Source organism: Talpa occidentalis, unplaced genomic scaffold (genome assembly GCF_014898055.3).
Source record: "Talpa occidentalis isolate TD23 unplaced genomic scaffold, MPIMG_talOcc4v2.1 talOcc4.7, whole genome shotgun sequence".
Taxonomy (NCBI): Eukaryota; Metazoa; Chordata; class Mammalia; order Eulipotyphla; family Talpidae; genus Talpa; species Talpa occidentalis.
Window position 1 is genome coordinate 11,378,914 of NW_023605083.1, and position 213,609 is coordinate 11,592,522.

General features: G+C 38.8%; 5 protein-coding genes, 1 non-coding gene and 1 pseudogene across 14 annotated transcripts; 4 read left to right on the forward strand and 3 right to left on the reverse strand.

Moving 5' to 3' along the window:
• Positions 1–470: 470 nt before the first annotated feature.
• Positions 471–4,092, forward strand: RPS6 (ribosomal protein S6). The gene is made up of 6 exons (XM_037493796.2): positions 471–528; positions 1,059–1,190; positions 1,549–1,759; positions 1,952–2,098; positions 3,700–3,857; positions 3,962–4,092. Exons 1-6 carry the CDS (start codon positions 523–525, stop codon positions 4,055–4,057), a joined length of 750 nt encoding a protein of 249 aa, XP_037349693.1. The 5' UTR covers positions 471–522; the 3' UTR covers positions 4,058–4,092.
• A 743-nt stretch (positions 4,093–4,835) lies between these two features.
• DENND4C (DENN domain containing 4C) lies at positions 4,836–85,513 on the reverse strand. 3 transcript variants are annotated; one of them, XM_037495120.2, is made up of 33 exons: positions 85,417–85,513; positions 72,942–73,263; positions 65,041–65,293; positions 63,721–63,790; positions 61,839–62,008; positions 58,576–58,814; positions 57,031–57,097; positions 56,015–56,073; positions 55,488–55,632; positions 52,323–52,498; positions 48,712–48,812; positions 48,106–48,324; positions 43,555–43,700; positions 40,530–40,565; positions 40,310–40,440; positions 38,014–38,146; positions 35,548–35,754; positions 33,264–33,392; positions 32,933–33,077; positions 32,514–32,660; positions 26,619–26,741; positions 25,266–25,412; positions 20,695–21,854; positions 18,183–18,360; positions 17,428–17,534; positions 16,952–17,127; positions 16,183–16,365; positions 14,955–15,150; positions 13,040–13,285; positions 11,622–11,739; positions 9,717–9,867; positions 8,285–8,349; positions 4,836–8,096 (listed from the first exon to the last, which is right to left on the reverse strand). In XM_037495120.2, exons 2-33 carry the CDS (start codon positions 73,244–73,246, stop codon positions 7,960–7,962), a joined length of 5,865 nt encoding a protein of 1,954 aa, XP_037351017.1. In that variant the 5' UTR covers positions 73,247–73,263; positions 85,417–85,513; the 3' UTR covers positions 4,836–7,959. The 3 variants fall into 3 exon arrangements, with proteins under 3 accessions (XP_037351017.1, XP_054545755.1, XP_037351018.1); XM_054689780.1 differs by lacking the exon at positions 85,417–85,513 and adding an exon at positions 82,201–82,254; XM_037495121.2 differs by lacking the exon at positions 32,514–32,660 and having other exon boundaries at positions 4,837–8,096.
• LOC119232821 (alpha-ketoglutarate dehydrogenase component 4-like) lies at positions 18,542–19,298 on the reverse strand (annotated as a pseudogene).
• Positions 85,514–86,016: 503 nt separating the features above from the next.
• Positions 86,017–158,832, forward strand: PLIN2 (perilipin 2). 7 transcript variants are annotated; one of them, XM_037492114.2, is made up of 9 exons: positions 86,017–86,676; positions 138,682–138,733; positions 138,904–139,099; positions 141,390–141,472; positions 143,647–143,932; positions 145,103–145,284; positions 146,202–146,336; positions 147,135–147,425; positions 158,464–158,832. In XM_037492114.2, exons 2-9 carry the CDS (start codon positions 138,704–138,706, stop codon positions 158,602–158,604), a joined length of 1,344 nt encoding a protein of 447 aa, XP_037348011.1. In that variant the 5' UTR covers positions 86,017–86,676; positions 138,682–138,703; the 3' UTR covers positions 158,605–158,832. The 7 variants fall into 7 exon arrangements, with proteins under 7 accessions (XP_037348011.1, XP_037348007.1, XP_037348009.1 ...); XM_037492110.2 differs by lacking the exon at positions 86,017–86,676 and adding an exon at positions 86,679–86,699; XM_037492112.2 differs by lacking the exon at positions 86,017–86,676 and adding an exon at positions 127,473–127,554.
• A 4,165-nt stretch (positions 158,833–162,997) lies between these two features.
• HAUS6 (HAUS augmin like complex subunit 6) lies at positions 162,998–204,712 on the forward strand. Its single transcript, XM_037492010.2, has 17 exons — positions 162,998–163,428; positions 168,565–168,660; positions 171,627–171,705; positions 172,860–172,992; positions 176,660–176,807; positions 178,813–178,878; positions 179,187–179,235; positions 181,950–182,120; positions 183,604–183,797; positions 184,758–184,881; positions 185,347–185,449; positions 190,765–190,846; positions 193,902–193,965; positions 194,273–194,458; positions 195,999–196,134; positions 197,788–198,810; positions 200,917–204,712. The coding sequence occupies exons 1-17, from the start codon at positions 163,301–163,303 to the stop codon at positions 200,976–200,978; spliced, it is 2,844 nt and encodes a 947-aa protein (XP_037347907.1). The 5' UTR covers positions 162,998–163,300; the 3' UTR covers positions 200,979–204,712.
• On the forward strand, positions 193,691–193,821 carry LOC119233154 (small Cajal body-specific RNA 8). The gene has a single exon (XR_005122305.1). It is a non-coding gene; the product is annotated as a small Cajal body-specific RNA 8 (non-coding RNA).
• A 1,205-nt stretch (positions 204,713–205,917) lies between the features above and the next one.
• On the reverse strand, positions 205,918–207,476 carry RRAGA (Ras related GTP binding A). The gene has a single exon (XM_037494225.2). It carries the CDS (start codon positions 207,239–207,241, stop codon positions 206,300–206,302), a length of 942 nt encoding a protein of 313 aa, XP_037350122.1. The 5' UTR covers positions 207,242–207,476; the 3' UTR covers positions 205,918–206,299.
• Positions 207,477–213,609: the final 6,133 nt, after the last annotated feature.

Consider the following 213,609-nt stretch of genomic DNA (forward strand, 5'->3'; position numbering starts at 1 on the left):
TTGCGCGACATGGTGGCTGAGGGGGTCATTCTGTGAAAGAACAACGAAGACTAAAAAAAGGCTAAACAAGAAGAGGCTCATCGAGTGTTTAAGGAAAAACAAATCCCGGCTTTGAGGGTGTCTCGGAACTCCTAGCGCAGAGTTGGGGGGACAGCACGGCCGAAGAAAGCCGGAAGCCAGCTCCCGCACTGTCTTTGGTGCCATCAGATGTACAATGTCCGGAACGCGGTTGGGGCGCAGGCCCAGCCCAGAAAAGAGCGGAGAGACCAGGAGGTAGATGCAATTCTTAGACGGAAAACGGCCCCAAAGCCCCGCCACCGCCACAGCCAGGACGCAGCAGTCAGCGGAACGCTCCTCCCCGCTACGCATTATTCCCACCCCCGGAAGTTCCGCCTCACCTCACTTCCGCTATCTCAGGCCGTCTTTCCCTCTCGCGATAACTGGCAGTGCCTATGAGACCAGGGCTAAGCGGAAGTCGGGCCTCTTTTTCGTGGCGCCTGAGAGGCAGTCGGGTGCTTCAACATGAAGGTAGGAAATGGTGGCGGGTGTTGGTGTGATCTTGGAGAACGTGGATCGATCCCCAGAACACGACGCTGCTGCAGGCCTTGCTCTACGAAGCCCTGGCTCTGGATAGAGCGTGGGCTGAGGCAAGAAAAAGCTCGCTCTTGTGGAGCTGGAGCTTTTTTGGAAGAGCGGATGGCGAGCGATTGCGATTGGAGTGACGCTGGGCCGGGAGCGCCATGGCGGCGACCTAGAGTCCGGCGGGGACATGTGTGCGCGTGCCTCCCCGGAGTTGGGTTCGCTTCGGAAAGGTGAATGACTTCGGGGCGACCCTCGGCCCCCGGAGTCATTCCGAGAGGCTTGCGGAAAATGAGTCCTGTTGTTAGCGCGGTGCATTTGAGAGTTGCTAAGCCCACACGTGCTTCAGTGAATAAAATCGGTGTCAGATTTTCTGCTGCTTGGAGTGACCTGAAGGGCTTCTTGCAGTGAGATGACTCGCGGAGGTGGTAGGTTCTGCATTTTCATCAAGTTGTTTTTCTCCCCTGCTTAATCCTCAGCTGAACATCTCTTTCCCAGCCACTGGCTGCCAAAAACTCATTGAAGTGGACGATGAGCGCAAACTTCGAACTTTCTATGAGAAGCGTATGGCCACAGAGGTTGCTGCAGACGCTCTGGGTGAAGAATGGAAGGTAAATGTCCGCCGAATTAACTAGGTGCAGCTATTTTAGGAGGTAGGCTTTTAGTGATGGGTGTATGTAATGAGGCTCAATCTCCGGTTGCTGTCTTCTGACCTTGGGTTATTTCCAAATGTCACTGTAAGGTAGGGCTGTCACCTCGTGGGGTTGTGTAGTCAAAGGAGATTATGATTTTTTGACAGGAATTTGCAAATGTAACAAATGGGAAATGCAGACAAAACTTAGTGACTAGGGAAAACTTCAGTGAGCTTAGTGAAAGAAAAGACCTCAAATGGGTTTTGCTAAACTGTATGTAACTTGAGAGTTTACTTTCATAGAGGCCACAGTCATGAGATACTGTCTTTTTCTGCAGGGCTATGTGGTTCGAATCAGTGGTGGAAACGACAAACAAGGTTTCCCCATGAAGCAGGGTGTCTTGACCCATGGTCGGGTTCGCCTGCTGCTGAGCAAGGGGCATTCCTGTTACAGACCGAGGAGGACTGGTGAAAGAAAGCGCAAATCTGTTCGGGGTTGTATTGTGGATGCCAACCTCAGTGTTCTCAACTTGGTCATTGTGAAAAAAGGTGAGGCTCATTCAAGATGGGTTCTTGGATTTATGTTGACATTGATTTTAAATATTGGCTAAGTACCTTGGTCTTTTACATTGTCTCCAGCTTGACCTGTCTACTATGTCTGCCAGTACTACTAACTGAGGGTTGTTTGTAAGGAAGTTGTTGAACTAAAATTAAAATATCTTTTGTTCACTTTTCTTTCAGGAGAGAAGGATATTCCTGGACTCACGGATACTACTGTGCCTCGCCGCCTGGGGCCCAAAAGAGCCAGCAGAATCCGAAAACTTTTTAATCTCTCTAAAGAGGATGATGTCCGCCAATATGTTGTGAGGAAGCCCCTAAACAAAGAAGGTAGGGGAATGGATGCATGCATTTTTTATGGCTTAATTTCAACAGTTTGTGACTAGCTGCCTGTAATTTCAGTGACATGTCACTGGTTTTGTGTACAGATCAAATATGTGCCCCATTATTTACTGGGAGGTCTGGGTTTTAACGAAAACATGGGGAAGATGTTGAAAATATGCAGTAGGTATTAACCCCTATTGTATTCTGCACCTAATTTAATTTTTCTTGAAAATTTGTCTGTGAAGCACAGATGTGTAAGTTCACTTCAAAATAACTTAATTGATGTTGAATTTATTGCTTTTGGTTTCAGGTTCAAAATATCTGGGACTATGATTAAACAGACCCCTAGTATACCCAGGCTTCCCCACCCCCATCAGGGTATTTTGTTGTTAAAAGAAGTTCATGTTTTCTCCATCTGTGGGGTGGGGTAGCAAAAGTTGGGAGGATTAGGTTGGGAAAATACAAGGGAGTAGATGACTGGGTTTTGGAGTTTTATAGTTTAAGAAGGTACATAACATTTATTAGGCAACATAACCAATTACCAGTGAGATTTTGACAGTACTTTGTAAATTTAAGTATTTTTGTGGGAAAATGTCTAAGTGTTTGTAGTAAGTGGAATAAATACAGGTTGATTCAGGTTGCGTTTTCCTGACATCTGAAAAAGATAGGGCAGGTTTGGGTTTTCAGAACTGGGGACTTAACGGTATACCTGGTATACAGTGTTCACTGTTTACCTAATAGCAAATACTTCAGCACCTACCATGTGACAAGTTACCATTTTAAGTGTAGAGGATACTGTAGAGACAGCTACCGTTTCATGAAGTTTACTCTTAAAGGAATACATGGTAGTTTACTATAATCACACTCCTGGAAATAATATCTGTGCTAATTGACAGGTATTTTTAAGATTGTTCTTAATATTTTTATAATAAGAATTGTTTAAGTTGCTGTAAATCTTAGGACATTTGTCTGGGGTGTTTATTACTCCCTCAGGGTGTTCACGTACTAAAATTATTTTTCCTGGAAAGATGCTTGAGGCAGATCTGTAATCTGTAGGATTTTGGAATACAAATCAAAGTATGGCAGGACTTGGTACAGCTAATGCTTTAAATTTTCAGAGGCCTTTTAAATATGCAGAGTTCCTAGTGCTTTAGTGTGCAAAGATAATGTAAAACCTTACACTAGGACCATCTTATTTATGGAAGGTAAATCAAACTGAGCAGGAAAAAAACTTAAGACTTGCATCGTTAGCCAGAGTAACCTAAACTTACTGTTGCTGATGAACTTGACATCCAAACTACTGGTATAATTCAATTGGCTGTCTTAGGAGAATTACACATCCCAAGTAATAAAACACTGGCATTGGTAATAAAGTGATCAGTTTCGTTAGGTCTTGCCCACATGAACCCATTTTGGGTGGGAGAAGGGGATTTGCTGACAAGGTGATATTTCGAATTGTAGAATAGATTTAAAAGCTCTCCTATAAGTTCTCATAGTTACCACTAACTGAAGTTTTTATCTGATTTAATGTTTTAAGAATGTAGATGTTACTCCCAATGAACCAGGGTTTTCTTGAGAAGTGATTACGCCATTTTCTGAATCTTTAGGTAAAAAACCCAGGACCAAAGCTCCCAAGATTCAGCGTCTTGTTACTCCACGCGTTCTGCAGCACAAACGTCGGCGTATTGCTCTGAAGAAACAGCGTACTAAGAAAAATAAGGAAGAAGCTGCAGAGTATGCTAAACTTTTGGCCAAGAGAATGAAGGTAAGTCCTCAGGTGATGGGGAATGGTGAAGTGTCAGATATGGTGTTGGATTAACTTTGCCAGGCTTTAACTGCCTTTTTTTTTTTTTTTTTTGCTTTATTTAGGAGGCCAAAGAAAAACGCCAGGAACAGATTGCCAAGAGACGGAGGCTGTCTTCTCTGAGAGCTTCCACCTCCAAGTCTGAGTCTAGTCAAAAATGAGATTTTCTAAAAGTAACAAATAAATAAGACCAGACATCAAACCTCCTTTGATTTTCATTGATGGTCAAACTTGGATAAGTGGAGGGAAACTTGGGTGTTGTGGTGTATTGTATTCAGTAGTCTAATGGTGGATAATGTCTAAAGGGTAGTGCATTAAAATTCAGAGACAGCCCTGTAATGTGATAGTAGGAAAAGATGGCCACAGAGGATTCTTTTGGCACTAGTGGAGGACTCAGGAAAGGATTCTTAGCAAAAGGTATTGTCTCTAAAGCAAGGCTGGAACAGTTTAGAGAAAATAAATGACAATAATATTTTTATACTTTATTTTGAAGAATACACAATACACAGAAATGCCTTTGTAAAAATGGACATTGGCCACATGTAAAAGGGACATCTTTAAAAACATTTTAATAGAGTTAATTTTTAAACAGTTCACAACTTTTTAGAACCAGTGCAAATATTCTGCATTAACAAAGCATTTCAAGTCTAGTGAATTGCTATTTATGCTTTTGTTTCACACTCTGAAAAGGAGTTAACTTTACCTCTTTTTTTTTTTTTTTTTTTACTGTTTTCTTTTTTTTTTTTTTTAAACTTTTTTATTTTTTATTTTATTTATACAAGCACTGGGTACAGTCAGAAGCGTGGGAGGGTGAGAGAATTCACCAGAGCCAGAGCGGGGAGCAGAGCAGGCAGAAGGACCGAAGTACACTGCTGAGGGGAGCAGCGGGCGGCAGGAGAGGTCTGCGCGCCATGTGGGACCCTCCTCCGGTGGCCGGGGAGCAGCCGGGGATCGAACCGGTGCTGCAGAGGCTGCGGGCAGCTTCGCAACCCAGCGCTCAACCGCTGCGCCACTGGGGAGGCCAACTTTACCTCTTTAAGAAAGAATATAATTTTTCTAATGTACCATGTATAGTTTTTAGAGTGACATTTAAAGTTACTAACCTTGCATTCAAACCTCTACCAAACTAGCGGCATCTTAAAGAATGCAGGTTAGGCTTTAAAGGTTGGTATAAAAAAGGGAGCTGCTTGTTTGCTGGAGTATGTGTTTTAATCACAGGTGAATAAAATTTTCAGATAGACTGAGTCAGTGTTTCACAATTTAAATGAGCATCTGCATTACTAAGTTTTTTTTTTTTTTTTTTAAGATTTATTTTGTTTATGCAAGAGCCAGGGTACAGTACAGATGCGCGGAAGGGTGAGAGGATTCACCAGAGACACAGCAGGGAACAGAAACAGGCAGACTGATGAAACTCACTGCTGAGGGGAGCAGCGGGCGAGACAGGAGAGGTCTGCTGGCCATGTGGGTTGCTCCGAGGCCAGCGGGGATCTAACTGGCACTGCAGAGGCTGTGGACAGCTTCACAGTGCTGTGCTCAACTGCCTGCGCTACCAGGGAGGCCCTGTACTACTAAGTTTTAAGCTGATGCCAGTCCTTTTTTCTGCTGTGAAAAGATAGCTGAGATAATAGAGATTTCTTTTGCTTCCCACATGGTGCCAAAAACTTGTAATGAGAGGTCTTCCTTGGCAGTTGACATTAATGTAAACTAAAAGCTGAACTATAGAAGATTAAAAAAAATAGCATTTTAAAATATTTTTTACATCATTTTTCATTTTTGTACAATGTATGCATTTCCATCTTGGTTAGTTATAGTCCCAAAATAGCATTTTTAAAGACACCCAAACAAAAGGCCTGACTGACTTGATGCAGTAATAGGCCAGAAGGCATGTCTGATCGATACGCCCAAAAAGTTCTGCTTCCTTACTTAAGGAATACAACTTGATAAAGCAAAAATAAAAAAGTTGCATCTCTAAACTATTCCAGTTAGGAATTCTGGCAGATTTAGATTTGAGGATTTGCTAAAGGATGTGGGAGAACATTTTACGTATAGTGTTCAACCCTGTACGTACCAAAAATGAAGAGGCAGCAACTATTGATAAAAATCACAAAGGTATGACTGCCCAAGAGTTCTTTGACCATGTAAGCTGCTGTAATCGAACTACAAAATGCAAATAAAGTTAAATCAATATAAAATCCAAACCAACATAAAATAAATGCTAAGCAATCTGGGTTAATTTGAGATGTTTTATAACAGTTAATAACAGTGCTACAAGTTATCTCTAGATAATAGGGGTTTGTTTACTTTGTATTTTTAGTGATACTCTGGTAGGTGTTAGAAAAGGCCTTTAAAGGCAGTTTTTACAGCCTTTTTTTAGGCCTGCAGGGAAAGATTACCAATACAAAATGCCTAAAGGTTATAAAGTTATAAAAAGATACTCAATGTGTAATTTGACGATACAGTCAAATGTGTAAGCTCTTCAGGTAAGTCAGTTAAGATTAAAATGGAAAAACAATGAAATACGAAATATATAAAAGTCCCAAGTGAATCAAACATTTCATGAGCCTTAATAATGTAACAGACAAGCACAGCAAACTTAAAAATTTTTTATTTTATTCAAATTCAATTTTCTATATGCAAGACTAATTCCAAACTTTCTGTTGGGCCAATAAGTGTTTAGTATAAAATACTAGTACCAAGTCTTACATTGCAAAAATAGATAACTCTGAGACAGTGCAAAAGGTCCATTTTGGAGATGGGAATTACATAATTTCTGGTATGTTCTTTCACAAACAAATTGAAACTAGAATTCTCCATAGGTCTTAGTTAACCCTGAAATGTTGAGAGACTGGTACATCAAATTTTAGATTACACCAGGTGGAAAGGACATTTGTGCTGTTAGCTGTACCACCTAGGAATATATTTTTCCATCAGATGAGTTAGTCTGGGTAATAACTAAAAGCTCACAACCATTGGCTTTTTAAACCACACAGTTAAGGCAACTGACTGTTGCTAAGGGATATCTTAAAGGCATGATAAATGTCAGTGAGGCATATGAGGTCATGATTTTCTTCAACCTACTGGCAACAAGTTCAACAAACTAAAGTTTTAAGACTTAATTGATTCAACCTAAAAAAACAATATTTACAAATGCACATTTTTACTCACAAGCATACAAATCTAAGTATTATACAAGAATAAAACCGTGTGCAGTGCAAGTTTATCCCACAGGTTTTTAAAAGTGACGGGTAACGTATGTGCCAGAACAATTTCAGACCCAAAGACTACATGAGCATTTAAGCATGCTCGTTATGTAAACTAGGAAGCTGATTTTATTCACTTACAACTGTCTGATTGGCTCACTTTCCAATTTTAAAGCTGCTGCAAATTAACATGGTATTGGAAGGGGTAAGTAACTGGCTATTCAAGATACAATCCATAGTGCAAGACAAGACATAATATGGAGGAAAGATAAAAAGTTTAAAGTCAGAGGCAAGGCAATTGTGAACAGACTTTCAGGTAATTTTGAGATTAATGACTACAGATGACTATAGTATTAGTCATTTAATAGAGACCCCTTTCAGATAATTATATTGCAACACGCAATCTAAGAATTAATAAATACATACTTATAATATGGCTGTATATACACATACCTACACAGCCACACATATATACACATAAACAGAGTTGCTCTTAAAATTGAGAGATTTCATTTGTTTGGGGATTAGACAAGTTTGCCATTCCCCAAACCTAATAGCTTCTAATACAAACACAATACCAAGGGTGAATGTGGTTTCTCATTACCAAGCTACTTGAAACACTGGGAAATCAAAAAACAGTTTTTAGCAGAGGCAGATAAATTGAAAATCTTCCGCATCAATAGACTTGGGTCATCTTAATAGCATTTTTACATTGTGAGATGATTCAGTGTGAATTACATTTCATTATATATTACAAAATTTCATTTCAGCATTTCATCTATTAGGATTTGGAAAAAATCTTTAAATGTTTCCAGATTGAATCTGTTCCCCAGCTTTGTGACCAAAACTTGAGTGAATCTTATTTAAATGAGAGGTGCTCCAAAACATTTCCTGCACCATTCCACACTGATGCTTGGTGGAGCATCGATTTTCTGCAACTTTTCAAGAATTTCTGAAGATAGACTATTATATGCAAGTCCATATTCATTGTCAAAAGCCTCTGAAAGACATTTTCAAAAGTACAGTTGTAATTTGTTAAAAGTCATGCATTTTAAAATGGTAGAGTAAAATATATATTCAAATTGCATGTTTAAAAAGTAGAAATCTTTTTAAAGGCAAGGAGTATTTACCCATACCCATGACAATTTTTAAAATAACAAAATCTCTAGTCATTATTAACTAACTTACCAATATCAATATTCTCTCTTCCAAGAGACACTAATGATAAGAAGAGGATTTCTCTGTATAAACTCCTATAAAAATAAACATTTTAAAACAATGAGCAAAAAGCATAAAAAGACACAAATGAAGGCTATTTAAAATGTGGAGAAAAGATTCCATTTTGTAATCTAGTTAGCAGTAATGTATGCACTCATGTCAATGTCCTGGCTTGATACTGCAGGGGAATCTGGGTAAAGGGTATAATGAATTCTATACTATTTTTGTAACTTTTAGAAAATACTAAAAAGTTACAGGGCATAAAATTTCACACAAAAAACAAAGATGATTTATTTTAACTGCATTATAATTTCTAACAATATAAGCGATATATGATTGTTTTAACACCAATTTCTAATTAAAACTACAAAAGCCAAATCTTATCTTTTGCCACTTAACAAAAGAATTTCAAAGTAAGTTAGGTCTAAAATCCTTGGAAACAAAGTGTGAAAAGTAGTGTGGTCTCTTCACTATTTAATTAAATGATTAAGGGCAAATCACTTTTATTAGGTTTGTGAACATAAAAATGTCACATGTAAAATGTTAATTATGAGGACAATCCTTAACTTATTTCTGAGCATTTACACAGAAAATAATTATAACAATATTCTAATACTTCATGTGTAGCTTTCATTAGAAGCTTCAGAAGCCATAACATGTCATATCTAGTAGTCTTTTTTCTGCCCTTAAACAACAGCTACATAAAACTAGCTGTTCTTTAGATTGTGAAGGTCATCTCTTCCTCGACTCTTTAGACTCCAGCGGGAGCCATTCATTTTCATGATCAATTATTGCCCTATCATTTGTGAGATTATCTTCAAAGATGCCATGACTTGGAAATTTAGTTGTTTGGTAGAATTGGTTATGTTCCCTTTTCTCAAGTTTCTACTACAAAATCCACATGCTGAGATTGGGATGATTACTGACCAACACACGTTAGACAACAGCATGAGGATTGGAAGGCTTCATTCTCTTTGTAATTATCTGCCTGAACTGCTCCTACCACTTTCCTAAATTATTTCTATTACTAAGCCCATATATTTTCCTTATCTCCTATGAGAAGAGATGTGTGTGTGACGGGACCTGATAGGTGTGTGTGTGTACAAAACAACTTGTACATGTTAAAATCATAAGTTTACAGTGAATTGCAGTAATATTTCCCAAAGGTTCACTGCATTTTATACATCAATGAGTTTCCTACTAAATTTTAATCTATCCCCCCCATAGAGACACTTTTATTATTATCTCTGCTCAGGTATGAATGCATACATTTGGATAGCACTTTCTAAACAAATGTTCTACAATGAGTATGTGTTTCTAATACAACTACAGATATTTTTTAAATTAATTGTAAAAAAATCATAAAATTGTTTTGAGTGCTGTCAAGTAAATGGATTATTACCTTTGTCTTTTCATGTCTGGCTTCACTTGCTGTGAAAGCAGGTGGATGGGTTTAAGAACATCATTATGTTGAATACTCTGCCTAATGGTTTCTACTAAAGTGCTTGTTGCTTGTTGTTCCTCTGACAGGAGAGACAATTTCTTTTCAGAATCTAATAAGAAGAAAACAGTAATTAAGAGCACATTTATTCACTTTAATTACAGATTGTTTTCCCAGAATTGTAGCACTTTTCTACTCATTGTTTTTTTCTACTCAATATTGCCTTCCCCTTGCTAGTAAAATTTATGTGAAAATGTGACTCACTAAAAAATATTTTCCCTGTTCTCTTCAGAGAGGAGACGGGCCAACCCTTTGCTATTCCCACAAAATTACGAATTTGTGTTTAGCAATGGGATGACAGTTTGTACACCAGCTTTACCGACAGTGATACAAATGCAAAAAAGAAGGAAGGAGTCAGGGTCCCTGATGACAAAGGCATTGCGCACTAGTCCAGGAGTGTCGATTTCATAACTTCTTTATGTGGGCAAATACTCTTTACTTACTTAAACTTCTATTATTTTCTATTAAATATAGCAGAGCATAATCCTAATTGATATGAGGGTAACTCTAGAAATATTAAATGCACACATTTATATAGAATTCATAGATCAGGCCTCCCTTGTGGTGCAAGAGTTAAAGTCTCGGTGCTATCAAGCTATCACCAGCCACTATAGCATGAGTTTGATCTCCAGCCAGGGAGCTAACCCACAGGGCACAGAAGACCTCTTCTGTCTCCCCTATGGCTCCCCTCAGCAGTGTATTTTAGTAGATCTGCCTGTTCTGCTCACCATTCTGTCTCTTGTGAACCCTCTCACCCCCCACTCCGACATATCTGGCCTACACCCCAGCTTGTATACCTAAATAAATAAAAATGTTAAAAAAAAATTCATAGATTATGAAAGTGCTTCAGTGGCAAGTGGAATTGAAACATACTAACATTAAAAGCATCCATCCATAGGTAAATGAGTAAGCAAATTATGACATATACTCTGTCTATATAGTAGAATACTATTTAGCAATAAAGAAGGGACTACTGGGGGAAGAGGAGGGAGAACAGAATTAAAGAAATGAGACTATATTTTGCTTTCTAAAAGTTTTTTTCATTAATTTTTAGTATCTCTTCAAGATTCTTTCCATTTTAGTTCAAAATGAGTTGCTATAGTACTAACACATTTAACTCTGTTGGGTCTCCAACTGAGTCTTGAAGAGTATTTTTTGTGATTTTTCTGTTAAATACCAATTTGGCTAGGTATGTCCTTGGGAGTAAATTCTATGTAATAGAAAAATAATTTGGATGTGTTGATATAAAAGTCATAATTTCACTTACGTGTATATTAGTCTCAAAGATTCCAGTTTTGCTTTTCATTATTATACTTAGAATATTTGGGGGGCTGCAGATAAAAAAATTTTTTTTTTTTTAAAGATTTTTTTTTTTTTTAGAGGCATGTTTTATTTATTTATTTTATTTATACAAGCACTGGGCACAGTCAGAAGCGCGGGAGGGTGAGAGAATTCACCAGAGCCAGAGTGGGGAGCAGAGCAGGCAGAAGGGCCGAAGCACACCGCTGAGGGGAGCAGCGGGCGCCAGGAGAGGTCTGCGCGCCATGCGGGACCCTCCTCCGGTGGCCGGGGAGCAGCCGGGGATCGAACCGGCACTGCAGAGGCCGCGGGCAGCTCTGCAACCCAGCGCTCAACCGCTGCGCCACCGGGGAGGCCCTAAAAAAATTTTTTTACAAGGTGTTTAAAGGCTTATTATTCAGGAACTCTCTGAGTCAACAGAAACCACCAATTGGCTTACTCATTTACCTATGGATATTTGGGTTGTTCCTAGTTTGAGCCTTTTATGTCTAAATCTATTTTACTTACTAAAATTCCTCCATGAGACATACAGAGGTTCTCCTGGTTCCTGATGAAGGTTGATATTATCCCATAACAGCTGAATATACACAAGTTTGCTATCCTGGGACAGAGATGACAGAGGAAGCTGAAAGAAAGCAAGAGAAAGTATTAGTAACCCAAGTACAACAATTACCAATAGACCTAGCAATGCTTGATTATATAGAACAGGTAAGGACCTAAAATATTGAGCAAAAATTTTAATTTCTATTTACAGCATGATACATGTTCTTATTAATTTCTGAAGTGCAGGTTTCTCATTCTCATTTCCAAGAATGACAACTTGGTAACTGGCACAATGGCCACATGAAAAACTAATTGCCATTATTAAAAAAAAAAAAGGGCAATCATTTCTACTAACTTATTGGGTTGACTACAACTTAAGGTAAATGAGTCAAAATAGGGTTTGTAATAAGATATTACTGACACTGGTGTATGTTTGGAGTGTGGGGTATCTCTCAATATTCAATATGGTAAAATTATGAGATTCTAGGAGGTAACTGCAACAGCACAAGTAGAATAGAGGCTTTAGAGAGTCAGAAAGCCAGACTGTAATCTTGGCTTCTCATTATACTTTTTTTAATGGGATCATCTGAAATATATGAATGAGTCCATTAAATAAGGTTGCAGTTAGAATTTTAGATGGGGGGCCTCCCCGGTGGCGCAGTGGTTGAGCACTGAGTTGCGAAGCTGCCCGCAGCCTCTGCAGCGCCAGTTCGATCCCCAGCCCCCGGGTGAGGGTCCCACATGGCGCGCAGACCTCTCCTGCCGCCCGCTGCTCCCCTCAGCAGTGTACTTCTTCTGTCTGCCTGCTCTGCTCTGCTCTCCGCTCTGACTCTGGTGAATTCTCTCACCCTCCTGCACTTCTGACCGTACCCAGTGCTTGTATAAATAAATAAATAAATAAATAAATAAATAAATAAAATAAATCTTAAAAAAAAAAAGAATTTCAGATGGGAATGATAGTTCAAGAGTTCTAGCCACTCTTGCAACTAGATATGACCCTGTAACTAAGTTCAGCTCAAACAGATATATGGAAATATTAAGCGCAACTCCAGGAGAAGTCCCTAAATAAAGAAGACACATTCTTTTCTATCCATTTTTCTCCTCGTCCTCATAGCTTGTGTGTACAGTCAGTCATCATCAACCAAGTGTAGAACTTGGAAATGGAGGTCATGCACAGGTCATGCACAGTTAAGCAAAAAAAAAAAAAAAAGAATCTCAGGCCCTTAATACTGGACCATCTCTGAACCATCTATTAAAACTCTTAAATGAGAGATAAATAACCTATGTCTCATTTAGTCACTACTACATACTTTGTTACTTTTGAGTTAAGCCTCTTCCTAACCAACACCAATGTATTATTAGTAAAGAAGATGGTACCCTACCTGCACACCTCCATTACAATGTTCTGATGTTAGGATAAGTCCTGGCAAGTTACTAGGAAGGTCCAAACGTCTGAAATACCAAACGAGGTTCCAGAAAATGATTGGATGTTGATTGATGAAAGAGGATGTGTGAATCACCTGATCACCTTCATTTTCTAACAAAGACTCAAGCTCTTTACGAAGCACTAGAGGACTCAAGTAGGGCACAGAAACAGGGAGAGGATTGGGTCTTTTTCCTAAAGGATCCTTAAAAATATAAAAACAAAAAAATTATTGTTATCAGTTTAATTCTATATTGTGAATAATATTTCTAAATTAGAATATACTTCTCTCTCTACCCTTTCCAAATGAGTTATTTCAGGGCCATTGTTAATGATACAAGCAGTAGAACACCCCAATGAAAATCTAAAGAAGAAAAAACACTTTATCTGGCCTCCCGGGTGGCGCAGAAGGTTGAGCGCAGAACTGTGAAGCTGTCCGCAGGCTCTGCAGAGCCGGTTCGATTCCTGGCCAGCCAGGGAGATTCCCACATGGCATGGCAGACCTCTCCTGTCTCGCCCGCTGGTCCCCTCAGCAGTGTATTTTGGTCCTTCTGCCTGTTCTGCTCCCTGCTCTGTCTCTGGTGAATTCTCTCACCCTTCCGCACCTTTGGCCTGTACCCCAGTGCTTGTATAAATTAAAAAAAAAACAACACTTTATCATAAGTATTCTTCAGTTAAATGATTAAAAGAGAAATTAATAATCTATGTAACAGGCCCCAATTTAAATAAGGTAGTTTCCTTTACCAGCATGACAGAGCAATGGCTTATATATGATTTTTCCTTTTCAATGTTTTATAAAGAAATAATTGCATTTCAGATGCAAATAATACCAAAAAATGTGTAACTTTTATCTTCCCCCTACAACTCTAAATAGATGGGGACAAGATTTTGTGTTAATATTCTTTGATCTCTTTTAAAACTGTATCTAATTTATTTTCACATTAGATCACAACAAAATCTAAAGAGCAGTTTCATGAATCAAACAAAATAACAAATGCAAAAAAGACCAACCTAGACCTTATAAGTTGTGTATATCATAATCAGAAAAAGTTTATGACCAACTCATTAATAAGTACCCCTGGCTGCCCAAATTGAGGTCTCCAAATATCATTTTGTTCTAAAAAGAATCAGGGTTTCTTAGAGAATGGCTGATTGTAGTTTGGAGAAGGAAATCTTTAACATGAACATGAAAAATTTTGTTATATAAAAGAAAGCAAGGAAACTTTAATAAAAGAAATTACAAAAAAGGGCCTCCCCTGGTGGCGCAGCGGTTGAGCGCCAGGCTGCAAGGCTGCGCGCAGCCTCTGCAGCGCCGGTTCGTTTCCCGGCTGCCGGTGAGGGTCCCACAAAAAAAAAAAAAAAAAAAAAAATTACAAAAAGGTTACTAGAGTTGGTCAAAGGGTTCAAGGCACCGATTTATATAGGTTTCTATCTCAATAAAGATGGGATGAATATAAATACCAATAAAGATAACAACAAAGGATAGAAACATTTAATTCAGTGAGTGTCTTATACCCTACTTCCCCAAATCAATTGATGATTGGACACTGCTAGGAACTCAACTTGTTACTCTGAAAATTGGTAAGTAAAAAAAAATTTAAACTTTTCTCCTGCTTTCTAACATAAACTGCATCTTTACAAAACCAAACAGAAGACATGGGGAAGTTTTTATGCCATATAATAAATAAGAAATGACAGATTTAGTTTACTGAGTGCTTTGATCTTGGCTTTGAGAATTTTTAAAAGTTCTTACCTATTTATGAAAAATTCTTATCAATTTTCATGTGATTGAAGTAAATCTACCACAGAAGAATATATGCTGTTCTAATTAATACTTACATGAACATACAATATCACTACATGTTGTTACATACCAAAACTTCCTGCAGACTGTTTGGAAGACTAACTGTTGAAATGCCATGAAATGGTCGCTGGGAGAAGTCAATATTTTGCAAAGGACCTCCAACACTGTGACTTCGAGTCAAAGATACATTTCGCTTTGATAAACTATTAGGCACAGGTGAAATTTTCATAGTTTGGACATCTTCACTGGCTTTCTTTATTTCATCACTTCAAAAAAATGAAGAAGAAATGCTGTTTGTGCTGTAAAACAACCTAAAATCTAGAGCTAGAGTATTTTCTAGAATGAATGGCATTTGCAAATATATCTGAGAAGAGTCAGTAACACCTCATGAGAATTAAATTTTCTTTAGGCATTTTTGTAAATATGATCAGAAGAGGCGTATGGAGTACATGACTGGTGAATGATGAGAAGAAGACATATGGTAGAAAACAGGTATTATTTTAAAAGATTAAGCTGCCCATTCAGGTGCTTTATTCAAATGTTATTTAATTCTTATGAAACAAAATCACCTAGAAATATAGTGAATGAAAATAAGTATTAATCTCTACCATGACACAATCCACCCGAGAATAGAGACCAGATCCGATTTACATTTTAAATTATAGTGCTCAGCATAATAGTATACTATAGGCTCTCAATAAATGTTTGACTCATTCAATAGTTAAGAATAAAGAATACATTTCATAGTAAAAAGAATATAACCCTAGAAACTGGCAATAACTACACTAAACAGGGAAATCCTTTTACTAAGTCGATAAGTTCAATTTGTAAAAGACCATTGAAAACATTAAACATGATTTCAAGTGGCTTATCATCACATTAATTTGTTAGATATTTAAGCAATTATTAAGCAATTAAGCAAAATTAAGCAATATTTGGTAGAAAAATGAGTCAGGCTGTCTTTAAAAAATGTAATTGTTGGGGCCTCTCTAGGAGCAGGCAGTTGAGCGCAGCACTGTGAAGTTGTCCGCAGCCTCTGCAGTGCCAGTTTGATCCCTGCCAGCCACAGAGCAACCCACATGGTGCAGCAGACCTCTCCTGTCTCGCCCGCTGCTCCCCTCAGCAGTGTATTTCAGTCAGTCTGTCTATTCTGTTCCCTGTTCTGTCATTGGTGAATCCTCTCACCCTCCTGCACATCTGGCCGGTTCTTGTATAAATAAAATAAATCTTTTTTAAAAAATGTAATTGTTATGAGGCTACCCAATATTTTATAAAGAATTCTCTGTACCCTCTGGTACCTTGATTCAACTGCAGCGTTTGTTTCTTCAGTTATGGTCTGGTTAGGTTTTGGGAAATCCATAAAGTTGATTAAGTCAGGTTCTGCTGAATTGGATACAGGTTTGTGCTCCAAAGGTTCACTTGCCAATGGAATACTGCCACTTTGTAAACTGTCACCAGAGGTACTTGGTTTCAGGAAAAAGCTAAATGTGGAGCAGATCCAAAAAAAGTCTTTAAATATCTTGAAGTCCTCTATATTCCATCATATTTAGAAGCATTTTATGGTAAAGCAGTCATTAATGAATTATACAATCCATAAGTGAAACACTGCCTGTTGCTGACATGTATACATTGCTACTCTCATTCTCTCTCCCCTACTTCTTCTAAACTTTTCAAACAAAAAGGTCTAGAGAAGGTTACAGTTCACAGTAAGATCTTTCCAGTTTCTGAGAGCCATTCAACGAAGCCATGAAGCAAGCAAGCTAAGCATTCCTGTAATTGTTTATAATACATCCCCCCCTTATAAATCTGTTTTGTTTCTAGTCATTACTTCTCCCTTCTATTCATTATATACAAAGTTTAGCCCTAACAATTAACTACCACTGATAATCATATTAAATAAAATGGAAAGTAGTCTCCTACATTTCTAGTATATTCTGCTTATTTACTGAATGTGAAGGCGAGAAGGAAAAGGGTCACCTGAGCATAACACGACTATTTTCTCTACCTCCAGGAGTCTTGACTTTCAGCAGGCACTCAACCTCTTAAGGGAGCTTTTATGATACTAACCTTGCAGAGCCTCTCAAGTCTTTAAATTCTATATTGAGAAGAGGCAAAAAGTTGCTTTTACAAAATGGACAGGTTGTATTCAAATTTGAGTCATCTGCCATCCATCCAGCCATAATTTCTTCATCATAAACTAAAGCTTCACACGTTCTGCACTGTGAACAACTTGACATCAAAACCTAAGGGCACAAAAGCGCAGACAGTGAGTACCTCTACAGTGAAAATTAATCTTAATAGGCCATTCTCTTGAGAGAGATGTAGAATTTCATTTATTTTCTTGATCAATTTTACAATTAGCAGCTTAATTACTTTATAAGAAGAACTACCATTTTATTGCCTGGACTACATATCAAACATTCAACAAAATCACTTATTTTATTCTGTCCACAAGGATGGGTATCATAGAATTCTGTTAAATGCCATTCTGAAATAAAAATATATTTAGTCACTTTATCATAGGCAGAATAAGGAACTTTTACCTCCATTGCACAATTCTGATAGATGCTAGACATGCTAGTATTTTGAGAACCATGGTCTGATTTTTCAAACTCTTGCCCTTTTATGCCTCTTGAAAACAGAACTTCACCTGGAAAGAAGTAAACATCATAAAACATTATGTATGTGACTATCCTTATCCTTTGGAAATCTGTAGTAAAGTATTTAGGAGGAAAGTATGAAGTCCGCAGTTTATTTTCAAATGGTCCAGTATAAACATGTATGTATGTACACAGAGATAAAAGCAACATCAGTTTAGTAAATCTAGATGGACTGTTCACTATAGGATTCTTTCAATTTCACTCAGGACAATCTGAAATTTTTCATAATGGAAAGAAAGAAAAAAATGAATGTAATTACAATTTTAAAAAGTGAACCAGGTACTCTTAATCCTAACACACATTTGCCTAATTAACCCTAAAAAGTCTTAAATGCCCCATCTCACAGATTTCATATCAATATGGAATCCATCTTGAAACTGTTAGCCTAGCGTTTGGACATTTGTATTTTGAAATGAATTTTCCAGTTGATACTGATGGGCAATATAGTTTGAGAACTAATGATATAATCCACAAATACATGTAACTACAAATAAACTGTGACTGTAGTACTTATACATCATATAAAAGTGGCTATTAAAAATCAGATCATCTCCAAAAATGGGTCATATTAATCAGCATGTGGTAGGGGATGAAAACGCCTGGGTAAATAAATTAGGACAATCCCCGCCCCCCCATACCTGTTGGGTAATGCAGTTTTCCTACATCTCCACTGCTGCTGCTACTGCCAAGGCTTGTGTTGCTCTGCGTAAGTTCACTGGGGACCAACCCTGAGATACTTGTGTTGGGTGATGTATTTTCCCCCAAAATATGGTCTTCAAGGCCAGCTGGGAAGCTGTAATCTCTACCAGTTTCCTCCTTTAAACAAAAAGAATAAACCCCACATACATAAATAGCATCTTTCCCAATGGGAAATATTCACTCTACCCTTTTATGAATTAAACTTCTTTCAAGCAATGACCTAATTTTTCTTTACATTTAAAAATACATACTTTAATAAGTATATAGCATATAAACAATTAGGTAAGTTTGTGGAGAAGCTAACCAGATACATACAGAAGGAGATACAAGTGTCCCTCTACATTTTCTATATTTCCTTTTTTTTAGAGTATATATTAAAACTGTTTAATTTACACAACTTCTCATTTGTCATTTTGGAATTCCTATACTGTACGGACTATTCATTTGCCTGATGACAAACAGCAGTCACATCGTGAGTGATTATTCTGGAAGTCCACGCTGGACAAATCAATTTCTGCTTGAGACACAAGTTTCCCCCTGTATTTCTGAGGTAATGTTTTTACTATTTCTGCAGGGTCTGCTAGGTCCTAATACATCAGCCAATCTGGTGATTTACTTCCTCTAGAATGCTGTGAAATTGAAGAAGAGTGAGATGATAGTTCTGATGATCCTAAATGCTTCTGATACATTGGGTTTTGGATTGACTCTTCTGTCTGGGAACCTTATTAACGGAGTATATATATGTGGCTTCACTACCTGACGACCCTGCTGGTAGTCACCATTTTGCTGCCCGTCATGACCCTCAAGTTTATGGCTCAATATTTTGAGGTTATGTCGTGCCCTGCTGTTATATGACGAGTGTGGGATGTCTTTCAATATTCAGTACTGTAAAATGATGGGACGCTAGGAGATCACTGTCACCAACAGAATCAGGAATCCCAGCATAAAGCAGAAAAGGGGCTTCAGAGTCATATTGTCAAGAGTATGATCTTGGGTCTCCATTACTTAATGAGGTATGTGACCCTGCAGAAATTGCTTTTTGAACTTTTCATTAAATTATCTGAAAAAATATGAATAATTTGAGTCCTTAAAATAAGGTTGTTCAGATTCTAGTTCTCAATCATTTTTGAAGTTTTTGCTTTTAACCTGAACTGGACTAGATCCTAAATTTTTTAATATCTGCTATAACTTTCCAACTTTATTTATAGTTTTTCCCTAATCTTTTTGGTTTGGATTGATTGAAAACTAAAACTTTTTTTCTGAAACCATGTAAGCTTGAAACGGAGAATTTGATATTAACTTCCTTTGCCTTAGCTAATATATAATATTTAAGATGTCGCCTCACGCCATGTGGATGAGTCAGCAGACATGCTGAGTCTTTCCCATGTATACAGGAGATGTATATGTCATTAAAATCTTATTTTTTTCTCTTAAAAATAAAAAGAAAAATAAGGGCGCACAGGGGACTGAGGTGATGGTGCACGGGTGCCTTGGTGAAGGAAACTATGGGGACTACACCTGAGGGAGTGGGGGGGAAGTAAATATTGTTTAAAAATGAACAATGATGTAAAAAATTAAAAAAAAAATGTAAAAAAAAAAATGAAAAATAAGGTTGTTTTGTGAGACTTTCCACTAGCAATATAAAAATTGTTCAGAACTATCACTATCAGATATCATTTTTTTTTTTTTTTGGAAACCGCCCCCTCTCTTCTAAGATACTGTCCTTTTCTTTGCTGTTATAGTGGTTAAGAGTATGACCCTAGAGCCAACTTCCCAAATTCTAGTTTTGCCACTCACTAGCTGTGTGATCTGTAGAAGTTAATTAACCTCTGTGAATCTCAGATACCTCACTGAAGACTGGATAACTGTAGTACCATGGGGTTGTTATGAAATATATAACCTATGACAGTAACGAGAAAATAGTGCCAACAATAATAATGACACTTATAGAAGTCTATCTCTTCTACTAAAGTATAAAACAAATAAGCAAAATTTACCCACTCATATTTTATAAAAATATATAATGACTACCATATTAAAACAATCTTTAAAAAAAATTAACTATTTTTGTTTTACAGTATTAAATCCATGGATTGAGCTGCAGAGTGATTTCATATATATTAAAAACAAAACAGATAACAGTTATTTTAAAAATGAAGTACTATCTGACATGGTATTAATATTAAATTCAAACATTAATCATAAGTGCTTTCAAAGAAATAATCTTAAATGTGTTAGTTTACACTGATCTACAGAATTAGCTTCTGATATTCTATTTCTTCATTACTAATTTGCTTACATGTATGTCCAAGTCATTTCAAGAAATAGGGTATGCATAAAATTTTAAAATATAGAAATTACAGTTATCAGAAATCACAAAATAATTTATATAGAGAGAAATACTACAAACATTCTAACCTCAGATTGAGTATACACATAAAACATTCTTACCTCGTCATCTGAGTAGTTGTAGGCAGATGCTACAGCTACCCACATCTTACTGGCAACTGTTGCTGCTTGTTTCATACTAGATTTTAGCACATCCATCTTAGGCCCCGAGAGTATATTATCCAGCTTTAGACCTGACAAAGAATTTACCACAGAACCCAATGAGCCATGTGGTGAAGAACGCACCAGTGCTGATAAAGAACTTGTACGATCTTTATGAGTTCGAGTAGGAGTCTGCTGCTTCAAACGCCCAGTAAAAGTTTTAGACTTGGACACTGCAAGGGAGTTCTTTTCATTTTCAGGATTTTCCTGTGCTGGCGGAGTATGATCTAAAGGTAGGCTTGATCTCCTATCTAAAGGGTGAATAAATGCAGTGGTAGTGGCAGACTCTTTGCTTCCTTCTCTGTGCAATTCCATACTAGAAGACTTGCTGCCCAGAGGACTTTTCAGGTTCATGTAGCTTTCAATTTCATCAGCCAGATTCCGGGCAATAACTGGAGAAAATTTATCTTCAGAATCAGGAGATTTTTCTCCTACACATTCAGTAGCTAAAAGAGACAAAGGATCTAGTCCAGTTTCAACATCTTCTCTCTCAATAACTTTAGCAACACCATATAAACTACCTCTCTTATTCATTGGATCTTTGGATCCTGCCTTTAAGTCTATGGATTGATCATTACTACTAGTATTTTGTAGACTGTCATGTGTATCCTTTGTCATACTAGTTTTAGCTATACTGTCATCAGCCACAGGCTCTACAAGCTCTTGGCTTTCCTCTAGCATCTCTAACACTGAAGATCTGTGTTCAGAATCCCACATGCTCTCAGACATATGAGTCCTAGTATCAGCTAGATGATAGTTAGCACTCTCAAAGCTATGGGCTCTTGAAAGATGAAGTGAAGAAGTCTTAGGATATGTCAATGCTGCTGTGAGAATCTTGGCATCTGCTCCCATCATGATAGCCACTTCACTTGAATTCAAATCCAAACTGCTCTTCTTAAGCAACATTCCTGCTCGACTTTCAGAACTAAAACTACAACTCCTCTCTGGAAAATGCTTTTGTCTTTTTTCTCTATCTCCATTTTTCTTGAGATTAGTAACTTCACCAAAGCCTGTATCTTCAACTGGATCTTGAGTAGACAATAGCACATTCGATGTACTACCTAAAAGAAGCACAGTATGAAAAATCAATGTTTTCTCTTGTAAATTTTATATAAATATTTTGCTAATTTTGATAGTGACATATACCAGACTATAAGATTCAGAAATTATAAAAATTAGAACTTATATAAAATTAGAACTTATTGAGAAAACACTCCAAAAAAGCCCCACACATTTAACCCTGTCTCCCAGAGATGATACTTTAATGTATAATCTGCATTTTATCCTCTATGCATACATACATTCATTACAGAAAAAGATCATGCAATATATGTTGTATATACTATATTGTTCACTATATTTATCAGAATAACTCTATAAACTCTCTTACATTTTAAGAGAGTTATAGTCACTTAAATATATTCTGCATTAAATACAGCACACCTAAATAGAAATAATCTACTTAATTTTAATATATCTAATTCATCAAATACTTGCCAGTTATATATTACTGTGCAAGGCAAATACATAGTCATGTATGAATTATGTATTTGCTATAGTAAAAATCTTTCTGTTCCAAAGTAAAATAATCTAAATAGAGTGCTGAGAATCCAAGGCTGATAAAATTGAAGTAGCTAAAAAAAGGTTCAGATACATTCATTCCTGCAACAAATATCTAAGTGTCTATTAGCAATCTCTATGTGAGATGCTAGGAAAACAATGTTAGTCTTGTGTGATTAAGTGGAACAAAATTATGTCAGTAACTAAAGAAATATTCCCCAGCTTTTGGGAAAGCAAGTAGTCTTTCTACTCCTTGCTACCAAGCAATTTTTTTTCCACTCCAAGACCAAAAGCTATTTCTTATTTGAATTATCATCAGAACTTAAGTGTTCCCATTCATATTTAGGATTCTGATTTGTTTTTTTTAAAAACATAGTGAGGGGTCTCCCTGATGGCGCAAGGGGATAAGTCGCAGCACCATGAAGCTATCCGCAGCCACTGCAGCATGAGTTGGATCTTGGACCAGGGAGGTGACCCACATGGTGCCGCAGACCTCTCCTGACTCACCCACTACACTCCCCTCAGCAGTGTATTTCAGTCAATCTGCTTGTTCTGGTCCCCACTCTGTATCTGGTGAATCCTCCCACCCCCTGCACCTCTGGAATGTACCCCAGTTCTTGCATGCGAAAATAAATCTTCAAAAAAAAAAAAAAAAAAAAAAAACCATAAGGAACTGGGAGTTTTAAGGGAGTCTTTGACAAATTCTGTTTCTTAATCTTCTAAATGGATTTAAAGTCTTTTTAGTCTTCTAAATTGGTACCAACAAATAATCATAATTATATCAATTAACAGAACTAGTAATAAGCAGTTAGGGACACGGTGATAGCTTTCAGGAGAATTAAATTAGACTGCTTTACAAATCCAAAATTTGAACCTTCTTTGAAAACTTTTACCAATAATTGGGTTAAGTCTCAGCGCTACCACCACAAAGGCCCACCTCTACAGCCTGAGTTCAATCCCTGGCCAGGGAGCTAGCCCACATGGTGCAGCACACCTCTCCTGTCTTGCCTGCTGCTCCCCTTAGCAGTGTAGTTCAGTGGATCTGTCTGTTCTGCTCCCCACTCTGTTTCTCGTGAATCCTCTTATTCCCCATCCCCCACCTCTGCCTTGTACCCCAGTTCTATGCAAAAATAAAAATATCTTTGCAAATTTACTGGTTCTTGCAATATTTCCAGGAATTCAGTGGTACATTTGTGAGAACAATTTTAAAATAAAATTTATTTTGATATACTGTGAAGAATCCCAGTACTACCACCTTTTGACTAAATAGAGTAAATCTTTCAAGATTAAGCTGAACTATAGAAATAAGTAAACAGGGGAGGAAACATATCAGTTCCCAGACCACATCCATCTCAATATTCTAAAATTTTTTTAAATTTTAAACCTCTGGCAAAGAAAATTCTGCCTTTTTTTTTTTAAACTTGCTATCAGTAAGTTGGGAAAATTGGATATAGAACAAAAATACTAAATTTTTTTTAAAGATTCATTCATTTATGCATACTGGGGTACAGGCCAGAGGTGGCGGGGGCGGGGTGAGAGAATTCACCAGAGACAGAGTGGGGAACAGAACAGGCAGACTGACTGAAAAATACTGCTGAGGGGAGCAGCGGGCGAGCGAGAAGAGGTCTGCTGCGCCATGTGGCTAGCTCCCCGGCTGGGGATTGAACTTGTGCTGCAGAGGCTGCAGACAGCCTCATAGGTTGCATCTCAACCCCTTGCGGCACCAGGGAGGCCTCTAATTATTTTTTCAAAAAGCCTTCAAACTCCATCTCTTGAACACAACCCAAAAAATAAAACAAACTCAACTTGTTATCACAGTAAATAAAAAAGGAAAAGATTAGGAACCAGGAGTAATTTCTACATCAATTTAAGATACGGAAAAAACCAATTTCCATAAAATTATATAATATATACACATAAGACAGTTGATCTTAGAGAAGTGAAGGGCAAAGGACTCAAGCTAATTTCATTGTCCTTTAAAATGATATACTTAGTTGTATGCCTTAAAGGTGCTGGAACATAACTGAAACTAATAAACTCAAATTCAAGGAGTCACATGCAACAGACTACTCATTACAAGTACTTAATCACCAACAAGAAGTGACTCTGGATGCCTATAATAACTGCATCAAACTTCAAGACCCACTGGCATGTTTGTGTAGAGCCTAAGTGATGTGAATCTTTTCTCCCATTTCTCTTCAGCAATAGGGACTATGCTGTCACACATTAAGTCCTCTGGGATTCAATCACATCACTGTTCTTGAATAGAGGAAGCCCTACAGTCCTTTCCTCTCTCACTATCTACGATGAGAAAGAGGCACCAAACTCAGAATAGACACTAAAACAAAAAAAGGTTTCCCACTAACAAACACACTAAATAGCCTTCCTTTAAAACATTAAGTATCTTTAAATAACAACTATTTTAACTTTTTTTTTAAACTCCATTTGTAAGATTTAAACATACTTTTGGCTCTTTAGCATGTTCATTACAACTAAGTCATCAATTTAGTATCAATAGACACATTTATGCCTGAAGAAGTACATTCCAAATATTTATTAATCAATATGTAGAGGGCCTCCCCGGTGGCGCAGCGGTTGAGCGCTGGGTTGCGAAGCTGCCCACAGCCTCTGCAGCGCCGGTTCGATCCCCGGCTGCTCCCCAGCCACCAGAGGAGGGTCCCACATGGCGCGCAGACCTCTCCTGCCACCCGCTGCTCCCCTCAGCAGTGTACTTCAGTCCTTCTGCCTGCTCTGCTCCCCGCTCTGGCTCTGGTGAATTCTCTCGCCCTCCCGTGCTTCTGACTGTACCCAGTGCTTGTATGTATAAATCAATCAATCAATCAATCAATCAATAAACAAATCTTTAAAAAAAAAAAAAAAAAAAAAAAAAAAATCAATATGTAGAGACTCACCAATGCTGCTTTTCCTGCCATTGACATCAAATATACCAGACGGAGCTTTCACAATACTGCTGCCCCAAGCAGGGGGCTCAGTAGGACTCTGGGCCTCTGCATTAGGTTGTGAATGTTTTGCCATAACAGCAGAGAGATCACACAGTTCTGGGGGGGAAAAAATATCTGGATGTTAGCATTTCACTTTTGCTAATATTGAACAGAAAATATATACTGATTTTATATAGTTTATGTATTTTTCCCCAAGAGGGGCAAACACATGACTATTTCATTACTGACTTATATGTCTGACAATTTCAATGTTGACCATATTGACTGAAATACTTACTTTATTTTAGTATTTAATAATGCTAATGTCAGCATTCTTGAGTGGATAAAGGCTTTAACCTTCAGTTATACTAATCACTTAAAAGTAGAAGAGGGACTTGCTTCTGCAAAGCTCTGGAGCATAAAACAAGTAACATCATCATTAAAGAAAGTGTTTTGTATGAGAGGATAGGAAGATCATCTTCTTATCACAAAGCCAAAATATTCCTCTATATTTCCATAAAATGATTACTACAAATCAGCTCAATGAGGCCCAGAAAATTGGAAAAAAAAAACAAAAAACAAAAACAAAACCGGGCCTCCCCGGTGGCACAGCGGTTGAGCACTGGGTTGCGAGGCTGCCCGCAGCCTCTGCAGCACTGGTTCAATACCCGGCTGCTCCCCGGCCACCAGAGGAGGGTCCCACATGGCGCGCAGACCTCTCCTGCTGCCCGCTGCTCCCCTCAGCAGTGTATTTCATCGGTCTGCCTGCTCTGCTCCCCGCTCTGGCTCTGGTGAATTCTCTCGCCCTCCCGCGCTTCTGACTGTGCCTAGTGCTTGTATAAATAAATAAAAATAAATCTTAAAAAGAAAGGGGGTACTTAAAAATTAAATATTAAAAAAAAAAACAAACACCAAAAACCACAGGAAAAACCACACAGACTTTATTTAACCTACCAATCAAAAATATCCAGTTAGATAACTGAAGTACTTCAAATGAAAGAGCACTTTAAAATAGGGGCACTGCAAAATAAATTTGATGACTCAAAAGTTTAGTTCTAGTTCTGTTACAAAGAAGCCATGCAATAGTGGCAAATGATACTTCAATGGGATACTATTTTCTGTAAAATCAAGGTCTGACCTACAGAATCTATAAAGATTGGAAAATTCATAGATACCCAAACCTATCTCATGTAACAGTACATAGACAGTGTTGTACAAGCCCAGACCTTACATTTTTTGAAATTATCACCAAAATTATCATAAAAGACTTTTAAGTAACATAGGTAATTTTCTAAGTATAGCTAATAAATATCAATACATAACCTTCTGTTTGCACTTTTGTTTTAGTTATCAGTTCTCTTGCTATTTGTTCTTCTGACACATGAATTTCTGTATCATCTTTTATAAGTTCATCCTTAGAACCATAGCCTTGATCAGACTGACCACCTGTTAAAAAAAATGCAGACTTATATTTAAATATTTTCAGATTTACAGTTATAAAATGTAAAACAATTCTATTGATCTGTACAATGAAACTTAAAGAAAAGAAAGGCAAGAAAGCTCACAAAGCACAATAGGCCATTTTAAACAAAGAAAACAAGCAAAGAACAGTTGAAACAGAACATCAAAGGACACTACACACTTAAAGCACTGAACTCTTTAATTTCAAGTACAAACTGCAAATTAACAGATCTGGACAAGATGCTCTCACAAGTTTTTTAGAGCGTGTCTACCTCTTTGTGCAACAAAGAAGAGGAAATAAACATATCTGCACAAAGAAATGCAGGGATAATAAAATCAGAAACAATAAAAATTGTCACAAAGGGTGGGGGAAAAACAGGATGGAAGGGATAGAGAAAGAAGAAACTTCTTTAACTGTGGTTTCCTGTATACATTTTATTTTTGGAATGTATTACTTCCTACATGTTCAAAAAATCAATTCAACAAGCTGGGGTAGGAGAGAAAAGAGAACGAAAATTGAATGCACACAGTAACAAATGAAACCAACTAAATTTCACAGGAATAACATAATCACACTAAAATGATTGTGGGAAAACCAATCCTTACTTTTGAACACATTATTTTGAGTCTTTACCTTAAGAAGGGGGAGAGGAGGTCTGCGGGGAGTGGAAGGTTGGGGTAAAAAGTATCCTGAGCTCCTGAGGAAGGTTTTTGTTCTCACAGGAGGAGGGGTTTAAGAATTCTGAAATTATTTTATTTGTACTTTAGGCCTCAGGAAATGAGTTAAATGTGATGATGATTTGGGAGGCAAGATTCTTACTGTGGAAGAAGGAATTTTTTTTAATTAAATAGAATAAAGTAAATCAAAGGCTCACTGGAGGCTCTATGAGGCTCATTAGAATTGCAGGTATTTCCAATACACACACATACATACATGCATGTATACATACATATTTTCTAGCTCTGCTGGAAAAGTCAAGAAGCAGTAATACTGTGACAGCAATAAGCACAAGTAGGGCCCAGATCTTGGTTTCTAAGATCTATTCTTTATTAATAGGAATCTGGAATCCTTAAATTATGGCTGATTGCAGAGCTCAAGAAGGGAAGGCACAAAAATGATCCAAAAGCATTTTACTGTATATAAGAAAGCAAAGCTCAAACAACATGATGGGGGATGTCTGAAAACATACAATATATCATCTTAGAAAGGTAGAGGGACAAAAAGTTGGCAAAATCACCACTCTTAACTTTCATAGTAGAGACTAGTTCTGGCAAGAATCATCAATGAATGTGATATTTAGAAGAGAAGCTGTGATGAGAAAGAGGATATTAACTAAATGGTAGTGTGAAAACTAGACGGTCACAGGCAAGAGTGAAGTTAGACCACTATCTGACATCATAGACAAAAATTAATTCAAAATGGATTGGAAAAGAAAGAAAGAGGGGAAAAAAGAAGGGAAAAGCAGATTGAAGACTTGGATGTAAGAATTGAAACCATAAAAACATAGAAGAAAACAGGCAATATGTTGCTTAACAATAACAAATGAGATGCTTTTGGGGAAAAGAAAAGCAAAAATAAACTATAAGTGGTTTGACTACATCACACTAAAAAGCTTCTGCACAGTGAAAGGACATACTGCTGAATGGGAGATGATATTTGCACATCACACATCTGACAAGAGGTTAGTATCCAAAATACATAAAGAACTCTGGGCCTCCCCTGTGGCGCAGCGGTTGAGCGCTGGGTTGTGATGCTGCCGGCAGCCTCTGCAGCACAGGTTCGATCCCCAGCTGCTCCCCGGCCACCAGAGGAGGGTCCCACATGGCGCGCAGACCTCTCCTGCCGCCCGCTGCTCCCCTCAGCAGTGTACTTCGGTCCTTCTGCCTGCTCTGCTCCCCGCTCTGGCTCTGGTGAATTCTCTCACCCTCCCGCGCTTCTGACTGTACCCAGTGCTTGTATAAATAAATAAATAAACAAATAAATCTTTAAAAAAAAAAAAAAAAAAAAACAAAATACATAAAGAACTCATAAAACTCAACAACAAAACCCAAATTTGATTAGAAAATGGGCAGATGATCTGAATAGACACTCCTCTAAAGAAGACATACAGACGGACAATAGGCACATAAGATGCTCATCATCATGTTATTATTAGCAAAATGCAAATCAAAATACAAAGAGATATCAACTCACACCTGTGAGAATGGCTATTATCCAAAGACAAGAAACAAGAAGTGTTGGGGAAGATGTGGAGAGAAGGGAACATTTGCACACTATTGGTGGAAAAGTAAATATTATAGCTACTATGAAAAGCAGTACAGAGATTCCTCAAAAAATTAAAAACAGAAATTCCATGATCTAGTTGTTCCATTCTGAGTATTTAACCAAAAAATAAAAAATTTGAAGGGTTATCTGTTTCCTGCATGTTCAATGCAGAACTGTACACAACAGCCAAGATCTGGAAACAACCTAAGTGCCCACTGGAAGATAATGGGATAAAGAAGGTATGTTATATATGCACAATGGAATACTACTTAGTCATAAAAAGGATGAAATCCTGCAATTTTCAGCAACATGGATTATTCTTAATGAAATAAGCCATACAAAGAAAGACAAAAAGGACATAATTGTATAGTCTCAGGGTATCTTCATATCTGCAAGGGGGACAACAGTAACAGAGAAACCAAACAATACTAACATGTTAATCAAAATTGACATGACCAGCTAGGGGCAAACACACCATGTGTACCTCTGGATGTGACTGTTTGAGGATACATCATTTTGAAAATAAAGGAACGAATGCATAACCTAATCTGATCACAGGTAACATCAGACAAACTCAGTTGAGAAACATTCACAAAATAACTAGACTGAATTCTTCAAAAAAGCTGAAGTATAAAAGGTAAAGGTTGAGGAACTGTGCCAGGTTAAAGACAACTGAAGACAGGGCAGTAAAGTACAACCAAAGACAGTACAACAATTGACAAAACTGAAATATAGACAACACATTAAAGTTGTATATCATTATTTTCCTGAATTTGGTATCTATACTGTGATTATATAAAATATCACTGAAGTTATTAAGAGTAAAAGGGGCAAGATGTACATACCCTGCCCTCACATGATTTAGAGGAAAAAATATGTATTTTATAAAGAAAACAATAAAGCAAATGTGGCAAGCTAAAGGTGAATGAATCTAAATATGAGTTTGCTCTACTATTCATGCAACATTTCTTTTAAGTCTGAATAGATTTCAAGAAAAAGCTTTTTAAAGTCTACTTTGGCTTTAAAATTCTATTATTTAACATTGAAATTAAACTGAAACTAAAACCAGAAAATCATTATAATCTAGTATAATATACTAGAGAATCATTATAAAGGATGCCAATGGAAAACACGAAAAATAGTAATGCCTTCCACTTTCTGCCATCACCACTCAAGCTATGGGTTTAAAAACCTTAAATACTAGTTCAGATACTTTTTATTGGCTCGCCTCATGAAATTAACACTAGCCTGGGCACTGAGTAAATTGATTAAACCTAGGTAAGTCCCTGAAAAAAAGCTAAGTGACTCACTATCAAGTACCAAGCAGAAATATTCTGAGACAATCCTTAATGAAAAAGTAATTTTAGCATCTGGGCTGTAAGTCTTTAAAAGTATCAAATGGCAGCATCAGAAACTGTATAGAGACACTTAATCCCTACAAATTCAGTATCATAGCTTCCTTCTGATATTTGAAATGTGGCTGAAAAGAAACATATAGGAAATAGGGATCTGAAGTACTTTCCCCTATTGTTAGACTCTTTATGTCAATTATCCAGAATCACTACATCATTTTCTCCCCACTAAAGGCCTGATTTGCCTCTATAATGAAACAAGTTAAAAAAAATCTAGAGTTAAGCAAATTGCTTTATTACTATAATAATTATTATTATTATTATTTTGTAATGATCTCATGCCACAAAATTATTTTCTTGGTTTTTCATAAATGAAATCCATTTCTTTGTAAGTATTAGGGGAAAGGTTCAGGAGGACATAAAATAAGGTAGTTTAAAATGAAAGTCTCATAAAACTTCCTACTTTTTACTTGGTAGAAAGCTAATTTACAAACAGGATTGTGACCTAATAGCTACATGTTGACTTCCAATGACTTATATACATGCTTCTATAATTATGTGGGTAGTTTTAAGTACAAGAATTCAAGTGCAGCAGTTCTACCCTCCTGTGACTATGCAGGGGCCTCTTTTCCTGCTCCTTTTCCTAATAAACGTGTTGTTTTAAAATGTGAAAACAGGACACCTCCCTGGTGTCCTAGGGGTTAAGTCTTAGCACTATCACCACTATGGCCTGAGTTAGATCCCCAGCCAGGGAGCTACCCACTGGCACAGTAGACCTCTCCTGTCTCACTCGTTGCTCCCCTCAGCAGTGTATTTCAGTTAGTCTGCCTGTTCCACTCCCCACTTTGTCTCTGGTGAATCCTCTCAACCCCCACACCTCTGGCCTGTACCCCAGCTCTTATATGCATAAATAAATAAATAAATAAATAATTTTAATGAATAAATAAAAATCAAATGTAAAAACAATAAAACAAAAAGAATTCAAGTACAATTTAAGTAAAAAGCAGCCTCAATATCTGAAATACTGAAATCTTTAATACCCATATAAAACTATTGATAAAATGATGCTACAAACCAATCTCAAAATAAAAAGTACATCAAGGCACAGTTTATTTTCAAATAAGATAACACATTACTTTGCAAATTGACCATAGAATGTTCAGTTGGATATTTGATTAAACTGATCCAAAGGAGGTAAAGTCAAGAAAACTAAAGTTGTTTTGTACTTGTAACAATACTTAAAATATAACAAAAGATCTCTCCCCAACCCTTGCATGTCAGCAAATTTAACCTAAGAAATGGGAATTTACCTGAAGTGGTTAACATTCAAGGGTAGAATTAATGCACACGTGTATCCATAGCTTCACGTCATACAAGTCTGTCTGCACCCCACACCATGACAGCCAAGGACAAATGCAGCACCAAGAACAGCACAGAGCAAAAAGCAGAGCAACAAAGAGCAGAGAAAAGGAAACTTCAGTCATTGAGACAAGTTCATCAGATGAAGCACAGGAATTAGAATTCTTTTTAAAGAAAAGCTTGAAATATTAACAATAACAACAACAAAGGGGAAACAACACAAGAAGAAGGATGGGCAACACATATATATCTGCTCAATGTGCCACTTGAATTACACTTATTTCTAACTTCAGAGGACAGAGGTTATACTCACAGCCCTGTAAAAATAGTTTCAGAATTTTCTCCAATTAAAAAAAAAGTCCAAAAAATGACTGCAATAAAAACGTTTTCTCGTGATGTAAAACCTATTTCTTCCTTCTTTAGCATTCATAGTCTCAAATCTTTAATATTTTTCAGTTAATAAAAAAAAAGACTTGCTAGTTGTGTCACTAATATTCAAGTTCCTTGGCTTACAATTCCCCACAATCATATACTTTCACAAATTCATGAAGAAAGAAGCACCATGCTAGAGCCTTGTGCACAGCACTCCAAAGTTAATTTTATACTTCAGGAAATGAAGCGATCTGCAATCAGAGGTATAATTTCTTCTCTTATTTAGATACAGTGTTGCTAACGTACTCACATTGCACAAACTCACAAAAGAAGGGTAAAAGTTTTTCAATAAAAGAAAAGACTTAAATGAGAGTAAGTGAAGGGTTAGTAAAATGCATATTTTAGTACCTGTACTAGAGTGATTATCAATGGAATCAAGACTGATTAAATCTCTGACGAAGACTGTATGCTCCCCATTGTTAGCATCATTAGAACTATCCACGCTACCGTGGCTCACCGTGTCCCCATCACTTCCACCTGTGGCATTCTGAGGAGCTAAAGATAAGGACAATAGCAGTTCAATACTCATGCACTGATAATCTCCAAAGTTAAACATGAATAACTCACAGTTCATTTATGACTGCAGAACACTTCCTAAAACAGTGGGGAAAAATAATTTTGGACTTAAGATCATATCTATCTTCAGTTATATATGAAAATATAAGCCAAAATTTTATTTACATTTTCTATTTCACTTAAGTTAAGAATGTATGTGCCTACAAAGCTATGATTCAGCACGAAAATATCTTTCCAATCACATGTATTACCTGATATTGAGGAAACCTGTGACTTTTGCACAGTCTTTTTAAGTGGCTGCCTAAACTGTGCCAAACCTCGTACCACATTCCGTACCTTCGCCCATAAGAAGATACCACTGCGGGTACTACTAGGCCAGGAACTCTCCAAAACTACCTAAAAATAAAAAAAACAGGTAAAAATGTTATTAGGGATAGTTGATGTTTTAAAAATATATACATATGTAATACATATATAAAGAAGTATAGCCAAAACCTCTAAGGGAAATTTCATGAATAATATAAAATGTAAGAAATTATTAATCTTAATAAGCATGTATTACCTAATGTCAACTCTACTTACCTTATTATAATAACCATAAGTAATAGCATTTGGCTTTATCTTAGCAGTTTTCATTTCAAATAAGACTCTCACTGCTAAAACAGGATGATCCCAAAGTCCACAAAGTTGCATTACTACACGATAGCAAACCTAACAAAAAATAACATCAAAGTATTAGTAGCTAGCGTAATTTTGTGACGAGTACAGACTTTTAAATGACTTTACTCGAAACTTCTTCTAAAGTTATTAAGCACTATTTTCTCTTTTGTTCTGATTTGAGAGTTTCGGTTAACTATCTTTAAAATCTATTCCTTATAACAGAACCAGCATTGTTAACTTTTTTAGATAAGTACATGTGTTCCACTTGTTTCAGTAACAAAAAGAGAATGACTATTACTCTCTATAATTTGAAAATTCATCTTTAAAATCAGGTATGATTAAAACAGTTGTTTCACCAATCATTTATAGTCTATGGACTATAAAGGAATTAGAGAATCTCCAGAATGGTTATATAGCAAAATGAATTGTATAAATCCATGTCTTAAAAAGAGTATGAGAAGTTTAATATGCTGAATATAATTAGCAAAGGCTTTGCTAAGGATAGTATTTATAAGGCTAGACTTGATCATGAGAACATAAGTCAAGTGGAAACTCCTAAAAACCTGAATTTCACATATTAGAAAATGACAGTGGGAACCAAAAATTGACACCAGAATCTCAAGGGTCTCAAATCAGGTGAGTCAGTTTATAGGAATGGTGATGAGCAGTCAAAGATTTAATTTGAGAATAAGGAAGCATTTATATAGAATATACTATTTTGTGAATTATAAAATGTGCTGTTTATGACAGAGCTGGTGAACAATTAGGAGTACCAAAAGGCAAAATGGTTCTTTCTACTAAAGGGAAAGTAAAAAGATTTGAGAAAAGATATGTTATTAAAGAGAACAGAAGAACTGAAATAGGAAAAAGGATTTGAAAAGGAAGATGAATACTATGAAGTGAGAAATGGAGAGTATAATTTAGGTTTAAGAGAGACAATGCATACAAAACAATACCACATCATCCACAGAGAGCTTACGATGAACCAGGTGTTATTCTAGGCATATTATGTGCATTTACTAACTTAACCCTAAAATTAATCCTATGAAGAAGGTACTAATTATTATTACTCCACATCAGTGGGGTAACTTTGTCTTCCAAGGGACATTTGTTAATGTCTGTGGACACTTTTAATTACCATGGAGGGAAGGAGATAGCTATTGACATTTAGTTGGTAGAAGCCAGGGAGGCTGCTAAAAATCCTACAATGTACAGGCAGGCCCCACAATAAATAGTTATGAGGGCCAAAATGTCAATGGTACCAAGTGTGTAAAATTCAGATCTGCATTTTCAGATATACAATATGAAAAACAGATAAATTACATAATTCACCCTAGGACACAAGTCCTAAGTGGAGAATTACTTAGTAAGTCTATTCTCTATTTGTTTCCTAAGAAGGTTACACTAAGAATAAAATGAAGGGCCTCCCTGGTGGCACAAGGGATTAAGCAGCACACTATGAAGCAATCCGAAGTCTCTGCAGCACGAGTTTGATCCCTGGCCATGATATGCAGCACGAGTTTGATCCCTGGCCGCAATCTGCCTGTTCTGGTCCCCACTCTGTCTTTGGTGAATCCTCTCACCCCCCGCATCTCTGGCCTGTTCCCCAGCTCTTGTATGCATAAATAAATCAATCTTTAAAAAAAAAAAAGGAATAAAATGAAGTCAGCATTTCCACTAACCACAGGCAAACAAACAATTTATTCTAAGGAAGGAAGCCCTGCTTCATTCCAAAGCAGTAATTTTTAAACAAATGTATTAAAATTAAAAAATAAAGACCTCCCTGGTGGCACAAGGGGTTAAGTTCCAGCACTATGAAGTGATACACAGCCACTGCAGCATGAGTTTGATCCCCAGCCAGGGAGCAACCCACATGGCGCAGCAGACCTCTCCTGTCTCGCCCCTTGCTCCCCTCAGCAGTGTATTTCAGTAGAACCACCTGTTTTGCTGCCCATTCTCTCTGGTGAATCCTCTCACTACCCTCCTGCACCTCTGGCCTACATCCCAGCTCTTACATGCATAAATAAATAAATCTTTTTTAAAAATTTAAAAATAAATACTAACTTTATGAAACAAAGTAATAGTTTTACATTTCCTGCTCAATGAAATAGCTGACTGACACTTTAATGTGACTGAGACATGTGTTTTCCTAAAAACACAACACATATTTGACCTTAGTAATAATAACTCATTTTATTATACTTGCCTCATCTAGAGGATCCACATCCATTTTCCTCATCTTAATAAGTACATCATAGGCCTGTTGAAGTGCTCTGACCTTAGGATGAGAAACTTTAACATAGGCTGGGAGACAAATGAACCATAAACTGTAACAATGACTGAAGAGACACTTTGCCCATTGTGGTGGATTTGTGTAACATCTCTTTGCCAACTTATGAGCTGTTTTTATCTCCTAGAAAGAAAATAAATGAAACATTTTAGTATTTACTAAAATGCATTAAGGTGGTGTAAAAGAGAAGGGAAAGACAGAAAAAAATGTAAAATCTGATCCTAAAATTAAGTACTTCATAGTTCTACTTCTTGGAGTGGCTTCCTCCTTAGCGCCACACAGTTCCTTCAACTCTCATTTAAAGAAACAATTTATACTACACTGTAACTATTTGTTGGCAAGCATGCCTTAATAGACTAGAAATTCCTTCAAAGCAGAGATCACTCACAATGTAGAATATAATGGTTAATTAGGTGTCCTTCACATTGAAATCACTCATATGTTTGATGGACGTAAGGTATTTGACTATAGCTTCTGAGTTCTTGTCATTCTTAAAAGGGATAGTCTTCTCACCCTCTTCCTGCTGAAAGTTTTCAATGTCCTAGGCTATTTTCTGTGATGATTTCTACTCTACTCTCCCTCATCTCAATCAGTGTTACTCTTCACTGACTGACTCCACAAAAGACCCATTCCTTTGTGGGCACTATAATATAAGATGACAAATCTTCCTACCTAATAGTTTGTCATGTTTTCTGTTTCTGATTTTCATTCTGATTTAGGTGAAAGAAAAGGTATCAGAAACACCTCCTGAACTTTGTCAAACTATATATACTCCAAGAAACTAGAGAGCCTTCCAGATATGTGAGACTGTCACGGTGTGCCTTACACTAAAGTTCCCTCTGCTAGGATATGATTCAAGTAAAAAGATCCTGGTGTATTCATTTTTCTTATGAGTTCTCTTATGAGACTTGAAGAGGTATTTGAAAATATAGTGCCTTGTTGTTCTAAGAGATGAAGGTCCTTTTCTCTTTTGGCTACCCTGGAAAATAACATTCTGATGAAAATGTGATTTATAGACTTAGCAGCAAAATTCTTCCCTTTAAAAACTGGCCTTTATTAAGCTGGCAACAGTAAAACTGAAAAATTTTGGGTGCTTCCCCTCAAGTTAACATTGAGAGAAATGGGTACTGTATAGAACTAAGGAACACCTCAGGTTACCTGTAGATTTTAAAGACTGTCCATGAATTGCTAAGATCTGATCTAAGAATTTTAGTTGCAAATTCTCTGAGTTTGAAAACCTGCAAAATTCAGTGTGTGTTTAAAAGATACATTAATCATAGCTTAATTCTTTATATATTTAAGTCAGATATGGTATTAAAGCAATATCCCAATTGCCCTAAGATAATTTCCTTCAGGTCCCTTTAGAATATAATACTTGATATAAAGTATATTTACATTAATTATGAAAGAAACACATGACATGGTACTTCACTCCCACTAGGAAGGCAGGCTATAATGAAAAAGACAGATAATAGCAAGAATCACCAAGGATGTAGCGAAACTGGAGTCCTTACACACTACTGTGCTGGTGGAAATGTAAAATGGTGTAGTCACTTTGGAAATTATAGTGACAATTCCTCAAAAGGTTAAACACAGAATTACCATATGACACAACATTCTATTTCTAGGCATATACCCAAGAGAAATAAAACATACACCCACACAAACACTTGGACACAGATGTTCATAGCAGCATTAAGCAAAAAAGCCAAAAGTAAAAACCCACATATTCATGAATGAGTAAGTAAAACATGGTGTATCCATATGATAGAATACTATGCAGAAATGAAGTACTAAAACATGCCACAACATAGATAAACCTTAAAAATTTTAAGCTAAGTAAAGAAAGCCAACCACAAATAATCACATGTTGTTCAATTTCATTTGTATGAAGTGCCCTGGTAGGCAAAACTATAAAAACAGAAAGGAGATTAGTGATTGCCTAGGGTTCTCAGGAATGGAGAAATTGATAGAAATTGGTAGTTAAGGGGTGTGAATGTTCTCATGGGAGTGGGGGTGGGGGCATGATAAAAATGTTCTAAAACTGACCATGGTGATGGCTGCACCACCCTATGAATACAGTACAAGTTATTGAGTATACTTTAAGTGGGTGAACTGTAGAGCACATGAATTACATCTCAATAAAGTTCCTTTTTAAAAAGTGTATTTGGTTCCCAAGGAGTCTCTTAAACTGTAAACATAAGCATTCAAAACCTTCCATCTCAGCATTCTGAGGGTTGCAAGAAATCTAATTTAATCATTAACAACCACAGTGAGACTTCAAATGGTTGCTGTGGGTGATACTTCTAAACTATAAGCTGCATATCACATATACATATCTTACATTTTAAATTAATATTTATTAGATAAAGAAAATCTGACCTGTTTAGTTCTCTTAGCCATGAGAGCTGGACTGTTTGTAATGCTAGTCCCAGTAGGGTGTCTACTAAAACAAAGTTTCAATTCCTGTGGTCTGTCAAAAAGCTTAAGGTCCAGTCTTGGAAAGTATTTGTAACTAAAATAAAAAGCAAAAATAGAACTGCTGATTTAAAATACATTAACTTCCAGAATTAGGTGAAAATTTTTAAACCTCAAATAAGTACCAAATCTTAGTCTCTCAAATACTTATACAGAATTTTTTCCCCCAAAATATATGATGGTTTTGTTATAAGATTACAGACTACCTACATGAAAATTTTGCGCCCCCCAAATTATCTGCAATTTCAGCCAAACCCTGGAAAAAAGAAAATCCTGATATCTTACTTCACAGAGGAATAAATAATAATTTGAACCGATTCCATGGGTTGAGTGACAATTTATATTTTAAAATAACATAACATTTACTATATTTAGTAATTTTAAGTGTTAATTCATAAATTTACCTTGCATAGGTATTTAAAAAGAAAAAATCCATAGTATTTTTATTTTAGGGCAATACCACAATTTAATCCATTTTTTATTGCTAGACATTTTTAATTATTTGTGAATTTCTACAATTTAATATCTTTGTACATATATCTTTGTGAATAATTCTGTTTAATTTCTTAGGAAAACATTCAGTAACTGAGTTTACTAAGTTTAACGGGAGAATCAAAATTATAAAATTTTGCCAAGCTATTTCCAAAATAGTTTTTTACATAGTCTAACTCATCCTCATAGCCCATCCTCATCTAATAGGTTAAAAATGTTTCCAATTCATCATTTTGGTTCACATTTCTTTGAATACTAGAAAAGCTTGATGTATTATTATCCGGTAAAATTTCTTCTTGGAAAATGCCTACATACTTCCTTTGGCTACCTTTTTTCTGAGAGATACTGCCCTTCTCTATCTGACGTACTTGGTTAATATTGGATCCCAAAATACAGTGATTAAGCCAAATTAAAAACGAATTCTATATTTAACATTTAATCAAAAATAGTTCTAGGGCCTTCCTGGTGGCGCAAGGGGTTAAGCATTGCACTGTGAAGCTGTCCACAGCCTCTGCAGCACGAGTTTGATCCCCGGCCGGCCAGGGAGCTACCCACCTAGTGAGGCAGACCACTCCTGTCTCACCTGCTGCTCCCCTCAGCAGTATATTTCAGTCGGTCTGCCTGTTCTGATCCCAACTCTGTCTCTGGTGGGTCCTCTCACCCCCCACATCTCTGGCCTTACCCCAGCTCTTGTGTGCATAAATGAATAAATCTTAAAAAAAAAAAAAAAACCAACCAAAAATAGTACTAAATCCTAGGTACATACTCATTATTTTTATCTGTCCTGGTAAGATTATATACTGATTTCAGTTTTGGAAGAGAAATTTTATATTGTTTTTGCCCAGAGATTCTTTTAGCAACAGAACCTAAGAAAATAACTGCATATACACAAAGATATAGATAGCAAAGAACTATGAACAACTTCACAATAGACTAAACAAATCACAGTAAAGCATGCAATGTGGCCATTCAAAATGATATGATAACAAAAATATTTATCAGCATGGAAACATGTTCAGACCATTAAAGAAAAACATAGATTACAAGATGAACTCATATTTGTTTTAAGCGTAGGAAATGCATATTTATGCACAAAATGGCAGTAAAGATATATTTACAATTAATAGAAATTAAATACTGGGGCTAAAATGATGTGTTCATTTCCCTTTTGTTTTTGATTTTCTAAGTTTATTGAACTGTGCATTATCATGATTATAACAATAAACAATCAAGTACACTTTAAATTCTTAAAAAAATTCCTATCCAAATCTTATTTTTTAAGTTTATTTAATAAAGAATAATTCTGAGTCAATTACTTGTAAATATTCTCTGATAGCTTACGAATGAATAAGAATTTTAGTCTTTATATCAACAATAAAAACCACCAAAGGGGTAGGAACCTCACAAAAGTAATTTTTTTCTTCAGAAATGAAACTTTAAAAAATTTAAAATATGAAAAAAAAATTAAAATACAGTTAAATGTTTAATAAAGAGTGATTAACATCTGGCTGCCCCTTCAATAAGGTTATCCTTAGTTTATAATTTAATAACATCTGGTGACATCTCCATAAAATATTTATCTCCATTAAGTCAGTCAGTGAATAAATTTAGAAATGACCTTCACAAATGATATACATTTCTACTAATAGTCACAAGAAATGAATTATTAAAGCTGTGTCCAATTTTTTTTTTTTTAAATTCTTGCTACCTGTACTTTGGTGGCAGCTCCTTTCCATCATCAGGAGGTGGTTCTGGAGGCATTATGAAAACAGTATGCTCACTTTTCTGTGAATCATCTAGCTCTATCAATTTGGTGTCTTCTGCTGAGTCAAAATCAACCTGAAAATAATTATTTTCTCCAATTAATTTATTTTTAAATAATATCTAATTCTGAAATTACAGCATTCAAAAATGTTTAAGAAAAATACCTTATCTGCTTTCTCGGTGCCTTTATCAGGAAACAACTGAAAAAAAAAAAAAAAAGAGTGCTTAGTGCAAATGTCAACTGTAAACTTAGTAAAATCTTTTATCTTAAATTCTTTAAAAAAATCCTTTTTTAGTACCAGATTGATACAAAACATTTCATGATACATTTTGGGGGTTTATACTATTAACTTATAATAAAACACTTCTCTAATGGCTATAAGGATAGAAAACATTTTGATTAGTTTCTTCATGAATTCTTCTTCATAAACAAAAGGTGGCCAATCACAAGGATAATCTGGCTTTTCCAATAAAAAATTTCATTATTATTATTTCATTATTATTCAACCTCTGCATTATTGGTTGATATTAGCTAAACCTTCCCACTAATTAGAAGACTATCAATTTTATAAGTAAACAAAAAAGACCAAAATAGTTTTAATCATATCCCAAGAGTTTTAGATCACACTGACAGAATGGGAAAAAATTATTTAAGTCTGCTAAGGCATGTAAGTCATGTACCATACACTTCTCCAAAGAAGACATACAGTTGGTGAGAAAAATGTTATCACCAGGGAAATGCAAATCAAAACTACAATGAGATACTACCATATACCTTTGAGGTGGCCCATATCAAAAAAAAAGAACAGCACAATTTACAATAGCCAAGTTACGGAAACAATCAAAGTGCCCAATGACAAGTAAGTAGTAAAGAAGATGTGGTGTATATGCACAATGGAATACTACTCAGCTAGAGAGAGAGAGAGAGAGAGAGAGAAATCTTGTTATTTGCAACAACAGAGATGGACCTAGAGGGAATTATGCTTAGTGAAATAAGCCAAAAAAGAAAGACAAACATCACATGATTTCAATCATATGTGGACTACAAAGAAACAAAACAAAGGAACAGACAAAACTAAACCAAAATAAACTTTAGAAATTTGAATACAAATTTGAGGCTATTAGGATGGGGGGTGGGGGAAAATAGCAAAGGAGAGAGGGTCCAGTAAACTACAGGGAAGAATTATGGATGTTTTTGTGGTGAGTATGGTGTTGAACATACATCTGAAGAAGTGGGAACCTACACCTCTAAATCAGAAATAGAGTTGTAAAACCAACGTTACCTCAATTAAAAAAAAAAAAAAAAAAATTACAGAATAATATTCTACCTTTTTTGGAAACAATCCCAAATTTAATATAATCATGGTCTTCCCATGAGCAGTCAGCCCAAGATTCATTTAGAAAAATAACTATTAAAATGAGAAATATAGATATAAAGGAATTAATTACCACTGTTAAGAAGCAAACTTCCACAGTTAGAATGGGTGAGTAAAACGTTAGAAGTTAACCATTTCAACTGGGTCGCTACATGCAAAAGAATGAAGCTTGACCACTACCTCACACCATACACAAAAATCAACTCAAAATGGATTATAGAACTAGACATAAGACCTGAAACCATAAAATACATAGAAGGAAATATAGGCGAAACACTACGTGATATGCACATCAAAGACATCTTTACAGACACATCACCCAAAGCAGTGATAGTGAAGGCAAAGATAAACAGCTGGGACTACATCAAATTAAAGAGCTTCTGCACAGCAAAAGAGACAATAACAAAAACAAAGAGAAACCCCACCAACTGGGAGAACATTATTGCACACAACACTAATGATAAAGGACTGATCACAAAAATCTGCAAAGAGCTGATGAGACTCAACAACAACAAAGAAAATAACCCAGTCAAAAAAATGGGCAGAAGAGCTAAAAAGAAACTTCTCTGAAGAGGAAATGCAAATGGCCAACAGGCAAATGAAAAAATGTTCAACATCACTTGTAATCAGGGAAATGCAAATCAAAACTGCCATGAGATACCATCTTACACCAGTGAGAATGGCACATATTAAAAATACTAGCAACAACAAATGTTGGCGAGGGTGTGGAGAAAAAGGAACTCTCCTGCACTGCTGGTGGGAGTGCAAACTGGTCCAACCACTATGGAGAGCTGTGTGGAGATTTCTGGACCTACTAAACATAGAGCTTCCATATGATCCAGCAATTCTACTCCTAGGTATTTACCCAAAGGACACAGAAACATCAATTCCAAAGAACACCTGCACCCCTATGTTTATAGCAGCACTGTTTACAATAGCTAAGCTTTGGAAACAGCCCAAATGCCTAAAAATAGATGACTGGATCAAGAAGATGTGGTACATATACTCCATGGAATATTACTCAGCATTCAAAAAAGATAAACACATGCCATTTGCAGCAACATGGATGGCGCTGGAAGGGATCATGCTCAGCGAAATAAGCCAGAAAGAAAAAGAAAAATACCAGATGGTCTCACTCATAGCAGGAATCTAGAAAACTTAAATAAGGGACCAGGAAAATGAATAACTATAAGAAAGTGAAAATCAAAATCAACAAAAAACTATGAACCAGAGACACTTTTTGAGGGGTGGGGGGTGGGAGGGGAGGGACTGGGGTCAAAATGGGGGGTTGCAATTGTATGGGGAATATAAAAATAAAATTTATTATTTAAAAAAAAGAAGTTAACCATTTCAAAAAAAAAAAAAAAAAAGTAGTTAACCATTTCTTAAATCCTCAGTTAGGACAAAAGCAATATATTAGCAAATATATTAGCAATATATTAGCAAATATTTGAAAAGACATTAAGAAAACAAAGGACTTCTGTTACATATAAAACTAAACTTTTTAAGTGAACTAATAAATTTTCTTATAATTTAAATAAAAAATAAGACAGGTGATTCAATTAAGTAATGCTCTCAGTAACTGATAAAAAACAAAATGAGATTCAAAGAGAAAAATTTGTTCTGTGTGACAGACATTACAAAGCATAAAGGTTCTTAAATTTAGTCCAGAAACAGGACAGGTACACACACACACACATCACAATCCCTATGTTGTCTCCTTCAGATTGTTTAGGTTAATACAGATGATGAAACAGGTAGTCAGACTGTTAAAAGTTTTTCTTTAACACTGATACATACAACAAACTTTTACCTTTTCTATGCAGTCATCAAAAAATGCCAATCCAGTGTCTTTATCACTTACAAAACTACATTCTTCAATGAAGCGAATAAAAATCTGTGTTTTGGATAAAAGGGTGTAGAATTTTGTATAGGCACGATCTCGGCTTTTTAAAAATCCTGAAAAACACCAAAATTACAACTATATTCAAATTTTAAGTGAACTAGCTGTTATATTAAACATTATTTAAAATTTGTACAGTCTATATCATATTCTCTTTACATATATATATCCACATTTATAGAAGTTTCTAGTAACCATATTCTTGTAATCAAAGTGTGTTCGACATGATTCAACCACAAAAAACTTACAATGTTAAGCTTTTCACTGAAATCTAAATCTCTAGTAAGGAAACTCCCATCCTATAGCTTTCAAGTTGATATTTCTCTCTGATACTTTGTGTATTTCTTGAGGGGGTCTGTGACCTTTCCAGGCAGTGGTACCAAACAATAATTACTGTATCTTCTTGTAAAAATTTCTGCTGACTGGAGGCTTAAGCATCTGGCTATACCATCCTTTCCCCTATTAATTGTAATTATCTGTTGACTTTAGGAACACTCATTCATTCATTCACTCAAGGCCAGAATATCGGAGTCTTCTCTCCAACTCCTACCATTATCATTCTCCAATACCACAAACAAGCCATCCAACATCTTGGGTTCTTAATTTCTTAAATGCCAACAATCTATGGTCTATCCTGCCTTGTTCACCAATTTTTACACAAAATTACACACTCCCTAGACTTTTCTTGCTAACAAAGATGCTCTGTTTTCCAAATCTGTGATTTGCATATTATTCTATGATCATTACCCCATCTATCTTGGTTTGCTTACTTAAGTATCATTACCAAACTTTATTTTCTGTGTGGGGGAGGGAAGAAAAGAGGCAGACTCACTGAAATCTACAATCCAGTCACTCCTTCATGTTCTACCTATACCCTCCTGTCTTCACTTTTCTCCCTAACCAACATTGATTCCTGGCCCAGGTCCATCATTTCAATCATCTTCCAGTCAACATTCTCAATTCTTATGCCCTTTTATCTGACTCACCTAGCATAACCTGGCCCTAGAAGAATGTATTGCCTTTGTTCTCTGGATTGGAACCAGTGTGACAAAGCACAAGTTAAAGGAGGAAAAAGAGTTGCTGAGCAGCAAGCCCACTACATCTCTAGAATCAACTTAATTTCCCTCTATCCATGTTTTCACAGCTATTTTTTTCTATGTTCTCCATGTATTCTCTTTCACATCCCTGAATGATCAGAACTTAAATAGCAGAGAAAATGAAAATCATTAAATGAGAACTACACTATCTCACTAGAAAATCTACAACTCCTGTAGTTCTCACTAGGTCAGGAGAAAGTTCCCTAAAGAACTAAGGTCAAGTTCACCAAATGAACTTGTGATCCCAGCTCCTCCAGGTTCTCAGAACAATTCTCCCCCTCTACTACAGACTTCTCATCAGCATACTTAACTCCTCTTTCACATTTAAAAAAAAAAAAAAAAAAAAAAAAACTTTAACAAGTAATTAAACCCTTCCCTGTTCTGCTAGTTCCCTTCTCAATAAAGAGAACATCTAACTTGATTATTATAAGACAAAAAATTTCAAAGTTGGTCCTGGAGTCTCCCTCTACCTTACACCCCTTATTCAATCACCAAGTTCTATTCAATCGAGATTTTTTTTTTTTTAAATCTCTGAATGATCTTTCAGAAACACAAATTTGATTTTATTACTGACAATATTGATCAATCTTAGGAGCACTAAAACCAGGACGAGCAGACAAGTATGTGTCTCCTAATAGAAAGCAGTATATACACCATGCATTTTGGCACTACTTGTAAAGAAAGTTAAACCTGATTCTAATTAAGCTCTAACTCTGCATTGTTTAATTCAGTAACTACTACTCACATAAGGAAATTCAGTACCTGAAATGTGGCTAATTCAAACTGAAATGTGCTGTAAGTATAAAACACATGCCAATTTCAAACTCTTAGTATAGAAAAAAGAATGCAAGATAGTTCACTAGAATTTTAAAGACTTGATTACATACTGTTTTGGATATATTAGATTAGAGAAAATATACTGTAGCAATTAATAACCTTTATTGCCTTTTTTTAACTGTGGCTACTAGATGACTTTTAATTATATACATGGCTTACATTATATTTCTATTGGACAATGTGGCTCTTGATCCAACTACAAGAAAATACAAATGATAAGAGATAAATAACACCATTAAGGACATAATCAATTAAAACCCACATATAAATCCAGGAATTTTTAAGGGATTATTAATAGCTTACGGGTGGAACACTATTCTATTAGAAATTTGAAGGGAAAGGGAGAAAGGGAGGGAAGCTAAAAGTGGGTGAAACAAAAATGGTAGAATGTTAACTGCAACTTCTGCTGAAACTGGAAGATAACAGGGCATTTATAATTCTATTTTCATGAAAATACCCCTACTAAAAAGTTAACCCAAAACATATAGTTTAATTCCTCTTCATTTTTCAGGCTCAAACTTATTATTACTTCTTCAGGGGACTTTTTCCTGACCTAGTATTCTCACTTCACATATATTTCATAAATATGTATATGAATATATACACTGCACTACGTAGGTGTATACACACACACACACACACACACACACTTCACTACACACTTAGTAAAAATGCAGTTAGTATCTCTGTTATTTTATTACCTAATGTCTGTATCCCCCATGAGTCCAAATGCTATCCTGTTAAAAACAAAACCTCACTCTGGTCAATCTATACCAATAAATCATTTTCCAAAAGGCTGTTTTTGAGTCCTCTTCCTCCACCCCCAAATTCCCATGTCGTTCTAATCCTCAGTATTCCAGAATTGACTATATGTGCAGACAGTGTCTTTAAAGAAGAGGTTAAGTTAAAATGAGGTGGGCATTAATCCAAAATGACTTGTGTTCTTATAAGAGGACGAAATTTGGATACAGATTCCCACAGCAGGAAAATTCAGGGAGAAGACAATTGTCTACAACTCAAGAAGAAAAACTTCAGAGGAAACCAATCTTGCTAACATATTGATCTCAGACTTTTATCCTCTAGAACTTTGAGAAAATAAATTTTTGTTGTTTAAACCATCGCCAAAGAGGTACTTTGTTATGGGTATGGCAGCTCTAACATGCCTTATGCTTTTGTTCTTGAGATTTTTTTCTATTCATTATATCACTAATCATAAAACACTTTTCACTAGTTGTTTCATATATATTTTCTCATTTAATCTTCACAACCTTCTATGAAGAAGGTTTTCATTCCCATGTGGAGAGTCCCAGATGGCTTTGTAAATAGCAAACTAGAAATTCTAATTCAAATTTGACTTTTAAAAAAAGATTTATTTTATTTATGCATATAAGAACTGGGGTATAGGCCAGAGGTGAGGGGGTGGGATTCACCAGCGACAGAGTAGGGAGCACAACAGGCAGATCTACTGAAAATACACTCTGACGGGTGCAGTGGGAGAGACAGGAGAGGTCTGCTGTGCCATGTGGGTTAGCTCCCTGGCCAGGAATACAACTCATGCTGCAGTGGCTGGTGAGAGCTTGATAGTGCTGAGACGTAATCTTTGCACCACTGGGCAGGCACCTCAAATTTGACTTTTAATGCCTATTATTTTTTAGAAGGTCTTCCCTACTCATCTCCTATTTTACTCCAAGTCGTGCTCTTCTATGAAGCCTTTTAAAATACCCATTTGGAAAAACACCCCTTTTTCTGAGTTTTAAGAACTTCTCACTAATATGCATGAAATTTGTTTTCATGAGTGCTTTTACTTTTTAAAAGTTTTATATTAGTTTCCATTTAGTATCCCATTGAGCTAGATTTTATACTTCTTTATATCCTTAATAATAATCACTTGAACTAGTTAAGTGATGGTTAAATATTTAAGAGATTAATTATACCAAAACAGAGATGATAAAAGACAAAAGGAAATACAGATTTTTTTTAAAGTAACTACTGGGTAAAAGTAAAGAAGTATAAAACAACTTCATATGAATATTGATGACGCTGTAATACTGCTATTACATATATGTAATGCGAGCTGTATAAAAGTCAAAAACTTTGTAATTCCCTAAAACAAGAAATGCAAAAAAGAATGAGTATAGTGTTTCCCCTGAAACATGTTTAATTTTTCAAAAAATTTTAATAAATGGTCACCTTATTCCAAAAACTATTCATGAATATTTTAAAGCCAAACACCTAAAAACCAGATCACCAACTATGCTTTACTAAGATAACTGACTTTATAGTATTATAAATAAAAGCAAACAAATTTAACTTTTCATAAAGATTTCCAGTTTCCAATTTCTCAGGAAAATAGAGGGTATAAAAATCAAAGAAATTCTATTCATAAACTAAATTACATATACACAGAAGTTCATATTATATTTTAATATAAATTTCTAGTATTTAAATAGATATTTTCTGGAAGCAATAGTAAATAGAATATACTTTTCATTTCAGTAACAATAATTGTGTTTTCAATGCCTCTCACCCTGTCGGTCAAACAATGAATCTACAGCTGTGGCTTTATTTGAAGGAGCTTCTGTGATTGGTTTGAGATATGTTCTGTATCCTTTTAAAATAGATGCCATAAAGCGCAAAAATGCCTCTTGAATTTCCATCTCAAGTTGGGTCATCTTCTTTTGCCAAGAGAAATCGGCTTCAATTGGAGTCATCTCAATTGCTGAACTCTCTTGATTTTTTCGGTGAACTAACACAGAAGAGAAAATGACATTAATATATAGAGCACATAAATATATTTCATGCATACATGAAATTAAGGTATGATTAAGAACATTGTCAAAATAAAGCTTCTTGTTTTATTTTGTTACTTCCTGAAATTCTTCTCTCTGATAATTAAAATAATCATTGGCAGGAGTTAACAGGGAGCTGGGGCACAGAGGACATGCTCAATCAAGCAATCAAAGTGAAGAGTATGTTCAAAAAATTATGAAACAAATGTTAAATTTTTTATTATTGAAATTTTGTGATGTAATCAGACTCCTTTTAAGCAAAGCAAAATGATGTTTAAATTTAAAAAGAATTTTCTTACATATATTCTCTCTCTTTAAAATTCATACTTTTTCCTGGCATTTACCTGAAGATAACTGGGGATACAATTTCTTCAAGGTGCTAAGTAGATTTTTACATGGCTTTTTGGGAAGCTGCTTCCAGTTCATGCTCTTCTTTTCATCTGCCCTATTAAAGAAAAACATAATAAAATAGAATTTGTTTTTACTTAAAATTCTTATGTGAAACTAAAAAACAGAATGGGGAGGGTGTTTTTACTGAAGTTACAATTGTTGTGGGCAGCCTGAATAAGTGCTTTTCAAAGAAAGTCTCATTTCAATCTACCTCAAATTTGGTTCTCCCATTCTAACCCTTGAACATGGATTTTCAGTTTTGGAGTTTTGATACAATACTGATGTTTTACTTCAATAGTTATGTAATTATAATATTACAAATTATAATATTGTAAGCGTAAAACCCAATTGACTTTAGACTGCAAATTGTCTACGAGAAATCCTCCTAAATATTGCGTGCCCAAATAAAGGGACTGGGATTTAGGTAAAGATTATAAGCACATTAAGCTAATTCAGATCTAAAACTGGTTAAAAAGAATTCATTCATACAGTTCACATGTAAACCTATTATCCAATTATGAACCTCTAAAGTCAAGTACATCCTTGAATTTAAAAATCTAAAGAAAGCAACACATTTTGGCATAAAACCACTTAGCTCTACTCTGAGGTTATGTAGAATTATATTCTTGAGATAAATGAAAATGCTTTCAAATTTTTGCAAATCATTTCTATTTACTTCTTTGCAATAAGATTCTTTATAATTGCCTACCCTACCCTTTTGTAAATTTCTAGGGGTTCTTTCATTAATGAAAGATTGACCCTTTGTGAGAACAGCTGCAAATTTTTTCCCCCAATTTGGTATTTTTCTTTTGAACTTGGTAATACTGTTTTGTTATCTATAAATTTTTGATGTTTATGTAGTCAAGTTTATTAATTTTTATGGTTTCTGCATTTAGAATCCTTCCTTAATCCAGGGCTATAAAGAAATTATCTTGGTTTCATTTTATTAATTTGTTTCATTACGCATAGTTTTTTTTTTAAAGATTTATTTATTTATACAAACACTGGGTAACAGGCCAGAAGTGCAGGAGGGTGAGAGAATTCACCAGAGCCAGAGCAGGTAACAGAACAGGCAGAAGGACCAAAGTACATTGCTGAGCGGAGCAGCGGGTAAGACAGGAGAGGTCTGCTGCACCACGTGGTACTCTCTCTGGCCAGCCAGGAATCGAAACCACGCTGCAGAGGCTGCGGACATCTTCGCAGCACAGTGCTCAACCCTCTGGGCCACTGGGGAGGCCCTGTATTAAGTTTTTAATCAATTTGTTTTTTTCCTGAATGTGATATGAAGTATGGATTCAATTTATCTCCTTTAACTATACAGTTGCACCTTATGTTAAATATGGTGGTTTTTGGAAATGATGATAGGATACCTTGAATTCTTAATAAAAATACATTCAAGATCAGAAACAACTGATTAATATAGATTAATCTTAAGATAAACTTAATATAGATTAATCTTAAAATAATCTTAAGATAAACTAAACACAATGGATTGAATAGTATCTTCATCCCCACATCTTGCTAAAGTGGGGCTATCAAATTTTTATTAACATAATTAGTCATTAAAACTAAAAGAGCAAGCAGACATTAACTTAGCAAGAATAAAATTCTTGAATATTATTTACAAGTTTATTTTACTGATTCTCTATTTTCAAATTATTAAGACTGCATTCTTTTCACAAAGAGAATATTTACAAATACTTGGCTCTGAAACAAATATGACCAAATACTTGATTCTGAAACAAATCTCAGTAAGTATCAGAGTCAATAATACACAGAGCAAGTTGTTATTACAAATCAGCTGAGTTAATACTTAAAAAGACAAAAAAAACTTTGGAAGTTCAAAAGAACACTTTCAAATAATACATGGGTCAGATAAAACATTTTAATAGAAATAAAAAATATTAAAAACTACAAATGAAAAAAGTACTACAAACTATGGTTTGTAGCTAGTGCTATATATATCAGCCCAATAACACAAACTTCCTAACTTCTTAACTTCTTAAAAAATTTAATTCACTGGGACATAAAAAAGTAAGAGCAAGATGATGTTTATTTCAGGAGTGCAATGATTGTTGACTACTAATTAATTTTATAATATAATTTGCCAAACAGATTAAAGGAGAAAAATAATGTTATTCTTAAAGTTGTACAAAAGTATTAGAAAATTCAATACCTGTTTATGATTAGGAAAAAAATCTTAATCTAGAAGTAGGAAAAAAGTTCCTTAATCTATTATTAAAGTCATTAAAGTTCCTTAACCCTAAAATGGGGTTAGCAAATTTTCTAGAAAGGGTCAGACAGTAAATATATTATGCTTTGAGACCACAGGGCTTCTGCTGTACCTCTTCACATGTGCTATTGCTTGCATGAAAGCAGCCTTGGGTCATATTAAAAAATATGCGTTGCTATGTTCTAATAAAATTTTATTTACAAAAACAAGCCTTGGACCAAATGTTAACTCCTGCCTTAAAGCAATAATCATACTTAATGATTACTACTCAAAGAATTCCCTTTTAAATTAAAAACAAAGTAAGTTACCAGTGATGACTGTTCTATCCAACATTGTACCAGGATTCTAGTCAGAGAATTAAGAAATCAAAAATATATATAGGGGGACCTCCCTCGTGGTGCAAGGGGTTAAAGATACAGCACTATCAAGCTATCACCAGCCACTGCGACATGAGTTTGATCCCTGGCCAGGGAGCTAACACACATGGCACAGGCAAATATTCATATTCTCCCAATTTTCTTTTTCCTTTGAATTTTTTAAATTTTATTTCTTTTTTTTTCATATATTTTTCCTTGTCCCTTTCTCTCCTTCTCCTTAAGCCTAAAACGCTCACGGAGTTTACTGACTCCAACTGTTTTATTACCCTATGTTGTGACTAAACTCAAAGAGGTAAACTTATTTTTATAAAATTTACATTAACTTTTTTTTTAAAAAGATTTACTTATTTATTTATTTATACAAGCACTGGGTACAGTCAGAAGTGCGGGAAGGTGAGAGAATTCACCAGAGGCAAAGCAGGGAGCAGAGCAGGCAGAAGGACCGAAGTACACTGCTGAGGGGAGCAGCGGGCGGCAGGAGAGGTCTGCGCGCCATGTGGGACCCTCACCCAGTGGCCGGGGAGCAGCCGGGGATCGAACCGGCGCTGCAGAGGCTGAGGGCAGCTTCGCAACCCAGTGCTCAACCACTGCGCCACCGGGGAGGCCCTACATTAACATTTTGAGTTAAACCTAGAATACCTATCTCCTGAGCTTTGAAAGCAGCATTTTACCTTTTTATTTTCAAATCTATATTCTATTATGATAAAATATCTGCTGTCTAGCATTGAGTTATCTAAACATAAACTATTATAATATTGAATATGTTCTTTTCCAAACCTACAGCTTTACAAGATTCTGATACCTGCTCTGGTTTTGAATCATTTTACAATATTAAAGAAAAAGACTTAGTAAGAACTTTAAAAATTAGTATATTGACTGCTAGAGGCTTTCAATAAAGTATAACTACATACAGGGCAAAAATAAACAGCAGATAACATAAAAAGAATCAACTTACATATATAACATGTTTGTATCCAAGTCAATGCAAACAACATCTTGTGGTGGATCATGAAGATCAAAATACCTTGAGTCAACTCCAACTATAAACGGTACAGGTGCACTAAGCACTGCTGCCAGTGAAAGAGGACAAAGGGGAATATACGGGCACTGCCATTGAAATGGAAAGATCATCTAGAAAAAAGTTTTAAAAAATTAACCAAATTTAAAATTTGCAATGAAAATTATGTAATGAACTAATTAAAGGTACCATTTTTAAAAGAAAGCAGCTAAGTCTAGTTTCTCTTACCTTAAACTTTATTTCAAAAACTAAATGACTATAAAATATTACTAAGCAATACCATCAACCAGAGCATTTTAAGATTACAATCTTAAAAAGCATTAAAATGACCACATGTACAATAAAAATGCTTGTTAACTCTTCTACTTATACAAAACCCATATTCCCTTTTATAGAAAAAGTCAAAGAGAGAACAACTGCTCAAAAAATTAAAAAACAAACTCATGATCTTTAACTCTTATGCATTTATCACCCGTCTATTAATTTTTGAAATAACCTTTGACTAAAACCAACTAAGAGTACCATGGACTGAAAAAAAAAAAAATGATTTCCTTGGGGGATGGTAATAGTAAATTGAAAATTTCAACAAAAAAATTTCCTAACTACGCAAACAGAAAATGATTCAGCTTCAGTGAAGCTTGGCATCTTAAAAACCACTAGTTAATATAAAACATAGACTAAGAATCTTTTTAACCAGCTCTCCTTTACAGTTTCTACTGAAACTGTGTATGTGTTTTTTAAAAACAAAGTTTTGATAAAAAATTTAGTCACTGATGATAAAGTTTTACAAAACTATAAAAATAGTTACCTTTTCAAGGACTACTTCAATTCTCTCCTTATCCATCATCACTCACCCCAAAGAAAAACCGATAGCACTTAATGCACTGTAGCTATTCATAACTGCAATTTTTTTCTTCAATCATTTACTTAGCAAATATCTGAGCACTCAAAATGTGCAAAACACTGTTTCAGATGATGGGGTCATAAGAGTGAAGAAAGCAAAAATCCCTGACCTCATAATGTTTACAGTCTATCCTAAGTCAGCAAACTTTCTCTGTGAAAGACAGGAAATGTGTTATGCCTTGCTAGCCATATTGTTTGTCACAAACATTTAGTGTTGTTGTCATGCATGAAAAGTCATAAGTGATGCGTGAATAAACAGCCCACATTCTAGCAAAACTTTATTTACAAAAACAGGTTAAAAACAGGATATGAGTCACAGGCCATACTTTGCCACAACCTGGTCTAGCAGAAAGAGAAAAAAAGGGAACAAAAGACATAATAAATAAAATATATACTATGTGAAGAAGTACTAAGTGCTATGAAAAAAAAAAAAAATGAGTAAACCAAGTGAAGGGGATTAGAGCTCAGAACAGGGGAGAAGGAAAACAAATGTGTGTTATTAAATAGATCAAACAGGGTAGGCCTTCTTAAAAGAGTACCCCTGAGCTGAAACCTGGAGGAGATAAGGGATTTAGTCAGGGTATAGACTAAAAGAGTGCTTCAGAAGAACAGCTAATGCAAAGGCATTAAGGTATGGGGTGTATCTAATATGCTCCAGGGTTTGCATGGCTGGAGCAGTGAGCAAGAGGAAGAGTAGCAGAAAATCAGACCGGAGAGCAGAGGGACGGGACCTAACAAATATTTCGTATTTCGTTCAATAAAAACTATCTTCCATTCAATAAAATGTATGTTACACCTACTATGTGATAATTGTAAAACAAAACTATCTTACAGCAAAATATGACAACTCCATCTTCCCCTCTGACTTCTGCAGTGAAATCATGAATAGGACTGCTTTACAAAAATACTCACTGGTTTCATCAATTTTGTTATGCAGCCCCATTGATTCTTTGATATTCAAATCAATCTGTTTTTGAAGAATTTAGCCTGTCCCCATTCTTAATTTTCTCCTTCTTTATTAATGGTAAATTGCTTGTCAAATCTTCATTTATAATCTTTTTGCATACAATTCAGGCAGTTCTCTAACATCAGTTACATAAACTTCATACAACCATACATTTTTCCTAAGATTTCCAATGTCAATCTTCCCATTGGTGCTTGCATTGTACTGCTGAAACCAAGAAACTGGGCCACAAAGATTCTCACAAAGGTACATAATAAATGCTAATATTTTATAGAAAGGAATATTTGAGTGAGACTTGCTAAAACTAGTCAATTCATTAACAAAATATGTTCATAGTATAACAACTTTTGCTTTTACATGTAACTGTAGAGGCTTGAAAAATTACATAGAGAATTTTTTCCCCCACTCACACCCCATAAACCAACTCAAATTATTATTACTGTTTTTCCGTCATAGCAATATTTCTTATCAAGTTAAGATTAGGGAAATATATTCCTTTTGTTGCTTTGACATGTATTTATTGAGTGTTTCCTCTATGCTATTCAACTTTGATGAGTGCTGAGGACATAAAGGTAGAAAAGAAACTAAGTCCTTACTTCTGTGAGAGTTATGCTTTCAAAATGAGAATGGAAAGGTAGAAGAGTCAGCTGTTTTAAATTAAACAAATAATGTAAGAGAGGGTTAGAAAAATCAAACACCCAAATTTGGGCACTATTACCTAAAAAGGCCTTGTATGATCAGACCTCTTTCTAATTACAACAGGAAGCAATCTAAAATGTTTAAACAGGGAAGGACTTAATTTAACTTTTATATTTTAATCAATAGCTAAACTTTTGTACATTATCCTATTTAATAATGAATTAGAATTTCCTATATGTTATAGGTTTAAAATGGTTAGAAGTTAAAATAGGGGAAATTAATAAATTGTACAATTTTAGGGCAGTTAAAACTGCCCAGGGTCTTTCACTTAATACAATAAGCTTCAGTGACATTTTATTATAATGTAATCACACAGATTTTCTGAAAAACTCTAAATATGAAAAATGAGACACATTTTCTGTTAAAGAGAAGTCACTATTGATTTTTACTTATGCCTGCTATTTCTTTTTGCCACTCCATAACATTAATGCTAAACTTTTACAGGTAATTTCAAAGCTGCTTCCCTTGAAGAGAATTACCCTTTAGAGTAAGATTCTGCCAATAATTTTGTACCAAAAGGAAAATTTTACACTTACAGCTACAACAGCTTCGGCTACTCCAGTCAACACAGCTGGCCTAAGAGAATGCAGTAGAATCTTATTCTCAAGTAAAAGAAAGAGCAGCAGTGTTGCACAGTTCTCAGGACCCAGGTTCATCAATAAGGTGCTAAAATTGGCTCCACTAGAAATACAGAAGGGAAAAAAGTGATTATGAACTATTTTGCTAAAATATGCCAAGATTTGCTTATAAATTATTTCTTAAATATTAATAGATTGAGAACTTAGTGTTAATTTCGGTCCTGATTATCACTAAAAAGTAGCAAATTTTATGAGACAGTGAAGATTCAAACCCATCCTTTGGTATCAAAATGGCGTGTCTTTTTTAAAGTGCTTTATTTTTTAAATGGTCCCTCCATACATCCAACTATCAAAATTAAAAACATTAAGATTACTCTTATCTTGATTGTAAAAATAACACTTAACTTTATTATCCTAACCCTTAAAGTGTTTTAAAGCATCTGCTCCAAACGAATAAATACATCATTTTAGATACCATCAATTACCTTAGTGGTAAAGGTGTAGAAACTGGCTGTGATAATATTAAGGCATCATGGACTGATAGCTAAAAAAGAAAGGAACAAAAAGGATAAGTTAACCAATTTTGACATCTAAACATTTAGGTTAAGAGTAAAACAGAAAAGAGTTTAATATATAGAGTGATTCAGTTAGCTGGTTAAAAGTTATTTAAGAATTATGGAAAACTTTTTTAAAGATTCAACTCTACTCTATAGACCAAGAAGTACTTGGCAGCTGTTTACTGTATATTATACTTGCTGCACTGAAGAACTCTCAAGATTAATATCATCTTACTTAATGTTACCATTTATTATCATTTATTATGTTGATAATATCTTAGAAACAAATTTAAAATAGCTTGCCTCTATAGATCAATTGCGGACTACAAACTATTACTGGTCCATGAAGAGATAATACATAAATGAAAACAAGTCATTTAGCAACTGATGGCAATCTGACACTAATTCCACACAATCAGTACAGTCAGATCTTTAGACAGAGTATTGATCTATTCATGTCTGCTGATCTCACATTGCAAGCTGCATATGTTACAAGCTATAAAGCTCATATAGGTCTGCTACTGGTTAGAAATAAAAAGAAACTGTTCTTTTAACAGTCTGAAGAGCACGTTTATAGATTATTTTACTGCCCCCTCCTATTACAGCTCATCTTCTACTTAATATTGATTAGTTGCTTTGAATTAAAATCATGCCCATAACATAATTCTAGGCTTTATATTGTTAAATAAGGTACATGAAAGGCCAAGCAGGGATCAATAACAATAATACAATAAACAAAAGATTAAATTATTCTAATCCTATATACTCAAAATTCAAAAAACCAGTATAAAAGGATGTTAACTGAAGGTATATAGTACAGGAAATTCAAGAACTTTATGAATGCATACTGCTTCACCTTAAACACAAAGGACCAGAGAATCCGCTGCAATAACTGGAATAAATATATACAGAAATCACCTCAAATATACCATTTTTTTTATTACCTGAACAAGTATTCTTGGTCTTTGTGGTGAAGGAAAAGGGATGTTTTGCATAAAATGTGAAATGTGTCTGGAAAAAAAGTTGAATGAAGATCATAATTACTTTTCTAAAATGCTTCATACATTTTAACAAATTATTACATATCATCCCAGATATAACAAAATCACTTACCTAAAGCTATGCTAAATGAATTTACTTAGTGTAAATAAATATACTCATCTCACTAAACTTCTGAAATGCAAAATCTATCTCTGCACTAAAAACACACAGTAATATACCCTATAAGCACCAAGAAAATAAGAGTAACATGATTATGGTTTTCATAAAAGAGGCTAAGTTTTATTGTCTTGGTTTATCAATGCCAGGACACTTAATTGTGATATAATGAACTAACACTAATATAGAATCTGATCCTAACAATAAATTTAATGTTAAATATTAATCTAATTATTTTACTGTAACTTTGGGCAAATCACTTAGCCTATTTCTCAACCACAAATAATGTTGAAGAGTCTCCAAAGTTTTGAACTCTTAGGAATCACTAAATGCAAGATATTATTTCAAGAGAAAGAAAAAAAAATCAATCACATATGCTGATTTCATTTTCATAAACTATCCACAGAACTTTAATTTTTTGAAAGGTTATTAACTTGTCATTAACATTAAAATTTACTTCAAACAATTTTAAGTTAATCTGACAGCTAAAAGTTAAATTAGAACATGAACCATTAGACTGGCATTCGAAAGTTGAATCACATTTCTATACCAAATTGTGTTAAGTTTATACACAGAACTCTACTATTTTTTGAAGCTGAATTTTGAGCACGATTATTTTAATACCTATAGATAATTACCCCCCACTTATCCACTAATCTCTTTCATTGATAATCTTTTTGCTATAATGTGAAATTTTCTAAATGGAAAGAAAAACCTGTGTTTACACATTGTATATCTTCCCACAAAACCCCTGACACCTCTTGTTTTGTTCAAGTACATAATTTACTATAATAAACAGAAGTCAATGGGACCTTAAAAATCAGAAAAATGTAATTTTTAAAAGCAGAGAGGTTCCACATATATTTTCCTTATTTATAAAATTTACAAGGCAAAGGGAACTACAAATCAAAGGAAAACTATGTAGAATTTTGTCAATGCTAAAACCAAAACCTCACTTTATCATTAATTAACCCACTTTTACTAACTTATACATCAGTCTGAAAATAGTTTATAGTAAGGAGTTGGAATGACCATTTGTATGGCTGGCGTGTATGTGTATTAATAGTCATTTTTCTCTTGGTTATTAGAAAATGGATAGGAAGAACACACACAAACAATGGGTATATATTTCTTCCTCATCTGAATCCGCAAAAGTTTATTATTTAGTCATCCTCACCACCATTCCTCAACTTTAAATTCAGAGTCAATGATTCAGGTGAAGAAGGGGACAATTAAAAAGCAGGGTATCTCTGACTCTCCTTCCCTTTCCAACTGTGCTACTTAAAATCAGTTTATATCCATTAAACATCTCTCTAGTCATTTATACATACTTTTCAATAGGAAGAGGATGTGGTCCAGACACAGAAAGTTTGTAGATAAACATGAGAAATTTTCTAAAAGCTTCAAAAAAAGGCCAATGTGAGAGTAAACAAATGCATTTGTTTGAATTGATGGATTTGGAGATCACTTTTCTCTCCACAGGTGTCACTAGGCCCAGTTGCATAAGTTGTTTCTCTGTTAGAAGTTCCCGAGAATAAGGTTCATAAAATTGAATGGCAGCTCCATATACCTACAGAGTAACAGAATTTCATTATAAGATTTGCTTTTAAAAACTAATTTCTTTTACTCTTATTCAGCAAGAAATATTTGCTCAGAATGCATCTGAAAGTTAAATGAAAATTCAAATCTCAAACATTCCTACATCATGTTACATATGTAGCTACTGGAGAAAACAGCTTGGCAACTTCTCCAAAATTTAAACAAAGAATTACCAGTCATCTATTTTGGGGCATTTGGGTTGTTTCCAGGTTTTGCCTATTGTAAATAGTGCTGCAATAAACATACGGGTACAGGTGGTCTTTTGAAGCAATGTTTTTGTGTCCTTTGGGTAGTTCCCTAGTAGTGGAATTGCTGGGTCATATGGTAGCTCCATTTTTAGTAGACTGAGAAACCTCCAGACAGCTTTCCATAATAGATGACTGGATCAAGAAGATGTGGTATATACACACATTGGAATATTATTCAGCAATCAAAAAAGATAAACTCATGCCATTCACAGCAACGTGGATGGAACAAGAAGGAATTATACTCAGTGAAATAAGCCAGAAGGAAAAAGAAAAATATCAGATGGTTTCACTTATAGCAGGAATATAGGGGAACCAAATAAGACATCAGTGAAAAAAAATAATAACAGTACAAAACACAACAAAGCAAAAACAGACTATTATAAATCAGAGACATCCTGCAGGGAAGGAGGCAGGAGAGGGATCAGAGGGAGGGAGAGAGGAGCATAGGGGACTTAAGTGATGGTGCATGGATGCACTGGTGAAGGAAATTCTATGGGGACTACACTTGAGGGGGTGGGGGAAAGCAGACTGGAGCATGAACTCAAACAGATACCTATACATCAATGTTCATAGCCACATTATTCATAATACCCAAAATGTAGAAATATCTTCACTATCTTTAATAGTGATGGTAAACTTATAGCCTGTAGAATGAGGCCACAGATATATTGTTTGATCCACAAGTGTCAGTTTTGGTTACTTATACTTCTCATTAAAATTTCCAATTTTGGGGCCTCCCTGGTGGTGTAATGGGTTAATCACCGCACTATGAAGCAATTCACAGCCTCTGCAGCATGAGTTCGATCCCTGGCGGGCCAGGGAGGTGACCCATATGGCACAGCAGACCTCTCCTGTCTCGCCCGCTGCTCCCCTCAGCAGTATATTTCAGTCAGTCTGCCTGTTCTGTTCCCCACTCTGTCTCTGGTGAATTCTCTCACCCGCCGTATTTCTGGCCTGTACCCCGGCTCTTGTATGCATAAATAAATCTCTTTTTTTTTTAAGATTTATTTATTCATTCATTCATTCATTCATTCCGTCAGAAGCACGGGAGGGTGAGAGAATTCACCAGAGCAGAGCTGGGAGCAGAACAGAGTGACGAAGTACACTGCTGAGGGGAGCAGCAGTCACGGCAGGAGAGGTCTGTGTGCCATGTGGGACCCTCGTGGCGGCCAGGGATCAAACCAGTGCTGCAGAGGCTGCGGGCAGCTTCACAGCCCAGCGCTCAACTGCTGCACCACTAGGGAGGCCCAATAAATAAATCTTTAAAAAAAAAATTCCTATTTTGTAAATTTTCCTAAGAAACTGTTCAATTTTTTAAATCTCTATTGTACCTGTAGTTTTATTCTTTTCATTTTTTAACGTTTATTTTCGCCATCTCTTTAAAATTGTCATTCTATGTCACTATTATTGTTTTATACATATTTTCCATTCTTGACTTACAAATAAAGTCTATACATGTCTTTTATAGGATATACACACTCATTTCTTTTGGGATATGCTCAAGAAACAAGGACAGACTTGTTTCTTTTTCTTGCTGATAATGGAGAAGCTATTCATAGGTTCTGCTTAAAGACCTTTGTTGAATATTTACATTGCATTATTTCTCCGGGCAATGGCCTGGGAGAACTTGCCATATCAGATTTCCACATCAATTTCCATTTCTATGTAAGAGGTAGTGCTGGATTTTTAGGTGGTTTTTTTTTTTTTCTGATTAAGATTCAGTATGCATTTTTTTTTAAAGATTTATTTATTTATTTATACAAGCACTGGGTACAGTCAGAAGCGCGGGAGGGTGAGAGAATTCACCAGAGCCAGAGCGGGGAGCAGAACAGGCAGAAGGACTGAAGTACACTGCTGAGTGGAGCAGCGGGCGGCAGGAGAGGTCTGCGCGTTGTGGGGGACCCTCCTCCAGTGGCCGGGGAGCAGCCGGGGATCGAACGGGCGCTGCAGAGGCTACAGGCAGCTTCGCAACCCAGCGCTCAACCGCTGCGCCACCGGGGAGGCCCCAGTATGCATTTTTAATCTGAACACTCAAATTATCATCATCCCTGGAAAACTCTGAACCATCCACTAGCTCTGAAAATATTTCCCCTCCTTTTTCTAGTTTCTCCTTCTAGAATTCATTAAATATCTATTGGGCCTTATGATTCTGCCCTCTACATTTTTAAATTCCTTTTAGGATTTGTGTTTTTCTGTGCCACGTTTGGGGTAATCTATCTCCCACTTCATTTTTCCTCCCTTCATGTATACATTCTCTGCTATTTAAAGCATTAATGAATTTTTAATTTTAAGAACCACATTTTTCATTTCTAGACAACTGAAGCTTTTTCTAATCTATTCATTTTTCAAAATATCCTTTTTTTAATTAATGTTTTAAGTCTACTAGGTCTTTAATCATTTCAATTATATATCCAATTTAAAATGTTTCATATTGTCATTCTACCATTTTAATATCCCAACCCAGCTAATCATTGTGGCTTTCTCATTCTTCCTATGTACCTCTATCTTCTAACTTTTACTATACTCTCATTTTGAGGCCTGGTTTTGGGGGTTATCTCTCCAGAGAGAGATTTGCTTCTGTAGCAGTTCCAGGAGCATCAGCATCCCGATACCATGTTCATGTTGATGCATTACCTCAATTGTAGTATACATTTTAACCAAAGATACAATGTCAAATACATTTATATGACATTATTTTATGGGGGGAAAACAAACAAAATAGGCTTAACAAAGAGACAAACATATACCTTTTCAGCAGAGGAACCTGTCAAGACAAAAGTTGAAAAAACTGGAAGCGGATATTTGGTTTGGGAATCCCAACATTCAATAGTCGCTCCCATAGGAAGGCAGAAAAGAGGTACAGATTCTGAGAGCGGAAATGACTCATAATCATCTTCTGGATATCGAAAAATTAAACCTTTGGAGAAAGGAGACAAAAATTTTTTGAAAATAGTTATTTGTTTATGAGTTACATTGATACATACTAATAATATATTTTAATAGTAAATTTCATGGAAAATATTTATGTATAAAACTTCAAAATCAATTTTTCTCTTGTCACATCAGAAATTAAAATAAATTTACCCTTTGTTTTTCACCCATAGATTTACAGTTCATTCTAACATTAAAAAATATACTAAGTAAATGTAAATTGTAATTATTCAACAGGATCACCAATCTTAATATATTATCTTCTACATACAACCAACATCTTTATATTGAAATAGAAAGAAAATTTACCAACTATTTCAACTAGTTTGCAAAATATTCAGGGAAGGGATAAATATTATGTAATAATGCCAAGGCAAGAGAAATTGTCACAGCCCCTAAACTCATCTTGAGAGAAGCAGTGTAAAAGGCATGAAAAGTAACAAGACAGAAAGCCCTGTGACTAGTCGAGGGTATGTTAGACCGAGAAAATAGGAGCAAGAGCGCTTTGAAGAGCACACGAAGCCCCTTAGAATAAAGTAGCCAGCACACAGCATCAGTTCATTAATCTCTGATGTTTCTAATATATAGACCACCTCTAAGTTAAATGATTGAAAATAAGCAGGAGAAATTTTTGAGTCCAAATTCATCTCCAAAATTTTTGTACTTTATAATACATGTCTCATATCAAATACCTGAATATTTTCACAGAACTTGTTCATGTAAGTTTTTTTATAAGTAGTACTTTCTTCCCACAAAAAATTTATATTACATAGAATCAATACATGACAATACTGTACAAGGCAATATTAAGAGTATCACATTTTAATATGACACTGAAATTTATAATTGTTAGTTGTTACCTTTATTTTTATACTATAAATTAAATGATTTGATTCATTAGTATGAATGCATTAATGAGAATAAGATTTTTCAGATATGAATTTGCCTGACTTTTCTGAAGTAAAACTTTATATTCCAAAAACTGCATGATCAAAAAGTAATTGACACTATTTCTTTTCACAAAGAAGTATTCCAGTATTTCTTCTATTTACAACTGGAGCATACCTGGATTTCAGTTTTTATCCCACCATACCAGTGGGATGAAGAGGTTAAATCTTTACAGCCCTTGACACTTTACTGTGCAGTAAGAATGTGGCGATAGATTTCTCAAACACTTCATGGCAGAAAAGTTTCTCAGGCCCTCCTCTCCTCCACATAGCTGATTCTTTGCAACAAGGGAGAAAGGAAGCAAGTCCATGGCAAGTAACATGTGGTTTCAAATCAGACACACAGAAATAAGAGAAGGAAATATAAGAAGTAAAGATGCAGTTTGACACCTTTTTGATTGCCAAAATATAAAAGGTCAGAGAGCAAGCAGTTTTCCACTGAATTGTTATATTAGTGTAGACTATAAGCTTGAATGTTTATTCTACATATGCTTGCTTGGGATGAAAGCTTACATTTAATGAATAACATGTTTGCATGTGGGTGAGCAGTAATATTAATACACCTTGTAAGTAATGTATTTAAAAAAACTTATGCTGCCCTTAAAATTCAAACTTATAGACAATTCAATCTATGAATAGACCAGTTCCACAAACTACATATGGAAGCATACATTATCTCTCCTAAGCAAATGTTAATATATACCAGTAACTATAGTAATAGAGACAGATTTTTTTTTTTTAATTAACTTACCAGCTTTATATGCTATTGCATTAGAAGCAGGCACAGACTTCTTATAACACAGAAACACACTGGAACCCCACTGTAAAACACAAATTAAGTTTTTTTAAAAAGTAGTAAAAAAAGTTGATTTTTAAATGTATTCTAAAGAAATTTTTTCACAGGAGTCTATTTAAAAATATTAGACTGTATAGTACAAAATATAGCCAAATATAAAGTTGAGATCAATAAAAGAAAAAGTTTTAAAAATACTTTCACAAAAATTAAACTGACATAAAGTTAGTTTCAAAAAGTTTCAAATTCTACAGTCAACCAGGGATCACCTCTCTTTGAAAGAAAAGGCACAAAGTAGAGTGGGCACTAGCACTCAAGCTAAGGGAGACTAGAATCACTGTGGTGCTTTGAAGTCATCCTCTCCACAGGCAAACCTACCGTGACCAACAGCCCCAGGCTTATTAGTCATCTTTGCCTATACCACATTTAAGCTTAGTTTGATATAAAGGTATTTCTCAAAATAAACCTGATCCAGTAGTAAACTTAACTCTCAGGAAACCATAAATCTACTATTTATCTTCAGTTTCCTTTTTCATTAGAGTCCCTTAAAAAATAAATATGTAAAACTACAGTATTTTAAACAGATAAATGTAAGGGGAGTTCACACACCCAGTCTCCCTGCAGGCATCCTTAAAGACATCACTGAAATTCAGAAGTTAATAAAACCTCTATAATAGTGTAACATAGGGCCTCCCCTGGTGGTGCAGGCGGTTGAACACCGTGCTTGTGAAGCTGTCTGCAGCCTCTGCAGCACCGGTTCAATCCTGGCCAGCCGGCGAGGGTCCCACATGGTGCGGCAGACCTGTTCTGTCTCACCCACTGCTCCCCTCAGCAGTGTATTTCATCAGTCTGCCTGTTCTGTTCCCCACTCTGTCTCTGGTGGGTCCTCTCACCCTCCCACACATCTGGCCTGTACCCTGCTTCTTGTATAAATAAATAAATCTTTAAAAAAAAAATAGAGTGTAACAGGCAATATTGGCACATACACCCCCCCCCAAGGAAAAAAACCCTCTGACTTCAAGTATCAATTTTCTAGATGAAATTATTCCAAATTATTAGCTAGCTAAGGATTTTAAATATTATTATAAATCATAAAAATTAGAGAGCTACAATAATAAAACATAGACTCATACAAGTATAAATAGGAGTAGATAATAAATAGGTAATAATAAATAATAATAAATAGGTAATAAATAGGAGTCCAAAATTAGCCCTTTTTTTTTTTTTTTTTTTTTTGGTTTCAATGAAACTTTGAAGATGAAACAACTTTAAACTTACCATTCCACAATTTAAGTTTTTGTCAACTTTGCAGAAAGTATGAGGAGGGGTTTCTCCTTTACTGGTTACAATAACACAGATATCAGTTACAGCCAGGGAATTCTGGGGTCGAATTAAAGGAGCCCTTCGGTAAGTGATAAAGATTCTTTGTGAAGTGGTTGAACTATTGTTGACATTGGCACAGCGACCATAGGGTGTGGCTTGGATCACCTCACATCCTGGAATAAGCCTCTCTTTCCCTTCATATAAAACTCTGCATTGCAAGGAGGGAACAAATACAAAGATAGGTAAATACATTTCAGGTTAACGCTGGTTTTCTTGAAACAAAATAAAAATTTTTGGTCTTCCCTATTGTTCCCCAAATTTTAATTACAAACCCAATTGAAATTATTACTTTGGGAAGTATAATGCTCTTAACTACTATTTTTCAATAGTTAGAATATAGCTCTAAGAAGTATAAATAGGATCAGATAACTGTTCATTGCTTTTTAGAAGAAATATATAAAATAGGTAAGGGGCAACAACACAAACATCTTTAGATGACTCCGTATACGTTTTATCAAGTATTCAGATGTTTTCACAAAATTTTCTTTTATAACACATGTCAAAATTTTACCTTTAAAAATCCTTTGACTAAAATGACCAAACACTGTTTAAAGATATTTGAGATGAGCTAATAAAAGACATGTCATGGTCTTGGTTAAGAAGACTTAATATTGATGTCAATATTCCCCAAGGAGATCTACCGTCAATAAAATTCCTTTCTAAATCCTGCTGTCCCTTTTTGTAGGAACAGGCAACATGATCCTGAAGTTCATATGTAAGTACAAGGTACCTATTATAATCAAAGCAATCTGGAAAAACAAGAAGGAAGTTGGAAAACTCATACTTCTCCTATTTTAAACGTATTATATATCTACAGTCATCAACACAATGTGATACTGGCATATGAAAAATATATAGATGGGGGCCTCCCTGGTGGTGCAGGGGTTAAAGAAAGTGCCAGACACTGCAGCCTGAGTTTGATCCCTGGCCACAAAGGGAGCAGCTCACAAGGTACAGCAGCCCTCTCCAGTCTCAACCACTGCTCCCCCTCAGCAGTGTGTTTCAGTAGATCTGCCTGTTCTGCTTCCCACACTCTCTGGTGGATCCTCTCAACACCCCTCCCCAACCCCACACCTCTGGCTTACACCCCAGTTCTTGTATGCATAAATAAATAAATCTTTAAAAAAAAGTAAAGAAAAATACATAGATCATTGAAATAGAATAGAGAATACAGAATTAATCCCTTACATTTACAGATCATTGATTTCCACAAGAATATCAAGACAATTCAGTGGTGGTAAAGAGTCTTTTCTGGGCCTCCCTGGTGACCTGCGGGTTAAGTCTCAGTGCTATCATTGTGAAGGCCAATAGCAATGGCCAGAGTTCAATGCCAGGCCAGGGAGCTACCCACATGTCACAGCAGACCTCTCCTGTCTCACCCCAATGCTCCCCTCAGCAGTGTATTTCAGTAGATCTGCCTGTTCTGTTCCCCACTCTATCTCTGGTGAATCCTCTCACCGCCCCCCCTTCTCCCTGCACCTCTGGCCTGCACTCCATTTCTTCTATGCAAAAATAAATACATAAAATCTTAAAAAAAAAAAAAAAGTAACTCCCCCCATCTTAAACAAAAAAAATGAATAGTCCTTTCAACAAATGGTGCTGGGGTAACAAGATACCTAAATGCAGAACAGGTTGGACACCTTCTTACACTACACACCAAAAATTTCAAAATGGATCAAACACTTAAATGTAAGAACTGATACTATAAAGCTTTTGGAAAAAACATAGAAATAAATCTTTGTCACTCTGAGTTACACAACACCTTCTTAGATATGACAGCAAAATAAAAGACAAAAGAAGAAACAGACTGGACTTCGAAATTTAATACTTCTGTGTTAGAATTTATACTATCAAGAAAGTGAAAAGATAATCCACAGAGTGTGAGAAAATATTTGCAAACATGTATCTAATCAGGGAATTCTTTTCAGAACATGTAAAAAACTCTTATAATGCAATATAAAAAGATAACTAATACAATTTAAAAATGGGCAAAGGGCTGACAAAGGACATATGGGAAATCTCTGTATCATCCTTATAACAACTAAAATTGTTTTAAAATAAAACACTTATTAAAATGAGTTAAGAATCTAAATTGATAATTGTCCAAAGAAGATATGCAAATGGTCAAGCACAAGAAAAGATGCTTAATATATCACTAACAGGGAATTGCAAATTAAAACCACAATGAGACACCACTTTCACATTCACTGGGATGGCTTAATCAAAAAGACAATAACAAGCGTGGAGATAAAGAGATACTGGAATTCTTATACATTGCTTGTGGAAATAAAAACTGGGAAAGTATGAGAGTCCCTCAAAGGGTTAAACATAGTTTTCATATGACCCAGCAATTCTACTCCTAGGTATACACCCAAGAGAAATAAAAACATACATTTACACCAAAAATGATCCACAAATGCTCATAACAGTATTATTCATAATATCAAATAAGTGGAAACAAGCAAATTTCAATCAACTAATGAATGGATACACAGAATGTGGACTAGCCATATAACAGAATATTGCTCAGTAATAAAAATGAATGAAATTTTGATATATGGTACAACATGGATAAACCTTACAAATATGTTGACTGAAAGAAGCCAGATAAAAAAGACAACATGATTCTGTTTACATGGAAAGTAACAGGTTTATCTATAGAAGAAAGTAGCTTAGTGGTTGCACAGAGCTAGAAAGTGGGAAGGGCTATTGAAGGCTGACTGCTGACAGGTATGGAGTTTCTTTTTAGAATGATGAAAATATTCTAAAATTGTGATAACTGTAACTGCATAAATATATTAAAGACCACTGAACTGCACACTCTAGATGGGTGAATTGTGTGAAATGCAAATTGTAACTCAATGAAGCTGCTCAAGCCCAACCAAATAAAGGTTTCCTTGCTATCTGAAAGTAGAACTTCCTATTTGACATGATTTGATAGGTTCTTTCTTAGGCTTGGGAAACTCTCAAACATTTTTTTATAAAAATTAATGTTAATAGCATCCCCTGGCCCAAAATAGTAATTGTCAAATCATACCAAATAAGAATGTTCTACTTTCCAACCACAGGGGGTACCTATATGAAAATATAGTATAGGGCCTCCCTGGTGGCTCAGCGGGTTAAACGCAGTGCTGTGAAGCTGTCCATAGTCTCTGTGGTGCGGGTTCGATCCCAGCCGGTGAGAATCCCACAGGGCACCGCACATCTCTTCAGTCTCACCCACTGCTTCCCTCAGCAGTATATTTCATCAGTCTGCCTGTTCTGTTCCCCACTCTGTCTCCGGTGAATCCTCTCACCCTCCCGCACATCTGGCTTGTACCCCAGCTCTTGCATAAAAATAAATAAAATCATAAAAAAAATAATAATAAAAATAAAATAAAATATAGTATAACATCTCTATATTTAAGTCAAGACAAGACTGATAAATGAGTAAGCAGAAATAATAATAAATACAAAAGAAATCTACTATATGATAAAGGTGATAGCTCAGTACACTGAGAAAAAAATTAACTTTTAAAATTTAATAAGCAGTGCTTCCATAACTTAATTTCCATTTGGGAAAAAAATGCAATTCTATCTATATTTACACTATAAACCAGAAAGGAGAAGTAAACAATGAAACGATACTAGTACTTTAAAATAAAACCAAGCAGTGGCCAAAGCTCAACTAAGACCCAGAATTCAGAGGCACTAAAGGAAAGAATAAGAAAATAAACAACATATGCTAAATCTTACATGAAAAAAACCACCATAAGCCAAGTTAAAAGACAGACAAACTTGGACAAAACATTGGATTGGGCTTATTTCACAAAAAGTTCACCTTCCTAGTTCATAAAAAGTCTTTTTTAAAAAATCAAAAGGTCCAAATCCTATTTTTAAAACAGAATAAATTAACAGAATAAATGGCTGACAAAAATTCAAAATCTGATCACATACTTTGTTGATGAGACTGAAGGGAAAGAACTCATAAATACTGAAGGTGGCTGCGTAAAATTCCATAACCATAATGGAAGAAAATTTGGTAACATTTAACAAAATTAAACATGTCTTCATCTTTCAATCCACCCAGTCCATTCTAGAATCTACCTAAAACTATACCTCCACATACATGGAACAACATATATGGAACAAAGTAATTTACCAATGTGTTGTTGTAAAAGGACAAGACTGAAAATAACCCAAATGTCTATCAATAGAGGTTTGACTGAACAAAGCACAGTGAATCCATACAAATAAGTACTACACAGATACTTAAAAAAAAAAAAAGATGAGAAAGATCTCAACGTTTAGATAGGGAATGATTCCCTATGATATATTGTTAGCTGAAAAAAGCAAAGTACAAAATAGTGTATACACTATTTACATTTTGCTTAAGAGGAAGAAACAGAAACACAAAAATATGTGTTTGTTTTGTAAAAACAGACAGTGAAAGGACAAATCAGAAACTGAATGAAGGAAAATAAAATTTGGATGGTCATCTATAAATCTTTATCTTAACAAACACAAAAAATAACACTGTCTTATTTACACAATACTTTATAGAGTACTGGTATTAAGTTCTATGGGAATATCAGATTTCACATATTCAATTTAAAATCCTTTCCCCAAAAAAACAACCTATTATTAATAAAAAGGTCAAAAGTCTGGCAATGATGTTTCATATTAAGTTAAATGAGATGGGTGACTGTCTTTACAGTGACTACAGGCTCTCCAAATCTAGTGTACTTAATTAGAGGATAGGGTAAAACATTTAAGTCACCAAATATTGACTATTATTTGATGTGGAGAAAAATATTAACCATGATGACTAGTTTAATGACAAACATATACTTGAACAAACCTGGATCAGCAAAATATTATAGAAATTAGAAGTCTCGAACTGCAAGATATATAATCATTTGTTGCTTAATCACTGGGATATGTTCTGAGAAACAAATCCTTAGGTGATTTTGTTGTAAAATATCAGAGAATGCAGTTACACAAACCTAGATAGTAAACCAACTACACACCAAGCTTATATGGTATAGCCTGTTGAGACCATTGTCATATATGTGATACAATCCATTACTGATCAAAACATTGTGAAGTGACACATGACTATATGAAAAAGCAAACTGCAATCTGAAAGCATCTAAGTATGACATAAATCATCACTATATTTTGCACAAATAATCTTAAAGAGCTTCACATACTTTCAATTATGAATTTATGATGAGGATATTAGGAGAAGGATGTGAAAAGACAGTCTCAACAGAGGGAACTGTAAGGACTGGAACACAAGGTAAGTACCTGGCTGGCTTCCCTTCAAGTGACATGGGTACCACCAAAATTTTATCCTATACCCATCTTTCTATGGCTATTACCTACCTTAAGAAACCCATAGAGAAAAAAAAGAACTGACAGTAAAATCACTATAGGTCTTGATTCACTCTACTGCAACCAATAATTTCTTTTTTTTTTTTTTTTAAGATTTATTTATTTATTTATACAAGCACTGGGTACAGTCAGAGGCGCGGGAGGGTGAGAGAATTCACCAGGGCAGGAAGCAGAGCAGGCAGAAGGACCGAAGTACACTGCTGAGGGGAGCAGCGGGCGGCAGGAGAGGTCTGCGCGCCATGTGGGACCTGCCTCCGGTGGCCGGGAAACAGCCGGGGATCGAAATGGCAACGCGGAGGCTTACAGGCAGCTTCGCAACCCAGCGCTCAACCACTGCACCACCGGGGAGGCCCAACCAATAATTTCTTTTCACACTTTTTTAACTTCTTTCACCCTCCTCAAAAGAAAAGTCCCATTAAAGGATAATTCAGTCACTTAATGCTTTTGACATTACCCATTCAATCTGTTTCATAATTTTGAGATGTATAGGGTTAACAGGTAAAGTTAAAATTCAGCTGTGTTTCTATATACCAAGCAAGGAACAGTCCAAGAAGGAAATTAAGAAAACAATACATTTATAATAGAATCCAAAATAACCCAATAAAATACAAAAGGATAAAACTAATCAGGGGGGAGGGGAGAGACTTGTACACTAAAAACCACAAAACGCCACTGAAAGAAATTAAGACCTAAATAAATGGGAAGACATTTAAATGTTCTTAAGTTAGAAGACAATTTGATATGGCTATACTTCCCAAATTGACCTATAAATTAAATGCAATTCTCATCAAAATTCCAATTGCACTATCTGAATAAAAGGGCAAGCTGCTCCTGATATACTTCCTGAGATGCTCTCAAACACCAAAAATATGTTTTTCTGAAGTAATGGTAATTATAACAACTATCTTAGTATTTGATAGCTATACATGGGGAAGTATTACAAGTCTTCTAAAAACACATCCTGGGGGCCTCCCTGGTGGCTCAAGGGGTTAAGCACCGCACTATGAAGCAACCCGCAGCCTCTGCAGCGCAAGTTCGATCCCCGGCCTACCAGGGAACAACCGACATGGCGCAGCAGACCTCTCCTGTCCCGCCTGCTGCTCCCCTCATCAGTGTATTTCTGTCAGTCTGTCTGTTCTGTTCCCCACTCTGTCTATGGTGAATCCTCTCACCCCCAGCAACTCTGGCCTGTACCCCAGCTCTTGTATGCATAAATAAATAAATCTTTAAAAAAAAAAAAAAAAGGTAACATACTCACAGGTTCTGGGGATTGAGATTAGACATTTAAAATAAAATAAGGGCCTCCCGGTGGCGCAGCAGTTGAGCGCTGGGCTGCGAGGCTGCCCGCAGCCTCTCCACCACCAGTTCAATCCCTGGCCACCGGCAAGGATCCCACATGGAGCGACAGACCTCTCCTATCTCGCCCGCTGCTCACCTCAGCAGTGTATTTCTTCGGTCTGCCTGTTCTATTCCCTGCTCTGGCTCTGGTGAATTCTCTCACCCTCCCACGCTTCTGACTGTACCCAGTGCTTATATAAATAAATAAATAAATCTTTTAAAATAAAATAAAAATAAAAACACATCTGTACAAAAAAGTGAACATAGACATGTTTGGAAAAAGGCATTTATAAAAAGAAAAGTGCTCTTCATTGGCTGTGGACTTCATATTAACTATTAATACATGATAAGTACACTTTTAAACTATAAATATTTTTCTCCTATCACAAAACAAAACCACACAGCACAACTGTATAATGCTCCTCTGTTAAAAAATTCAGGGTTTGCCAAAAATCATTACATAATTTAAATAGCACCTTACAAACAACTGTCTGTTATTACAGTTTCTTGTTCTTTTATATTTAATTAATAAGCTTATCTGAAAGGTACAAAACAAATGGATTCATATTTCCAAACTAATGCCTTCATTTCAACATCCTTTTAAAAGAAAATGATCTAACGATTCAAATACAATGCCAAGAAGTTCAGTAAAAGTAGAGAGTGATATGCAGTATCTTACTATCACTGGTGCTGAGGTAACAGTAATACAACCATCAAGACTATCAAGTTTCGGGCCTCCCTGGTGGCGCAAGGGGTTAAGCACCGCCCTATGAAGCAATCCACAGCCTCTGCAGCACGAGTTCATTCCCCGGCCAGACAGAGAGAAACCCACATGGCAAAGCAGACCTCTCCTGTCTCGCCCACTGCTCCCCTCAGCAGTGTATTTCAGTCCGTCTGCCTGTTCTGCTCCCCGCTTTGTCTCTGATGAATCCTCTCACCCCCTCCCATCTCTGGCCTGTACCCCAACTCTTGTATGCATAAATAAATCTTTTAAAAAAAAAAGAATATCAAGTTTCTATTCCCCTGTACCACAAATTTTATTCCCCTCACTATAGCAAAAAAAAAAAGAGTAAGTACCATACCCAATGTCAGTAAGGGGTGGTTTATCTCTCCCTCTCTTATAACAAAGGAAAAGTTCTGGACTTTTCAGACTTCCATAGTTCAAGTTTGCTTGGAGAGCTGATGGAGTGGCTTCGACACAGGTGTAACCTTCAGGTACTGTTTCCCCAGCTGATTTGATAATAACTGCAATGTCTGTAATTGGAGCTTTAGGTCCAGTTGACTTAGTATCTAAGCGATTTATTTCTTGATCCAAAAGAAGAGATGTGTCAGTGAGGCCTGCCACGACAAAGTAGTCTGTCACTCTAGGCCCTTTGTCTTCTATCATGGCTGCTATTTTATTTCCTAGAATAAGGAAAAAAAAAAAAAGACATTGATTTATTTTGACTCACTAAAATTACGTGCAACTTAACTGTGATCAACTAGCCACTTTCCAGTTGAATTTATAATTGAATTGTCATTCTGTAGAAAAAGCCTGCTTTGGTATCATCTTCTCTGTTTTCACCTTCTATAACAGTACACATTTATAGCATCAACTCATCTGAACAGCAACTCTGATGCTTTCATCTGCCTAAGGTTATGTTAAGAATAATCACACTGTCGGGGCCTCCCTGGTGGTGCAGCGGTTGAGCGCTGGGCAGCAAAGCTGCCCGCAGCCTCTGCAGCACAGGTTCGATCCCGAGCCGCCGGGTGAGGTTCCCGCATGGCGCGCAGACCTCTCCTGCCACCCGCTGCTCCCCTCAGCAGTGTACTTCGGTCCTTCTGCCTGCTCTGCTTCCTGCTCTGGCTCTGGTAAATTCTGTCACCCTCCCCCGCTTCTGACTGTACCCAATGCTTGTATAAATAAATCTTAAAAAAAAAAAAAAAAGATTAATCACACTGTCAGAGATGAGCTATGGTGCTTTCCTTGGAGTAAAAGGCACTTAATGAACAATACTCAGGCTATTTAAAAAATCATTCTCTTTTAAGTTACAGAATTCCCAGAACTAAGTTTGACATTTCAACAAACAAATTGAGTATGTCATGAATAAGTCAGGTCTAGCACAAACAAAAATAAATAGTAACATATTTATTTACTTATTTTTTGATTCTAGAAATCTTTTTTTATATATATATATATAAGATTTATTTATTTATTTATTCAAGCACTGGGTACAGTCAGAAGCACGGGAGGGTGAGAGAATTCACCAGAGCCAGAGGGGAGAGCAGAGCAGGAAGACTGACGAAGTACACTGCTGAGGGGAGCAGCGGGTGGCAGGCGAGGTCTGCGCGCCATGTGGGACCCTTGCCTGGCGGCTGGGGATTGAACCGGCGCTGCAGAGGCTGCAGGCAGCTTCGCAACCCAACGCTCAACCGCTGCGTCACCAGGGAGGCCCAGTAACATATTTAAACCAGTTTCTTAACAATAAAACTATGAGTATATCCCTAATAGGTATGAAACTTTATGTAAACACCATGTAAAATAAGTGGTTTTAAGAATCATTAAATATTTCAAACATAAACATAAAAAAACACAAACACAACCAAAGACAAAATTATATAAAATACACATTAAGAGACTTGGTCTTACATGTTAGAAACCTAAAGAACATGAACACTGAAACAAGACTTCTATTATCTTTAAACTCAGTAAAATAAAATAAAGCTTCTGAGGTTTTAAATATTTCTATAGGTTTTATGTGCTTTTAAAAAACATTTAAGTAAGGGGCTTCCCCGGTGGCGCAAGGGGTTAAGACGCAACCTATGAAGCTCTCCACAGCCACTGCAGCACGAGTTTGATCCCCGGCCAGGGAGCTGCCCACATGGCGCAGCAGACCTCTCCTGACTTGCCCGTTGGGCGAGTCCTGACTCCCCTCAGCAGTGTATTTCAGTCAGTCTGCTTGTTCTGTTTCCCACTCTGTCTCTGGTGAATCCTCTTACCCCCCCCACAACTCTAGCCTGTACCCCAGTTCTTGTATGCATAAATAAATAAATCTTATTAAAAATTTTAAGTAAAATGCTCTTATTTATAGCATTTTGGTACGTTTTCACAAATGTATACATCTGTGAAACCATTACCATCATCAAGACAGTGAACATAACCATCAATACCCAGAATTTCCTGGTACCCCTTTCATTACCTTTCCTTTCCCAGGCAATGAGTGATTTACTTTCTACCACTATAGATTCATTTCTAGAATTGACACAAATCAAATCATACACTATGTAGTCTTTCTTCTTTCACTCATCATAATTATTTTGAGATTCATCCACGTTGTTTATATCAGTAAGTTCACCCTTTTTTGTTACTCAGTATTAGTCTACTGATTGAAAATACCACAATATGTCTATCCACTCACCTTTACAGACATCTGGGTTATTTTGAGTTTCAGTGTTACATGTAAGTCTGTCACATAAACACCCATATACAAACCTTATGGACATATGTTTTCATTTATTTTGGGTAAATTCTTGGGTTAAGCTGTATTTATTACCTGGAAGGTGTATATAGTTCTAAAAAACTGCCAAATCATTTTGTAGAATATACCATTTTACATTCCTACCATCACTGTATGAGAGTTCTGATTGTTCCACACTCTCTCCAACATGCTAAAAGTTGCACCATTAAATAGTCTAATACCTCTATAATAACATATAACTGCAGTTTAATTTGCATCTTTCCAATACTAGTGATACTGAGCATTATTTCATGTGTCTATTTTCCACTCATGTATTTTCTTCAGGGAAGTTTCTGTTCAAATTTTTGCCCATTTTTGACTGAGTTGTTTGTTTACTCATCATTGAGTTTTAAAAGTTCTTTATTCCAGAGACTATCTGCTCTACAAATAGTTTCTCCAGTTTGTGGCATGTCTTTTTATTCTCTAATGGTAATTTTTGAAAAGCAGAAGTTTTTATTTTTGATGAAAACCACTTTGTTAATCTATTCTTCTATGGATCATGCTTGTGGAATCATTATTTATTAGTACCACATGGTTTTGATTACTGTAGCTTTATAATAAAGCTTGAAATCTTGTAGTTAGTCTTTAACTTTGTCCTTCTTCAAAAACTGCTTTGACTATTCTAGATCCTTTGCACTGCAATAAGCATTTTGGAATTAGTTTGCAAACATCAACCCTCCAAGAAAAATCTACTAGGATTTTAAAGGGAATTGTGTTGAATCTGTAGAGTCAAGATTTAAATTAAACATAATATTGAGTCTTCCAGCTGAAGAATAATGTTTATCCATGCATTTATTTATATCTTAAAATTTCTCTAAATGAAAATTCCCAATTTACAACACATAAGTCTTTCACATCTTTTGTCAGATTTACCTTAAGTGCTTAATTTAGATGCTATTGTAAATGATATTGTTTGCCTTTTCCATCTCCAATTGTTCACTGCTACTATACAGAAATATAATTTTTATATGCTGATCTTGTATAGTACAATCTTACTAAAGGTGCTTATTAGTTCCAGAGCTTTGTTGTAGATGTCATAAATTTTCTACATAGGTAATAACGTGTCTGTAAATAACAACAATTTCACTTCTTTTTTTCCAGTGTAGGTTACCTTTTTTTTTTTAATTGCTTATAGCATTGACTAGTATTCAAGAGAAATGGTAAGCGAAGAAGCTAGTAATGACTAAAAGCACCTGAAAAGACACTCAACATTATCAGTCATAGCAGAATTATTCACAATAGCCAAAAGGAAGAAATAAACCATGTTTATCAATAAAAGAATGGCTAAACAAAATGTGGTTTATCCGCATTTTATCCACAATGTAATATTATTCAGTTATAAAAGGAATTAAATTTTTTTTTTTAAAGATTTATTTATTAATTTATTTATACAAGCACTGGGTACAGTCAGAAGCGCGGGAGGGTGAGAGAATTCACCAGAGCCAGAGCGGGGAGCAGAGCAGGCAGAAGGACCGAAGTACACTGCTGAGGGGAGCAGCGGGAGGCAGGAGAGGTCTGCGCGCCATGTGGGACCCTCCTCCGGTGGCCGGGGAGCAGCCGGGGATCGAACCGGCGCCGCAGAGGCTACGGGCAGCTTCGCAACCCAGCGCTCAACCGCTGCGCCACCAGGGGAAGCCAAAAGGAATTAAATTTTGATCAATGATACAACATGGATGAACACAGAAAGCCTTATGCTAAGTGAAATAAGCCAGACATGGAAGACAAATTGATATGATTTGACTTATATGAAGTACCTAAAATAGGCAAATTCATAAAAAGAAACTAAAAGCATGGAGGTTACAAGGAGAGGGAACAATGTGGAGTTACTTTTTAAGGGTACAGAATTTAGGTTGGTAATGATGGAAAAGTTCTGGGCAGGACAGTGGTAAGGGCTACACAATTACTAATGCATTTAATACACAAGTACTAATGCATTTAATGCCTCTGAGTCGCACACTCCCAAATAATTACAATTATGAGTATTCTGTATACTTTGCACACACACACACACAAAAGTATCTCAAAAGGATCTCTCCTTATCAAATGTTTCATCTTCTGTTAAGTTATAAAATAAATTGCCGAAGTCCACTTTCTGGAGCAGAGTATAAAACTGCCTGCGTAACTACTGTTATATGTTACCTTTGATCTTTTGAAAAGAATATGCCAACTTACCATAGTATAAGTATTATATTTATGGTCGAATGGATGATATAATTGTAATTATATTTATTGTGTTAGAGGGACAACTGCAAGGAGGTTGCTCTGATACATACTTCTTTGAAATAAATAAATGGAAAGAGAGAAGTGGAAACCTCTATTTGAGGTTTTTATCAGAAACAGATGTTGTATTTCATCACACAATTTCTTTATCATACACTAACACATATGGGTTTTTTTTACCTGTTATTTAATAAATCAAACACACTGATTAATTTTCAGGTTATTACCAAACTCCGCAATTCTGAGATAAACCTGACTCAATCATGATATATTATTCTTTTTATGTAGTCTTAAATTATATTCCTTAAAAATTTTTTTCAAATACTATATATATATTAATAAGAGATATTGGATGGTAGTTTTCTTATCTGGTTTTGGTATCCATTTAATGCTAGTCTCACAGAATGAAATTAAGAGAGAATTTCTTCCCCTTCAACTTTCTGGAAGAGTTTGTCACTGATAAATGTCTTCCTTAAATGTATGGTAAAATTCACCTGTGAAATGATCTGGATTCTATCTGATGGTTAGGGTTTTAAATACGAATTCAATTTCTTTAACAAAATAGAGTTATTCCAGCTTCTTCTTGAGTTAACTTTTGAAGTTTGTATCTCTCTTGTTCATTCAGGCTGCTACAACAGAATAGCATAAAGGTGACTCACAGCAACAGAGATTTATTTCTCACAGTTCCAGAGACTAGGAAGTTCACTGTTCTAGCAATTATTAAGAGAGTTGTAATGAAATCTCTGATTATAATGGTAAATTTTTCTATTTTTCCTTACAGTTCCATCAGTTTTTTTGCATCATGTATTTTCAAGCTTTTGTTATTAAGGGCATTAAACTTTTAGAAGACATCTTTTTGATCAACTGACCCCTTTATAATCATGCAATGATCTTCTTTACCTCTGATAAAAATTCCATACTTTGAAAAAGTCTATACTAACAAAAGCTTCTGAATTGAAATATTTGTTTAAAAAAACTAATTTAGAAATATAATTCAATAGTTAAATTTCACTTTCCAACTATAGCTAAGATAATCTTTCAGAATTAATTTCATTTCACTTTACGTATTTCAACAAATAAACACTGTTAACATCAACAAATTACTGTTAACCTCAATTTACTAAATGTAGTTAGTTTATAAGATTACTCTCATTATAAAAGATTTGTTTTTAAGTTTCAAATGTATCTGCTGCTTGGTGGTGTTCCAAACCATGCAGAATGAATGATGAACTTTGTTTAAGTCATAAAGTACAGTATAATCAAAGTTATTTGCTACATTTAAACATTTAAAATAGGGCCTTGCTGATTCCATTTAGAAAGCATTATCAATATCAGTAATGCTGGCTGGGTCACAGAATTACAAATTTTAAAAGGTAACTTATTTCAGATAAAATCAGTTCCTTTTTTTTTTTTTTTTTCAGAACACAAGCAATGTAACTCTCTACTGTTGCACCTGCCACTGTAAGTTTTGTGAAGGAAGATTGTGACCAAGAGTTGCAAACACAAATACCTGAAGAGGTCGAGCAGGATATAAGAAGAATCCTGGGAACTAGAAAAGGCAAGCAGCCACTTCTAGTCAGACTTACTTAATTGTTGCCATCTGGACTTGGCAAAATGAGAATTTTGGGGGTTTTGCCTTTTTAAAAATAAGTCAGAAATCAAAGAATGGCTGTGATATGGAGTCATTTTTTGGTGAATGAAAGGCTCACACTCACAAAGGGGATCTAATTCCTGGGGAAAGTACTGGTGAGGAGAATGCATACAACCAGGCATATAAAACAGAGGGGCTTTCCTCCAGAAAACAATAGGATACTGGGGAGCAGATATCCATAGTCAAGTGCTGGGGAGCTAAAAGAGGCTGGCAAGGGCAAACATCAACAGCTAGAAATCAACCCAAGAGCCAGGGCCTAGGGCCTCCCTGATGGCACAGGGGTTAAGTCTCAACACTATGAAGCTACTAGCAGCCACTGAAAAAACGAGTTCAATCCCCAACCCGGGAGCTAACCCACATGGAGCAGCAGACCTCTCCTGTCTGGCCAACTGGTCCCCAAGCAGTGTATTTCAGTAGATCTGCCTGTTCTGCTCCCTGGTATCTCTTCTGAGTCCTCTCACCTCCCTGCACCTCTGGCCTACACCCCTGTTCTTGTATGCATAAATAAATAAAATAAATCTTAAAAAAAATTAAGGAAATCTGAATATACTATATACTTTAGTTAATAACAATTATCATTGTAAGTTAATTAATAGTAATAAATGTATCACACTAATGTAAGATGTAAAATATAGGAGCAATTTGTCTGTAAATTGAAAACTATTCTAAAAAAGTCTATTTTCAAAAAGGTAAATGAATACAAAGAGGAGCTATAACATGACAATTTTAATCATAAGAAAGCTAAAGTGGTCATATTAATAACAGGCAAATGAAGACTTCAGAGCAGGAGATAAAGAAAAGCATTTTATAATAACAGTAAGATAATTAATTCATCAAGACACAACAATCCTGAACATGTATACATCTAACAAGAAAGGTTGTAAAAGTATATGGAGCAAAAACTGACAGAACTGAAACGAGAAATAAAATAAAATGAAATAAACTCACAATTACAGAGAGTTCAACACTTCTCAATCAGTACTTCATAGAAAATCAGTAAGATACAAAAAAATTTGAAAAACACTGTTAACTAACTTGACATAATCAATTTATAGAACACATTGCCACAAAAGCAAAATACACATACACATTCTATTCAAGTATACACAGAACACTCACCAAGATAAATCACATGTTAGCATATAAAAACAAGGATAAATTTAAATAAATATATATATAATACAGAACATCTTTTCTGACTACAATGGAATTAAATTTGGAATCAATAAAAGAAAGATACCTTTTTTTTTAAAGATTTATTTATTTTTATACAAGAACCGGGGTACAGGCCAGATGTACAGGAGGGTGACACGATTCACCAGGACAGAGCAGGGAGCAGAACAGACAGACTGACAAAATACACTGCTGAGGGGAGCAGAGGGTGAGACAGAAGAGGTCTGCTGCACCATGTGGGATTCTCCCAGGCTGGCCGAGATCAAACCAGCGCTGCAGAGGCTGCGGACAGCTTCACAGTGCGGCGCTCAACAGCCTGCACCACCAAGGAGGCCCGAAAGATATAAAATTCCCCAAGTATTTAGAAATTAAATAGCCCTTTTCTAAAAAGTAAAGGATTAAAAATTAGAAATCAGGGCCTCCCTGGTGGCGCAAGGGGTTAAGTCTCAACACTAAGAAGCTATCTGTAGCCACTGAAACACAAGGTCAATCCCCAAACAAAGAGGTGACACACATGGCGCAGCAGACCTCTCCTGTCTGGCCCTCTGCGCCCCTCAGCAGTGTATTTCAGTAGATCTGAATGTTCTGCTCCCCACTCTGTCTCTGGTGAATCCTCTCACCCTGCCCGCGCCCACCCTTCCATCTCTGGCCTGCACCCCAGTTCTTGTATGCATAAATAAATAAATCTTTAAAAAAAATTAGCAAAGGAATATTATAAAAATTTTCATGGCAATAAACAACTCTGATGAAATGAACAAATTCTTCAAGACATAAATTACCAAGACTGACATAAGAAACAGAAAGCTTAAATAGCCCTGCATTTTAGGATTGCCAGCAACTGCCAGAAATAGGAAGTGGCTAGCAAGAATTCTTTCCTTGAGCCTTCAGAGTGAGCATATGTCCCTGCTGTCACCTTGATTTGAGATTTGTAGTTTCTATTCTGTGAAAATACTCTTGCTTTAAACCACATGGGTTTGTGGTGATCTGTTATGACAGCCCTAGGGAACCCACTATATATATGAGAATATATTTTGAATACAGTAAAACTTAAAAGGGTATTAAATTTAATGTCACTAATTGTTAATTCTAGTGGGGGGCTACAAGAAAATTTTAAATTACATATTTTTCCTACATTATATTTCTAGTGAACAGCACTACTTCCTTAGTGGGAGAAAAGCAAGGAAAAACAGACAGCATACTAACCATAACCTGTCTCATCTTTCTCTACAAACATGATTATGCATGAAGAAAACCCTAAGGTAGCGACATAAAAGCTACTAGGACTAAAAGGAAAATTTAATAAGATACAGAGCAAAAACTGAAAAGAGAAATAAAATGAGCCACAATTGACAAAATTTACCATTTACAAAAGAATAAGTTGCTGGCCCCCCCTGGTGGCCTAGGGGTGACCCTGGGCAGCTAACCCACATATGGAGCCGCAGATCTCTCCTGTCTCTCTGGCTGCTTCCCTTAGCATATTTCAGTAAATCTTATACCCCAGTTCTTCTATGTATAAATAAATAAAAGAATAAGTTGCATTTTTATATATTATCAACAAATAAAAAAAGAACTATCAATACGTCTTTTTGAATTCCTTTAAACATGTTATATTCTTTTTCAATTAAAAGTTTTCAAGTGCAGGGCCTCCCCGGTGGCGCAGCGGTTGAGCGCTGGGTTGCGAAGCTGCCCGCAGCCTCTGCGGCGCCGGTTCGATCCCCGGCTGCTCCCCGGCCACCAGAGGAGGGTCCCACATGGCACGCAGACCTCTCCTGCCGCCCGCTGCTCCCCTCAGCAGTGTACCTCGGTCCTTCTGCCTGCTCTGCTCCCGGCTCTGGCTCTGGTGAATTCTCTCACCCTCCCGTGCTTCTGACTGTACCCAGTGCATGTACAAACGAAACAAACGAACAAACAAACAAATAAATAAATAAAACATGCCTCTATAAAAAAGAAAAAAAAAAAAGTTTTCAAGTGCAACATTAAGCACTATTCTACTTAAATGTATTCTGTACTGACTTAAGTAGGAAAAAAATAGGTTTTTAAATTACCTAACTTCTTCGCACAAAATACCATTTTTAAATTTCAAAGGATAAAAGTATTTCATTTGGGGATTTACTAAAAACTGATGTTAAAGAGCTGCCATTTTAATTCAGCTATAAAACTTTTTCCTCAAATTCTAACTCTTATATAGGTTATCTCAATTCCAACAAGACACCCCATTAAGACAAGTCTGCCAACCTGACAACATGAAGTAGATACAAATTACAGCACCAGTAGAAAAGATAAAATTTTAATTCACAAGATATATGCACCCCCGCCCCCCAATGTTCACAGCAGTATGATCACAATAGCCAAGACATGAAATTCACCTATCAACAGATGACTGGATAAAGATGTGGTATATATACTCAATGGAAGACCACTTAGCTCTTTAAAAAGATGAAATTGTGCCTTTTGTGGCAATATGATTGGAACTTGAAGATGATTATGCTAAATGAAATAAGTCAGAAAACAAAAGAGAATTACCAGATGGTTTCGCTGATTTGTGTTATATAAATAACCAAAGAAATTAAACTGGAAAAACACAACAAAAATAACTGTAAGACTGAAAATACAATGGTGGGGGAAGAGATATAAAGGAGAGGAAGAGCTAATGTGACATTGCAGTGGTACAGGAGCCACTGTTAGTGGATGAGTGAAGCAGGTGTACACATTAGGCTGCAAAGTTGTACTCCCAAAATTAGTTATGTAAATAAGTAGTAATCACTATAATATAATTTAAAATAAAGAAAAATATTACTTTGTGTATTATGAAAGCATATTTGCCCTTAATATTTAAATTTCATCAAGCATATTATATTGGAAACTCACAACATAACAAATTTGTTTTGCAAATCAGACCAAATGAAAACTTGCCTCTGACTCAGCAGCTTTCCTTTTTACTTTATAACCTGTACTTAAATTGCAAGGTTAGGACTGACACCTAACTGTCAAACTGAGCAGCAAAGCCAATGAGCTACCAATATTTGCCTTGGCAGAAAGTAGCAAAAATATGAGATGTTTCGGCCTTAAATGGTAGATATGTAAAAGCAAACTGCACCTTGCAGGATGATTATCATGCAGTCCCGTATATAGCTACAAGTTAGCATTTCTTGTAGATACTTAACTTGTTTCTTTATAGATAGCACCTCAACCAAATCACCTTCCACTTCAGACATCATGAATTGTTACAGCCTAAACACCACTGCAGTTCCATGTAATTTAAAACATTTGCCTTTTAAGAACAGTCTCCACACACCAACTCTACTGCCAATTTCTTCAGCTGTAAGCTCAAGTTTATACCACAGAATACCATATTTACGTTCAACACCAGAATGCACCGTTTAAAAATTATACAGGAATAAATTTACTCCAATATACAAGTTTAACATTTCTAACATCATAGCGTTTCTATTGTCCAAATTAACAAGTCTACTCAGTAGTACACTTAGTATGGTGCTACATGGCAAAGTCATCAGTTCACTAAAATCAGTAGGTACAAAAGAGCACGTCTCTAACCCCAACAAACTATTTTGCAGAAAATCCACAGTAGATACCAATAAGGGAAAAGTGTGGATTGAGTTTGCCATTATTAGAAAAAGGAGTCAAAGCAAGCTTACGTAATAGGCAGAACATCTGCATGAATACAAATCTAAGTTCATTTCTGAGTTTCCAGTCTCAAATCAAGAGAATTTACCAACTTTAAGCAGGAATACAAAGAACAAGTCAGAAAATAAAATACAGGATTTTTTCACATGGTTACATTTATCAAGAACAGTATCCTTTAATGCTCAGAGATGTTTTCCCTTTTGCAACTAACGTTGTTGTTATCACATATAGAAAAAAATCATACACTGCTCTGCACTTCAAATAACTTAAAACACATGATCATCTCAAATCGAATATTTCTGAGAACGCCTTAGCACTAACAATCTCCCCGATTTTACTATACCCTTCACTTTCCAAACAGGGAAGCCAGAAAGGATGATCTATTCCTACCAAAAGTATGTGTGGCTAGAACACCGGTTTGCACGCAATTACGCAGGTTCCATAAATCAATTTCCCAAACTTCAATGCTTGACAATTTCTCTGAGGCAAAACGAGGGTAGATTACTAGAGATGACTTTCCCTTGCCTTTGCACAAGTGACCGCTCTAAATATTCCCGTGTGAAACAAACACCTAATGGGGCTTGGGGAACACTATTTAAAAACTGGGTCGTCCCTTATTTGTGCTCAAGAGACATGGTCTTGGGGAGGTAAAAGATCTCTGAAGCAGAAAAAGGGAGGAAAAAAAAAAAAAAACCACATGAGGGCATCTCCAATGCAGAAGTTACAGCTCTTTACAAGACTTAGCACCAGGGGCTCATTAGTCGGTTTTATTTGTGTTTAGTCACTCGGAGTTGAATGGAATCTGCCTTCTTAAAAAGCCCTTTGCAACAAAGACGCCCTGAGGAATGGCCACTGTAAGGTGGAGGAGGCAATGCCCTCAATTCACCTGCGACACACCTGCCGGACCCCTACTTCGCCCCTCTTGCCTCCACCCCACTGTCCCCCGCCCTTTCTCCAGGGCCCTGGCCCTAGATCACCGCACGCAGGGTCCGTGCCTGTTCCAGCCGCACCCCAAGACCCAACACCCCGGCGGCCCTGACCCCCGAGCTCCCTCGGGCCCAGATGCCTCGCGCCTCCACGCGAGTGGCCCTGAGCAGCACGGGCGGCGGCGCTGGAGGCCCTTCCTGGCGCAGCCTCACCCCCATCCTACCCCACAGGCACTGGGGACTCCCCGCCCCCGGAAACTGCAGAAAACTAGGCCGGGAGAGCCAGCCCCAGCCTCTCCCCGCCTCCTCGGCGACCCCCCGCGGGCCGGCCATTGGAACCCAGCTCGCAGCGCTGCTACCTGCCCGGCGCTGCCCTCCCCGGGGTGCGGGCCGGCGAGGCGCAGCGCCCGGCCGCCCCGCCACGGGCCTTGCACGGCGGACTCACCTGTCGCCCGCTCCTGCCTCAGCGGCCGCCCGATGCAGACCCTCCCGGGCGCATGAAACCGCCGGCTCCGCGGCCTGGGCGCCCTCGGCAGCGCCGGGCGGGGACTCGCTCCCGGGGCCGCCGCCGCCTGCACGGGCCGCTCTGCGCCTGCGCGGCCTCCCGGGCTGGGGCTCCAGGGGCGCAGCGCGCAGCGCGGGGTAACGGCCGGGAGCCGCGGCCGGCGCCAGCTCCGGGGCGCACCGCGGCCGGGGGGTGCGGGCGGCGGGTCGCCTAGGAGCTGCCCGCGGCGCGGCCGCCCCGACGGCGGACGGCCATGTTTCTGTTCCCGTTTTCTTTTTCTCCCCCTCCTTCCGCCCCTTTCCACAGACCAGCACTTTCCCTCCCCCCCCAAACCCCTTTCCGACTGCGGGGGCGGGTGGAAAGGGCGTGGGGGAGGGATGGGGGAAAGGGAGGGCCGGGGGCGGGGCGGCGCGCCAGTCCCGCCCCCGGGGAGGGTCGTGCCCGGCGGCCGCGGCTGCCCGGCCCTGGCGCGTGGGGGCCCCGCCGGGCCGGCCTGCGGACCGCCCCCCTCCGCCGCGGGGCGGTGGGTCCTGAACGGAAAAGAAACTGGGGTGAGGGACCCCGGGCAATGTTTTACAGCCCTGCGTGCAGCGCTCAGACGGGCGCTGTTTGTGGGTGTATTTGCTTTGACGTGTGGCAGGTGGCGGCTGCTCCACCTGAGATTTTCTTTTTCTTTTTTATTTTTTTGGAAGATTTATTTATGCATGCAAGAACTGGGGTACAGACCGAGGTGTGGGGATGTGAGGATTCACCCGAGTGGGGAGCAGAACAGGCAGATTGAGGGAAATACACTGAGGAGAGGAGCAGCAGCGAGTGAGACAGGAGAGGTCTGCTGTGCCGTGGGGGTAGCTCCCTGGGCGGCTGGGGATCGAACTCGTGCTGCAGACAGAGGCTGCGGACAGCGTCACAGATTGCTTCTGAATCCCTTGCCTCACCAGGGAGGCCCTCCATCTGTGATTTTCAAGGACGGGGAAAGTGACGCCAAGTGGCGCAGTCACTGGGTAAAGTATCGGTGGATGAAGGTCTTCGGAACAGAAGCTTCATTCTCAGAGGAAGAGTTGGGATTCCTGGCCGGGAATCCAGACCTGCCGACTAGAGCTGCTCGAAGCCCCGTCTCTGCTGCAGCGCCCCTTTGAGAGTCCTTGGCCGCGCTGCGTGTCGCTTGCTCGGCCGGCTCCGAAAAAGGAAATCGTGGTTTAAGTAAGTCTTCCCCAGCATCCGAAGTAAGTGCAGCCTCCTACACAGAGGCAAGCATGTTCGATCTCTCGATGCAAATTTTGCGGTCTAGTTCTGGAGTTATTGTAGTGAGAAAGAGAGACAAATTAGGAGAGCTTTTTTTTTTTTTACCCCCTTGGCAAAAAAGAGAAAGTTGGCCAGTGACTTTGCAGATTCCATAGCAGGTCAGAATTAGAACTGGTGAGGTTTGTGCATCTCTGGTGAGTGTCCCCATGTAGAATAGCCATTTTCCTGAGAGTTACTCAGTCCTTATTCAATGTGGATTTTTGCTAAAAAGTGTGAAATTGCACTTAAATCATAGTCCCCTGTTGTCAATACTTCTGAAATTTATTGCATGTATGAATAATAGCAGAAGCCATTTTCCTAACCACATTAACAGTCAGAATCTGTTTAGTAGAAATGCACAGCAATAGAGAGAAGGGTTATTATCAACAAGAGTTTTCAGTCACAGTGGAAACCAGCGCCTTGACAATGACAGCCTGGACAGAACTTTTAAAAGGAATTTTAATGTATCAAAATTTAGCTTGTGGACTTCTTGTCCTTCCTCAAGTGCAAATTAATTGTAAAAACATTTAATATAAAAAAGACTTCTTAATGGATACACTTCATTAGCAGTAATAGATTTAGAGCTTTTTCCTCTTCATGGTATTTTGCACCCACAGAAATGAAAATAAATTGGAGGAAATCAGCAAATCTCTTCATTTGATTGACAGGTTTTTTTCAATTTGCAATGTAGGATTTTAAAATGTATTTCTTTCACTGTCATAGATTTTTATTGCCACTTTCTATTCAAAATGTCATAGACTAACCTTGAGTGTTTGGGTCATTATTATTTATTTATTTATTCATTTATTTATTTATTTATTTATTTACATCTTTGTTCATTTTTACATAATGTCTGATTTATCCCCTCAAGTGTAGTCCCCATAAAATTCCCACCACCAAATTATCTGTGAGCTGTCACCACAGGCTCTTGTGATTTTCCCTCCCCTGTTTGGTGGATCATAACTTTTTAAGGTTTCTATTCTTAGGTCTGGAAGGCCTTGATTCATCAGCCTTCTCAACTGCACTCTTAAATGTCCATGGCTGAAATTAGTTCATTTTCATTTTTACCATAAATATTTGACTATCTGGGGGGCTCACTGGTGACACAAGGGGTTAATTGTCAACACTATGAAACTACCAGCAGCCACTGCAGCATGAGTTCGATTCCCCGCCAGGGAGGTTACCCACATGGCGCAGCAGACCTCTCCTGTCTTGCCCGCTGCTCCCCTCAGCAGTGTATTTCTGTCACCCTTCCTGTTCTGTTTCCCACTTACCTCTGGTGAATCCTTTCACCCTCCCACTCCTGCACCTCTGGCCTGCACCCCAGCTCTTATAGGCATAAATAAATAAATCTTTAAAAAAATTGACTATCTACAAAGTGGGAGTAATCACTTAGCTCACCTAGGAGGAAAATACAGACATTCTAGTAGAATTTCTTCATTGCTTTCTGACTGGGCAGGGTTATTGTCTGCAGATTTCTATGGATCAGTAATGCAAATGAGTTGAATGGAAATATTAAACATTTCTTTAATTTTTTTAAAGATTTATTTTTATTTATTTATGCACACAAGAACTTAGGTATAGGCCAGAAGGTGAGGGGGGTGGTGAGAGCTGAGACTTTAACACCTGTGCTACCAGGGAGGCCCCAATTTCCTTAAATAAGGTATTTTTTGCAGCATGTAGGGCTACAGCATGCCACATTATTTTCATCTGTTTGTGGCCTTCAAAAATTTATAAGGGCTTACCTGGTAGCACAGGGATTAAAGCCTCAGTGCTAGCAAGCTATTGCCAACCACTGTGGCTTGAGTTCAATCCCAGGCCACATGGTGCAGCAGACCTCTCCTGTCTTGCTTACTGTTCCCCTCTGCAGTGTATGTCAGTAGATCCACCTGTTCTGCTCCCTACTTTGTCTTTTGTGAATCCTACCTCCCTCCTTCCACCACCTCTGGCCTATACCCCAGTTCTAGTATGCATAAATAAATAAAACAAATCTTCAAAAACTTCTAAATATTGCTTTTTACAAGAATATTCAAAGATCTTTATATTTCTATACTTTTTAATCTGTGTTCAGCTTTGTGTTTAGCAGAAGCATTATAACGGTCCTTTAATCTGATTATTGTAATAATTGTAATTTTTAAAAATTATGTTCATTGAAGTAACATTGGTTTATAATAATGTTATAGGAGTATAGGTTCACATCTTCACAAATGTAGGTTTTCACACTATTTTTGTAATTTTTTACAATCTGAATTCCATACTAGATTGTAAACTTTGTAAGAACAGGGCTCACATAATGTTGCATATATGTATTAACATGACATGTTATCTTTTGGATCCCCAATCCTTAACAAAGTAACTAATATATTATAGGTTTTAAAAAAACAGGTGATGGGCCTCCCTGGTGGCGCAGGGGATTGAGCACAGTGCTGTGAAGCTGTCCGCAGCCTCTGCAGTGCAGGTTCCATTCCTGGCCAGCCAGAGAGAAACCCACATGGCATGGCAGGCCTCTCCTGTCTTGCCTGCTGCTCCCCTCAGCAGTGTCTTTGGTCCATCTACCTCTTCTGCTCCCCGCTCTGTCTCTGGTGAATTCTCTCGCCCTCCTGTGCCTGTGGCCTGTACCTCAGCTCTTGTATAAATAAATAAATAAATCTTAAAAAAATATATATGATCAATGACTAAAATGGAACATCCTAAGATGCCCCCATTTTCTGCTACTTCCTCCTTAGGCAAGTTACTTTTTCTCATCTAAGAGTGGGTAGAATGATATTCCTAAGAAGGGAGATCATCAATTAATTTACAAAAAGCTATAACAGACCAATACCTCTGGCAGACCTGAGCAGAGTCCCCAGATGACCTGCTCCTGATAATTTACTCACAGAAACCAGGAGATGATAAATATTTCTAGTTTCCAGCTGCAGAATTTGGGGAGTGATTTGTTACCCTGCACTAAATAACTAATACAACACAATAATACCTAGAAAATAGCAAGTGCTCATTAATGGTAGCTCTTCTTTTACTAAACATAACTGAATATAACAGTATCCTATAATGTTCCTCCAAGCTTAGTTTAATACCTTAATAATAGCTGTTGTAATTGTAGTAAGAGAAGCAGAAAAGTAGACTTTATCTGATCTCTTATTTGTAGACTATCTTTGTTCCAAGAGAATTCATTAAAATGTATTTTATGATACCTAGGATTTGCTTCAAAATAATGAAATGGAAGTGGGAATATGAGTAGTTGGGCTTTAGTAAGAGAAAATTGACATATATTAAAATGAAATGATTAGTAATTGAAGGTTCCTATGTTCTCTTATGTCTTTTTAAAATTTTCCATAATAAAAAAGTTTTAAAGTATTTCATGGACTCCTAGTTTGGGGCCGAGGAAAATCTTTAGAGATCATCTATTTTAACAAACTCATTTGAAAGATGGGGAAATTAAAGTCCAGAAAAACTAACTGACTTACCTATAGTTTCCCAGTCTCAGTTTTGGCAACTTCATAGTTGAGTATCTAGGAGAAACAACCAATTTCATAGCTTTCTATTTTACCAAGTAGAATAAATAAGTTGCTCCGAAATTCCTTCTATAGCTTTCACCTCATGAAAATTCAAGCCTCCTCTTCTTTGCCAATGTATAATCCACATGTTGCCGACAAGCAAACTGCTTATAAATTCATCAATTTTTAAAAACATTTGAAGACTCAGTGCATCACTCCTGCAAGACTTTTTAGTTTGTTTTCCAGAAAGCATTTTAAAAATGACATCAACAAACACTAGATCTGCTTTATTTATTTATTCATCTCATTTGGTATTTATATAACCCATGGTATCCTATTTTCCACAGGGAGCATTAGCACACTCTTCTCTTTGTGCTCTGCTCCGGTATCTTATCTGGCTGGGGCCACTGCCTTAACATTATCAGAATGGGCTCCTCTGAAGTCTTTTGCAGTTACTCAGCACATTCTTTATCCAGATTTCTTTTCTAGGCCTTTAGGCCAAACATGACGGGATTAGGAATGGGAAGGACTGAGCTTGAGTCAGAGGAGAGACGTGATCCCGAGAGCAGTGTCCTAATAAATTATAAAGAGGGTTGGGGAGTAAGAGGAGGAGGAAAACAGAAAGACCTAATGAGTATTCTTCCCCGACCTCCCTTGTCTTAGCTAAACTAAAATGGCTTCTAAAGTCATGTGGGTTACTCATCTAGAGCTACTCAGTCATGCTGGGTCTCTTCAGGAGTTATACATGTTATTTTTAAGTTCCTTTTGTCTTTTTTCTTACCAAAATGATAATAATCAAAGAATGAATAAAGAGATAAGCAGGAAAATAGTCTATATGAATAATCAGAGACACAAGATTTATTGCTTATAGCTAGCTTTTAGGACTCCTTATAGTATTTTAAGATACGGCACTCACTCCAGAACTGGCCTTGATGACTTGGGCTTATGTACCTATGAATAATAATAGTTCTATACCCCAGAAATAGCCCTAAAAAAAATCTATTGGTTTTTCAAATAACTTTAATTAGAGAAAAAGTTTTTTTCACACTTTAATTAGAGAAAAATGGAGCAGATGTGAGGACTTAACGTATTTCAACAATTGCATTATCACATCCCAAATAATTTAAGCTTACAAAGTACATCCAGGGGCCTCCCTGGTGGTGCAGGGGGCTAAGTCTCAGCACTACGAAGCTATCCGCAGCGACCGCAGCCCTAGTTCAATCCCCGGCCAAGGAGCTGACCCCACATGGCACAGCAGACCTCTCCTGTCTGGCTGGCTACTCTCATCAGTAGTGTACTTCAGTCAGCCCACCTGTTCTGCTCCACGCTCTGTCTCTAGTGAATCCTCTCACCTCCTCACATCTCTAGCCTACACCCCAGTTCTTATATGCATAAATAAATATTTTTTTAAAAAAATTAATACTACTTGAATAATTAAGGAATATAGTCTAAGACAAGACTTCCACTATTTTAAATAAATGAGAGATTCACTGGAATGATATATTCCATCAATAAGTCACATACAATAAACAAGAATCAATAAAAATAGTGTTAAAATCTATGACATTTAAAGATAAAAAATTGAAAATACAAATACCTAAAGAATTATATCCATATCATTGAATACTGTATATGATTATTAAAAATAATGTTTCAGGGCCTCCCCGGTGGCGCAGCGGTTGAGCGCTGGGTTGCGAAGCTGCCCGCGGCCTCTGCGGCGCCGGTTCGATCCCCGGCTGCTCCCCGGCCACCGGAGGAGGGTCCCACATGGCGCGCAGACCTCTCCTCTGCCGCCCGCTGCTCCCCTCAGCAGTGTACTTCGGTCCTTCTGCCTGCTCTGCTCCCCGCTCTGACTGGTGAATTCTCTCACCCTCCCGCGCTTCTGACTGTACCCAGTGCATGTATAAACAAAACAAACAAACAAACCAGCAAACAAATAAATAAAGCATGCCTCTATTTAAAAAAATAAATAAATAAATAAAGATTTATAAAAAAAAAAAAAATAATGTTTCAGAAGAAAATGTAATGAGACATATTTGTTACATTGTTAAATGGGGGGAATGGGTCATAATACTGTGACTATAGTACCATCACTAAGGTGTTTTTTTTTAACTGTTGTGAAATATACCATAAAGTTTATTATGTTGACTATTTTTAAGTACATTCTGTGGCACTAAGCACATTCACATTGTTGAGCAACTCTTAGAACCCTTTTCTTCAGAATTTTTTCATCTTAGTGCCATTACAGCTTTATCATGTGTGTATTCCTTGGAAGTACAAATGATTTTCATTTCCTCCTTAGACTTTTAAACGGTTTCCAAATTCTGCCACTAATCATACAGTAAGCAAAAAAAATACTACTCTTCCTCCCCACCCCAAACATCCACATTCTAACTGCTCAAATTTGAGAATATATTAATTACTTGACAAAGGAAAATTAAAGTTGCAAAATAGAATTAAGGTTGTTAATCATTTGACTTTAACAGGGTATCCTGAATTATCTAGTGAGCACAATGTAATCAGAAGTGGTCCTTTAAAGTGGAAGAAGGAGGGCCTCCCCTGGTAGTGCAGGCAGTTGAGTGCCGCGCTGTGAAGCTGTCTGCAGCCTCTATAGCGCCAGTTCAATCCCGGCCGGCTGGCGAGGGTCCCACATGGCACGGCAGACCTTTCCTGTTGTGCCCGCTGCTCCCCTCAGCAGTGTATTTCGTCAGTCTGCCTGTTCTGTTCCCCGTTCTGTCTCTGGTGAATCCTCTCACCCTCCTGCACATCTGGCCTGTACCTCAGCTCGGTTCTTGTATAAAATAAATAAAATAAATAAATCTTTAAAAAAAAATAAAGTGGAAGAAGGAGGCAAAAGAAAAGTCAAGAGGAGATGCAACAATGGAAGAATGATAGAGATGGAAGAATGGTAGAGATGCAACATTGCCGACTTTGAAGATTGAGAAAGAAGTCATGAGTCAAGAACAGGAGCAGCCTCTAGAAACTGGAAAGGGCAAGGAAATGAACTCTCCCTTAGAGCCTTTTGAAAGGAACACAGCCCTGCGACACCTGTAACCAGTAACTGTAGTGTGGACAAATCTGGATTTAAGATCATGTTTCCTTAAAGTTTATTTTGTCATTTTCTCGTTTATACTAAACCACGAAGCTTTTATCCATCTGCTAGACTTAAACTACCTTGCTTTCTAGAAATTTCCTGCTTTTCAAGGAAATGTGTATTTATATCAGCCAAGATGGCAATATAAATCATTCCTAGATATCTTCATCTCTGATACAAACAACTCCAACCACGAACTAAAAGTTGTGAGTTTGTATCCTAGCTCTGCAATTTACCAGCTATGGACTTGGGAAATTTTACTTAACTTCTCAGGTATTAACATCTAACATGTAGTATTATTGAAAGATTAAATGAAAAATCAAATAAAGTAGCTGAACAGAGTAGGTGTTCATTAAGCATTTTTATTACACCTTTGTTGCTACTCTTCTTGATCCTAACACTGCCTTTCTTCTCTCCACCCCATGTTGCTGACATCTTCAGTTAGATACCTAGCTCATAATCCAACTTCCTCCAACAACCTGGTCACTTTCCTTCCTTTTTTTTTTTTTAAATGTATTTATTTATGCATGCAAGAACTGGGGTACAGATCAGAGGGGTGGGGCGGGGCAGGGTGGGGGGAATTAGAGGATTCACTAGAGACAGAGTGGGGACCAGAACAGGCAGAATGACTGAAATACACTGCCAAGGGGAGTAGTGAGCAAGACAGGAGAGGTCTGCTGTGCCATGTGGGTAGCTCCCTGGCCAGGGATAGAACTCATGCTACAGTGGCTGCTGATAGTTTCATAGTGCTGATACTTAACTTGTGCCACCAGGGAGACCCTCACTTTCCTTCTTTACAAACTTACTTTTACAAACTTTGGGGTAAAGGGAAGGAGAGACAAGAATATGGCTGACATAGAGGAAAGATAATCATAATACATGTCAGCTGAATGAGTGACTCAATGATATGACAGGAATGGTCATCTATCATTGCTTTTTTTTTTTTTTAAAGTTTTGTTTTTTTTTTTAATAGAGGCATGTTTTTATTTATTTATTTGTTTGTTTGTTTTGTTTATACATGCACTGGGTACAGTCAGAAGCGCGGGAGGGTGAGAGAATTCACCAGAGCCAGAGTAGGGAGCAGACCAGGCAGAAGGACTGAAGTACACTGCTGAGGGGAGCAGCGGGCGGCAGGAGAGGTCTGCGCGCCATGTGGGACCCTCCTCCGGTGGCCGGGGAGCAGCCGGGGATCGAACCGGCGCCACAGAGGCCGCGGGCAGCTTCGCAACCCAGCGCTCTACCGCTGCGCCACCTGGGAGGCCCATATCATTGCTTTCAAAGAAGAATCAAAGAGCACTGGTTAGTAGGTTTTTAGACTCATGGCCTTGAATACAAGGTCAGTGGAATAAACCATATTTACCCCATGCTTTGTTACATAATACTAACTTTGGAATACATCAGAGCCACAACAAGAACCAGATAGCAACTGATAACATTAAACGTAATAGATTAGAAATGAAACTATCTGGATTTTTAAAAAAAAATTTTGAAAGATTTATTTATTTATGCATACAAGAACTGGGGTGTAGACCAGAGATGTGAGAGGTAAGAGGATTCACCAAAAACAAAGTGGGTAGCAGAACAGGTTGACTGACTGAAATACACTGCTGAGGGGAGCAGTGGGCGAGACAGGAGAGGTCTGCTGTGCCACGTGGGTCACCTCCCTGGCCTGGGATCAAATTCCTGCTGCAGAGACTGAGGATAACTTCATAGTGCTGAGACTTAACCCCTTGCTCCACCAGGGAAGCCCCCAGAATTTTAAATATTTCAGTAGTTAAAAGAAAAGAAAGTGAAACCATATTGTCAAAAGTTCTTAATCATGCATTTGGGTATTTTTTTCTTTTAAAGGTAGCACAGGGCCTCCCCGGTGGCGCAGCGGTTGAGCGCTGGGTTGCGAAGCTGCGCGCGGCCTCTGCGGCGCCGGTTCGATCCCCGGCTGCTCCCCGGCCACCGGAGGAGGGTCCCACATGGCGCGCAGACCTCTCCTGCCGCCCGCTGCTCCCCTCAGCAGTGTACTTCGGTCCTTCTGCCTGCTCTGCTCCCCGCCCTGGCTCTGGTGAATTCTCTCGCCCTCCCGCGCTTCTGACTGTACCCAGTGCATGTATAAACAAAACAAACAAAGAAACCAGCAAACAAATAAATAAAGCACGCCTCTATAAAAAAAAAAAAAAAAAAAAAAATAAAGGTAGCACAGTTTTTGTCAGTGCTTTTTTAACTGTAGAAAACTGTGAAAAGTCTGTGATTTCTGGAAAGTTAACAAAAAAAAATCTATTTCCAGTATCATTTCAGGGGAGTGCTTACTCATTTATATGTCTTCACCTTTTATCATCATTAGATATTTTTTTTTGTCGTTCAGTGTAATTGAGCCTTTTTCACTGTATATTTTATTTTTTATTTTTTTTAATATTTTTTTTATAGAGGCATGTTTTATTTATTTATTTTATTTGTTTGTTTGTTTTGTTTTTACATGCACTGGGTACAGTCAGAGGCGCGGGAGGGTGAGAGAATTCACCAGAGCCAGAGCAGGGAGCAGAGCAGGCAAAAGGACCGAAGTACACTGCTGAGGGGAGCAGCAGGCGGCAGGAGAGGTCTGCGCGCCATGTGGGACCCTCCTCTGGTGGCCGGGGAGCAGCCGGGGATCGAACCGGCGCCGCAGAGGCCGCGGGCAGCTTCGCAACCCAGCGCTCAACCGCTGCGCCACCGGGGAGGCCCTTCACTGTATATTTTACAAGTCATGGTATCTCTAGAATTTTTAAGCAGAATGCTGATTTGTTTAATATTCATAAGTCAATATATTAATAAGGTGATTTTGTGAAGATTCCATCCTATTTTGGAACAAAGCTCAGAAGTGATTTTTAGTTTACCTATTTAGATTCAGTTCATTGACTGTTGTTTCAGTACCAGAGTAATAGACAGCTTTGATCAGAAGGCACCTAAAAAGTTACCATTAGAAATCTTGTCCTGGGCCTCCCTGGTGGCCCAGCGGTTGAGTGCTGGGCTGCAAAGCTGCCCACAGCCTCCACATGGCCGGTTCGATTCCTGGCTGTCCGGCAAGGGTCCCACATGGCGTGCAGACCTCTCCTGCCCCCCGCTGCTCCCCTCAACAGTGTATTTCACCATTCTGCCTGTTCTGCTCCCCAATCTGGCTCTGGTAAATTCTCTCACCCTCCCATGCTTCTGACTGTACCCAGTGCTTGAATAAATAAATAAATAAATAAATAAATAAATAAATAAATAAAATCTTTTTAAAAAAAGAGAAAAGAAATCTTGTCCTATTGGGGTGCAAATAAGTTTTGAGCTCATGTGTTATAAAAAGGATTTTACTTATAATCAGAAGCCCATAATTATCTGTGTAATTCAGCCAGAAAACCCGCTAAATCACCATTCATTTTTCACTCATTCAATAAGTACTTATTGAAAATTTGCTATGTGCCTACACTATTCACAGCTCTGGGGTTGAAGAAGAACAAAACAAAAATCCCTGTCTTTAAAGAGCTTATAGTTTAGTGGGGGAAGTTAGACAATAAACAAGAATAAACAGGTAATATATGGACTGTGGTAGAAAGTGGTCACTATCAGAAGAAAAATTATGCTAGGAGAGGAAAAGGTAGCTTTTGCATTGAGGGTGTTTGCCATTCTCAATAGGGACTCCAGTGAGCTTTAAGCATTTAATTTCTTCAGAATGCTTTGAAATTCGAAAGAGATAAAGTTAGTTGAAAGTTTGAAGAAGGTTCCAAGAGACAGAAATTGGGACAGGTGGTAACTTGCCCACTTACCTGATTACTTCAGGCCTTGTGCATAGCCAGAACATTATTTCATAGCCAACTTTCCCACGTCTCTTCTGCCTGCATTACAACTTCTCTCTAGAGGCCAGTTGCTTTTTATTCATCCAATTAAAGTTTTAGAACTGTTCTTGTTTGTATTTTGAGCACAACATATTATTTAAAAATATAAATTCTAGTGGGTTCTAGAAACTGAAACCATATTAAAGCAAAATTCTCATTGTTTTGCTGTTGCAATAGAACTTATCATCATTGAATCCATTTTAGAATTTCTTTGCATTTGACATACAGCACACTGAAATGAGAATGGGCCAAGAGTTTTGGGGGTTTGGTACAACTCCCTATCTGTGTAACCTGAATAGGTCTCTTTACCCCTGTTGGTCTGAGGGCCTCATTGGAAAAACTCTAAATGCCATGATTCCTTTTAATATTTAATATTAAAAGTCATTTAATATTTCCTTTGAATATTTTAAGTCATTAATTACATAAAGCTAGGTGAAAAAAAGCGTCACCTTCCACCCCACCCCCCTCCATTTTGTTTTTTTCCTCAGGATGTAATTAAATGTAGCTGAAATTATTAAAGTGGACTTTGTGTATGAATTAAACAGAATATGGACCTCATGTTGATTTACACGACACTTCGATCTTTAGGGATGTTTTTCAATAGGAACATGTATCAAAATCTTCACATATACTTTATTGATTTATTATTTATTCAGGTAACATTGGTTTATGATACTGATTTAGGGGACTAGGCTCATACTTCCTTAGATGTATGTTAACACACCACCTTAACCCTAGGCCACTGGGTCTCTTCCCCCTTTTTTTCCCACCCCATCTCCTCCCCCTTTAACAGTGTTAATACTACAGTCATATTTCTAGGGTTTGTTTTGGTTTAGTTCTGTCAGTTCCTTTGTTTATATATATGTATGTATGTATGTATATATGTATGTATGTATAGTACATATGAGTTAAATCAGCCAGGATTTGTCTTTCTCCTTCAGATTTATTTCACTTAGCATAATCCCCTCCAGTACCATCCATGTTGTCATAAATGACAATTGCTCATCTTCTTTTATAGCTGAGTAGTATTCCATTGTGTATATATACCACATCTTCTTAATCCACTGATCTGTCAATGGGAGGTAGGTTGACTGTTACAGGGAAGGGTGAAGATGCACTTTAGGACTCCCAAATCTGCCTGCTCTAAATGGGTTCTGCTACCCACCACATTAAGAAAAAACACACTCTGATGCATGAGACCTTCAATAGAGAAGAACTTTAATACAATTAGTGTGTGATAAAGAGAAGAGGAGAAAGAGTATGGTTTTCAAATCAAGCACCCAAAGTTACCCATCCCCTTGTGAGTAAGTCTCCAGCCAAATAGGGTTGGCCCAAAGCAGGACTGTTGAGGCCCAAAAGCTTGCCACAGATCTAACACACCTTCTGGTGGGGAACCATAGGCAAGGGGCAAAAGTGGCCAGGCAATTCTAGAAGGAAAGGAACAAAATAAAAATACAAGTCAAGATAAAGGCTGCCATCGTCAGCTTCCCCACAAGTCTCTCATCTACTTCTTTGACTCTCAAATGTCTCCTTCCATGTCCCCCAAATTCCTGGTACGAGTCCAAGGCCGAGAAGCAAGCTCAACTTCTTCACAAGTCTCTCTGCTCCATGTGCCTCCTCCAGATCCTCCCTTTGATGTCCTTCCTTATTTCTTGTCTTGCTCAGCTCCACCCTTCTCTAGGGTGGGGCAGGGAACCTTGAACCTCCGCTTTCCCTGAGGATTTCTCTGTTACATTTCCATAACTTGGCTGTTGTAAATAGTGCTGAAATGAACACATATCCCTTCAAATGAGTGATTTTGTATTCTTTGGGTAGATACCTAGGAGGGGAATTGCTGCATCAATCATACAACATATCTGTTTTTGTTATTTTGAGCAACCTCCATACTGTTTTCCATAGGATCTCTGCATATATTTTATATCAGAGTGGATTTTAAAATATAGAAAAGATTAAAGTAATTTGGATATGTTAATATCCATTTTGACTAAAATTTGAACTCAGTTGAAACTTACAAAAAGCCCATCAAGAACCTTAAGTCTAGATTTGACCCCAGGTGTGTCTGACTCTGGAAACCCAGCTCATGATTAATACTGCTATCCTACGGAAGAACATTCCCATATGAAGTTAAATACTGACAGAAGAAATTGCCAAGAGACAATTAGGGAAATGTTTAGTGCATTTTGTGTGTGCAATATTGTGATTTATAGAAATATATTTATTTGGTCATTCAGATAACTAAAATATATTTCTCATACTTTGGGCTTTATCCATAGTTTCTGGCCCATAGTTCCCCAAAACCTTGGAATTTCCTAAGTGCTGAGAGTGATAGAAGTGTCTTGTTATGATAATGAGGTGCCTTTTGGGGAAGCAATTAATGATGGGGATTGGTTCCTGGGGAACCAATCGTGTTGTCAGAGGATTGGAACTTCCAGTCCCACCCCAGACCTCTGGGAGAGGAGAGGCTCTAGAAGTTGAGTTCAGTTGTCACTAGTCAATGGGATAATCAATCATGCCTATGTAATGAAGTTTCCAAAAAAAGAAGAAAAAAAAAAAGGATGGACTTCAGGGACCTTTTGGGCTGGGAAACCAGTCTTCTACTTGCCAACTTGCCAGACCTAAGCTCCACAAGGAGAGAAGCTCCTTTGATCTGAGACCTGACCCTCTGTGTCTCTTCATCTGACATTGGCTTGTATCCTTTAGGAACCTCTTTCATAAGTTGGTGACCTAGTGACCTCCAATTTGTAGCTGGTTGTCAAATAACCGCCTGGGACTTGCAATCAGAGTCTGAAGTTGAGGGGAGTCTTGGGAAACTGAGCCCCTGTGAAATATGACTCTGTATCTGGCTAGATAGTATCAAAATTGAGTTGACCCTTCTGGTATCCAAGAATAGCTTGTTGATGTGAGGAAGCCTCCATACACCTGTTGGAATTGGGTTCAGGAGCTCGACACAGTGGGAAAGCCATGATTTTGTGCAGATGGCCTCCAGTGGCATCTGCCAAAAAGTCTGTACGCCTGAGATGTTATGGAATATTTAACTCAGTGACACAAATATGAGAATACAAATTAGTCTTTAATAAGATACAGTTGGGGAAAGATGGATTGTTATTACAATAGTATTATTTTGTGACTCATCACAGTAAAATAAATTATAATTGATTAAAGGTATAAATGTAAAAGAGTAGAGCCATAAAAACACTAAAATGAAGATGAAGAAAATATATAGGCCCTCCCTGGTGGTGTGGGGGTTAAAGTGTCAGTGCTATCAAGCTATCACCAACCACTGCAACCTGACTTGGATCCCTAGCCAGGGAACTATCCACATGGCACAGCAGGCCTCTCCTGTCTTGCCCACTGCTTCCCTCAGCAGTGTATTTCAGTAAATTCGCCTGTTCTGCTCCCCACTTTGTCTCTGGTGAATCCTCTCACCACCCTCCTGTACCTCTGACCTATACCCCAGCTCTTGTATACATAAATAAATAAAATAAATGCTGAAAAAAAGAACTGGGGTGCAGGCCAGAGGTGCGGGGGCTGAGAAGATTCACCAGAGACAGAGTGGGGAGCAGTAAAGGCAGATCTGCTGAAATAAGCTGCTAAGGGGAGCAGTGGATGAGACAGGAGAAGTCTACTGTGCCATGTGGGTTAACTCCATGGCCAAGGATTGAACCCAGGCGGCAGTGGCTGGGAATAGCTAGATAGTGCTAAGACTTTAACCCCTGTGCCACCAGGGAGGCCCACTTAACCTTATTTTAAAATTATTCCATTTATATCTATTTTTCACAGTAATTACGCCATGGTTTAAATCAGCCGAGGTTGGAGTTGTAATTGTGGAAAAACAGCTGTAATTTGTACTGCACCAAAAGACATTTGGACTGGGCGAAACAACAATTGTTTTAAGAACTGCAGGCAAACCATAGATCTGAGGCAACAACAGGGAAGAGGAAGAGGGAGGGGAAGAGAAAGGGGACAAAACAGGAGGGAAGAACACAAGGGATTATAGAGATGGTTCACAGGTGCCATGGTCAGGAGAGAATTATGAGGCTACACCTGAGGAGAGAAATCAAATAGTGTACAAAATGAACTACGATGTAAGAAAATAAATAAGAGAATTGTTTGAGAACCCTGCAGAAAAATGGACATCCTGATCGTCCTGCCTATAGACATTTGCTAGAGGGTAAGATCAGTAACCAATTATGGATAACCAAGAATAGTGTAAGTTTGTTATTATTATTAACTCTTCTTTAACCACTCTCCTTGATTTCCATAAATAAAACCCTACTTTTATCCATTCTCAGGGCATATTTTAGGTTTCTACCTGAAATTGTGAACAGAATCACAATTCTTTGATACAAAATAAACACCTGATTGCCTCTCATTTTGGCTTTTTACTTTTCGGCTAACACCACATATCTGGCTCAAGGTTGGCTGCCGGATATAAACCACTGGTCTACTGAGGGATGAAGTGAGCTCCTCTGCCTTCCAAACTTGCTAGATCTGCTTTTGTAGGCCACAGTTTATGTTTTCAGCTACACAAACACTTGCTATTTGACACCAGTCTTCCTGTACTTAGGAAGTATACTTTGTATTCTGAATCTTACCTTGGCCTTTTCTGCATTGACACTGTGATTTATGAGTTTACCTTTGGACTCTGAATTCAATTTATTTGTTTCATCCTATTTCAGATCCTAACTTTGGCATGTTTTTTCCCTTTTATTCCATTCTGAGCTTGTATCACAATTTACATTCCTGAACCTGACGTATTTTCCCCACCTCCTCCTTCCAAGCTCTGCCCACACACCTCTTAAACTGAGACATCATTTCTTAAATCCTAGAGATTAAAATCACAGGGGAAATATTCACTCATTTGGAAAAGTGTCTTGCTTAGTCACTTAGCTATCTTCTCTAGATCTCTTCTTAGGTGGAGGATCCTCACATAAAAACCTAAAATTTGTGAATCCAAAAAATATTGTGTAATAGTTATCTGTTTGTACAGGCTTTTCCCCCCCAAGGGTACATGAAGAACCTGCTAGACTAGTTGTCATCACTCAATTAGAAAAGACATTCACGTGATACACATTTGAAACCTGTCTGTCTTTCATTTAATGCTCATCACCTCATTTGCTCCTCAGATACAGCCACAATTGCATGTAGTTTTGAAAGGTTCAGGAACTAAACTTTCTTTGGGCCTTTCTACTTTTCTAGGATCATTTCACTGTTAAAAAATCTCTCGTTTTGTCACCATCCATCAGTCCAGGTAAAATTCTTACCTGTGAACATGTGAATGCATGAGACATCAGGTATGTGTTTGCTTAGCATGAATTTGGCTGAAAGCTTTCACAAACATCTTATTGTGAGTATATGAATTTGAACCAAGTTATTTAAAATTGTAAGGTTAAATTTTTAACACCTTTATCAAAGGCCTACAACCGTGTGTGTTACTTAATAATTGGATACCTGACAATATCATTATGATGCTATCTTTTTAGAAATTAAAATTCTTTTTTGGGGTATAATTTGAAAAAATAAATTCTCCGGCAGGCTGCCGCAATGCCTGAAATTCCACTATTGGTGTCATTTACCTTTATGTCTTGAAAGGAACTCAACATATTTGTAAAATGTGTGTGTGCATATTTCAAAATGTTAACAATTATTTGGAGATAGTGGGGTTATTATTGGTTATTTTTTAGTCATACATTTCACTTTTTTTTTTTTAATTTTCTACAAAAATATACACTTTTATTATTTAAAAATGTTATAAAATTTTATATACCTAAAGATAGTAAAAAACTCATTTTCAGCAGCTAACACCTTATGAAATATGTATTTCTCAAACCTTTTACAATAATAAGTGTTAGAAGCCAGAATCCTTCCGAAATAGGTATAAGAATGTAATCCTGATCCTGATAACATTCTGATTAAGAATCAAACATGTTCTTACAACACATATTCATATTCATATAGTCTTTTGTATGTATCAAATATTACACTAAAACATTTGTTAAGTAAAAAAAAAAAATCTTGGGAAGTCCAAAGACAAACTTTTCATTTTTCCAATGTTGTCTAGATGTGCCATAGCACATGTGCCATAGCACAAGATTCATGTAGAAAGAGTTCTTTATAGATAATACTGTAATATAAGTAGCATTGCTAAAAATATTCCAGAAACTAGAATATCTCAGACAGCCCCATGTTAGGCTAAAATTTACCACATTTTTATGGTAAATTTTATACTATTGAAATTCAACTTCAAATAATTGCTATGTTGGTAAGCATCACATGATATCGATTCATATTAGATTTACACTCCTATACAAGGTCAAGTAAATTTGTTACCAGTTCTGAAGGGACTTCATCTGGCTTTGACCAGTTAATCCCCCACAAATTTTGTAAAAACAGTAATAAGTTTAAGGGAGGAATGTTTATTATGGATCATGCAAAAGGAGAGGGGCAGTGACTGCCCTAGCCACAATCTGGACCTGAGAGTGGTGGGGGTCCTGGTTTTAAGGCACTGGTTAACAGGGCAGAGAATGAGGGTAGTGCATCCTAGGCTGGGCTTCACTGGAGCATGGACAAGTTGTATGTGTATCTTCATTTATCACATGTCTCATTAGTATCTTAAGTGTCCACCCAGAGGTGTGTACTTTAGCATGCTAAAGAGACCTCAGTGACTTGTAGGTCAGTCTTCTGACATCTCTGTTCCTCTAGATCATCAGATTTCATCCAGTTCTGGAGCCTTTCCCCGAAGCAGGAAGCTTTTGCAGAGTGGAGGATCTATTTCTCATTGGTGACTAGCTGACAGGGCCTATTAGGCCTGCTAGGGCCTATTACCTAAACAGGCAAGTTTAGGCAAGCAAGGTCTAAGTGCAAGGGGTCCTGTAACAAATTCATCCTTGATTTTTACGAGAATCCAGAGATTAAAGTAGGGGTAGATTCCTCAAAGGGTAGCTAATTGTCTATTCTGGTTTCAGGTATATTTGTGGAGAATTAACTTACTTTCTGTTCACTTATTTGGCCACTTAATATTTACTCAAATATTTCCTGAGCAATGTGCTAGACATATCTTAAATTTGCTTTAAGGATATCGTGAACAAAGCAAACATGGATCCTGCCCTAATGGTATGTCCCTGGCATATTACTCTTACCTACCCATTATATATATTTTTAAAGATATAATTCACATATTATAAAATCTATTCTTTAAAGTACCTGTTGCATCTTCATTCAGTTAATCAACTACTTCCTTAGTGCTGTTATATGTAAGGCAGTGTGTTATGCAAATGAAATAGATATAAACCCAGCCCAAATGGATCTTACCAGAAAGATTTAGTAGTGAGTTAGAATATGGGCATTCAGCTTCTTTATTTTCATGGTTAATCTTATATCATTTTTTACACATCATATATCAGGATTAATTAGAATTTATTAATTAGAATTAATATGCTGACTTCCCAAAATTGAAGGATTATTTTCATCAATTTTTTGCATAATGTGTTTTTTTTAACTTCTATCCTTTGATTAAAATGGCTTGAGGGCCTCCCTGCTGGTGCAGGGGGTTAAGCACAGCACTGTGAAGCTATCCACAGCCTCTACAGCATGAGTTCAATCCCCGGCCAGCCAGGGAGCTACCTACATGGCGCAACAGACCTCTCCTGTCTCGCCCGCTGCTCCCCTCAGCAGTGTATTTCAGTCAGTCTGCCTGTTCTGTTCCCCACTATGTCTCTGGTGAATCCTGTCACACACACCCCCCCCGCACCTCTGGCCTGTACCCCAGTTCTTATATGCATAAATAAATTTTAAAAAATAGAATGAAATAAAATGGCTTGAGTGCTTAGGAGCTTTGCCTATCACTAGGAAAAATAATGATAACATTGTTGTTATCTTTGTGAAATTGGAATTCCAACTGTACCTGTTATAGAGCAACCCCGATATTAAACGGGTTCCTGGCTGTGGGTCCTCACCCGCGCGCTTTAAAGGGACTTATGAATACTGTACTACAGACACACACAAAAGGGTTAATAAAAGGTTTATTTACAAGAGAAAAAGAAATAAGGAAAATGTACAACCTCCATATATTCGATCTTCATCACCATGGAAATGGTGGCAAAAAGTGAAAGGGGGGAATTGTTAGGGGGAAAAGGATGTCCCAAAGCAAATTCCATATAGGCTTTGTGGACTCCACCCCCACCCCAGGTCAAAGCCAAAGACACTGGGAACTCCAAATCCCATCACCACCAAAGGGAAGGTGGCTGGGACCTCAGGGTGGGGTTAAGCAGCCAGGTGGATACAAAAGGCAGACACGTGGGCTTTGGGGTTCCCCCATTTTGGCTCTCCACCAGCTCGCGGCGTCCGGCCAGCTCTGAGAGTGACTTTGGGTTTCCAGGTCGTCGGATCGGGTAGGACGCATTAAAGACTTTATTTCCCTATTTTCTCCCTGAGTTGTACATTTTCCTTATTTCTTTTTCTCTTGTAAATAAACCTTTTATTAACCCTTTTGTGTGTGTCTGTAATAGAGTATCCATAAGTCCCTTTAAAGCGCGCGGGTGAGGACCCACAGCCAGGAACCCGTTTAATATCGGGGTTGCTCTATAACAGCTTGGCGCCCAATGTGATTTCCAAGCTTCACCCGTGGTTGATACCCAGGCACCATCATTAGGGATCTTGTGAAAATGGTTTAGTAAGTGTGGGATGCACCTGAAATTGCCGATGATTCATGGACTTCAGTTTGAATTCCAAATAGTTAGACCAGGATTTTTTTCTCGGGGTTTCTGTCTGAGGGTTACCATGTCTCTCATTCAGTAAAGACTCTCCCCACCTTGGCAGCACCTCAGCCAGCACAAGGCTTTCCCCACCTCCACCCCCAGGCTTTCAACTGGCTTACTGTTCTGAGAAACTGACTGTTCACCTGCTCCAGGGCTATCTGATCAGTGGTCAATTCCTCTTCTCAGTGGAAACCCTTTGTTCTGCTACTCCTTGAGGTGCTATGCCTCCTCTTTCTTTCTGGAATACAGGTAACTAGATCTTGTTTGTATTTATGACCCATTAACTACCTTTATCTAAGAGATAAGAAAGATCAATGAAATAAGCTGCCCTTTGTTCCAACTATTTCACTGACTTTGATGTGACTTTCCCCTACTCTATTTTCATCCAAACTTTGCTGTTTATTTTATAAGTTTGGAAAGGGTGATTATATCCCAGGTTTGTTTTGATCTTTGTTGGAATTCTTTAAAATCTGGGGTGATTAATAAGTATTAGATGTCAATAGTATTAGCTATTGTGTTAGCCTTTTTAGGGTCATAATTACAGACTTTGAGATGATGAGGTTTTCCAGGAATTTTAGTTCAATACCTGCATTTGACAGATAGGAAATAGAGTCCCAAGGAATGTCTGTACCCTGCCAAAGACTACACATTCAGAAGCAGACAGGAGTGTTGAGTCCACGCATGTGGCACGGAACACTCAGGAGCTGCTTAGCCCTAGCAGGAATAAGTTGTTTCTGTTTGGAGGAGTCTTCATTCCTCAATCAAACAAGCTCCACTTATAATATTTTATCTGGTTTGATACCTGGTGAAACCCAGGTATGCCCAAGACCCCCAAACTGTTAAAGGGAAAACCCATGTTGCCTGTTTTAGGGCTTATGCCACCCGTGCACATAAAGGCAAAGTAATCATACCACTCTAGTATGCTTACATATTTTTAATTGGCGAGAGGTTCAAAGATAATAGAGAAAGGGGACAGTACGGGAGAGAAGGATTTCAAAATTAAATTTCCAATCAAAATTCAGAATCACCCATCCTTCTGTGGGCACCAGTTCAGCCAAACAGGCAAGACCGAAGAACAGAGCTGCCAGGAGATGGAATCCAAGGCACTCCTGACAGGTCCCAAAGGGCTGGGATGGGAGACTAAAATACAACACTGAATGCACCAGAGGATCAAGAGAGTGACCATCATGGTTTCTGAAGAGAGCCCTAATGATTCCACCTCCCAAGCACTAAAGCCACAGTGTTCTAAAGTCCAACATCGCCACTCAGCTGCTCTCCTAGTTCCCAGTCCCCCTGCCTTTCAGGAAGTCCAATTCACAGCATGCTGGGAGCTGTAATGTAAGGCCTCTGAGATGTTGGCCATGTGGAAATGTGTATGGAGTCTGGAAAATTCCACCTTTGCCTTGGGCTTGCCACCTCACCAGCCTGCCTCCTCTAACAGTTTCACATGCTAAATTTACAAACGAGACTGTACTAGAATAATGAATTTTATGTCTACAAAAATTTTAAGACATTTTCCTTTACCATCCTACCTTCAACTTAATCTTAACTTTATATCTATAGTGTAAGAAAATCAATTTTCTATTCCTTTTTTTTAAAGATTTATTCATTTATGCACACAAGAACTGGGATACAGGTTAGAGGTGCAGGGGGTGAGAGGATTCACCAGAGACAGACCGGGGAACAGAACAGACAGAAATACACTGCTGAGGGGAGCAGCAGGCAAGTTAGGAGAGGTCTGCTACGCCATGTGGATAGTTCCCTGACTGGCTGGGATTGAACTTTTGCTGCAGAGGCTGCCTATAGCCTCATATGGCTGTGCTTAACCGCTTACGCTACCAGGGAGGCCCTATTCCTATTTTCAATTGTAGAGTTTGAGCTGCAGCTAAAATTCTATATCTGTAGAGGAATACTGAGCTGAGTTAAGGAAGTCTGGCACTTAAAATATTTAAATATATAATATTTAAATACTCCTTAATAATGGCATTTTATACTAGTCACCAACTCTTGGTATGTGAAAATTAAAATTTTATATTCAGATAGAACTTGCAATTCCATAATATGTGTATCCATGATGCTTAGTGATATATAGTGTTTCTGCCACTGTCTGTCTTCCACGTGTTCTAATGTTCACCTGACTGCTCAGCTCCACCCCTCCTTAGGTAGGGGCAGGAAACTTGGAACCAGTTCTTTCTTCTGTCACAGGTGGGCATCATTGCTCATTGAGGTCCAAAATAGAAAATGAAGACCAAGGAGGGATGCATTCCCTTTCTCTTGAGCTAGAATGTCCAGACTGGAAGTTATACCATTAGGTCTCCTGGTTCTCCAGCATTCACACTCAGACTGAATGATACTGTTGGCTTTCCAGGTACTGCAGACTGCAGGTGGCAAATTATGGGTCTTCTCAGCCCCCATACCTACAGAGTCAATTCCTACAGTAAACCTCTTCTTACATATATCTAATTATTATTATTATTATTTTATTTATTTATTTATACAAGCACTGGGTACAGTCAGAAGCACAGGAGGGTGAGAGAATTCACCAGGGCCAGAGCAGGGAGCAGAACAGGCAGAGGGACCGAAGTACACTGCTGAGGGGAGCAGCGGGCGGCAGGAGAGGTCTGCGCGCCATGTGGGACCCTCGCTGGTGGTCGGGGCTCGAACCAGCGCTGCGGAGGCTGCAGGCAGCTTCACAGCCCAGTGTTCAACTGCTGCACCACCAGGGAGGCTCCACATATATCTAATTATATATACTATTGTTTTTCCCGCCATGGACAATTTTAAAATACCATATAATTCACCAATTTTCAGTGTATAATCCATGGTGTCAGGGCACAGGGAAAATCTCCCACCTCTCTGGGTTAGCAAGGAAAAATCAATGACTGCCAAAAATCAAAGCCTAAAATGATTATATATATCATGCCATTGTTTGGGGAGAGAAGGATTTAGATCCTGAATTAAAGAATGGGGTAAAGGGCCTCCCTGGTGGTGCAAGGGGTTGAGCACTGCACTATGAAGCAATCCGCAGCCTCTGCAACACGAGTTCAGTGCCTGGCTGGCCAGGGAGTAACCCACACAGCGCAACAGACCTCTCCTGTCTTGCCCGCTGCTCCCCTCAGCAGTGTATTTCAGTCAGTCTGCCTGTTCTGTTCCCTACTCTGTTTCCGATGAATCCTCTCACCCCCTGCATTTCTGGCCTGTACCCCAGATCTTGTATGCATAAATGAATAAATATTTTAAAAAAATAAAGAATGGGGAAAAGGGCCTGAATGCCAAGGAGAGAAAAGATGTGACCCATATTAGACACGAGGGCTTAGTGAGTAGCAGTGGCTTCCTCCTTGTTTAGGGGAAGGATAGTGCTTAGGGAGTGGTGATCACTTCTTCCCAGAATAGGGGAAGAACAATGGTGCAGGGAGTGGTGCTCACTTCTTTTTTGCACAGAGAAAGGTCAAAAGGATGAAGGGAAGGCAAGTCCTGGTCCTTAATCTTATTTTTTTAAAGATTTATTTATTTATTTATGCGTATAAGAACTGGGGTACAGGCCAGAGGGTAAGAGGATTCACCAGAGACAGAGTGGGGAACAGAACAGGCAGAGTGACTGAAATACACTGCTGTGGGGAGCAGCAGGAGAGACAGGAGAGGTCTGCTGGACCATGTGGGCCGCTCCCTGACTGGGGATCGAACTCATGCTGCAGTGGCTGCAGATAGCTTCATAGGTTGTGTCTTAACCCCTTGTGCCACCAGAGAGGCCCTGGCCCTTAATCTTATAGGGGCTTCATTTTCCCCAAAGCTATCTATTCTGCACACTAGAGCAAGACATCTTGAGGAGACCAACTCTGATGAGGAACCCTCATCACAGTATTCTCTACCTTAGCAAAGCAGAATTTCAAAGGAACTTTATAAAAATATAAGTTCTCAAGTGCTAGCCAAACAATTGTGATATTGAGGAGGGTTTGGCCTGGCATTTGTGTCTTTAGAGAATTCAAAGGTAATGTGTTCCTCTGACTCCTTTGATCTACATCTCTGTTCTCAAAACCCATTTTGCTTTGAACACCTCTGTGTTTTCCGAGAGGAAGGGGTATGCTGACTTTTGTTGCTTCAACCAGTCAGCCAAACCAAAGACTCGGTAGTCATCTTGGAGGGTGACCTCTGTCATGTCTGCATCTTTTTGCTACTTCCACTGATAAAAAATATTCTCAGAGGAAGACTTTATTCCACTCTTTTGCATTACCTCCTTGTTCTCTGACGATAAAAAACAAGACAAAAGCAAGGAACCACCACCATATTGATGCCATTTTTGGTGTCAGTGGGTTTGGAGTGCGGGATCCTTGGGTTCACTCTGGGAGAGGTTTCATCAGAGCTCCCATTTCAGTGGCACACAGCAAGTTTCTCAGGTGAGTTTATTAGGGAAAGGGACAGAAAAGTAAAAGACACTTGCATAGACACAAACGGGCAGAAAGAGCTGCCCCAAAAGGGACAGGTTTGCTGAGAGAAGCCTGCAGGGTTGCAGGTGGGCGGCCTTGAGGAGAGCTGCCTCCACTGAGGAAGGTCAGTGAAGGGAAGCCCCGGCATAGTACAGGTCACGGGCAGGTAGGAAGCTCCTGCCCTGTGGAGGGAGAGAGTTGGTGAAAGGAAGTACCTGCACAGTCTCAGGTGGGCAGAAAGACTGATGCCCCATTGTGGGGGCAGCATTAGGTTTTATCATCTTCAGGGAGGGCCTCAACTTTGTAGGTTGATGGTCTGTGCTCCTGACACTCCCTATGGCAGTCTGAGAGTTTCTGGGTGTTGCACCTGCTGATCTGGGCGTTGTACCTACTGATTTGGGCGTTGATGCCTAAGGGTCTTGGTTTCTACAACTGGGTTAATGGCTTATGCTAATCCCCTCTGCCTCTACCTCCTTGTGTGAGTTAGGTTCTTTGACCTTGTATCTCCTTTCCTCTATCATATCATTTATTATATAAACAAAGATTGGGTCAATTAGTAGTGCTTACAGATGGAAAGGTAACAGACTTACCTGATGGTGTTTTAAAACAAATGCATCCCAAAATGTCCAAGTGTAGAGCCTTCCTGGGGGCTTAAGGGGTTAATTAAGCCTCAGGGCTATCAAGCTATCAACCAGCCATTGCAGCATGAGTTCCATCACTGGCCAGGGAGCTGACCCACACGGCACAGCAGATCTCTCCTGTCTCACCTGCTGCTCCCCTCAGCAGTGTATTTCAGTAGATCTGCCTGTTCTGCTCCCCACTGTTGCTGGTGAATCCTCCCATCCCACCACCCCCAACTCAGCACTTCTGGCCTACACCCCAGCTCTTATATGCATAAATAAATAAAATAGATCTTTAAAATAAATAAATAAAATGTCCCTTTGTAGGCTTCAGATATTTAAGACTCAGAGTAATGTACTTGGTTTTGAAGGAAAAATTCATGGTGGAAAAACCAGTCTCACAACTTGAAATCCTAAGATTATGGAATTTTAGAGGTGCACATTAGCATGTATTTCAGAAATTACCTTATCCAGTTCCTTAACAGTGAAGCAACTGAAGACTACCTAGAAAGACAACATGGAGAAGTGACTGTGTGACCTTGGGCAATGAACTTAATTCTCTTTGCCTCACTTTTCTTATCTATTAAGTTGATCTTAGTAGTCCTATACCTCAGAGGTTTATTGTAAGGAACAAAGGAGATAATGCAGGGAAGTAGTGCTTAACCCAAACAAGCCATTCAATAAATGTTTGTTCTTATGATTAGGGATACAGCCATAAGCCACGGGTCCTGAATCAGCTATTAATTTGCAATATATTCAGAAAATTCCTTAATATCTCTGGGCCTCATTTTTACCAGTGTGTAAAGTGAGATTTGAAATAAGTCAGTGGTTGCAGTAGATCCCTAGGGCTCCCCTAAAAAACTGAAAGGAGAAGATAAGAAAACATTGAATACCCACCATCTTTCAATCAATGCTAACTATTGTCGTCTTATATTTTTGTGTGAATAAAAGAGTTCTGCTAAATAAAATTAATCAATAAGGAGATAATTGTTAAGGTTCTTTCATCTCAAGTTTCTGTGATTTTGCAATGATCATATGGTGTCCCTCTGTTATTCTGGTTTCAAAATAAAGACAAGCATTTTAAACTTTCAAAGGATAAGATCAACTTTCGACTGTAGGCACTGAGGCAGGACTGAACTCTCTCAGTCTCCTGACACTAAGAAAGATAATGATAGGGGCCTCCCTGGTGGCGCAAGGGTTAAAGACACAACACTATCAAGCTATCACCAGCCACTGCAGCACAAGGCAGGCCAGGGCACAAGCCCCATGGCAAGGCAGACCTCTCCTGCCTTGCCCGCTGCTCCCCTTAGCAATGTATTTCAGTAGATCTGCCTGTTCTGCTCCCCACTCTCTCTGGTGAACACTCTTACCGCCCCTCCCCCACCTCTGGACTACACCCCAGTTCTTGTATGCATAAATAAATAAATCCTTGGGGGGGAAAAGGAAAGATAATGATAATCCCTTTAGGTTAATGAGAAGGAGAAATTCCAATGATTACTACTCAATAATGGTTGTGGACATTCTTTTGTCTTGCTTATGGAAAAACAAATTCTACACTTTTGCTTCTTAGTTTCCTCTTGCACTGTTCAAACTTTGCATATTCTTTTGGACATTGCTGATGGCTATGCATAATCGATGACTATCATATTTATTACCCAGTCCTTTTCTGGGTAAGTGAAGATTTGCTGAATTGTAATTTATTGAGAAAGAGGTCCTGAAGGAAATTTTCATCATCACTTCTACTGGAAGTTATTTCTAAAAGGTTATAGAGGAATTTATTGAAACATCCAGGTAACCATTTGTACATTTCAGATGCAATTCTTTAATATAGTTCTAATTTTCAACGCACCCACCCAAATTTCAATGTTCTCATCAAAAAAGGGTTTGTAGACATGCCAACATTTATTAATTTATTTATTTATTTATGTAGAAGAACTGGGATATAGGCCAGAGGTGTGTGGCAGGGAGGTGAGAGGATTCACCAGAGACAATGTGGGGAGCAGAACAGGTGTTCTTACTGAAATAAACCGCTAAAGGGAGCAGTGGGCAAGACAGGAGTGGTCTGCTGCCCCGTAAGTGGGTTAATTCACTGGTCAGGGATCAAACACAGGCTGTAGAAGTGATAGTGCCTCAGCACTTAACCACTATGCCACCAGGGAGACCCCTCTGTTAGGTTTTTATAGTAGTTTTGTTTTCCTTGCATTTCAGATTTTCCCAGGATAATGCATGTTTATATTTACAAGTACTATATCAGATTCCAGAATATGAATTCCATACTCTCCTTTCTTTCTTGCCTCCTCATGCGTCTCTGAACTAATGTTTTCTTTCATCCGATAAGAAATGTAACCCTAAAAGATATGCAGCTTTCTAATGTATAATTTTAATTCTTATGTAGAACACCTAATTCAGAGTCTGTTACAAGAGTTTGCAGTCAACATAACAGATCTGAACGTAAATGGAATAATTTGCTTTTGCATTTTATGGAGATTTATTAAAGCCTAAATTTCATACTAATCATTCTTCTAACAAATGTATTTCCCCCCATAGAGTAAAAATTGCTCTATGTATAATGAAAAGGAAATCTTTTGCCTAGTGATGATCCCTGTCTTGGTTCCCCTTGCAGGAGATGGACATTATTCCCAGTTTCTTCAATATACCTCTAGAGATACTTAATACATTCCCTGCCACCCCCACCCCACCACTACCCCCCGCTGCAAGCGAGCAGAAAGCAAAGAACGTAGAAGTTCAACACACATTATTTCATTTGATCCTTACAAAAATTCCACAGGGTACACACAAAAGGTTTCCTCCCAGATCATAGAAGTGAAAATGGAGGCCCAGAGAAGTGAGACAATCATTGTAACTGTCCTACAACTAAAAAGTTGACAACAGGTTTGGTTAAGTCTTCATGTGGCACCTCTTACAGACAGACACTGGCCTAAGGGGTCCAAATGTGTTATACCTTGGAGCTGTTTTTGTTAAGTGGAGTGCTTCTTGAATGCTTCAATTTAAAAGACTCAAATGTTTCAAAATTTGGGGAGGCTTGCTTACAATTTAAATATGTTTAACAGAGAAATCTTAATGTACAGAGCTAATATACTCCATAACATTCTGCAACAGCTGAGGGAAGTACAAAGAGAAAATTGAGGTTGGCTTTTCTGTAGCATTTGCTTGCCTAGTTATCTAGGTTTTCATTTTAAAAATTTGATAGGAAATCCCAACTGTTACAAGGAAGTGTTGCTTTTGGTTTAATGTTTATCCTGCTAATGCACTCCACCCTTAAATGATCTTAGTGACTAATGGGACTGACTCTAACTGGCACCATTTCTCACTTACCAGATGTGAATTCCACTTACTAGCTTGTTTTTTGTGTCTTCTGCTAGCTTGCAGACATAAACAAAAGTAGATAAAAAGAACTCCTTAAATTAAATGCTAATTGGCAGTGATGTGTTGCTCTTTAATGTTTAAATGAGCCTGGCACAGTGGCCTCACCCAAGGGTCATACAATCTAGTCCCTCCCCTGCTGCCCACAGTGACTCAGAAGGCAGATGCAGAGAACAGGAAGGCCCAAGATTCATGTGACAAGTCATCAGCTTCACCAGGGCTAACAAAGCAGGTGGGGTATCTTCCCCTGCCCCCTAGCTTTGTTGCATTTCAGGCATTTTTTTTCTTTTAATTTTTTTCTTTTAAGGACTATTTCCCTCTCCTCAGACTGCTCTGTATTTTCTCTTTGACCTAATTTCATCTGTGAAAAAAAAAAAAAAAATGCTGTCTGGCAGGGCCTGCTGAGATTTTGTCTGGGCCTGCCTCACTGAAGAAGGCCAACGATCTGTTTTGCACACCAAGAATGGAAAAAATGTGTCTATGCTTTAGAGATTACTGAACACACTCATTCCAAAATGAATCCATTCCTTTCAGCAGGGATAATTTTTGTTAGTTAGGAAAATGAAGCTGTCAGTATTCAGTAGCCAACTGCTAGAATTTAAAGGACACTATTATCTCACAGTTTGGGATTTTTTTCTTCACCAGGCTTAAATCAGTTTCCCAAAGTGTGGTCTGAGGTGCACCTACATTAGATTTGTCAAAATTAACGAATCATTATCTCCACAGAAACACTCAGTAATGTGATTTTTTTTTTTTTAAGATTTATTGATTTATGCATACAGGAACTGGGGTGTAAGCCAGAGGTGTATTGAGGGGTGGGGTGAGAGGATTCACCAAAGAGAGTGGGAAGCAGAACAGGCAGATCTACTGAAATACACTGCTGAGGGGAGCAGCAGAGGAGACAGGAGAGGTCTGCTGCACCATGTGGGTCTGCTCCCTGGCCTACTGGGGCTCAAACTGGTGCTGTAGTGGCTGGCAGTGGCTTGATGATAGTGCTGTCTTTACCCCTGCGCCACCAGGGAGGCCCAGTAATCTGTGATTTTAGCAATCACTACAACTTATTTTCATGTACCCTTCTTCAGCTGAATCAGAGTTCATAAGCCTTTACTGGTAATATAATTCAAAGAAGCATGTTCTGAGAAAGAGGAGGGTGTTAAAGCCCCCCCTCAACTCACTTCTCCCTTTCCTCTCAAATGCTGTTTCTTATAATGTTGCATAGTCACTGTAGAAGGAAATAGGGCAAAGAGGAGGCTAAGGAGCAGCAGTCTTCTCCCTTGATTGTATTGTTGTGTGAGTGTCCTATGCTGAGAAAGTCAGATTAGACTCCTGAAGGTGGCCAAACAGGAGAAGACAGGCTAGGCCAGATAACTGATGCGACATAGTCAGTGTCCTGCCAATGTTGTGCCCACCTTTGGCAAGAGGAGGTGCTGTGCTAATTCTTAAGTGCTTTGTAATCTTGGCTTTTTCTGAAAAAGCCACTTAGCCCAGTTTAAAAAAAAAAAAGATTTAATGAATGCTTAATAATTAAGCATTTCTAAAAGAACTGACTTTAGAAAGCAAGGGGCCAGAACACAGAAACATCAATTCCAAAGAGCACCTGCACCCCTATGTTTATAGCAGCACTATTTACAATAGCTAAGCTTTGGAAACAACCCAAATGCCCAAAAATAGATGACTGGATCAAGAAGATGTGGTACATATACACCATGGAATATTACTCAGCATTCAAAAAAGATAAACACATGCAATTTGCAGCAACATGGGTGGCGCTGGAAGGGATCATGCTCAGCGAAATAAGCCAGAAAGAAAAAGAAAAATACCGGATGGTCTCACTCATAGCAGGAATCTAGAAAACTTAAATAAAGGACCAGGAAAAAGAATAACTATAAGAAAGAAAATATCAAAATCAACAAACAACTATGAACCAGAGACACTCTATGGAGGGTGGGGGGCAGGGAAAGGAGGGATTGGGGTCAAAATAAGAGGGTTGTAATTGTATGGGGAATATAAAAATAAAATTTAAATAAAAAATAAAGTATACTAACTGAACTTATTTTGGTAATCATTTCATAGTATATGTAAATCAAGCCATTATGTGGTACACCTAAACTTACACAGTGATATATGTTGATTATACATATGTATGTTGATCATAAATATTATAGTGTAATTTTGTTAGCAAACAGAAAAAGAATACAATTCATATTAAATTCTAAGGGCTCATTTTCTGAAAACAATAGACAATCATGTTATCTAATTAGATAAAAGAAGAAACATACACACACAATTAGTGATGACAAATGCAAACAAATGAAATCAAGAACACCAGACTCCTTTGTAAAATTCTACAAAGCTTCAAAGTCTTGTTGAAATGTGTCATTTTTGATATATTACCAAAATTGGTACATAGGAAGATAGAAAGTACCAGTGTATCAATAACTATAAAATAAATCAAAAGATTATCAGAAGTACTAGCTGTGGGACAAATGCCAGCCTAGAGAGTTTCACCAGTGTTTTACGGTCCATCAAGAGATAAATGATGCAGATATTATTTAAACTGCACACAGCACAGGGAAAGAAGCAAGTTTACATATTTTTACATGGGTAGTGTAAGCCTGGCTGCCAAAACCTGAAAGAGATGACACAGAGTAAAAACAAACAAAATCTTTGACAAATTTCTCATTTATACATGAAGCAAAGATCTTAAATAACATATTAGAAATACAAATCCAGCAGTATATTCAATGAATAATTCACCATGACTAAGTAGAATGTATTGTAGGGAAGCAAGTATGGCACAGCATTAGAGAATCTATTAATATAATTCAAGGTATCAACAGGTTAAAGAGGAAAACATTTTCATAGTTGTCAAATGTCAACATGGACTTGATAAAATTTAGCATTATAATTGAAAAACCAAAATCTTAGTCCTACCTAATAGATGTATTCTTCCTTAACATGACAAGGGTAGAAGATCTCTCTCAAGCAAATAACATCTGCCAGTTTACCAGACAAGTTAGATTAGAAGAAGTCAAATGGGCCTCCCCGGTGGCGCAGCGGTTGAGCGCTGGGTTGCGAAGCTGCCCGCAGCCTCTGCGGTGCCGGTTCGATCCCCGGCTGCTCTCCAGCCACCAGAGAATGGTCCCACGTGGCGCGCAGACCTCTCCTGCCGCCCGCTGCTCCCCTCAGCAGTGTGCTTCGGTCCTTCTGCCTGCTCTGCTCCCCGCTCTGGCTCTGGTGAATTCTCTCACCCTCCCGTGCTTCTGACTGTACCCAGTGCATGTATAAACAAAAAACAAACAAATAAAAATAAATTAAAAAATAAAAAAATTAAAAAAAAGAAGTCAAATGAAATAAAGCCACGAAAAAAAAAAAAAAGAAAGAAAAAGAAAGCAAGGGGCCAGAGTGCTTAAGAATTCCTCCACAAGCTTATTAAAAATACAAACTCTTGGGCCTCCCTGGTGGCACAGTGTTCAGCAACGCACTATGAAGCAATCCGAAGCCTCTGCAGCACGAGTTCAAGCCCCGGCCCGCCAGGGAGCAACCCACATGGAGAAGCGACCTCGCCTGTCTCACCCGCTGCTCCCCTCAGCAGTGTGTTTCAGTTAGTCTGCCTATTCTGTTCCCCATTCTTGTCTCTGGTGAATCCTCTCACCCCCCACACCTCTGGCCTGTACCCCAGCTCTTATATGCATAAATAAATAAATCTTGTAAAAAAAATACGAATTCTCCCTTCTGGTCATTCTAATTAAGAAGATACAGGTGTAGGGTCCTGGTCCTTACGTTTGTTAAAGCACCTAAAGTGATTTTTTTTTAATTTATTGATGCATACAAGAACTGGGGTACAGGCCAGAGGTGTGGGGGTGGGTATGTATGTGAGAGGATTTACCAGAGACAGAGTGGGGAGCAGAACAGGCAGATTGACTGAAATACACTGCTGAGGGGAGCAGTGGGCAAGATAGGAGAGGTCTAAAAACACCTAAAGTGATTCTAATGCAAATTGCTATGTGGGCATCTTAGGATATTACTTGTTTAATGGAATAGAGCCAATGATAGACTGGGAGAGGATATTTGCAATGTCTACCACTAACAGGAAATTTAAAAGCTAGGCCAGTAATTTTCAAAGTGTGGTCTATGAACTTTTGAGATCTTTGAGGAATTTCAGGGTGCTCTGCAAGGTAAAAAATTTATAATACAAATATTTTATCTTCCTTTTTTCATGTTTTGACATTTGAACTCAATATTCAAAGCCAATGTTGGGTAAAATTGATAACCTGGATAACTTAGTGGATAGTGGTATAATTACTAAGATAAAAAACATGAGAATAACCTAAGGGGAAGGGGAGAGTTTGATTTTGGATGTATTAATTTTGGGGTGCATATGTGTCATCCAAATGGAGTTTGTTGGCATTTACAAAACTGAAGCTCAGTAGAGAGTTTTGATCCAGACATACATGTAATCGACCTTAGCTAAGATGGTCCAATTATATTTTTTCTTTACATACACCCTAATTCTCCTGACAAGCTGAAATTTCCCTGACATTCTCTTTTTTTTCCCAAGGACACACATTCCCAAGATGTACCATCTGTGCAGACTTGGCAAGGAAGAAATCTGTTTCTCAATTTTCTCATGTATAAAATGAGGATAAAGAACTTTTATTATAGGATTTCTGTGAGGATTAAAGGACTTAATGTATGTTAAGTTCTAAAAATAGCACGTGATACATAGCAAGCACTCATTAAATATTAGCTTTTTAATTGTGCACTTGTACTTTCTCTTTGCAGCACTTATCACAATTCTTTGTATATAATTACCAGCTTATCAGCTCCATTAGAGTTTGGGTCTTGATCCCTGCAGTATCCCTGTATCCCTACCACTTGTATGAGAAGCTCCTCAGTAATACTTTTTTACTTTATTTTTTTTTTATTTTTAAAGATTTATTTATGCATACAAGAATTGGTGCCATGGGTGAGAGGACTCACCAGTGACAGAATGGAGAACAGAACAGGCAGATTGACTGAAATACACTTCTGAGGGGAGCGGTGGGTGAGTCAAGAGGGGTCTGCTGCGCCATGTGTGTAGCTCCCTGGCTGGCAGGGGATTGAACTCATGCTGCAGAGGCTATGGATAGCTTCATAGGTTGTGTGTTAACCCCTTGCGCCACCAGGGAGGCCCCTGCTCAGTAATACTTATTCAATTCAACGAATTAGTAGATATATCTCCCGGAGTTGTGGTTATACTGTTTTAACTTTCCTTCCATCTCCACACTGCCCTAGATTGAACTCAGATCAACATTTTGGAAAGGTGAGTTCCCTATCACTTGTTCTCCGCTTTGCACAATGTTATGTGCTTCCCAGTCCCCTGGTACATGTACATGGTTTAGGGGGTGATTGATTGGATGATATGGATTGATCCTCATCTTCTGCCACAACTTTGCCTATTGTCATATACAAGGCAAAGAGAAAAATTAGGGAAGCAACACTAAGGTTACAATGGTCAAAGTTTTACTTGGATTTTTGCAAACATAGTCTGACACCCACAAGAACATGCCTGTTTTTATCTACTATTGGCCTGAAAAATTAAATATCCCAGGCCAAATACCTCATGGCCAGTAACTGATTGCTTTATCTCAAGTATTACAGATAGCATTGAATTCCATAGATACCTCATATTGTGAATTAATAGGTACTAGTATACTTACTAGTATTTCTTTTTCATCTTATACTTTGCAAATGGATGGGTAAAAATATTCACTGTTCTCTTTGTTGTACCACAATTATAACTACTGGTTTCTTCCCCTAGTTGAAATGTACTTTTCATTGGTACATTTGGTATGACATGGTAGATTAATTTTTAGAATGCTCAAAAAAATTACCATGTGAATTATTGGTAATAACTTTCCCAGGACCAAAAAATAACCTATCAAAATCATACCAAATAGGAATGTTTTACTTTTGGATAATGGAGTCCACCTACATAACAGATCACCAATAATTTTGGGTAAATCATTTCTCTGTAAGCATAAATTTCATCATTAATAAAATGAAGAACTTGGATTGTGGTGGAAAGTTGAATTCTAATCATTTGTGTTCCTCTGCATTCAGTGCCTCAGACCCAACAAATTAATTTTTGCTCAGTTTTCTCCTTTTCACAGTTTTTCGTTGAAAAAAATAAGACAGCCATTCCATAAATCTGGAGGTAAACATTTTCTTAAATTGGGCATATGTTATTACTAGAGGCTTTTCCTTGAAAATAAAATACAGTAAAAATAAACCTTTTTATCTATTTGGCCACTGGGTGTCACCCAACATCCAAGAAGTGTAAGTCAGCAGCCTGTGCGTTACACTGCTCTGGCTTGCTCTCCAGGGCTGGCCCTTTTACCACTGGCTGAATCTGTTGTTTGCTTAGTCACATATTGGTATTCATGTGTCATTATCTTGCTGAACAAATCCCCTCAGCCATCCAGAAAATATGCTCTCCAAATAACTTAATTTTTCTATTTAAGTCAAAATAGAGTGGTTGAGTATTTGGCTACTACAAACCAGGATCAAGGCACTAAAAAGCAGAAGTTCCACTCCTACATCAAGACCCAGCTAAAATGGCACCTCTGTGGAGCTTTTTTTTTTTTTTAAGATTTATTTGTTCATGCATACAAGAACTGGGGTACAGGCCACATGTGTGGAAGTGTGAGAGGATTCACCAGAGACAGAGTGGGAAACAGAACAGGCAGACTGACTGCCTAGGGGAGCAGTGGGTGAGACAGGAGAGGTCTGCTACACCATATGTGGGTTAGCTCCCTGGCCAGAGATCAAACTCAGGCTGTAGTGGTGATATGGCTGAAACCTAACCTCTAGGTCAACAATGAGGCCCTGTAAAACCTTTTCCAAAGGGAGATGATGGTGTGACTCCGGAATGACTGATTGCACACCCAGTATTTTGAACAGTTGCTTACCTCTTTATAGAGTGACCCTTAGCACTCATCATTTTTTGTCTTGTGCAACTTTTCATTGTGCATGGGACTAACTTTGTTCTAGAGTTGAGTCATTTTCTAAATTTTACATTCACGTGGTAGTGTTAAAAGGTCTTACTATAAATGAATAACTTGGCTCTGAACTTAGGCACAGTTTGTGCTACAATGACCTCTGCTCTACTGTGATCTTTCACCTAGATGTCTGATTATTAATAGTTCTGCAGATGGACCTAATACACTTTTTAAATCAATTGATATTTGGGATATCTAAATACTTAATAAACATTATTATCCCATACATTCATAAGTTAAAAGAACTCTTCCATCTGAGTTATAAAAAACAGCACTGCCTAGTTTTTTCATCCTTTGGTGATACTAATAGTTAAATTATTGAGCCCTCACTATGTGCAAGCCCTTTAAATAATACAAGAGGTGGGTTCTATTCTTCTTATTTCCCCACCTAATAAGGGAGAAAACTGAAGCACAGAGAGCTTAAATGATTTGCTTCAAGTAATACTTTAGATAGGGAAATTGGGATAGGGAAACTTTAGATAGGGAAACATGCAGATAACATGTCAGGACACAAAGCCCTCCATCTGTGTTACCACTGCTGCCATTTCCAACCTTCCCTTCTAATCTCTCCCTGCCCTTCGAATCTCTCTGTCCTACATATTACCACCTCTACCCTCTGTTATCCTACCCAAACACTTCCAAGCAGTCAGAAGACAGCAACCCAATTTTTCTTTTATGCATACAAGAATTGGAGTGTAGGCCAGAGGTGTTGAAGGTGAGAGGATTCACTAGAGACAAAAGCAGGGAGCAGAACAGGTGGATCTACTGAAATATACCGCTAAGGAGAGCAGCGGGAGAGACAGGAGAGGTCTGCTGCGCCATGTCGGTAGCTCCCTGGCCAGGAATTGAACTCATCCTGCAGTGGCTGGCAATAGTTTGATAGAGCTGAGACTTAACCCCTGCACCACCAGGGAGGCCCCAGACAGCAACCCAAATTTATGAAGCCCCAGAATGTCATGATTCTCTGACTGGAAAATGGCAAGATTACCATTGGTTCTATTAAAGTTAAGAGAATTTCAGTGAGCACCATAGTCCTTACGTGGAGACCAAAATGTGGGGAAGAAAGTGATTTCCTGTCTCGGGATAGGTTTGTGATCTCATTGCTGCCTGTGAGGGTGATGCTGATGCTGTCAATCTATGAATCACAGTGAGTGGACATGTAGGCCGTGCTTGGATTTGTCCACTGAGACAGTTTCTCCAACAATAAAATGGGAATAATAATAATAATCCCTAAGACAAGTATAGCAAATTTACTAACTGTACAATTTCAGTGGTAGGTATATTGCTACTCACTGAACAATTCTTTTAACTTCCCTGCAAGTTTGAAATCTTCCTAATAAAATGTTGAAAAAAATAGACTTCCTACCTCTCTGGGTTCCTATAAGGTTGAAATAACATAAATTAGTGCACGATAGATGTATCTAAATAGCAGTAGCTTGGTCTGAACAGTGGTTACTTTTTGAGAGAATTTCTCTTAGCAGTTTTTTTTTTAAGATTTATTTATTTATACAAGAACTGGGGCACAGGTCAGAGATGTGGGAGGGTGAGAGAATTCACCAGAGACAGAGCTGGGAGCAGAACAGGTAGATGGACCTAAGACACTGCCGAGGGGAGCAGCGGGAAAGGCAGGAGAGGTCTGTTACGCCGTGTGGATATCTCCCTGGCAGGCCGGGAATCGAAACCGCACCACATAGGCTGCGGACAGCTTCATGGCACGGCGCTCAACCTGCTGTGCCACTGGGAAGGCTCCTCTCTTAGCAGTTCTATAAATTATTTTATAAGCAAAAATACAAATAAATATTTCTATAATCCTAGAGTTGCCAGGCTCAATCCCCCTTCACCAGTATGAAGAACAGAGTTGGTTTGTGTGTGTGTGTGTGTGTGTGTGTGTGTGTGTGTGTGTGTGTGTGAGACCCTCGCTGGCAGCCGGGGAACTAACTGGCGCTGCAGAGGCTGCGGGCAGCATCACAGCCCAGGGCTCAACCGCTGCACCACCAGGGGAGGCCCCAGAATTTTGAGGAAAAGGAAAATAGTTTCATTAATTTGCTGACAAATGAGGAGAATGGAGTCTGAGAGTCTACCGTCCTGCTTCCCAGCAGAGTGTAGGTGTATTTAACTAGAGTGACAAGTACATGAAAGATGGGAGTGGGTTAAGGTCAACACACTCATTTTTGTATCATGAGTGTCTGGTAACTGGCTGACATCAGTTTGTTTTTGTCACTATCTGGTTGTCAGCAATTCCGACAGTGTCTTTGCGAGATTCTGTCCTTGGCTTTGTTTTGAAGTTTCTTTGCAGGAGTTCTCTTTGTTTTCAGAATGTAAAGAAAAAACAGGATGTTAGTTAAAAGTGTAAATCAATTTTTGCCACACTTAAAGGGGAAAAGACTATCTCTCTAGGGCAGGAAGGGATATGTATTGTGTTGCTGGAAGGATACATAAGAAAATAGTAACATTGGTGGCCTCCAGAAGGGAGAACTTTGTGGGGGAGATGAATGGAAGGGAGACTTTTAGTTGAATTCCTTTTTTGAAAGTATGGGGAACATCATATCATTGTATGTGTCACCCATCCAAAAATAAAAGTTAATAAGTAAAACCAAAAAAATCTAATTGTCTCTTTTCAAAATAGTGTTAAGTTGTTTATACTTAACACTTATTGTAAGTGTTAAGTTGCAGGATTTGTTGTGCATTGCTCTTGGCTAGCCAAGAAATCCAGCTTTGTGAAGTAAGGCTTTGTGAGGCTTGCCTGACCCACCATCATCCAACTGGCTCTGTCTGTTTGAGGACATATTTAGCTATGAGCCAAAGGACTGCATTTTCCATTCCTGTTTTCCAGAGAGGGCTGGGCCCAGAAGAAACTATATTGGGTAGTCCAGAAAGAATTAAGTGCAAACCACAGGTCTTATAGTTTGCACTGCTACAGCTTGCATTAAAGGAGGTAGACAGAGATAGGCAGTGAAGAACCTCATCTGGAACTGAGGCATAATCTGTGTAAATAATACTGGACGTGTTCCATACTTCACAATTTATAAAGTGTTCATGAACATTGCCTCCTCTGAGCCATAAAGTGCCCTACAAGTTACATTGGCATGGATTTTGTCCTGTTTTACTGTAAAGGAAACTAATTGCATGGCCATGAGTTAGAAGTTACCCTTCCAACTGCAGAAGCAGTTGGCTGAGGGTATTGCTGGGTTCTGAAATCCATCACTGTATTTGAGCAGAGGCTTTATTTCCCATGGGCTTCTCCTGCCTGGTTGCAGTAGGGATGGGAAGGCAGCTCATTCTCTGGAGACCCAAGAATCCTCTGATTGCTTGAGTGTTCAACCACCTTTGCTGAAGTTAGAATTCATGGTGTAGGAGATCTCCCCCAATATTGTTCAGATAGGCTTTTTCCAAGAGTTCTAGAACAGGCTTTTTCTTATATGTATGCCACCTTGGAGTGTGGTGCTAAATTAAATTGAGGCCCTGTGGGTCTTAAGAGAAATTGATACCATGAGCTTAAAGAATGAAGATTATGCAGATTTAGGATCATCTACAGAAATATTTTTTAAAAGATTTATTTATGCATACAAGAACTGGGGTGTAGGCCAGAGGTGCAAGAGGGTTAGAGGATTCACCAGAGACAGAGTGGGGAGCAGAACAGGCAGATCTACTGAAATACACTGTTGAGGGGAGCAACAGGCGTGACAGGAGAGGTCTGCTGTGCCATGTGGGTTAGCTTTCTGGCTGGGGAACGAACTCGTGCTACAGTGGCTGTTGATAGCTTCATAGTGCTGAGACTTAACGCCTTGCACCACCAGGGAGGCCCCAGAAATAATATTTTTATTAGCCAAATCTATATTAAAGTAGGGCAAACATCTAGAGCACCTGACTTTGTGCTATGAAGCCATCCAACCCTCACCATGTGAGATACTCTCCTCTCTCCTTGATGCCCTGGGACCCTCTCCCAGTCCTTTGCTCAGGATGCAAACCCTCAGTCTGCCCCACTTATTGTAGAATTTCTCCATAAGTATTATAATTCTCTATATGCATGTAATTAAATTTTTTTTTTCTTCTGCGAATCTATCTGATGTTAATTTCTATGCTCAACCAGTCCCCAACCAAAGGGGTGGGGGAATTTTCCCTCGTTCCCCAACAACTACAATCTAACATACTTCCGGACCTCCCTGGTGGCCTAGGGATTAAGTTTCAGTGCTATCACCCATACAACTTGAGTTCCATCCCCAGCCAGGGAGCTAACCCATATATGGCACAGCAGACCTCTCCTGTCTGTCCCACTGCTCCCCTTAGCAGTGTATTTCAGTAAATCTGCCTGTCCTGTTCCCCACTCTCTCTCTGGTGAATCCTCTCACCCCCTGTACCTCTGGCCTATACCCCAATTCTTCCATGCAAAAAAAAAAAAAAAAAAAAAACCACACCCAAAAAGCAAGAAAACAAACAAACAAAAACACATACTTCTGCTTAACCTTCCTGCCTTCCTCTCTTCATCATAGTCTAGCTCCTTCCTGTTTTCTCTTAGCACATTTCCTAGAAGTTTAATACTGTTTGACATTAAAAATAAGTCTAAAGATTCTAAGTAGTTCTTCTACTCAGTGCACTGTATTGTCTTTCTTTTCACAATTCACATCACCATGAGTCACTATATAGACATATCCTTTTTTCTGCCTCCTTACTGTAATTTAATATATATTTTTTAAAGATTTATTTATTTATGCATATGAGAACCGGGGTGCAGGCCAGAGATGTGGGGAGGGGGATGAGAGGATTCACCAGAGACAGTGGGGAGCAGAACAGCCAGATCCACTGAAATACACTGCTGAGGGGAGTAGCAGGCGAGACAGGAGAGGTCTGCCATGCCATGTGGGTCACCTCCCTGTCCAGGGATGGAACTCGTGCTGCAGAGGCTGCAGACAGCTTCATAGTGCTGCATCGTAATCCCTTGCACCACCAGGGAGGCCCCTAATTTATTTTTATTAAAAAATTTATGTATGTGATTGTGTCTAGCATAGCAAATTATTTTATCTTTTAAAAAATGTAACTGTTTTATTAAATTATGTAAACTTTTAAGATTGAGTTTCATAAAGCTTTCTGTTTAGTATATCTGCAGACTTCCAGCTTTCTTTTGTTGCTGTTCTCTGTTTAATATTTTGTCCTCTATCATTTTCCATATTCACTTTTCATTGTCTTTATTACTGGTCTGGGGTTTACGACTCTGCTGGCCATCTATAGATTTTAGGAATTTATGTCAGAATAACTACTATTTGGCAAAACCCATATGGTCTGACTGGGAACATCGTAAACCCACAAATGCCTGCCTAAGGAGGAAGTAGTTTAGGTCTGTTGAAATCAAATCACCAGAATAATGGGGATATTTTAAGTTGTGAGCAGGATTGTATGTGGGGTGAGGGAGAGAAACCCACAGGCCCTTACTTCTACTGAATAGGTCCTTCCTGGAACTGGCTGGCAGGCATTCTCAGGAATCCATTGGGAGGTCATTCTCAATGAACAGAATGTTTTGTCAGAATAATTAGAACTTTCTTCCTAAAGTGTACTTGGCGGAGAAAGAAAGCAGGAACTTCTCATGGGTCAATGTTCTGGGAGTGGTTGACCCGGAAGTAAGACACGAAAAGAGAGCTACTGAGTAAGAATGGTAAAGAAGATTTTGAAGCAACTTGATTTCCTTGATTTGGGTGGAAGCAGCCTTCATAGGCAGCTGACCAGAGCATTAGAATGCTTGCCTTCTGCTCATACGTCTCTAGAGAGACAGGAAGTATGGGTAGAGGAGAGTGTGAAAGTGAGGCCACTGGAAAATACGAGCTTGAGCAGTTTATTTAACTTGGTGAAAAAATGAAGAATATCTTCAAGAAATTGCATTTCTGTAGGCACACTGGTGATTAGTGGGAATTGGTACCTACATGTACTCGCAAACATTGAGAGAGGGAAGGATTAATGTTGCTTTGCCCCTTTATATTGTCAGAATCTTCCGACACTAACTTTATTTTGGGCTTTCAAGAACAGGGGTCATGAACTTCCTGTCGTGACCCAGTGGCGCCTGGACAGAGTTGCCTACACAGTGTCATGAACTTTGTGTCATGGAAAAGGACGTCCTGGTTCCCTGCCAACATGTGATGTGCCAAATGGTTTGTATGCCACGAAGTTCCTCATCTCACCTCCACCATTTCCTGCATGCGTTTTGAAGGCTCCACTTAGCCATCCCTGTCCTTTTTAGTGAAAAAGCATGCCATATATTAATATTGATAATCTAAACCAAATCTTATGAATATTAGGTTAGACAAATATTAGATTTGGTTAGAAAAAACCAAATCTTATGAATATTAGGTTAGACACTAATAGAAAAATATATGGGAATGCCATTGTCCAGAAAATCAACAGTGCGTACTTCTAGATGACAGAATTATGGGTGATTATTATTATTTTATTCATATTTATATTTAAAATTTTTCTTCAATAAGCATACAGTACATATTTTACATATTATTTTCCTAAACAAATAAAATGCTATTTTTCATACATTAGAGATCAAACTGTGCTGCAGGGGGTCTTGTTGTGCCAGCAAGATAGGATACTGACAAGCAGCGAAGAGAAGGGGCCTCACACCGTGGGGCTGAAGATCTGGCATCCCTTTGCTTTTTGTTCTTGGTCATAAAGAGAAAAATTTATCAGAAAGTATATTAGGCAATAAATTATATGTATCAGCATACTGTAAGTAAATGGCACTGAAAATTGTCTGTTTAGAAATTAGTTATTACACAATTTGGCCCACTTGACAATGGGAGACGGTTTGTTGTGCATGCCTGACAAGCAATCCAGCACAATAATTCTAGTAGGTCCTTCTTTTGCCTTCTCTTGAAGTTTCTTGGGAAAGTTTTTAAATGAAGCTATTTGAGTTAAGGAGTTTCTAGGTAGAAAAAGTTCTGATAGCTGAGTAGCAGTTGGTCTCTGGCTGAAGGCCATGCGAATAAGGAAAGTCTTTTCTTGCTTAGGCTTTAGCTGATAGGGATATACTGGCGGCTATCTACTGTCTTAGGTTATTGTACAGTTGAAACAATGAGTTCTATTGTAAGCCTTAGTTTTTTATTAACCTTGAAGGTTGCCTTCTTACTGAGAGCACAAAGTGGCCAAAAGCCTATGGGAAAAGGGATGCACTAATTGTTTCTGCTTTGTTTCTATGCACATGATAATGTAATCTCATGGCTTGCTAAAAATGTGTAAATAAAGAACCTGCTGAGCCTCTCAGCTGAAGATACTTGCACCTCATCCAGTGTCAGTGTCTCCTCACTACCTCATGCCCTTCCCCTCAGCCCCTTGATGTGTCACCTAGGCCGTCTCAGCCTTTCAGGAACCCCTAACCCGACATTTTGCCAGAGGCTGGCCCCCCCGCAGAAGTGTTCATTGATCAAAGACAAATGATACCTCAATAAAGGAAATTGTATTTCCAATATCCATATCCCTCTCTCACACAAAACCTCTTTTTTTTTAATTTTTTAAATTTCTTTTCTTTTTTTTCTTTTTTTTCTTTTCTTTTTTAAACCTCTCTTATCCCAAGCATTCATCAAACTGACTTCTTTAGGGTTTCCTTTCAACTCTGAGAGGATGTCTTTCAAAAGCAGAAAATTTTTAAGAGAGGTAGAGTGAGAAGATTAAAATCAGCATATATGATATATATTTTAGTCAATTTAATTCAGCTCTATATGATCTCGGTACACATGGATTTAGCTATTTGTCTTTCTTTTCAAAATTATATCTGTGACCTGTAAGGCCAGCCTGAATGTCTTAAGGAAGGGAGGGGAGATGTTTTGAGTCCATATTCTATTACTTTCTTGTTAGTTATAGCTAATCAGAATTTTAGTGATTAATATGAGTGGGAGACTATAGCTAGCTATCCATGTTTTGGTTTTAAAAAAAAAAAAAGGTCTTCCCTTTCTTCTTCTTGGGCAGCAGACTGGAGTGTTTTAATTTGCTAAAACAAAACATGAAAATTTTTGGAAGCTTGCAAAAGTGATTTTGCCATCAGGGATGCCATCCTCACAGGCACAACTTTGTGCTACATACTTTTGAAATTTTTCAGTTCTGACATTTGAAGCTCATCAAAGAGAGATTGATTTTTCAATACTGATCTATTTTTTTTTATATATAGAGGCATGTTTTATTTGTTTGTTTGTTTGTTTGTTTGTTTTGTTTATACATGCACTGGGTACAGTCAGACGCACGGGAGGGTGAGAGAATTCACCAGAGCCAGAACGGGGAGCAGAGCAGGCAGAAGGACCGAAGTACACTGCTGAGGGGAGCAGCGGGCGGCAGGGGAGGTCTGTGCACCATGTGGGACCCGCCTCCGGTAGCCGGGGAGCAGCCAGGGATCGAACCGGCGCTGCAGAGGCTGCGGGCAGCTTCACAACCCAGGGCTCAACCGCTGCGCCACCGGGGAGGCCCTCAATACTGATCTATTAAAATGACACCAGGATTACTCAATACCAGTAGGGTCCTAAATTTTAAAAGATCAGCTCTGAATTCTTGATGAATTTAATGTTTAAATTAATGCAGTTCTGCCTGTTCACTGAACTTTGGAAATCATGATAGATTTGTCTCTGTCTTTACCTAAAGCTTTATGGATTTTTCTTTAATGAAGTATTAAGTTAAATGTGAAGCTTTAATTAATTGGCTGACATGAGCCAATTTTTTATTATGGATGAAGAAAACTGATCCTGACCTTGAGGGTTTCACTTTACAGCTTAGAGTAATTCTGGAAACTGGTTGGTAAAGTCATGTTTCTCCTAACTTGCTCAGCTGTTTGTTGAGTCATTAAGGACTGCTAATATTGGCTCTGTCATAAGCTGATTTAGAAAGAGAATCTTTGCCAAATCCAACTCCAGAACTGGAAGATGAAAGTAGACTGTGAATATAATAGTTGTTACTTCTGCAACTTTTGGCTCCTGCATCTTTACAAAATTAAAATACTTAAAAAAAAAAAAATCAAAAACCTCTCACCCCTACTTCACTCCTTGATGCCAACCAATAAGAGGACTCAGAAATGGAAGGATTAGGTATCTTCACAACAATGAAGCCAGGCCAAAAGAACGGTTTCCCAATGGCTGGTGATAGCTTACCTCCAGCAAAATTGCTGAAGCAGCCATACTAGAAGGCTCTTTGCTGAAAAGTTGTGCTCCAGGCTCCAGTTGTTTCCCAGGTTCATTTTTATGAACACACAACCACAAAGAGATCCAATGGGCTTCTTACTCTAAAATTCTAGTATGGAAGCAGTGTGAATAAGAGGTGAGAACTACTCCTGGACCAACCAAAAGCTTGCCAGTTGCTGCACCCTGGTATCCAGCACCCACTTCCGCCCTAACCATCATGCCCAAGAGAAAAGCTGAAGGCTATGCTAGAGGAGAGAAGGCCAAGGTGAGGGCCTAAACACAGAGACAATCCACAAGGTTATTGGCTAAACTTGCTCCTCCAAAGCCAGAACTTACGCCTAAAGAGACTCCTACAAAGAAAGGAGAGAAGGTACTCAAAAGAAAAAAGGGTAAAGCTAATGCTGACCAGGATGTAATAACCCTGCAGAAAACAGAGATGCCAAAACAGACTAGGCCCAGGCAGTTGAAGGAGCTGGAGATGCCAAGTGGTATCTGCATTTTTGATAACAGTGTCCTGGTGACTGTACAGTTTGTAATCCTACTTTTTTTTTATCAAGTTTTATAAAAATGTAGAATTTTCTTTTACAATTGTTTTTAAGCTATGTTGTTAGTCCACAAAATATTTCATTGTTTTTTTGGTTTTTTTTTTCCAGGAAGGGCATGTGTTAGTATAATAGAATGCCTCCGGAGGAACTGGATTGATATGGGGGGGGGGGGGAATCTTTCCTTTCTGATTTTGAGAGATTTTTTCTTGGTTCCTAGGAGAAGGGATTCCTTGATGGTGACACACATTGGCCACTTTGGCACACTGTGGCACAATGGCCACTTTTCCATACTTTGTGGTGTGGAAAAAATTTAAATTTGTTTTTTAAACAAAAAGAGGCATTAACCTCTTTTTCCTCTCTACCTTTAGCAGACTTAACTTTTTTTTTTTTAAAAGATTTATTTTATTTATGTATCCAAGAACTGGGGTGCAGGCCAGAGTTGTGGGGGAGGGTGAGAGGATTCACCAGAGTGGAGAACAGAACAGGCGGATCCACTGAAATACACTGCTGAGGGGAGCAGCGGCTGAGACAGGAGAGGTCTGCTGTGCCATGTGGGTTGCTCCCTGGCTGGAGATCAAACTCGTGCTGTAGTGGCTGCAGATAGCTTCATAGGTTGCATCTTAACCCCTTGCACCACCAGGAAGGCCCAGACTTGACTTTAAGCCCAGAAAAACTTGTTGAGACCTGACTCCATACTAGTGGTTAGCAGAATGTTTGGCAAACTGGACTTTCCTGTATCACCACTGAGATGGTATCCCTCAGAAAAAGCAGCAGTTCCTTTTATAGACTGGATCTTCAAATAGATAAACCTGTCGTTTTCATTTCATTTCCAGAAAGTCAGGTTTGTTTTGTGAAAAGTTGTTAAACAACATGCTAAATGTGAAATGCCAACCCTCACTTTAAACTTTCCCTGTTCAGAGCATCAGATGAAGACTTCATTGGTTTTATAGATGCTTTCTAATTTGGGTAGTCCATGGAAGTGGGAATTTTGAAAGTTGTTATGTACTAGTAATGATCCTGCCTGAAATGTCATGACTGTTTATGAAAAGTATCTTTAATAAAACTGGATACAGTTTGGTTTGGGGAAAAAAAATTCTAGCGTTGGTTGACATTTGGGTTTTGTGACCCCAAATTAAAATGATCTGACAGTGATTCTTAATTCCCAGGTAGATCAAAAGAGAAATAAACATATTAACCACAGCCCAGTGTCCTTCGTGGGCAAATAGGTCAAATAGGTCATGTATAGGAAACTCTGTGTGTGTGTGTGTGTGTGTGTGTGTGTCTAGGATGGACTTTCTTTTTTTTTTTTTATAGAGGCATGTTTTCTATCTATTTATTATTTATTATTTATTTGTTTGTTTGTTTGTTTTTTGTTTATACATGCACTGGGTACAGTCAGAAGCGCGGGAGGGTGAGAGAATTCACCAGAGCCAGAGCGGGGAGCAGAGCAGGCAGAAGGACCGAAGTACACTGCTGAGGGGAGCAGCGGGCGGCAGGAGAGGTCTGCGTGCCATGTGGGACCCTCCTCCGGTGGCCGGGGAGCAGCCGGGGATCGAACCGGCGCCGCAGAGGCCACGGGCAGCTTCGCAACCCAGCGCTCAACCGCTGCGCCACCGGGGAGGCCCAGGATGGACTTTCTTAACTTCACATAAGACTTCTTCATCCTCCAGAATAATTTCCCGATATCTTTCTGGTCACCTTTTCTGTTTTTCCCTCTTCTCTTTCTTCCTACCTCATTCCCTTTGGCTCTTTAGTTCAACATTCAATCAACAAACTTTATGGAGGAAATTTAGACATTTATCCTTAGAAATAGCTTGGTACAGCTCAAAGAAATTTGACTTCAACAGTTGTCATATGGTCTTGGGGTTATTAGGCCTTGAGTTTGGGAATTGTTTTTCTTTGTTTTGTTTTGTTTAGTTTTTTAGTGTTGGAGCTAATCAATAAGCATGAGTTATAAGTTTCACAAATATATGTTATAATGGGCAATTCTTTATGCAAAATGATTCAATGAAACAAACTTCTCGTCAAGCTCTATTTCATATACATTATGGAAAGGCCATCTCAGGTCCTGGTTTTAACTTTACCACTTGTGGTGCGTTAGCAAATCACTTGGTTATCTTACTCCTTACAAGAGTCTTACACTGACTGAAGGATCTTAGAGTGTAGTTCTTGGAATACCTACATATATGGGTTAGCTCCCTGGCCGGGGATCGAACTCAGGCTGTCTTGGTGATAACACTGAGGCTTAACCCCTAGGCCACAGGGGGTGCAGCTTCTTTTTCTTTCTTCAACTTAAAAAGAAAACATTTTAATGTATTACATATAAAAATCACATGTGAGAAAAATTAATGAAATTTCACAAAACACACACATACATGTAACCAGCACCCAGAGCAAGAAACAGAAAATACCAGAAAATAAAAGGCCCCTTGTGGCCCCTTGCAGTCACTAATTCTCTCCCCCCTCCAAAGCAACTCAATCCTTCTATCAGCAGGGTTTAGTTTGCTTATTTTAACAGTATTGCTGTGAATGCTTTAATTTACATTTCATTGTATGTAGTTACAGGTCTGTTCATTGTCTCAATGCTACATATCCTCAACTTTTTATTTTTAAACAATTTAAAATTTGAAAGGGCCTCCCTGGTGGCACTGCGCTGTGAAGATGTCTGCAGCCTCTGCAGCGCAGGTTTGATTCCTGGCAGGCCAGGGAGATACCCACATGGCGTGGCAGACCTCTTGGGTCAGTCTGCCTGTTCTGCTCCCCGCTCTGTCTCTGGTGAATTCTCTCATCCTCCCGCGCCTCTGACTTGTACCCCAGTTCTTTGTTTTTTTTTAAGATTTATTTATTTATTTATACAAGCACTGGGTACAATCAGAAGCGTGGGAGGGTGAGAGAATTCACCAGAGCCAGAGCAGGGAGCAGAGCAGGCAGAAGGACCGAAGTACACTGCTGAGGGGAGCAGCGGGCAGCAGGAGAGGTCTGCGCGCCACGGGGGACCCTCCTCTGGTGGCCGGGGAGCAGCCGGGGATGGAACCAGCGCTGCAGAGGCTGCGGGCAGCTTCGCAACCCAGCACTCAACCGCTGCGCCACCAGGGAGGCCCTGTACCCCAGTTCTTGTATAAATAAATAAAACCTTAAAAAAAAAAGTTGAAAGACTAACATAGTGAGCACCATAATACCCTTTACATAGATCACTGAGGACTTTTGTTTTCATGTTATAGATGAGAAAATTCAGGCAAAGAGAAATTAGGTAACTATCCCAAATCATGCCCCTCATATATATGATCTAGTTACATTAGGGCAGGGCTAGCTTGTCAACAGTGACATAGAACTTCTTATCAGTCATAAGACTGTGAGCTAATCACATAAATTCGCTGAGGCTGTATCTTCATGATTAAGATAGGAGTAATAATTCCCAGTTCATCTAGTTTCCAGAATGTTGTGAGGCTCAAATAGGAAAAGTATGTGAACTTGCTATGTGAAGAGTGAAGTGTTGGTACTCAAAAGGGCTGCTGTTTAAAACGCAGGGTCCTGCCTCTCCCCATCCTAATTCAGCAGTTCTAGGGTAGATGGAGGTAGAATGTGTAACAAGCTCCACAGATGATTCTGATGTACTAGATCCCGTAAAACAAAGATTCTCAAATTTAGAGACCACCAGAATCTCCCAGAGGGCTTGGGTGTTATCCTTGTCACCAGTTCCAGTTTCTCAGAGAGGCATCAAGATTGAAAGAGCTGAAGGTGCGGCATTGATAAGCTCATTCTCTGTGGGCCTGGAGGGCTTTGGCCCTGGGGTCCATTCCTCCACAGGCACAGAATAGCAAAAGAAAGCTTATTCATTTTTTTTTTTTTTTAGCTTATTCATTCTTAAAAACAACTGACTCACCGGTTTACAACAGAAGGGAAAAAACTGGAGGGTTTGTAGGTGAAAGGGCATGAGTCTTCTGTTGCAAAATAAGAAGTCAGATCAGTGAGAAGTGAAAGAAAAAAAGACATCATTACTCAACATTCAGTGCATTGCTGCTGTGTTACATCAGGGCAAAGGCAGATTAACAACAGACATCTACTTAGAGGATTAACAGCTGGAGCAACCAAAAAAAAAATAATAATTTGAGTGCTTAAAATTTTGAAGATGTATGTCAACATAAGGGGGGAAACACAAAACAAACCCAGAAATTTTTTGGACTTCCTAACATGTATCTTAGGGTTTTGTATTGCATTTTATTTTTAATTACTTGTAAATAATGGAGAGAGAGGGGAAATGCCATGCTTTTTTCCTTGCTGAAGGCCTGTAGAGGTATTAATTTAGTCGTGAATAAGGGTACCTTTGTAATAGGTCGGTTAAATCTTTATGATAAACAGTATCTGTGTTCAAGTAACACTAATGAAATAGTTGAGGTGAACGCATCTGAGGGCTTTCCACATTTCAAACTCCATACCTTGACACAACTAGCTAGGAGGCTTCCACTCCAGTGTCACTGTGGCTCCGCTCCTGAAGGCTGAGGTCAGGGCAGCTGTAGTGGCAGGAATGGGCACAGGGCAGGATCTCTATGATCTGAGCAGACAGGGTAAAGGAGGAGAGAAGAGTACTGGAGCCCTCGGTGGCTTTTCAGGCTTTTATTGGGATTTACCAGGTACACAGCAGTCAGGAGTGCTGGGGGGCCGAGAGGCTGGGACGCCTCCCAGCCCCCAGCAAGTCTTCACTCTGGGCTCTCTGGTGATCTCTGCTGCTCTGCTCTCTTGTGGTTCTGCTTCTGCTTCTCTGCTTCTACTGCTTCTCTTCTCTCGGCTTCTGCTGGCATCCCCGCGACGCTGCCCCTAAAAGCCCAGTCTCAGCCCAGGTGAATCCCATCCACCTATGCCCACACCCTATTCCAGGTGCCCGCCATCAGGCATGTATTTGGGACCACAGGGTTCCTTCATCTTTCCTAATGGTGGGAGGGCAGAAAAGCCTGATACTTTTTACCTTACCCTACAGCAGCCAACCCAATGTGAGCCACCCTTGGCACAGGCAACTGTCAGGTCTAGTTTACTTTTGGCTACAAAGAGCTCAGGCAGGTGGAGTCACTATAGCTTCAGCTGGAGTTTCTGCCTGCCACTCTGCCATTTGGGGATAGGTCCACAGAATCCCCACCTGGCCCGGGTCTTTGCACAACTTGTTTGCGCAAATAATCTGGTTTAAGTCCCTTCATTTTACACAAGAAAAAATCTGGGACGCAGATGTGATGATTTTAGTATCTTTACATTTTTTTAAAGGTATAACCTGCACCTTAAAAAGAAATTAGACATCTTGCTCAATAAGCACAGACAGCTATCATCCAAGAGCAATTTGGGCTTAAGTGTTCCTGAGAAAAAAAGAAGGGGGACCAACCAACAATATTCTAAGGCCCCTTGGGGAAATTCTAAATTCAACTTTAAATTAGAAATAGGTTTGAGGAATTGACTTCAAAGTGAAAAGTGCAGTGAAATGGAAATCTCTGTCCTGGGGTTAAAATTTTACAAAACTGGGCCTTCCTGGTGGCGCAAGGGGTTAAGCATGGCAGTATGAAGCTGTCCCCAGCCTCTGCACCACGAGTTCCATCCCAGGCTGCACAGGAAGCAGCTGGCCAGAGAGCGACCCACATGGTGCAGCAGACCTCTCCTGTCTCACTCGCTGCTCCCCTCAGCAGTGTGTTTCAGTCTGCCTGTTTTGTTCCCTGCTCTGTCTCTAGTGAATCCTCTCACCGGCCCACACACCCCAGCTCTTGTATGCATAAATAAATAAATCTTTAAAAAAAAATTCACAAAACTTTAGGTTATTAGTTTGCTAAAAATGAAAATGCAGAGGCCAAGGTTTCCATTTTAAAAGGCAGTTCTTTTCTGAGGACTAATGCTAATCAACAGCTTAGTTACTGCTCATTCCTTTGAACAATGCTGCCACAGCCTTTTGCAAAACTCCCAAACCGGCCTGGGCGCTTTGCCACCGGCCTTCCAGAACCCCTGACCCAGGTGGTTCTCCAACCCAAACCCGGGCACCCCTTCACCCAATAGGGATCCCCACCCCTCCAGGCAGGAGGGCGAAGCCCGGGGCGCGCAGCGAGGCGGCTGGGGGCGGTACCCCGCCTGGCCTGGGCGGATTCCCAGCCCCTGGCCGCGGGTCACGTGTGCGGGGCGGGGTGGGGCCGCGTGTATAGTTGGGGTGTCGGCCCCGGGCTCTGAACTCCCTGTGAGCAGTCAGAACCGATCGCACGGGACAGGGCGGATCGTCGCCGGTTGGTTGCTGCCGGTCGGTGAGTGCGCACCCCCTCTGTGACCACCGAGCTGGTGCCAGCACCCCGCGGGCCTAGGTCGGGTGGGGGGCTCCGCCGGTGGGCGCTGCTCGGCCCCGCCGGGCTCCAGGTTGGACCTTAGACTCCTTGCGGTGGATTCGGGGCGCTGGTTGGGAAGGCCGGCCTCCCGGGCCTGCGCCGTCCACCCATTCTTTTGTTGGTTGAGCCTCTTTTCTGCCATGAGCCTTAGTGTGGGCTTAGCTTCTTGTCTTGGTTTGCCGAGTGCCAGTTTCTGTTTGTCTGGAGAGAGTATTATTGAGAAGGGAATTTTATGGGGTACACATCGAGGCTATCGATCATAGCTCCTGCTTTAAGCTTTCAGGGCGGTTTTTACTCAGTTCTTGCAGAATTGGGACCCGTGGTGGCCGAAGGGGAAATGAACTCGCTGGCCCGGAGGTGGGTGACCCACCCCAACTGCTCAGCAGTGAGGTGTTTTTTGCGTGTGACTCCTTGGGATCGCTAGGTTTACATCTAAAATGTGCTGGAATGATTTTTCAGTTCCTCCGAGCACCTCCCCCCTCTAGTACTTACTCTCTCCTAAATTTCAGTCTTTTCACAAGGGTGGAATAAACTCCTTTTTCTCTTCACCCCGCCCCCACATACAAGTGCTTCGAATTGATAGCCCTAACTGTCTCAGATGTCTTCTTGAAATCTCTGTTACGGATTTTTTTGGTGAACAGATACTACTGTTCAAGATATTTTGGTATCCTAGAGGAGATACAAGACAAAGACTTCAATGTTTTTACTTTTCCATGTGGATTCCCTTTCTGAAAGTTTACACATAAACTGAAACCTTCCCTCAAAGGGCATATACCCCAGGGCAGAGAACTGAGAGCTAAAGATTAGGAAGAGTGCAGAAGACTACACACACCTCATTTGGAATTTTCCTCTCTTTGAACATAGCATTTGCAGGCCTCCCTGGTGGCCCAGGGGTTAAAGTCCACACTATCATGCTATTGGCAGCTACTGCAGCACGAGTTCGATCCCCTGCCAGGGAGCTGATCCACATGGCACAGCAGACCTCTCCTGTCTTGCCAACTGCTTCCCTTCAGCAGTGTATTTCAGTAGGTCCCACTATTCTGCTCCCCACTCTGTCTCTGGTGAATCCTCTCATCCCCCCACCTCTGGCCTACACTCCAGTTCCTGTATGCATAAATAAATATAAATAAATCTTTAAAAAAACAAATTAGCATTTGCTTGGATTGGGGAATGATCTGAGAGGGTCTTATTCTGATATCCTGAAATAATTTTCTCTTCCACAGTTTATTTTCACCAGGAAGAAAAATGGCATCTGTTGCAGTTGATATACAACCTGTACGTATTTATTTATTTTTTTAATATATAATTTTTACATCATTGCTCATTTTTGTATAATGTTTGATTTTTTTCCCCCTCATAACCCATACGTATTTTAATTTTTTCTTGATTTCTTTCCCTCCCTTTGTGTTTTGAGAAATTGACACCTCTCCCCCTGTCCGTTGCAGAGTGTGGTGACTAGGGTGGCCAGCCTGCCCTTGGTGAGCTCCACATACGACTTGGTCTCCTCTGCTTATGTCACTACAAAAGATCAACATCCCTACTTGAAGTCTGTGTGTGAGATGGCAGAGAAGGGCATGAAGACCATCACCTCCGTGGCGGTGACAAGTGCTCTGCCCATCATCCAGAAGCTAGAGCCACAAAGTGAGTCATTTCTCCTTCAAGATTTAGTCCAAGCATTTTGTCCACAGTGAGCCTAGGGCTGACTTGAATACAGTGAATGCCAACCAGTACCCTAAGCACACAAGGACAACATGAGGGATCTCAGCCTTTCCTGAGGCACATGCTGCCTTTACCTAGCAACTACTAGGTGACCCTCAATGTAATAGAAGACCTGGGCCTTCCTGGTGGCACAGGGTTAAAGTCAGTGCTATCAGGCTATCAGCAGCCACTGCAGCATGAATTTGACCCCCAGCCAGGAAGCTAACCCACATGGCAAGGCAGACCTCTCCTATCTTGCCCACTGCTCCCCACAACACTGTATTTCAGTAGATCTGCCTGTTCTGTTCCCTACTCTGTCTCTGGTGAATCCTCTCTCCCCCTACACTTCTCTACACTCTTGTTCTTAGATGCATAAATAAAAATAAATCTTAAAAAAAAAAGTAATAGAAGACGTGCTTTATAATGATTGAAAATGTTAATGATACTTTAAAAAAGCCTCTCAGAGATGCCTCTTTCTTGGCAGATGAGATCACAAAGGGAGCCAGTGGGTGAACTGAAACAGTTGACTTCTTTGGGACCACACAGTCTCATGAACTGCTTTTAAACAAATCTTTATTGTGAGATAATACCCCACACAATTCACCCACTTACAGTATATAATTCTGTGGTTCTTAGTTTATTCACAGAGTTATACAGGCATTGCCACAATCGGTGTTAGAACATTTTTATTGCTGCGGGTTAAAAAGCCTTATACCAGTTTCTCTTTGGGATAATGAAAAAATTCTGGAAGGGACAGTGGTGATAGTTGCACACCATTGTGAATGAACTTAATGCTACATTTAGTTAAAATGGTGAAGTTTATCTTACGTATATTTTATTCCAATTTGAAAAAATAGAAATCTTAGTAGTCACTACCCTTTTCCTTTCAACCACTTGTAGGCAACTACTAATCTACTTTATGTCTTTATATACTTGCTAATTCTGGACATTTAAGATGAATGGGAGTATAAAATATGTGGTCTTTTATGATTGTCTTAGCACAGTATTTTCAGCGTGCATTCACGTTAGAGCCTCCTATCAGTACTTCGTTCCTTTTTATTATAGAATATTATGTGGCTAGATCATATTTTATTCATTCATCTGTTGATGGACATTTGGATTGCTTTTACTTTTGAATGATTATAAACATTCATGCGTGAGTTTTTCTGTGACTCTATGTTCTCAGTTTACTTGGGGCTATATCTATATAGCTGGGTCATATAATAACTCTTTCAAGACTTTGAGGTACTGTCAAACTATTTTTCAAAGCAATGTACCATCTTACATTGCCACCAGCGGTGTATGAAGGTTCTCACTTCTCATTATAACTACTTTTTTTTTTTTTTAAAGATTTATTTATTTATGCATACAAGAGCTGGGGCACAGGCCAGAGATGCGGGGGATGAGAGGATTCACCAGAGACAGAGCAGGGAACAGAACAGGCAGACTGACCAAAACACACTTCTGAGGGTAGTAGCGGGCAAGACAGGAGAGGTCATCTGTGCCATGTGGGTAGCTCCCTGGCCGGCGGGGATCAAACTCATGCTGCAGAGTCTGCGGATTGCTTCATCGTATGTTGTTTAACCCCTTGCGCCACCAGGGAGGCCCATGAACTACTTTGGGTAAAGATTTATATTATTCCCCTCATATGTTATGTCATGGGCTTTTTGAAATATGAGTACTCTTTAGAGGCCATATTTCCAACTCTGCCACTTCCCAAATGAATTTAGAACTAATGCCTGACTTGTCTTCTTTGTGGGGGGAGTTGGACTAAATCTGGGCCTTGTTAAGGAGATCTATGGTGGTGGTAGCATACTGTTTCCTAATAACCCAGATACATGCAACTTGCTGAATTCAGTATACATAGGGATTAGATTGGCATGGAAATGCTAGTTTTGGGAATTTTCAGATACCTTATTCTCTGAATAAGGGTTCTGTTAAAGCCTGGCTTTTCTTGGCATTAACTTTAGTAACAATTGATGAGGAAGACGATTCTTAGCCAGCTTCCTACCTGAACTGTTCCTACCCCTATTTCCCTGTCAGTAGAAGAAAGTTGCCAGCAGCCTGCAAGGCGGGATAGCTTTCTTGTCTTGGAGAACCCAGGCAATGCATTATATGGTGAATGAAGAGCAACATTCTTTTTTAGAGAAAGGTTAAAGAGTTAAGGAATAAAAGTCTTTGTTCATTTTATAGTTAACATTATTAACATTTTTTCTATTTGTGATTTTTGTAGTTGCGGTTGCCAATACCTACGCCTGCAAGGGGCTGGACAGAATTGAGGCGAAACTACCTATTCTGAATCAGCCAACAGACCAGGTGAGCTTGGGAAAAGAGTGCTCAGACTTGCTGCTTCACGTGTTTTCATGTTCTGGCCCTCCCTAGTGTCACAAGGGTTAAGTCTCAGCACTAGCACGCTATCGCCAGCCATTGTGGCCTGAGTTTGATCCCAGGCCACAGAGCTAACCCACATAGTGCAGCAGACCTCTCCTGTCTTACCTGCTGCTTCCCTCAGCAGTGTATTTCAGATCAATCTGCTTGTTCTGTTCCTCGCTCTGTCTCTGGTGAATCTTCTCACCCCCCACACCTCAGGCCTGTACCCCAGTTCTTGTATTCATAAATAAATAAATCTTTAAGAAAAAAAAAAAGTCAGGTTACCTTACTTTAAATTAACAAAGCATAAGGTTGAGTTATTGAAAGTAGAAAGTTCTAGTAAATGGTGTTTGGAGAAGATATTTCCCCGAGAAGGTCTTCTTGCCAGCTTTTCCTGTGCTGGTGGACCACCCACTTGCTCCAGTGCGTCTTCCCCCTAACTTAGGCAGACTACATGCTGATGCCTGGAGGACCAAGCTTAGCTTGATCTCTAGTTTCTTCCTTAGATTTATGTGACTTTGGAATGAACTATATAAAAAATGTTTGTTATCACCAACAGATACTAATTTACCACTTTTCTTCTGTGACCGTTTGTCCCCTTTAATTATATGTATTCAAGCAAATGTTGACATGTGTAATATGAACTGAATGGTTTTTTAAAGATTTATTTTTTATTTACTTATGCATCAAGAACTGGGGTGTAGGCTTCAGGTACGGGGATTGAAGGGGTAAGAGGAGGCACCAGAGACAGTGGGGAGCGGAACAGGCAGATCTATTGAAATATGCTGCTGAGAGGAACAGTGGGCGAGACAGGAGGGGTCTGTTGCGCCATGTGGGTCAGCTCCATGGGTGGGGAGCCACCTCATGCCACAATAACTGGCAATAGATTGATAGCACTGCGACTTTAACCCCTGCACCACCGGGGAGGCCTTGTTATTCGTTGTTCTTAATGGAGTTAAGCCCTTCATGAAATATTAGTGCTGGCAAAAACATTAGAGAATAGCTAAACTGAAAACTTTATTTCTTCCAATTGAATAACATAGCTATTTATAATATACATGCCTTGTAATTAAGTTTTCAAGTGCTGTTGAGACCCCTGTCTAAAAGTCCCAGTCATTATCAGCTACTTTGTACGTGTGGGGCACATTAAAGCTGAAAGCTATTTTCTTTTTTCATTAAAAAATGGCACCAGATTAAGTCAGGATCTAGGTTTTCAGTCCATCTTTCATGTCTGATCTTGGAAACCAATTTATAAAGTGACTTTGGAGATTTTTATGTTTTATACATACCAGAAATATGTCTGGAGGAAAACTTTCATGTTCCTATGTCCATTCTCCCTCCTCACTCCCCCACCCAAATAGAGAATGAAACTGAGTTCATGCAGTTGAACAGCTGGCTTACTTCCCCAGTATCCATCATTAGTTGTAAAAATATGTGTGGTATTTGAAGGGAAAACTCAGTTATGCATGCACAAAAGTAATTGTATTGTTGGATAGGCACAAAAGGAGAGAATCTTTTGTGTGCCACTTTGCATCTTCTCCTTGATATATGAGCAAAGGGGAGAAATGATGCAGCCATTTCTGTAGGCTACCTTTGGTATTATAAGTGGAACTTGGGTAGGCTGGCAATTTGGAGAGTTGTATATGAGGCACAGGTATGTGAAGCACATCCAGCAGGATAAACTGACATCTCTGCCCACATATGTTGGCCTTTATGGGCTGGGTGTGCATGTTTCCTCTATCTATGTTCACAGTCTTGCATGAGCTGCTGTCATTGTAAGCATGTCAGCATGGAAAATTGCATTCTTCGCTAGAGTATCCCTTTTACCTCATTGCAGGTTCATCTGCTTAAAAAAACTAACACTTTGACAAAATGACACATTTTGTATGTTTATTTGATTTGCTCTTCCAGTTATCCTTGCATGGTGGCAGGTAGGACAAATCTATCTGATAAGAAAATTGAAGTTCAACAACTTTTAGTGACTTGCTCAAGAACTAAAGCTAAAGAGTGAAAGGACTAGATTCCTTCTTTAATTCTTGAAATTGCCTCAGTTAAGATCTTAAATATGTGTTTATCCCTGTGTTTCTCACCAGCCAAATGATCTGCTTTCCTACTTACAGGTTGTTGCCAATGCCAAAGGTGCTGTGATAGGGGCAAAAGATGCTATGACAACTACTGTGACAGGGGCCAAGGATTCTGTCGCCAGCACTATCACTGGGGTGATGGACAAGACCAAAGGAGCAGTGACTGACAGTGTGGAGAAGACAAAGTCTGTGGTCAATGGCAGCATTAACACAGTCTTGGGAAGTCGAATGATGCAGTTGGTGAGCAGTGGCGTAGAAAATGCCCTCACCAAATCAGAGCTGCTGGTAGACCAGTACCTCCCTCTCACTGAAGAAGAATTAGGTAATTGCAATTTTGTCTTGAAATAATTTTTATATTGGGGCCTCCTCGGTGGTGCAGCGGTTTGAGGGCAGTTCTGTGAAGCTGTCCACAGCCTCTGCAGTGCAGGTTCGATTCTGGCTAGCCAGGGAGATTCCCCCATGGTGTGGCAGACCTCTCCTGTTGGCACCTGCTGCTCTCCTCAGCAGTGTCTTCATTCCGTCTGCCTGTTCTGCTCCCCACTCTGTCTCTGGTGAATCCTCTTACCCTCCCGTGCCTCTGGCCTGTACCCAAGCTATTGTATAAATAAAAAATAAATCTTTAAAAAAAAAATAATAATTTTTATATCTTAGCGCAATCTTTTTAAAAAATTTATTAAAGATTTATTTTATTTATTTATGCATACAAGAACTGGGGTATAGGCCAGAGGTGGGGGAAAGGGAGAGGATTCACCAGAGACAGAATGGGGAGCAGAACAGGCAGATTGACTGAAATACACTGCTGAGGGGAGCAGCGGGTGAGACAGGAGAATTCTGCTGTGCTATGTATGTTGGCTCCCTGGCAGGGGATGGCATTCGTGCTGCAGTGGCTGGTGATAGCTTGATAACCCTGAGACTTAACCCCTCAGTCCAGTTTTTATCACCCTGAAATATTTTTCATGCCTATTTGTAGTCAATCTGTATTTCCTCCCTCAGGTATCTACTAATCTTTCTGTCTTTGTAGATTTCTCCCTCTTAAAACTATCTTTTTTAAAAAAAAAAGCTTTATTTATTTATTTATACAAGCACTGGGTACAGTCAGAAGCACTGGAGGGTGAGAGAATTCACCAGAGCCAGAGCGGGGAGCAGAGCAGGCAGAAGGACCTAAGTACACTGCTGAGGGGAGCAACAGTCCGCAGGAGAGTCTGTGCGCCATGTGGGACCCTCCTCCGGTGGCCGGGGAGCAGCTGGGGATCGAACAGTAGATAAAAAAAGTGTGAGAGATAGTCTTGTGTAGATGAGATGAAAGTGTAGATAAAAGTGTGAGATACATTCTTGTTCTGGGTGGTTAGGCCAGGCAGTAGACATGAGCAGTCAGGGGGGAATGCGTACAAAATTGCATGGGTAGAATTGACAAAGTCAAGGTCCAGGTTAGAGTTCAGGCCACACTTAAATAGCTGTGATCCTTTAAATTTTTTTTCTTTCCTAACTTCAGAAAAAGAAGCAAAAAAAGTGGAAGGATTTGAAATAGTTCAGAAACCAAGCTATTATATTAGACTGGGGTCTCTGTCTACCAAGCTGCGCTCACGTGCCTACCAGCAGGCCCTCAGCAGAGTTAAAGAAGCTAAGCAAAAAAGCCAGGAGACCATTTCTCAGCTCCATTCCACCGTTAACATGGTGAGTAAAACATCCTTTAAAGGAATCTAAAGTGAGTTCATGCATCACAAGGAATGATAGTAAATACCATGAAATCCAAGAATCTTTATAATATCCTTTATAAACTATCCAGTGGACAAAAGGGCAAAGCGTGTACAAGTAGCAAAAGAAAAGGAAATCTAAACAGCTGAAATATATGAAGAGATGTTAATCTTACTCTGAGAGGTCAAATAACAGATGCCTCTCTTGCCCTATTAGACTGGCCATGTTTGGTCCTGTTGACAATAGTGTAAAGTGTACACTTCTGGAGTGTTCAGGGGACTCTTTTAGGGACATTATATACACACTGTGCCCCCAGCAATTTTACTTTTAGAAGTTATCCTACACATCTGTATTTGTTTAGAGTGGCAAAAGGCTGTAAACACTGTGTGCCAACTAACAGGGAATTAATGGGCACATCACAAAAGACTACTCTATATATAACCAGTAAAGATTTCCAAGTTACACAACAGTGTGTATTGTGCTGTTGTAAGAAAACTTCTTGGAAGGGGAAGTAGGTCACTCACTGGCAACAGGGAAGAGGAAGTTTGAATTTCTTTCCCTTTTGTCATTTTAACTGACATTTTACACGTACATATATTAAATTTTAGTTCCTTTATCTGTGCTAAACTGGAAGAAAATTTTGGAGACAGTGGTTTTTAATAGTTAAAGGCAATAAAGAACTATACGTAGTTATTATACTATGATTATATGTAGATAGTGATTATATGTATAAAGAACTTATATATTGACTATAAATAACAGTGACAGCAGGGATAGCTATACTTATGGAAATCCTGAGGTTTTATTTGTCTGATTTGTATCATAGATCTGAGAACAACAGGCTAACATGGATGTTTGACTTGTTGGTTTCTTTGTCTTATTCCTCTGTGTTCTAGATTGAATTTGCCAGGAAGAATGTGCATAGTGCGAACCAGAAAATTCAGGATGCTCAGGATAAACTCTCTCTCACCTGGGTGGAGTGGAAAAGGAGCATTGGCTATGATGATACAGATGAATCCCATTGTGCTGAGGTAACAGAGACAATTTAACAACCACAGACATGCATATTGCCCCTAGTGGGGTTCAACTAAATGAGAATCACCAATTTTTTCTTTATAATGAGTATGGACTAGCAGCACATATAGGCCTTTTTCACTATGATAGTGTTTTTTGATAGCATCAATACAGATGCTCTGAGAATATATGGGAAAGGTACCTAACTCAGCCTTGGAGTGAGGATGGCTGAGTCATTGGTTTCCTGCAAGAGATGAGACATTGGTTTCCTGCTAAGCTGAGACATAATGGGGGAATTAGCTAGGTGAAAGGGTAATAGGGGGCCTAGTGTTCTGAACAAAAGAAAGCATGTTGTAGACTCAGAAAGTGGTTCTTTGGTTTCTGACAGCCAGTATATATGCATTTGCATTTGAAATAAATAATACCTATTTGCTTCCATGATGTCATCATATTCAAGGTAGAACTATTAACTGCCCTACTAACATGGAATATTATTTTTATTCTCTCCATTCTCTCCTGCCTGTTTTGTTCCTTCTGTGTAAGATGATGAACTTTGAATACTCAGGCACCAGTTCAAAAAGGCTCTTAGCTATTTGCCACCTGTTAACTGGGGCATGTTAGTTAAACTCTAAGCTATGTTCATATCTATGAAATGTGAATAATACTGCTGCACTCTTCGTTGTTTTGAGGATTTTAAAAGTCAGAGAATCCACATATGTGGTGGACATTTAACCAGCCTACTATGATGAAATCAGTTCATATGTAGCACTAGTAATACACTGCTAATTCTTAAACTTGTTTTGTTTTATTTTTAGCACATTGAGTCACGTACTCTTGCTATTGCCCGTAACCTGACTCAGCAGCTCCAGACCACATGCCACACTCTCCTGTACAACATCGAAGGGTTACCACAGAACATCCAAGATCAGGCCAGCCACTTGGGGGTGATGGCTGGTGACCTCTACTCGGTGTTCCGCAATGCTGCCTCCTTTAAGGAAGTGTCTGACAGCCTCCTCACTTCTAGCAAAGGGCAGCTACAGAAAATGAAGGATTCTTTAGACGATATGATGGATTATCTTGTTAACAACACACCTCTCAACTGGCTGGTAGGTCCCTTTTATCCTCAGCTGACCGATTCTCAGAATCCTCAGGACCAAGTTGCAGAGGAAGACAAGACCTGCCAGGAAGCCCAGTAACCTGAGCACAAAACCCATTAAGCTTATCCCCTCCCTGTCATCAGTGTTGGTGCAGCCAGCTTGACGATACCTTCTGTTAAGTTAAAATTAATCTGCTAGACAGCCCTGAGTTAGTGAAGCAGTGGGCTAGAAAATAGATCCTCAATTGTAATTTCCAGCTGGATTAAGAGCTCTAAAGTTTCTGGCATCAGCAAGGGAGTTTTGTTACTTACTTGGCTGGTAATATAGATTGGTCAGAACTTAGCCAGAATTAACAAAAAGTTGCAGTGCATGTGTGGTCTTCTGTTGCGGCTGTTGCTATTGCATTGAATAAAAACACCTTCATGTGTGTGGTGGTATGAACTGGTATTTGCTCTGAACAGGCATCATCATTGGTTCGCTTCCCTTGTTTGCTTGTACAACTTCAGTGTTTTGTTTTTCATAAAGGAATAACCCCTTTGAAGTCAATAAAATTCACTGCAGAATAGATCTGTTTTATGCTGTGTGTTCCATGTGCTTTTTGTCTTGCTATCATAGAGCTGCCTGACAGGGTTACTAATGTACATACATGAATTTCAGTTGGCCGTTGGGGAATTGGACACATTGATAACTTTGGAGACTAGTGTAAAAAATGGAATGTTTGATTATAACAAGTTTTTGACAAGATGAAAGTTAACTGCCTATTAAGAATTGTATTAGATACAGTTGTTCCCTTCATTTGCTCATTTACTGGACTCTTGAGGGTGGGTTTTTAAGCCAGTAGAGGGAGCCACTCATGGCTCATCGCCTTGCTGGAAAGAAATTAAATCAGTATTTGCACTAGTCTCAATGTGTGTAGCATTTCTTGCCAAGAAGCCACTTAAGATGTGAGCCTTGGAGTTAGGATTACTCAGGGGCCAGGCTCAGCTGGATTTACTGTGTTACCATTTTGGGAGAAAGCCAGTTATTTATTGGTCAGGTACCTTTAGAAGACCCATGGGAATCATAGGAAAGAAAAACTTTGGGGCCTTCCTGGTGGCGCAAGGGGTTAAGACGCAACCTATGAAGCTATCTGAGGCCACTGCAGCACAAGTTCGATCCCCAGCCAGGGAGATACCCATATGGTGCAGCAGACCTCTCCTGACTCACCCACTGCTCCCCTCAGCAGTGTATTTCAGTCAATCTGTCTGTTCTGTTCCCACTCTGTCTCTGGTGAACCCTCTCACCCCCAACACCTCTGGCCTGTATCAGTTTTTGTATGCATAAATAAATAAATCTTAAAAAAAAAAAAAAAGACTTTGTACCCCCTATGGAAAAGGAGTCCTTTTATACCTCCTGCCTCTGATGTCCAGGCTTCTAATCCTCTTAATATTGGTCAATTGTTTAGAAAATATCATGAACCTCGTTATAACAAAGCTGCAGTGTGCCAAACTATTTTAAAAAGCAAATCTCATAACTTTTGAAATAGACTTAAGTGCTGCTTTGTGTCCCTGCTAAGAGGTAATGAGCTTGCCCTTCTACAGAACCCAAGTATAGGTTATATTTGTCTTTCTACCCTGTTTGCCTCTCCCTCACCATGAAAATAGGAAGGAGCATATAATTTTACATGTACCTTCAGTGTGAATAAGTCTATCAATGCTTACTAAGTTATAGGACTAAATTTGTTCCCTTTGAGGTAACTCCAGGAATGAGCAAACAGGTGAGTTCAACTAGTGGATAGGGACTCAGTGAGACGCTTGAAGCTAAGAAGCTTCTGGTTTTTGGGAAGGGTGGACGATCACAATTTAGGGGCTTCTAGGATGAAACCTATCCATTCACTTACCTGCCTGTCCCCAGTGACTGGCATTTTTAGAGCCTCTGTCTCTTAAAGTTTTTTTTTTTTAAGTTTCTTAGTCCATATTGGATGTGACCCTGCCCTCCTTGCCTCAAAATTCCAAGGCTGATATTTTGTGATTTATTCTATTTAGATGGAAAATTCATATGCTATTGTATCCATTTGCTTTCTTATCCTGAACATGAATCTTTGTATTTCCATTTCGTAAGAGTTATAATCCCAACTGAAAAAGGAAACGGGTCTTAAAGCTATTCTTTATGAGCAAGGCAAAATATAGTGCAGACCACTCTTAGCATCTAGAATAACATTCCTAACCCTTGCTTATTGTCATGAGCTGTGCACACCAATTGTAGCTTTGTCCATCTATCTTTGTCTCATATTTGTGTGTACATGCATTTCATTCAGATGTCAGCATGTTTCAAAATTTGTGGTGTCCTTGCATCTTGCAGTTTTGTTGTTGCATAAACTGGCAGTTTTAGTTTAATAGATTACTTCTCAAGGAGAACAATACTTTAGAGGGAAAAGGTTGCTACAGATAGGAGAGAACTGTTTTCTAATTTGCACTAGAGGCACAAGAACACCATCCGTGAGACTGACGTGTAATATTTGACTTGCCAAGTCATGTGAAATTTTCCTTCTCCATAAACCAAGATATTTATTGCTTGTATACCAAAAGGCAACACCTTCATGCTATCAATGTTCACCCACCCAGCAGGTATCCTATAAAACAGGATATGTTAAATATATCAATACTTACACAGTTGCCATTTAATAAGGAAAAGATAATTGCGTAGTTCCACTGTCCAATATCAAAGTTCTCAGGCTCATCTGTAGCAGCTTCCTTCATCTGGAAAAAAAAAAAAAAAGAAAAAGAGAAACTAGAACGGGAATAGCATGAGACTATTTGGAGAGAAAGGAGACTAAATAGTCTTTCTTTAGGCTTGAAGTCAGCCTAGGCTAAAGAGATGTTTTATGGTATCTTTTCTGTTACCCGGGCTAACATTTGAGATTCTTGATGGCACTCCTCCATGTTTTAAAAGTAGTTACTGATTCCTCGATGAAATAGTATCAGTTGGATCGTCCCTTTGTTACAGGGCAGGAAGAGGGGCAGCCCAAACCCGGCAAACCTGCCTATTCTAAATGGGTTCTGCCATCTGCTGCATCAACACCAAACATATGAGACTTTAGTGGAAAGGAACTTTAGTACAAGTGAGACAGGGTAAGCTAGGGTTATTAGGCAGTTTTAGGGACAGTGCAGGAGGGGACCTCTGAAGAATTTAGGAAGGCTTCCTGGGAGACTAGGCCTGACAATTCCGGCATCACAAGTAGGAAACAATACATAAAAGGCAAAGAATATAGTTTCTAAATCAAGCACCCAAAGTTACCCATCCCCCCGTGGATAAAAGTTCACCCAAGCAGGATTGGCCCAGAGTAAGGCCCCAAAACCTGCCACAAGTCTAAAGCATCTTCCAGTGGGGACCCACAGAAAAGCATCAGAAACAACCAGACAAGTCTGGAGGGAAAAAAGCAAAACCAAAATCAAGACAAAAACCGCCATTGTCATCTCCCCACGAGTCTCTCACCCACATCTGTGTCACCCAGCCCACGACCAAAAGACAAGCGCAGTTTCTTCATGTGTCTCTAGGCTTCATGCGCCTCCTCCATGTCTCCTGGTTCCATCCTGCTTCCTTTCTTCCTCAGTCTCCTCTGCAGCTTCTTCTCTTCCTGCTCAGCTCCACCGTCCCTTGGGTGGGGCAGGGAACCTCCCCCTTTCCTGGAGACTACCCTGTTATACCTTGATGGGCCCATGTCAAATTTCTAGGACTGGTGTGGAGGGTTGAGCTCTTCTAGCTCACTATCCAGCAAGGGCTGAGCTAGGAGGCTGCCCCACTGGAACAGACTGAATAGGAAAATTGCATCCTCAATCGGTGAGGTGGTGAGAGGCAGACAGCCGATTGTCCTGTTGAGTTTGACCAGGTGAGACTGCATCTTGTTAAGAAGGTCAGTAAGATAATGAAATAAAATAATAGGAAGGCAGAGTGAAAAGAAAATGTTTGGAGGGGGCTGGACAGAGTTGTTCACAGATTCTTCTTATACACTTAATTTTCTTAAACTGGGCCTGCTGATTAGAGAGAAATGAGAGATAATGAAAGGCTTTGACTTTTATAGGGAAGCCTGATGTTAAAGTATAATAAACTTAGGTTATTTAGCTTGGTTCTGATTTCATAAAAGTAGTTTTTGAAGGAGGTGTATGAAAGATTTTAGAGCCTTAACAAAAATCTACATTTTGGACTAACACTGAAAATCTAGTTGGTACATTCATTGGGGAGAAATAATGTGCACATACAGGCAGTTAACTCTACTATATATAATATGTATATGGCAAAATAATATTAACAAAATGACTCAACTCAGTATTTGACTTCCTAATAGTACAAGGCATGAACTCTGCCCTACTGAGAATATAAAGGAAATAAAGGAGGGTGGGGCAACTAAGAGATAGCTACAGTATCAGTTTTCCAAAGAGTTTGTTTTAAAGTCTAGTGACAACTGTGCCTGACTGACTTTGTGAATTTTTCAGAAATGTGACACAAGAGAACTCAAATTTCACAGATGTAAAAAATAAATCCAAACTGGTAGCTCGGACCCTGAAAGCAGGAGTATACAGAGTCTCTGGCTGAGAATGCCAGAGGGCAAAGCTACTATAAAACTGAGATAACCATTGTCCCTCCCTCCCTGTGAGGACAAGAAACCTTTCAAAGAAAACCAAATGACCTTGCTAGGATCCCTCAGGCCCTGTGTACCTTTTGCATATTAAAAACCTTTCGGCACATCCTCAGGAAACTTTTGTAGTCTTAGGGGAAGTTTGTTGATGACTATTCAAAAAATATCCTGGTATGGAATATAACTTGTCCCTCATTCTTTTTTTTTTTTAAGATTTATTTTAATTATTTATGCATATAAGAGCTGAGGTGTAGGCCAGAGATGGGGGGGTTGGTTTGGGGGAATGCTATGTGAGAAGATTCACCAGAGGCAGAGTGGGGAGCAGTACAGGCAGATCTACTGAAATATACTTCTGAGGGGAGCAGCAGGCAAGACCAAAGAGGTCTGCTGTGCCATGTGGGTCGGGATCAAACTTGTACTGCAGTGGCTGCAGATAGCTTCAAAGTGCTGAGACTTAACCCCTTGCGCTAACAGGGAGACCCATTGTCCCTCATTCTTAAAGACCTAGGCTGAGGGCCTCCCGGGTGGCGCAGCGGTTGAGCACTGGGTTGGGAAGCTGCCTGCAGCCTCTGCAGCACCGGTTCGATCCCCGGCTGCTCCCCGGCCACCGGAGGAGGGTCCCACATGGCGCGCAGACCTCTCCTGCCGCCCGCTGCTCCCCTCAGCAGTGTACCTTGGTCCTGCTTCCTGCTCTGCTTCCTGCTCTGCTTCCTGCTCTGGCTCTGGTGAATTTTCTCACCCTCCCAAGCTTGACTGTACCCAGTGCATGTATAAACAAACAAATAAACAACAAACAAACAAACAAATAAATAAAAATAAATGCCTCTTTAAAAAAAAAAAAAGACCTAGGCTGCTAGTTTTTAAATTCCTTAGCTTTATTACAAAATTAGCCTGCAACATATGACACTTCAGCATAAATCAATATAGTAATGGAAAAACAATAATGTGGATTTTAAGATTTATTGACCGCAGCAGAAAAAGAATGCTACCTTAGGTGATATTTCCTGGAAGAGGAAAAGATTTAATGTTTTTAGCCTTAAGAAAGTGAGAAAGGGCCTCCCCTGGTGGCGTAGGCGGTTGAGCACAGCGCTGTGAAGCTGTCCACAGCCTTTGCAGTGCGGGTTCGATCCCTGGCAGGCCCCGTAAGGGTCCCACATAGTGCGAGAGACCTCTCCTATCTGCCCGCTGTTCCCCTCGGCAGTGTATTTTGTCAGTCTGCCTGTTCTGTTCCCTGCTCTGTCTCTGGCGAATCCTCTTACCCTCCCGCGCATCTGGCCTGTATCCCATTTCTTGTAGAAATAAATAAATAAATAAATCTTTAAAAAAAAAAAAAGAACGTGAGAAAGGTGGCCGAGAGAGTGCTACTGTTACAAAAGTAGCAGATAAAAGAAATGGGTTTTTATGTAAATGATGAGGAAAATGGTTGCCATTTAAATAATGTTATCATTCTCTTAGGCATCTATGAAGGAGTAGAATTGCTTTTGGGTTATGTGGTAACTATGTTTAATTAAGGCTGCAACATTTCATATTCCCACAGGAGAAGTATGAGGGTTCTAATTTTTACAAATCCTCAACGCTTATTGTTATATGATTTTGATTCTAGACAACCACTTAAATTGTAACTTAGCATTAAAAAGGGTAGATGTTGTGGCACAGCAGACCTCTTCTGTCTGCCCTGTGCTCCCTTAGCTGTGTGTTTCAGTAAATCCGCCTGTTCTGCTCCCCACTCTTTCTCTGACGAATTCTTTCCCTCACCCCCAATCTGCTGTACCAAATTGTGCATAAAGGGTAAGGAAAGAGTAAGATAGAACCAAGACACTCCTGGTCCCCAAACTTTCAAGCACACAATCAAGCTGCATAAGCATCCTATCATGAGTGGTGAAAAATTTGAGTTAAAATCATACCCTTAACAGGATTTTCCTTACGTATTTGGTCTTAGAGCTAATCATTACCTCTTGTGTGATCCTTTTGTAGCCCCTCACATTAGAATTGCTTTTGTACAAACTAAAATTTTAATTTTTCTTTTTTTTAAAAGATTTATTTATGCATACAAGAATTGGGGTGCAGGCCAGAGGTGCGAGGGGTGAGAGGATTCACCAGAGACAGAGTGGGGAACAGAACAGGCAGACGGACTGAAATACACTGCTGAGGGGAGCAACAGGTGAGACAGGAGAGGTCTGCAGTGCCATGTGGGTAGCTCCCTGGCCAGCCAGGATCGAATTTGTGCTGCAAGGGCTGTGAATAGCTTCACAGTGCTGTGCTTAACCCCTTTCACCACCAGGGAGACTCCTTAATTTTTCTTTTCATTTCATTAGTTTTTCTTTGCAAAAAATATTATTGAGAGAATTTTAATAGTCAAATTTCCAACATAAGAAAAACATGTATGGTTTCAGTTTGTCTTCATTTAAAACTGCAGTTGCCAGGAGGCCTCCCTTGTGGCCTAGGAATTAAGTCTCAGTGCTATCACTGCTAAGGACCGAGTTCAAACCCTGGCCAGGGAGCTACCCACATATGGCGCAGCAGGCCTCTCCTGTCTCACCTGCTGCTCCCCTTAACAGTGTATTTCAGTAGATCCACCTGTTCTGCTCCCCACTCTGTCTCTGGTAAATCTTCTCACCCAGTGCATCTTTGGCCTACACCCCAGTTCTACTCAAAAACAAAATAAAACAATACAAAAAACTGTAGTTGCCCTTCATCAGCTTCTAGCAATTTTATGGGCTCTGTATTTAATAGACTCCTCATCTTGCCACGGGGCTCATCTCCATGCTCACACCCAGTCTTTGATTGAACCAGTTTCTGTTTAGTAGCTTCCAGGTCAGCACCTTGAACCACTGGTGCTCCATCTTTTATCTCCTGATTGGATAAAACAGCCTGGCTTCCAGTTGATGGTCCCCCTTGTCAAGGTTGCTCATCACTGGGCTGCTGAATAACCACAGGCTCAATCGGCAGGGAAGATCCTTCATCATCTTCTTTTCCTCTAAGTTTGAATAGTGACCTTACTTGCTCACTCACATTTCATACAACTGAGTGGAGAAAGAATCAAGATGGTAGGTGCTACCCCCATAGCTCTCATTAGTTTTCCTCTCAGCTCCTCTTACTAGTTTTTCAAAATCTATTCTCCATTTTTCAAAATAAATCCATTTTTCGGATTCCATGTCATATTTTTCAGTCGTGCATGCACACTCACCTCTACCAGCAAATTGAATTCCCACAGATGGTATTTTTGTTTCTGTAGTATTTCCACCTATCCAAGGCCTGGCCATTGTTAGTCTAACTTAGTCTCAACATGTGCCAAGAGTGCCACCTTCTGGAAAATTGTCTTAATAAACATGTGAATCAATGAAGTCTATGATGTGAAAGGTCTACGGTGATATGATTGCATGTATGCAAAAGATGGATAGGGTTTGGGATATCCTAGCATAGTCATTTGGTTTTCTTGTAAAGAATGTTCTACTGATTTCCTATACCTGTGGGTAGGGACAATGGTTTTGTAGTAAATTTAGTCTCCCATCCCTGATGGGCATTCTCAGCCAGAGACTCCATATACTTCTGCTCTTAGGGTCCACACTATACTTCCTATACCAGTGAAATAGGATTTACTTTATAAATCTGTAAAATGAGTTCTTTTGTTCCACATTTCTGAAAACCTCCCAAAGATGGTCAGGAAGAGTTATCATTACATTTTAAAATAAACTCCTTGGAAACTTGATAGACTACGGCTATCTCTTAGTTGTCCCACCCTCTGCTATTTCTTTCTAGCCCTCAAAGTCTTTGGAAATAGCCAGGAATAAGGGAATTAAGCATTCTGAATCATTTTGGAAGCTGATTGAGTCAAATGGCTCTCTAAATCATCTCAGGAACTAAAGGTACTCTTTTTGGTGGTAGTGATGGAGACTTTTCTCCTAACACTCTTTAAAAAAATTTTTTTTTTATGTATACAAGAACTGGGTTGTAAGCCAGAGAGGTGCCAGGGGTGGTGGTGGGGGTGGTGGTGACTGATCTACTAAAATACACTGCTGAGTGGAGCAGTGGGCAAAACAGGAGAGGTCTTCTGAGCCATGTGGATTAGCTCCCTGGCTGGCAGGCATCGATTTTAACCCCTGCACTACCAGGGAGGCCCTCTCTTAATATTCTTTAATGTGGGCTCATCTGCAAAGATCTTTCTTTAGGCAACTGTATAGGTGACTTTGGAGATTTTTACATATGTGTGGTAGTATTGAAGGAACTAATGAGGATAAAAAAACTGCTTGTTGAGCACCTTTTATGAACTGGGTTCATGTTACCTTTGTTTCGTACCTGGAACCCAATCAGTTAGGTACTTTCATCACTTGAGAGGAAACCTGGGTTGAAAAGAGATAAGCGACAGAGTAGGAATTTAACCTCTGTCTTACTGATGTCAAAGTGCTTATTTTTTTTTGCCATTCTATCTAGCACTCTAAACTTCTGATAGAAGACTGCTGCTTGCTTTCTTGCTTGAGGCCTAGAAAATACCTCTGCCTATATTCTCTTGTCTTTCTGTTCTATCGCACATTTATTAAAAACAAGCAGAGTGATGCTGCATGTCAAAATATACACTTAATAAAAATAGCTCAGAAGTGAAAATTAAGCAAGAAACATCTTCTAACCCAAAAAAGGCTAAAATTGCCACCGTTGGCTTGCCTGACTGACTGCATAAACATTGCTGGCTTCTGGGGATGTCAGATTGAACATAGTCTTTACAAAGTGAATATTTATGAAGAACTAGAATGCAATGTGGTCTCCTCAAATGGAAAGTCTCAGGAAAAAAAGTAGAAGTTTGTACGTCAGATTTTGTAGTCCTCTGAACATCTGGTTTCTCAGGGAAGAATGTAATAAGGGCCACAAACGACTAGGAAAGGGGTTCAATGAAGAAAGCAAGATTCTGTCTTCTTGTCTTTTTTTGTTTGTTTGTTTTGTACTGTTTTTAATTTTTTTAAATATTTACTGTATTTATTTATGCATACAAGAATTGCGGTGTTGGCCAGAGGTGCAGGGGTGAGAGGATTCACCAGAGACAGAGTGAGGAGCAGAACCTGCAGATCTACTGAAATACACTGCTGAGGGCCTCCCTGGTGATGCAAGGATTTAAGACGCAGCACTATGAAGCTATTTGCAACTACTGCAGCACAAGTTTGATCACCAGCCAGGGAAGTGACCCACATGGTGTAGCAGACCTCTCCTGTTTCGCCCGCTATTCCCCTCAGCAGTGTATTTCAGTCAGTCTGCCTGTTCTGCTCCCCACTCTGTCTCTGGTGAATCCTCTCACCCCCTGCACCTATGGTCTGTACCCCAGTTCTTGTTTGCATAAATTAATCTTTAAAAAAAAAAAAGAAATACATTGCTGAGGAGGGCAATGGATGACAGGAGAGGTCTGCTACGCCAGGCTGCAGCAGTGATAGTCTTAACCTTTAGGTCCCAGGAAAGCCCTGTAGTGATTTTTAATCTGGTAAAATAAACGTAACATGAAATTGACCTTCTTAGTCAATTTTAAGTCTACAATTCAGTGGTATTAAGTGCTTGTACAATGTTGTATAACCATGACTATTATCCATTTCCATAACATTATCATTATTCTAAGCATAAACTCAGTGCTAATTAAATAATAATTCCTATTTCCCCCACTGCCTCTAATTTTTGATGATTTTTTTTGTTAGTCATTTTACCTCTGCTAAGCAATCAGCTAATTTTTTCTGCTATCAATATTCCAGCCTTTAGTAAATTATTATACCTTGCTAATTTTCTGCTTTTAATCTGCTAGTGACTTAGAAACATTACTTTGCTTATCAAATTGTATGGAAAGGAAAATTTAATAGCACATAACCCTAACAGCCTTTCTTATGCAGAGAAGAACTAGGACTTTGTGATGGCTACTTTAACTATTAAAAGATATTTTGCTTTCTCTGACACTTCCCAAAGAGTTTATATTATTGGAAGTTAGATTTAGGGAAAACTGGAATATTATAGTTTTTTTTAAGAGAATAGTGGATAAACAGGTGAATAAGCAGACATGTTTTATATATTATACATTCAAAAAAGCTTGCATTCATTAAGTTCTACCACTAGTTTCTTTCTTAAGAAGATTCCTTATAATAGTGAATTGGAGGAATAAACCTACAAACATCTGGTCGGGCCTCCCCTGGTGGCACAGCGGTAGAGCGCAGGGTTGCGAGGCTGCCCGCGGCCTCTGCAGCGCCAGTTCGATCCCCGGCCACCGGCAAGGGTCCCACCAAAAAACAAACAAACAAACAAACAAACAAACAAACAAACAAACAAAAAACATCTGGTTGGAAAGCACAAGTATGGACAAAGTAAGATTCATTCACATGCAGTAATTAATGTCTCCATGGGCTCACCTGGACTTGAAAGCTTACTTCATTAGTATTTGTTTTAATATCCAAGATTCTTCTTTTACAGGTATTTGATTTCACTGCCATGGATTTGACATCTGAGACTGATGAAATTCCAGATATTATAGCCGTGGAAGAGGAGGATGAATCAGATCATTCACATGCTAATAACTCTGAGTCCTCTACAGGCAAAATGTTAAATAACTAACAAAAGATACTCCTGAAAGAATATACAATTTTTGTCACGTTAAACTTCATATTTGCTCATGTGTTTAAACGGTGGCTTAGGGGAGTTTTGATTTACTATTTGGCTATTTGGTCTTAATGGTAATGAAATACTGATTTATTTAAAATTTTGTATCCTAGTTCTACATCTTATGCCATTTTAAATAACTAAAATTGGTCTGTATAATCTTCAATTAAAGTGTTTTTGTTAAACTGATATTGTGATCATTTTTTTCCCTTCTCCCATTCATTTCTACTTCTTTTGACTATAGCACCCTCTTGTTTTTTGAGGTGTTCTCAGTGGATCTGCTAGTCAAGGGTCTTTGCTTTCCGCTAGCCTAAGGGTAGAAACAATGACCAACAAAGTATATATGAGCATTCCTAGTGGTGAGGTTGTAGTTTTGAAATACATTTTTTCTGCTAAAAGAACCCAGTGCTCCTTGGAAAAAAATGACTCATTTAATGTCTGAGAGAGGAAATGTACAAAATAAAACTTGAACTTCTTGATGTTTCATAAAACAAGGAAGCCAATTTGAGGAGGTTTCCAGTGACCAAACATGGGACAATTTGAACTTCAATCAGCTTAATAATTGCAACTTGAGCCTCATAAAATACAAATAGCCATGGGTTCATTACACACACACACACATTAACTTACACACACACACACACACACACTAACTTGTATATATTTAATCACCTAATAGTCACCTTCAGGGAATGATAAGAAAACAATTTACAATTTGAAAACCGATTAAAAATAAACTGGTAAAATAAGGGAAAGAATCATGATTATATCCTTCATTTTCTTGTATCTTTCCCTTTAGGTAGTAAATGAGGAAAAACTTCTCTCATAAAAATATCCTCACTAACAATGATGTCTTAGTCAGTTTGGACTGCTATAACGAATTTTATAGCAAGACTTATAAGCAAGACTTCGATCAAGTCTTTTAAACAACAAAAATTTATTTTTCAGTTCTGGAGACTGCAAGTCTGAGATCAGGGTGCAGCATGGTTGGCTTTTAGGGAGAGATTCCTCCTGGGTTGCAGAGAGCTAACTTCTCTTTGTATCTCCCTGTGGAGATGACAGTGGAAAGAGCAAGCAGGCTCTTTTGTAAGTCCTATAAGGGCACTGGTTCTATTCATAAGGGTTCCATCCTTTTTACCTTTAATCTTTAGTACCATCTTTATAAGAGCCTTTGGAGGAGGAGGGGTTTCACATATGAACTGACAGAGGGGACACAAACATCAGTCTATAAAAAAATGATAAATTATAATTTCAGCATTTTGATATCCTCTATCAGTGCCTTTTTTTTAAAAAAAAGATTTATTTATTTATGCATACAAGAACGAGGTACAGGCCAGAGGTGCGTGGGCAAGAGGATTCACCAGAGACAGCATGGGGAGTAGAACAGGAAGACTGACTGAAATACACTACTGAGGGTAGCAGTGGGAGAGGCAGGAGAGGGCTGCTGTGCCATGTGGGTAACTTCCCTGGCCGGGATCAAATTCTGTGCTGTAGTGGCTGTGGTTAGCTTCATAGTCTGAGACTTAAGCCCTTGCACCATCAGGAAGGCCCCCATCAATGCCTGATAATGGCATAAAGCTATTATGTGTTGCTTGGTGATAAAGCATGCACCAACCATCATTTCTAGTCTTTCCAAAGAGGTCATACCAGAGTTTGATCAATCCTCTGGATCCAGATGCCAATTTGAAAGAAATAAAGAGATTAAAGATATGTTGAGTCTACCATGAGAATACAATCAGTAAAACCCAGACTGTGGGAAATTTTTTAGGTCAGATAGCTCCAGTTCTTCAATAGATAAATTATAAGAGGAGAGGTATGGATGTTGGAGAACCTGTATATTAAATTACGCTGTTTTTTAAAAGACTAAAAGAAAGAAGGCAAGACAAATATAAAAAAGAGTGCAGTACAGTGTCTGGTGGAAGCACATTTAAGTAGTAAAACTGCAAAACAACACAAGGAAATAATTACCATAAAAATGAGAATGTGTTCATATAAATGAACTTATGGATATTTGTATTTGATGAGGGAGAGAGTTGGTGAAAAGAAGCACCTCCAGGGTCTCCCCAGTGGCGCAGCGGTTGAGCGCTGGGTTGTGAAGCTGCCCGCGGCCTCTGCGACGCCAGTTCGATCCCCGGCTGCTCCCTGGCCACCAGAGGCGCGCAGCCCTCTCCTGCCGCCCGCTGCTCCCCTCAGCAGTGTACTTCGGTCCCTCTGCCTGCTCTGCTCCCCACTCTGGCTCTGGTGAATTCTCTCACCCTCCCACGCTTCTGACTGTACCCAGTGCTTGCATAAACAAACAAAACAAACAAATAAATAAATAAATAAATAAAACATGCCTCTATAAAAAAAAAAAAAAAGAAGCACCTCCATAGTCACAGGTGGGCAGAGGGAGTGCTGCACCAAGCCTGTGCGGAGACTGTACTGATATATTCTTTTTCTCTTTGGGAGGGGTCAGTCCTCCGTGGAGTGGCCTGCTTGTTGCTGATGTTCGGTAACAGGGAAAACTCGAAATGGACCAAAGATTCCAGGGTGGGACCAATCTCCACATCTTTACCTTCAGGCCTGTGCTCCATTTCCTATAGCATCTGATCCTGCTTGGGTCTCATGCCTTGTGATAAGGCATTGGTGCCTAAGGGTCACAACCTCTACAGCTGGGTTAATAGTCATGTTTTTCCCCCCACCCCCACCCTCACCTCCTTGTGTGAGTCAGGTTTTAGTCTTGTGAGGCTTCCTTTCCAGTTTTTCTATTCTTGTCCTTCATCAAAACCACTAAAGATGATCTCTGGAGTAATAATGTTGGAGAGACAGAGAATTAAGTGCTAAATCTTATCAGAATGAGATTCAGCCATCCGGAAATTTCATAGAAAAACTGCAAAAGGAAAATTTGTGGGTGAGCATAAACTTCGGAGGAGGCACAGATATTAGTGAGGCAATAATTGCCTGTGATAACAACAGAAGTAAGTAGAACAACCATCACATTTTCAGCCCCTATTGTATATAGGTTGTGGAAAAGAAAAATCACCAAGAGGGCTGCTGAGAGGGAAACTGTATGATGATTAGGGAAGAATTAGATTTCAGATAGAGCAAGTTGCAAGGCACATTCAGCAACAGAGGACCTAAATGATTTTGCTAATATAGACCTGATTGAGAGGTTAGGAGACTTAAACAGGGTCACACAACTACTGAGACTAGCTGAAGATGGAACCCACTGTAACAGGGTGGTCCCCAGGAAAGGGGGAGGTTCCCTGCCCCACCCAAGGGAGGGTGGAGCTGAGTAGGGAGAGGAGAAGCTGCAGAAGAGACTGAGGAAGGAAGCAGGATGGAGCCAGGAGACCTGGAGGAGGCGCATGGAGCCTAGAGACACGTGAAGAAACTGCGCTTATCTTTTGGTTGTGGACTGGGTGACACAGATGTGGGTGAGACCCATGGGGAGGTGACAATGGCAGCTTTTATCTTGATGTTGATTTTGCTCTTTTCCTTCCGGGCTTGTCTCCTTGTTTGTGACCCTTTTCTGTGGGTCCCCACTGGAAGATGCTTTAGACTTGTGGCAGGCTTTGGGGCCTTGCTCTGGGCCATTCCCATATGGATGGACTTTTACCCACGAGGGGATGGGTCACTTTGGGTGCGTCATTTAGAAACTAGACTCTTTGCCTTACCTTTATTATTTCCTAGTTTTATTAAAGTTCCTTCCCATTAAAGTCTCATATGTTTTGTGTTGATGCGGCGGATGGCAGAACCCATTTAGAATAGGCAGGTTTGTGGGGTTTGGGCTGCCCCTCTCCCTGTCCTATAACACCACTACTTTCCCTTCTCCACCAAGCCACTAGCTTCAATCTGTGGTTTTCATCTATCACAACAGGTCTAAGTAAGCAAAAGAAACTGCAAAGAGGGCCTCCCTGGTGGCGCAAGGGGTTAAGACGCAAGCTATGAAGCTGTCCGCAGCCACTGCAGCACGAGTTCGACCCCCCGCCAGGGAGGTGACCCACATGGTGCAGCAGACCTCTCCTCACTTGCCTGCTGCTCCCCTCAGCAGTGTATTTCAGTTAATCTCCTTGTCCTGTTCCCCACTCTGTCTCTGGTGAATCCTCTCACCCCCTGCACCTCTGACCTATATCCCAGTTCTTGTATGCATAAATAAATAAATCTTCAAAAGAAAAAAAAGAAACTGCAGAGACCAGAAGCTGACACCTAAAGTTCCCGCGCGACTGCCTAAGTAGGCACGCGCACAAAAAAAAGGCAATGGTCACGCAATGCATTGTGGGTCTTGTAGTTTCTCGACTGAGCAATGCATTGTGGGTCTTGTAGTTTCTCGACTGAGCCGGCAGGGACGGACGAGAGAAGAGCGCACTGCCTGGCGGGACTTTTAGTGGGCGCGGAAGTCTCTCTTTCACCCGGAAGTTTTTCTGGAAGCGCGGGAGTCTCGGTTTGCGGTGGCTGAGCTTGGGCGGCGGTACTGCGGCACAGTTAGAGGCGCCACTCCTTGGAGACAAAGGCCGTTTGAGGCGAAATGCCTCCGGGCGAGAGAGGAGCAGGCCGTGGCAATGGAGGGGCCGCCGTCACCTCCGGCAGCCGGTAGGGAAGGGGCTTGAGGGCCCTTGGAGTCGCTGGGCCTGTGCTTCCCCTTGGCGGTGACACACCGCCGGCCGCGAAGATGAGCTCGGCCTGGGTCACCTCGTTCGAGAAGGCGCATCTCTGGATGTATCTGCAAGCGCTCGGCTTCGAGCCAGGTCCGGCGACTGTCGCCAGCGGAAAGATCGTTTCGCACACGCATCTCGGAGTGTAAGGAGCCGGGCCCGGGGCCGGCGGGGCGGGGGAGCCTGAGCCGCAGACAGTGGGGTGACCCATCCTCTCGCGGCCCTTCGCGTTGATGAATCATTTCGTCTGGTGTTTCCTGGGTGCTGGGCACTGGGTGCAAAGCCCGTGCCCCAGTTTCCTGCCAGCCTGGTCTGTATCGGTTCCCGAGCCTTGCCAGGAGCTCTTTGGAGGGCAGTAGCGACTGCAGGCGGAGCCGCCCTAGAGGGGCAGCTTAATTTTGTCCGCGAGGCGGGGTGGTCTGTGAAGTCGAGAGGTGGCGAGTTGAGAGTGGAAGGGCGGGGCACCACTATGTGCGGGGACGTTTAAGGTGCAAAGGAACCTTTGAAGTAGGTTGCTGTTTAGTTTGCAATTTTTGTGGGTTGAGTTAGAAAGCTAAGCACGGTTAGCATAAGCCAGAAGGGTATTAAGATGAAAAGGAAGGGCCTCCCTGGTGGCGCAAGGGGTGAAGCACCGCACTATGAAGCAACCCGCAGCCTCTGCAGCACGAGTTCGATCCCCCGGCCGGCCAGGGAGAAACCCACATGGTGCGGCAGACCTCTCCTATCTCGCCTGCTGCTCCCCTCAGCAGTGTGTTTCAGTCAGTCTGCCTGTTCTGTTCCCCACTCTGTCTCTGGTGAATCCTCTCACACACACCCCCCCACCCCTGGCCTGTACCCCAGCTCTTGTATGCATAAATAAATAAATATTAAAAAAAAAAGATGAAAAGGAAAAGCTCCTTCCCTACTTTGCCAATAATATTAGTGTGATAATCGTAAATCGAAATATTTGTTTTTGTCAACTTTAGGCAACACCCATATTCTTTATCATTGCAGGCCAGGAGAAATGTGGTATACATAGATTCTCTTGTTAGTCTAAAGTGACTTTTGTAATTGTTTCTCACATTCCAGTGACAGTATCTTATTTTTATTTATTTTTATTTATACCTACAAGAGCTGGGGTACAGGCCAGATGTGCAGAGGGTGAGAAGATTCACCAGAAACAGGGTGGGGAACAGAACAGACAGATTGACTGGAGTACACTGCTGAGGGGAGCAGCAGGCAAGTCAGGAGAGGTCTGCTGCACCATGTGGGTAGCTCCCTGGCAGGGGATTGAACTCGTGCTGCAGTGGCTGCAGACAACTTCATAGGTTGCATCTTAACCCCTTGTGCCACCAGGGAGGCCTGGCAGTATTTTAATAGTGTAGTTAAATCTCTATCTTGATGTATCAGTCTCTAAAATACCACTTGATTTTCCATTATGTAATTTCACAATGAAGGTAGCTATACTTTCAAAAGTAATTAGCTCATCTACAATTTGCTACCTTTCTAGCCTTCACTGGCCCCTTGATTTTTTTTCAGCTTTATTAGAACTATTTTATTGTCTGGGTTTAGTGCTGAAATTTGTTTGGTAACTTTAAAAGTTACTACTGCTTATAATAAAAGTACTTTGTCTAAAAGTCTTCTAAAAATAGACAGCCACTAGATAGCATCAACTTATGGTTATGTATTAGTAAATACAGTATTCTATTTGTCTAACAAGGGTTGATGTGGTCTGCACAATCTTATTTCTGTGTACTGGTGGAGCAGCTTAAAGCTTTTTTTTTTTTTTATTTAAAGATTTGTTTATTTATACTAGCACTGGGGTACAGGCCAGAGGCACGGGAGGGTAAGAGAATTCACCAGAGACAGAGCAGGGAGCAGAACAGGCAGAAGGATGGAAGTAAACTGCTGAGGGGAGCAGTCAATGAGACAGGAGAGGTCTGCCGCACCATGTGGGTATCTCCCTGCCCGGCTAGGAATCGAACCCGTGCTGCAGAGGCTGTGGACAGCTTAACAGTGCTGCGCTCAATCCACTGCGCCACCAGGGAGGCCCAGCAGCTTAAAGGTTTTCCAGGCCTCCACTGAGAATGGATCCCATTGCTTCTGCTTCCTTCTCTCCAATTTTTTTTCACATTCCTAGTTTTCTCTCTCTCTTTTTTTTTTAAATTTAATTTAATTTTTGTTTTTTTAAATTCCAATCTGCTTTCTGACTGGAAATAAATTAAAATATGTCAAATTCTGGTCCAGTCATGGTAGGTTTTATTCTTTTTTCTCCTGTCACAGATAGTTTTACCCCTTATGTTTAATAACAGTCATTTCAGACATAGGGAGAGATACACCATGTAAAAGCATGAATGTGACATCACATTTACTTCTTTTTTCTTTAAAGATTTATTTATTTATTTATTTATTTATTTATTTATTTATTTATTTATTTATACATACAAGCACTGGTTACAGTCAGAAACGCGGGAGGGTGAGAGAATTCACCAGAGGCAGAGCGGAGCACAGAACAGGCAGACTGACGAAGTACACTGCTGAGGGGAGCAGCGGGCAGCACGATGTGGGACCCTCGCCAGCAGTTGGGGATCAAACCGGTGCTACAGAGGCTGCCCAGCGCTCAACCGCTGTGCCACCAGGGAGGCCCTTACTTCATTCCTTTATTTCTTATTCATGTATTTACATATGGTAAAATTAATTCTTGTTGGTGTGTAATTCTGGTTTTTGTCTTGTTTCTGGAGTTGTGTAACTACTTTCCTTGTAAAATTGGAAACATACTTAACATGATTCAGCAAGTTCATGCCTAGCTATTTGCTCAAAAGATTTGCATTTTGTAAAAATTATTCCGGTTGCATTACAGAGAATGCAATTAAGGGGGATCTGGGGCTTTGCAGATAGGCCTGAACTAAGTTGGTAGTGCACATAGAAACATATTGAGCATAGTGTTAGATCTGGGAATATAGTAGTGAACAGAATAGACACAGATTTTTCCCTTACAGAATTTCTGTTTAGTGGGTGAACCTTCAACAAATATTAACCCTTCAATAAATATTAAAAATTACAGTAGGTGTCAAGGAGAACAGGACACTGAAAACAGATTTGAGAGATGAAAAGAGGTAGGAATTTCATTTGTGGTCACTGAGGAATAAAAACATTCTAAAGACTTAAAAAGTTGCTTGACATTTGGATGAGCATGGGAACGTTAATGTTAATTTTGTTTTTCAACTCAAGAAAATTGCTTTATGTGTTTACAAGGAGTACGTAACATCCATTTGGTCAGGCATCCCTGTGCTCTTTTTAACTGCCTACCTCCTAAACCAGTTACTTTTTGGAATTTGTTTTGTTTTTTTTTTTTTTTAATAGAGGCATGCTTTATTTATTTATTTTACTTGTTTGTTTGTTTATACATGCACTGGGTACAGTCAGAAGCGTGGGAGGGTGAGAGAATTCACCAGAGCCAGAGCCGGGAGCAGAGCAGGCAGAAGGACCGAAGTACACTGCTGTGGGGAGCAGCGGGCGGCAGGAGAGGTCTGCGCGCCATGTAGGACCCTCCTCCGGTGGCCGGGGAGCAGCCGGGGATTGAACCGGCGCCGCAGAGGTCACGGGCAGCTTCACAACCCAGCGCTCAACCGCTGCGCCACCGGGGAGGCCCACTTTTTGGAATTTGAAAGCAAGGAATCATCCAAGTGAAATGCCCATTCAGAGATACCCCGTCAGATCTTTGTTGAAAATATATCCTGGATTCCTGTTCTAAATGTTAGAAATATTTTATTAGTGCATAGAATATCTGTAGATACACTCTGTTATGTTATTTTTTTTTTAAGATTCATTTATTCATACAAGAACTGGGGTACAGGCCGGAGGTGCGGGGGTGTGGGGTTGTGAGAGGATTCACCAGAGACAGAGTGGGAAACAGAACGGGCAGATTGACTGAAGTACACTGCTGAGGGGAGCAGCGGGCAAGTCAGGAGAGATCTGCTGCGCCACGTGGGTAGCTCCCTGGCAGGGGATCGAACTCATGCTGAAGTGGCTGTGGAGAGCTTCATAGGTTGCATCTTAACCCCTTATGCCACCAGGGAGGTCCTACTCTATTATGTTCGAATAAGTTTTGCCCTCTTTTTGATAATGTGTTCAGTTTCTTTTGATACCTTTGCTTTATAGTTATTTGGTTCCTTTCCTCTTAACTTGTTTTGATATTTCATAATTCCAATAAGTTCTCTTTTTGTAACCATGCAAAGGCCCTTTTTATACTTGGGGTAAAGGGAGCACTCAAATTTTTTTTTTTTTCTGGTAACTTTGACAAGTTCTTTTCCTTCTTGAGTGTAAACATTAATTTCTGTTAGGTTATACAGTCCATTTTTATCCCATTTTTACTTAACTAGAAATGAAATTCCTTCATTTTATTTTCCATGCTGTTTTATTCTTCATTGCCAGGACTTTGAAATATGGTGGCCATATCTCCATGCCAAGTTCCACTTATTTTGCCTGGGAAATTATCAAAGTTAATCTTAAAATCCTTGCAACAAAATGTGGTCAAGTGGTTTCTAATCTCCATCAGCTGTTTGCTGTCCTAGGTGAAGTACAAGGAACTCTCCATTTTCTGGGCTCCAACAGTGCTGGAAGCCTGAGTTTTGCATGTCCTGCTGGATATCAGCATGGTTCTGGCCTCAGGAGAAGGGTGTAAGGATGGCACAGTGAGCACAGAGCAGTGGATGACCCAGTGGCTTCCAGGCCTCCTTTGTGTTAACTCTCCATTCCTTATAGCTGTGTGACATTTCTTACAAGGTTTAGTTTTTATTTTATTTCTTTTAAAAACATAGTGTATTTGTTTATACTTTGTCTTGATAAGTTAGGGAAATCAAGGCAATGAAAATTCTAAGAGACTTGCTAGAATTATAAGAATGGTTTGGGGGATGATATCTAGTGGTAAAAGCCCTAGATTAGGGGGCAGATGACATATGTCAAATCACTGCTCTTCCATTTCCACTTCTGTTTAATGAAGATAGTCACATTCCTTTCTATTGTCATTGGGGTTAAATAAAATTATCCATGTTAAAACAGCTTGCACAGTACTTAACCTCATGATTGTGGTGAAGATTAGGTGAGTTATGCCTATATATTGTTTAATATTTGTCAAATAGCAAAGTTAGTAAAAATTAGCTATTTTTGTGCATGAATGAGAAAAATTTGTTAGCCTTGACCTTTTGAAGAAAGTCAAATTTTTACGCAACTTTTGATGTTTAATTGTATAAAAACCATTTTCCTTTCTGTTTACCTGTTTCTGTTCCTTTTAAACCACTAGGAATATGTTTGACAAGCTGAACCGTGATGCCTTTCAGATAGTTTCTTACTTTTTGTTTCAAACGCTAGACCAGTCTCTCACCAAAGAAGTTTTCAGGTAAGCAAGTTATTTCATTTTCTTTTCGTAAGTAGTCATTCTTAAATTTGAAAAAGAACTGTGACTTGATATAAACCAGAATTTCGGGGGCCTCCCTCGTGGTGCGAGGAGTTAGGGCAGCACTATCAAGCTATCGCCAGCCACTGCAGCACTACATAAATAAAAAATACATCTTGAAAAAAAAAAAAACCAGAATTTCAAATTTGGCTTTTGACTATTATTTTGAATAGATGTTACAGAAATCAAGTTTGAGTCTTATAAATTTAGTGCTTAACATTTATAAAGCTGAGTGATTTCCTTTGAAACTTATCTTAAAATCATGTATCTTATAATCATTGTGTACCCTAGATAAAACAAATTTTATTGATAAAATTACTTCTTAACATTCTTCATTCTTTGAATTATTAGGCAGAACAACTAGTACCAATTTATATTCTTGATTTTTACCTTTTATATTTACTTTTTTTTTGTTTTTTTTAAGGTTTATTTATTTATGCATACAAAAACTGGGTACCGGCCAGAAGTATGGGAGGATGAGAGGATTCACCAGAGACAGAGTGGGAAACAGAACAGGTGGATTGGCTGAAATACACTGCTGTGGGGAGCAGCGGGCAAGACAGGAGAGGCCTGCTGTGCCATATGGGTCACCTCCCTGGCCAGGGATCAAACTTGTGCTGCAGTGGCTGAGGGTACCTTCATAGTGCTGCGTCTTACCCCTGCGCCACCAGGGAGGCCCTGTTTACTTGATTTTTGCTAAGTGCCTCATACCTTACTTGTTTTCTTGCAGGAAGTGTTACTTATTTTTTGTAATGTTCCTCTCTAGGTCTCTGTAAATCCTTTTTGTTTTGTCAGTGATAAATAAATTGTCAGGTGCTATAATCAAAAATCATTTCTGTTAAGGTCAGCCTATTATATACTGCCGAGTACTAAGTGGTTTTTTTTTTTTTTAATTTATGCATGCAAGAGCTGGGGTACAAGCCAGCGATGCAGGGGGGTGAGAGGATTCACCAGAGACAGAGTGGGGAACAGAACAGGCAGACGGACTGAAATACACTGCTGAGGGAGCAGTCGGGCAGACAGGAGAGGTCTGCCTCGCCATGTGGGTTGCTCCCTGGCCGACCAGGTATCGAACTTTGTGCTGCAAAGGCTGCAGATTGCTTCACAGTGTGGTGCTTTACCCCTTGTGCCACCAGGGAGGCCTTTAAGGGAACAAAAATGTGAACACCCACTAACTTTGGTTCCAAGTTATTTTGCATGTGATTTGGGTTCCTTATGTCTGATAAATGTTCACATTTGTTTCAATTTTTATATTGTGCCATTACCCACATATATAAAGTACACATTAGTTTATTGTTTAAGGCATTATTTTTGATTATTTAAATTCTATTTTTTTTAAAAATTTATTTATACAAGCACTGGGTACAGTCGGAAGCGCGGGAGGGTGAGAGAATTCACCAGAGCCAGAGTGGGGAACAGAACAGGCAGACTGAAGAAGTACACTGCTGAGGGAGCAGCGGGCAGCAGGAGAGGTCTGCGTGCCATGTGGGACCCTCACCCAGTGGCCAGGGATCGAACCGGTGCTGCAGAGGCTGCGGGCAGCTTCGCAACCCAGCGCTCAACCGCAGCGCCACTGGGGAGGCCCGATAATTTATTCTTAATTGCTTGTGTTTACTGAAAGTTGAGTGACCAGGAGAAGAGGTATATTTGAAACATTTTTTGAAATTCCTGTCATGAATGTATATGGCTTCCTCAGTCTAAATAAACAGATTTTTTGCCCTGATTACAAACAAAACACAGCTTATTTTAAGCAATTCAGAAAATACAGAAATATGAGAAGGAAATAAGAACACCACTGTTGACATTCTAATATTTCAGCTTTCTTTCTATGCATACCTTAGTTTTTCCTGTGAATATAGAATGTATGTCATATTTTAGAAATACAAAAAAATGGTCCCCCAAAACAAATCATTACTTAGTATAAAAATTTAGACAAAATTGGGCCTCCCCTGGTGGCACAGCGGTTGAGCGCTGGGCTGCGAGGCTGCCCACAGCCTCTGTAGCACCAGTTAGTTCCCTGGCTGCTGGCGAGGGTCCCACCAAAAAAAAAAAAAAAAAAAAGAATTTAGACAAAATTGATTACTAAGGGAAAGTACAGAAATTTTGAAGTCTGTTACTTTTGACTAAAGGTGAAATAAAATTTTACTTAACCAATTTTCTGAAATTGTTTATTGATAAAACAATAGCATTTGCTAAGGTATGGGTGATCTGTAGGAGTCATCAACTCTCATGCCATTCTTTCTCCTGTGCTTTTTATATATAACCATTTATATTTCTCTCTCTTAGGCTTAATATTCTAATTTATTTATGCTGTTTTTTATTTTTAAAGATTTATTTATACTAGAGCTGGGGTACAAGCCAGATGCGTGGGAGGGTGAGAGGATTCACCAGAGATAGAGTGGGGAACAGAACAGGCAGACTGACGAAATACACTGCTGAGGGGAGAAGCGGATGAGACAAGAGAGGTCTGCTGTTCCATGTGGGATTCTCACTGGCCGGCAGGGATTGAACTCACACTGCAGAGGCTGCGAACAGCCTCATAGCACAGTGCTCAACTGCCTGCGCCACCAGGGAGGCCCTATTTATACTATTTTACGAATTAGTCCTTTGAGTACACAGTATTGGCTTCAGCTTATTTTTAGTAATTTAATAGTGATTAATTTCTTCACTTAACATGCATATTCATTGTTATTTGCGTTAAACTGAACCGAACCCTACGCATATTTATAAAAGAGAAAGACCTAGTTTCTCATAGGATTGCTGTTTCTCTTCAGTTGAAATCTAAGAATGTTAATCTTAATTCATTTAGCATTAATGTTTCTAGTATAGGAGATAACGTTAAAACTTCTTAATTTTGCTGAGTTTTTTTTTCCCCTCATAATTTTAATGCTTTTATTTTTGTTTTTAAGACATTGTTGGCCGCCATTTGACCAAAAAAGTGATACTGAATTTCGGAAACATTGTTGTGAATGGTTAAAAAAGATTTCTGTAAGTATTCTCTTTCTGGAAGATGTAGATTTTAAGAAGTTAAGGACTAGGCGCAGTAGACCTCTTGTCTTGCCCACTGCTTCTTCTTTTTTTTTTTTTTTTAAAGATTTATTTTTTTATTTATACAATAGCTGGGGTACAGGCCAGAGGCATGGGAGGGTGAGAGGATTCACCAGAGACAGAATGGGGAGCAGAACAGGCAGACTGACATTAATTTTTTTTAGAGGGGAAATCTTTTCAAGTGCTTTCATGCTAATGGAACAACCAAGGATATTTAATTTGAATAACACTTTTTTACTGGGGCTCCCCGCACTGAGGTGCGGGGGGGTAAGAGGATTCACCAGAGACAGAGTGGGGAACAGAACAGGCAGATCTACTGAAATACACTGCTGAGGATAGGAGCGGGCAAGACAGGCGATGTCTGTGCCATGTGGGTTAGCTCCCTGGTTGGGAATCAAATTCATGGTGCAATGGCTGGGGATCGCTTGATAGCGCTGTGTCTTTAATCCTAAACTGCACCACCAGGATTGCCCGATTGGGGTTCCATATTTCTCAGAAAAAGCTTTGCTAGCTAGATGCAATGGAAATAGGTTTTAGAGCTCCCAGGAGTTCATATCACAATTTTTGTTTAAAGTTTTTTTTTCTTTTTAAAGATTTATTTATTTATTTATACAAGCACTGGGTACAGTCAGAGGCACGGGAGGGTGAGAGAATTCACCAGAGCCAGAGCAGGGAGCAGAGCAGGCAGAGTGATGAAGTACACAGCTGAGGGGAGCAGCGGGTGGCAGGAGAGGTCTGCGCGCCATGTGGGACCCTCGCCTCGTGGCCGGGATCAAACTGGCGCTGCAGAGGCTGCGGGCAGCTTCACAACCCAGCGCCCAACTGCTGTGCCACTGGGGAGGCCCTAAAAAAAGTTTTGACCATAGATTATTTTAGCTTGTATCTCCAGATAGTGTCATTTATTATAGCTTTGCCCAGCAATTATTTTTTTGTGACCAAATTCACCAAGACTTTAGAATGATTTAGAAATTCAACTTGTTAAAATGAAATAATACTGATCAACCCTATTTTGCTTTGAAAACTATATGATGTAAGTAAATATAAGGGTTATTGTTGATAAGGTCTTCAAGTCATCATCTTTCTTTTTTTCATAGGCTGAATGTGGAAGTAACTTTCCTCAAGTTGTTGGTTCACTATTTCTTTCTCCTGGTGGTTCTAAATTTATCCATCTGATGTATCATTTTGCAAGATTTGTTGTAATAAAATACATTAAATCCAATTCTAAAAGTAAGTTAAACCTGTAGCAGGAGTTTTTTTTTTTTTTTTGCTTTGATTCTTTTATCTTTATTGTTCTTTATAATTTGCATGTTTAGTAAAGCAACATAAGTTAAAAATACTAATTTACATTGAAAGACAAGTAGCTAATGTTGTACTGGAACTGCAGTTTGAAATCCTTTTATAATGAACATAAGTAATTTTTCAGGTTATTTCATTAAGTACTAGTACAGAGGTTGGAAACCATTTCTTATGTAAGGCCAGATATTTTGGGTTTTGAAGACCACATGAGATCTCTCTGACACATACATCTTTTTGTGGTGGTGTTAGTAATCCTTTAAAAAGTAGAGAGCATTCCTTGGGCCTCCCCAGTGGCGCAGCGGTTGAGCGCAGCCTCTTCAGCACTGGTTCGATTCCCGGCTGCTCCCCGGCCACTGGAGGAGGGTCCCACATGGCACGCAGACCTCTCCTGCCGCCCGCTACTCCCCTCAGCAGTGTACTTGGTCCTTCTGCCTGCTCTGCTCCCTGCTCTGGCTCTGGTGAATTCTCTCACCCTCCCGCGCCTCTGACTACCCAGTGCTTGTATAAATAAATAAATAAAGCAAATCTTTACAAAAAAAAAAAAAAGTAGAGAGCATTCCTAATTTACTGGCCTCACAAAAGAGCAACAGTCTAGAATAGACCTGTAGGTTATGGTTTACCACTAATAAATTGGGTTAAATGAGCTGAACGTACTTGAAAATTATTTTGGCTACTGGCAGTTTGTTGGAATTTTTTTTTGTTAGAAATTGCTGTTTTAAAGGGATTTGATCTATTTGCTAATTCATAGAAACAAAATATTGGCTTTTGAGCTAAGCTTTAAAAGGATACTATTTGTAGCTCATTCAATATGCTGCTCTGCTTAATTTGTTTCTGCTCATAAAATATAGAAAGGAAAATATGGAGAAGACACAATAAACCCCAATCATCTTCCAATTTCCAGAAATTTTGATTTTTCTTTTTTTTATGCACACACTTTATGTCCTTCTGTCTTTAATTATTTTGAATCAGTAATACAGTCTTGTGGTTCAAAACTCAAAAGGTGAAGGCCCATTTTTCACCTCTGTTCTCTAGCTAATTTCCCTTCCTATAAGCAACCAGTATAACCAGCAATACAAGCAATTATGTATATAATTTTTTGTAAATCCTAAATGGTGATATATATCTGGTTTTGAATCTTAAAATTTTTTTAATCTTTGCATTTTTCACTTAGTTTATCATTAGAGATCATCACATATGATTTTATAGAACTTCTTAATTTTTCTTTATTCTCATTTTTTCTCTTTAAAATTGCAGATTTAGAACTGTGCAGGAGAATATACCATGTTATATATATATTATATATAATACATACAATATATTTAATCAGTCTTCTAATCAAGACATTTGAATTTTTTTCTTAATCTTTTGCTATAAAATCAGTGCTACAGTAACAAACTTTATATATTTTAAATATGTGTGTGTTTAATTCCTTAAAGATGATTTGTTTGGTCAAAGCAATTGTGCAGTTGTAATTTGCTAGTTATTACCAAATTATTTTCTGTAGCGATTGGACAGTTCATGCTTCTGACACCAGAGTTTTGAGGGTGTTTATTTTCCCAGTGATTCCAACACTGAGTGTAGACAGATGTTTTTCTCTTAATGGTCTGATAGGCTAAAATGGAATCTCAGGGTAGTTTTAGTGTGTATTTTTTATTATTAGATTGAAAATTGTTTCATATGATTAAGGGCAGTTTAATCTTTTTGTATTCTGTGTTCATATTCTCTATTTTTCACTGAAGTTATTGATCTTTTTCATTTGTAGGAACAATAGTTATCCCTTTTCTGTGCTGTGACATAGAAAATTTTTTCCTGTTTATCTTCTGTGATGCTTTTTTAAAAACATGTGATCTGGCTTTATAAAAATCTGCATATTTTAAATTTAATAACAAGTATTTTACTAGTTTTCTGGTTAGTGGATGACCTGCTCTAATTACATGAAACCCAGAGTATTTTATGTGAGATCTGTTGTATTGGAAACACGACTGGAGAGAGATGAGATGTGGAGCAGGTTTGCAAGGCAAGACTGCTGCTCTGTGATCAGCCTTCTTGCAATTTATTAGTAATAACAAGCAAGCATGATTGATTATGAGACAAGAACAGGAGTAATAGGGTCCAGGGGTAACAAAGGATAATCATTATGGGGAACTGGAGGGGACATGTTGACCATACATAAAACTATACAGGGAGGGCTTCATGTGTAAGTAGTGGTATGCACTTGATGTAATTTCTGAGCTATTCCCAGACCACCTCAGACCATGGTCACAGAATCAGTCAATGGCTACTTAGGTGTCCCTAGGCTTGCCTTGTGATGTGGGCCATTGTCTTCAGGCAATGCTTCTTCCAAACCCTACATGCACAGGTGCGCAGAAAGGCCGCAATATGTGTGGTTGAATTGTGCCTTATGACTTCTGAGTATGGGTTGTCCTTCTAATTTAATGCCATTCCAGTCAACATGTTTAGTCTCTAGGTGACTTCTAGATTCAGTAAACTTAATGCGCTGTTAATTATTTAGAAAGTGATGCTTTCTTTGGGAGTAATGATAGGATATGTATTGGTAATGTTAAATACAGTGTGTGATCCCTTTTTTACAGAATATTCATCTTTATTGTATTGAGCAATACTAAAGTGGGCTTTATTTTATATATATATATATATATATATATATATATATATAGTTTAAAGATTTATTTATTTATACAGGAACTGGGGTACAGGCCAGAGGCGTGGGAGGGAGAAAGAATTCACCAGAGAAAGAGAGGGGAACAGAACAGGCAGATGACTGAAAACACTGCTGGGGGGAGCTGCAGGCAAGACAGGAGAGGTCTGCTGCGCCATGTGGGTATCTCCCTGGCTGGCAGGGAATTGATGCGCTGCAGAATCTGCAGACAGCTTCAAAACGCTGCACTCAACCTGCTGCGCCACTGGGAAGGCCCCTTTATTATATTTATAAATATAAACTTTATATAAACTTATAAATATAAACTTAAATATAAACTTTTTACCCATATAAACTTGAATTTTTAAATGTTTGGATGTATTGTTTTTAGGGTCAGATTATTAGTGTTACATATATATGCGGGAGTATGCACATACGCGTGCACACGCACACGCACACACACACAGTGCCAAGAATTACTTGAGAATTGGAGATTAGATTTATATTTATTTGGTTGTCCTATCCTGCTGGTCTTACTAGGAGGAAGAGTAAACTAATGGCAGCAATGGAGGTGATGTGATCTTACCATTTCTTTAAATTAATTTTCTTCCTTTTTTGTTAAAAGGTCCTGTAGAGAAGTTACTCATATATAACAATGTGTTAATACCAATATATCAAGGTGTGATAAATATTTTGGACAATTGGACTTTAAAAACATTTATATATAAAGTAACAACTTTAGATATGCTTTCATAGTTGCCTGTATTATTCTTGCTTTTGTTGATATTATTTGTATCTTCTTGTGTATAGGGTGTATCAGCTTTTAAGAAGTTCTTAGTTATATGAAGTTGTTAATCTTAAAATTAATAAAACTAAACATTTTTGATATATGTTAACCTTGTAAATCTAAGTTTTCTATGCTTTTATTTGTATTCTATATAGATTCTTCTATACGTTTTACAGAGACACTTAATGTAAAGTCACAAGATTTGCACAAGTGTGTTGCCAGATGCCATGTAGCACGTAACAGATTTTTACAAATTTTGCAGAGACAAGATTGTGTTAACCGAAAATATCAGGAATGTGCACAGTAAGTAATACTTTGAAAGTTAGAAAATGATAGTTATTTTTGAGGGCCTCCCTGTTGGTGCAGGGGTTAAAGTCTCAATGCTGTCAAGCTATTGCCAACCACTGTAGCCTGGTCAGGGAGCTAACCCACATGGTGCAGCAGACCTTTCCTTTCTTGCCCGCTGCTCCCCTCAGCAGTGCATTTCAGTAGATCTGCCTGTTCTGCTCCCCACTCTGTCTCTGGTGAATCCTCTCACCCCCCACACCTCCGGCCTACACCCCAGTTCTTATATGCATAAATAAATAAAAATAAACCTTTTTAAAAAAGTATTTAAAAAATAAAAGTCTATTTAAAAAATAAATCTTTTTAAATCTTTTTGAAATAAATACCAATATATCTTTAATAATCCATGCCTATTTCCAAACCCCCTAGTTTCCATTTTAAGCCAGATAATTTTTGGACACATTATTTTAAAACTTTCGGCATTCTGTAAATCAGAATTTAGAGAAAAGAAAAAGATACCTTAGTTCAAAAATTTAATTTATTCACTGTTCTTTTCTTTTTTGACATGGAAATATATTTTTAAGCTGTAATTATTGTGCTTAAAAGCACAATCTCTTTTTTTTAAAGATTTGCTTATTTATTTATTTTAAAAGATTTATTTATTTATTTAGTTAGTTATTTATACAAGCACTGGGTACAGTCAGAAGCGCGGGAGGGTGAGAGAATTCACCAGATCCAGAGCGGGGAGCAGAGCAGGCAGAAGGACCGAAGTACACTGCTGAGGGGAGCAGCGGGTGGCAGGAGAGGTCTGCGTGCCATGTGGGACCCTCCTCCAGTGGCCGGGGAGCAGCCGGGGAATGAACCGGTGCTGCAGAGGCTGCGGGCAGCTTCTCAACCCAGGGCTCAACCGCTGTGCCACCGGGGAGGCCCAGGATTTATTTATTTATTTATTTATTTATACAAGCACTGGGTACAGTCAGAAGCCCGGGAGGGTGAGAGAATTCACCAGAGGCAGAGCGGGGAGCAGAACAGGCAGACTGACTAAGTACATTGCTGAGGGGAGCAGCAGGCGCGGCAAGAGAGGTCTGCGCGCCATGTGGGACACTTGCCGGCGGGATAGAACCGGCGCTGCAGAGGCTGCAGAGTCTGTGGATAATAGTTCAACCGCTGTGCCACCAGGGAGGCCCAAAAGCATAGTATCTCTTGATATTTCATGCTATAAATTTTTCCATATTGCCATTCCTTGTATTACTCTTAATGTCTACTTAATAATCTTTTGAGCATATGTTTCATTTTTTTATTTTATGTGATTTTTTAAAGATTTATTTTCATTTATTTATGCATACAAGAACTGGGGTATAGGCCAGAGGTGTAGGGGGTGAGAGGATTCACCACAGAGAGTGGGTAGTAGAATAGGTGGATTGACTGAAATACACTATTGAGGGCAGCAGTGGGTGAGATAGGAGAATCTGCTGTATCTTGTGGGTTAGCTCCCTGGCTGGGACTGCAGTGGCTGCAAATAGCTTCATAGTGCTGAGACTTAACCCCTTGTGCCACCAAGGAGGACCTGACCTTACAGTATTAAACAAGGCAAGGTTCATAAGCAATTACAGTAAGATAACCTTTAGAATTCTGTTTTATCTGTAACTACAGCTAAAAAATCATTTGAAATTACTTTAAAACTGAAATGTTGCCTGTCTTAAGAGAACATTTAAATTTATCCATTAGGTTTGTGAGACAAGGATAAGTGCAGTATAGTGTTATGATAGTCAGTTTTTTATTTAAAGTCAGGAGTATGTGATCCTAGAAGTCTTGTTCCATCTCACTAGCAGCCTGTATGTTAGATCACTCCTGTAACTCCTAAAGAAAATCTAGAATCCTTTGGCTGGCTGCTTGGTTTATTTGGAAGGGTGGTCCTCAGAGGTTATGAGCAAAGATACGAAAAGTGGGAAAATACCAAAGTGGGTCAACCCAGTTATTTTTAAGTGGAATTATAGTCGTCATTTTGTATATTTTCTTGCAGATTGTCAGTTAAGCAAGTAAGGAATTTGAGATCAGAATGTATAGGACAACAAAACCAAATGAAAAAGTAAGTGACTTTCAGAGCTGAAAATTGCCTTAGATACTAGTTTATACCTCTTGCGTTTTACAGGTAAGGAAATGGAGAGTCTTAGAAACATTAATTAAAATACCATATCAATAGCTAGATGATGATAGGAATTGTACATAATTCTGATTCCTTGTCTAGTTTTCTAAAGAATGGGTGCTTTGAATTAGAACTTTATTTGTGTTTTTAATTAGTGTGGTTGTTAGCGGGTGGGCTTGCAGATCAAGAATGGTAAATTACTATGTGATTTAAAAAAAAATGACTAATGAGATTATTTAATTTTTAACTAGAATTGAACCTTGTGATGACCAAAGTAATATACAAGAGAAAATTCAAAAGGTGAGACAACTTTTTAAGAAAAAATTTTTATGTCGAAGAACTGGGGTGTAGGCTAGAGGTGTGGGGAGTGAGAGGATTCAACCAGAGACAGAGTGGGGAGCAGAAGTGGCGGATCTACTGAGCGGAGCAGTGGGTGAAACGGGAGAGGTCTGTTGTGCCATGTGAGTCAGCTTGAAGGATAGGGAACTCAGGCCTTAAAGGTAATAGCAATGAGACTTAACCCCAAGGCCACCAGGGAGGCCCTATGAGACAACTTTTGGAAGGGAGAAATTTAATCTTTTGTAAAGTGCAATGTTTGCTTTCTCAGTTGGACTTCTAGTTTCTTTTTGTCATTTCTTTTTGTAGCATTGTTACTTTTTTTTTTAACGTCTAAATGATACATACAAAGATGGTAACAGGATGCCTCTAAAGTGCTTGAATATAATGGAAAAAAAATATATTCAAAAGCAATTTTTAATATGATTAATTCAAAATCTTTCAAGCCAGCAAGAAGTATATAACTTGAATGTAATTTCATCAGTAAATAAAATACATTAATTGAAGGAAGATGGTAAGTATGGAAGAAAAATGAGAAGTCACTTTGAAGCTGACATGACAGTAGGGAGCAGTTTGGCAGACAAATGATCCGAGGCTTTCAAGGTTGCCTCTTACGTGTGATAGCAATATTTTCTTAGGCCTTCTTTGTGTTTGCATGAAATCTCTTGAATTCTATGATCACCAAGCTTTTTGGGTATTTATTTGGCTTACTAAGTACCTTGTCAGTGGAAAAGGTGAGTGGCCTCCTCAGGAAATAACTATTCATTTAGTGAATGCTTGTTGATCATCTATAGTATACTGGCCATTCTAGATACTAGAGTAGAGCTACAGCAGTGAAGCAAACAGGCAACTTCATGAAACTTCCAATTTACTGAATAAAAATGTTCCTTTTAGTGGAAACTATTTTTGTTATAAATTTAGTAATTTTCAACTCAGTGTCGCCTGAGTTGGTTAATGTTAAGTTTCCCCACGTCCAGTCAGCTTTGAGCCATTGACAAGATAAAAATCTCTGGACTTGAAAAATCTGAGAACCACATCCTGGGTCTTTGTTAAATTCACCAAGGAAATGTTACCTTAGGAGACCACTAGACTGCCAGCCGATGAGCCTTCCTTTACCTTGTACCACAGGTAGAACTAGGCACCAGTGTGGGCATAAATATTGTATTTCTCCACCTCCCTTACACTTTTATAAATTCTGTTGAGGTATGACATGCATACAGAAAAGTTTAAAGATCATAAGTGGATAAGTTGGCAAAATTTTTAATGAAGTGAACATATCCATATAACCAGCATTCAGTCTAAGGAATGGAATGTTACCAATGTCCCAGGAGCCTCAAGCCCCCTTTGGTTCACAACCATTTTCTTCCAAGAGTAAACATTCTCAATTTTTACACTTAAGATGAGTATTCTTATTTATTTATTTAAGATTTATTTATTTATACAAGCACTGGGCACAGTCAGAAGCGCGGGAGGATGAGAGAGTTCACCAGAGCCAGAGGGGAGAGCAGAGCAGGCAGAGTGATGAAATACACTGCTGAGGGAAGCAGTAGGCGGCAGGAGAGGTCTGCGTGCCATGTGGGACCCTCGCCCGGTGGCCGGGGATCGAACCAGTGCTGCAGAGGCTGTAGGCAGCTTTGCAACCCAGCGCTCAACCACTGCGCCACCGGGGAGGCCCTTAAGATTAGTATTCTTGATCTTTATATCAGTCAGAGTATACAGAATAAATTTTTGTATGTCTGACTTCCTTTACTTACTCAGCTTTCTCCTTGCTGTTGTGTAGTTGTGGTGTATTCATTCTTACCACTATTATGTTCTTTTATGTGAATATAGCACAGTGCACCTTTTTGTTTTTTTAAAAGATTTTTATTTTTATTTATTTACACAATCACTGGGTATAGTCAGAAGCATGGGAGGGTGAGAGAATTCACCAGAGCCAGAGCGGGGAGCAGAGCAGGCAGAAGGACTGAAGCACACTGCTGAGGGGAGCAGCGGGTGGCAGGAGAGGTCTGCGCGCCATGGGGGACCCTCCTCCAGTGGCCGGGGAGCAGCCGGGGATCGAACCGGCGCCGCAGAGGCCGCGGGCAGCTTCGCAACCCAGCGCTCAACCGCTGCGCCACTGGGGAGGCCCACAGTGCACCTTTTTTACTCTAGGTAGATCTTTGGGTTGATTCCACATTTTGACTATTAACAAATAGAAGTACTTTGAACATTCTTGTACATGAATTTCAATGAACATAGGTTAACATATGCCTAAGAATCTTTGCTTTTAAAGATTTTTTTCCCTTTTTAATTTTCTGAAACTTGAATGACTCTCAGAATTGCTGTTTAGTGGTTTTATTTGCCTTCCCTGAAAGTCTTTTGTTATTTTACCCTGAATAATCTTTATTAGATTGACAGCATGTTGCAATACATAAAATGCTAATTGAATTCTGTTAGTGTAAAGTTTTTAGATTTGTTATAAAAATAGTGGGCTAGACTCTCCTGAGAAATTATTTAGTTTTACAGCTTCTTTGAAAGTAATATCAGTGCTTTTAAACTATTAAATATTTACTTTTTCTCTAAAAGTCATTTCAGTAATATTTCATTTGTTTCTGGGAGTATGCGTATATTTGTGTTTTACATTTCTTTAGTTTATATACAGATTATATATATGGATTTTAATAATTTGTCTTTTAAAGGTTCGATCTTTGTGGGCGTCAGTGAATGAAACACTTGTGTTTTTGGAAAAAGAGAGAGAAGTTGTTAATTCAGTCCTTAGTCTAGCAAAACATTATGTGTTAGATGGAACTAATGTTGCTGTTAATATTCCAAGGCTCTTACTTGATCAAGTTGAAAAACAGATGTCTCAGGTAAGCATTTAATATTAAGGAACCTTGAGAAACTCCTTTTATGAAATTGTTTTAGGCATCACATATTACTTTTTTTACTCTTTGTATTTTCAGAATGTTTTTGTGAGTATATATAATAAAACTTTCATAAAGAAGGGTATTGTACCATTATGAGTGTGTATGTTTATATTCATCAACTTTTATTATATCTTTACAGTTCTACATCATGTGGTGTAGAGAGTAGGCGGTTTCTTAGTAGGGAGATGCACCAGACTAGTTCTTCATACATTCTTATACATTCTCAGAGAGAATGGCCTTTTTGCTAAATGTCCTTTTAAAAAAACCTCTTATTTTCAAGTCTTCCTTTAGCTTTTGTCACCTTAATGTGTCTGCTCTCTTGTGGTTTTTCAGATTGCAGTTCTCACTTTTTTCCAATTGTTCTTTTTTCTCTAACTTTTAGATGGAAGTGTCCCCCATGGTTACTTTAATGCTTCCCTTTCTTACATTATAAATTCATCTGTATTTTCTTACTCAGTTCTATGGCTTCATCAATTTCTTATTCAATATATTCCCAAATTGGTATTTCCAGCCTTTCTACTTCTCTCCAAAATCCCAACAATTATTTCCACTTACTTATGGGACATTTCCATCTTGATAACCTACATTTTTTTAAAAAGTAAACTTTATTTATTAAGCATTTACACTGTTGGATGTTAACTGTAGTATAGGGGATGCAAAGATAAAATATTGTGTTCCTGAAGTTTTCACCTGACTGGCATTTCAGATTTAGAGTACATGAAAATCAGGACCTGCAAACTCAGGTTTCCATAGGGGCTAGTCAGGTAATATGTGTAAATGAAATATGCTAATTGTGTGTAGCAATAGGGATAAAGTAGGAAGTGACCAGATCTTTGGAGAAATTATAATTTTTATGTGATACCTATGGTTTTTTTTTTTTTTGAAAAACAGAAAAGGCAGATTGATTGAAATACCCTGCAAGGAAGCAGGGGACGAGACAGGAGATGCCTGCCTGAAGTCTGAGATTTTTGAATTTAAGTTTGAATTATTGGCAATATTCAAATGATTTTAAAACACTAGAACTGGGTAGGTTAATAGGTACATTCAGGTTTAAATTTAGTTTTCAAGACCATTAACTTGAAACTTCTGTTAAAACATGAGTTCTTATGATAGGTCTCAAAACCTTCTTTTCCTTTATTTGCATTTCTTTTATTCTAGTTTTTTTTTATTGGCTTTCTTTTATTCTAGTTTTCAACTTCTATACAATAAAAAAAAATGTATCTTGGTATGTTAATTCTTCCGCAGTAATTTTCTTTGGATCAAAACTGTTACACAGTTTTATTTTGGGGTTGACATTTGATTTCTTTTTAACTCTTATTTAAGGTAAACTTTTTATATATTAATAATAGAAATCACATATATTTATGTATTCATTTATTGCCCTATGAACCTATGTTCACTGCTTTTTTTCCCTCTGAATTTTTAGTTGCACATAGGAAATGTTTATGAGGCTGGAAAATTGAACCTCCTAACAGTTATTCAGTTATTAAATGAAGTCTTGAAAATAATGAACTATGAACATTGTCAGGCTGACCAAGGAAGACTGACACTAGATCTTCACTTCCTTGAAAAAGAGACCAAATTTCAAAGAGAAAGATTATCTGATCTGAAGCAAATGAGGTAATATAAAAAGATGTTATTTTATTGGGGAAGTTGTATGACAGTTTTGATAATTTCTCAGCACAACTTTTGTGTAGTTAACTCTTCAGTTTTGGCAAACAAATGTGAAAATTTTATAGTTCAAAAATATGTCATCAAGTCCTAGAGAGCGACACAAAGTGGAAAGGAAAATTAATAATGGTTTTCTTTGTCTGGAATAAATTATTTGCCCTGAGTCATAATTCTTTATAAAATGATTTTTAATTTTCTCTAGCTTTTCTTCAGTGTGATCTTTTGTTTATATATTTTTAAAATTTATTTTTATATATTTTACATCGTTCATTTTTGTACAGTGTTTACTTTCTCCTCTCAGGTGTAGTCTCCATAGAATTCCCACCACCAAGTCACCCGTGCACCATCACCATTGTCCCTTGTGCTCTTCCCTCTTGTTTTGATTTCTCTCCCTTCCCCTCCCCTGCACAGTGTCTCTGATTTATAGTTGCCTGTTAGTTTTTTTATTTATTTTTTATTAATATATTTTTTTCCTGATCCCTTATTTGGTTCCCCTGTATTCCTCCTGTAAGTGAAACCATCTGATATTTTTCTTTTTCCTTCTGGCTTATTTCATAGAGTGATCTTTTAAAACTGGGTCTCAGAAAAGTTCTTATTTCAGCCGAGTGACTGGGAGGTGTGGACTGCCTTTAGGAATGAATAGTGTGTAGGAGTAGAATTCTGACTCAGGTTTAGAACCTGCAAAAAATTATATTTTAAAAGTAATGGAGTAATAGATGTGTGATAGCTTTTTGTTTTGAAAGGAAAAATTACTAGATTCTGAATATGCATTTTATTTATGTGTGCTGTATTGGTTGAGCTTTCAGTTATATTTTCTTTGCCTTTCCTACATTCTGTCATTTTAAAATTTTACTCAGTACTTTTTTGTATGTTCATATATTGAATGAAACTATTTTTATGCTATTATAGGTATAAAATAAAGGAAGATATTAGAACTATAAGACATTCTATTGTTGACAAACAAGGAGAATGGTATAAAAAGTGGGAAGACTTTCTTGGTCTGTCTCCTTTCAGTCTAATTAAAGAAACTCCAGTAAGTAACGTTGACTTGCCTTTTGGAGAGAAATTAAATAAAGGGAAATCTTGTTATCATGTTACAGATGACCTGGAAATGTTATACATACGTGTGTGTGTGTGTGTGTGTGTGTGTGTGTGTATATATATTTTTTTTTTTTTGCTCCATCTTTGCATCTGAGCCTAAAGTTCATGTTTTAATTTCTGTAATTTTTCTAAATACATTTTAGAATATTCATCAAGCTATTATTTTTAATATTTTGTTATGGTTCAGAGAATTATATTAATAAATAAGATGTTTTCTTGATGTGAGGTACTATGAAATTTGAGGCATAATTGGATAGCACAGTAATTTTTATGCTGATAATTCTGTGTCAAGGGAAAAATTAAAAATCATCTGTTCATAAACTAACTTAGTAAGTAGTACCATTGTGGTAGTGAGTAAAATGTGTACATTTGAAAATTATGAATTCTCTGTTTTAAGGCTGTGGATCTTTTACCACCTATGTCTCCCCTTTCATTTGATCCTGCTTCGGAAGAAGCATATGCGAGGAGTATTCTTCTTCAGTATCCTGCTTCACTTCCAGGTTGGTTATTTTTTTACTTTTTCAAGAACATCCCTCTGGTCAGTGTTTTCACTATGATAATAATTCTTTCGTATCTTGTTTCTTTTCCTCAGTTATTTTTTATTGTGGTGAATGGCACAAGATTCATCACTTTACTCATTGCAAAATATACAAACTAACAGACATTTAATGAATTCACACTGTTGTACAACCATCACCATTATCTGGTTCCAGAATATTTTCTTTACCTCAAAAGGAAACCCTGTAGCCACAGAGCAGCCACTCCCTTTTTGCCCTCCTCAGACTCTGAGAATCACTCATCTATAGCTAGTTCCACTCTCTGTGGATTTGCATGTATTGGACTTCTTACATGATGAAATCTTAGGAGACTGGGTGTGTGTGTCCGGCTTCTTTCACTTGTACAGGTTTTCACTTTGCACAATGTTTTCAAGAGTCATCCAAGTTGCGCATGTATCTATCAGTCATCATTACTTTTTATGAATACATTGTATTGTGTGACTAAACTATGTTCTATTTATCCATTTGTCCATAGATAGACCTTGGGTTGTTTACACCATTTGATTATGAGTAGTGCTACTATAAATACTTGCTTGTACAATTTTGTTTAGAAACCTACAATTTTATACCATAAAAGAATAGTACAAGTAATTACTATATAATTGCAATACTAATATTACATTTTAAAAGTAATAATTGTGTAATGTCTCATTAGTTTTCTCAACTATCATGCCATTATCATACCTAAGAAATTCATTTCTCTTTAATGTCTAATTTCCATTTTCTATTCAGTTTCCCAAGTTGCCCAGTGCTTATAGACAAGAAATTGTTGCTGAAATTAGTAAATGTTAGGTAGATAGGTGGAATAAGAAATGTGTGAATTTTATGGCCAAGCTGGAACAGGTAGTAGGTGTAGACCATAGTTGAGTTTAGACGGGGTAACAGTCTTGGCAGCAGTTAGCGTATTCTCCAGACACTACCATATGTATTCTTGGGTTCCCCCACCCAGTAGAGCCTTGGTCTGATCAGGGACCCTCAACATTATACTTTTTGTGGTAAAATAACATTTTTTTTTCTCTTCTACACCTCCATATTACATCTGACTTGAAGTAATTTTCTTTTAAATTGTTTTTTAAGATTACATTTTACCATGTTACATGGAATTATACATAATCTATATGAAATATTAAAATCTTCTTTATTAAACTTTTGTCAAAACTTTCCAATATTTGATATATTTATGTATATAGTAGGTTGTTGTTAAAGTCATGACACATTTTTGCTTGAAAAACAGGAAAAAATATGCCATGACTTTTCCGACAACCCAATATTTCTTTTAAATTACATGTGCAATTAGTTCTTGGATATTCCCCTTTCCTTAATCCCATTCTTCTTATATTTAACCATTATCCTGAATCTTATGTTTATACTGATATATGTTCATACTGTGTATGTATGTGTCTGTACGTAATACTGTTCTGTCTTTTTAAAGTTTATGAATATAGTTACTCTATACCCAACGGTGTCTTTCAAATGCATATTTTTTTAACTGAGATCCAAGGAGAGTTCACTTGTTGCATTTGGTTGTTTTGTCCCCCCCTCCTTTTTTTTTAAAGATTGATTAATGCATACAAGAACGGGGGTACAGGCCAGAGGTGTTGAGGGGGGCGGTGAGAGGATTCACCAGAGACAGAGTGGGAAAGAGAACAGATAGATTAGCTGAAATACACTGCTGAGAGGAGCAGCGGGCAAGACAGGAGAGGTCTGCTGCGCCATGTGGGTATCTCACTGGCTGGGGATCAAACTTGTGCTGCAGTGGCTGCTGATAGCTTCATAGGTTGTGTCTTAACCCCTTGCTCTTAACCCCTTTGTCCTCTTACTGATTTCTGTTCCTTTTTTTTTTTTTAATGTCTTGGTAGAAGTTGTTTTTATTCTGTATTTAGCTATGTTATGTATTTAGATTTACCAACACATTTGCTGACTTCTTGTCAGCATTATGTCAGTATTTTGTCAGCTTTTGTCAGTATTATTTTCAATATTTCTCCTTTCTTTTGAGAAATATTGGGTTGTCAGAACATGTATTTTTTTTTCAAAAAACAAAAAATATGTCATGACTTTTCTGACTACCCAATGTATCTTAATGAATATTCTTTATTTCTCTAATGCTGGACCCTGAATTCTAAAATCTCTTAGTCTTTTTGTGAAAATGTCTTTATTTTCACTTAATTCCTGATGAAAGCTTGGCTGGATGTAGGATTCTAGATTGACATTTTTCTTTCTTGGGGGTCAATTTGATCTTTGTTTATTGCCTTCTATTGTTTCTAAGGCATTTGCTGTTGGCTGATTGTCATTCGTTTGTAGGTAATTTTTGATCTCTCTTTGCTTTTAGGATCTTATTTTTATATTATGCAGGTTAATTTAGATATGTCTAAATTTAGACTTGTTTTTATTTAGCCTGCTTAAGAGTTGAGTGTGCTTACATAATGTGAAGACTCCTGTTATCAGTTCTGGAAACTATTCACTAATACTTCTTGTAATATTAACCCTGTGTTATTCTTTTGATTCTTTGTTCTTCATCTCCTATTGTGAAGTCTTCTAATTCTGTCTTTCATCTTAATTTTTACATTCATATTTGTGACACTTTTATACCTCTGGCCTGCATTCTGGGTATTTTCCTTGAATCTCCCTATGGGTCACTATATTTTTAGTTATGTTTAATCTCCTTTCTGATTTGTTCATTTAGTATTTTTCACGAATATACTTTTCTTTCATTTCATTTTTAAAACTGCCTGTTTTTTCCCCAGTATCTTCTTTCATTGTATTGGGTTGTTGGAAAAGTCATGACGCATTTTTGCGTAGAAAACATAGAAAAAAATATGTGATGACTTTTCTGACATCTCAGTAGTTCCTCTTGTTTCTTTTTTGTTAATCATTTTAATTTTTTGTTTTTCTAATATTGGTTTTCCAGATACTTTTGCTTCTGTATGCTCTGCTGATTTTATGCTGGTACAGTGCTGATTTTGCTGTCTTCGAACTTTGCTTGCTCTGCTGATTTTCATGCTTCTTACTAAAATTTTTGACTGTGATTTTTTTTAACTTCAGTAGGTCTCCTTACCCTGAAAAAGTCATGTAGTTTTGTTCTCTAAAGAGTGACCTAAGTTCCTAGGTTTTTTTCTTAGAGTAGACCAGTTAATGTCTTTTGGTTTGGGACTCCTACAACAAATATCCAGTGTGATTTTGGATTGCACAACTCTATTTAAGTTGGCTAGGTTTTAAATCCTTTCCTTTTTTCCACCCAGGACTCAAGGTAGATAGTAAGCCTCATGGTATATTTGGCAAGATTTTTATAATCTTTCAGGGCTGAGCAGCCTTTGCAGTATGTGTTCTGATCTTATGTCAGTCTCTCATATCCAGGCCCGAGTGACATTATTACAATGTAGGGATTAAATCTCCGGTCTCTGGGACCTGCCTTACTGAGTGTTCATTTCTCAGTTTGAGCTTGTCTTTGTGATCATGCTTTTCAACTTTGGTTCTGACACATGATGATTTTTATTTGTTCTTTTGGACATTCTTTTCTTAACTTAGCACCTCTAGTGTTTGTGATAGGAGTGTCTGTCTCAGCTGGGTTTGATTTGTTGTGGTAGGTTTAGTTTTGTGTTTACCTCCTAAATATCCTATTCTGTCTGTCTCCCCTTGCTTGTCTTATATTTTCAGTACTGTAGTTTAGTTTTCATCATTTCTTGCATGTAATTGTGTGCTATTTGTCTCTGATATTTTATTTATTCCATATTACATTCTTTCTGGAATGTAATTATGATTCTTTTCATCTGTTACAGTACACATCATTAGGTTCCTGTCACCTTTATGAAGAAAAAAGAAAGCTCTGTAGACTTTTTTAGTTAGCAACTTTTACCTTATATGCCAGAACAACTTTCTTATATGCCAGAACAAACATGTATCATGCCTCCCACCAATAGATGGTGCTTTTAATTGTGCAGTCATTTTAGTTTGCGATTGTCTGCTGTTTTGTGATGAAATAAGTTGTATTTGTGTTCATTTTTGAAATATTTTATACATGCCATTACTTCCATCATATTAGTAGATGTGAAAAAGCATAGGGTATGCTTTAAGTTGGCAAACTATTATGATTTAAAGGGAGACTTTATATAGTGTACACATTGGTTTCTTACACAGTAACACTTTGAACACATGCATAATTAGGGGAGGTCATTCAAAGCTAACATATTGAAAAAAGAGAAGCCTTTGGAATATCAAACTCTCTATAATCTGGTCATAACTTCATCAACCTTATTTCTTAACATGCTTCCAGTAGATATACAGTATTCTTTAGCATGCCAAACCTGTACCTTATTCTTTCAATACCTTCATGCTTCTTCACCTTCTGCACTATGGGCCAGGTGCCTTTCTGCAATCTTGCATTCTGTGCATACTTCTGTCAAATACTATAGTACTCTAGTATTAGTAGTAATTCTGTACTCATCAGTAATCTTTCTTCAACTGACTTACTGAAGGCAATCTTCATCTTTTACCTTTCTTCCTTTGCTAGTATAGTAGTGCCACATAGTTTTTCAATGATATGTGGATTAATAAATACTTAGGTTGACTGATGTCATGGATATTGGCCTGAAATTGCTAAGTGATGTAACTTTTTGACCTTGCGGTTTGTGTGGTAATTATATGTGTATTTAAACATGGAGAATGGTTATATAATTCTGGAGAATTTTAACTCATTTTTTTTGAAACTTGGTTTAGTATGAGTTATCATTCTTTATAAAAGCCTATTATACAGTAGTCCTCTTTTATCTATGGGAGGATGTGGTCTAAGATCCTAGTGGATACTTGAAACCACAGAGAATACCCAACCCTATCCTATGCTTTTTCCTATACATTCGTACATACATACATGTGATAAAGTTTAAATTAGGCACAATAAGAGATTAACAATAACTAGTTATGAAATAGAACATTATAACTGTGCTGTAATATAAGTTATATGAATGTGTTCTCTCTTAAAATACCTTACTGCACATACTATTTTCTCACTGCAGTTGACTATGGCTAACTGAAACCTGGAAACAAAACTACTGATGGGACTAGGGAAGGGGGAGGATTATTGTACTGGATATTCTCCTATTACTTTCCTGTCTATTACTTTACACTTAGCATTGTATATTATTGTCTTTTCCTATTAGTATTCAGTCTCTTTCTTCTGTTGAAATTTCTTTTTAGAATTTCAAGGGACCCCTGCATATTAGAATATACAGTCACAATTAAAGAGTAATTTTCCATTATTTTAGATACACCTAAGCAACATAACCAAGAAAACGATTGCAGAAGAGTCAGTGATACAGTGGAAACTGTACATGATCTAGTCAACAGGTAAAACAGATTTGATTTTCATATTGATTTCTTTCCTCTCATTAATTTTAGGCCTGTCTTCAGTCACCTTCTAAGCTTCTCTACTATTTCTAAGTTTCTCTACTATGCAACAGTTCATGATTTTCTTTTTTTGATTTTTTTTTTTTTACTGTGCATCCGCATTTCCAGAAATGAGTCCGCATTTTTGATGCATGAGCATTTTATTTTCATTTCTATTCTTTCTTTAAGTGTTGGGATTCATGGGGATTATCTAATTTTTTGAAGTAAAAAACATGTATGGAAATTATCTAATGTGAATGTGAGAATTTTTGCTTTTTTGTGTCTGTGAACTTGAAACCTTTTGTGGCGACTGACTCAGTCCTTAAGAGTTCAGGGGTTTTTGAGATCATTTAGTCTGATAATGTTTGGCTATATTCTAGTACCATGAATGAACTTAATTTAGTTTGTGACTTGTCCAACTCCCCACTTCATCCTGTGTAGCTTCCTCTTATCTTGAGCTATCCCTCTTGTATATTCTTATATTTTGTTTGATAAAAAGAGTTCCATCCATGCTATAAAAAAATTTGGAAGATCTATTCAGTCTAACTCTGAAATTTCACATGTGAAGAAAAGAACCTACTTAGAATATTGGGACTTCATTTATTTTCTGTATTGAGTGTTTTCTCTATTATCCTATTTTGGCTTTTGAAAACTGATGACAGATTATGTAAGCAAAAACCTTTAATATATGCAGTCCACCTAGGGAGTTTATTTGTTCTTTATTGAAATTAAGTACTATTAAGTAGTAGTCAACCATAGACACAATGAACAATTTGATAAAACAAAATACAGGTAAAGAGTTTAGTTACTGGGATGTGGATATAAACTTGTAACTCAGAATTCTCTATTGTAAAGAGTATTTTGTAATAAAATGTTTCACTATTAGTGTGTAATACATATGGACTACTTAAATACCTTTTTTTGGGATGTCGTTCAGTTATTAAACTAAATTTTTGATTTGTAGTGGCACCATCTTATATGCCGGAGTCAATGTGGTTAATTGGGAATTCTTAATATGGTTATGATCAATGCAACTATTCCATTAAAAACATGGAGAGGGGCCCTCCCTGGTGGTGCAAGGGTTAAGTTGTAATCTATAAGTGGCCCGCAGCTACTGCAGCACGAGTTTAATTCCCGGGAGCAACCCACATGGTGCAGCAGACCTCTCCTGACTCACCCGCTGCTCCCCTCAGCGGTGTATTTCGGTCAGTCTGCCTGTTCTGTTCCCCACTCTGTCTCTGTTGAATCCTCTCACCCCCCACACCTCTGGCCTGCATGCCAGTTCTTGTATGCACACATAAATAAAAATGAATCTTTAAAAAAATATTAACAGGATAACAGCATGTAGCCAATTCACAAATGAGAGAGAGGAAGTTTTGAATATTTTTCCTTTTCTTTTTTCTGTTATAAAGCTCTACAAAATTGATTCAAATACAAAAATTTGGCGATGTTTGTAACCTCTTCCTCAAGTGACATTTAATTGTTAATTTAGTTGGTCTGTCAGTTACAAATATGTATTGCACTACCAAGTACCAGTCACCCTATTAACCTCTAGGAATAGTCTTTGAAAAGACATTGACATTGGGGCCTCCCCGGTGGCGCAGCGGTTGAGCGCTGGGTTGCGAAGCTGCCCGCGGCCTCTATGGCGCCGGTTCGATCCCCGGCTGCTCCCCGGCCACCAGAGGAGGGTCCCACATGGTGCACAGACCTCTCCTGCCGCCCGCTGCTCCCCTCAGCAGTGTACTTCGGCCCTTCTGCCTGCTCTGCTCCCCACTCTGGCTCTGGTGAATTCTCTCACCCTCCCTCGCCTCTGACTGTACCCAGTGCATGTATAAACAAAACAAACAAACAAACAAATAAATAAATAAAACATGCCTCTATTAAAAAAAAAAAGACATTGACATTGTCTTTAAGGGACTCACTATTTAGTGGTAGCATCTTAGTGACATTGGGCCATTGATTGATTGCTCACCCTACTTTAGAGGGCTCATTGATCATTTTAAATATTTTGTAAAATTAAGTTAAAAATCACAGTAGATGACTTATCTTTTCCTTTTGTTATCTAGATTATGTTCTATTGATGTAAAGTTTGAACAATTTCAATGATTTTTGAATTATGTTTGCAAGGTAGATGACAATTCCAAGAAGGATATATCTGAGACAGTTTTAAAAAGCATATTTGCTGTCATATAAAATGTTTCTAGGACAGTTGGTTTTGTATTTCTGGCTATGAACAGAAATCAAGGCACTGAAATGCTTGATGTTGAAAGTGGTTTCTAGTAATCCTATCTTTCTTGTTACCTAAAGGAGAAAAGCTTTTGCCATTGAGCAGAATAATCAACTATTGAATTTGAAAACTTTCAAGGTGAAGATAAACAGTTAAAGTTATCATTGTTGATGGCTTTAAACATTTAACAGCTTATTTTGTAATTAGTATGAAAGGATGCATAAGTTTTTTATGTTACTAAGGTGCAGTAGAATCTTAGAGGTTAAGAAATACTATACATAGAATGCAGCAAACTGAAAGTGAATAATCTTACGACTTTAAGTAACTTGTTCGCTGTTAGAACAAAATTCAGCATAAGAGGAATTAATTCTGGCCATAAAATAACAAAAGTATATTAGAAGGTTAAGTGCTACAATAAATCTCTGCATTGTGGAGACTGAGGGCATTGTAATAATGCAATTCTAGCAAATTGAAATTTTTACCTCATGCTCAAGTGTTTGAGTATTCCTCAAGTCATATCATCCTTGTAAAAAGTGCTGTTGACTTAAAATATGTAACAGGCAAAGAAAATATTTATTTGGGAGGTTGATACACAAATTGGGCTGAAGTATTGCTCTAATTGTCACTCCACCTCCCTAGAATAAACTGCCTTTTGATGACCGGGACGAATTGAGAGAAATCGTAACGGACAGATACGGGGCAGACATATTCTTTAGAGTTTTCAGATATGTCAAGTGAGGGAATTATTTCCTGCCTATAACTTGGCTTTGTTATCTTTTTTCCTTTTAGCCCTGCTTCTTTTTTATTGCAGCCGACTTCATTAGATGGAAACAGTGTTACACTACTTGAAAAGGTATATTTTAAAACAATATTTTATTAATTCTGACCATACTAACTTATGATAAAATATTGTTTACTTTTGTTGATATCCTAATGTAATTATATTGAATTTTTGTTTTCATATTTCCCAGTATTTGCATATTCTGTGCCATTTCTAGTTACATATTTTGTATTGTTTCTAAATGGGAATAGTGGATTTATTTAATTTTCACTTTTTTATAGTATTGACTTTTATAGGTTCTTGATAACTTAGGAACCTCTAATGAAAACCAGCCACAGTTACTAACATACATGAAACGTTATATATCTGTCTTCTTCAGGACATGGAGATGAGAACTCCTAGAGAGAAAAGGGAAACAATTTCTAAAAAAACACAAAAATTTGAAGTTAATGACTCTGCTTCATCAAATATCACCCAGAATATGGATAGCAGTGTATTTGTAGAGCCTCTGCCAGCTAACAAAAGTGATCCTTTCGAAAAAGAGCAAGATCATCTGGTAGAAGAGGTAAGAAAAGATTATAAAGAGTATATTAAAATATATTATTTTCTCAATGATGTTAGCAATTTCAGTGAAGTACAGTAACTGGGAGTGATTTGGGAAGGAGGTCAAAGATAATAAAATAATAAAAATCATGGCTAATGCAAAATCATGGTCTTCCCGGGCCTCCCTGGTGGTGCAAGGGGTTAATATTGCAACCTATGAAGCTAGCTGAAGTATGAGTTCAATCCCCGGCCAGGGAGCTAGCCACATGGTGCAGCAGACCTCTCCTGATTCACCCGCTGCTCCTCTCAGCAGTGTATTTCAGTCGATCTGCCTATTCTGCTCCCCACTTTGTCTCTGGTGAATCCTCTCTCCTCCCCACACTTCTGGTCTGTACCCCAGTTCTTGTATGCATAAATAAATAAAAAAAATCGTGGTCTTCCCAAAATGTAGCAATTAATATGAAATTTTTTAGTTACGATTACACATGTATGATTAGAACCCATGTCCCATTCTATAAATGTCATCTTGAAGTATGAAAACAGTACATAGATTTTTGGAATTAACCAATATGTAAATTGTTGGATAAAACATACCCAATGATTAGACTTAAAGACTATTAAAATACTCTTGTCTGTTGCTTAGCTGAGCTTCTCTTTTTTTAAAATGTTAGAACAAAGGTTATGTAAGATAAGATACCAGAATGAAGCTTTTGTTCTTTTGCTTTCAAAAGTGATTAAATGCATTATTATTCATCATCTTGGGTTTTCTCACCACCTTTGTTTCTTCTTTTTTTTTTTTTTTTAAGATTTATTTATTTATGTGTGCAAGAGCTGGGGTACAGGCCAGAGATGCTGGGGATGAGAGGATCCACCAGAGACAGAGTGGGGAACAGAATAGGCAGACTGACTGAAATACACTGCTGAGGGGAGCAACGGGCGAGACAGGAGAGGTCTGCCTCACCATATGGGTAGCTCCCTGACTGGCTGGGGATCGAACTTGTGCTCCAGAGGCTGCGGATTGCTTCATAGTGTGGTGCTTAACCCCTGCTCCACCAGGGAGGCCCCAGCTACCTGTTTCTTAATGCTATTCTTTTTTTTCACTGGCAAGTGACTGCATATTATGAACTGACTGCTTCATATTATGGAATTCAGTTTACATAAATTAAATACTCAATTCTCTAATAATTTTAATTGCATGTTTTCCTTGACTATAAAGTTCTGAAGCTCAATGTTGTGGTATGTAGCCATTTAAGTCACTGTGCAGTCAGAACTACTTGTAAATTTTCCCAAATAAAGATTCTTACCTTTTTTCTTTTTTATAAAAAAGTGTTCATTTAAGATAATAAGAAAGGAGGAAACAGTTTTGTGTTTGATTTCACCCTGTAGGATTTTGCCTAAATAGTCTTCAGATAATATCTAGGAATTGCATTGTTGAACTTATTTTTGTATAGATATCTGCAATGGGAAAGCCTGCTGACTGTGAAATGCTTGTGTCAGGGCTTTTGTTGTATTCTACCAGTGGACTTAGTAATTTTTGCTTTACTTTTTCTTTTCTGTTTTAGGTTGCCAGGGCAGTTTTATCTGATTCACCACAGCTCTCTGAAGGAAAAGAAGTAAAATTAGAGGACCTAATTGACTCTCTAGTTTCTAACCCATTCTTAACAAGGAAACAAATTCCCCGAACACCAGAAAAATTGAGTAAGTCAATAATGGTTTTTATTAGTATTTTCTTCCTTCAGCATTGCCATTATTAGAACCATGATCTAACAAATCTTCTGGAAACTCATTTTAAAACTTTTTTCTGTACCTTTCAGTTTAGTGGCTGTGGCTCTTCATTTATCCTGCTGTAAGGGACTTTTATTGAAGTATTAGTATGGGCACTCTCATTTATATATAGTCCTTCAGCAGTATTATTTTGCTTTGGTACTCTATAATTTCACTTTTATTTTAGTTGATCTTTTTCTTTTTTAAAGATTTTATTTATTTATACAAGAGCTGGGGTACAGGCCATAGGCACAGGAGGGTAAGAGGATTCACCAGAGACAGCAGGGAGTAGAACAGGCAGAACGCCTGAAAACACTGCTGAGGGGAGCAGCGGGTGAGGCAGGAGAGGTCTGCCGTGCCATGTGGGTATCTCCCTGGTCAGCCAGGAATTGAACATGCGCTGCAGAGGCTGTGGATAGCTTCACAACATGGCACTCAACCTGCTGTGCCACCGGGGAGGCTCTGTTTTAGTTGATCTTTTTCCCGGAAAAGTTTTTTTAAAAAGTTACTTTAAAAAAAAAATATATCTACTGTTTCCACATCTGACCTGTGATCAACATTTCTAGAGTGTAGAGGCTATCTATTCTCCTGGTCAACAATCAACAGCATCCGTCAAAAATTTCTCCCAAGCTAGTCAAATTGCCCAATATTTTTTTCTTATATAATTTGTGTAGGTAAAGTTCTAAATTGTTGTCCTTATGTGGACACATCATCCTGATTAATTAAATATAATTTCCATTTTGTTGCTAGTAAAGACGTTTAGTTAAATTGATTCAATTCAGGTTGAGCTTAGCCACGGCCTAGATCAGTGGCCAGCAAACTACAGCTTCAAACAAACCTGTCCCATGCCGTGTGTTTTTGTAAATAAAGTTGCATTGAACACAGCCTTTGTTCATTTGTTACCATGTTGTTTATGATTTCTTTCATGCTGCAGTATCAGAGTTGAGTAGTTGTTGTAGACTGGATGGCCTGCAAAGCATAAAATATTATTACCCAGCCCTTTATTGAAAAAGTTTGCTAAACACTAGATAAACAAGAAAATTTCTTTTTATTTTTTTTTCTGTTTTCCTTTTTTTTTTTTAAATTATTTATTTATGCATACAAGAACTGAGGTACAGGCCAGAGGTGCGGGGGGGTGGGGTGGTAAGAGGATTCACCAGAGACAGAATGGGGAACAGAACAGGCAGACTGACTGAAATACACTGCTGAGGGGAGCAGTGGGCGAGACAGGAGAGGTCTGCTGTGCCATGTGGGTAGCTCCTTGGCTGGCCAGGAATTGAACTTGTGCTTCAGAGGCTGTGGATAGCTTCACAGTGCTATGCTTATTAACCCCATGCACCACAGGGAAGCCTGAAAATACCTTTTTAATACTTGTAATTTGTGCTTGTGTCCATGTGTGTGATCAGCTGGAGACAGAGTTCTTTCATGTTGCTAGGTTTTGATATGTTGTAGAGCTTTGTCATCGAAGTGATATGTCTGTCATATATACTGAGTTAGTAGCTTTGTCTCTAGCACAGAAATAAAATGTTTAATTTTATTTTCTGTTTGGGCATATTGATAATTGTGTTTTTTTCCCCCCTTGATTAGTAAGTGAAATTCGGAGCTCATGGAGAAAAGCTGTTGAAATGGAAGACAACAGAAGTACAGAACCCATTCAGATGGATACTGAACACAGAGAAGTATTGCCAGAGTCCTTACCTGTATTACATAATCAAGGAGAATTTAGCTTGGCCAGTTTTCTGTCAGCAACCACTGTATCAGATTCTAATCAATCTCATTTGCCTGAAGAGAAAGTTGTTCCAGATTGTCTCAAGAGTGTGCCTCAGAGGCATATGGTAACCAGTCACATATGTGAAACAACACAAAATGAGTCAGATTTGTTAAATAAGAAAGTAATTTGTAAGCAAGATTCAGAATCTACTGCTCCACAGAAAATGCCTTTAGAAACTAGCCACGTACAAACCTTCTCCCCCGGTGTAGGAAATGAGATAGATGTAATAGGTAGCAATGAAGAGGAGTATGTTAAAATACTGGATCACTCGCAAACTTCTTATCAGGAAACTTCCATGTATAAAACTATGTTATGGAATTCTTTTCAAATACCAAGTGGAATTGATTTTGGCATATTACATGAAACTCTCCCAGAAGAACTTGATCACTTAAGTCTTAATAGCTCTACTAGTACAGAGGCCAATTTTAAACTGGAACCAAATAGTCCTATACCCAGTGGCATTTTTCCAGATGATACTGTAGGAGACAGAGAAAGAGTTTCAGAATCAGCCTTTAATTTACAGACTATTTGCAGTAGATATGAGGCTCTGAAAAAATCTCTCTCCCAAATAAAGGAAGAAATTTACCTCTCTAGTCCTGAAAGACTTGAAAGACACAAACCAGAGTTGAGCCCTACTCCTCAAAACATGCAAACAGATGATTTGCTCGACATTTTGGACACTCATAATTTGCATATCGACTATACAAAACCATCTTTACGAATGTCGCTTGGTGAAAGAAAACGATCTCTTTCACCACTAATTAAGTTTTCTCCAGTGGAGCAAAGATTAAGGCCCACAATACCAAATAGTCTTGGGGAACTTCTACCTAATTTAAAAGGTAAGATTTATTTATTTATAATAAATATAAAGAAGAATAACTTTATAATAAATATAAAGTAGAAGAAATGGGGTATAGGCTGGAGCTGTGGGGGTGAGAGGATTCACCAGAGACAGAGTGGGGAACAGAACAGGTTCTGTTTCAGTAAACAGGATTTACTGAAATACACTGCTGAGGGGAGCAGCAAGTGAGACAGGAGAGGTCTGCTGCGCCATATATAGGTTAGCTCCCTGGCCAGGGATCGAACTCAGGCGGTAGTGGTGATAGCATTTAGACTAACTTCTAGGTCACCAGGGAGGCCCTGAAAAGGTAAGATTTATTTAGACCTGTGCATATTGATTTATTGAAGTTCTCTCTTAACTACTCTTTAATAATAGCATGCAATGAGTGCTGTGTAATTTTTCTTGTAAATGGGACAAAGTATGTTCCTTATTCCTTCAGATAGGATGAATAGAGTGGACCCCATCACCTTATGGGTACTTACAGAATCTTTATGATGTGTATATAGTGTATAAATGGTATAGGACAGGGATGGGAAACAAAACCAAAAAAATTGAAACCTATGGCTTTTGTAATACAAAACTACTAAAGGTAAATTTTATCCAAATCATCTTGGCTAAAACAGTGGGAGGTTTTTCTAAAATGGTTGAGAAGCGCCATGTAAAATACTCTTTTTTGGGGCCTCCCTGGTGGCACAGGGGTTAAACACAGCGCTATCAAGCTATCACCAGCCACTGCAGCACGAGTTCTATCCCCGGCCAGCCAGGGAGCAACCCACATGGCGCAGCAGATCTCTCCTGTCTCGCCCGCTGCTCCTCTCAGCAGTGTATTTCAGTAGATCTTACTGTTCTGCTCCCCGCTCTTTCTGGTGAATCCTTTCAACCATCCGCACCTCTCGCTTACACCCCAGTTCTTGTATACATAAATAATAAATCTTAAAAAATTAAAAAAAAAATTCTTTTTTTAAAAGATCTGAGCTTTTTTTTAAAAAAAGATTTTATTTATTTATTTATTTATGCATACAGGAAGTGGAGTGCAAGCCAGAGGTGTGGGGGAGTGAGAGGATTCACCAGAGACAAAGTGGGGAGCAGAACAGGAGGAACTACTGAAATATACTGCTTAGGGGAGCAGTAGGTGAGACAGGAGAGGTCTGCTGTACCATGTGGGTCACCTCCTTGGCCAGAGATTGAACTCGTGCTGCAGTGGCTGTTGATAGCTTCGTAGTGCTGAGATTTAACCCCTTGTGCACCAGGGAGGCCCTTAAATATTCTTATAATAATATAAATACTGTAATAAGGGCCCACCCTACTCCAGATTGACCTCATCCCAACATTGGGATGACCTTATTTCCAAATAAGGTCACATTCTGAGGTCTTGGGTTAGAAATCAAACATATTTGGGGAGGGGAACTTAGTTCAACTCTTAACATAAATAATTACTGACTGTGGATGATGGATACATAATCTTTTACTTTTGTAAGTGTTTAAAAAATTTCATAAAGAGGGCCTCCCCGGTGGCACAGCAGTTAAGCGCTGAGTTGAGAAGCTGCCCGCAGCCTCTGTGGCGCCAGTTCGATCCCCGGCTGCTCCCCGGCCACTGGAGGAGGGTCCTGCATGGCGCGCAGACCTCTCCTGCCACCCGCTGCTCCCCTCAGCAGTGTACTTCGGTCTTTCTGCCTGCTCTGCTCCCCGCTCTGGCTCTGGTGAATTCTCTCACCCTCCCGCGCTTCTGACTGTACCCAGTGCTTGTATAAATAAATAAAATAAATAAATAAAGATAAATCTTTAAAAAAAAATTTCATAAAGAGCAAATAAATTGCTCTTAAAGTATGGTAGAACAGATAGAGATTTTGTGATACAGATTCATTGTATATCACTCTAACTTGCCTATGATAAGCACTGGTAAATTGAAAGTATTTTAAAAGGGACATACTAATGTTTTTGGTAGAATTCTTCAGTGAGAATTATGGTCATTTTATCATTGTTAAATATTTGCATGTGAGATTTTTACTAAGATTGAAATTTGCTACTTCTTGGAATCTGTCCTATTTAATTTTTTCCTGTGATGCTTACTTCTTATTTTCTCTTTCTAAAAATAATTTTGCAGAAGAAGAAATCCTGAATAAAAGCCTTGATGCAAAAGAATCTCCATCTGATTTGATAAAATGAAGCAGTACCCCAGTTAATTTCTGATGCATTTAAATTGAAGTAATAGCACAGGATAAAAACTGATTTATAGTTTACATACACATTGAAGTGTAACTCTTTTTGAAAGCCTAAAAATTCTTAAATGCCTTTTAGCCTCTAATGTTTCAGGTAAGGACAGTATGTTTGGGTTTTCTGTCTTTATATGGATATGGGTTTGAAATGTGAAGTATTTGGAAAGTAAACATTAAGTTGTATGAAGTTATTTTGGTTTCTTGAATAATCTGGCAAGCATTAAGTCAAAGGCAAAGTAGTAGTTTAACTTATAACTTCAGTTAATTAGCAAAAGGATGAGTATCTTAGGAGGTTAACATAGTTTGTATATACTGAACTTTTATTTTAGGGTAGTATACAACTTTTATTGTTTCTTTATGGAACATTTGATACTAATCAAAAAAAGTAAAGTAGTGCCTTAGGAAGTAGTCAAGATGACAGTTTGTTTGGGAATGTTCTTAATTCAAGTAGGTTGTACTGAGGTGATTGATGGAATAAAGTGCAGGTGATGAATGAAGACTGGGGCATAATGAATTTAGAAAAAGGAAAAAAATGGAGGATGACCAGACACTTTAGAAACAATATCAAACTAAATCCATTTCGTGGGTTGTATAAAATTTTATATTTAGTCTAATTTAGACTTTGAGAATTTAATTTAACCTTAGTTTTATATTTTAACAGAATTAAGTGTAAATTAAAACATTAATTAGTCTGTTTATTGTTTTTTTGGGGGGTGTTGGGTGGGTGTTGTTTTTGGGAAAGGAACTAATTTTTGATTGTTACTTTCCTCCTCAAAAACCATCCATTCCCTAAAAATTACACCAATTAAATTGCTTGAGAAAATGAATTGGAGTTAAATAATTTTAGTGTCACTTAGTGACATCACTGGTAGTAGGATTTGATCCTGTTTTGCTCATTATGCCACAAGACCTCCTTGAAGTAACTAAAAGACCAGGACATATAGGATATGGCTCCTGGAGGTGGTCTGCTTATTGGATCTTTTGTACCCAAGTGGGAGTCAGGTGTGAGGCTCTCCTATGTTATCCTGTCTCACTGTTCCACTGTTCATGCTCCTTGACTGATAAAAGGGCGTGATTGTTACATTCAGGGTAACACATGCCATCGTCCTGTTAGCCAGGAAGGGTACTGGGAGGGCCAAAGCACCTACAGTATCTCTTTATCTAGCCCCCGCTCTAACTATCCAAATGTCCTTGCCAAGAAACTGTCGAGGAGAGGAGAAAAGTTGAAGGTAGTGCTCTTGAAGTGGATGGGCTTAATCTTAGTTTATCTGTCTTTAAATTGTTCAGTCTCAGTTTGAAGGTCAGTCTTTATGAGAAGACAAAAGAAGAAGCACATATACTTACCTGATTTGCTGTGGAAAAGTTTCTCCTAAGGTGAATTCCTTTATTAATATAAAAAAATGAATGACTCTGCTGGTATACTGGGAAACTGTTCTCACATTTGCCTTAAGAAAACCCAGTATCTATAAACCTGAATTAGCATGTTAGGGAGGAAGGTGGGACTAAGTGCCAGCCATGCTAGACAATACATAATCATTTAATCCTTACAAGATAGTGATTAAGCTAGGGAGCTTAAGTGACTTGTCTGAAATGCAGTCAAGGATTTCTTAAAAATGTAGGTTCTTTGGGTCTAAAATGGGGATAATGAATCTGCACTTTAGAATATACTTCCTTGGTAAATCTTAGGCTCAATAAAAAGTTTGAGATTGACTGCTAGAGGATATTGATTCACATTTAACCTTGGTACCTTTAAGAAGCAGGCATACAATTGCATATATATTATTTTAGAGATGTAACTATTTGATAAGGAAACTCAAGTCTGGTAAAGTGTGAGAGACCCTTAGTTACTGAGAATCAAAAGATCAAAATGTCTTTGGACTTTATAGTTACAAAAGCCATATTGTTAAGGGAATCATACCTGTGATAGCTAGTTTGTAGCATTCTTCCCTATCCTTTCTATGCCAATGTAAATAAAAATAAATTACTTCCCCCCAAACAATTGTGATTGTAATTTATTGTCTTTGGCTTCTTCCCTATGCATATTCTGCATAGCTGCCTTTTACCTTAGGCATATTGGTCACTTCTTTAAAATGGTATTAGTGGTCATTGCTAGTTCAGATAAAGGCATATAATCTCTACATTGGTATCTCTATCGCCCCTACCCTACCATTGTGATCTCCCATTTTTTACTGAAATACTTTGGTAAGCACAGATCTTTAGAAATCTTAAGTTGCAATTCTGAAGCTGGAATATTTTACCTTTATCCCCCGGTTTATCAGAATTTTAAATGTTCTTTAGCGCTCAGACTGAAATGGGGGCAATGTGAAATGTAGCATACCACGCAAAGCCTGAGCTTGAGATAGCTCATTAGGACAAGTTGGGGCTGTGGGAAAATTCCAGGCCTAAACAATAGAGGCGGGGTTCCCATCAAAAATAAGATGTGTGTACCCTTTGAACCTGAAACATGGCATGTGGTGAAATGCTCCGCTGCTTGTAACAGCAGTTTGGCTTCTGTACCCTGATGCTGTGGTAAGTGCAGACTCACAGGTACGGTTTTTGGCTTTAAAAACCCTTATCACCCCTTGCTCGAGTCTGCTCCCTACAAGAGGGACAGTTGCTGGCCAGCTAATAAAGGCTTTTCTAAATTTGATTTAGACTTGGGTCTTTGTCTAGGGGGAGACTCTACAAGACCACTTCTACCTTGGAAGTCTTAATTTATCCTTCCCATATTCATAGGCCTATCCGTGTTCTAAAATCTCTGATTCAGCACTTAGTATTTTTCATTTATTGCTTTATCATTCTTTTCATGGATGTTATCCAGTTATACATTATACACACACACACATACCTCTGTAGAATTGTGTGAGGTTTGTTTGTCCATACATACGTACACTAAGGGCCATGGCATGGATCCATTATCTTTAGCAAATGAGGACATTTTGGGATTGTTCCGGTTTGCCTCCTATGTGATGGAATTAAAGTAATAGTAGAGGACTACTTTATTGTGTAAATGCATGTTTTCTCATTACATTCATAAAATTATACAGAATGTGCCTTACTCAGTCACTAAGATGGTGTGGAGACTTCTGTATAACTTGAAACCCTAAATAATGCCAAAATATCCTAATTGTAAATGTTAAAGGAGGACAACATCTAATGTTGCTTTACATGAAAATGTTAAGTGGAATAATGAATACTTGAGGTTAAAGAAATCATTTTAGGGGAACTTAACTGAAAACGTAAGTATATTGAAATTGTCTTTCACCATGACCTATTACATCAATTTTATTTAAAAACAGGAATTCTTGAGACCAGTATAAAAGAAAACCCTATTTTTTCTACTCTTGAGTATATTAAAATTGATGAAAATTCATTTATTTTCCTTAATGTAAAGATTGTTAAAAGTCTCTTGATAGTAAGTTGCTTGTCTTTCTGCTTTTCTCCTTATGTACTGTGAATGTCAAGTCCACATCCTAAATTTAAAGTATCTGTGAATCTTCTAATTTGTAAATAGGTTCTACGTAGTATTGCTTTGAATAAACAATATTCTATCATCTAGCTCTGGAATTTCCTATGTAATAACAAAAAGAACCATGTTCTGCAAACTATAAAATCAAAAATGTAATACTAACTTGATCAAAAGAAATTTGGGGCTTAGTGATTCAGATAAGTATTTTGTTACTGCCTTTTAAATTTTGATTACTAGTTAATAAATGTATTTCAAATTTTATAAAAAAAAATACATCAATACTTAGAGTTTTTCTATCTGGAGTCTTTGTAATTGCCAAAGGCCCTAGTAGTTAGGTTTAATAACATACCTGAATAGCTTCTTTTACCTTCTTGGGTAGTGACCCTGTGATCTGTAGTTGCTGCTATACAGAGATTCATAAATGTTAAATATAAAGCTTTGGAAATTCTAAAGCCTGTCATATGCAAAATGAGCGCTAAGAGGTGTTGATCTGAGGTCTCTTGGCTCTAAAATTCTTAAGATTTTATTTAAAACATTTTGGATATTTTCTTTGATGATAGCACATTACCATTCCAATTAGAAACCTTGGACTCCTTCCCCAGAAGTAGATCATCTAAGAATTTGGTTCATTATTATCCAGTTTCCTGACAAATAGAGATGGGAAAGAGAATGCATAAAAAACCATTCTTTGAGAGAAGTCAACTTCCTGGCCTTCAGTTTCCTGTCTGTAAAATTAGGGGATTGGTACGAAGGCATAATCTAGACCTAAAAATTTACAATTTTTATGATTAACTTTTCTGTGTGTAGAGAAGTGGTGGAATGGTTGGAGTAGGGACTCTATAATCAGATGGCCTATGATTAGCTTTATGAGCCAAGGTCATCAGTTTTCTCAGTTGCATGTGACTGACCTTGAAGATTGAGGATTAAATAAGAAAATGCACATCAAGTGCTTATGAGTACCTGGCATTTATTAAGGGCTCAAATACTTAGACTTCACATCCAGTAATTTGGGGGTGGAGGTTGGAGAAAGTGGCTTAGTAAGTGGTAATGATAGTGGATAGAGTACTGAGTATGTGCCAGTTACCATTCTAAATGCCTTCCAATTGTTTTAATCCTTTCCACAGCCCTATGAAGTAGTTATTCTTATCTGTATCTTACTAATGAGGATACAAGTACAGTGAAACTAAATGCCTTTCCCAGTTCACACAGCTAAGTAAGGGAAGGGACTAGAATGTTAGTGTCTAGCTCTAACCCATCCTCTTAACCACTCCGCAACAGTTGCTGTGAAACATCACTAAGACAATGAGGGGGTCACAAAATCAAATTTACCTGGTTAAGCTATTAACCACCTTCAAATTACTTCAAATGAGACCATATTTTAACTTGCTAACAGTAAATGTTTATTCATGATTGAAGCCAAGAATTCTATAAATGCATTTTAATACCTTGCTGATAAAATAGTAACATTCCATCTTTGCAGTCTTGTAAGGAATACAGGAAGATATTGTAAAGGCTTTGATGTGTATATCTATCATAACCAGGTAATCAGAACACACCCACCCACACACCCACACACCTACTTTAGTGTTAACACCAAACCAACTTCAGAAAGGCCATCTTTGAAGCTCTACTGTATAGCTGAGTAAATAGTGTTCAAGGTTTAAAGACTGGGGAGTAGGGAAGAGAGATGAAGTAGTAAGCTGCACACATTTCAAAGCACACGACATTATGAATTTAAAGAAAAAGGGGATGGGGAAAGGGGAAGGAAATTCAGCATTTTCACAAAGAACGTTTGGCAATATTCAGCGCATGAGGAGGCTGTGCTTGGGGCCATCCACTCGCTCCAGCTTCTCAAAGTGTTTCCTGGCATTACGAATGTTGATCAAAGTAGCTGCAGAAGGGATCGACGGATCCGACATAACCACCATCACATACGTGTTTGATGTGAAGATGTCGATGAAAGCAGCGAAGTTAGAATTTCTAACTTCCATGCTCTGGAAAGAGGCGGCCAATTTACTGCAGCTGAGCTTAAACTGCTTAATGATGTTGCTGATCTTCTCAAACCGGTGGACGTCACGCTGCTCTTTGCACTGGTAATGGGAAATCACCAAGAAAGTAGCTCTCTCGAACAGCAGAACTTCATCGGCCTCAATAATCTGGGCAAAATTCCTCAAGTTCATCTCCAGCTGCTGCACATTGGGAATCAGCTGGTAGACAATACTGGACCAGGCTTTGTAGAGCGTTTCATCCCAGATGGAGGTTCGGAAACAAGCGCACTCCAGGGGGCGAGACAGACGCCGCAGGTCTTCCTCGCGCTCTTTGAAAATCAGGTCACGCTGATCCTCCTGCACCAGATCCATTTTGTGCACCAGGCAGAAGATTTTGGCATCGGGGGAGTTCTGGAGGATGGCCTCCAGACACGACTGGTAATAATGCATGTCCTTTTCCAGCTCGCGGCTCTCCACATCGAACACATAAATCAAAACCTCCACGTTACGGAAGATGTTGTCTCGCTGGCTAGTGAAGTAGTTTTCCATGAAGGTGTCCTGACCGCCACAGTCCCACAGGTTGAGCACCAGGTTGCCCAGGAACCGGACGTGGGAGTGCTCCACATCGATAGTGGCCCCCAGGCGCCGGGTATCGCGGGCAATGTAATTCGCGAAGATAATCGACCGCATGCTGGTCTTCCCCGACCCGCTCTTCCCCATCAACAGCACCTTCTTCTTCATGGCTGTATTGGGCATCACCCGCCGGAGCCGCCGCGGACAGGGCCTCAGGGCGCGGCCTAACTGCAGCGCGGAGGGAGGGGCCGCGGTTGCGGAGGCGCCGCAGGCCGGGCCGCGCAGGGGTGCCGCCGGGAGGCCGAGGGCGCGAGCTCGGGGCTGCAAAGGCCGCCACGGGGGAGCCCGGCCTCGGAGGGGAGCGCCCGGGGGCAGCGGCTGCAGCAGCTCCGGGGACACGCTCGCCTTCCGGGGAGCAGAGCCGCCGCGCCCGCGCTGCCGCCCACTTCCGGCGGAGATCTCGCGAGAGCCGGCCCGGCCCGCCCGCCCGCGAGCTCTGGCGGGCTGCGCTGCTGGCGAAACCCGGCGGGTGCCCCCGAAAAAGAGGATGGAAGGAGGACTCGGGCTTTGGGGTTCTGGTGTCCAGCGGGACGCGTGTGGGCGGCTGGGGAGTGCTGCCACCTCGTGGCCAGCAGCAGCCTAGCACAGCACGGCTCCCCGGAAGGGAGGTGGCGTGGGGGGCTGCTGCCCGAGCAGCGGACCCCGGGAGCAGAGGGGGACCCGACCTCTCGGCCTAGGCTGCCCCCCCAGATGCTCTGGCCTTAGGGGAACAAGGGCAGGGCAAACGGAAACCGTGCGGATGAGGAAAATGGACTTGAGAATTTAAGCGACTGCCCCCTGCTTCTCAGAAGACAGCAAATCCCTACTAGGCGATATCCCGACTCTCAGAAGTTTTTCCACTTTGACACAAGTTACTTTCTCACACCAGCTTTCCTGTACTTTTTGACTTTAGAATTTATAACCAGGGGGGTCTCCCTGGTGGTGCAAGGGGTTAAGCACCGCCCTATGAAGCAGCTCGCAGCCTCTGCGGCATGAGTTTGAGCCCCTGCTGGCCAGGGGGCTACCCACACGGTGTGGCAGACCTCGCCTGTGTCACCCCTCGCCTGTGTCACCCGCTGCTCCCCTCAGCAGTGTACTTCGGTCAGCCTGCCTGTTCTGTTCCCCACTCTGTCTCTGGTGGATCCTCTCACCACACCCTACCTCTGGCCTGTACCCCTGCTCTTGTATGCATAAATAGATCTTTTTTTTTTTTTTTTAAAAAAGACTTTATAACCAGAAATCCAAAGTTCGTTGCAACAATAACATGGAAGCCACACATTAAGTCAGTCCTCACATCCCTGTGAAAGTAACCCTGTTTTCAAGGGAGTAAATCGAGTTAAGAGGAGTGAAGTGACCACCAAGTTACATGTCTGTGAAATGATAGGATGCAATTTATCTTGACTTATCTTTAAACTAGGAATTGTTTGTATTTAAGCTGTTTATATGGCATGATGATTTGATATAAATAAACAGGGAAATGATTTCTATAAGCCAGCTAATTAAAATATACTGTTTATCTTTTTCTTCTCTAAATGTCTTCTGATTCCCCATAAACCATGCGCGCGTGCGTGCGTGCATGTGTGTGTGTGTAAAGCTTCTGAACCTATTCTCTTAGCAAATTTCCATTTTTCCAGTACAGTATTAACTATGGTCATCTAGATTTCTGGATTTATTCATGCTACTTAACTGAAACAAATTGATGAGAAAATATATCATTGAGCAAATGAATATAATAAAGATTCCAGGAGAACTTCCAACCCAGGTGCAATGAACATTCCAATGCAGGCATAATCAACAAGTTTGCTTACTTACAGCAACTTCCCTTTCAAGATTCATGGTCAGGGCCTCAGCACTCTTATCTACAAGGTCAGGCAGCCGGCCAAGCTGGTCTCTCTCTCCAAGGCCCTCCCCGAGTGCCTGCGTCTTTCCCCCTTTGCCTTGCCCCCCTTGTCTGGGGACTTTGCTGCAAATGGTTGTGCCTGCTGAAAAACGATATTATCAAAGTAACAGATATGGACACGGTTGTGTATAAAAGGAAACTTGGTCTTTAAAAGGAGCCTCAGACCTTACCCGGCTACCCAGGTCTGGGATCTCACGCATGAGTAATAAAACTGCTCCTGACCTCACCGTTCCTGAAGTATCGCTTGTTCTTCCTCTGCCTGGGTAAAAGAGTATTTTACATTAATTGATTTTTCAATGTTAAAACAAACTTGTGTTCCTAGGATAAATTCATCTTGGTCCTGGCATATGATCTTATTTATATGTTCCTTATTTCAGTTTATTAATATATATATTTTTATTTTTATTTATTTATTTTTTAAGATTTATTTATTTATACAAGAACCAGGGTACAGGCCAGATGTGCAGGTGGGTGAGAGGATTTACCAGAGACAGAGTGGGGAACAGAACAGGCAGACTGACAAAATACACTGCTAAAGGGAGCAGCAGGGAAGACAGGGGAGGTCTGCTGCGCCATGTGGGACCCTCGCCAGCTGGCCGAGATCGAATCAGCACTGCAGGGGCTGTGGACAGCTTCACAGTGGTGCGCTTAACCACCTGTGCCACCAGGGGAGGCCCTATATATATTTTTAAAGATTTATTTTTATTTATTCATGTATACAAGTACTACGGTCTAGGCCAGAGGTGTGTAGGGGGGTAGGGTGGGGATAGGGTGGGGTGAGAGGATTCACCCCAGATAGAGTGGGGAGCAGAACAGGCAGATCTACTAAAATACAATGCTGAGGGGAGCAATGGGTGAGACAGGAGAGGTCTGCTGCACCATGTGGGTTAGCTCCCTGGCCAGGAATTGAACTCATGCTGCAGTGGCTGGCAATAGCTTGATAGTGCTGAGGCTTTAATCCCTGCATCACCAGAGGAGTTTAAGTTTAAGTTTGCCCAGCTTGCTAATTTTTTTCTTTCTTTTTTTTTTTTTATGGGACCCTTGCTGGCGGCTGGGGAATGAACTGGCGCTACAGAGGCTACAGGCAGCCTCGTAGCCCAGCGCTCAACCGCTGCGCCACCAGGGGAGGCCCTAATATTTTTAAAAAACTTTTATATGTATGTTCTTGAGAGATATTGCTCTGTCGTTTTCATTTGACATTTTTATCTGGCTTTGGTATAAGTAATACTGGCCTCGTTAAGCCACTTGGGAGTTGTACCTTCCTCCTCTATTTTCTTTTTTTTTTTAAAGATTTATTTATTTATGCATATAAGAATTGAGGTACAAGCCAGAGGTGTGGAGGGTGAGAGGGTTCACTAGAGACAGAGCGGGGAGCAGAACAGGCAGACTGATTGAAATACACTGCTGAGGGGAGCAGTGGGAGAGTCAGGAGAGGTCTGCTGCACCATGTGGGTAGCTCCCTGGCCAGGGATCCAACTCGTGCTGCAGTGGCTGCGGACAGCTTCATAGGTTGCGTCTTAATCCCTTGCACCACCAGGGAGGCCCCTCCTCTGTTTTCTAAGTGAGTTTATAGTTTAGTTTATTCTTTCTCAAACATTTGATAGAATTCACTTAGGTCTATTTTTTCTTCTTGACAGTTTATAGTGATTTAGGTAAAATTTTGATTATCTCCTCCCTCTATATTAAGTTCCATGAAGTCAGTGCCCCTGGCCCCAGTCATGTAGCACAATGCCTTACTCATCGCAGGGAATCAATAAATGTTTGTGGAGTAACTGAATGGTTGAATGGGGGAGATCTAATGAGTGTAATATTGGGCTACTCATCTGTAGGTGCCGGTGAAGGTTAGTAATCCCTCACAGTTGAGTATGCTTAGAAGACAATGCTTTGTTGAAGTGCTTTGTGATCAGAGGCACAACTATAGGTTTTTAACAATGTTTTATAGAAAATAGATGGTATACAGCACTGCGTAAGGTGTAGGGTGGGTTTTAAGACCACAGAATACAGATTGTGTGCTTACCTGTCATTTTAATGTAAAGTTTTGGGGACATTTTAAATAAAGATTGCTATATTAAGTAAATGATAAGTTTTTTTTTAATGTTATAGATTCTTTTTTTTTTTTTTAGATTTATTTATACAAGCACTGGGTACAGTCAGAAGCACGGGAGGGTGAGAGAATTCACCAGAGCCAGAGTGGGGAGCAGAGGAGGCAGAAGGACCGAAGTACACTGGCTGAGGGGAGCAGCGGGCGGCAGGAGAGGTCTGCGCGCCATGTGGGACCCTCCGCCGGTGGCCGGGGAGCAGCTGGGGATCGAACCGGCGCTGCGGAGGCTGTGGCAGCTTTGCAACCCAGCACTCAACCGCTGCACCACCGGGGAGGCCAGTAAATGTTAAGTTTTAAGATAAAATATGGTTGGTAATGGTCTCTAAGATCATCAGCCTTTTTCTTTGTCCTTTTTTTGGGTGGAAAAATTAGAAAAGAAAGACTGTAGTGGCAGGAGGACACGGAGCAGGTTCTCTATGACCTGAGCAGACAGGGTATAGGAGGAGTCCTGGAGCCCTCAGTGGCTTTTCAGGCTTTTATTGGGATTTACCAGGTACACAGCAGGCAGGGGTGCTGGAGGGCTGGGAGGCTGTCAGGCCTCCCAGCCCCCAGCAAATCTTCACTCTGGGTTCTCCGGCGTTCTCTCTGCTTCTTTTGTGGTTCTTCTTCTGCTCTCTTATGGTTCTCCTAGCATCCCCGCTACGCCGCCCTTATAAGCCCAGTCTTAGCTCAGGTGAATCCCATCTACACATGCCCACACCCTACTCCAGGTGCCCGCCATCAGGCATGCATTCAGGACCGCGAGGATCCATCATCAGTCCTAATGGCAGGAGGGCAGAAAAGCCTGATACTTCACTTACTCAACAAAGACCAAGATAAGTCTGATTCCAGTTCTAGCACTCATCAGCTTGAATGTGTTTACCCTAGTTTCAGTGTTCTGAATTGAAATATGGATATGACAGATTTATGTCAGTTTTAAGAGCTAGATGAGAGCTGACAGGAAAGTGTGCAGAAGTATTTTGTGTACAGGGAGTGACAGTAAATTTTTCACAGGCAAGAACAGTTTGGAATGAGGTTAGAGAGGTGTTTATATGGGTTAAGGTAGAGTTGACTGGAACTGACAAAATATGGGCAGGTTAGTGTACCAAGAGCATTAGCAGGACATACTTCTGGAATATTCATGGGTTCAAGAGAAGGCTGGTGCCAGGCACTATAGTTCCTCTGTGAGGGCCATGTGAGGTTCTCTGTCAATGAAGGTTTCCATTGGCTTCCAATGCTTCAACTCTTCCATCATGTGCTGTCTACTTTCTATTTTCCCTTCTAGAGCCCTGACTTCCTCTTCTGAAGGCCAGGAAGAGCTTCACCCTCTGCTCTTCTTAAGAATGATCAGTAAATTTTGCTCCTCTCTGGATGTACCATTTTGACTTTCCAGAGTTGGAGTTGATAAGTGTAGGGTAAAGAAAATGTCAGGCTTTTCTGCCCTTCCGCCATCAGGATAGATGATGAATCCTTGTCCTGAATGCATGCCTGATGGCGGGCACCTGGAATAGGGTGTGGGCATAGGTAGATGGGATTCAGCTGAGCTAAGACTGTGCTTTTAAGGTCGGCGTCACGGGGACGCCAGCAGCAGCAGTAGAAGCCGAAGCCGAGAAAGCAGCAGAAGAAGCCGAAAGAGTAGAAGCCGAAGCAGAAGCCGAAAGAGAAGCCGAGAAGCAGCAGAACGAACGCTAGAGAGCCCAGATAGAGTGAAGACTTGCTGGGGGGCTGGGAGGCCTGGTAGGCCTCCCAGCCAGCACCCCTGCCTGCCATATGCCTGGTGAACCCCAAATAAAAAACCTGCAAAACTACTGAAGACTCTGACTCCTCCTTTACCCGGTCTGCTTGGGATCAGAGAACATGCTAGGTGGCCAGGTCCTGCCCTTACAATAAGCTTTCACTGGAAAAGCCATAAATATTTCAGTTTTTGTGGACCAAGAGGCAAAACCAGAAATATTTTCACAAATTTCTAAACAAAATTCAAAACTTATAGGTTGAAATTTGAATTGTAAACTTCATGTATCATGAGATATTTTTAATTTTTTCCAACCACTTATAAATGTAAAAACTATTCTTAGCTTGCTGAGCATACAGAAAGGTGGCCAGCTGAATTTGATCTGCAGGCAATAGTGTGCTGATCTCTGTTCAGGAACCTAATGTGGAAGAAAATAAATCCCCTGATTTATTATTTATTCAGTTTATTATTTATTCAGAATATTAAGTGACCTGCAGCCCCCAAATCCTCAACTCACTACTTATTTATTAAGCATTAGAAAAGTGTGAAAAAGAAGAGCAAGTATAAGGATTATCAATACTTTAATTTCCCATCCAAGGGAGGCGGGGAAGGGGCGGTGTCATTGGGTTCAGTTCCAAACAGCTGACCAGGGCAGCTTCTGGTGAGCTGCATGCTGGTCAGAATCACCTGGCTCCTTATTGCAACCAGAGTCCCAGACTAGAGATTTTGATGCAGGAGGCTTTGGGGAAGAATCTCCAGCGGTTCTCAGGAAAGCTGAAGAAATATTTCACTTGGGGAAG

What these genes read in the sequence shown, in the direction of transcription:
- RPS6 (XM_037493796.2), top strand. An exon ending in CTCTGGGTGAAGAATGGAAG is followed by an intron (nt 1,191 to 1,548) that starts GTAAATGTCCGC and finishes CTTTTTCTGCAG; the next exon opens with GGCTATGTGGTTCGAATCAG. An exon ending in TTTTGGCCAAGAGAATGAAG is followed by an intron (nt 3,858 to 3,961) that starts GTAAGTCCTCAG and finishes TGCTTTATTTAG; the next exon opens with GAGGCCAAAGAAAAACGCCA.
- DENND4C (XM_037495120.2), bottom strand. Translation starts at nt 73,246, where the DNA reads ATGATAGAAGACAAAGGGCCTAGAGTGACAGACTACTTTGTCGTGGCA. An exon ending in TGGCTAAGAGAACTAAACAG is followed by an intron (nt 35,755 to 38,013) that starts GTCAGATTTTCT and finishes TTTTCTTTCTAG; the next exon opens with GAGATAAAAACAGCTCATAA. An exon ending in CCAGACATGAAAAGACAAAG is followed by an intron (nt 8,350 to 9,716) that starts GTAATAATCCAT and finishes TTATTTTTATAG; the next exon opens with GAGTTTATACAGAGAAATCC.
- PLIN2 (XM_037492107.2), top strand. Translation starts at nt 137,691, where the DNA reads ATGGGGTACACATCGAGGCTATCGATCATAGCTCCTGCTTTAAGCTTT. An exon ending in TCCATTCCACCGTTAACATG is followed by an intron (nt 145,285 to 146,201) that starts GTGAGTAAAACA and finishes TCTGTGTTCTAG; the next exon opens with ATTGAATTTGCCAGGAAGAA. An exon ending in ACACACCTCTCAACTGGCTG is followed by an intron (nt 147,426 to 158,463) that starts GTAGGTCCCTTT and finishes CTTCTTTTACAG; the next exon opens with GTATTTGATTTCACTGCCAT.
- HAUS6 (XM_037492010.2), top strand. Translation starts at nt 163,301, where the DNA reads ATGAGCTCGGCCTGGGTCACCTCGTTCGAGAAGGCGCATCTCTGGATG. An exon ending in TACAAGAGAAAATTCAAAAG is followed by an intron (nt 179,236 to 181,949) that starts GTGAGACAACTT and finishes TGTCTTTTAAAG; the next exon opens with GTTCGATCTTTGTGGGCGTC. An exon ending in AAGATCATCTGGTAGAAGAG is followed by an intron (nt 194,459 to 195,998) that starts GTAAGAAAAGAT and finishes TTTCTGTTTTAG; the next exon opens with GTTGCCAGGGCAGTTTTATC.
- RRAGA (XM_037494225.2), bottom strand. Translation starts at nt 207,241, where the DNA reads ATGCCCAATACAGCCATGAAGAAGAAGGTGCTGTTGATGGGGAAGAGC.